Below are 279,807 nucleotides of genomic sequence, written 5' to 3' on the forward strand. Positions count from 1 at the left end.
GAGGTGGAATTCTAGAGCACGGGAGCTGTCAGCCTGGAGCGTAGCTGTGGATGTCATCAGCATTTGGTGGTATTTGATTTCATGGAACGGTGAAATCTAGGTTAGAGAAGAAGCCACACAAAACAAGACCTGGGAGGAAAGAGACCAACGGAGGAGGAGGAGGAGGAGGAGGAGGAGGAGGAGGAGGGGGAGGAGGGGGAGGAGGGGGAGGAGGGGGAGGAGGGGGAGGAGGGGGAGGAGGACAAGGCACTGAAATGATAGGAAAACCCAACTGAAACTCGGAGAAACAACAGTAGATGAAGTTTTCTAGGACTTCCTGGAAAAAAAAAAAATCCAGCCAGACTGAAAGGTTTAAACTGCTCCAGAGGCTGTGCGTCCTAGAGCAAGGGGATAGCAGGGTTGGTTTCTCTGAGGGCTGAAGGGAGAATCTGTTTCAGATCTCTCTCTATTTAGTCATTACTAGCCAGCAGTGTTTGGTATTCCTTGGTTCACAGCTGCACCACCCTGATCACTGCCTTCGTGTTCCTGTGAGGCTTTTCCTGTGTGCATGCATGTGTGTGTATCCAACCTCAATCTTTGTGAGGACACTGTCAAATTGGATTAAGTGTATCCTAAGGACCTCATTGAACTCCTTTATCTGCATAGAACCTACTTCCAGATAAGGTCACACAGACAAATTGGGGGTAGAGTTTCAACTTTTTTTTTTTTGCCGTCCTGGGGCTTGAACTCAGGGCCTGAGCACTGTACCTGAGCTTCTTTGGCTCAAGGCTAGTTCTATCACTTGAGTCACAGCGCCACTTCTGGCTTTTTCTGATGTGGTGCTGAGGAATTGAACCCTGGACTTAATGCATGCTAGGCAAGCACTCTACCACTAAGCACATTCCCAGCCCTCACAATCTTTTGAGGCTCAAATGGAAGAGCATCAACCTAAGAGTGGAAAAAGCTGAGCAAGAGAGCAAGGTCCCGAGTTCTAGCCCCAGTACCAATACCCCCTACACCAACTCTTTGGTACTGGGTATAGCCAAATGTTCTTGGTGGACTTGAAACTGCTGTAGAGTAAGTGGTGGGGTAGAAGCCACAGTGAAGTGAGTAGAAGAGAGAACAAGGAAGCCAGGTGTGGTAATGAACTAGAATTCTACTACTCAGGAGGAAGAGGCAGGAGGACCCAGAGTCCTAGGCCAGCCTGGACTGTACAATAAGATGCTGGAGAAGAGAGAAGAGAAGGGAAGGGAAGGAGGGAGAGGGGAGGGGAGTTGAGAGGACTAGAAGAGAGATGAGAGAGAGGAGGAGGGGAGAGTCGGAGCATAGATAGTTCTGGAGACATTAACTGTAGTGTTACAGAGACTTGGAAAGTGGATCTATCTGGGAGAGTTTCTGAAGATAGTCTTAAACTGTGCTCATGTAAATGATCTATTTGTGAGATAGAAGCTTCTCTGTTGGAGTTGGAGGTGTGGCTCAGGGGGTAGAGTGTCAGCCAATGGGCAAAAGTGTCAGATCTGAGTTCAAGTCCCAGCCTCAGGAAAAAACAAAGAAATTCCTCTCTGATTGGGGAGCAAGGATAACAGAGGCTCGAACTGCTTGAGTAGCGATCAAGAGCCAGGAGCCAGGAAGTGTCCTGGCTTGGCAGTGGGTCTGTAGAGTACCTGAGTCCAGACGCGGGTGAGTTTGAGGGGTGAAAGGATGGAGATGGTTTATGTTTGGACCAGTTTTCTCAGGGAGGTCTCATGGGACGGATTGCAAGCTGAGAACAAGTGGGGATTGAAGGAGGAAGTACCGGGAAACAGAATCAGCTCGTGCGAGAAGCACAGAGAGGATGTGATTAGTGACCACGAGGGACAGCGGTTGGCTGGCATACTAGAACGATCTCCAGCAGTTACTGCTACATGAGGGCAGGCATGGAATGGGTGGGAAGCTGGGTCTAACTAGGGTTGGAATTCTTTTTGTTGTTGTTAATCATGGGGCTTGAACTCAGGGCCCGGTCACTGTCCCTGAGCTTTTGCGCTCAAGGCTAGCGCTCTGCCACTCTGAGCCCCTGCTTCACTTCTGGTTTTCTGGTTGTTAATTGGCGATCAGCGTCTCAAAGGCTTTCCTGCCCAGGCTGGCTTCCAAGTGCAATCCTCAGATATCAGCCTCCTGAGTAGCTAGGATTACAGGCGTGAGCCACCAGCACCTGGGGAGGGTTGGAATTTTGTCAGACAAATGTTGGAGTGGGAGTGAGGCAGGAGAACCTTTGTGAGGAGACAGTTTTAGTACTGGATGGAAGGAAGTGGTACCTCACCAGGGGTGGTGGCAATGCTTTGTGCTCTCTTATGGCTTCAGTAGCAGTGGAGGGGCACAAGGGCCAACGGGCTGGGAACACAGAAGTGTGCGGGCTACTTGAAAAGGAGTCATAAAGTTAGGTACTTTATACCTCCAGCCTGGCAAAGAATCTTTAAAAGGAAATGCACTGCAGAGTTAAATTTCTGCCCAAGTACCAGTCAGCTTGCCAGTCCAAGGACTTCCTGCCTTCACCAGCCGGCATAGAGTCATGGCAGCCCTTTGTACTGAGCTGCCCTCCCTCTGACCTCTGGCTCACAGGGAAGGCTGGTTTGCCCTTTATCTTCCAATTCCGACTACAAGGCAAAGTCACAAATCCCCAGAGCTTTAAAAGGCTTAGTGATTGCCCTTTTCCCTCTATGTTGCGACCCAACATGTGGCCCTTGTTCCTGCCACAACCAGGAATAAGGCAGTAACAGAGACTCTCTGAAAGTTTCTATTGTGTGTGTGTATGTGTGTGTGTGTGTGTGTGTGTGTGTGTGTGTGGTACATGTGTTTTCACTTGGCTTTTCGATCAAGACTGGAGGTCTACCACTTGAGCTACAGATCCACTTCAGCTTTTCTTTTCCTGGTCCTGGGGCTTGAACTCAGGGCCGAGGTGTTGTTCCTGAGCCTCTTTGTACTCAAGGCTAGCGCTTCCATCTTTTTCTGAGTGGTTTATTGGAGATAAGAGTCCCACAGACTTTTCTACTCAGGATGGCTTTGAACCGTGATCCTCAGGTCTCAGCTTCCCGAGTAGCCAGGATTAAAGGTGTGGGCCACCATCGCCCAGCTCCTACTTCAGCTTTTGTAGTAACTAATTGGAGGTAAGAATCTCAAACTTTTCTGCCTGGGCTGGCTCCAAACCATGATCCTCAAAGCTCATCTTCCTGAATAGCTATAATTACTGACACGAACCACCAGTGCCTGCTTTGAAATGGTTTTAAAACAGGATCTAGAAGGGTATGCAGACCATATTTTGGGAACCACTGTGCTAGTTATTAGGATACAACCCTCAGGGAGCTTTGTGGACCAGGAGATGGGCCTATTTACAGGGATGCAAAGCTCAATGGGTTAAATTTTCTAATAAAATATAGTAACCTAAGTGTTGGGGGGGGGGGTTCAATTGTGACTAGAAACATCAGCAATGGCTTCAACCAGACATTTATGCAATCTTGAGGCTTGCATAGATATTTAACGGGGATAGATGGGGGCTTTCCTGGTGGAGAATAGCCAAGGAAATGGATGAATCCAGAGTAGAGATAAGCCCAGTGGTGTAGGATATTGTAATAGGGAGGTCAGATCTGGCCAGTGCCATCATTAACTGTGGAGGGGCATCTGATTGACTCCAGGTCAGATTAGAGCAGAAGCCAACTCCATCTTCACTAAGATCTCCCACCCTATCCAGGGAAGTTCCCCTTCGCTGTGATAAGATTGTGTAAACTACTTGATCACCTGAGGCGTGGAAGGTTCAAGGAACGTTCAAGGTTAAACTTGTGCCCTCCCATGAGTAGGTGTATCCACCTGCATCCTGTGAGCCCCGCCAAACCCATGCGCCAATTCTAACTAGAATGATAGGTTGGTTCAAACAGATACTGTGAGACAGACTGTAACCCCATTGGTCACCTGCGTGTGACCTGGCATGCTGTGAGTGTTGTAACCTCATTGGCCATCTGCGTGTGGCAGGCTTGACCATGTGGTGTTTGCCTTTATAACCCAACCCTGAGTGTGGCCCTGGGGGCACGGTCCCATCTCCCCAGTCTGGGCTGTGGCCCTGGACGGTCAGTATACTTTTTACCTCCCCAACAAATCAATCTTTTTACTTGAGACTGTCTCTGAGTGGTGGACTCTTGGAGGGATGGGGGATTCCCCCCACCCTCGGACCCCGTTACATTGTGGTCCCCTCCCTTGGGGGGGTCCCTATTACAGGTATAACATGTATGAAGAGAGGAAAGGAAGAGGAGGCTGGAAGAGGATTGTGGGAAGACAGGCTGAATAGAACTTTTATTCTGTAGGCAACAGAAAACAATGGAAGATTGTAAAGTAGAACAGCACCAGAACATTGGCTAATGGGTGTGCCCTGAACTCTGGGCTATGCACTATATCAGAAACACAGAACTCTCATGGATCTGTTGAAAGAGAAATGAACAGTATCAGTCTTCCTTTTCTTCTGAAGGAACCAAGGCTTCCAGTAATTGATTTTCATACTTGAATTTCTTTTCTATTATGAAAACTGACTTCTATTATCGTAAGGTTTGCCAGAAAAGAAACCTGCCACATGGTTCACCAGGCAGAAAGGAGTTTATTGGGGGAAAAGAAAACTGTCAGCCCACATAAGATAGACGCGTGGGGAGACAAAGGGGAAGGAAGAAGGGGGAAAAAAGACAGAAAAGAGTGAGAGAAAAGGAAAGTGAGAGGGAAAAGGAAAGAGAGTGGGGACTGTGTTGGGCTGGATTATGTAGGAAAAGGCGAGAGGTATGGCCAGGTGGATTAGATGTGACCTCAGAGAAGGAGGCGGTAACGGCCTCCAGGTGTACGTTATTACCTAGGTAATGCAGGTACTGGGCACAGACTTAAACAGATGGGGGGGGGGGCAGCTGCTTGGAGCCTCCTGGGGGCGAACCTTACAATTATGAACACATTTTTCTTAAGTTCTTAGGATTGAGAAATCAGATTATTTCCAGATCTTCCTAAAAAGGTCATAAGGGGAAGAAGACAACAGAAATTGGAGACCTCCTAGTTTCCTAGAAGGAAGTAACTGTTACTTAAACAGGTCCAACAGCGGAGGAGGAGGAGCAGTTGATCTCCCCTTGATTCCCCCCACCCCAAGATATTTCTTAGTTCCTAATTCTCGTAATCACGAACCTCCTTTTGCAAGAAGTCATTTGACTTCACAGCTAAGGGATTAAAATATTTTAGCAGAAAGAAGTAAATTAACCGAGATCAAACTATGAGAGAGTAAAATTAACAGCCATGAAGATTACCAGTCAATACTACCCCACCCCTCCCCAAATTAAAGGACACTGGTGGCCTAAGGCTTCCTTCTTTGGGTGTTGTGTTCTGTGTTTCTGGTTGCTCGGGTGGTAAATAGGAGCTGACCATGTTGCCTGCTTGGGCCCCCTTTGTGACTTCAGTCAGCCCCATGATGGTCGGGTTAGGGCCAACCTCTGAGTTCTCATTCACGTGGAATAAACAAAGTCAGCTCAACGTTGAGAAGCCTTTGAACCTGGCTTCCAGGCGGGGCTAAGCGGTGAGGAAGACACCCTGCGGGCCCAGGAGCGCAGGGATGATTCTCGGCCTGCTACCGACTCACTCCAGACACCGCCAGATCCGCGTCCAGCGCGGCCCAGCCCGCCTCTGAGACCTCGGGTCGGTCATCTACCTCGCACCCCCGCCGTGGTGCGATCGCCACGTGTGCCGGGTAAGGTGTCAGTCCTAGGACTCGCACTCCGAACCCGGGCGCTCGAGGGGTAGCAGTAGCTCCCGTCCCCTAGAGCCACCGCCCCACTTCCATCTTTCCTGGTGTTTAGTTGGTGATTAAGAGCCTCAAGAGGCTTCCCAGCCCGGGATGGTTTCGAACCGGGGCCCTCAGATCTCAGCCTCCAGAGTCGCTAAGATGGCAGGCCAGAGAATTCTGTGATCCAAGGAACCCCTTCGCCTCCCCAAGCTCTTCCCTGGGACCCAGAGGGCGGTGCGGAGGGTGCGGTCTCCTAGGAGACCACTGGGAACGGACTGCGCCTGCGCGCCGCCAGAGCCCGGCTGATGCAACCTCCCGCGTGCGAACGGCGCCACCGAGCGTAAGGAAGCCGGCTGGGGATTTCAGGCGTGACCAATCAGCGGCCGGGCGGAAGTGAGGGAAGTCCCGCCCCTGGGGCTGCGAATGACGTTGGGCGGCGCTGGGCTGGTGTCGCAAACGCCGAGCGTCCCGGGTCTCAGCCGGCAGCTGGCGGCGTCCCTCCCTTCGCTCCTCCGGCCTGCGGCCATCTTGGGCTTCCCCCAGCTCCCCGGCGTCGCGTTGCTCCGCGGCTCGGTGACGGTCCGCGTCTCCCGGAGAGTCGGCGCCGCCGCGAGGAGGTCGTTTACCTATGGTGGAGAGACCGCGCGCGCAGTAGACAACCGGCTTCCCCCGCCAGGATGGAGGACGTCGTCTGGGCCGCCGCCCGCGCGGGCCGCCGGGCTCCACCGCGCTCTGCCGCCCGCTTCCGGAACCGCGGCCTGGTGTGGCTCTTCCGCGGACGCCAGGACCGGCCTGGGGTGCCGACTCCGCCGCTGCGCAGCGCCCAGGCGGTGTAACAGGCCTCCTCCTCGCGATCCCGTCCGGCCTCCGCGCTCCGCGCTCCGCGGGACGACCCCCCTTTCCTCCCCCCGCCAGCCCCAGAGACGGCCCGGAAGTCGGCGATGGAGCCTGGTACGCGCCGACCGCGCCAACGGCCCGCCCCGCGGGCGGCCGCCTGGTTCCGGCTGCCCTTCTTCCCGCGGCCATGTCAGGCCGGCTTTTCCAAGTTCCCGACCCCTCCTGCCCCCGTCCACCCTGGGGACCCTCTCCTGCCTTCCTCCGCCCAGCCAGAGGCTCGGACCGGCTACTGGGCCAGACTGCTTTCCCAGCTCCTCGCACCGCTCCCGGGCTTGCTCCAAAAGCTGCTGTTTTGGAGCCAGCTTTTCAGCAGCATGATTCCCACCAGGTGGTTTGATTTCGCCGGAGGCTACAGTGCTCTGAGAGCCTGGAGGGGACGGGAGGAGACAGCCACTCCCACAGCGCGGAAGTCTTTGAATTCGCTGCGACGGGACCCTCCGGATAGTTCGGTGGCCCGCTGCCTGGGTTGGTCCGAGGAGGGTCTCCTTTGGCAGTGCCCCTCCTCAGACCTAGAACTGGAACTTAAAGCCAAGCTTGGAAGGCCTTTGGACCCGGCGGCGCACACTTTGTTCCTGGAGCAGCAGCTGTGGGGGGAAGAGCTGTTGCCCAGTAGCCTTCAAGCCCGTCTGTTCTTTGACCAAGAACTTGGCTCTTCGCCCTTCGGGTCTCTAAACATTCAGCGCTTAGGCAATTTCAACGTCGTCTCTTATTTGCTGAACCACCACTACCTGAACTGTCTTCCCTACCTAGAGCTCAGCAGTCAGAACAGCTTTGCAGGTGGCGAGCTCGTTGGTTTCCAAACACTGACCTCAGAAAGCAGCAGCCTTTCTGAGGACCATTGTCACCCCCAGCCTCTGCGAGCCGAGATCTGTGCAGCCTCTTGGCAGGAGTGTCCACCACTTTCTAGAGAAGGCCTTCCCGAAATCCACCACCTTCGCATGAAACGACTGGAATTCCTTCAGCAGTCTCACAAGGGCCAAGAGTTACCCACGCCTGACCAAGATAATGGCTACCACAGCCTAGAGGAGGAGCACAACCTTCTCCGGATGGATCTGAAACCCTGCACAGAGAACTCGACGCAGCCTGTTTCCCCTACTGGAGTCGTTCCTGAGACATCCTGGGAGCTCAATGAGGAAAAAATACAATTGTTGACTTCAGAGGTTCCACTTGTTCCTCAGAAGCCAGGCCTTTCGGAAAGTGAGGTGCCCGTGGAGAAGAAGCGTGAAGAGGACCAAACCGGTATACTTGACTCCTGTGTCGTGGAGAATGACTTTCCCATTTCAGCCAGGCCAGCTTGTAGTAACAAGCTGATAGATTACATTTTGGGAGGTGTGTCCAGCGACCTGGAAACAAGTTCCGAGTCAGAAGGTGAGAGCTGGGATGAAGAAGCTGAGGATGATGGTTTTGATAGTGACGGCTCACTGTCAGAATCAGACCTTGAAGGAGACTCAGAGGGACTTCACCTTTGGAACTCTTTCTACAGTGTCGATCCTTATAATCCCCAAAACTTCACAGCAACGATTCAGACTGCTGCCAGCATTGTTTCTGGAGAGACTTCTGATTCGGGGAAGGATTTGCCTTTGCCTGGCAAGTCTGATCTACAGAGTTCTCCCCTTCCTGAGACTCCTGATAGTTATTCTGGAGAGGAGGATGGCTGGGAATCCAGTGCAGATGAGGCAGAGAGTCTCAAACTGTGGAACTCTTTCTGTAATTCTGATGACCCCTACAACCTTTTAAATTTTAAGGCTCCTTTTCAAACATCAGGGAAAAAGTGGAAAGGCTGTTGTGGCTCAAAGAGCCCTTCTGAGTCCACAGTGGCCATTTCTGAGTGTCATACCTTACTTTCTTGTAAGGTGGAACTCTTAGGGAGCCAAGAAAGTGAATGTCCAGACTTGGTTCATCGTGAGATTCTTTCTGGAGAAAGACACACACATATCAAAAGAAAAAAGGTTTGTTTCTTTTCTTTTAACATACCTGATAATTTGTTTTGATAACTTTATGACTTAATAATTTTGCATGTTTTTGAGGAAGTATTCTTAAGTTCCTGTTTAGATTGAGAAATGTTCAAATAATTTCTCCAAGAGAAAGATTCCATTAGATGTTACCATAATGTGTTTTAATTTGGGTTGGTAACTTTGGGTTTGCCTATTATAAGCTTCAACAGAAATATTCATGTGTGCATGATTTAGTTTTTCCATAGATTAAGAAGGTCCTATTCTAGCTAAGGAGTTTTACATTGGTTTAATATGTGGCCTTTTGCTTCAAGTATGTAGTAACATGTGCATGGTAATCGTTATTCCTATCTATTGAAACCTAGAGAGGTGATAACAAATAGCAAGTCACGTTAATCTGGTGGTTTGCCCTGAAAGGAAGTATTAATTTTAATACCAGTCTCTATTTTTTTTTTTTTTTTTTGCCAGTCGTGGGACTTGGACTCAGGGCCTGAGCATTGTCCTTGGCTTCCTTTTGCTCAAGGCTATCACTCTACCATTTGAGCCACTGCACCAGTTCCAGCCTTTTCTGTTTATGTGGTGCTGAGGAATCGAACCCAGGGCTTCATGCATGCTAGGCAAGCACTCTACCGCTAAGCCATATTCCTAGCCCCTACCAGTCTCTCTTGAGTGACGGTTGAAAACTACTGAAAATAGTATGACCTTTATAAAAAATCTTACAAGTTATTAGTGTCCAGTTATAAGTTAATCTAAGAGAACCATGGGTGGTCACTTACTTGGCTTGATTTGAGTAGTTGCTTCCTATAAAGCTTCTTGAGTATTTTACTATTTAAATGGCTGTTACATTAACTTTAGTTTGGGAAGAAATCTCCCCCAAACACCTGGGTTTCTTTCATTGTAAAGAGAATTTCTTTTTTTTTTTTTTTCCTCCCTTTGGTTTCTTGTTTTTTGCCAGTCCTGGGGCTTGGACTCAGGGCCTGAGCACTGTTCCTGCCTTCTTTTTTCTCAAGGTTGGCATTCTACTTCTTGAGCCACAGCTCCACTTCCAGCTTTTTCTGTGTATGTGGTACTGAGGAATCGAACCCAGGGCTTCATGCATGCTAGGCAAGCACTCTACCCCTAAGCCACATTCCCAGCCCCTCCCTTTGGTTTTTTGAGGCAGGGTCTCCTTGTATATCTCCTTGTGAGCCAAGCCCAGGCTTGGCGGGAACATGAGATCCTTCTATTAGACTCCCAAGTGCTGGAGGTACTCGCACACCTTGCTGAGGGGGACTTTTAGCTTCCTGTACTATCATTTGGAAAAGGAAAGTAGTGAGTTCTTTTTTTTTTTTTTTGCCAGTCCTGGGGCTTGGACTCAGGGCCTGAGCACTGTCCCTGACTTCTTTTTGCTCAAGGCTAGCACTCTACCTCTTGAGTCACAGTGCCACTTCTGGCTCTTTCTATATATGTGGTGCTGAGGAATCGAACACAGGGCTTCATGTACACGAGGCAAGCACTCTACCACCACTAGGCCATATTCCCATCCCAGTAATGAGTTCTTATTAACCTCGTGGTCTGCAGCATGAGGGAGTTTCAAGTGGACACCGTAATCTTTTGATCCAAATAGCCAGCTCAGTACTTTGGAACTATTCCTGGGGTAGAAAATATTTGTAAATAGTGGCAATTTTATCTGTATTCCCAGAATAAGTCATGTTAAAAAGTTAGTTCACACTTTATGACAGGATAAAAAAGCTTCTGGTTTATCCTTTTATAAGAAGCCCCTGACAAAATGTCCTGCTGAGTTGAGGCCAGACATAAGTGGGGTGAGCACCTGACATCTGAGATTCTACTCCTGAGTGCTTTGGTTGCCAAGAGATGGGGGAGGCAGCCAGGTTTGGGAAGTTAGCTTCACTCTCTGGCTTTGGTCCACCATTGATCTGCTGGAGACATCTGTTGTACAAGTATTGCAGGATTCATTGTTTTCTATTTTTGCCATGCTGGGGATTGAACCTAGAGCCTCTTGAATTCGTTGTACCTCTGTGCTGCACCCCAGCTCCAGTCTCTCCAAGTTTAAATGAAATGAGTTAAACGGGCCCAGTCCAATCTCTTGTCTTGTAGTTGCTCATTGAATGAAATGAAATGAGTGAAGATAGGAGACTATTGACTGAATTAGAAACAAACCTACAATAGGATTGGAGGCATGGCTTAGTGCTACCTTGCCAATCTTGCAAGCAGAGAGGCTGCTCTGAGTTCAAACCTTCATTAAAAAAATCAAAACGGATTCTAGAAACAGACCTACAAAAGAATGTGTCTAAATATGATAAGACTGTCGGATAGCTGTTGACTGCCATTCTTTAGGTTTATGGGAACAATGGGTAAGTGCCTTGATTTTAGAAGCTTCAGCTCTAGGAGTTTGAAATCCTTTCTGTCCTGGCAAAACATAGTACAGATTGTGGAGCCAGACAAACTGGATCCTGTTTACACCCCTTAGATGCCAGGTGATCTGCACTCACTAGTTAACCTCATGGGGTTGATGTGAGGATTAAATGTGATAAAAATGAGAAAACTCTGAATAGAGCTTGCATGTATGTGGTAAGCACTACCCTAGTGACACAGTGGCTGAGTAACGACTAGAATGCAATATCTAGTAAGGTGTTACATCCCTATTAATTGTCCTCACGGGCATTCTCTGGCCTGATGTAAAGGCAAGGAAAGGAGTAGGCCTCAGCGGGATTAGCTGATGTAACTGTTAAACATACTTGAATGCAAGCTTTTACTTTGAGTTTGATGTCTTAGGAGGAAATGTCCTTAGTAAGAATTAAGTAGGATTGTCACTCATTCTGTGTCATGTATATTATGACAACATGAAAAAACATGTCAGGTGTACTATGACAAAAATACGAACAATTTCATGTACAGGTTGAGCCTCTCTAATGTGAAAATTTAAAACCTGAAACTTTTTTCCCTTTGGAGACAGATTTTTCAGCTTGTTGACCAGGCTGACCTTATACTTGAGATCCTATTGCCTCAGCCTCCCCAGTGCTGGGATCAGGTCACTCACTACCTGCCCCAACCTCCCCACCCCCTCACCCCCACCCCTGTAGTTATGGGGATCAGATCCAGGTGCTAGGCAAATGCTGGCCAACTGGGCTATACATCTCCAAGATCCAAAAAACTTTGAAATCTAAAATACTGCTGGTCCCAGGCAATTCAAGTAAGGGATTATAAACCTGTGTATGTTAGCATACTGGATTTTTTTGTCTTAACCACTAAGTCTCTTGTAGTGACATCCTGAAAGATTAATTTTGCTATAATTTGTTTACTAAGGTCTCTTTTGTTTATTCTGTTTATTTGTTTTTGTTGTCAGTCCTTGGCCATGGGCCTGAGCACTGTCCCTGGCTTCTTTTTGCTCAAGGCTAGCACTCTACCACTTGAGCCACAGCACCACTTCTGGTCTTTTCTATATATGTGGTGCTGAGGAATTGAACCCAGGGCTTCATGTATACGAGGCAAGCACTTTACCACTAGGCCATATTCCCAGCCCTATCTCTTCTATAATATAAAAGTAACTATCAAATTCTTAGCAATTGGCAAATGCTGAAAAGCAAAAACTTCAAAAATGAAAAATAAAATTGTTTAAAATTTTTTCCATGATAAGAATATTGACATCCATGGATACAGTGGTTAGTCTCCGAAATAGTTCTTTTGAGGAAAGAATATTATAGAACTGTATTTCCCTAAAAATGAAAGAATAGCAGGAACTGATAATAACAGTAAAGCTTCAATTCTCCCTCTGGATTCATTTTATATGCCAAAGTTGGGTAGATTTTGTGTGTGTGTGTGTGTAATGTTTTAGATGCTTTTTATTTTATTCAACTACTATCTGCTTAGAACTGTTTAACTTCACACATACTTGGGAACAAAGATTCTTGAAATAATTTAGTATTGAGAGAGAACTACTGGCCTCAGTGCTAATTAGAAGATCCTAGAAGGTTATTAAAGTGAGTCTTTTTCTTTATAGGTAACCTTCCTTGAAGAAGTTACGGAGTATTACATAAGTGGTGATGAGGATCGCAAAGGACCATGGGAAGAATTTGCAAGGGATGGATGCAGGTTCCAGAAACGAATTCAAGAAACAGAAGTTGCTATTGGATATTGCTTGACATTTGAGCACAGACAAAGAATGTTTAATAGACTCCAGGAAGTGTGCTTTGAAGGACTTTCTGTTTTCAAACAATGTTAAGATGAGTTGACAGCCTATAGCCTTCGCGTACACTACCTCTTTCTTAAGAGGCTTTAAAAATACACACACAACAAATATTGACCAATTTTTTTAAAGAGATATAAAATTGGCCCCAGTGAAATAGTTTAATTTTTGCAACATATCTATCCATTAGAAATATCCAGGCTTAAGGTCAGCTTTGATAATGAAGGATCTGTGATTTTTTTTTTTAGTCCTCTTCAGTTTAGTTGGATGTTTTTAAATGTTCTTTGTTTGCTTGAGGTGAACAGGGAGACCTTTTGAGTTACAATTTTGCACTTTAAAAACTTACTTTCTTGGGAAACAATATAGGGCTTTAAAGCCCATTTTCAGTTCTAATTTAAATTATGTGCTTTTGTCCAAAATTACCAGGTTCCTAATTTTTTCCAAAATAAATGGGCTTTTTATTTTTTTTTTCATTGTATTCATTGGGCCCCTTTACCTTAAGGCTGCAAAATAATAATCTTGTACGTTGTATACTAAAAGCACATATCTTGTGCCACTTTTTTCTTATTTTAAAGGTGACTTTAGTTGAAAATGTGGTGAATTTTTTTTCTACAAGTTCTACTTAAGGTGTTTCCAAGGACTGCCAGAAAATTGCCCTCACAGCAATCTCTGCAGCTTTGGGAAAGCTATGTCTATCTGCCAAATGTTAGCATCTAATATATTTGGTTTCTATGCAGACTGTTTTTGGAGAGGTTTTTGTGTTACTGAAGTTCCAGTTGAATGTAGTTCTTTGCATCTTTCCACAGAGAAATTATAAAACACTCGAGAATAAGTAATCACTGCATCATAGGTGTTTATTTTTTCAACTTTAGAGACTAATAAGAGACATCTCAGAGTTTTGATTTTTATAGTATATGCTCTCAACAGAAAATCAGTGTTATTCAACATCATGCCTCAGCACTGTCACTTTTAAAAACTTATCAGGGTGACATTAAACTTGGAACTGGGCAGTTCTGAATTTTCAAGTGTGAAATGTAAAATAGAAGCTTCAGTCAATATCCAGGTTTATTGTGTTCTGCTATTTTAATAATAGAAAAGCAATGGCAAGGCCTCTTTTACAAAAGGACGAACTAGATTTAACAACTTGGAAGTCTTAATACCTTTAGCTCAAAGTTTACTTTGCATCGCTTGGTTATGCTTATTTCATTTAGCTAGCTTTCCAACCTGTTGGGCTGAAGTAATGTTAACCAACTCTGATGGTCACTTTTTACTCCACACGTCCCCCACCACAGGAGGTTAGAAGACCACTTATTTTGAACTCATTTCAGCATAGGGATGAGTTTTTCAGAAGTGCTTATAGGGTTACTACCTCAGTTTATGATCTACCTGGTCATTATTTTATTTCCATCTGGTTTGCTCTAGAGATCTGCCTCCGATGTTAGTGTATATATATATTCATTACTACACTCACTGAAGGTGCAGCATATGGAAGCTGGCCAAGTTACTGAAGAGACCTGTGTCCCTCCACTTAGGCAAACACAGCCTGGTAAAGCACTGTGAAAACAGGTGCTTCAAGCCTGGGTCGTTTGGGAAGCAGGCATCTCTCACTTAGGACCATGTGCAGGTGGTCTTTTAAAACCAGACTGAAGTACAGTAGATTATTTGAGACTTGTTATATTTTGTGTTTCTGGAGTCTAGCATATCTGTGAATTTGAAAGTGATGGGACATCTTTATAGGTGTTGGATTTCAGAAAATTGTTCTTGAGACTGCTTCCACTTCCAGAAAAGTAAAAGCTTGGTTCAGAATCTCCTATGTACTGCTCTCTCCTTTAGAAGTAATAAGATTGTGATGATGACAAAGGGACCATTTATAAATTAGACTGGACTAGAGCTTAAATGTAGGTTGCTTCTTTAGCATAAGGCCCTGAATTCAATCCCCAGTGCCACCAACTGAAAAAGGAATACTACCTACAATACAAATTGTACAAATACAAGTTTGCACAGTGGTTTTCCTGGCTACCAGGCCCAGAGTAAGCTAAAAATTATACTGATGCTGGGCATGGTTGTACATGCCTGTAATTCTAGCACTTGCAAGGCTAAAGCAAGAGGATCTCAAGTTAAAGTCAGCCTAGCACCTCTAAGGCCAGACTGATAGGTATCATAAGACCTGTCTCCAACAACAACAAAAATCCAAATCAAAATTCTTGTCAGTTTATCCAAGTTCTGTATGTTAGAAGTCCCCTAACCAATGTTAAGAATAAAATGCCTGAAGGTCTTTCGTGCACATTTTATACATTAAAGTCGTGTCATGGTGCTTTACGTGTGAATGTAGCATGAGAAGAGCTTTGTACAGACAGGTAGCATTTCTATTTCTCAGTGATGAGATGTGACAACACCTCTTCCATCTAACTAGAAGTCAAACCTATCAGATTTTATTTTTTTTATAATTTATGGAAGGTGAAGTTTAGGCACTGGCAGACTTCTAATTGGCTTCTTCAAATCCAGTGATTTAAATGTAACCAGTTTGTTGGAATTTTATTGTTGAAATTCTATTTTATTTGTATATATACCTGTTAACTAATCTGTAAATTGTAATAAATATATTTGCAATCATGAAGTATATGTGATTTTTTTTTTTTTTTTGGTACCAGTCCTCGGGCTTGAACTCAACTGCAAAGCACATTTAGGAAAAGGGAAATTGGCTTAAGAGTACAAACATCCGGGGCTGGGAATATGGCCTAGTGGCAAGAGTGCTCACCTTGTACACATGAAGCCCTGGGTTTGGTTCCTCAACACCACATATATAGAAAAGGCCAGAAGTGGTGCCGTGGCTCAAGTGGTAGCGGGCTAGCCTTGAGCAAAAAGAAGCCAGGGACAGTGCTCAGGCCCTGAGTCCAAGGCCCAGGACTGACAGAAACAAAAAAAAAGTATGAACATCTCTTCTAAGAGCCAATTCTGAAATTAGCTCCAGCTTTAGTTCTGCAAAGAAGACTGATAAATGGAGTATTCATAGTCAAATTCATATGGGCATAACTTTCTCCTAAACAACAGGAAAGTGGATAGTGCATTATTCATGATAACATGGTATTGCAAGCCAGCTTCCCCATTTGTGAAATTGAATCAATGTGATAATCACATCAGGAAAAAATTACACTATTTACTCAAGAAAATTGTACCCCAGCAAGCCCATTAATGAACTAAGGAACAATAGCATTCTTTTTTTTTTTTTTTGGTGCCGGTCCTGGGGCTTGAACTCAGGGCCTGAGCACCATTCTTGGCTTCTTTTTGCTCAAGGCTAGCACTCTACCACTTGAGCCACTACTAGCATTCTTAAGCCAAAGCGTTTAGACCTTCCCAGCTACTGGAAAGTTACTAAAGTATTTCTGAGGACTGCAGGTGTGGCTCAAGTAGAGCACCTGCCTCACAAACTTTATGTATGTATGTCTCTCACACACACACATGTACACACAGGAAAGAGAACCGTTGAAAATAATGTACAAATTGAATCAACATTATTTTTATTTCCAACTTGGGGCCAGTTTAAGCACTTTTGATGGTCTCCAGGGAAACACATGAGAGCAGCCACAGTGATAATCAGTCCAGGCTTGTTCCCTATTCTGATACTTGAGAAACTACGCTTTTTTTTAATTTATTTTTTACATTGTTTCTGTGGTATGGAGATTGAACACACCCTTGTCATGAGCCTAGCAAGTGCTCTGCCACTGAGTTACATTTTCAGCTCTCATTTGAAGTTCAAAGCAAGTCTCATCAGTTCTGATAGTTTCAAGTAGATATTTTCCTTTGGAGACTTCTTTTGGACACCTGTGTCTTTTGAAAAGTAAAAGTGGAAAGAGCCATTTTTTCCCCCTTTTAAAAGTATATGTTGGGCTGGGAGTATGGCTTGCCTAGCATGCATGAAACCCTGGGTTCACATAAACAGAAGAAGCCAGAAGTGGCACTGTGGCTCAAGTGGTAGAGTGCTAACCTTGGGCAAAAGAAGCTCAGGGACAAAGCCCAGTTTCTGAGTTCAAGCCCCAGGACTGGCAAAAACAAACAAAATTGTTATTTATAAAAGCCATATAGACCTATACTTAGTCTTGATACATTGTTGGGTCTTTCTTGGTGACGCTGGGCAGGACCTCTCACAGGTACTTGCTGGTTTGTGAGGCTTGGTTTCTCCCACTGACCCAGCATAAAGGCTGTGGGTATTTCCTCATTTAACTGATTATGACAAGCATGCTACTCATTTGGAATCATTCTACCTCAGCCATTGGGATTCCTTGCTTATCAATTTTTTATTTATTGCCAGTCCTGGGGCTTGAACTCAGGGCCTGAGCACTGTCCCTGGCTTCTTTTTGCTCAAGGCTAGCACTCTACCACTTAAGCCATAGCACCACTTTTCTGTGTACGCGGTGCTGAGGAATTGAACCCAGAGCTTCATGCATGCAAGGCAAGCGCTCTACCGCTAAGCCATATTCCCAGCCCCTGCTTATGAATTTAGATAATAAAGTTTCCCTGGATTTCCAATGAGACTAAACGTGTCAGTTTATGACTTCAAAACATAGTGATAAATCTCTTAGTGGAAGGTACAATATGACAAATGGATTTTTTTCCAACCCTGTTCACTTGAAGAATTTATGAAGAAAACCTGTGATGCTTTCAACGATTATGTTCCTGAGACAGAGTTGACTTCAGGGAATTTAAGGAGAAATCATTCTATGAGTTCTATTGAACAGGGCTGTTGGGGGTAGGGATTCCTGGAATGGCATCATTGACTTACCACTGCCCCACTCCTTAACTGGAGATCAGAAGTGTATTATGGGAAGCGATTTGTTTGACCAATGGCACAGTTATAGCAGAGATCTAGTAAGGACTGACAATCTTATTTGCTGTAAGGTCTATCTAGAAACTTGCACTATACAGGGCAAAGCTCTGAACAACTTTTCAGGTTTTTTTTTCCCCCTCTTAATCTCCTTTCATTCTCTTCATCTCAGCACTATCCCTATGGTTTTGCTCCCTTATTAGCTAGATATTTTACATTCACTGTTTTCTAGATCCTCCCTTAGAAGGCAGGGCATAGGCGCTCACAACAAAAGAACCACCCAACTGTAAAGCTGCTACCTAACAAGAGCTAAAGACCAGAGCTCCGGACTCAGCACAGCTTTCCCTACCAAAAGTTCGGTAAATATTTGTTCTCTGAAACCTGAGTAACTAAAGATGTTTGGGGGAAAAAGAAAGCTGATAATGCTGTTTGTTGATTTTTTTTTTGTTTACTGTTTTTGTTTGTTTGCTGGGGCTTGAACTCAGGGCAAATACTTTTGTTCCTGAGTGTTTTAGCTCAAGGCTAGTACTCTACCATTTGAGATACAGCTCCATTTCTAGCCTTTTGGTGGTTACTTGGAGATTTTCCTGCCTTGTCTGTTTTGATCCTCAGATCGAAGCCTCCTGAGTAACTAAGTATACAGGCGTGAGCCTCTAAGTGCCTTGGTTGTGTGTGTGTGTGTGTGTGTGTGTGTGTGTGTGTTGCTAGTCCTGGGGCTTGTACTCTGCCTGGGCACTGTTCCTGAGCTTCTTTTGCTCAAGGCTAGTGTTCTACCATTTGAGCCACAGCATCACTTCTGCCTTTTTCTGTTTATGTGGGACTGAGGAATCGAACCTATGCTAGGCAAGCTCTCTACTGCTAAGCCACATTCCCAGCCGCCTGGAAGAATTTTGAAAAAGATATGGGGATGTGTTTCCTGAAATTGTTTTTTTTTTTTTACATTGGGTTTTTTTAAATTAAATTTTATTGACAAGGTGATGTACAGAGAGGGTACAGTTACGTAATAACATAGTGAGTAGTACATTTCTTGTCTTATTTGTTACACCCTCCCTCATTTTTCTTTCCCTTCCCTAGCTCAAATAAGCATATGTACAATATCCAGTGTACCAAAATCATACACAGTGACCACAGGGGCTGCTCCAAAGGAAATTCACCTAGTACATGAAACATAATGACAACAATAAAATCCTCCTGTTTCCATCTCTTGCAGTTCATTTTGCTTAGCCTCATCTTATATAATCATATGTATGTAGCTGTTGAGCCCTTGTGGTCCTCTGATACGTGTATCCTAGACCTTTTTACGTTTATTTAGTAATTGATTGGTTTTAGAGACATACTGTAAAGTCACTGACGAAAACATGTGGACATACCATTTGAAAAGAAGTTTGTCATTTTACAGACATGATCTCTACTGTTCTCTCCCCCTCCCCCTAACAACCACATAGCAGAGAGACCATGTGCCTTTGTTCTCTGTGTTCTATGCTTGTCTCACTCAATATTATTTGGATCTGACCATTTCCCTGTGAATGCCATTATTTTATCATTCCTAATCGCTATGTAGTATTCCATTGTGTACAGGTACCACATTTTTTGGATCCATTCATCTGTAGTGGGGCATCTGGGTTGTTTCCATATTTTGGCTATTGTGAATTGCGCAGCAATAAACATGGATGTGCAGGTGTCTTTATGGTATCCTGGATCCTGTTGTTCAGGATAGATGCCTAGGAGTGGTATGGCTGGGTCATAGGGTAGGTCTATGCTGAGTTTTTTGAGGAACCTCCATACTGTTCTCTAGAGTGGTTGTACTAGTTTACACTTCCATCAACAGTGGAGAAGGGTTCTTCTTTCTCCACAGCCCCTCCAGCATTTGTTGTTTCCTGAGTTCAGAGTATAGGCCATTCTAACTGGAGTGAGGTGGTATCTCAGGGTTGTTTTTATTTGCATTTCCTTTACTGCCAGGGATGTTGAACATTTCCTCATATGTTTCTTTGCCATTTTTATCTCTTCTCCTGTGAATTCTCTCTTTAGCTCCTTTGCCCATTTAATAATTGGTTTACTGGGTTTGGAGGGGGTTAGTTTCTTGAGTCTCTGTAGATGATGGATATTAGGCCTTTGTCTGTTGCTGTGCTGCTGTAGATCCTTTCCCATATGGTTGGATGTCTTTCTAGTTTGTGGCTATGTCTTTAGCTATGCAGAAACTTTTTATTTTGTAGTAGTCCCATTTGTCGAATCTCTCCCCTATCTGTTGTGCCCCTGGGACTCTATTCAGGAGCTTCCTTCCTGTGCCTATAAGTTCTAGCGTTTTTCCTACTCTGTCCTTCAGTAGTTTCAGAGTTTCAGGTCTGATGTTGAGGTCTTTAATTCATTTTGAGTTGATCTTGGTGCATGGTGATAGGCTAAGGTCCACTTTGCATTTTCCACATGTGATTGCCCAGTTTTCCCAGCACCAGTAGTTGAAGAGGCTATGTTTTTTTTCCATTGTATGTCTTTAGCTCCTTTGTTGAATATCAGCTGACTGTAAGTATGCGGATTTATTTCTGGGTCTTCTATCCTATTCCATTGATCTTCGGATCTGTTTTTATACCAATGCCAGGCTGTTTTTGTTATGACGGCTCTATAGTAGAGCTTGAAGTCTGGTATTGTGATACCTCCTGTGCTGCTTCTTTTGCCTAGAATTGCTTTAGCTATTCTAGGTCTTTTGTTGTTCCATATGAATTTATGGGTTGTTTTCTCTATTTCAGTGAAGAATGTAGCTGGATTGCGTTGAATTTGTGTACCATTTTTGAAATGGTTTCTTTTCAAGTAAAAAGATGGATTTATTGGGGAAGTTGAAATTGTTGTTTTTTTAAAAACAAATTTCATCATGTGAAGACTAGATCCCCTTTGGATCTCAAATATCACCTCCAAGGGACATCTGAGGCCCTATCTATTCCCCATCTCTTCTTCCCTTCTCCTGTTACCAATTCAAATCCCTTTCCCTCTGACCTCATCTTATTAACACTTCCAATGGCCTTTTTTTTGGGGGGGGGGGTCCGCCCACCTTCACTTGGCTCTAAACCCCAAGACAGTAGGGATCCGAGCTCGGCACCTGGGAGTTATAGACAATAACTATTTGTTAATAAGTTAGTAACTTTCTTAAAGTCACCTTGATTGAAATTTCATCAGCCCAGTCATATCCAATCAGACATCAATTTGCCACAATCACAGAAGACACAGTTGCATAGAACTTAAAGGTCCTTAGAGAACAGATACAGTAAGTTCTAACTAAATTTGTAGAATGTAATTGCAGATTTGAGGATGGCTGGGGACACCACATCAATTAATCTGAGTGTCATTAATAAGGTGCATGTTAATTTATGAATTTAATATGTGATCTAATCGCCCGAGGCCTTTCTTTTCCGGAATGAAGACAACGTATCAGAGTGCCGGAATATTCTCACATCAAGACAGCCCCACAAGCTTGGCATTGGGTTTCTAGCAATGCTCTCTTACTTCCACCAGATGGCGTCACATACCACATCAGAATGCCTGATGGGTTGTCTCCTGCTCATCCTTGGAGGTCCATCTCTCCATGTGTAAACCTGGCAATCTGCCTGCCCGGCGCAGCCTGGTCCATTGTTGCTCCACCTTTTCATGGCAACTGCCCAGAATGGGCACAAGCAAAGGATCCCAGGCCTCCTTGTCTAGGGAGAGGGAGGATAAGAGGAGATCCAGAAGATCCTAGGTGAAATCTAAGGGCTGATAAACGTTTGCTGGGTTTTGTATGTTAGAGTTTTCCCAGCTAGTGCTGGGAAATACCTTTGTGTTCTTCAATTTAATTCCCGAGCTCCTTGCCAGTCATTGTTTAATGGGAAGAAGGAGCAGGAGCCTGAACTCCCCTTCCCTCTAGGAACATCAGTCTGTCTAATGACTTACTGTATATGGGCCTGGTTGCCAGGAGGAAAGAAATCTCTGGGGGCCGACTGTGCTGGGTTTCCCTCAGAGAGTTACTAGCCAAGGCCCAGTAGATATCTAGGAGTGGTCTTTGGTAGGTTGGTGTTGGTGCCAAATGAGCTGTCCCCGGAGCCACTTGCAGAAGTAGAGAATGGAAAGCCATCGTGCATTTGCATATGATTTCCCTGTGCCAGGTGACTATCAGCTGTCCCACTGGGCTGCTCTTCCGTTCTCTAGTTTCTGCTTGATTGGACTGAGCAAGGTGGGTTAGGGTTTCTTTTCCTACTCCTAAGAATTTACATAGAAGGGTTTGGTTTTCTTTTTGCATTTCTGATTGCTGAATTTTCTGGACATAGATGTCTGAACAGATCCCCTTCCCTAGGACTAGGTGCCAAATGTCACTGCTCAACGGGCGTAGGGAAGAGCCCAGTTTTGCCCAAGGAAAGACTTTTTTTTAAGTTTAATTTTATTGTCAAGGTCACGTACAGAGAGGGGTTACATTTACATATGTAAGGTAGTGAGTACATTTCTTATCAAACTTGTTACCTCCTCCCTCGTTTTCTCCACCTTCCCTCTTCCCCAATTACCACCCCCCCCCCCCTTTTTGAAAGAGAAATTACTGTATTGAGTTACATACAGAGTGGAAGCAGGTGCCTGTTCTTGCGATTCATTTCCAGTAGGACAGCTAGTTATAGTAACTGGTCTTTGTATCTATGCCACTCAGCACAGACCTTGCCCCAACCCCACTTGAGTCCTTCGGGAATACTTACCTCCCCCAGTCAGGGTTCGCTCTCCCCTCTCTAAAGGCTTCCCTGAAGAGACTCCATCCCTCTCTCTGAAGGGTTTGTCATCTTTTTGTTATTATAGCATTCTACACCCCCCTCCTTTTTTTTTTTTTTTTTTGGCCAGTCCTGGGGCTTGGACTCAGGGCCCGAGCACTGTCCCTGGCTTCTTTTTGCTCAAGGCTAGCACTCTGCCACTTGAGCCACAGCTCCACTTCTGGCCATTTTCTGTATATGTGGTGCTGGGGAATCAAACCCAGGGCCTCATGTATATGAGGCAGGTACTCTTGCCACTAGGCCATATCCCCACCCCACCCCTCCTTTTTATGTGTGTGAGTTCTGGCTCTTGAACTCAGAGCCTAAGTGCTTTCTCTGAGCTTTTGTGCTCTACCACTTGGTCACAACGCCACTTCCAGCCTTTTTAGTGGTTAATTGGAGATAAGTATTACAGACTTTCCTACCCCAGCAACTTTGAACTTAGTATCTTCAGATCTCAGCCTCCTGAGTAGCTAGGATTACAAGCGTGAGCCACCAATGCCCAGCCTTTTTTTTTTTTTAATTTTGAGAGGGGGTCTTGCTAACTTTCCCATGCTTGCCTGGAAGTTATTACATAGACCAGGATGGCCTCAGACCTCTGATCTTCTTACCTTAGCCTCCTGAGTACTAGCATCACAAGCATGAGCCACCAAACCCTGCTGCTTTTTACAAGTTCTTAAGGTAGAACTTAGACCACTCATCCAAGACATTTTGTTTCTTCTAATTAAATCTTGAATGCTGGGCTGGGAATGTGGCTTAGTGGTGGAGTGCTAGCCTAGAATGCACCTAACTCTGGGTTCGATTCCTCAGCACCACATAAGTAGAAAAGGCCAGAAATGGCGCTGTGGTTCAAGAGGTAGAGTGCTAGCCTTGAGCAAAAAGAAGTCAGGAACAGTCAAAGCCCCAGGACTGGCAACATAACAACAACAAACTCTATTGAATGCTGTAAATCTCCCCAGAGCAGTATTAGAAGTTTCCCGTCTACATTTATATATTGTGTTTTTACGTTTGTCCCGTTCCAGATAGTTTCTAATTTCCTTTGTTCTTTCTTCTCTGTCTCAGGGCTATACAGAAGTATGATGTCCAGTTTGAAGATATTTGGGTACTTCTCAGACTGGAATTGGCTTCTGATTTAATTTCATTGTGGTTAGGAAACACTTAAAAAAAAATTGTTTCCGGCCGGCGGCGGCTCACACCTGTTTTGTTTCCGGCCGGCGGCGGCTCACACCTGTTTTGTTTCCGGCCGGCGGCGGCTCACACCTGTTTTGTTTCCAGCCGGCGGCGGCTCACACCTGTCATCCTGGCTACTCAGGAGTCTGAGGTCCGAAGTTGCAGTGAGGCTCAGTGGCGGTGGACATTGAATTTTTTTTTGCCACCCCACTACATGGACACACAGAGCAGAGCACAGGTTACTTAAGAAAATAAAAGAATAGGCCATTTCTTACTCCCTAGCATATTCATGATGTAAATGAATATGTAATCCCAAGGTTCATTAGCTTCTGCCTCTCAAGCACCGTCCCTGGCTTCGTTTTGCTCAAGGCTAGCACTCTACCTCTTGAGCCAAGATCCACTTCTGGCTTTTTCTATACAGGTGGTGCTGAGGAATGGAACCCGGGCTTCATGTATACAAGGCGAGCACTCTACCACTAGGCCATATTCCCAGCCCCCAAAGAACCATTTTAAAAATTTATTTATTTATTGTGCTGATACTGAGGCTTCAACTCAGCGGCTGCTATCCCTTATTTAGCCCTTAGCTTTCTTACCTTTTTCTACTCAAGGCTACCGCTTGAGCCACACCTCCACTTCCAGCTTTTTGGAATTAATTAGAGATAAGAATCTCACAGATTTCCCTTCTTGGGCTAGTTTTAATCCGTGATCCTCAGATCTCAGCTTCCCGAGTAGCTAGGGTCTCAGGCATGAGCCACTCTGACACCTGACTCCATGTTTTAATTATTAAGGTGAAGCAAGGCCTAGCAGAGAACTTGACCGACTCTTGCTAATTTGCTCCTTCAGTATCGCTTATGAGTGCAGCGAGAGGCCTTGTTTCACCTGCTGAATTCATTTACTCAGAATACTTACCTCAGCGTTTACTATGTGCCTCATGCTGAGCCAACAGCCGGGAGCACAGATTTGAAAAAGACTGGCATGGTCTCTGTTCTGAAGGCGCTTACACCCCAAACGGGGGAGCGAAGAAAAGAAAGCCAAGATGAATTAGCGCTTACGACGCTGACACGGAGGGCGTGAAGCAGGGGAGGGGCGGAGGCGACTTTGGCACGGTGATGGGGGAGGAACTGAGTCAGATGGTCCCGGGAGGCAGAGTCAGGGAGAGGGCTCAGGCAAAGCTGGGTAAAGAGATGGGCAGAAGGGGCTGGGGAGATGGCCTAGTGGCAAGAGAGCTTGCCTCGTATACATGAGGCCCTGGGTTCAATTCCCCAGCACCACATATACAGAAAACGGCCAGAAGAGGCGCTGTGGCTCAAGTGGCAGAGTGCTAGCCTTGAGCAAAAGGAAGCCAGGGACAGTGCTCAGGCCCTGAGTCCAAGCCCCAGGACTGGCCAATAAAAAAAGAGGGTCAGGAAAGAGAGTAAGACCATATGGGGCCGGGGGGGGGGGGCTGCAATTTTATTTTCTCTCTGAAAAGCTCTGTAGTAGGCCATGCCTGGAGTGGTGATGCATGCCTGTAATCTTAGATTCTCGGCAGCAGAGATAGGAGGATCCAAGCTTGAGGATGGCCTGGGCAAAAGTTACTGAGGTCCTCTTTGAAAAAGCTGGGAATGAGGGCACATGCCCCTAATTCCAACTCTCTGGAGAACAGAGCTAGGAAGATCTAGGTCAGAGCAGCCTTGGCAGACACCCAAGACCCTTTCTGAAAAACGATCTGAAAATAGGAAGGCCAGGGGCCATAGGTCAAGTGGTACAGTGCTTGCCTAGCAACCGTGACACCTGAGTTCAACCCCTGGTACTGGTGATAAAGCTGGATAAAGGTGAGGGAGGAACAGAGGAAGAGTTGCTGAGATGGTGTATCAAGACTTGGAGGGGGCTGGGATGTAGCTCAGCGGCAAAGCGCTTGCCTAGCAAGTGCAGGGTCCTGGGTTCGATCCCCACTACCAAAAAAGCAAAAGCAAACAAATTACAGTTAAAACAAACAAACCCAAACAACTTTACCAGGCGCCAGTGGCTCATGCCTGTCATCCTAGCTACTCAGGAGGCTGAGATCTGCGGATTGAGTTTTAAAGCCAGCCTGGACAGGAAAGTCCCCAAGACTCTTATCTCCAATTAGCTGCAGGTGAATCTATCACATGAGCCCCACCAGGAAACCGGAAGTCGCACTGTGGCTCAAGTGGCAGAGTGCTAGCCTTGAGCAAAAAGAAGCCACGGACAGTGCTCAGGCCCTGAGTCCAAGCCCCAGGACTGGCAAAAAAACAAAAACAAAAACAAAAAAACAACTTTCTAACGCAGTTCTGGAGGCGTGGCTTAGCAGTAGTGTCGTCTAGTCTGCATGAGGCCCTGAGTTCAAATTCTATTATCAGGGAGGGAGGGTCCCCACTCCCAAGGACTTCATTGTAATAGCACGGGTATCAGGTAAGCTCAGCTGCTTCCTTCCCGGCTGTGTTTGGAAGGAGAATGAGAAGTGGGAGTTGGATAGAGAAGAGCTCGCCAGGCCCGGGAAGCCACTGTGGAAAGGTAGACAAGGAACTGTAGCCGTGTGGGAATGGCGAGGGTAGAAGTGGAAGAGAGGAGAGAGGACAGAGCTCTCAAACACATCCTAGAGGTCAGCTAAGATATAAACTGAAAAGCATTGCACTTAGCAGCCTGGGAGTTAGTGCTTATCTTTATCAAATAATGACTTTCAAGGTGTTGTGAGGACAGAAATCAGATCTTGAGTAACTGAGGACAAGACACAAGACCTCTCAAGTACACAGACCACCTCTCTAAGAAACCGCAAGTGACTGGAGGGAGAAATGGCAGCTTGGGGTGGAATGGAATGGGGTTGGATTTTGCTGGGTTTTGTTTTTCCTGGTACTGGGGCTTGAACTCAGGGCTCTGTGCTGCCCTTTTCTGATCAAGGCTAGCACTCTTCCAGTTAACCACAGCCCCACTTCTGGCTTTTTGGTGGTTAACTGGAGATAAGAATCTCATGGACACTTCCGCGCTAGCTGGTTTCAAACCGCAACCCTCTCATCTTAGACTCCTGAGTAGCTGGGATTACAGGCCTGAGCCAATGACTCCTGGCTGTTTTACCTTTCTTTTTTTTCTTTTCGCTGGTTCTGGGGCTTGGCACCATCCCTGAGCCTCTTTTGCTCAAGGCTAATGCTCTACCACTTGAGCCACTTCTGGATTTTTTTCTGAGTGGTTTACTAGAGATAAGAGTCTCATGGACTTTCCATCCTGGGCTGTTTTTAATCCATGATCCTCAGATCTCAGCCTCCTGAGTAGCTAGAATTATAGGCATGAGCCACCAGTGCCTGGCTTTTCTTTCTTTCTTTTTTTTTATGATAGGAATCTTGCACTCAGTTATAGGTTGGAGGAAAGGAGTCAAGTGAAGGAGAGCTTGAAAATACAGGGGGAAGGAGGGGAAGATGATTGATGGCGTAGGATTGCGGAGAAGGGCACCTGTGAGGACGAGCACACCACATGCTTAGCTGTGCGTCAGAGGAAAGAAACAGAAGATTGCTAGGGAGGAAAGGGGCTGAAATGCATGTGTTGTTGGTTGAGGCCATTCCTTCTGATTGCCTTCATTTTCTCCTGGAATAACAATGCCGTCGGCTGCTGAGAATGAATGTAGAAACAGCAAGGGGCACGTGAAAGGCTTGAGAGGATGAATTTATAGGATCATCAATGTGTTTAATTCCTCAGTGGCTCGGTGTGATATTTTTCTGGGCGCAGGAGATAAAAAATGGGCAGATGGGTCCAGAGTAGAGTTATGCATTGTCACACAGCTGAGACCCAAGGTACTGGCTGGTGGTGGTTGTGGTGGGAAACGAAGTGACAGGCTGTGAGTGGAAAATTCAGCCTGAAAAACAAGGCTTGGGCTTCCAGATTTGGAGGAAACTCCAGGGCTCGGAGGTACTGCAGGAAGGCAAAGGTGTGAGGACCACGCGACGATCTGAAAGGTGGACATGAGCGGCTGGATTCGCGGTAGGACTCCCGACTAGAGCAGGAGATCTGAAGGCTCACGCTCGCTAAGTTGGGGGAGCTGAAGAGTAGAACGTGGGAGGCCCGGTGCGGACGAGGCTTGGGGAGATGGAGCAGGTCTGTGAGGCTGGAAAGTCCACTCCCATCCGCGCTGAAATCGCCCAGCCGCCGGGGCAGGCAGGGCTGGTGGCGGGGGCAAGAGAAGAAGAGGCTGGCCAAAGGCAGACACAGATTTCCTTAGCAAGGGAAGCATAATGGTGCCTTATAAATCCACTGAACTAAACTGAACCCAAGAGCTGTGTTAGTTCCAGGAAATGTCACCGTCAGCAGCTGCTGCCATTTTCTAGAAGAAAAAACAAAAACCCAGCCAAACATGAAAATCAGCAGAAAAAGGGCACTGCCCACCTAAGCCATCATCAAAGAGGGGGGGTTCAAGAAGCAATATCAGCAAGGTGACCCCTGGACTCTTTCTCTGGGGTGCCCCTCGCCCACATCTCTCGTCCTGACAATGTTGACGCTCCCCCGCCCCCTCCGGGGGCCTTGCCAGGGCCAGTGCTCTGCTCCAGGACTGTCCTGGCAGGAAAAGCCAGCCGGCCATCTTGGGGCTGGCGGCCTTCCCGGGAGGAGCCGGAGCTGGGGCTTCAGGAGAGGAAGCTGAAGGAAGCACATTTTGTGGTGCTTCTCTATGGTGAACAAGGGCTCATTAGCCCAAACCACCATCTTCCCAGGCTTATTCTCAGACCCACTTTTAAAAACAACCTGAGCCGTCTCCACCCTTCCACGCCGGAGTACAAGTTGCTTCCTGCTCAGGCAGAACCCACCCGAGCCTCAGCCCTTGGAGAAGGTGAGCCTGTCGCCCATCACTTCTTGTGAGTGACCTGAGCTCACACAGGCAGCTCCCCGGACGCCTCTTGCTTGTTCTCCTGCTGAAGTCACCAGGCGCTTGGTTCTTTCTCATTAATGTGACCTCTAAAGTTGGAGTGCCCCAGTTCTCAGCCCTTCATCTCCGCCTCCTTCTTACCTACATCGATTCCTCTGTGATCTCAACCAGCCTGTGGCCATCTTAGTGTCTAATCACTGACAAACACCAAATATGTCTCTACTGCTGAGACAGACTCAAACCACATGCATTCATCACCCTCTAGCACCTCTACTTGACACACACTCTCTGTCTCTGTCTCTGTCTCTCTCTCTCGTTTTGGTACTGGGGCTTAACCTCAGGGTCTGGGCATTGTCCTTAGCATTCTTGCTCAAGGCTGGTACTCTACCACTTGAGCCACACTTTCATTTTCAGCTTTTGGGTGGTTACTTAGAGATAGGAATCTTACAGACTTTCCTTCCCCAGACTGGCTTGGAACCACAATCCTCAGATCTCAGCCTCCTGAATTCTACGTGTGTGTGTGTGTGTGTGTGTGTGTGTGTGTGTGTGTGTGTGTGTGTGTATTTGGTCAGTCATGGGGCTTGAACTCTAGTTCTGGGCACTGTCCTCGCTGAGCTCTTCAGCTCAAGGCTAGTGCTCTACCACTTGAGCCACAGCGCCACTTACTTGGATATCTTATGGGAAGTTCTCTTTCCCTCTTCCTGCTATGCCTGTTCTCCTTTCAGCTACTCCATCCCAGTCAGCACAACTCTTTGCTCCCAGTTGCTCATGTCAAATATCTCATCGTTATCCTGACTCTTCCCTTCCACTCACAGCTTAATTACAGCCTGTCTACCAATCCTGTCAGTTACCTTCAAAAGAGACCCAGATCTGGCTACTTCCTACTGCCTCTACCTCGCAACACCCTGAACCTGATAACTACGCCAGTAGTCTCCACATTGGACTCTGCTTCTATCATGGCTGGGCTCATGATACACTGGCAATCCTCTGGAGGCAGAGATAGGAAGGATTGTTGTTTGAGATTAGTCCAGGCAAAAAGTTAGTGGGACCCTATCTCAATCAATAAAAAGCTAAGTAAGCTGGATGCCAGTGGTGCATGGCTGTAATCCTAGCCACTCAGAAGGCTGAGAACTGGAGAACGGAGGTTTGAAGCTGGCTTTGGGAGAAAAGTTTGCTAGATTCCAATTCCAAAGTAACTAGTAAAAAGGGCCGGAGCTTCAGGCCTTAGTGGCCCGCTCCTGTAATCCTAGCAGCTCAGGAGGCTGGGGTCTGAAGATGACAGTTTAAAGCCAACCGCAGGCAGGAAAGTCCATGAAGTTGTTCTCTCCAACCAAAAAAAGGAAATAGAGCTGTGGCCCAAGTGGTAGAGCACTAGCTTTGGGCTTAGGGACAGTGCCCAGACCCTGAGTTCAGGCCCAGTTCCAGCACTTGTGTGTGCACACGCACATGTGTGCACACACACACACACGCTGGAGCTGTGTGGCTCAAGTGGTAGCACTAACATATCAAGTCTGAGTTGTGAGTTCCTGAATTCAAACCCCACAATTGCCAAAAAAAAAAAAAAAAAAAAAAAAGGAAGGAAGGAAAGAAAGAAGGAATAGAAGGGGCTGGGTACCGTGGTTCATGCCTGTCTGTCACCCCAGGTATGCAGGAAGTATAAATAGGAGGATCACAGCTAGGTCTGCTTGGATATAAATTTGAATCCTTAATTTGAAAAATAATGAAGGCAAAAAGGGCCAGGGGCATGGGTCAAGCGATAAAGGGCCTATGTGTCCATTCCAAAGTCGCGAATTCAAACTTCAGTATCAACAAAGTAAAACCCAGAAAGCATTAATTCATGAAGGTCATGTCACTAATATACCCCTTCCCATTCATTTGGACTAAAGCAAACTACAGTGGCCTGGCAGGAGCTGGTTTTCCTCTAGCTCTCTGTCTTCATTTCCACCGCCCCCGCCCCCCCCACCCTTGTTCCCCCACCTGCAGTCACATGGGCCTCCGGGCTGTTTATCAGGCATTATAAGGACGCTCCCTCCACCAGTGCTTTGCGCTTACTTCCTCTGTGAAGAACCTGCCTTCCAGCATCCTCCCAGTTTTCCTCCCACCCTCTGATCAGGTGATCTTCTCAGTGAGGCCGTTCACTCCTTATAAAACACATGTAGCCCAAGATAGCAGCGGCCATCGCCATCCTCCCATTCTCCTTACTGCCTCCCCTTTTCTCCATATACTTATATTTTCTGAAACCCTATACTTCTTTTGTTGTTGTTGTTGTCGCTCATGGGGCTTGAACTCTGGGCCTGGGCACTGTCCCTGAGCTCTTCAGCTCAAGGCTAGCGCTCTACCACTTGAGCCACAGCGCCACTTCTGGTTTTTTTGGTGGTTAATTGGAGATAAGAGTCTCTCAGACTTTCCTGACCACACTGGCTTTGAACCGTGATCCTCAGATCTCAGCGTTCTGAGTAGCTAGGATGATAGGCGTGAGCCATTGGTGCCTGGTCTATATACTTATTGAAGGTGAATTTCATGACAGCAGAGTTTTATTCATTCCCGAGTCTCCTGCATTTACAACAGTACCTGACCCACAGAAGGACCCAGGAAATATCTGTGGAACAAATGTAGTTGATTCAGCTGGGAAACCCTAAAATCTTCCTCCAGTACTAAAAAGAGTTTTTATAACAGCCCTTCCTCTTTCAAGCCTTTCTGGAAGAACAGCTTTAATTAAGCAACGATTCCACTGGGCCCTTGCGTATTTATGCAACCACAGCTCTAAGGCCAGCAGAAATGACCATTGCCTTCCTTTCCTTTCCATCCCACTTCTTGTAAGAAAATCAGCCGGAGGCAGGTGACCTGCTTGCAGGTGAACATCGCTACTAAACACAGCACTCAATAAAAGCCACTGATGTGGTTATTCTTTTATAGAGCAGCAGAATGTGTTCTAATTTCCTTGTAACTGTATGTCTCTCTTGGCCAAATGTGTTTAAATGATTGAGTACAGGTCTCAAAAACAGATTGATTAGGTTTTCAGGATGAGTCTGGCTCCAACTCCAGGTGGTACTGCCATTGCCCTGGGTCCTCCTCTGAGGTCTCCAGTGTCCTCCACGGGGAACAGTATGGATGAGGCGATTGTCCCGACTTGGCCTAAAACTGTGACCTTGAGACAGAGGGGCTCCCACTGGAATCACATCCACTGTTCCAGGACACACAAGAGAAAGGTACGGGCTGTGTGTGTGTGTGTGTGTGTGTGTGTGTGTGTGTGTGTGTGTGTGAAAGAGAGAGAGAGAGAGAGAGAGAGAGAGAGAGAGACTTTTGTGTGGGTCAGGACCTTTTCATTGTTAGGAACAGAAAACTCAACCAAGACTGACTGAGGCAATTAAGGGTGTTTCTTGGCAGCCATCAATGGGCATACCAAAGGCAGAGAGCGTTTCCCGACAAGCCGAGCCCAGGGCTCCTGGTGCGTGAGGAGGATACGGGGCCAGTCTCTGGGGCTAGTCTTCTGGCTCCATTTCTCCTGTGTTGTTTCCTCCTTGGGCCGGCTTTCCCCACCTGCCAGTCTCTGATCCTAGAGGGAAAAAGGGCTCCTTCCCAGCATTTCTGGGGTCCTTATAAACAGAGACTCATTGGTCGGGTCTGACTCCAACATCCCTGCCCCCTGGATGATAGGCAGTCCTCCCTCCCCATGGAGCAGGACGCAGGGGCTCGCTCCCTACCCACGCCCTGACTGTGGCAGCAGGGCAGGTGTCAAAAAGAACCTCAGGGGGCTTGCAGCAGAAGGAAGAGTGGACGCCGGACAAGATAAATCATAGACATTTGTGCCAGTCCTCACGCAGTTATGTTCTTAGAAGCCCTGCACCAAGTGCCCATGATTCTGTAACAAATCCCCACAGACTGAGTGATTTAAAACAGCAGAAGGCACACGCTCACAGTTCTGCAAGCCAGAAGTCTGAAATCAGTGGTGGCAGGGCCATGTTTGCTCTGGCAGATCTAGGGGAAAACATTGCTTGTCTCTTCCAGCTTTTAGTGGTTACTTGTGGCTGCATCATTCCAGTCATTCTGGAATATCTTTCTGACCTCCATGGTTATATTACTCGTTCCTCTTTTGTCTGTTGAATCTCCCAGTGTTTCTCTTTAATGACACTTGTCAATCAATTTAGGGTCCATGCAAATAAGCTAGATTGACTTTCTTTTTGTGTAGGTGTATGCCAGTCCTGGGGCTTGAACTCAGGGCATAGGTGCTGTCCCTGAGCTTTTGTGCTCACAGCTAGTGCTCTACCACGGTACGATTTCTGGCTTTTTGGAGGTAAAAGTGTCATGGATTTTCCTGCCCAAGCTGGGTTTGAACCTCAGAGTCCATTGTCCTGAGTAGCTAGGATTACAGGTGTGAGCTACCAACTCCCAGCCCTAGCAGGACTTTTTTTTTTTTTTTTTTGGTTAAAACATATATGGCTTTATATACATAAAAAATTTAATAATGTTGCCACAATCCCTTATATAATGTGATCCTTATTTACTATTATCTCAAATAAACTTCTGCACATATTAAACTGTTCAGTATATCTATAGCAGTGCTTATAAAGATTTCACTGCTAACAGGTGTATCTTTGAAGCCCACTTCTAATTTCAACAAGATAGAGTTCCATTCATTTTTTGAGTTTACAAGGTATTGTAAATGTAGGATTTGAGCCAAACATAATCTGATTTTCATCTAGATACATTTGAACCTTTAGCAGGACTTTCTTATCTGAAGATCTTTTGCTTGGATTGGAGATGTAGCTCAGTGGTAGAGAACTTGCCAAAGTATGTGCAAGGTCCTGAGTTCAACTCCCCAGCACAGAAAGAACAAAAGTCTCCAACTTAATTACATTTAGATATGCCTTTTCCCAAGTCAGTAACACTCATATGTTCCAGGGATTTAACATGGATAGTATAGTGATATTTAGGTGGAAACTCTGACTTTGTAGTGTAGGGAAAGCAGAATAACTTCTAAATATTATTACAATATCTGTATTATTACTATATTGCTAATGAATCTGGTTAGTTGCCTTTTAATGAGATAAAATAAATTGATGCGAGGGCAGGGGTGGGGCGGGGAAGAACATACAATTACATTTCTGATTCAATCACCAAAGGTTTGTATTTTCATGTATCAGCCTTCTCCCCTCTTTCAGGTAATTTTTGGAACAAGAGCTATTTTTATTGGCTTTTCTGCTCTTTTCTCACTTATCTGTAGTTTTGCTCCCCCCCTAGTCCTGGTGCTTGAACTCAGAGCCTGGGCACCATCCCTGCGCTTCTTTTGCTCAAGGCTAGTGCTCTACCAATTGAGCCACAGCGCCACTTCTGGCTTTTTATCTTATGGTAATTCATTGGAGATAAAGAGTCTCATGAACTTTCCTGCCAGGGCTGGCTTCAAAACGCGATCCTCAGATCTCAGCTTCCCAAGTAGCTAGGATTACAGGTGTGAGCCACTGGCATCTGGCTGTAGATCTTTTTTTCCTCCCCCTAAAATGTCATTACTAGTTGTATCAATGTTGATCACGGTAAATAAGGACATATGAAAAGTTACTAACGGAAGTGCACTGAAGTTAGAAAAAGATTTTTAAACCTAATTTCTTATTTTAAATGAGTAAAAAAATTCAAAGTACCAACCCCTTGTGTGGTGTTGCTATAGCAGTGAGCAAAGCTACCTTTCAAACAGTTAGCAACTGGCCTAGGTGGATGTACTGAGGAACCTCGGGTGGATGGCAGTAGAGCCCCCCACTCCTTCTAGAAGGAAGTGGGCTATCGCATCTCGTCCTTGATTTCCACCCACAGCCAAGCAGCTGCTCATTCTGGTTGTTCAGGTTGGGCCGGGAATGTGCTGGGTTGCTGGTATTTTCCCTTGAGGCATCTTGGCAGACATCCTGGCAGCTTACCGCTTTGGGTATCACTGGGGCCGGGCAGGTGGCTATGCTTTATCACAGGATGAGTCTTACAGGTGTTTCACAAGGCTGGGGATGGAAGCCTGGCATGGAGTCTGCTCCCTTTACCCGCCACCCTTCCCCAATTCAGAAACTAAGACACACCTCTGCGTTCCTTTGTGCTTCTCAGATGCCGCTCAGTTTATATTTGTAGTCAAACCTTCCTCCCACCCGCCCTTCCTTCCCTCCCTCCCTTCTTTTCCTTTTGTGCCAGTACTGGGGCTTGAAATCAGGGGGCCTGGGCACTGTTCCCCAGCATTTTTACACAAGGCTAGAGCTCTGCCATTTGAGCCATAGTTTCACTCCTGGCTTTTGGTGGCTAGTTGGGGATAAGAGTTTCATGGACTTTCCTGCCAGGGCTGGCTTTGAATCATGATCCTCGAATCTCAGCTTCCTGAATAGCCACCTGTGCCCAGACCAGCCTTAGCTTTGTTTACTGGAAACGTGTAGAGTTTTTGAGTCTCTTCTGCATCTGGAGAATGGGCTCAGCGTCGACCAACAGCCAGAGACGAACCTGCGTATGCTGGCAGAATTCATTTCCAGTGTTGGAGGTGGAGTGATGTAATGAATGGGAAGCGCCCCGGCCTGGGACACTAGGGGATGGGGCCTCCTCCTCATCCACTTGCTGAGTGACCCGGCTCAGCCACTCTCCTTCTTGATCCTCAGTCTCTCACACAGAGGACTGGCCCAGAGGGCCTCACTGGCATCCTTTAGGTTCACCACCTGCCAGGCCTATGTCCACCATACTCTCCAGGCCAGGCATCAGGGATGCCAGGAAGACTCCTTGCCTGTTTCTCTTCCCAGAAGACTCCCCCACACACCTTGCTGCTGTCAGTAATTATATTCAGCATGCCCCAGAGTAAAGTCTAAAAGTACAGTATTATGGAGTTAAAAATGGTTCCCGGCAAGCAATAGTGGCTCACACTTGTAATCCTAGTTACCCTGGTGGTTGAGATCCAGAGAACTGAGGTTCAAAGCCAACCTGGGCAGAAATATCCAAGAGACTCTATCTCCAAATTAACCATTCTACAGCTGGGTTGGAGGTATGGCCCAAGTGGTATATCACCAGCCAAGCAAGCCTTAAGTTCAAATTCTAGTACAGGCAGGAAAAAAAAAAGGTTCCCATTATGACTGTATTGGGTAGTCATTAAACATTAATTAGTTGGTTTTCCTAGGCAGGTGCTGGAGCTATAAATACAAATATGATGGAGCCCCAGCTGGGCAGAACACACAGCAGAGTGAAGACAGATCAATAAATCGATCATTGCAGTGTGACAGATAGTACTACAGGGCCATTCGTAGAGCTGTGTGACGCACAGAAGATAGACACATAAACCTAGGTTGGAGTCCAGAATGGCTTCAAGGAGATGCTCGGTGGGCAGAACTGGAGTCACCCAAGAAATGCTCACTAAACGTGAGTCCTCTCAGCACTGGGGTTGGAGGTGTGGCTCAGGTAGTAGAGCATTAGCTAATGGAAAAAAAAAATCAGATAGGAGTTTGAGTCCTGGTCTTGGACAAAAGAAAAAGACAGCTACTTACCAACTCTCATCATTCCCTTTAATGACAGGTATTCCTCTCGTCGAATTAGTTATTCCCTTGGACCTGGTACATAGATGGAATAGTGGGCACCTACCCAGGATCCTAGAAGCAGGTCTTGAGTAGGCTGGATAGCTGAGTGGACCCTAGCTTTAGTTATAGACCCTGCGACAGCAGAACGGTGGGCTAAGCAGTGCAGGGTTTTATATATTAGTGTGGAATGTTTATAACCTGCAGTCTGTAAGCAGGCCACACCTTTCCCTCCCCCCTCCTCACCTCTCCCTCTTTTTCTCTACCTTTCCTCCACTTCCTTCTTCCTCCTCCTCTAACCTCTCCTTCTTTTTCCTCTTCTTACTCTTTCTGTACCTCACCTCCTCTTCCTCTCCCTCCTTCCTTCTCCTCCCCTCACCTCTCTCCTTCCTCCCGCTCGGCAGGTGCCTGTTCAGGAGGAGCCTTTCTGGGTCTGGCTCTGTGCTTCTGCACGGCGGGCTTCCTGGAGGCGGTGCTGGAAGGGAGGTGAGGCGCTGGCTTGACTAACCAGGTTGGCATCTTGCTAGAAGAGGCTCCAGGTCCCGGGCGCTGGCAGCTCGGCACCGCCCTTCCCCGCAGCTGACCTTTGCTCCGCACTAACCTCCCGCCCCAAGCCACCGGCTTTCGCGCTTCCCCTGTCAGTTGGGTGGCTGGGCACGTCCGGGGTTGGCGACTCACGGCCGATCCGGGCAGCGGAGCGGGCGGCCGGCAGCGGGCAGCGCCTCACCTCCGGCCCCGCCCCGGGCCGCCGGTGCAGCCGGCGTGCTGGGAGCTGCCTGCGGTGCGGCGGGCGACCCCTCGCCGGAGCCGGGCCACCTGCCTCCGCCGCGGGGCGGCCCCTCGGAGCCCGGTCCCGGCGCCGCGCCCGGAGCGACCCCACGCCCGAGCCCCCTCCTCCGGGGGGCGCCGACCCGCTGCGCCGGGGGCCGGGCTGGGCGCCCGCTAGCACCCGCGGGCGGAGCCTCCAATTACTCACCGCGCTAATTGCCCGTCATTAAAGTTCCGGAGACGGTGCGGAGCGGGGCCGGGTGGCGAGGCGGGCAGGTGGTGTCTGGGCCCGCGGCCGGGGCTGCCCGGCCCGGCCAGGGTTAAGCGCCGCCCGGCTCGCGGCCAGCTCGCCGTCCTCGAGCGGAGGCCGAAGTCGCTGCCAGGGGCCCGGGCGGCCCGCGGGGAGCCGGGCGGACCCACCCGACCCCCGCCGCGCAGAGTGGGGGGCGCCAGGCTGGCGCCGGAGCGGGGTGGGCAGAGAGAGAGAGAGAGGGAGAGAGAGGGGAAAGAGCGAGAGAGGCAGAGAGAAGCGCAGAGAGGCTGCGGGACGCCGAGATGGCCGATGAGATTGACTGGCTAGACTTGCCGGGACGGTGGACCTATGGAGTGGACCGCGGAGGGAGAGTGTTCTTCATCAAGTACGTAGGTCTTTCTTTCCTTCTCTCTCTCTGTCCTTAAAGTTGTGCAACTTGAAAGGTGTCAGGGTGGGGGCAGGCTGGGTGGGGGACAGGGTGGCTACCACGGAAAGCAATCGACTACGTTTATCAGATGTCTGTTTGAAAGTGTCTCCCGCCTTTTCCTCAATGGGTCAAAGTCCGGCCAAGGCTCAGCGTTTCCTAGGCTGGATTGCCGGGGGCAGGGCCAGTGAGCTGCAACCGCACCCCTCGCCCTGGCCCTGCACAGGTGGTTAGAGGACAGCCAACCACCGTGCCCAGCCTGCAGTGCTTTCAGATCCTTTTGCTGAAAGGACCCAAGGGGATCTCTTTGCTCCACCCCCACCCCACTTCCTACCCAAAGACTTGGGCTAAGTAACCTTGCCTTCATCAGCCAGTTTTTGGTATTCTTCCCTCCCCAGGACTCGGTGTGTCCAGGAGGGCTACTCCTGTCCCCTTCCTACTGCTTTCTGGGGCTGTGGTCAAGAGGCAGGAGAAGCTTGATGCCCACTGTGTGTGCGACATTCCGGCAGGCAGAGCCTTTGCTGCTCTTAGTAATGTATGAGTACTGTTATATTAATTTCATAAACCAAAATGGCTGTGGTGTAATCTCATTATAACAAAGTGGCCCTGCTTGGCCCTCTTTTGGCTTGCTTCTCTTACACTCATCTTTTGCCAAGAGAGAAATCTCCCAATGATATAGCACAGCAGTCTGGACTGTGACCCACACTTGACAAGCTTTCCCTTTCTCAAGGTAACCAGTCACTCAGGGAACATGAGTACTAAATAGGGACCATGGAGGCAGCTCCAGAATTACTCCAATGAGGACCTGAGGTCCAAAGAGATGGAAAGTCCTTGTCAAAGAGAATAACACTTGTCAGTCAGAGCTGGGATGAAGTCTGACATCCGTTTTCTGACTCTGAGTACCTGGCTTGGAGCTCAGGCAGGCAATGGTTTCTCTGTGGTGTTTCTCAGTTTATACACGTCTAGGCCTTTCTTCTTTAATTATCACTATCATTATCAAAATGGATGCTATAATTGTATTCTCTTAGAAATTAACTCCTTAAATTCTTGACCCTGGGTCAAGTTCTTCAGTAGCAGGACTTGTCAGAAAACAGAACCAGAGTCCACTTGCAACTTTAGAATAAGAATCATGCAAGCAAATGCAGTGGCAGGTGCCGGGAATCCTAGCTATGTAGGAGTATCACTTGAGGCCAGGAGTTTGAGACCAGTCTGGGCAACACAGGAAGACCCTGTCTGAATGAATGAAGACTCATCCAAGGGATGTACTAAGAGGCTGATTTTTTTTTTCTGGTCTTGAGGCTTTAACTCTGGGCCTGGTTGCTGCCCCTGAGCTTCTTTTGTTCAAGGTTAACACTCTACCACTTGAGCCATTGAGCCACTTCTGTCTTTTTCTGTGATTTAATTGGAGATAAGAGTTTCACAGACTTTCTTGCCCAGGTTGGCTTTGAACCATGATCCTCAGATCTCAGCCTCCTGAGTATCTAGGATTGCAGGTGTGACCCATTGGCACGTGGCAAGAGGCTTGACTGTTTCTTCCAGAGAGAGTCCCATGCAGATCTGAGGCAGGGCCTAAAGAGAGTCTTAACCCAAGGTGTTCTGATGACGTAGTTGGTTTGCTCTTCCTTCTCCCCAGTCTTCTGTTGGCCTTCCATGGGTTTTCATCTTTTATTCCACAAACACATACTGAGCATTCCCTCTTTGTTGCAGCACTATGCCCTAGAGATAAAAAACAAGCTTAGCTGAGTGCCAGTGGGGGGCTCACACCTGTAACCCTAGCTACTCAAGAGGCTGAGATCCAAGGATCATGGTTTGGACAATCCAGGCAGAAAAGTCCATGAGATTCTTAAGTGGAGCTTAAGTGGTAGAGTGTTAGCCTTGCACACAAAAAGCTAAGGGACAGGGCCTAGGCCCTGAGCTCAAGCCTGAGAATGAACACACACACACACACACACACACAAAACCCCAATAAACAACAAGCTTGTTGGGCAGGGAAGAAGTGAGACAGGAAGTTGGAGGGAAGGTGCCCTTGAGTAGGAGGCACAGTGGTTGGATTGTAGAAGATATGGACTGGAGTAGAAAGAAAATAGAAGTTGGTGCTGCAAGTCTGGTGTGGACAACAGAATGAGGTTTATAGAGAACAGGACAAGTTAGGAACAACAACCCGTGCAGAGGGAAATTAACCTTACAGGGACAAAGAGATCTCTTCTCCAATGTAGAGATCCAAGTTAAAGATGAGTTAAAGATCCAAGTTAAAGATGGATCCAAGTTAAAGATGAGTAAATGTGAGATGGGGTACGGTGGTGGGATGCACTGGGAAAGTCTAATGATTCTCATTTTCTCTCAAACTAAGAGATCAGATCAGCAATGGAGAGTGAGTGGTGGGTGGAAGAGGCAGGCCTGGGCATCAAAGCTGGTGGGAAAGTTGTAGAACAGTCTTCAAGTGGCAGCTAAGCAGGGATCCTGAAGGAGATTCTAGGTGGCTCTCAAGGCCTAGCTACTCATGGAGACTGGATATGTAGGAGCAGCAGCCCTCCAAAGCCCAGCTTCCTCATCAGCTCAGTGTGGGCATGGCTGACAAGGGTTGAAAAGGGAAGGCCAAGAAGAGGAAGTATGGCTGTGATGGAAGTCAGGTTGTATGTGATGTGGTTGTCCGTGATCTTCAGGCAGGATGGAGACAAATGGGAAAATCTGAGGCAGCCCACAGTATGAGGAGGGGAGGTTCAAGACAGCTGAAAAGGAGATGGCAGGGATTGAAGACGCTGGGTGAATTTCCCTTAAACCTTTCCCTTTCCACTGCCAACCAGGACCAAAGCCAAGGCCAGAAGCCCTATATGGGAAAGGTCTTGTCTAGCAGCTACTACCAAGGGCTCCAGGGCTTAGGGCTCACCAGAACCTTGGCTTTTGCTTCTTCTTGCTAATCATATTGGGTGTCAGTTGAGAAATTTCTTCTTAAAGGTGTCCAGCTTCAGAGAAAAACTAATCCAGTAAAGAGAAACAAAGGGCACAGGTCCACACAATGCACACAAATATTTATAATGGCTTTAACTATTATAACACAGCTATGTCCATGAGGAGTTGAGTGAATGGACATATTGGTATATCCTACAATGCAATACTATGAATTAGTCTTGAACTACTAACATATGCCACAGTACAGAAGAAAGGGAGAGATGGGGGAGAGAGAGAGGAAAAGAGGTAAAGAAGGAAGGAAGGAAGGAAGGAAGGAAGGAAGGAAGGAAGGAAGGAAGGGAGGGAGGGAGGGAGGAAGGAAGGGAGGGAGGAAGGAGGGAGGGAGGGAGGAAGGGAAGGAAAGGGAGGACAGAGGTCATACAATGAAGTTTACCTTTTGTGATTCTATTTGTATAAAAACTAGAAAGTGTGAACTTACCTACAGCAACAGAAAGTAGCTGTCCATGTGGAAGGAGGGAGAAATTGCAAAGGGGACAGGAATAAAGTTTTTTTGGGAGGGGGTCTGGGAATGTGGCTTAGCGGTCTAGTGCTTGCCTAGCATGCATGAAGCTCTGGGTTCGATTCCTCAGCACCATATACACAGAAAAAGCCAGAAGTGGCTCAAGTGGTAGAGTGCTAGCCTTTCAGAAGGAAGCCAGGGACAGTGCTCAGGCCATGAGTCCAAGCCCTAGAATTGGCAAAAAATAGAAAGTTTTGTGGGACCCTTGTTTTGATTTGGTGATAATTTTCACAAGTGTATGAGTATGTCAAAAGTTAGTAAATCATACACTTTATATATTGTGTACTATATACTCTATTTCAATAAAAATGTAATGTAGTCTTTCTTAGTAGAGTTTATTGTATGTCAATTACGCCTTAAAGACACTGAGTAGAGTCTTGACCTGGGCCCCAAGCCTCACCTTAAAGCCTGCATGATCCAGGTGATTGTGGAGTTCTTTTCTCCACATACCTGAAAGGTCTACAACCACCAGGTGCCACATGCTGGGTTGGATCTGGAATAATCTGTGTTACAAGGTGATGTGGTAGAGGGTTGTGGATGGTTCCCAAACCTCAGGTTCAGAGCCCAGAGAGTATGCATTACTGGGCAGGCTGCCTTGCCTATGTGAGATACTACAAAGAGCTTAGGATTTGTGGGAAGTGGATCTAGGTCCGAAATTCTGGCTTACTGGTGTGACTCTGGGCAAGTCACTGAACCCTAGATTCATAATCTATCAAATTCCTAAAGTGCAGGAATAATGTAAATCCAAGTTTACAGTACTGCAGCAAGCCCGTAATTTCAGTAACTCAGGAGATAGCGAAGTGGAAGGGCCATGGCTAGGGGACAGCCTGAGAAAATTTAGTCAGAGCTCCTATTAAAAAAGAAACTAAAAGCAAACGTTCTGAGAGTATGGCTGAAGTGGTACGTACAGCCCTAATGCTTTGATGGTTCAATAGTCAGCAGTAATTATTATTTTCCCCTCCTTCTCTCCTTTCTCTCATTCTTTCCTTCCTTTTTACCCTATTTCATTTAGCATTTCAGACACCTAGGACTCTATATTCACATAACCTTTCCTCTTGTCCATCTGAGGCATTCCAAATCGAGGATTCTCCCTGTTCCTCCCACCCAACTTCCTCAATAACCCTTTCTACATCCCCTTTATCATCCCCTCCCCCCAGCACTTTATCCTCTTAGGTGGGCCTATACTCTGAGCATCACTAGAGTGGAGATTGTAGTTCCTGCTGTATCATATTGCCACCATCTTTTTAATGCATCCATTAATGCATGTTTCTCCAGTTATAAATTCTTTGAGACTAAAGATCAGAGTCACACTGGCTGTGGAAAGCAACCAGGCCTACAACTAGGCTGAACCGTCTCCATCTCCACCCGCTGCCCTCAGCCAAGGCTAAAAGTTGGACTCCCTTTACCTTCATCTAGCAGACCCAAAACTCCCAAGGATGTAAGCCATTGCCACCTCCTTCTAGATTCATTTCTAGATTCATACCTTCCCAACAGTGATCATATTTAATTTTTTGGTCTTTTTTTTTAATTAAGATTTTTTTTTTTTTTTTGCCAGTCTTGGGCCTTGGACTCAGGGACTGAGCACTGTCCCTGGCTTCTTTTTGCTCAAGGCTAGCACTCTGCCACTTGAGCCACAGCACCACTCCTGGCTGTTTTCTATATATGTGGTGCTGGGGAGTCGAACCCGCGGCTTCATGTATACGAGGCAAGCACTCTTGCCACTAGGCCATATCCCCAGCCCTGGTCTGTTTTTTTTTTTTTTTTTAAAATAAAGCTCTTTGAAACTTGAAAAAAAAAAAAAAAAGAGATCCAAGTCAGCTATGTGAATGAGAATGAATGAGTGTGCACATGCTCATTGTAGGAACCTGAACAGACAGTGGCTGTTGATGTGAATTTGGAGATGAGAGCTCTGCTCATGGAAACACTGACCCTTTCTTCTTTGTCCTTCCATAGTGATGAGGAAAAGTCAACCAGCTGGGTGCATCCTGGTACGAACTCTCCCATTCAAAGTGGACACTGCTTTAGTCCAGGTAAGGAGCCACCTGCTGTATCTTTGCAAAAAAGGAAGAAACAGTAGCTCAAGGTGACAGCAGGAAAAATTCTTGGCTGTTCTCTGTCCTCCCCCTTTTCATGGTAGACTGTGTGGGCCATCACGTGGGGATATTGCAGGATACCGCTGGCTTGCTCCAAGTTTCTACCTTCACCATTACTCTATTGGGAAGACCTCAAGGACAAAGCTTACTTCTTTATCTTTCTGCCCAGCCAGAAAGTCTCCTTTATCCTGAGACCCCTCACCTGTGCAGAGCCAGCCACCCCCGCCCCATGTCAGGCTACAGGCTTCTGTACCCATGCTGTCCAGGATGGCTGCCAATAGCCACATGTGGCTACTGAACAATGGAAATTTCAGGCAGTCTATAGATGATCTGAAAATTTTGATTTCAATTGATTTAAATGATGGCTACTTAGGTGGTACTTCTGCAAATGAAAGAAAGAGGCCCAAGGTTAACCCTGTTGTTCATTCACCCTCAGGATCTCCCCAGCTAGTGGGAAATGTTGGATAGGAATACGCCAAAACTACAAAGTCAGAAAAAGGTTCCGTAAGAATTGCCAGGCTGAAGACATAAGGCACCAGAAGGCCTGTGCCACCACAAGTAAATAAGACCAATTTCTTTTTGATGTTGTCTGAGGCCAGTAAGATGAAGTGATATAAATGGAAGCATGGGAAAATATCCCACCCTAGCAGCCTTTCATGACCAGATATCAGCCATTTGATTTCATCAGCCATGGTTGCTCAAGGGGCTTATCCAGCTTTGCTGGACACACTGGGTTAGAGATTTGGCTTTCCCAGAGGCTATTTCTTTTAGACTCTGCACTAGAATCGTTTCCTAGAGCTAGATGAGACTTCAGGGACCACGGAGTATAATTTCTCCATCTTGGAGGAGGAAAACGGAAGAACAGAAAAGAAGAACCTGACTTGAGGTTCCTTGACTAACAAGCAAAGTGTTAAATGCACATTGTTAAATGCACACTTTTTGGAGACGCAGAGACCTAGCTCCAGTCATGGCCCTGCTTTCCATCTGTGTAATTTTGGGCAGCGAGTCTGACTCCTCGAGAACTTAGCTTCCACATCAGCATAATGGGGGGGGGGAGGATGAACCTTACACAGTGGCAGCAAGGGTCACCCAAGAAAGCCTCCACCCAAAAGGGAGGTGGCCACTGTTATCTCGACTCCCGCCTTTCCAACTTGAGGTGTGGCCCCCTGCTGGCAAGTCCATGGCTGCATTTCTTTCAGGCAGGTCGCACTGTACTTGCTCCCCCCCCCCCCCAGTCACAGTGGTGTACAGAGAAGGCTACCTGTTCTCAGCATCACCCAAGGTAAGACTTGGGAAGACTTTAGAAGGAACCACGAGATAATTCTTTCCCTTTTTACCGCAGCCAACTGGTTGTCCAGGGCTAAGAATGGGTTAAGATGCCCCTGAAACTACCAGAGGGCAGCTGCCTCCGTGGGCACTCCGCCTGGGCAGGAATATAAGCGCTCTTGGTGTTGCCCAGGCAGAGAGGGCAGTGTGGAGGGAAGTTGCTAGAAAAAGGCAGCGAGGACAGAATGCACACTGGCTTCTTTCCCAGGCGGCCATCACAGTGGCAGGATTTATGATTCTGACCCACTGGGGATCCCTGTCCTTGGGGAGGCTGCCAACCCACGCCCTTCTGAATGGCAGCGTCTTCCCTACGGGGACAGAGGGGAGCAAGCGGCCTTCGCGGCCCACGCGCCTCCCGAGTGTGACCTCACTCCCGGTGACGAGCCCCTCGGGCCTCAGTTTCCCCGGTCTGTAAACACCGCCGCACGCCCCTGCTTTGCACAGGGGACGCGCTGGCCGGGGGAGGGGAAGGCGCCGGGACTGGGGGAAGGGAGCGCCTCACCCAGGGTAGCTGGAGTTGGTGATTTCCCGGGCCGCATCCTGGGTAGAAGTGTGGCTACGAGCCGCCCTGTTCGGCTGAAGGAGCAACGGCACAACCAGAAGCAACCGCGGAAGTGCAGGCCGCGGGCAAACACAAGCGGAGGAACGAATGAATACAACCCGGGTGTGAGGGCACGCACCCTTCAGTCTCTGCAGAGTGAGCAAAGATGGCGGCGGCCAAGATGGCGGCGGCCAAGATGGCGGCGGCCAAGATGGCGGCGGCCAAGATGGCGGCGGCCAAGATGGCGGCGGCCAAGATGGCGGCGGCCAAGATGGCGGCGGCCAAGATGGCGGCGGCCAAGATGGCGGCGGCCAAGAGTGTGATGGCGGCTGTCAAGCCAGCCACGATCAAGATGGTGGCTCTCAACATGGCGGCTGGCCAAATGGCCGTGGTCCATAGGATGGTGGCTCTCCAGAGGGAGGCTGCCAAGATGGCCAGTGGTCGCTATCACGGCAAAAGGTGTGCGCGGAATGGTTCCACAGAAAACGTCCTGCTTTAGGCCTAGGTAGGTGTTCAGCCCGGCCAGAAAGATGGCGGTGAAGATCAAGAGAACCCCAGGATGGCAGTCAGCGGGCTCTTGCACCTTCCCCTCCCTCCCCTCCTCGAAAGGAATGGTCCGCACCAGCTCGCCGGCCGGCCGCCTGCACGCGGGGTCACGCGGGGTCACGCGGGGTCTCTTTGGCCCGGCCCGGGTGACTCCAAGCTTCCCTCACTCTCAGCATTTTCACGGAGGACTTTCCTTTCGGAAAAACGAACGCAGAATAAGCCTCTTGTGTCCTGGGACCTGGTGTCTTTCCCAGGTCACCGGCCTGGGACTCAGACTTGGGGGGGGTCCCCGGTCAGATCTTGGTGCCAACAGCAGCGTGTGAGTTCTGGGGGAGTCACTGTCTCTGGGCCCCGTGCCTCTGGTCTGTGACGGCAAGGGACTGGTTGGAGATCCCGAGGACCCTTCTAGAACCACCACCTGTGTGATGGCGGCTGGGTCTCAGGGTGGGCACCGTGCCTGGCCCAGTGTAGACACCTGGAGAAGGTTTGGTTAGTGAATGAGGAATCTTAGCAAGTGTTGATTACATTTAAACCATTTCCAACCATTTCCCCCACTCTGCTCCTTGTCATTGGCAGAGATGTCCTATCTCTCTCGTTACTTCTTGAAGGTGAGATAGGATAGGTTAAAAAGTTGAAAGTGAAATGGTTGCTTTTCTTGCTGTGGTTTACTCTGTGATTTTTTTTTTTCCCCTAATCCTCCAGGCCCTGTCCCTTCTGAGTGGCAGGTCAGCCTGAGGAGAGGCTAATTCCCTGTCTTTTCATCTTGTGTTTTTGCTTTCTTACAGGTTTGCCTAAGGGCTGGGAGATGGATTCCACCCAGGAAGGAGCTGTGTTCTTCATCAAGTGAGTAACATGGTTCCTTTCTCATCTCACTACAGGTCCTGCTTTCATCCTTGGAGCCTTTTCTGGAGGTCGGAGGGTCTGGTTTGTCATTACAGACACACCATCCCTAGGCCTGTGAATGGCTCTGATGTGCCGAGGCTTCAGGACACTGCAAGACAAGCAATGGGACTGCGTCTGTGCGTCTCCGTTGGCCTTGGGTGGTGGCTCCTATCAATCTGCGAAAGCTTTCTGGGGTGGGGTGGGAGGAAAGCCGGGCTGGGCTGTGGGGGTGGAGATGTTGTTGTAGGCACTGGGCAAGGGTTGAGGAGGAGATGGAGCGTCTGGGTGTGAGGAACAGGGCGTGGAGCCTTGGGCAGGTGGAGGTGTTCACAGGAGGAAGCAGGCGGTGGCTACCCCAGCCTGGTCACTGTTGCTCTGGAAATGTTGGGGGTGGGGAGCTCTGTTTCTCTCCAAGGGATTGGTTACATCTGCCTGTGGCCAGTGAGCCCTGACTCTTCGTAACTGAAGGTACGCCTTAGGAAGCCCCCGTGGACTGAGTCAGGGATGCAGGACACAGGTCTTTGGGGTGTGTGTGTGTGTCTATCCACAGCCCCCTGTTGGACTCATTTTCATCAGTTTGGCCTCCATCTCTCTGCCTCCCAGCTAGGCTGGGTCTTGGCTTCCTTCCCAGGGGAGAGGCTCAGCGTGCCCAGGCCTGTAGATCCCTGCTTCTTCTGGCTCTTGGCTCCACAGAAATGGCAGAGCGCCGCTGCCTGGTGGCTGGAGAAGTGGCACTGCTAGAGACAGCCAAAGTCCCCCAGGGAAGGGAGGACCTTCCCCGCCGTCCTCTTCACTGACATCTTGACTCAGAACCAGCTTTTGTCTCAAGACCCACAGACACACATCACCTTGGTCATTAACTGTATTCCTAAAACAAAAGCATGGTTTACAAAGCTTCCGTTACTGAAACTGTTTTGCTGTTCTATGTGACTGTTAAAGCCTGAATCTTCCCTAAAACTGACTCCAACTCATTTCTTGAACTATTGTCTTCTTGACTCATTCTCAAAGACAACACCTTGTAGTCATCAAAGTACTTAGTGTTTTGTTTTGTTTTTTTTTTTTGCCAGTCCTGGGGCTTGAACTCAGGGCCTGAGCACTGTCCCTGGCTTCTTTTTGCTCAAGGCTAGCACTCTGCCACTTGAGCCACAGCGCCACTTCTGGCCTTTTTTTATATATGTGGTGCTGAGGAATTGAACCCAGGGCTTCATGTATATGAGCCAAGCACTCTCAACACTAGGCCATATTCCCAGCCCTCTTTTTTTTTTTTTTGGTTGGTTGGTTGTGGTGCTTGAACTCAGGGCCTGTATGCTGTCCCTGAGTTGTATCGCTTAAGGCTAGTGCTCTACCACTTTAAGCCACAGCCCCACTTCTGGTTTTCTGGGGGTTAATTGGAAATAAGAGTCTCACAGATTTTCCTACTGTAATTCTCAGATCTCAGCCTCCTGATTAGCTAGGATTACAGGCATGAGCCACCAGTGCCTGGCTAATACTTAGTTCTTGAGATTGTTCACCAAGCACTTTTTCAGTGTTGCTTTATCTCTGTCCTTACTACTTGTCACCTGCTGGGTACTGGTGGCTCACCCCTGTAATCCTAGCTACTCAAGAGGCTGAGATCTGAGGATCATGGTTTAAAGCCAATCCAGGAAGGAAAAATCCATGAGACTTTTATCTCCAATAAACCACCAGAAAAGTAGAACTGTGGCTCAAAGTAACTGAGTGAGCAAAAGAGCTCAGGCCAGTACCCAGGCCCCCGAGTTCAAGCCTTATGACAGACAAAACCAAAATCAAAAAGGAAAAACTTGCCACCTAAGATGGTCTGGTCCCACTCACCTTCCATATCAACTAGCTATTCTGACTTTTATCTCTCCTACTAGCCATACCTACCCCAGGACCTTTGCACATGCTGTTCCTTCTGTCATTTCTTCCTATTTCTACTGATCTGACTCCTACTTGTCAGTTGGCTCAAGCATCTTCTTCTCAATAAGGCCCTTTCTGACTTTTGCATCGAAGCTCCCTATTCTTCCTTAGTCTTAGTTATTTATTTTTCATCACACCAGTCCTTACTTGAAACTTTAAAGATCTTTGATTGTGTTTCCTCACTGCTGTGTAATCCTTGAGAGCAAATTCTGCCCTCCCTCCACTGCCACCATCCTTGAACTGGTGCATGATGGGAACCCAGCATTTGATGAAATGGATGAAAGGCATTGGGGCCTGAACACCAGAAGCATAGCTACTTCCTGCTTCAGCTAACAGCCCCGAGCCTCCTCCAGGGTCCCCTCCCCAATTCACTGCACACAGATCTGAATTCTTCACCTTCTCTGTGCCCACCTCATCTTGGTCAGAGTCCTCCTCCTCTTCCACGGCAGGCTCCGCAGAGAGCAGGGCCACCCCCATCCCTCTCCTCCCTGGGGTCCCCTCACTTCATCCACCCACTTCTCATCAGCCCACCTGCATGCCCACCTGTGCCATTCTAGCAGCTTCCCCACTGGCCTTCCTGCCTCTGAGCCCGCATGCTGCAAGAGTGTTCTCCTCCCCCCCCCCCGAATACATATTTGTTCATATCTCCATTAAAGTCCTTCCAGGGTAAAGTCTCACTCCCTTCCACACACTTGGAGAGCTCCAGACCGGGCTCCTTCTTCCCTTCCTCCACCCCCCAGTTTGTTCTCTTGTCACTTGCGGCTCCCTCCCTTCCACAGGTCCACGCCCTGCCAGTGCTTCCCACTCCATCATGTGGCTTCTGTCTCCCAGTGAGTCCTGCTCTCCCTCTACCACCCAGCTCATGGTATCCCTTCTCCAAGGAAGCCCATCTGTGGTGTAGCAGTTAGACTCCAGACCGTGGATCTCCCCTGGTTTCTTCTGACTCAGTGTCTAAGCTGGGCATTTTTTTTCCCCCTCAAGACTAATCCTTTACCACATGAGCCACAGCTCCACTTCTGGCTTTGTGTGTGTGTGTGTGTGTGTGTGTGTGTGTTTAATTGGAGATAAAGCCTTACGGACTTTCCTGCCCCAGCTGGCTTTGCAAGCTCCTCAGGTCTCAGCTTCTGAAGTAGCTAGGACTGCAGGCATGAACCACTGGTGCCTGGCTTAAGATGTGCATTTCTACTAGGCTTCCAGGTGGCGCGGCTGCTGCTGGCCTGGCGAATACGCTTTCAGGAACCATTAGTTCAGGTTGAAAACTCCTCAAAGAGAAGGGGACATGGGCTAGCCATGAAGTCTGGAGACAGACAGTATTGTTTTGTGGTATATGATAGCAGAACGCCAGTAATCATGTCTCAGGTGAACATATATCTCTAAACTTGTGGACACTCTGGATCTAGTCGCAACAGTAGTCACTCTCGGAATGAAAGGCTTTCTTCCATTAGCTCATTTAATCCTCACAGTCCCTCATTTGGGGGCGAAATATCGTCCCTGTGCTCTAGCCAATGATGAGGGAATGAGACACCATAGGGTTGCAGAAAGCCAAGCTGGGAGGCAGCCTGGGGCCTGCATGATCTCGCATGATCTCTCTGTCACAGTGCCACATCTCCTCCTGGCGTCCTGGGTGCCTGGCTTGGGGAGGGAGGTGTTCAGTGAATCCTGCCTGGCTGGGGGGGTGGGGAGAAGGCCACGCTCAGGCACCTCCTGATTCACCGTGCTCTGCACAGTCCCACCAAGTTTATGACATTTGTGTGGTGGATGAATTGGAAAGTCTGAGAACTCCAGACGTGGATCTCAGAGGTAATAACTAAAGGACAGACACTGAGACAACTCAGTGTGTGTGTGTGTGTGTGTGTGTGTGTGTGTCTTTTTTCCTTGTGGATGAGCAAATACTGACATTTGCCTAGGATCAAACAAGTATGATGCTGTTCTTTTGTGGCATTTGAGGGATGATGTTCATGGCATCCATGAATGATATATAGCCCCAGTGTGGTGAAGTTTAAAAGTTCCATTTGAGGGGCTGGGAATGTGGCCTAGTGGCAAGAGCGCTTGCCTCGCATACATGAAGCCCTGGGTTTGATTCCTCAGCACCACATATGTAGAAAAAGCCAGAAGGGGCGCTGTGGCTCAAGTGGTAGAGTGCCAGCCTTGAGCAAAAAGAAGCCAGGGACAGTGCTCAGCCCTGAGTCCATGGCCCAAGACTGGCAAAAAAAAAAAAAGTTCCATTTGAGAGGAAAAGGAGTATAGGGAGGGAGAAAAAGCAAAAGATGGGCTGAGCCCATTGCTGGCCTCTGTGCTCTTTCCACATCTGTCCACCAGAGGGCGCCAGAGCACACATGTTCATCCCCACCGAACATTTTGGGGTTTGCTTTCGTGGGTGACCCCTGCGTTCCTTCTCCAGGAGCAGACAGGGCCGCATTGATCATCCCTGCCACACTCAGCCACTGTGGGTCTGGTGGGTTTCTTTATGAGGCTTAGGATCTGGCTGTGTGACAGCCCTACTGCTAACTACTGGGAGGTCTTCTCGGGCCCTTGTCTCCTTCCTTCCCATTTCCTGCTCAAGCAGCCAGCTGTGGAACCTGCCAATTGTCTCCAAGAGCACCCCTCTTTTTATTTCCAGGCTTGGCAGTTAGGGAGATCTGGCAGCGTGTCCAGCCTTGCAGATCCACACCCTGATTAAACTCCTGTCCCCTTCCTCCAGCTCCTCTGTCCAGCCTTGCCTCTCCTTTGCTGTTTGGGCCCAAAGGCTGCCAGGAAGCCTTCCATCCAGGAAGGTGCCAGATGGATCTCTGGTCACCCCTCAGCTTCTCACCCAGGCCAGGGGCTGCTGGGATGCTTTGTCCCGGGTCCCTAAGGGCTGGGCAGTGGTACCATGGTCAGTGACTTCTTTGAGGTCACTGAGAGTCAAGACAAATCCCAACCTGTGGGGCCCCAAACAAGGCCCCACCCCAGGAAGTGAGGCAGAGATACTTAGTCATATTCTGTTAGGATGGAAGGAAATAATTCCCCAGACAGCCAGGAGAAAAGCAGGGCACTGTCTGAGCCACAGAAGACGCCCCATCTGCAGGTGAGGGAAACCAAGGCTCAACAGTCAAGTGATTTGTTCACAGGGACAGAGCCAAGGCAGGAACTCAGCCCACCAGAGATCTTTAGACGGGCTCCTCCATGCTTTCCTGATGTCGGTTCTGGAGGGAGGGAGGATGTCCCATGTCCCAGGATGAGGACTGGGTACTGAAGGGCAATGAATCCGTGTGGTGGGAGGTGGTGAGGGCATCTGAGGCTCTGACCGTCGGAGCCGGGCCTTGGAGTCTGGGGCAGGGAGGCAGGACTCAGGTAGACTGTATTTGTAGTCATTCCCCCCGCATGCTTCCTCCTTCCAGCCTTCCCCACCTGCTAGGTCAACAGGAGAACTTGAACTTGCCCAAGGGCTTTGGCTTTCTCTGCTCTATCTCACTTGTCCTTACTGAGACACTCCTGCTGCATTTCCTCCCTTACCCCCCAGCAGGAAGGAACTGTACTCCATCCAATCCTCCCTTTAGCCTCTCATGCCTCCTGAACCCCCGTGTTCCCCAGAAACATCAACATGTCTGGCTCAGGGTTCCTAAAGGACCCCGGGACCTGTCTGCAGCCCTTACCTTCTGCTTGCCAGAGAGGAAACCCGCCCAGCAGGCCCGTCTGTCGGCTGCCTTTTCTAGCTGCCTGAGGATCATATGGAATTTGGGCTGGGGTCCTTGTTCCTTTCTGACCCTCTCCCCATTGCTGCAATCTCTCATCTTAACCCTACTTTGCTCCATCAGCTCCTTGAGGCCAGAGATGTGCCCCCCACCCCCCCAGTAGCCCCTCATTCCTGGTTGCTTGAGCACAGGCTCCGACCCGCCTGTACTAGGTGGCCTTGCCAAGTCCTAGAGAGCCAGGGCAGGTGAGCTGGGCTCCGTCGGGCCTGCCTGGCACTCGGCCTTTGCTTACAACTTCCTGACCCTTCAGCCAAGTGGCTTTCTCTGAATCCGCGAGGGGCAGGCTACCATCTAAGCTAGCTGATGGAGGGAAGGGGAGAGCCAACCCTCGCCGCCCCCCCCCCCCAACATGAGGCTGCTAGGCTGCCGCATGCCACCCTTGCTTGAGACTCCCAGCTCCAGCCTGGCCTGCTGTGGGTGCAGGGAGTGTGGCTTTTCAGCACCTCCCCAGGCTCCTGGCTTTACCCCAAGGTGTGGAGTTGGGTGTGGCTCAGACTTCCTCCTGGCCCTCACCCCACTAACTAGGCTCCTCCTGGGTTTCTGGGAGTAAAGTCTGCTCCTGCATTTTCCAGAGCAGATTCTTCGTAAAGAAAGGGCTTCTGGAGTAAAAGTAAGGCTCATACTCAGTCCACACTAAGACAGCTTTGCTGAGACCTGAGTGCAGACAGAGAGGCTTAAGGCCGTGTAAAGTCACTCTATTAGCAAATAAAAAAGTTGCAAATGACCCTGTGGTGGGTGGGGCTTTGTACACACCCTGCATGTAAGTCTGCTTTTTCCATTTTCTTCTTTTTGTTCCAGTCTTGGGATTTGAACTCAGGGCCCGGGCACTGTCCCTGAGGCTTCTTGCTCCAGGCTAGTGATCTACCACTTGAGCCACAGCTCTCCTTCTATCTTTTTGATGGCTCATTGGACATAGGAGTCTCACGGCCTTTCCTGTCTGGGCTGGCTTTGAACTGCTTTCTCCAGATTTTAGCGTCCTTAGTAGCTAGGATTGCAGATGTGAGCCGCTGGTGCTCAGCTCTTGGGCTGTCCTTCTGCTCATTTGTGACCCCAGTTCCTCATGGGGTCTGTCTCCGCTCGGGTTGAAGGGGTAGGCAACACTGAGATCAGTGAACCTGCCTGGAAGTCTAGGTTGGAGTCCTCCATTTCCTCCTCATCTTTTTTTTTTTTTTTGGCCAGTCCTGGGCCTTGGACTCAGGGCCTGAGCACTGTCCCTGGCTTCTTCCCGCTCAAGGCTAGCACTCCGCCACTTGAGCCACAGCGCCACTTCTGGCCGTTTTCTGTATATGTGGTGCTGGGGAACCGAACCTAGGGTCTCGTGTATCCGAGGCAGGCACTCTTGCCACTAGGCTATATCCCCAGCCCCCTCCTCATCTTCTTGGTCCTGGTTATGAAAACTAGAGCTTCTAGTGTGTTTGTCCGTTGTCAGAGAAACTCTTTTCTCCAGCAGCCAAAGAGAGGTGAACAGAGAGAAACTGGGGATAAGATGGGGGGGTGGGGGCAATCTCTTTGTCTACAGCAGAACAGGACCACAAGCCCAGAGTTTGAAGTCTTTGTGCCTCTGACCATCAGTGGTGCAGAACACAGGTGCCTAAGGCCACTGGAGACCAATATGGCCTGAAAACCCGGAGGTCCAGCACCCCGAAGTAGTCTCCGCCCTCTGCCCAGGTTTCTTGAGTCGTCATGCTGGGGATTCTGTCACTCGTGTGGACAGCTCCGGAGCTGAAAGGCAGCCACCAGGCAGGCTGGGGAGGGAGCCCCAGCACAGCGCCGGGCCCCTGGGCTGTTGCTGGCTCCCTGCAGCCTCTCGCGGGAGGCTTTAAAAACACAGTCATCCACACACTGGTCCTGGTCTCCTTTGGGGGGCAGCCTCGTCCTGGCTGTGGGAAGCAGAGGCGGGCGGGAGGCCGTGGGAACCACCCTGTCCCCTCCCAGGGTTGGGGTGCAGGGGAGACTAGCAGCTTGTCATGGGATGGATGGAGTTAAACCTTTCCGGGGACTATTTACTCCTGATCCTAAGTGACAGCTCGGGGAGGGAGAGTCACGTGGCCCTGAAATCCCCACGGAGCCCATGGAGCATGCCCAGCTGCTCCTGCCTGGGAAAGATGCTGGATCCTGCAGTAACCATAACAGCATCCTCTCCCTGCGCCAGGGACCTGCCAGCCGGGAGAGATGAGTGATTAGAGCAGATTAGATCGCGCGCCCGGCTCTGGGGAAGGGCCCCCTCAGGCGGGGGTGGGGGAGAAGATCCTAGCCGGCCTGAGCTGGGGGAGGGGAGCCTTGGGCTTGCCGAGTTCCAGCCGCTCAGTGTGGGATCACCTCACCTCCAGACGCCAAGCCGGTGAGTCTGTTTTGATGCTGCGGATCTGTGAGGTGGGAGGAGGAAGGTTGGGCCCAGGTCAGGGCTGGCAGCCGCCTGCCTGCTGGCCGCCCGTGACGGGGCCTAGCGCACTGCGGGACCACTGCCTTCTCAGCTTCAGCTTTGGCAGTGGTACTGGGGGATCGGAGGATGCTGAGAATGCTAATTATAGCCCTCCCGGTGCCCCACCCCCTCCAGAATCCCCAGGAAGAGCCGATCCTGTCAGAATTGATATTTGCATGGCATCCTTGGGGAGGGCAGCTTTGGGACTACCAGCATCTTAGGGTCCAAGGGGAGGGGTCCTGGAGCCCAGAGTCAGCCCCCCCCCCCCATTGATTGTCACCCTTGAAGGAAATGAATGCAGGAAGGAGAGCTGGAGGGGCTGCAGGTCAGGTTCAGGTCAGCCTCAGGGGGCCGGCCTTTCTCAGTGGGAGGGGTCAGAGGGACTCCCTTATGGGTCGTGGAAGCAGAGCTCTTGACTCCTAGGATGGGAGTGGGTCTTAGGTTCAGGGGGGAGCTCCTGAGGGCACTGGAGCCTGGCACATGGACCGCGGTGAGGGAGCAAGGGGACAACATCCGTAATGATGGACTAGGACCAACCAGGCCTCTCAAAGACCGGAGGCTTCTTGCTGTGTGAGGAGTCTGGGGAGACAGGGAGGCTGGGGAACTAGCCAGGGAGAGTTGGGGTGGAGCAGTGAAGAAAGGGGGAGACTAGGAAGAGGTTCTGGATGATGCTCTGAGACAGCAGGCCATAGGCCTGGGAGTGCCGGCCCAGGGCAGCATGGGGGGGGGGATTAGGAGGAGGACGGGTCCTAGAGTCCCTGTGGGGAGGGCTCTGGCCTTCCAGACATGTCCTCCATCTGACAGCTTGGGGGCTGCACTCCACTGCAGGTCTCCTGCGTGCGGTGGCTGGGGGCAGCGGGGAGAGAAGTCCCAATTGGCATCTCGGCCTGAGCTTGGGCTGAGCAGATCTTGTGGGGGGCTGCAGGGGGGTGGGGGGGTGGGTGTGAGGTGCCCCAGAGACTTGGCAGGCAGGGGCTTAAGGGCTTGGCTGGCTGAAGGGGGTGGTGGGAGGGGCCCAGGCGCCAGGCCTGGCACGGCCATGGGGCTTTCCTTGGAGAAACAAGAGAGTTTCTGTGTGTGCACAAGGACGTGAAGTGCTGGGCCGCAGAGATGAATTATTAAAGGCCCTCGGTTTCCCAATCAGCGGCAAGGTGATGGATGTGTTAGCGGGGGTGTGTAATTAATCCTGGCGGGCCGCTGCACGGGCTGGAGACAAAGGGGACTTTTTTTTTTTCTTTTTTTCCAAGTTTGGTTTCTTTTCCCTTTTCCCAGGAAGATGATGGTACAAGACCATTACATAGATAATTACTTTTAGTGTGCCTTCCAGGAGGATTGAGCTGTATTCTTCCTGCTCAGTGTAACGGAGTAATTGCTGAGGGAATCAGGGAGTCCTGGCCCCGCCCTGGCTCCAGGCCCACATCACAGTCCCCTTACTGGGGACCCAGGCTCAGCTTAGGGAGCCATGGTGGCCTGGGCGTGGCCTGGAATGCACTCCACACCGCGGTGAGGTGTGGCATAGAGGTGGCCAGTCATGGTTCTCTGGATCAGTTTCCCCACTGTCTTCCTCCGTGGCCCTTTGTGACAGTTGGTGAGGTCATTGGCACGATCCTGGCACGTCCATGAGGCCCTCGTGGGCAGGGCAGGGCGAAGGCCCGGATGAGCTGGGAAGAGTGTGGACAGGGCCAGTGCTGCAGGCACTGAGCTCTACAAGCAGAGTTCAAACACTCTGAGTAAGTGGGGGCTTGTGGCTCACGCCTGCAATCCTGGCTACTCAGGAGGCTGAGATCTGAAGGTCATGGTTCAAAGCCAGCCCAGGCACACAAATCCATGAGACTCTTATCTCCAGTTTTAACCACTGGAAAGCGGGAAATGGAGCTGTGGTTCCAGCGATAGAGTGCCGGCCTTAGGCACGAATGCTAAGGGACAGTATCCAGGCCCAAGTTCAAGCCTCGGTCCTGGCACAAAACTAAAAAAAAGAAAGAGAAAAGACGATAGAAATGAAAGACTAAAAAACCCTACTTTAAGCAAGAACCAGGTTCACATGGGTAACATTTAGAGTCCGTGGGGCCAAAAGGAAGCTGGGGGCAGGCTGAGGAGAAGCCTCTCCAAAGACAGGGGACGCTCTACCCTCTTCCCTAAGGTCTCTCGGTGACCATCTGGTCCATCCACCCTCCCCCAAGCCAGGTGAGCCCTACGCCAGCCTCCCTTGGGGAATCCATCCCTCACAGGTACTTCCTGCACAATAGGGAAGAGGCAGCGCTCCTCTATGTTGACGCACACCTGAGTCCCGCCCACCCTTTGCGTCTGATCCTTTGAAACTACATACAACCTGCTGGCCTCTCTTTCACATGGGGATGAAAATGTTTTCATTTTGTTTTAGTTAAAATGTCACGTACTCGAATGTATGTAGATGGAACCCAGCCTGTATGTACAGCCAGGTGTGTGTTGGACATCCAGACAGTTGACTTATTTTCATTTTACACATAAATACCATATTAAGATATTTGTTTATAAGGCTTTTCCCCTTGTATTTTGGGGTTCTTTCCTTAGGGCCAATTCCTGAAGGTAAATTATTTTGTTTAAAAAAATTACTAGGCGGGGAATGTGGCTTAGTAGAGGAGTGCTTGCCTAGCCTGCATGACGCCCTGAGTTCGATTCCTTAGCACCACATACACAGAAAAAAGCCACAAGGGGTGCTGTGGCTCAAGTGGTAGAGTGCTAGCCTTGAGCAAAAAGAAGCTCAGGGCCAGTGCCTAGGCCCTGAATTCAAGCCCCAGAACTGGCAAAAAATTTTACTATTCTATGAGTATCAAAGCACAGTCATTAAACACATAGGCTACATGTCAAGAAAATTTAAAGTCAGGTGCCATTGGCTCACGCCTGTAAACCTAGCTAGCTATTTACAAGGCTGAGAAGGAGAGGATCCAGTTCCAGGGCCAGCCCATGCCAAAAAAATCTTTGAGACTCCATCTCATCTGAAGAATCTGGGCATGCTTGTATGTGCCTGCCATCCCAGCTATGACAGGAAGCCCAAAATAGGTGGAGAGCAGTCAGATATGTGCCCAGGCTGGAAGCAAGTCCTTATCTCAAAAACAGCCAGCACATAAAAAGGCTGAGGGGGTGGCTCTGTGGGAGAGTTCCTTCTTAGCCAGCACAAGGCCCTGGATTCAAAGCCCAGTACCTTGAAAAAGAGTTGAAGCTGGATGCTGGTGGCTCACCCCTGTAATCCTAGCTACTGAGGAGACTGGGATCTGAGGCTTGCAGTTCAGAGCTAGCGTGGGTAGAAAAGTCCGTGAGACTCTTATCTCCAATTAACCACCAGAAAACCAGAAGTGGAGCTGTGGCCTTAAGTGGTAGAGTGCCAGCTTTGAGCAAAAGAGCTCAGGGACCTAGGCCCTGAGTTCAAGCCCCATGACTAACAACAACAACAAAAAGGTAGTTTAAAACTACCTATTGGGGCTGGGGATATGGCCTAGTGGCAAGAGTGCTTGCCTCGTATACATACATTAGGCCCTGGGTTCAATTCCTCAGCACCACATATATACAGAAAACGGCCAGAAGTGGCGCTGTGGCTCAAGTGGCAGAGTGCTAGCCTTGAGCAAAAAGAAGCCAAGGACAGTGCTCAGGCCCTGAGTCCAAGGCCCAGGACTAGCAAAAAAAAAAAAAAAAGCTACCTATAATTCTCCTTTTCAGATATCTGGTATATAGCTGTAATATTTTGAATGACTTTTTATGCATTCATGCACAAATGTGACCAGATTTATATATTTATTTGTTATTGTTGACTTTTTTTGAAAAAGGTCTTGTTATGTAGTCCAACGCTAGCCTTGAACTCTCATTCCGTCTGTCTCTGCCTCTTGAGTACGAGGATAACAGGCATATGCCACTGCTAAACTATAATATTTTAAAAGATATTAGATGAATATCACATATTTGCCATAATATGTAATATGTTCATTTAAAAGCATTTGTTCAGTCTGGCATGTCTCTTCCTTGGTTTTCTTTAAGTGGTACAAAGGGGTTTTGACTTAACATCGCAGTTTGAGCATCACTCCTTCCATCGTTCCCCCCACCCCATCTATCCCAGCCCCGCCCATCCACTCAAGGCACCTGCTTCTAACGTTTACATATTGAATAGTATGACTGGACTTAGACGGTATTCAGTCTCCTTTCCCTCCTCTCTCCTCCTCTTCTTCCCCTCCCCTTGCACTGGGGCTTGAACCCAGGGGCTCAAGCTCTCCCTTCCCCCTCACTCAAGGCTGGTCATCAAGAGCACAGTTGTGGGGTCAAGTCAGGCAGAACCTGAGGTCTGCTACTTACATACAACGATATTGACAACAACTTTATTTCTGTACATCTGCTTCTTTATCTGGAAGAGGGAGGTAATGTTAATATCAGATTTCTTGTAGAGGTAGGTGAGGTCATATATATGTAAAGTATGTAGAACTTGTGGAAAAGAATAAACCAGGTATTTATGACTTTTTTTGTTGGTGGTAGTCATAGGGCTTGAACTGTGGGCCTGGGCCCTGTCCCTGAGCTCTTCTTCAGCACAAGGCTAGCACTGTACCATTTTGAGCTACAGCACCACTTCCGGTTTTCTGGTGGTTAATTGGCTATAAGAGTCTCATGGTCTTTCCTTCTTGGGCTGGCTTTGAACTGTGATCCTTAGATCTCAGTCTCCTAAGTAGCTAGGATTACAGGCATGAGCCACTGGCACGATCATTTTTTTAAAAAAATTCCCATACTGGGGCTTGAACTCAGGGCCTCCTCACTGTCCCTTAACTTTTTCACTCATGGTGGGCACTGTCCCATTTGAGCCACACCCTTTTGCTCATTAAATGGGTAGAAGAATCTTTTTGTGTACCTGGGCTGGCTTTGGACTACAGTTCTCAGCCTCAGCTTCCTGAGTAGCTATGATTGCAGGCATGAGATACTGATGCCCAACTATGGTAATCTTTCTGAGGTTTGCATAAGGAACATAATTCTCAGAAAATGGATATCCTGGTCTCCCTCCCTCCAAGCCCGCAGGTGTCCTCGTTTGAGGATTACTACCCCTGTCCTCCAGTGATCCTCTGCTTTCCCTGGTGCTTCATGACAGAAGTGGGCTCACCAGCACGTTCCCGGACTGCAGCCTCTGTAGGATGGGTTACCACAATGTCCTACTTGGGGCAGGTGCAAAAAGGGCTCCCCGGTGTCCTCTAGCTTGTGAGACACCTCACCCCTACCTGTCCCACACTGACGCTTGCACATCCTCCCTTGCAAATCTGCCTATAGTCTCTCATTCTCCTGAACCCTCTTTGCACTTTTCCGAAGGCAGTCCAAGCTGACCTGATGCACCAGTTCTGTTTTGTGTGTTAATAAGAGGGAATTGGAAGAAAGAAGCCTCACACTGAATCCTGGTCCAAATGAGTAGCTATATGACTTAGGGCATGCCACTTTATATCTATGATCTTTTGTTTCCGAGTGTGACAGCCGGGGTTAGTGTCACTACCCACCTGCCTTGCTGATGGCTAGATGAGTCACACGCGTGCAACTGCATTGTAAACTGCAAACACTCACACAGATGCCTGTGGTTACTGAACAATGTATATCAGAAGGCAGTGCTTCCACTTGGGCCAGACGGGCGCCCAGGCGGGGGCCTGGTGGGAACTGCGTTTAGAGAAGGTGGTATTGAGTCTGATGGTCAAGTCCTCCAGGTTCCCCACTTTCTTTCCATAGCAAGTTTGGTCCTAACTGTGTAGATTCGGGAAGCATGGAGGAGGAGGCCTGTGCCACTTTGCTGGCTGTACTGTCTTGTCCATCTTCAGCGCTGTCTTCCTGAAACTGGTTGGGAGCGCCCCTTCCCCAGGGAGATGGCCTGGAGCCCTTGGAGGAGGCGAGGCCCCTCCCTCCTCTGCTCTGCGCTCCACCAGGGCACCCAGGCACGTCTCCCAAGATCTAATTTCACATGTCTGCAGTTGTACATGGCAATTTGCTTTTTGTAGCCAAGTGATTGCAATTAGCTTGTTCAATTCAACCTGATCTTGGGCAGTGAGGTCCTTTTACTTATTTCACTTGGTTCCTGGGTCCTCATGAGCATCAGCAGAGCTTTCCAGAGGCCACAGACAAATCTCTTTGCCTCCTGTGAGACCTAGGGGGTACCAGGCGGATTGAGGTGGACAAAGAGGACGGCGATGGGGCAGGGACACCTGCTTTGGTGGGGACTCTGGGAGAGGGCACAGTATTCAGAGACTTGCTGGCATCCCAAGCAAGATGTAGGATCTTGTTTGAATGCCCTTCCCCTTCTGCTCTTCTTGTATTGTCTCCAAAACAGGAGTAATGGATCCTCTAATTCTAGTGTGTACCATGAAGTCCTAGGTTTTTTAAAAAAAGGAATGTTTAAGTTCAGTCTGGGAGGGGAGTGGATAGGTGGGCAAATACATGTTCTGAATATGAGACAGAAGCTATCTATGTTGGTGTCCAAGAAAGAGGTAGACTCTTCTGGAAGAGATAGGAGACGATTCCCATAGGTGGGCCTCAACTAGATCCCATTAGCTTGGGAAATCTACCTAAATGCTCTGGGTCTCAGAGCCAAGTGTGGTAACACATGCCTGTAATCCTAGCACCGGGGAGGCTGAGTCAGGAAGATCCAGAGTTCCAGGTGAGCCAACACCACAGAGTAAAACTATTTAAAAAATTCTCTAGGTCTCAAGTCTCCTAAGTGAGAATACTAAATGTGAGAATACTAAAGCCTCTTTCGCAGAGGTGAGGAATGAAATGAAATAAGTAATATAAAGACTATATCTGTCCCTGCATGGCTGTTTAACTGACGTTCAAATGTCTTCTTGAGGCCAGGCCACATGGTGGGGTGGTAGGGGAAGGACAGGAGTCTCAGGAAGCCGGTCCTCATCCTTCACCTTAGCTCAGTGACCTTGGGCCAGCCTGTTAACATCGGCAAGTCTGAGTTACTGTATCTGCAGGGCGGTACACAATTGTCTGGGTCACTTGAGAAACTTCACACAAGGTACCTAGAATTTTCTTGTAGTAAGTCCTAGAAAATGTGAGTTCTTCTGTGAACAACGTATTTCACTGACAAATAGCATGTGTGTGCAAAGACACACATGTTGCGGGTTGATTTCTAGATGTGCTCAGAAAGAGAGGATGTTGACCAAATGAGGTGACCAAGTGACAGCTAGTGGCTGCAACAGCTGAGAAACTGTCCCCAAGGAGAGGTGACCAGGCCTCGGTTGAAGGAATCAGGCGTAGGCAACACAACTAGGGTTGTCAGCATGTGTGGTTCATGCTCCAAGCTGGGGAGAGCTTGCTTCATGGGAAACATAAGTGGACTGCTGACAGCAGGAACTTAATTCCCTCAGCTATTCAGGCCTCCCAAGCCGGCTGGCCTGGGCTAGTCCTGCCAGCAGTATCCCAGCTGCTCTGTAGCCTGTCTGGTCCCCTGACCTTCCTATGCAAGGCAGCCTGGCGGCCATGCTGGGTTGCCATGGTGACCGGCAGCCTCCCAGCTGGGTTGCCTGGGTAACCAGTTGGCTGGTATTTGGAGGGAGGGGGTTTATGAGCTTGGGTGGGTGGGGGGGGGATGATCAGCCTCAGGAGAAGGACAAGGGTGGGACAAGGAGAAAAAGAAATCTCTGATGGCCCCAGCCCAGACTTCTCTCTCCCTCCTGAGATTGGGAGAGCCTGAGCAAGGCAGGTAGGATGGGAGGCTGCGTTGTCTTGGCTTACATGTGCGCATGTTTCTGTTGTGTTGTCTGGGTCATGTAGGATTTGGCAGGTTTGATGGGGGTAGTGCTGGAGTTCTCCCTGGAGGCGAGGAAGACAGTGGGTCCACTTGGAAAGCCATGGGCCTTCCGAAGCCAGAATCAGTCCTGACCCCTCTCTTGGCCCTCATGGAGTTTCAGTGTCCTCCTCTGTAAGAGGGAGGGGCTGATGTAGATCTCCATACACTCCACCACTGCCTATGCTGGGGCTTCTGCTTCTTCTTTCATACTGACTTCTCTCTTGGGTGGATGTTTTACAGCCCATGACCAGCTTGTGTCAGAGGCACAATCTGGTCTTATCCTCGCCCTGCACAGGGGATGATGGGAGGGTAGGGGTGGGATTAGAATTGAGAACCTAGAGACGTGGCTCTTACCCTGAGATGTTTCCCATTGCATCTGCTGAGGGCGGAAAGCGTGCTACACAGGTGAGGAGGTCATCAAGGAAATTTGGAAAGTAAGTCAAACCCAATACAGAGGCCTGACTGTACTCAGCAGGAATGTAGTTTTCATCCCAATCCAGCAGTGTGTGAGTTACCCTTATTTCTGACAGATTTCAGGAAGCTGGATTTTTTTCCCTTCTAAATATAGTCATGACCCTTCATCTTAATTTCACATCCACTGGTGAATCACTACACTGAGTCTGAGAAACAGAGTATGAGAAAAACAAAGCTTTCTCTCACCTTCCAGGTGTTGATTTACCTGTTGGATCCTCCCTTCTGTGAGGTAGCTGTGGCTCAGAGGTTACACCACGTGCTTGAGGTCACCGAGGCAGAAAAACCTGAGTCAGGGTCTGAACGTGTGTGTGTGTGTGTGTGTGTGTGTGTGTGTTGCTTAGGTTCAGAGGCTGCCTTTATCTGCAGAGTCTTTGCTGTAAGAACTGAACGATTCTTCTTAGAGAAAGAAAAACAAATCTAAAAATCCAAAGGATGTACCTTGGTCCCTTCAAAATCAAGGGCCAAGAGCTGTGACCATACCTGGTGTGCCTCTGGCCAGGTGTGTCAAGGCTGAGGACGGCTGTGCAAAGAGGAGGCTGGTTTGAAGCAGTGGGTGTGAACGAGGGAGTCAGGTGTAGAACATGAGCAGGCTGCCTCATGGTTCACATGCTGAAGCTTCCTGGACAAGCCTTTCTGATTGCTTAGTCGGGTTGGGTATAACTGAGATCAGATTCCTCGTCAGAGTCCTGGGGCTGTGCCGACAGGTTTCAGGCCTCTGGGATATGTTTCTGACAGGAGAGCTGTAAACTAGTCCCCAGAGGAGCCAGTTTGTCATTGTGTGTTTCCACGATGACAAAGAGATACTAGTCAGCAGGAAGCTACAAGAGGGACCCTGCCACAGGTGGGGTTCACTTGTGCCCAATAGCCAAGGTTAGCAGGGCCTAGAGAGGCTGTGGTTCCACAACACCCCAGCAGAGTGCTGGCCCTGTAAATGCTTTTCATGATACATGTAAGGCCTGGAGTAACAAGCAGGAGCATGTGAGGGAATCCACATTGCTTGGCTCCATTTCCAATCGTGTTGTGTGAATTTAGCCCAATAGTTTATTTTCTTTGCTTTTCTTTTCTTTTTTTTTTTTTTTTTGCCAGTCCTGGGGCTTGGACTCAGGGCCTGAGCACTGTCCCTGGCTTCTTTTTGCTCAAGGCTAGCACTCTGCCACTTGAGCCACAGCACCACTTCTGGCCTTTTTGTATATATGTGGTGCTGAGGAATCAAAACCAGGGCTTCATGTATATGAGGCAAGCACTCTTGCCACTAGGCCATATTCCCAGCTCCACCCAATTCTTAGTTTCTTAGGACCCAGATTTCCCTATTGGTGGGGGACACTCAATAGATAGTCCCGTCCCTCCCTTCTACAGGACTTTGCCCTTGGCAAACAGAAGAATGCGATAGGCATTTACAGCCAGTTGAGTGTATTCCCTTTACAGCCCTGCTTGGGCCCTGGGAAGGGGGTAGGGAGGAGCAGGAAGTTGTGTTCTTATCCTAGAATACATGACATGAACAGATTATGGGAGGAAAGATTTCTTTTGCTCAGGGTTTCTGAAGTTTCTCAGTCCATTGGTGGAGAGGCCATGCACAGCAGAGCAGCTCACCTCATGGTGGCCAGGAAATGGGTGGAGGAGGGTCCTATGTCAGCAAGCCCTTCCCTTTCCCCCTGAGATGCCATCCAGGTCCCCAAATGTGGGATGGTGGGTGGTGCCAACTGCATTCAGGGTGGGTCTTCTCCCCTGCAGCAATTCTTCTCTGAAGACAGATACTTTGCCCTCATCAGTACTTTGCAAGTCTTGTAGGTGCTTGCCAATCTAGTCCAGTTGACAATCAAGAACAGCCATCAAAAATACAACCCTTCTCACTGGGAAATGAGAGCAGGCAGAGATACTAGTATGGCCTAGGCTTTTGGGCTGCTTTCTCTAGAAGTGTAAGTCCATCCTGTCTCCTGTGAATAGAGAGGCTGGGGAGATGTGTTTCCAGTAAATAGAATAGGCGCTTTAGCTTCATAGCAAAGGATGAGAAGGTTGTTCAGTGCCTAATGATGAACTGATTCACACAGCAAGTGTGAAGTGTGAGGTCTTGAGTTCAAACTCCAGTACCAAACAAAAAGAAGAGAAAGTCTGATCCAAAGGAGGTGGTGAGCATGAACCTTAGACACTGTCTAGATCCCAGAAAGGACTTTGTAAATCTATACAGAAAGGTATTTGATTGGGCCCAGCATCTTCTAAGTATGATGTCAGAACCAAAGCCAAAATCAACACTTGCACTTTTTAGGTATATTTTTTGAAGTGACCTTTAATTGGCTGAAATAGCTAGTTGGAAATAGACATTGTTCTGTCATATTCCATGGACATAGGTCTTTATATCTGGTATGTTTGTATCTTCAGATGGCAATTAGCATAATTCTTTTGGGGAGGAGTGAACTGAGGGCCTTGCACTTGCCAGATAGGTGCTCTACCACGGAACCACACCACTAGCCTTCTTCTTTTGCTTATTTTTCAGGAGTTGGTCTCTCATTTTTGTCTAGGGCCTACCTTAGACCATGATCTTCTTACCCATGCCTCCCAAATACCTTAGGACCACAGGCATGCTTGTTAGTTGAGCGGAGATCTAACTTACCTTTGGCCGAAGTGGCCTCAAACTCAGTCCTCTTGATCCTTGATTCCCATGTAGCAGGGGTCACAGTTGTAGTTCCTTATAAGTAGTTCTTTTTTTTTTTTCAAATACTAAAATTAACTTTAGCCAGGAGCTTGTGGCTCATGCTCGTAATCCCAGCAACTCAGGAGACTGAGATCTGAGGATTGTGGTTCAAAGCCAGCCCAGGGAAGAAAGTCTGGGAGACTCTTCTCTCCAGTTAAGCACCAAAAAAGCCAGAAGTAGAGCTGTGGCTCAAATGGTAGAGCACTAGCCTTAAACAAACAAACAAAAGACAACAAAAATTCAGGGTCAGTGCCTAGGCCCTGAGTTCAAGCCCCAGGACTGGAACAACAAAAATTATCTTCACTTGTCCCAAGGAGTTTCATTTAAAATATTTTTATCATCTTTAGGAATTTACACAGAGGGGTCTCAGTTCAACAAATCAGCTTAAGTACAGTGCATCTTGATTGATGTCATCCCTTCTATCGTTCTCCTCCATCTCTCCCCACTCCACCCATCCCCTCAAGCCACCTGGTTCCATGTTCACAGTAAGTGGTTCTTGACAAGTACTTTCCTCCACCTTCCCTAGGTTTAGGAATGGAGTGCTGAGGAGCCTCTTGATCGGAACCTGTCTTCACCATCTTCTTCATTCTTCATCTTCTGGCTCAGGGCCAGGATTGTTATATTCCTGTCATTGGCTGAAGCCTTTGCAGGCTGGAGCTGGATCATATCTTTTTCATCCTTTGTCCTTCCTCCTAAAAAGTTTGCTTTGGCTCCATCCTGATGATAATGCAGATAAGGCACCAGTGCACAAGAGGATCTGGTTAAGAAGCATAGATCCTTCTTCATATCTCTCATACTTGGCCCTATATGTCTTTAATATTTCCTGGAGAAGGAGTGAGCTATTTTCAGCCAGCTTTGGGGAGCTGTCACTCCCACAGGCACCTCCTGAGGTAACAGGTCAGGAGAGAACAAGGAGGTGTCAGCAGCATCTCATTTGCATACTCCCCACCATCTTCCTTGGGCTCAGTTTATAGACATCCTGGCCAAATTTAATTCTGGCCATTGCTGTCATTTTTCTCTCCATCCCTCACACCAGAGTCAGCGGACAAGTTGGAGCTACAGGAAGCTTATTAAGAAGCCCTGGGCTCCAAATGTCAGAGTCTGTTCTTTTTCAGATAGACTAAGACAGGAAAGGGATTTAGAGTCTCAGCCTTGGAAGTCATCTTTCATTTGGTTCAACCTACCTTCCAAGTCACCGTGTCTCCGTTTGAGTGTTCCAGACATGTGACAGCCCAGCTACTTGAGCACTCTTAGAGGCCAGGGCGTGGCCCTTGGAAAGTGCTTTCCTGTTGTTGGGTAACTTTAGCTTGTGTCCTTCCCTGATGGTGACCTTGAATTTTCCTCTTCCTGGTAAAGTCAGTCCTAGCTGTCCTTTCCTGGGCTCCCTTGTTTATCATTGTTTTAAAGAATCAGACAAGTGTTCAGAGACCGTTAATACAGACTCTGATATTGAGGCTGCCAGGGCCCGCAGCCAGATGCCATGGTTTTGGGAGAGGATAGTAGCTTTGCACCTGCTCAGCTAGAGCTCTGCCTCTTGAGCCACACCCGCGGCCCTTGCCATTTCAGTTATTTTTCAGAAAAGGTCTCATACTTTTTTCCTGGGCCATCCATGGATGGTGTTAAGTCTCTTGTCTCCATCTTCCAAGTAGTTGGGATTACAGATAGATACCACCACATCTTGCTTGTTCTTTGAGATAGGGTCTCAGTAACTTAATCCTAAATTTGATCTTCCTGTCTCCACTGGAATCACATGATTATTATGATTATGCATACTATACGACTCACATCTAGACCTTGAGGCTTTCTATATCCTGACTCAGCAGCATTAGGAGATAGTTAGAAATTTAGGTTCCCAGACTTCATTGGACCTACTGAATCAGAATGTTTGTTTTAGTAAGTTTCCCCCAGGTGATTCATGTATATGTTGAATTCTGAAAAGCACTACCTGAATTATTCAACTTGGGGATGGGGATGAATAGCAGAGGATAGGAAACCCATCTTCCAAGGGCTTTTGGTTTTAGAGGTAGGATTTGAGGTAGGCAAGTGAGTGCTCTGTCACTAAGCAGCATGCCAAGCCCTCTTCAAAGTCCTGATAACCAGGTTCCTGGGGACAGACTGTATCAAGGATACACACACACACACACACACGCACACGCACACACACAGAGTACTGGAGCTTGAACTCAGGACCTTGTGCTTGCTGAGCAAGTGCTTGACCACTTGATCTATGTCTCTAGCCCTGTTTCCAGAATGTCATTAGAAACTCCCAATTTATAATGGATTACTCCTAGACTGCATAAAGTTTCAACTTGGACATGACAAATTAAATATGCATTGTATTTGTCTTGTCATCATTTTATTAGAAATGTACTTTTCAGCATATTTTAAGGATTTTGGATTATACGTACAGTTGAAATTTTTGATGTTGGTTTTCCATTTCTGATCTATTTCAGTTTTGAAAGTGTTTGGCTATTATTTCAGTAATACAGATTAATTCAGAGGCCTGACTGTACGCCAAGTCTGTTAGCCATCCCTCTAGCTTTGTCAGGAGCAAATCTGAATGCCCCCACTAGGAGAGAAGCCGGCGTGCTTACTGTCATTGGTTTACTTCTCTGCCGCCTTCTCTGCCGCCTTCTCTGGACCAAGGCATTGGCTTTGAGGCCTGTGATGTGAACTTCTTTCCTGTGTTTCTGAGCTCACTACTTAAGGAAGAGCCATAGGGCCCTGCAATGTCAGGTTCAGGACAAGTCAAGATGGCTCCCTGCCCTTGCCCTCTCTCTTTCTCCTGTAGCTCAGGCAGCAGACTCTCTGAGGCCTCCTCGGGACTCCTTTCTCTCCACAGCCTCCCATGAACACATGCGAACCATCTTTGGCATGGGGGCAGGCACTTACTTGTCTGCTTGGCTTATTTGAGGCTAGACTGCTTCTGCCCTGGGGCTCAGGATGTCTCCTTGAGCATCCTTTCCTGCCTCTGGGATAGGAGTGTGCCCAGGTCTTGTTATCGTCGTATCTGCTTCCTCCCGCAGATGCTGCTGGGTATCAGGGTATCTCTGCAGTGGGCTTGTTAGTTAATTGGCGCTTCAGCTGGCTGATTGACTCTAATGCGGTGAACATTTATTTACCCCAGCAGCCGCCTCTCAGACAGCCTTTAATTGCAGGCACGAGAGAGACAATAATTATGGGATAATGGGTGGCTTTTGTGTGAGTCCTTCTCTTTACACTGTGTCAGCAAACAGGGTGGGTTTGTTTCCTAACATTCACATCCCCCTGCTGGTGAGAATCTGCTGCCCTCCTCCCCACTCCCTTCACCTCTACCCTCCTGCCCATCGCTTCCCTTCCCTGCCTTGGGCCTGAGATTTTACCCCAATTCCCTGGGCTACAGAGAACATGTTCCAGACTTCCAAAACAGCATCCCATGCTAATCCCATTGTGGTCACAAGCCCGACTTTAGGATTTGTCGGGTTAATTTTATTTTATTTATTTTATTATTTTTTGACTGTCGTGGGACTTGAACTCTGAGCCTGGGCACTGTCCCTGAGCTCTTTAGCTCAAGACTAGTGCTCTACCACTTGAGCCACAGTGCCACTTCCTGTTTCCTGGTGGTTAATTGGAGATAAGAGTTGCATGGGGCTGGGGATATAGCCTAGTGGCAAGAGTGCCTGCCTCGGATACACGAGGCCCTAGGTTCGATTCCCCAGCACCACATATACAGAAAAAACGGCCAGAAGTGGCGCTGTGGCTCAAGTGGCAGAGTGCTAGCCTTGAGCGGGAAGAAGCCAGGGACAGTGCTCAGGCCCTGAGTCCAAGGCCCAGGACTGGCCAAAAAAAAAAGAGTTGCATGGACTTTCCTGCCTGGGCTGGCTTTGAACAACGATCTCAGCCTCCTGAGTAGGTAGGATTACAGGTTTGAGCCACCTGTGCCCAGCAAGGTTATTTAATTTATTAAAAAAATTTTTTTAGGGCTGGGAATATGGCCTACTGGCAAGAGTGCTTGCTTCGTACACATGAAGCCCTGGATTCAATTCCCCAGCACCACATATATAGAAAGTGGCTCAAGTGGCAGAGTGCTAGCCTGGAGCAAAAAGAAGCCAGGGACAGTGCTCAGGCCCTGAGTTCAAGGCACAGGCCTAGCAAAAAAAAAAATTAGAGGTACTGAGGTTTGAACTCAGCCTTGTGCTTGCTAGGCAGGTGCTACCTGAGCTATGCTGTCAGTTGTTACGGCTTTTATTATTTTTTAAACAGAGCGTCATCATTTTGCCCAGGCTGGCCTCCAACTCTGACCTTTATAATCTCAGCCTCCTCAGTTGCTGGAATTGCAGGCCTAAGCCACCAGTGCCCAGCTATTAGTTTTGATATGGAGTCTCACTGTGTTCTCTAGGTTGGCATCAGACTCTTGGAAACCAAGTGATTTTCTGCCTCTCAGGAAGCCATGGGCCGCTTTTTCCTGTTTATTTATTTATTTATTTTCCCTTTCTCTTTCGCCAAGCTGTATTCTCGGAATTGGTATTTTTAATCAACTTTGCCTGAAAAGAGAGTAACTATAAAGCATATGACTATTCTGTTTCTTTCTGATCTCTGTTCATGTTTTTATATTCTTGTGATTCGTGTACAGCTATTGTCCTGTCAAAGGTTTCTTTTGTGTGGTATTATTTTATACCAAATACTCTAGGTATGACAGCGGTCTATAAATTTATCATCTTAAATAGCTCTAAATAATTCTATCCTGTTTCTGCATTACTGGAGTGCTCTTTTCTTATTACTGAGGAATTTGGGTTGTTTCCAATTTGTTGCTGTTATGAATAATAGCTCTATCCTAAACATCTTTATACATGCTGATTTTCCCTAGTTATTTCCCCAGGGTGGGGGATTGAATTATGAGTTGTATTGATCTGACTTTGTGTTGGGAAGAGCTGGAGGGAGTGGAGAGTTGGCAGTACCGGGAGGTTTGCCCAGTCGCTCCATCACTTCCCTTCTCCCTGTTTCCATGTTTTTATTATGGTCTTTGCACCTGCTTCTCCGCTCTTGGAACAGCAATGCATAATAGCCTGTCTGAGTTCTCTGGGTCAGTGGACTGGGTGGGTGCTTCTTGTACAGGTCGTCTCCCATGCGTTCATCTGAAGGCTCCCCGCCCCCCCCCCCCCTCTGGCTAGCCAAGATGGCTCCTCAGGTGGCTGGCAAGGCAAGCTTCTGTCTCCTGGGATCCTGGGCTTGTCAGCCTGAGCACCTGTAGATGGTTTGGATAGTTGGATTGGTTCCTAGAGGGATCATCTCAAGGAAGAGCATTCTGCTCCATCATATAGCCCTTGCCTCACACACGTGAGACCTTGGGTTCCATCCTCAGCCGTGCAAAGCACACACCAAAACAAAACATTCGCCAGAAACTGGTGGCTCATGCCTATAACCCTAGCTACTTAGGACGCTGAGATCTGAGGATTAAGGTCAGCCTGGGCAGAAAACTCTGGGAGACTCTTGTCTCCAATGAACCAGCAAAATAAAGTGGAGATGTGGCTCAAGTGGCCGAGCACTGGTCTTGAGCAGATAAAGTCAAGCAAGAGTCTGAGAGCCTGAGTTCAAGCCCCAGTACTGGGATAGACACAAAATAGAAAAACAAAAAAAATTAAAAAAGGAAATTTCAAGACATCCAAGAGGAAACTTCAAGGTTTCTTAGGTCCTTTTGCCTCAGAATCTCATAGCATTACACCTATTCCATTGTGTTCGTCTGACACCATTCCCCTCCCCCACACACACCACAAAGGACAGGGGGTTAGACTTCCTCTCTCAACAGATGGAACAGCAAAATTTACAGGCATCTTCTGTTCTGCACTAGAATGGAGAAAGAAAGCATGCTGATGATTGGTAGCCTAGGAATCCTCCCAGTGTGTGCTTAGAAGAGGCCATGGGGGACCCTCACCCCCTCGCCTCTGCTCTGCTACCTCTTGCCTACCCTGCTTCTCAGAATCCTGCCCAGAATCTCAGAAATCACATGAACTTTCCTCAGTTCCTCCCCTGCTACCCACAAGGCCAGGCCCTTCACATGCCTCCCTCCTCCCTCTTCCTTCCTCCCTCCCTTTCCAGATTCCTAGGGTTTTGAGTCTTTATCTGCCAGTGTCTTTCATGGTTCCTACCACACCATGCCAGTATTCAGTTATTCCTGGGTTTGGCCTGCCTGCCTGTCTTCTCCCCGAGGCAAGAACAGTGCCACCATGTTGAAGACCTAGGAAAGTGGTGCCTGGCATATAGAAAGGTTTTGCAAACTCCATTTCTTCTCCCCTTTTCCAAACATTTGACATTCTGTTGTGGAGTAAAATTGGGTGAGTTATCTTCATGAAGCAGGGGTGGTGGGCCAGAACCAACATTTACTCTTTTTTTTTTTTTTTTTTTTTTTTTTTTGGCCAGTCCTGGGCCTTGGACTCCGGGCCTGAGCACTGTCCCTGGCTTCTTCCCACTCAAGGCTAGCACTCCGCCACTTGAGCCACAGCGCCGCTTCTGGCGGTTTTCTGTATATGTGGTGCTGGGGAATCGAACCTAGGGCCTCGTGTATCCGAGGCAGGCACTCTTGCCACTAGGCTATATCCCCAGCCCCCAACATTTACTCTTGGAGCATGTGCACTGGGCAGTGCTGCTGGGAGCTTTAGACCGTTGATTCTTCCTGCAGCTGGGATGTCAGCAGCAGCGGGGTTACTGCTTTGCAGAGGACTTCTCTACCATGCTCCAGGTGCCATTGTTGGGTCACACAGTTAGAAAGCCATTGAAGCATCTGGGGACACCAGGCTATCTTCTTTCCTGTACACCATGTCCTGCAACCCCTGGTCCCACATCTGTGAAGTGGAGACAGTTTTCCTTACCCTGTAGAGTTGCTTCCATGAAATGAAATAAGACCAGCAGGGTCCAAGGCAGGGCAGGGCCTCAGGGAGGCTTCATCCCACACGGCCTGTCTTGCTACATGGTGTCTCCTTCTCAGGGCTCTTGCATATGCGCTTCCCCCTTGCAGTGATAATAGGTAGCAATGTCGTCCATGGGCCTTTCTCCTTAATATCCTGTGTGTGTGTGATTTTCACTGATAAGTGTAACTATTCTGGCATGCGCTTCTCAACTGTGTGTGCAAGCCCTGAAGCTTTGAGTGGGCAGGATAGAGTGGAGGGGGGATCTGTGTCCCCTGGAGGCCTAGGGACAGACTTCTCATCTTCTCTATAATCACAGAGCAGACCACAGATACCTGCCACTCTGTAACATCCTGCCCTCCCATGGAGCACTGAGCCTGGGGAGTCTACCTTCCCTTCCTGAGTTAATTACCTACGTGTGTCTGGGGCTTGATCTCAGGTCTTTATACTCTGGCTTAGTTCTCCACCACTACTTCTCCAACCCCAGTGTAGCTGATACTCTCCTTCCTGAGCCATGCCTCCAGCTCAGCTTTTTTTTTGGCCAGTCCTGGGGCTTGAACTCAGGGCCTGAGCACTGTCCCAGGCTTCTTTTTGCTCAAGGCTAGCACTCTACCTCTTGAGCCACAGCACCATTTTCAGCTTTTCCTGTTTATGTGGTGCTGAGGAATCGAACCCAGGGCTTCGTGCATGCTAGGCAAGCACTCTTCCACTAAGCCACATTCCCAGCTGCTGGCTCAGGATTTTTTTTCTGGTTAATTGGAAATAACTGTCTCTCAGACTTTTTTTTGCCAAGGCTGGCTTCCTCAGATCTGTCTTCTGAGCAGTTAGGATAATAGTAAGTCACCAGTGTCCAGTTTGTTTGCTACTTTAAAATCAATCCTGATGCCAGACTCTGGTGGCTCATGCCTGTAATTCCAGCTACTCAGGAAGATGAGATCTGAGGATAATGGCTTGAAGCTGGAAGTGGAGCTGTGGCTCAACTGGTAGAGCACTAGCCTTGAGGAAAAAGAAGCTCTCAGGGACAGCTCCCAGGCCTAGAGTTTGAGCTCCAGGACTGGCACAGACACAAAAGCTTAATCCCAACAAGAGATCATTATTTCGCTTTTCTTTCCACCCTTGCAGATGCCAGTGCTCTTTTCACCGCTTAGTTGTTTTCATTTTCCATCTTCTGTCCTGAAGCTCCCAGGAACTCCATTCTAAGTGACTGTGTGTGTGTGTCTCTCTCTCATTGGCTGAGCTGTAATTGGGGAGGGCAGAGCCGGGACTGGTATTGGAGGGGCTTCCTTGGTAGGGCCACAGGGAGCCCAAATCTATGTCTAATGCTTCCTGCTACCCTTTCCTCTATGCCTTTGGGTCTGGCTGGAGACACTGCCTGAGGAAGCAGGAGCTAGCAAGTTTAGATGTCCACTAGTTTTGTCTGGTCTCTTGTCCCCTCTCTCCCAAGCTCATCCTTCCCTAACTTGCCAGCCTGGCTGATGATCTATGCCACTCAGGGGCCAGCATCACCAAAGACGGAGGAGGTAGAGGTACTTTTAAAAAACTCTTCTTATACTCCTCCTTCTAAACGTCCAGGATGAAAAATCCTTGAGTCTGGAGGAAGGCACATTTCTCAAGGTTCCTCTGTCCTAGCTTTCTGTTGCTGCCTTTTCTCAATGCAGGTCTGCTGGTCCTTGGCCTGAGCTGCGGGCTCCTGAAGGCAAGGATGTGGCTATGCTCTTGGGCCAAACCCTTCACTTCACTGTGGGAGTCTTGCTGGGCCTGCTCAGACAGCTCAGACAGTTCAGCACACTGGTCCAGCTCTCTAAGTAGGAGACTTGTGTCAGGTGTTTGGGGTCATTGACCTAGAGGCCTGGTGTTTGACAAACCTTCAAAACAGAAACACCTTTCCTGCGTGCACAGAGATTTTTCCCACAAGCCCATGTGCCAGTAAGCCACGGAGGGGAGAACAGAACCCTATGCATTACCTGATTTTGAAGGACGTGTCCCCACCGTACAGGCGGAGGCTCCCATCATCTGCAGGGCAGTGAGACAGAGAGGAAAGGGCTCCAGCAAGGTGCTAGGCTGTATTTAATTTGTCTTCTGAAGATGGCCTCATGGACAGAGGAGATGGGCTGGTGATGGGTGGTAATGGCGACAATGCATGGTTCAGGGACTCAGCGGCTGGAACCTATCTCAGAGTAAAGGAAGATGGTGACGGACGGGACAGAGGGCAAGAGGTGGGGCATTAGGTGCAGGGCATTAGAAGGACCCTCTTGACACAAGAGAAGTTTCCATTGGGCCACCCCATATGTAGGGGCATTTGTTCTAGAACTCCTTAAAGGTACCCCTTGAAGGTGACTGAACAGAATTTTTTGCTGGCTGTTAAAGTAGTGGAGAGAAGGCGGCAGGGGAGTGGCAGAGCAGAGCCGTGGGGCATGACGGAAAGGTGCAGGGGTGCCCCGCCACCACCTGCTCAGCCCCGACAACCCGCAGTCCCCTAGGGCTAAGCACCGACCATCCGGAGAGATGCTTTCTGCTAGGATCACTTTTTATTTCTGCTGGCCACACCAGTGCCATTTCCCTAGCACTGCTAGTCCTGGAGCTGAGAGCTATGGGGGTGGTCCCCAAACCTCCCCTTGCTTTTACCCAGTTGTTCCGACCAAGAGCAGAGTGGGTTAACTGTGCACTTCAAGTGAAAATGTCCTAAAAGTACAGTCTCCCTCCTGCCTGCTCCATCTCCAGAAGGACTCCTTTTTCGGGGGGGGAGGGGGGCTGGTGTTGGGATTTGAACACTTGGCCTGGAGCTTGATCTCAGGGCTGCAGGTCCCTGAACATAGACTATATCTCTGAGTGTCCCCCAGAGGGAGCCATCCTCAGAGTAGCTGGGGAGCAGGCCCTGGAGGCTCCTCTGGGAGAAAAGCCCTGCGCTGTAGGTTTACCTTGCAGGCTGGACCATGGACAGCTCAGGGTTGTGAGAGCAGGGCTTTCACGGAAACACTCAGTTTTCTATTCTAGCTTTGGTTCTCTCCTAAGGATGTGTAGTTCCAGATATTTTGCCATCCTCTCCAGGCCTTGCCTGTTTATACCAGCTGAGAAGGAAGAATCATATTCTGGGACTTCCTCCTTTGGGTTATTGCAATGAAAAATAGCCTATGCGTATAAAGAGCTGTGTGAACATCAGAGATTAGTCTTAATATGGTTTTTGGAGAGGCAGAGCACTTTTGGAGTCTGGGTTTGAGTGCTGATTCCACAGGGAAGTTCCTGTCACCCACAGCTTCCTTCTTGGGGAAGTGGAGAAGGAGCTGTTAGGGTGTGGCCTGTGTGGTCCTCCCTGACACCCCCTTTGGGCCAAACCTTGAAGAGTTAGAGAAACCCAGTTAATCCAGATGTACAAAACCCAGGGTCCTCAGGGTCAAACTACTCTTCCCTGTCTCTGTTCTGTCCCCCCTCTTCCTCACTCTGCTCACTGACCATTTGTCATTTCCCTCCTGATGAAGCCAGGGGGTCTCTGGCTTTCCTGGGCAGGGTGCTCGAGACCCAGAATGCCTGGGTATTCACAGATTGGCTTGCCATTTGCTGTATTCATGTTTGGTGGAGGGATCACAGAGCCCGACAGAAACCTGCCTCCCCCTTTCTAGGCAGGGCAGGAACTTGCATTTATGATAATGACACCTTACATTTATGGAGCGTCTTTGCTGCTGGAAGCCAGGTGCTTTTCCTTTAAGCATGCTTCCTTCATTCTGGAGGAGGTGGGGACCCAGGGAAAGGGTCACAGTAACCTTGTGACTGAGGCTGAGGCATTCAGTAGTCTGCCCGTGGCCAGGCAGCCAGTGGCAGGACCAGGATTTGAGTTTCAAGAGTCAGGACTGCTGCTGAGATTCATTGTGGGGTCTCTTGCCTTGCTAGCTCACTTTCGCACTGCCTTCTTGCTCTGGCTAAGTCAGAGGGGATCCCAGGCCCTGTGGTCCTTGAAGATCAGTGAAAGTGAAGGGGTAAGAGGTAAATGGGGTGGGGGTGGGGGTGGGGGGAGCTGTGCCTTGGTCATCTCGTGACTGCCCGGCATGGGCATGAATATGGAACAGGCACCCAAGTTGAATACTAAGTTAAACCCTACAGCTACATAGCTCCAGGAAGGCTTCTTTGGCCACTTAGTCTGGGGTGGAGCCTCTTCTGGCCCCGCCCATCAGGAGGCAGGTGAGTTGGGGCACTTGCCTCTTTCTACTCAGAAGCTTGCACACTGCTTGGAGGAGGTAAAAGGATCATTTGGAACACGAGGTGCTCCTGGGCCCTGGTTCCTGCACACCCCTCCTGCGCTGGTAAGGAGAGCCTCCCTCCCAGCAAATTGGGCTGGGAATGGAGATGTGGGGCATTGGAGGGCTGGATGGACAGCCAGCCAATCTGACTGCTGACTTCCTTTGTATGTTGCAGATACCTCTTCCAGTCCTCCCCTCTGTCTGTCTCTCACTCCATGCTGTTGATTTCTCTCATTGTTCCTCTCTCTTTGCAATTATTTCCTCAGCAGATTTAAGCTCTGCAATGGGTCAAGCATGTCTTTCCCATTTCTCCTTTCCAAAGGATTCTTTTAGAATACCCCCCCCCATACTTTTCTTTAGACTTCTCTGGCCCCTTCTCCCTCAGTCCTCTTTGCTCCAGAATGTTCTCCCTTCTTCCCCTTTAAGATCTGTGTTCAGTAGCACCAGGAAGTATTGAGGGCAGGAACAGTCTGGGAAGTGCCAACTGTTTGCCCAAGGTGGGGTAGGCTGCAGCCAGACTGTTGTGCTGGGCTGGAGCATGGGCTTGGGTGCTTGGCTCCTGTGTTGCTTTGTCCTTCCCCTTCCCTCATTGTCTGCCTTCCTTCCTCCCCCCTCCCTTGTCCCACACTGGCCCCCTCATGGAGGCTGAGATGGCACAGAGCGGCTGCTCTGGCTTCTGCAGGTGCTGTTTTGCTGAGATGCTCATTTGTTTCCAGACCCGGGGACAAAGCTGAATCTCCCCACCTGCAGCTGCTGCCTCTTAGAGCCAGGGTGATCTAGGAGAGGAAGAGCGCTGGGTTTCAGCTCTGAAGATGATGTGGTCACTGGTGTGACCACTTTTTCTTAGGGAACACTGGCTGGACCTTTTACAAAAGCCCAAGTGGATGGAGCGATAGAAAGTGAGATGTGAGCCCTGGCACTGGTTCTGCCCGGAAGGGGAAGCAGCCGAGGGCCTCTTGCCCTGTGCTTTTCCGAGCGTGAGCCCCAGGGCCAGGGTTGGTGGCTCAGCCTGCTCTCAGGAGTCAACTGCACCATCACCACAGTAAAAATCACAGAGGTCTCATTTATGTTTTAAAAACATTTTTTCCATAGAAAATTTCAAGCATATATGTTCAGGCTTGAATCATTTTGTTTTGTTTTTTGCCAGTCCTGGGGCTTGAACTCAGGGCCTGAGCAACTGTCTCTGGCTTCTTTTTGCTCAAGGCTAGCACTGTACCACTTGAGCCACAGCGCCACTTCCAGCTTTTTCTATATATGTGGTGCTGAGGAATCGAACCCAGGGCTTCATGTATATGAGACAAGCACTTTACCACTAGGCCATATTCCCAGCCCAGGCTTCAATCATTTTGAAGTGATCTCATGTCCAAGTTTATTTTTAGTCTCATTCCCAGTTTTTTCTATTCTCTAATTATTTTGAAGAAAATCCTAGTTAGCTTATTATTTCATCTTTTAGAGAAACATCAACATATTATTATCACCACCAAATAAAACTAACAGTTCCATGTAATCAAATCCTATTAGTATTTTTATTTCCCTGGTTGTTCTGTTTTATGAAATCTCTCCCTCATTTTTTTTTTAGTTTGGATCCAGATAAGGCCCATACCTTGTGATTGTTATTATAGCTCTTAAGTCATCCCTAATCTGCAGGTGTTTTCTCTTGCAGGGTTTTAAATTTTATTTATTTATTTTATTATTTATTGGTGCTGTCTCTGAGTTTCTTTTGCTCAAGGCTACCACTTGAGCCACACACAGCCCTTCTGGCTTTTCTTTCACTCATTCATTCTTTGTTTCTTTCTCTCTTTTCCTCTTTCCTTTCCGCCCTTCTCTCTTCCTTTTTTTTTTTTTTTTTTTTTTTGCCAGTCCTGGGGCTTGGACTCAGGGCCTGAGCACTGTCCCTGGCTTCTTTTTGCTCAAGGCTAGCACTCTACCACTTGAGCCACAGCGCCACTTCCAGCTTTTTCTGTGTTTGTGGTGCTGAGGAATCGAACCCAGGGCTTCATAAGCATGCTAGTCAAGCATGCCACCACTAAGCCACATTCCCAGCCTCCTCCCTTCTCTTTTTCTCTTTCTTTTTCTTTCTCTCTCCCTTGCCTTCTTTTTCTTTTTCTTTTGTACTTTGTTGGAGATAGTCTCATTTCCTGCCCAGGCTGCCTTGGAATCAACATCCTCAGATGTTAGCCTTGTGAGTAGCGAGGATTACAGACATGAGCCACAGGAACCTGGCCTCTCAGTTTTTCACATTCTGAGATTGACTGATTGTATCTTCAACGTGTTATTTAACATGTTCTCCTATCTCTCTATTTCCTGCGAATGGAGATAAATTTAGGCTATGATCAAATTCAGGCTCCTTTGACTTATTTCTGAGGTGGGGGGGGATGAGGCCTGTCCCCATGTCCCCACCTATCAGGAACCACACAAAGTCTGTCTGTCACAACAAGCCTGTCAGCAACCTTGATGATCACTGCCCACATCCATTAATTCATTACAGACTAATTGCCTATTAATTACACTCTCTAATTAGGGGTTGCTTCTTTGATTTCACAGTAAGTGATCTCTCGCTTTGGAAAGAGGCCTCCTCCTCTGTGGTTGCTGTGGAGGGTGAGAACCCATGGCCGCTGGTGGCCCACTCCCATCATTGTGGCCTCTCTTTGGCTTGGAAAGGCAAGGGACCCATAAGTGACAGCCTGGGAGTCTTCTGTATGATTTCATGGAGTCAAAGCTTGAGGCTTCCCACAGAACTTTTCCAGTAAGCTCTGAAATGCAGTTTACCCATATTTAATCAGATTAATACCCAGACACAAATGACTATCCCTTACCACCCCTCTGTACTTCCTGCTATCACTGACCTAATGAAAACTATATCTGCATAATAGTAACTAGTTTACACGCCCCCCCACCCCACTCCCAGCATAGCCCGGCATTGAGGCTGTGGGCAAAGCTTCTGGTCAGTTTGTTTCTGTGGATGGTGGCTCCACTTTTTTCTGGCCTTGGGCAAGATATCACACTTCCCCTTGCCTCAGTTTCTCTACCTCCCTTTATAGGGTTATCATGCAAATAAATTATAAAACACAAACAAGGAGATGTATGGTGGCTGGGTATTACCTATTGCTTTTGTGGGTTTCCTGGTAGCAAGCTGATGACCAGCTTTGAGTCTGCAGACCTACACCAGGGTAGAACAGTGGCAGAGCTGAAAATTGGTTGTGTCACGGACACAGGAACCTATGTTCCTAGTTCTAGTTTCCATCCCTAAGAACTTTCCAGCAGCCAGGCACTGGTGGCTCACGCCTGTAATCCTAGCCACACAGGAGGCTGAGGTCGGAAAATTTCAGTTCAAAGCCAGCCTAGACAGGAAAAGCCCACGAGACACTTATCTCCAATTAACCACTAGAAAACCAGAGGTGGCACTGTGGTAGAGCACTAGCCTTGAGCAAAAGAGCCCAGGCCCTGAGTGACCAAAAGAAAAATGAAAAAGAAGGTTCTAGCAGCATTTGACACCAGTTTATTTGATGCCAGTTTCATTACTCTTCGTCTTGACCAGGGTGATAGAAAGCAGCCGTAGTTTTGGAAAGTCAGGGAACCAGCTCTTGGAAATGCCAAGTCAGAGGATATGCCTAAATGGGAAAGGAAGCCGCCACCTGGCTCTCTGGGACTGCTTGGTCCCTTCCTTGGGATTGGGAGCCACCAGGGAGGACGTGGGGAGGATCTAGAGTTTGGCTCAGACCCGCTCTTGTATTTTTCCCTTTTAGAGGCCTGGGCTGTTTCTTGCCCTTGAGGAGGCTCCCCTCTCCCCAGCCCCAGGGCCCAGACAGCCAGGTGGACTTGGCTCCTCCCTGGGAGCTTGTGCTCCCCTGGGGCCTGGCTCAGCTGCTTGCCCATCTGGCCATGCAGATCAGAGATGGAAATCTGTGGCAAGACAATTAGACACCATAGCCTGCCTGCACAGAGAAAGAAACCCACTCGGGGCCAGTCAGCCAGACCTGAGCGAGCCAGAGACTGCGGGCCAAAAAAGCGTCCACAAAGTGAGCCCCAAGCTCCTTTCACCGTCCAGCCCCTGTGCTTCTCCATGTGCTGACCACAGAGAAGCAAGGCCTCTTTCGTGGACAGCAGGAGGGAGACTGAGAGGAATGGAGCCAAGGATAAGCAGAGGACGTCCACCCAGGCACCGGAGGCCCACTCTTGTAATCCTAGCTACTCAGGAGGCTGAGATCTGAGGGTCATGTTTGAAGCTAACTGGGGAAGAAAATCTGTGAGGCTCTTATCTCCAGTTCACCATCAAAAAGCCAGAAGTGGAGCTGTGGGTCAAGTGGTAGAGAGCCAGCCTTTGAGTGAAAAAGCCAAGGGGCAGCATCCAGGCCCTGACTTCGAGCCCCATAACTGGCACATTAAAGAACAAACAGAAAACAGGAAGCCCACACCACAGGGAAGGGCAGCAGCCCGGGCACGCCGTCAGGGGCCTCCAGCGAGTACACACGGGGAGGTGCAGCGCTGGTTTCCTTTCCCCTGGGCTCCTGCCTGAAGCATCCCTCAGCCACTCCTTTTTCAGGAGCTCAGCCTTGTGACTCAAGCATGTGAGCCGAGGGTGGCAGGTTTTCCATCTCAGGTAGAGGAGAGCAGAGGGAGGGACGGGAGAAGCAGAAACCCTAGAAGCTTCTTTGTCCACATTTCATACTGTAGAGGCTGCTGTACGGGGCCAGTTTCTAGCTGGATGGTTCCCAGCCTGAGCACAGAGTCCCAGGGTTTGAATGCTCAGTAGATCTTTGGCCTGTTTGGCCTATCAGGGAAGGAGGGCACCAAAGAGGGGTGTGATCGGGTTCCCCTCCACCTGAGTACCTAGGTTAGCACTCAGGGCCCTCATGGAATAAGTGAATGGACCAATCAAAAGGGTAGAAGAGGAGCGTTTATTGTCTTTCTTTGTTTCTTCTTCTTTTGCCAGTCCTGGGCTTTGGACTCAGGGCCTGAGCACCGTCCCTGGCTTCTTTCTGCTCAAGGCTAGCACTCTACCACTTGAGCCACAGTGCCACTTCTGGTCATTTTCTGTATATGTGGTGCTGAGGAATCAAACCCAGGGTTTCATGTGTACAAGGCAAGTACTCTTGCCACTAGGCCATATTCCCAGTCCCTTCATTGTATTTCTTTTCTGACCTTTTAAATTCTCTAGTTTGAGCCGTAGGGCTGGGACTGCCACTTCTGTTTGCTGGAAATATGTTGTATGTGGAAGCAAAGCCTGATCACAGGCTTCAGCTTCTCCTCCGCCCCTGCCTCTATGTCCGCGTGGCACTCATCGGGTGGGTGGGACAGAGTGGGAAGCACCGTGGACTTGTGGGTCTCCTGCCCTTCCTTGCATTCTGGAGCTGGGCCTGGTGGCCTCTGATCTTTCCCAGTGCTTCGCACGTCGGGGGCACTGATGGAACATTCTTGGGGTAAACGTGTGTCTGTGTTGGCAGAGGCAGGAGGGAGAAACTTTGCTTTTCCTGACTTTCCAGGCTGTGTCCCTCCTGAGGAGCTGGGTGTCCACTCCTGCCTTCTGGTTGTGCAAACTCAAGGGCACAGTTGGAGCCAGGCTCGATTTCAGCTGGCAGAAGAGGGCATGGAACCAGAGCTGCCCTCAGCCTCAGAGAAAGTCGGCCGCAGCAGGACTGGACACGTCGAGTGCCCAGAGCCTGCTCACAAAGAAGCTTAGGAGAAAATTAAGTGGACTCAAGCCAGGGAAAGCACGGCGGGCTGACTGTGCTGGCTTCCTCAGGGGAGGGAGCTGGACAGGGCGAGGAGCGGGGCTCAGTGTGAGCAAATTGTCCACGCGCAGCCCAGCCATGCTGGCATTGGCTGCCTAGAGACAGCTAGTCCTTCTCCTCCTGCCTGTCCTCCAGCCCCTGTTCACTCAGCCATGGAGGTCTTTCCTAGACTTGAGAAATCCTGGGTACAGCCACAGCGGTCCTGCAACATGGCTTTCTCCTGAGTTTGTGCCCAGGCTACTCCAAATCACTAGGGCCAGAGTCCCAGCACCTTCAGTAGTTCTAAAGGTTTTTGTCCTCCAGATAGATGCAAACCATTCAACCAGTCAGATGGGGACTTGCACACAGGCAGTATATGCCAAAAGCTCCCAAGGACAAGCAGCTGACGCTTGGTCTCCCTACCCTGGGACAGAGGTGGTTGTTGTTATTTTTGCTAGTACTGGAGCTCATACTCAGAGTCTGGGTGCTGTCCCTTAGCTTTTGGCATTCTACCACCTGAGCTACAGCTCCCCTTACAGTTTTTTGGGTAGTTAATTGGAAACAAAGAATCTTAGGAACATTTCTGCCCAGGCTGGCTTTGAACCTTGATCCTCAGATCTCAGCCGACTAGATAGCTAGGATTGTGGTTGTGAGCTACTGTGACATGGCTTTGGGAGAGACCTCTTGATTTCTGAGTTTGGAGATTTTAGTGGTGTCTACTGGCTCTCGGGCAAACTATAGTGAGTCCTTTAACAGAATGACTGATTGTATCTGTTTGCTTAGGACTTTAGGAAAGTCTTAAGTTCAGGAAAAACTCCCAAGTCCCTGGAAATTGGAGCTAGTTGGCCACTCCTTTGCTAGGGATGTTCTCTCTGCCAACTTGTTATTCCCGGTTTGCATTTTTGGGCTGCTTACATTGAGACTATTTCCCCCTGCATTTGTCTTCTGCAGGCTGGCCTCAGAGATCTGAACTCACACATAGCTGGGCAGGGCTATCACCCAGCAAGTGGGCTTGTCTTCTTCCATCTTTCAGGTGCTCTATGACAGTCAATATGGTTGCATCTCTCTACCGCTGTTGGGGTGACTGAAGCCTGTCTGCTACTGGGCACACTGATCAAACTTGACATGGCTGAATCTCCTTTCTTCCAAATAAGTCTAAGAGTCACCTTTTCTCAGTCTCCTTTCCTCTAATACCCATTGTACTAAAGGATGAAGATTTGTACAGGGACATAGGAATGTTTCTAGTAAACGGAAAAACTGAAGTCTATAGAGAGTTTAGCAAACTCTTGGCCTCAGGTCATGTAAAAAACACTTGGCTCAGAATCAGCTTCTAGCCAGGTGTGTGTGTGTGTGGGGACCATCCTGTAATCCCAGAACTCCAGATAGGCCAGAGGATCTTGAGTTCTAGGCTAGTGTAGGCTGCATGGCAATACCCTGACTCAAAAGCAAATCAAAACATCGACAAAAAAAAACTGACTTCCAGTTCAGTACCTTTAGACACCAAACCTTAAGCTTTTATGATTTCTGGGATGTTCTGTCCTCTCCAGATCATTTCTTCAGAATCATCCCCTCCAGTTAATGTTTCATTAGAGGAATCAACCTCAGAGATTATTTCTAAGTTCTGTTTGTTTGGCTTATTCCTTGTCTTACTAAGGATGAAGATGTTCTTGTCTCAGCATCAGTGGGCTCTCTGATAGGGACCAAAAAGGTAGCCAGATCTGGAGTTTCCTATTGTGTTTAGCCCTTCCCTCCCTCTTCCTCTCTTCTCCATTCCTTTCCCTTCACTTCTTTCCCCTTCCTTTTCCCTTTCCCTTCCCCTTTCCCCTTTCCTCTTTCCTCTCCTCTCCTTTCCTCTCCTGGACCCCCTCCCCCAAGGCATGGCTGGCGATCACAGTCTGTGATTCAGGTAGCACAGTCCTCAGGAGCTGGGCCCAGGGAGGCTCGTAACCCATCCCCGTGGGCTGTGGTTCTGATTCCATTCATCCCAGCCAAGGGTGACTGATGCAGAGCCCCAGGGCCGGGGGGGGGGAGGGGCAGGGGAGGGGAGGGAGGGGGCAGGCCTCCCTCCACGGGGCACCAGGACACTGTCAGCATCTGTCACTGGAGTCTGTCTGGGTGGCAGCAACATGAACTGTACTTGGCTGCCCGGGTGAGAGCACGGCCTTGGAGCCATGGGCCCGGCCCGGTCTCGTTCTGCTGCTCTTATCTGTTTGAACTGCTTAGTCCTTTCCTCTTTGGAGCCAGACAACTGCATCTTCCAGGTGGTTAGGAAGTGAGTTGTTTTTAAATTACCTGACTCAAACATGAACTCAGTAAAGAGCTGTTATAATGAGATAGCCTACTCCCTGTGCCATTTGTCTCTCTAGTAAGTTCTTCCATTTTGATGAATAGGCAGCAAGCCAATCATGTACTGGGTGAATAAAGGGCATTGTGCTCACCCCTACTTTCACACCAGCTTGCTTCCTTCCTCCATGTCAGTGGAGAGAACAGAGTAAAGTGGGCTGTTGCTTTGGGCCCATCCAGATTTCTGGGGTCCAGATCTATGTGACCCTAGGAGGGAGGACCTGACTCCTGGGGGTGACCTGACTGCTAACCAGCCATTCAGGAGGCTGAGATCTGAGGACGGGGTTTGAAGCCAGCCTGGACAGTTCTGTGAGACTCCTATCTCCAATAATCTGCCAAAAAACACTGGAAGTAGAGCTGTGGTTCAAGTGGTCGAGTGCTAGCCTTGAGTAAATGAAGCTCATGGACAGTGTCCAGGCCCTGAGTTCAAGCCCCAGGAGGGACCGGCCCACACAGAGACACAGAAGTAAAAATCCCATGTAAATGTCAAGTTCCAGGGCAGAGCAAAGAGGAGATACGGTCCTCGGGAGAGAGCCCCGCTCAGTGCTTAGCACAGAGTAGATGCACAGCAATGCCTGGCCCATAGGGCAGGCCTTTAGTAATAATGCTTGTCAAGTGAAAAAGGTGTGTCCTCTAAGTGGCTGGAACTGGACAGTGTGACTGTAGGAGGGGACTGAGGTCCAGGGAAATGCAATGCAAAGGCAAGCTCCGGTTTGGGCACCGTGAGTCTGGGAGGGATTTCTAGAAGAAATGGTTTAGATGTAGGGTGAAAAGTTTAGATTTAAGGCAAACTTGGAGTTGCGAAGCCACGCTGCACGAGTTGTGTGGGCACAGGACGTGAGGGCACGTGTGCCATCCTGAGCACTGCGGAGCTTGGATGTGTGTGCAGGAGCGGGCTCGGAGGTAGGAGCAAGAGGAGGAGGGGCCAGAGACACGGCCACTTGAGCCACAGCTCCATTTGTAGCTTTTTGGCAGTTTATTGGAGATAAGAGTCTCAGGGGCTTTACTGCCTGGACTGACTTAAAACCACAATCCTTAGATTTCAGCCTCCCGAGTAGCTAGTGTTACAGGCATGAACGACCAGTGCCCAGATCCTCCCAGGTTCATAAACAGGCATCAGGCATAATCAGCTCAGGTCCTCTCTTCTAGCCTCTGTCCTGGAGGCTGAGCCCGCCACCTGAGGATCAAAGAGGCCTGTGGCCTGCCTAAGGGCACAGTGCACATGTTCTGTAGGAGTGGGAGTTCAGGGCTTCCATCTTCCATGAAGTGCTTCATGTACTAGACTGTCCTGTCTGCGTTGCCGGACTCCTGCTGTCCTTGTGGGAGGTCATGGCTCCTGGCTAACACTGTCCCACATTCTGGCTTGCAACAACAACCGTGCCCATTAAAGAGCCCAGTGTGATTGAGGGCACCCCCCTCCCAGCTCCTTGGCACAAAGGAGAAGCCACAAGATCCCCTGGAATCGCTTCCTTCTTCGTTTCCAGGTACCTGGATGCCTGGCATGTGCCAGACTTGGCTTGAGGATTTGTTTTCAAAAGAGGTCAGACAGGATTAGAAGAGGGCAGTGCTACTATTCTGGATTTAAAGGAAGGCCAGGGACCCCTCTCTGCCCCTCTATTTCTCCCCATGTTTCTAGGGCCCCACATGTGCCCAGTCCTGGGGCTGTGCGTGCACACAAAAGTCCCCACAGATGCTGTAAGCAGCAACTGCACAGTGGCCCCTGTAAAGGAAAGTGGGATCTGACACTTGCTAGAAAAGGGGGTGGGATCCAAGCCATGGGGCTGTCAGCAGGCTTCCCTCTCTGTCTCCTCAGCCCCAGGATGCTCTGGAGAGGAGCCAAGCTATGAAGTTCTGTTTCTAGTTCCTCGGAGCTTTCCTCTGACCCACTGTGGAGACTGCTGGAGCCCTCCATCGGTGCCCTCCTGCCTCCTCTAGAGGCTCAGCTTAGATCTGTGGTGTCTCAGGTGATGAGCCTGGCTCCTTCTGCGCCCTGCCGGCACAGGCTCCTCCCTCAGCAGCACCCCAAAGCATGCCCTTTTGAGGAGAAGCTGCCCCAGGCCGCCCTTGTCCTGAGCCCACCCTATCAACAGAGGCAGGACGGGCAGGAGCACCAAGGCCTGAGGCCAGAAGAGCGTGGGAAAGCTGGGAGGGGACAGCAATGTCTGGCGTCCCCCTTCTCTCATGAACTGTCTGGCCCCTGGTAGGTGGGAGTCCAGTATAAATAGTGTTTATTTTCAGGCTCAGGGGGCAGCCTGCCTCTGTGTGTCCCATGTAGACTGGCAGAGGGTCATGTGCTCTGTCCAGCATCATGGCTTTGAGGTGACCATTACTTCCTACTCCCCCCTACTCCCTCCCTCTTGCCTTCTCCCTCCCTCTGCATCCCTGCTTCCTGTCCCTTCCTCCTCTCTTCCCTCTTTAAACCTCCCTCCTCCCCTGCACATTTATTGAGAAACAAACCCTCATGTGCTGGACATGAGGAATGTAGGAAGGAGACCTGGCCACTGCCCTGGAAGGCTCAGGGTGCTCTTGGGAAACACAGATACACAGCAGTGCGGCAGAGGCTGCTGAGAATGACACAGGAGAGGAGGGAGGAGAGGAGCTGCTCCCTCCTGGAAGGGCATGGGATTTGTAGGGGCAGCACATCAGAGCCAGGCCTTGTTGCTACCACTCGTCTATTTTATCACACAGTGGGACGATGAGTTAAGTCCCTTAAATTCACTCCATCTGTTTCCTCCTTGGTTTAAAAAAAATGGGTGGGTGCTGGTGGCTCACCCTTGTAATGCTAGCTACTCAGGAGGCTGAGATCTGAGAATCAGGTTTGAAGCTAGCAGGGGAAAGAAAGTCAAAGCCAGCCCAGGCAGGAAAATCCGTGAGTTTCTTTTATCTCCAATTAACCAGTTTTCAAAGAAACAGAAATGGAGCTTTGATAGAGCACCAGCCTTGAGGAAAAATGCCAAGGGATCTTGCCCAGGCCCTGAGTTCAAGCTCCAGTACTGGCATTAAAAAAAAAAAGTTTGAGGCTAGATCAAGAATGAGAGGATATAAACACTAGTGATGGCTTTGCCTAGTAATAGGAGCTACTAGCACTCTCTTGGGGATTTCAGGAAATGGTCCATTAAGCCAACAGGATGGAACACTAGGTTTTCTGCAGCAAACAGGATAAAAAGACCTTCATCGGCTCTGGGGCAGAGGAGAGCGGATAACCCTCTCCCTCTCCTCCCTCCCCATCAGAACTGGCTCCAGGGATGAGCTGAGTGCCTGGTGCTGGAGGACTGAGCAGTGGATGCAAGGGAGGACCAGGAGAGCCAGGGGCCTCCAGGATGCAGGGGAGGACTGGGAGAGCCAGGGGCCTCCAGGAACCATGACAGGGAGGTGACCGACTTCTCGCTTCCCATCGTCTTGAAACCTCCTCCTCATCTTTGAGTGCAGTTCATTCACCCTCAGTGGCCTCTACCAGTTAGTCCCCAGCCCCCCTGGGCTATAACATGGGTGAATCTAGTTCCCCTCACATCTCTGGACCATCGAATGCGATAAAACTAAAAGAAACTGCAGCTTTAAGAACAAAGGAGGCAGGAGGAATGTATATCCATCTTCTAGTTGATATTGCCTGGTCTTATGGAATATTCATTCATGCATTCCATGGTTATGAGTGCCAACAACCAACTAGTGCGGTAGAACTCTGGGCAGGCTGGGGTCGGGGCTCTGATGGGCCCCTGGGGGTGTTTCCTGAATTGCAACCATTAGAAAATAACATTGCTTGGCATACGAAGCCACCTCTGTCACAAACAAGGCCACCAGGTTTTCACTTTTCTGTGGGGGCAGTGTGCAGCAAAGCAAGCAGGTGCTTTGTACCATGATTGCAGGTCCACATGTGGAGGCTGGGTTCAAATCCTGGCTCTGCTTCCTTTTACCTGTGCAGTAACTGAACCTATCTGTGCTTCTCTTTCCTTACTTGTGAAACCTGGATGGTGTTTCTTCCCCCTTGGCTTGTGTGTACATGAAAGGAGTGGATCTGAAAAGCTCAGTGATCTTCCCATGCTGTCCAGCCACTGGTCCTTCAGGCTGGTGGACAGGCTCTAAGCTAGGCTTCAGGAAAGCTGGTTTTCAGCAGAGATTACTGGGGATGGTGGGGGCTCTGAGATGGGTGATTCTAAAGTGCATGCCCAGACCTGAGCTCCTCCCTGAGGGGGCTGCAGCCAGGCCAGGTGTTTGCTCCTGGTTGGGTCTTTTCTGCCCAGCCTGAGCACCTTCCTGGAGCCGAGAACCGGTGATCACTGCAGGGCAGCTCCAGGGCTGCTTATCAAACCCTTGGAATTGTATCAACTGCACTAGGGTTTGCAATTAGATCAACCTTTTTAAATCTAAAGAGAGATTGAAGGAAGGAGGTGCGGAGGTGTTGGAGGCCTTGAGCAGGCTCCTCATTCTGGTTCTGCTGGCTGCAGATCTGTGGTTGATGACAGGGTTCCATGTTGACCAGGGAGGTGTTTAGGAGGCCACCGGACTCGCCGACTGCAGTCAGCCTTGGCGTCTTTCTGCTTCAGCTGTAGATGGAACTTCTGTTTTCTGTCTTCTAGAAACCTCTAGAAGTACAGTAGAATAATTCCTACCCTGGGATATTGCAGTGCACTGAGTTATGGCTTCCTTCCACTTTGCCCTGCTTTCTTTATCCTGCCAGTATTGGGCCTTGAACTCAGGGCCTCAAGCTCTCACTTGGCTTTTTCACTCAAGGCTGTGTTCTGCCACTTGAGCCACATGTACCACTTCAGGAGTTTTGAAGGTTAATTGGAGATAGATGGACTTTCATTCCTGGGCTGGCTTCATACTGAGATCCTCAGATCTGAGTCTCCTGCGGAGCTAGGACTACAGGCTCGAGCACCCAGAACTTGACTCGCACTGCTTTCACATCATGGCTGGTCTAACACTGCCTTAGACTTTCCCAGTGGGAAATGGGTTGAAATTGGCAAGTTGGATAACCTCTCCAGTGGGAAACAGGTCTAAATTCCAGGTGTCTATATCAAGGCTAAACCAGCAACCAACAGGCTAGCAAGGGTGGAAACCAAAAGAAACTGATTGTTTATTGATTGATGGATGGATTGTTTTGGCCATACTGGGGTTTAAACTTGGGCCTTGTGCAAGTGTTCTACCACTTGAGGCATACCTCCAGCCCTTGTCCTTTCGTTATGTTTTTCAAATAGGGTCTTGAACTTCTACCTGCGCCTCTTGGTAGATGACCACAGAGGTGCTCCACCGTGCCTGGCTTGTTGAGATGAGGTTCCATTAACTTTCGGTGGTTCTTGAACTATAGTCCTCCAGCCTCTACTTCCTGAATAGCTGGTTATAGGTGTGTACCAGCCTAAAATTATGACCTTTTAGAAGGGTCTTCCATGTCTCTGGTATGAGTTAGCTAAGTGGCACCCCCTTCTGGACTTAGGAGGAAAGACAAGCTTAGCTCTGGAGGGTCAGCCAGCGCTGGGCTGTGGTAAGGGAACCCTTCCCCATGCATCTGGGGCTAGCAGCAGGGATAGGGGCTGCATGGGGAGGCCCGTCACCCCAGCCTGGCTCCAGAGCATTTCTCCCATGTCGCTGTTTTCAGCAGCCTGCCGCTGTCTGTCACACAGCTGTCTCCTCAGTGTGGGGTTCTTGCGGGCTCTGGAAGCGCTGACACCCACCTTTTATATTGTATCATGAAAGCCAGCCGCTTAGCAAGCAGGGCCCTCTCCTCGCTCCCTGGGCCAGATGTCTCTTTTCATGCTATGAAAAGTTAGGAAAATGTTTTTCAGAGCTTCCTCCCATGGAGAGTGAGCCCTCAAAGATCATTTTACATAAATCCCGAGACCCCCACAGTCTGACCTCCCCAAAGTCCCTTCCAGCTTCCTGTAATGAGGAGAAGAAAGCAGGCTGTAAACATGGAGCGTTTCCATCAATTCACGTCACGGAATGGGGGGGGGGCAGGGTCCTTTATTACCAGCATCATTCCAACATGGCAGCTTTCTCCCACCCCTTCACCGTGGTCTCTTTCTGGAATGCTCTGTCCCTCCTCCCCCCCCCCCCCCCCCGTCCCTGCACTGCAGTGCCCCGCCTCCAAATCTCTGGAGTCCCAGTTCTTTGGTCTCATCTGGCTGTCTCTGCTGGGAGGTGGGAGGATGGTTTCCATAACTCCTCCCATCTGTGCCCATCCGGGCCGGGCCTTCCTCCCTGGAGCTGCTCAAGGTCTGTCCACAGAAGGAAGGCTTGGGGTTATTTCTCCAGGTCTGGGTTTTGTGGGGCTGGGAGTTATGGAGAGGCTTCCTGGAAGAAGTGGCATTTGAGCTCAGCCTTGAAATCACGACCTAACTAGGGAGATTTGGATCCAACAGCATCTGGGGTGGAGTCAGAAAATCTTTTCTGGAGATGTGGCTCAGGTTGGAAGACAATCAATTTGGCTGGGATCTGCCACCTTAAAGGATGCCTTGCTTCCGTGGTTGGTGAGGAGTGGACCGCACTGTGGGAGAGAGAAGTGGAGCAGTTGGCATGGTCCGAGGCAGGGATGCCCAGGTGCTGGGGGGAAAATGACATTTGGAAGATGAATGGGCAACTGGGCATGGTGGTATATGCCTGTAATCCCAGCATGCACAAGGCTGAGGCAAGAGGATCATGAATGAGTTCCAGGCCAGCCTAGGCTACATAGTGTTTGAGACTAAACTGGGTTATAGCAAGATCTTGCATCAAAAAATAAAAACAAAATATAGTATACGGAATGAGGAAGGGCATACTGGGTCTGAGATGCCAAGCGAAAGTGTTAGGCAGGCCGACAAGGGGTGACCACTGAGAGTTCCTGAGCAAAGCAAGGAATATTGAGGCTGGGCGGCATGGCGCATGCCTGTACTCCTAGCTGCTCAGAAGGCTACTCGGGAAGATTGCAGTTCAGAGCCATCCAAGAGACTCTTAACCCCAAGTAACTAGCGAAAAGCTGGAAGTAGAGGTGTGGCCCAAGTGGTAGAGTACCAGCATTGAGCAAAAGGGCTAAGCAAGAGCACAAGGCCCGAGTTCCAGCTCTAGTACCAGCATATTAAGTAAATGAATGGATTAATGAGAGTAAAATGAAATGGGCGTTAAACCATGCACTACAAAAGGGAAAACAACTTTATTTTTAAAATTCAAGGACACTATTACATATTTCAAAATATTTCCTGGTGTCTAACCTAAATCTTTCCTGTTGCCTTTAAATGAAGTCCAGTTTGTCTCACAGGAGTTGGAAAACAGCTGGACAGGGTCCCGTGATTGGAAAGAAAATGCAGGTTCCCATTTCTGCCAGAAAGAACCCACATATCATAGTGAAGCAGGGTGTGTGCCAGTGTTTGGGGCCAAGCTGGCAGAGGTCTGGGGCACATGAAGGCACAGTCTGCACTGATCCCTCAAGGGGTGTAGGTTTGGGGTAACTGGAGCCCCTGTGGAATCAGAAGCGCTGGACCTGTCCCTGAGGTGCTGTTCTCCTATGCCCCAGTTCTAGCGTGGGTGCTGTCCTGTGGAAAGATCGCGGCATCAACACTGCTTGCGCCATGGGGAGGGTGCAGGCCTGTGAGCCAGGAGATCTGGCCCAGGGAAGAAAGACAAGACAAGATTCAGGGGACACAAGGGCCAAGGTTAAAAAGGGGGCTCACTGTGTCATCTCAGACTTGGTTGGGTCCCGCCTGACTCCTGAGAGTAGGCTCTCCCAGCAGCTCCTGGGCAGCAGGTGTCTGTCTGCTTCTCCGGGGTGCAGACTTAAACTCTTCCCTTGCTGGGGGTGGGGGTGGTGCCCCATTTGAGTTGGTCTCGCGCTTCCAGGTCCTCCTCTGTCGTTGCTCTTGGCCTACCTCCCTCCTTTGTTTTTTGTAGTAGTATTGGAGGAACTGTGGAGCCTTTGGTCCCTGAAAAAGCAAGCTCCTCCTGAGCAGGGATTTCTCCACCCCTAGGCTCCCAGGGCCAGTGGAACAGCCCATGTGGGGCTGAACCAGGAACAGGTGAGCTGCAGTGTCCACAGAGGCCTCCGGGGCCCAGGGCGGGGGGGAGTGTGGAGCGCCCCTCCCACCGCGCAGCTTCACCCCTGCCATCCTGTCACCTGCTTCAGGGCACCTCGCTTGCTTCCTCCACTCGAGCTCAACATGCCACGGCAGCAAGAGGGGCCAGGTAAGAGCCCCCACCCACTCTGGCAACCTGCACTTGCCATCCCCGGGGCTGTGGTAGTGCACGCCCCTGCCCTCCATGTGCTCTGTGGGAATAGCGCCCCGGGGGCATGCGGGCTGCGTTGTCAGTGCCAGCCGATGATGCTTGGGAGGGTAGCGTGGACGACTCTCAGCTATGGGCAACAAACAATCAGGACCTTTCCAGGAAGCTCAGGGAGGGAGTTGCCTGTAAGAGGACTCCAGGGTGGATGCTCAGCGGGGTGGCTCGAGCAGGCTGCTGCATTTCTTTAATTAGGCACCTGCGTGGTGCTCTCTGCTAACGACCACGTTTCCCAGGGATATGACATAAAAGGGTAGCGGTCTCCAGGCCAGCCATGGGGAGGGAGCCCATCCATCCAGGGGTTTCGTTGGGCTAGTACAAGCTACAGACCATTTAGGAGGCTGGGCATTTTCTCCCAAGGACCAGGAGGAGAAGCAGGAGGCTCAGGGCCTATTCCTGCCTCCAGTATTAACTTCCTATGTGAGCTCCATCCAGCTCTTGGCTTAGATTTGCCCTCCTGAAATGTGGGGAGGTAGCCCAGCACTGGTGCCTCATGCTTGTAATCTTAGTTAATCATGAGGTTAAGATCTGAGGATCACAGTTTGAAGCCAGCCTAAGCAGGGAAGTCTGTGTGACTCTTATCTCAGTTACCTACAAAAAAAGTTGGGGACAATACCTTGTCAAAAAAAAATTGTGTTCCATTAATAAATAAATTAAATTTAAAAAAAGAAGTTGGGGACAGGGAAGGTGGCTGAGTGGTAGAGTGCTTGCCTAACATGCATGAAGCCCTGGGTTCAATTCCTCAGCACCACATAAACAGAAAAAGCTGGAAGTGGCGCTGTGGCTCAAGTGGCAGAGTGCTAGCCTTGAGCAAAAAGAAGCCAGGGACAGTGCTCAGGCCCTGAGTGCAAGCCCCAGGACTGGCCAAAAAAAAAAAAAAAGTCAGAACTACAGTACATCTGTGGCTCAAGTGGTAGAGCTTTGAGCAGAAAAGGCTTAGGGACAGTGCCTAGGCCCTGGGTCCAAGACACACACACACACACACACACACACACACACACACACACACACACACACACACACACACACGGGAAGGATGGAAAGGAAGAAAAAAACCAGAGAGGTCATCGCCTGTGTCCAGGGCTCCCCGAGCCAAGTGATGACGAGCAATTTGCTTGTGGGAGGTGGTCACGCAGGGAGCAGGGGTGGGGCTTCAGGAGGCGGCAGCATACCCAGCAAGAAGTTTGCTTGGAAGGAGAGCCAGGTGGGAAGTCTGTCCGAGATTGTGAATCGCAACTGGACGGACAGGAAAGAGCCTGAGATTTGAAGCTATGCTTTGAAGCTGGGCTGAGGGCCCTGCAGCTAATGTTGCAGAACTTCTCAGAAGGTACACTGCTTGGGAGTTCATGCCGGTTGGTAATTTTCTGCTGCCGATGGGCGGGGGTGTGGTGTGGTGGCTGCACTTCCATTTGCCATTCTTCCGTGTCATCCCTGCCCTCTGCAGTCCATCTCTCTAGGGCTGGGGGCATCCTGCCTCCCCGTCCTTTCCCTGAAGGGAGTAGCCAAATACTTAGCAAAAGCAGAGCTGCCTCGAAGAGGCACCAGGATCTAGGGAGATGTGCTCGTGCTGTCCAAACAATGCCAGGCTCCTGAATGCCACAGGCCCAGGGTGAGCCTTGCAAACGCAGGCTGTAGGGAAGGCGCACGGCTGGGCACCATGTTGAAGCCAGAGAGAGGCAACTCTGCTCCTGGGTTTTTCTGGGATCCCACATCCTAGGCTTGTTTGCTCCATCCCAGGAAGGCGTGAGTGCCTCCCGAGAGTGAACTGTGGTGATGGTAGGGTGGTTGGGTGCTGTTCCTCTGGATGGCATAAGGAACGTGTGGATTGTCAGCTGTCATGGAGGCGCTGGGCTGTGGTGAAGACTGAACTTGGAAGCTTTGAGTTTGGGTTTTGCCACTCCACTACCGTGTGTCTTTGAGCAAGCTGGCAAAGTCCACTAGTCAAGAGTTCTCTGGGCTGCAAAATGGAACAACTCTCATCCCAGTTGCCCTGAGTCTTGCATGAGACAGCATATGAAGTGCCTTAACCAGGATGAGCAAATTCCAGGGTTCCATCCCCAGCACTGCAATCCATCCATCAGTCAGTCAGTCACATGTCAGGCCATGTGGCGCCATCTTAATGCCTAGTGTTGTAAGAAGCTAGGTGGTTAACCGAGGAAACACTGTCACCAGAGAGTCACTTTTGATCTCAGAATTCGTTCCCTCCTTCCCTTCCCTTCCCTCCCTCCCTCCGACCCTCCCTCCTTCCCTCCCTCCCTCTACCTGGGCTTGAACTCAGTACCTTAAGCTCTCACTTGGCTTTTTCTCTCAGGGTTGCCAGTCTACCACTGGAGCCACACCTCCATTTCTGGTGCTTTGGTTGTTAATTGGAGATGAGAGTCTCACAGGCTCTCCTGCCTGGGCTGGCTTTGGTTATTGATTCCCGGATCCCGGCCTTCTGAGTAGCAAGGATTATAGGCGTGAGCCACCAGCGCTCAGCTTCAGGATGCGTTTTCTAAGTGTAAGGATTTTAGGACCCACATGGCCATGGTGGTTAGGAGGTTTCTTCCAATAAAGAAAGAAAACGAGTCCCTTTACCGGGGTAACCTGAGTACTTTCATGTTTGGAAGCAGGAAAGAAATTATATTTCGATTTTATTTAATAAGCATTTTTGAGCAAAGGCATTTTCAGTTCCCCATGGTTTTGTGTCTTTAAAACCCCTTTGAACATCTTGGAAGACATATTTGAAAATTTATTACATTTGGCAGTTTTCATTAGTTTTTTGTTACACACTCAGGAAGGTTTGCTCTGTTTAGTTTCAGGACTGGAATCGATGGGTAGAGGTAGAAAAGCTTTCTGACTGTGAGTTCTAATAATGAGCTAGGCTACTTTCCAAAGTAGTGAGGCTGCTGTCCCTGCAGGAGTCCTAGCTGGTGTGGATGGTGGTCTTTCATAGTTTGGGCAGAGGGTTTTTCCTGCCTTGGGTGGGAAAGCAGACTGTGGAGTGCTGGAGTCTCTCCTGGAAGTGGGAGGCTGCCATTCTGGGATGGACAGCTTCTGCTGCCATTCCTCCTCTTGCTCCCAGCAAGAGCTGCTCTACCTGTGGGCTACAGCACCAGAGAATGGAGTTAGGAAAAATTTCCCCTGGGCTTCCTGCTTCCTTGGGTCCTTGACTAACGTCTTTTATCTCTCTGGAGATGCCCTCTGCTTGATCTTTCCCAAAGGCCCCTGAGCCTTTTGTGTGTCTTGCACAAGTCTCAGAACCATTTTGTGTTCTAGATAGATCTCTAGCATGAGAGATTGCAGTAAAGCTACTTGTACTGCGTTCCCCCTAGAGTAGCCGTGAACAGGCTACACTAAGTCCAGTCCTTACAAGGCTTCAGTCTGTCTTGGAAATTGGTGTTGCCAGAGGTTGAGACTGAGGGGAGGAGGCCGTAAGCGAAGGACTGCCGAGTGCTAAGTGCAGGGCAGTGGGCTTAGGCGCTTTCATGCAGCAGGCCAGTGCGCTTTGCACATGACTACTATTAGGATATAAAAGGGAAGCAATCAGAGCTGACCTCACAGTTGTAAGCCTGTTTGGCCCACTTGGCTCGGAGACTAGCTATTGACCTGATGGAAGCGAGAGAATGGAGGCAGAGGCTGACCGTTGGCCCACTGACTATTGCCTTTGACCTGCTTAGGTCTCATCTCTCCAGAAAGCCCTTCCTCCTGCCTGCTTCTCATCTACTCTGGTCTTCTGTCTCCAGCACCCACTGTGTCTATCATGAGATGCTGAAAGCCAGGGGTCAGCTACGCTGTAACTTCATGGGTCCAATCTAGCTCACCAACCTAATTTTCTTTAATATTCAAGTTGGAAAAAAGGTGTTTATATTTTAAATAGGTGGGAAAAAAATCAAAAGAAGAATACATTTTTGTGAGACATAGAAGAGATGCAGTTTGAGTGTTGGTGTGGATGAGAGTTCTATTGAAAGCAACCATACTGGTTGGTTTGTCGCTCCTATCACCTTCTTTGCTTCTGTGTCTGGCTCCTAGCTGAGAAGTTGCGACAGATGTTATAGCTCTGGGACCAAAAATATCTGATCTCTAACCCTTTACCCAAAGAGCTTGTTGATTCCAGCCCTAGGCAGATGTAGCCATACTGGTAGTTATAAATGATTTTTAACCCAAATGGCAGCATGCTAAATTCTGTCTTCAGAATCATCATGATGTCATGGAGGCTGTTCTGTATTAATGCTATCTACTGTCAGAGGGTAGCCAAACTTAACTTGATTTTTAAAATTTTATTTTATTGTAAAAGTGATATATAGAGGGGTTACAGTTACATAAGTGAGGTAATGAGCACATTTATTTTCTTTCTTTTTTTTTTTTGTTTATGTGGTGTTGAGGAATCGAATTCAGGGTTTCATGCATGCAAGGCAAGCACTCTACCACTAAGCCACATTCCCAGCCCCATGCGTACATTTCTTGTCAAACATTGTTACCCCTCCCTTGTTTTCTCCCACTTTTCTTTCCCCCCATTTCCTGCCCCCCCAACAAAATGTGTCCTGTCACTGTTGCATTGGTTCACCCTTTTTGTCTCACCATTTTGTTATTCCCCTTCCTTTCCCCAAATCAGATAAATGTATATACAAGACACAGGGTACCAAAATAAAAAAAAACAGTGACAACAGGGGATAAACAAAGTGGGGAAAAAAAAGAAATAATATCACTCAATAAATTAAAAAACAAAGCAAAAATACCTCTTGTTTTTATATCTTGGAGTTCGTTTTGATTAATATAATTTTACATGGTCATATATACATACCTATTGAGCTATTGTGCTCCTCTGCTAGGACTATCCTAAACATATACTAATTATAACAAATGAGGGAAACCATGGAGCCTATGTCTGGCTTGCTTCACTTAATATGATTTTTTTTCTAGGTCTTTCCGCTTCCTTACAAATGGGGCAATGTCATTCTTTCTGATAAAAGCATAGAATTCCATTGTGTGTGTGTGTTTATATATATATGTGATATATATGTGATACATATATATATATATCTCACATTTTCTTTTTTTTTTTTTTGGCCAGTCCTGGGCCTTGGACTCAGGGCCTGAGCACTGTCCCTGGCTTCTTCCCGCTCAAGGCTAGCACTCTGCCACTTGAGCCACAGCGCCGCTTCTGGCCGTTTTCTGTATATGTGGTGCTGGGGAATCGAACCTAGGGCCTCGTGTATCCGAGGCAGGCACTCTTGCCACTAGGCTATATCCCCAGCCCTCACATTTTCTTGATCTATTCATCTACGGAGGGGCATCAAATCCCATTCCTGGGCATTTGCCCAAACTGTCATAAACAAGGCCACACTAAAGCTACCAGCACAACTATGTTCGTTGCAGCATTATTCACCATAGCTAAGATATGGAACCAACACAGATGCCCCTGAGTAGATGAATAGATCAAGAAAACGTGGTATATGCACAATGGAATTCTATTATCTTTATTTTAGACATGCTATGTTTAAGGCAAAGACTAGTTGTCCTCCTGGGGAGGCTCAGTAGGTGGCTGGGCTCATGGACTCACGGTACCAAAGCTTGAAGCAAGCTTGGGAGATGGCAGTATGAGGGACACCTACTGGGAGATCTGCTGTGTGAATCTGACCGTGACCTTGGCTTCAGATCAAAGCATTCCCTTGACAGAAATGAAGCATTGCACTCTTGAGCACTGTACTACGTAAGCTGTGTAGGTTAACATCCAGATTGGCAGAAAGACAATGAATAAGAAACCATAAACAAACCCCCAAAGGAACAGCAAATACTAAAGGGAATTTATAGTTCTCTTCTTGAGTCAGACGCAAGCTACTGAGAGGAAGTATGAAGTGGTGAACACAGGTGGGTGAGCCATACTTATTGAGTGTCTTCTATGAGCCCAGTGAGTGATATGTGTGTTTATTTTGTGCTGGTCCTGGGGCTTGAACTCAGGGCCTGGACACTGTCCCTGAGCTTTTTTGCTCAAGGTGAGTAGTACTCTATCACTTGAGCTACAACTCCACTTGTACTCTACCACTTGTGCCACAGCCCCACTTCTGGCTTTTGGGTGGGTAATTGGAGATAAGAGTCTCATGGACTTTTCTGCCTGGGCTGGCTTGGAACTGTGATCCTCAGATCTCAGCCTCCTGAATAACCATGATTACAGGATATGGAATATTTTCTCTCTCTCTTTCTCTCTGTGTGTCTGTGTGTCTGTCTGTCTGTCTGTCTGTCTGCCTCTCTGTCTAGAGTGTCTATCTCTATCTCTATCTCTCTCTTTTCTTTGCCAGTACTGTGGCTTGTACTCTGGGCCTTGTATTCACATGGCTTGCTTGCTCATGGCTGGTGCTCTACTATTTGAGCCATGCCTCCAGCCTTGCTTTTTGCTATTTTGGTGATTGTATCTCTTGGATTTCTCTACTCATGCTAGCCTCACACCATTACCTTCTGATCTCAGTCTTCTGAGTGACAAGGACTGGCAGGAGTCACTGGTACCTAGTTCTTTCTAACTTTTTTTTTGTCAGTCCTGGGGCTTGAACTCAGGGCCTGGACTCTGTCCCTGAGGTTCTTTTTGCTCAAGACTAGCACTCTACCACTTGAGCCACAGTGCCACTTTTGGCTTTTTCTGTTTATGTGGTGCTGAGGAGTTGAATCTAGTGCTTCATGCATGCTAGGAAAGCACTGTACCACTAAGCCACATTCCCAGCCCTGACTTTTTGTATGTGTGCTGGTACTGGGGCTTGAACTTGAGGTCTCACACTTTTGGTTGGCTTTTTTGCTCATAGCCCTTTCCACTTAAGTCTCATCTCTAGCCCAGCATTTTGCTGGCTAATTGGAGGTAAGAGGCTATGGACTATTCTGCTCAGATTGGCTTTGAATCATGATCCTTAGGTCTTGCCTCCTAAGTAGCTAGGATCATAAGCGTGAGCTGCCAGCGCCCAGCTCCATCTGACTTAAAGCTACCTGTTTCCATTTTACCAGCCAGGATGCCCAGGCTGGTTAGGAGCTGCCCTGTCTCCCTGACCTCTGCTTCTGTCACTATGCCTGCTCCTGTCTTTTCTGGTCCAGGGTAGAAACATAGAGGAAAGGAGGAGGAGAGAGGAAGGCATCTTCAGCAAGCTGTGCTGGTCAGACCCAGTTTTCTGGGATCAGATCCTTAAAAGAATATTTTTCCTTTATTGGGAATAAGATTCAAAAAATGACTGCTCTGAAGCCACTGGGAGCCTGCCCATCGCCTGCCCATCGCCTGGTCTTTGAAAGCACCTGGTCTTGAGCTGGGGGTGGCGTTAAGGCTGGAAGGGCAGTGGACTGCACCTGGCCCTGCTTCCCAGTGCCTGCGAGCTCTGCGCTGCCGCCTGTGAGCTGGGCCGTTGGGAACTGCCACAGCTAGGGGGCCGTCTGGTGTTAGGAAGAACCGGGTGAGGGAGATGGTGGGTGGGGAGCAAGGGGAAGGCAAGGGCATCGAGCCATCAGCCTGAGGAACTGGGGGTGTGAGTGTTTATGTAGGACTCAGCCAACCTGCAGTTTCAGATTTCAGACCCAGCTTCACTGGGAGACTTGCCCTGGTGTTTCAGTCAGCGCAGGAGCAGGGAGAGAGCTGATGCTGGGCCGGAGGCTCCCTGGAAGACGGGAAACTCTGGCTCGCACGCACGGCCCTCACCCTGGCCCCTTCCTCCTGGTAACTACAGCCACCACCCGCAGCAGCAGCTTCCCAGTTAGCAGCGTGACCTTCCGCCTGACAGGTAAAATCAGGGCTACTGGGGATCGTGCCTAGGGGCTTAGGGCAGTGCGTCACCGTGAAAGGAGAGAGGGAGGGCGGGGCGGGGGAGCACTTCTGTTCATAGTTAGGGTAGAAATGAAAGTTCATTTTCCTTGGGGTCTCCTATCAAAACAGGAGAGATTCTAATTTTTGGAATGGAATGTGAATACTCCCCCGCTTGGGAGGAGGAGGCTGTAGAGGGAACTAGAGAGGTGGGTTGTTCTGGAACTGTGCATCCAGAGGACTCATGCCCTTGGGGCAAGACCTGGGTGTTTGGGGGTACTCCATCAGGCTAACCAGTCTCGGTCTCCAGGTGTAATTAGCTTGTGCAAGCCTAAGGGATCAAAGCTGAGAGGGAAGCGCCAGGGGCACTTTCTTCCCAGTGTCTCTGAGGGGGCGGGAGGGAAGCCACTGCCGTGGGCGCATGTGTGGGGCTGGCACTCTGCCTGAAAGCAGAGATCTGGGTGGGGAGGCCACTGGGGGTGGTGGGTGAGTAAGGCTGGCCGCGTGCCACTGTCTTCCCTGGGCCTGTGTTATCAGTGGCAAGGAGCAGAGATCAGAGAACAGCCCCATGCAGGGGCTGTGGGCGGGCAGCCTGGCCTCGCTGCCAAGACCCATTTGAGCAGTGGCTGGGCCTGTGGGCAGCACAGGCGGGGAGGCAGGAGGGGCAGGAATGGTGGGTGGGCCAAGATGAATGGGACTCAGCAAGAGGCTAGAGGTGGGTTTGGAAAGGCAGATTAGGGGCGGCGAGATAGACATCAAAAAAGGAGTGTCCTGGAGTGAAGTAGAGGTTGAACCAGGAGTGGTTGCAAAGGAATGAGGTGAGGGAGCTGAGTCTAAACTCTAATGCGTTCCAAAGTTGCAGCCAGCCAGGAGATCTTGCAGAGATGTAATCCTCACCAGCTGACTTCTGGATGTAAGGGGATTGGTGTCCGAGAGGCAGCAAAAGCACATTTGAGCACAAGGAATCAGACAGTGCCACTGGCCATTGAATTTAGCAGACAATCACATAGCTGTTTGTTAGGCAGTGTCATTAATGGGTTGCATGGTCTGGTTAATTTTGGAAGTATAAGCATTAAAGAATTTTTATGTCGGGCTGGGAATATGGCCTAGTGGTACAGTGCTTGCCTCACATACATGAAGTTCTGGGTTCGATTTCTCAGCACCACATAAACAGATAAAAAGCCAGATGTGGCACTGTGATTCAAGTGCTAGCCCTGAACAAAAAGAAACCAGGGACAGTGCTCAGGCCCTGAGTTCAAGTCCAAGGACTGGCAAAAAAAAAATAAAAGAATTTATGTCACCATCTACTTCCAAATAGAATTTGCAGCATGGTTGTCTATTAAGTAGATGGTACTGTGTTTAATTTTGGCCAACAGACAGTAATTTCTGCCCCCCCCCCAAAGTGCATATGTGTTTGTGTTTGCAGGGAGGGTACTGGCGTTTGAACTCAGGGCCTTGTTCTTTCCCTTAGCCTTTTCTGCTCAAGGCTGGTACACTTCCACTTGAGCCACAGCTCCATGTTTGGCTTTTTACTGGCTAATTGGAGATAAGAGTCTCAAGGACTTTTCTGCCCAGGCTGGTTTCAAACCACAGCCCTAGGATCTCAGCCTCCTGAGTAGCTTGGATTACGAGCGTAAGCCACCAATGCCCGGCTTCACTGGCTTCTTTTGTTCAGTGTGGCAGGCTTTTCTGCCCAGACCCAGTGTGTTGTCATGCGGGTGCTCCTGTCCCTGCTCAGAGCAGCAGGTGACTCGGTCCTTCTCTGCTCTCCGAGGTACTGTGCCATACACTGGATAGAGAGCATTTAGAGTGGAGATGAATGGCTTTTCTTATGTGAGTCTTACAGTCCAACTGTAGTCCTATAAGGAAAACAGGGAGAGACTATCGCTACACCACCAAGGAGGAAACCGGAGCTGAGAGATGCGGCTGCTGTTAGCAGATGGGCAAAGGAATGCAATCAAGATCCAACTCTTAACCCAGTGTGCCAGCTTTGGGACTGGGTGTACTTCCTTCTCCCCTATGACTCAGTACACCCCGCTACCTAGTCATCCACTTCATAATGAGAAAGAAGTAATCTGCAGAAGGCAGGAATGGCAAAGAGCTTCCTGGGACGGAGTCGGTCCTCTCTGGGCTCCTAATTGTGCAGTGGAACAGCATCATGGGGCCACATCTGTGACTTTGCTGGCGTCATGGTTTCTACCACTCCTCCAAAGCCTATTTTACCTTTTATAAAATGTATGACTTGGGGGAAATTGTCCTTTTTCTTTTCCCTGCATTCTAATTAATTTTGGCATGCCTAGGGGTTTGGACTCAGGGCTTCGCACTTGATACCACTGAGCCATTCCTCCAAACCTGTTTTTCACTGGTTGTTTTCAGGAGAGGATCTTATTTTCCTCCTGGTCAAGGAAGTGCCTGAGCTGCATTGGCCTGCTAGAGCTTCCCTGTGTGTGCTGGGCTGTGCTTGGCCTGCTAAAGCTTTCCTGTGTTTCTGGGATCACAGATGTGTGCCACCATGTCCAGCTTCCCTCCTGTGCACGTGGAGTCTCGTGGACTTTTTACTTGGCGTGGCCTGGAACTGCAATCCTTCTAACCTCATATCACATAGTTTGGGACGACAGATGTGTGCCACTGTGCCTAGTTACAAGTTGAAAAGGGAGTCTCACTGCCTGGGCTGACCTTGAACTATGATCCTCATTCTCAGCCTCCAAAGCAGATAGGATTACAGGTGCAAGCTGATGTTGCCTTGATCTCCTTGAATTACTTGGACAGGTAAGAGGACAGTAAAATCCAAAGGCTTTTAGAAACTTGAGAGGAGGAAGGTGCTCATCACTCACTGAACACCAAACATTTGTTTGGTGCTTTGTAATTGGCCCAGTGCCTTTACATAAACAGAGCTGGTGTGCTTGTTCACTTCCCTCTCCAGTCCAGGGGAAGTAGATTTGAAACTCCCAAACTTTAGGGTCTTTCTCTTAATTTTTAGACTCGAGTTGAAGTAGATATACAGAGGTCATTTGGCCTATGAGTCACAATTTTGGGCTGTAACAGGAGTTTTGACAGAAACTGAGGAGAAATGAGAAAAGGAGGAGAAAGGTGCTGTTCACAAAGCAGAATGTATTCCATTCTGTTTAAAGGACATCTTTTGCTAACAGGAGATGTGAGTTTGAGATTATGGCTTGCTGGGTTTTTTTCATGAGCTGATGATGAAAAGAGATGGTAGTTGGGCTTTTTATAATGTCCCTATTTGGCAAAATTAAAAATTGGCAACTTTGTGTTGGTTCCTCAAATTTCCTTCTTTTCTTTTTTTTTTTAAGTTTCACTGGTCTATGAAAATCCAAGAATTTTGCCTTAAGGGTCTTCTCCAAACAGACCCTCTGATAAGGCCTCTTTTGGGCAGATTCCTGAAAACTTATATTCTGATCTTGTTACCATTCCTCTCTCCTGGTGGGTCCTTCCAACATGATAACCTGGCATGAAGTCTTGGCTTCCTCATTCCTAAGCTCTGAGAGGCCCCTACCTCCAGAACAAGGCCACTGGCTGAGGAATGTCCCCCTCTGCTTCCTGTCCTGAATGAGGACAACCAGAGACTTGCCTTTCTCTGTGGGATTATGGTATTAAGCTTTGCACTTCCTGGGCCCACAGGCATCTTCTGGAAATGATCTAAGCCATCTTCTGTCCTTGGAAAAGACAAAGAGGATTTGTCAACTGCATTTTTACATTTGAGGTCTTGGTGTCCAGTATTAATCATTCTGAAATACCTCTCGCTCACTTGGTGGTCAAGAGACAAGGGCAGTGGAAAAAATCTTGGTATCAGGCGTTGAAGTGTTGGGCGTCCTTGAGCTCTGAAGGCTGTAGACTGGCGTTGTCTACACTGGGAGTCCAGGAGGTAGCAGAGTGGCTGAGTTGTCTCCCTTCTGAGAATCCAGGCCTCAAATCACAACACATTTGTGGGATTCCCCAGACTGATTCGCAGCTGCCAGCTGTGTGGTCAGCGTGTACATGTGTGCAGACTTGTGTGAGCAGGAACTCTGAGGGAAAACTTAGTTTGGAACTAACCCCCCAGGAAAGGAACTAGATGCTCTTTTTTGAGGTTCATCCTAGACTTTCCCCCTCTTTTTTTTTTTTCCTGAAACACAGGATCTTCTTTCTAGAAGAAAATTTTCCGATTTTTCCCACCAGATGTTCATATTCTTAAACAGGAACTCAACTAATCAAGGAAGCAGTGGAGGTTCCTATCTTAGGAAGGTTGTTAAATTGAGAGGAATGAGTGGCAGACCTTGGGCTTTTCCTGGGGTAGAGAGAAGTAGGTCACTAGAAGCTAGTCAAAGGGACATGGAGCTCCGAACTGGACAGTCAAATCCAGCTGCCTGGGATTCCCTCATCCCCAGGTTTTGGGGTAGTACTGAGTGAGTACAGGAGGTGGTTCTCAGGAAGACTGATCTAGCAAGCCTTAGACTGATGACAACCCCACAGACCTGTTCCAATTAGCCAAGGGAAACATAAAATACGAAAGGATCCAGGAAGAGCACATTGAAGAGCTCCTCACCGGAGGGGCTTCTATGAGGTAGACGCCTCTTTCATCCACCTGATGGTCCCACCAAGGTTTGGGGCAGGTTTCAGACAGTGGTTCATTTAGCCCATTTCTGCTCATGTCCAGTGATGGCCTTCTGCAAGAAGGCTTTGATGAGGTTTTTGTCCTAACTTTGGATAGGTCTGGGATACAGAGCCAGAGAATCCAGCTAAGTCTTTAGATGGTAGATTTTCTTCTGAGTTGTTTGAGCTAGGAAGGCAGAAAGCATTAAGCATTTGGCATAGCTTTTTCTGGACCCAAAGGTCAACAAAGATGTGACAGAGATATCCCATCTTTGTCATGGGAGGCAGTGCCTGGACTCCAGGGCAAGCTTTGTTCTAACTTGTTTTGTGGCCCTGGGCAACTCAGTTCCTCTCCCCACGTGTATCATGTGACCCAGGAGAGAACTGAGTGTGAGTTAGATTGTCACTTCAGTTCTCCATGTGAAGGACAGTGGGGCGGCTAAGACCTGCCTTCCAAGAGGAGAGTCTACTGCCTGTTAGGATGGCAAGTCTCTTGTCCGCCAATCCTAGGTCTCTTGAAAACAAAGTGAAGCTAGATGTTCTGCAGATCCAGGGTCAAAACTGAGAAGCCACTTGGATGACCGTGAGTCAGGCAAGGCTGATTTGGTAGCAATAAGGCCCTAAGATGTTTGACTAGAACTCAGGGATCTGAGAAGAGGAATTGCCCAACGTAGCTCACTGTTACTGACCAGGGCTGGATTCCCACTTGAAATGCGTGAGATGTCATTCAAAGAAACATGTCAAACCTGTTCCCCACTGTATGTTAGATATACCCCCCCCCCCATTACCCTCAGGGTGCCCTATCTTCTTCACATTCAGAATCGTCTCCTTCCTTTCATCCAAGGCTCTACAAACTCTGCACCCCTCTTGGTGCTCCCCCAGGGCCGGGTCATGTCTTCCTTTGGGAGTGTCTCTGGGGAGTAGGCAATGCAAATGAGGCTGGGGGGGGTGGTGGTAGGGTGGCGAGAGGGCTAGAAGCCCAATGAGGTGGGGAGTTGGGAGGCATGGTTGGAATCTTCAGGCATGTCTATACCTGAAGTCCAACCAAATAACAACATCCCCTTGCCTCTGCCAGTTCTGCTCGCGCTAGAGAGGGAGCAGGCTGGGCCGGTCTTTGGATCCTCTTCTCTGCCCCATGCCAACTTGCATATCAGGGAGCCAGCTCCAGGCTGCAGGAACCCAGAGACCCTCTCCAGGTTGGTGATGAGACGTGGGCTGTGAATGACTGTCAGCAACTCTAGCTAACTCACTCTGGTGACTGACCTGAAATCCTTGCCTTGGCAGGCCAGAGAAATGATTCTGTACTTTCACACTTTATTATCTGAAACTGCGGGGGCCCGTGGATTTTCCAACCGTAACATGGTACATACTGTGTATTGCATAAAGCCTCCAGCGGGTTCTGGAGCAGATCCATAATCAAACAGTTTTATATGGTTACAGCAAGACTTATCTAAAGAGTCACACAAGTGGGATAAATAAAGAGTCTCATGCTAGGTCAGGTCACATTTAGCTGCCACAAGGTGCAAGCCTGGTTAGAGTTTGCTGCCAGTTGATTCAGGAAAAACACTTTGTTGTCAGATGTTGTGGATTTGGGAATGCTGTGGAAGTATTGTAGTTCTCTGTGGCCTCATGCTGTCTTCTAAGGTTGGAGTTAGTCCGCTCATACTCGGAACTTGCCTAATACCACTGGGCTTCACTGTGATTCTGGTCCAGGTTTATCTGCCCTCAGAGCTAGGCATCTTCCAGGTATGGAAGCTGGCCTGTTTAGAAATGAGAGAAGGAACACAGAAGACAGAGGCAGCAGCTCTAATTTGGCATCTTCCCTGATTAGGGAGGCGCTTTCTGCCCACTTGTGTGGGGTGAGGGGTACTGGGAACTCAGGATCTAGGTCCTGTCTTTTAGCTTTTTCACTTAAGGCTGACCTTCTACTAGTTGAGCCGTAGCTCCTCTTCTGACTTTTTGCTAGTTGACTGGAGATAAGTCTCTTGGACTTTTCTGCCAAGTCTGTCTTCAAACCTCAATCCTCAGATCCCAGCCTCCTGAACAGTTGATTATAGGTGTAAGCCACTGGCACTCGGAAAAATCTATTGATCTTTTTTTTTTTCCTTTCTGCTCATTTGGTAGGGATCATTTATTGACTGCTTCTTATTAATACATTGACTTTTGATAGCAAAGAAAGCTAAAAGCTTGGAAGAGAGGAAGCTAAAGTTCAGTTCTTCTGTGGCTTGTGGGAAGACTCCAGTAGGGTTTGTAGGGGCTGCGAAGCCAAGGACAAACAGGGTCAAGTTGGATTGAGTAAGAGAAGCTTCTTCTGTGGTGGAAGCAGCCTGTGCAGAGCTAATGGAATGCGCAGTGCTTCCTGCTTCCCCCCACGCCTGGGAAAGTCCTGCCTGGGGAAGGAAGGGACTGTCTGGAGAGGACGGCCTGCAAGGACCGTGATCCCCAGATAAGCAAGAGTAATGCTCAGCTTGAAATGGGAAATTCAATTAGGGGGTCTCACTGGTATTCATTAGTGATGTGGAAAGATGGTCAAAGGAAGTGCTAATTCAATCTGCTGAAGACACCCCATGCTTTTAACACTACATTGGGATGATAGACATTGGTCTGTTGTCAGGGCAGTGGCATGTAGGTAAGTGCGTCAGAGGGTGACTGCGAGCTCTGGATCCTCTCCCGGGGGATTCTGAGGGTGCAGTTTTATGTGCCCACAGTGCCTCTTGGTGGCAAGGAGCCTGCTGTCAGCTAACTCTATGCATTGTAAGGGTCAGCTGATCTGAGGAGGTGTGGTCTGGGCTCTGTCCTTCACTGAGAAGATACCATTAGGAAGGGTGGTAAGTTAGTTGCCATAGAAACAAGGAACATCTGTTCCAGCCAACTAGAAATGGCGGGGGCGGGGAGGGGGGGAGGTCATCTTTTTTTTTTTTTTTTTTGGCCAGTCTTCCTGGGGCTTGAACTCGGGGCCTGAGCACTGTCCCTGGCTTCTTTTTGCTCAAGGCTAGAAATCTACCACTTGATCCACAGCACCACTTCTGGCTTTTTCTACATATGTGGCGCTGAGGAATCAAACCCAGGGCTTCATGCATGTGAGGCAAGCACTCTACCACTAAGCCACATTACCATCCCGACAGGTCATCTTAAAGGGACCATTAATTCTTGGAATTGGTACCCAAGGTAGTCTTAGCCCGAGGTGTTTGAGGCAGTAAGGCAGCAGTGCTCTGGAACATACAGGAGAGATGATAGAATGCTTTTTCTGTCCTCAGTAATGGCTGTCCTCTGAGACGATGTCTCAAAACTGTGCTCACTTGCCAGCTACCACTTCAGAGCTCCCTGAGTCCTTTGGTCAGCAGTGTCTGCCCACCACCTTCCTCAGGAATCTCGGTTCACCTTTCTAGCCCACCCACCTCTGTCTTAAGCATCTAGAGCTCTCACTGGCCTCCACGGTCATCCTTGTTCTCTGCTGGGGTGATCTGTGGGCCAGCTAAGGCCTGCCAGCACTACTGTTCCCTTTCCTTCTTCCTCCTGTTTCTTCCCGTTTCCTCCTCTTCCCAGCCTCATAGTGGCTCTCCCATGCTGGACCCATTCCTGGTATTAGTTGGGATTTCTAGGTATAAGTTACCGAAACTGCTCACAAATAGCTTACTTCACCAAAGGAGATTTAATCATAGGGAGCTTGGAGGTCAAGGTCTGAAAAATGACTAGACTCCAGGGATGAACTCAAACCAAGATGGGGCCACAGGTCTGGCCGTTGTTAACTTGAGGGCTGACTCCCTCCACCCCTTCTCCCCACCCCTCACCCCATCCCTTACTGCAGAGAAGCCTTTCAGCGTGGGCAGCTTCTGGGGTTGACAGGGTGTGTACATGTTACTGTTAGGTGTCCTGGAGAAGTCTCTCTCTCTCTCTCTCTCTCTCTCTCTCTCTCTCTCTCTCTCTCTCTCTCTCTCTCTCTCTCTCTCCCCCTCTCCCTCTCTCTCTCTCTTTCTCTCTGTCCTGCTTATCACACCTGGGGATTGGGGCTGAGCTGAGATCAGGTGGCTGCCCCAGGTCCTCAAAACAGTGGTATCACGTTTTATGAACAAGACGATTCCTGTGGCCACTGGGTGTTGGGGTAGGGTCTAAAAAGGGGCTAGATTCCAAGCCTAAAGGGCTCGGGCTTGGGTAACTTACATACACCCGAGTTCTCTTGCTGAGTGTTTCCTACCCTGCCAGACCGTGAGACTTGGTAGGTAGCATGTCATGATCACTGAAGGAGCCCAGGGCAGAGGGCATGTGTTATGCCCACCCCGTAGCAGGGCGGGGGGGGGGGGTTACTGGTAAAACTGTATCCTTTCAGTAAAATCCTTTCTAACAGATGGTATTGTTCCATCAGACACCAGGGACAGCTCACAGTTGGAAAGCACACCACTGTTTCTAAATTCAGTCTTTCATAATGTAATTGAATCCATCCATTGTCCCTCCTTGCATCGCGGCCCCAGGGCCATCTTGTTTAGGTAAATAGGGAGTTATTTCTGTAAGAGAAAATAGGGATTTGGGCCAGGGTCTATGGAAGTTAGAAGCATTTCTGACTAGCTAGCTAAGGCCCTTTATCAGAAGAAAACCCAGGGAAGAGAAAAAATAAGTGTTTGACTACCTGCAGAGATGGCAGAAATCTTCTAGATTTCTCTTTCCCAATGCAAGCACCATGGAACCAGAGCCAACTGTGGGCCACAGGAAAGGCCTGGCAGCAAAGGGTCCCAGGCCAAGGCGCCATCTTTTTTCTCTTTCCTTTACTAACGAACCTTACAGACTGGGAAGAGTCCCAAGTCCTTATTGATCTTCAACAATAAACTCACAATTAGGAATATTAGGAATATAGAGGGGCTGAATTTCCTTTCCTGTGTTTCTGGCAGCCCCAGAGCTGAGCGGCTGAGATGAGGATGCCCATTATGTCTGTGACCAGCATGTATTAAGTCATTGAATCTGTGATCCTCATAAAGAGATTGACCAATCTGTCCCTGCTCCCACCGCTTGTCAGAGCAGAGCAGGTGCCTGTTCAGGTGATCTGGCTCTCTGGCCATTGGTCTTCCTTGTCCAGCCTGACCAGGGAGCTAAGCAGTTCTTTTTCAGGTGAGCCAGGGGAAGCAGAGCCCATCAGCTGCCAGTTCTCCCAAGGGCAGGGATCTCCGCCCTTCCTACCTGTGTGCTCAGCTCCAGGCTTAGCCATGGTGGAAGTTCTTGTTGGAAAGAGGGAAACTGAAAGAAGATCAGTTTTTGTTCTGAGAGTTTTCTAACGAGTGAGAGAAGACAATTTATATTTAGACAAAAAGTGTTTTATCTATCACAAAGCTGTGCTTAAGGGTTAAATGGCGCCTCTCAGACAAGTGATATTAGAGCAGGGAGACATTTTTAGGAAGAGGGATGTGTTAGTGACATTTGCCACTTTAGTCTTTACTCTGTCTCTAAGTTCATTTCCCTTCTCTCTGGGTGGGAGGGAGGAATCTGGAGGCATCTCTGCGGGTGGTACTAGCTTGCCTGGACTGACCCCCACTTTCCTGGGGTCACACTGGAAAAGCTTCCCCAGCGCTGAGCCCCTTTGCTCCAGTGCCCCTCCCCATCTCCCTCTCTGAACCCCTCACCTCTGTCCATCCCGAGTGCAGATGAGCAGAAGCTGAGGGCGGGGCTGGTGGGAGGCAGCAGGCGCATTTGGCGCTGGCTGTGTGCGGGCTGTGGGAGGGTGCCGCAGAACCTTCCCTCGCATCCTGCCTGGCTCCTGAAGCCAGGGCGTGGGGTGGGGTGCTCTGAGTGAGGGGAGGAGGCCCTGGCTGGGCTGGGCTATTTCTGTAACACAGAACACATCTGCAGGCAGCCGCAGAGAAGGTCAAACTCTGGGCGCAGGGCTGGAATGCAAGGGGCCAGGCAGTGGGGGGAGCCGCGGTTTCCCCCTTTCTGGCATCTGGAAGGGGCCTCGCCATGCCCTTCGGGGAAGATGGCTGCTTGCACCCAATACATGCAGTGGGGAAAGGCTTGAGCCTGGTGGTGCTGGGGAGAGAGCACTGGAGAAGCACCCAGGAGGTAGAGGAACTGAATCCAAGGTGTGGGGATTCTCACTCATGCCCTTTGCCATGAAAGAAAACCAGGTCAGGCAAAAGCGCGTGTGAGAGGACAGAAAAATAGTGTCGAGGCAGAGATGAGAAGACTCACCGAAACCATGCGTGAGGATGCTAGCTGACAGAAACATGCACACCGAGTCCAAGGTTTATGTGGCTTCGCATCCAGGCCTCTCCAAGACCCCATGTAACACACACATTTCTATTTGCAGTCTTTCTTACAGCTCCAGATTGTATACGTTGGAGGTTCCACGAAGCCTGGATCTGCCCTTGTACCCATGTGCGCTGGCACACGCCTGCCTGCCCCTCCTCTTCCGTAGGCACATCCCTTTCCTCCCCTCGTGCCGACCCCAGCCAGTGGCTGAATTCACCCTCATCCACACACATGCCTGCGTGTGGTTTTGAGCGTTCTGAGTGGCTGTTTATGGTTACAAAATTGCCTGCTCTGCTCTGCCTCTGTTACAGAAGGATCATCCTGGCCAAATAGGACTGCCGCTTGACCTTTGCTACCCTGCCCTGGTACTTCCAACTTCTAGACGCATGATCCATAGGATCATTTTCCTGCTCATGCACTGTGCCAGGGGACTCCAAGCCAGTGTGACAGAGAATGGAATCCCACGGGCCTGTGGGTCCTCTCATTTAAGAGCAATGTGGTTCTGTCTGTCTGTCTGTCTGTCTGTCTCTCTCTCTCTCTCTCACACACACACCCCACATCTCTGGCAGCCACAGTGAACAAGAATTCCTATTATTCTATACACCTAAGTGTATCCATTTAAGCACTAGAACTTGTGACACAGCCGTTGATCTTAGAGTTGACTAACTTTTCAACTTCCAAGTAAGATAGGACACTGAAGGGGAAAAAAAGTCCCCCTTCCAATTCAAAAGGTCCTAGGTAGGTGCAGACCTCTCTCCCCTTTGATAGTCTCGGGTGTTGATTATTCTGGCCCCTAGGGAGAAGGCCTAAAGAATTTCCTGATCTGAGGTGGGGCCTGGTCGGAAGGCATCATAAATTGGATTTAGGAAATCTCCAAGTACCCTTTGGGAGTGGATTTCTTAGAGACAGTTATTAAACATGCATCTTTATGTGATGAACTTCTAAAGGGCTGTATTGTTTGAGGGCATAATAGTCAAAATGGAGCCATTGTCCCTCAGGGATGAGCTGTTCAAGGCAGAGACAGGCAGCTAATAACCATTAATGACATTTATTGAGCATTTATTAAGTGCTAGCAACTTTGTTATATTCTCTACTGGTGTTATCTCATTTAACCCTGTGACAAATCCAGGAGGTAGATCTTTTATATCATCCCTTCTTTACAGATGAAACCACAGAGGGGAAATCGCGACACCAAGACCCTCGGGTAGACCCTGGTGGTACTAGGCTTGGAAGCAAAGCAGTCTAACTTCTAGAGCTCAGATCTCAGGACTGCTGTAAACCAAGTGCTGATGGTTCACGCCTGTGATCCCAGCTGCTCAGGAAGCTGAACTCTGAGGATCACGGTTCAAAGCCAGCCTGGGTGGTAGGACAGTTCATGAGACTCTTATATCTCCAATTAATCACTAAAAAAGCTGGAAGTAAGCTATGGTGCAAATGGACAGTGCTCAAGCCCCAAGTTCAAGCCACAGTACCAGCACCAAAAATAAATAACAATGACACGTTTTCGACTGAGTGGAAGGATTAGCCAGTAGGCTGATGCATGCAGAGAGAATTTCATGTTGCACAACAGCAGTGGGAAGAGCTGGCTTTGGACTGGGTCCTGGTCTCCAGTGCCAGCCCTCTTACTTCTCAGTGGCAGCCAAGGGCTACTCCCTGACCGCCAGGCTCTTCCTCTGTAGGAGCACACCTCAGGACCTGTCTCAGAGGCCCGGCCTGGCAGGGGCAGAGGATTCACTGGCGTCGTGTAGCTTGGGGAGGGGTTCATTTCCTTCTCCTTTCTTTGCCCGTTGTCAGGTTTTCCTGGGGAGGGGGAGGAGTGACGGGAATTCGAGGAGGAAAATGTCCAGTCAGCCCGTCACTCCTTGCTCTTCTGGATGAGACTCCTGCCACCCAGGTTCCTGCTGTCCCCTCCCGATCTGACAGGCTGGAAGGGGACCCTAGTTAAGGCAGCTGTCAGACAGCTGTTACCCTATCACCATCTTTCCTCATCATTGTTTAAAAATGAGGACATTCTCTTGCGTAACTCAGTACAATTAGCAAAAGTCTGGAAACTTAACATTGATATGATTCTGTTATCTAATGTATAGTGTATATTTAAACTTAGCTGCTTGCCCTAGTAATAGAATTAAGTGCAAATTCAGGATCTTGTTTCTTTACTCTCCTTCAGTCTGGGTGAGTGCCTTAGCTTTCCTTTCTTGTTCCTGCACCAACTTTTGATTTTTAATTTTTTGAAGAACATAGGACCCTCTCTGGATCTTTGTGAACTTGTTCAGTCTGCCACCCTCAGCCACTCCTGAGTGAGGCTGGCTTAGATAAAATGGCTGAGCCATCCATCCTTCTTCAGCACAACATTTAAGAGAGTGATGAAGTCCAGTAATCAAGATAAATACTAGCTTAATGGCACTTAAAAATTCAGGGGATTGGAGGTGTGGGTGGCTCAGTCGATGGAACGCCAGCCAGTAAGTGAAAGCGTCAGGTACCGAGCTTGAGTTCCAGTCTCAGACCAAAAAGAAAAAGAAAATTTCAAAATAATGCCAACATTTCATAAAGAGCACAATTTCACCGTTTTAAATAAAGGATTAATAGCAGTCCCATTCCAATATAACAGAACCTGAGGCAAGAGGAGAATTTGAGACTCATGACCCTACTTTCTTTCTTTTTTTTTTTGTCAGTCCTGGGCCTTGGACTCAGGGCCTGAGCACTGTCCCTGGCTTCTTTTTGCTCAAGGCTAGCACTCTGCCACTTGAGCCGCAGCGCCACTTCTGGCCATTTTCTGTATATGTGCTGCTGGGGAATCGAACCGAGGGCTTCATGTATAAGAGGTAGGCGCTCTTGCCACTAGGCCATATCCCCAGCCCCCCTTCTTTCTTTCATCATGGTTTTTGCATTGATTTTTAAATTTTTATTTTAAAAAATCTGTATTAAGTTTCTGGCAGGGTAGCTCAGTACAGAGCATTTGTCTGCCATGTGCAAGGCCCAGGGTTTGGTCCCTAGCACTGAAAAAATAAAAACAATGAAGAACACAAACTTGCATTCAATCTTTTTCTATTTTGTGTGTGCTAGTATTAAGACTTGAACTCAGGGCTTTGCATTCTCACAAAGCTTTTTCACAGAAGGCTGGCATTCTACCACGTAAGCCATAGCTTCACTTTTTTCTGTTTCTGTGGTGCTGAGGAATGGAACCCAGAGCTTCATGCATGCGAGGCAAGCACCCTACTGCCAAGCCACATTCCCAGCCATTAATTCCTTGAGTCTTGATTGCTGAGTTCGTGGATCTCTTATAGTTTGTCCCCATATGTCCTGTAAGGGTGGATCTCCACCATCCCACCAGAACAAGGGAGAGACAGGGGACACTCCCGTCCAGCAGCTGTTTGTGTGCCTGTCCAGAGTGGAGGAGGAGGGAAGCTGGATGAGGACTGAGAGAACAAGGAGAGGAAGGAGCGGCTTCCAGCTGCTTCCACACCCACCCGACTTCCGCCTGGGGTGTGGAGTTCAGCTGGCCTTTCCCTCTTCCCATCAAATCTGTGATGTAATTAGACCCCAGATCCTCTCTTCTCTACCAGCCTGCCCTGGTTGCCTTTGCAGCACTCCTCTTGGTTGAACCTATAACCTATGTCTGCTGCTGTCTGCATCCATCCTTGGAGCCCGTGGGGTGCCGTCCCCAGCTGCCCCTAGAGCATCTGCCCAGGGCTGGGCCAGCACATCATGTGGGTCTACGGCTCCCGTAGCTCTGGGAACCCAGCCAGGGCAGAGGGCCACGGCCAGCCTGTCAGCTCTGCTGGGAGGCAGGTCCTCTGGCCAAGGACTAAAGAGCTCTAGACTCAAGTTGAAAGACTCCAAGGCGCGTTACCTTCGTCACCACGCTTACCCTCTTTGAGCTAGAGTTGTTTTTGCAAGATGAGAGTGGTAATACTTTTCTGCTAGCCTGTCGGAGACTCAAATGAGATCCTGGCTGGTGAACTGTAAAGTGGTTTTTTGTTGTTGTTGTTCTGGTACTGGGGCTTGAATTCAGAGCCTCACATTCTCACTTGGCTTTGTCACTCAAGGCTGGTGCTCTAGCACTTGAGCCACACCTCCACTTCTGGCTTTTTGCTGGTTAATTGGAAATAAGAGTCTCAGGGATTTGTCTGTCAGGGCTGACTTTGAACTGCGTTGCTCAGATCTTAGCCTCCTAAGTAGCCAGGAGTACAAGCATGGGCTGCTGGTGCTTAGCTTGTAAAGCTTGGACCAGCCTCTTCAGTCATACACAAATAATCCCTTAGGTTATAAAGGTCATCTTCAGATCCTCCACGATGAGAACCCGTGCTGATCTTTGCAGGGTCTCTGTGGGAACGGCTGGAGTCTCTGCTTGCCCCTCCCACCCGCTGCCTCCATCACCCTGTCCACCCCCCCAAAAGAAAAGCCCAGTGGATGTGCCAGGAGGGAGGAGGAGTTGTTTTAATGTCTCAACTGAAGCCGTTTCCTTTTTATACCTTTATTGAGGTATAATTGATGTACAACAAATGGCATATATTTAAAGGGTAAAACTCCATGTGTTTTGTGACTCTCTAACCACAATTAAGATAATTAACTCCATGACTCTTCCAAGTTCCTGCCTCTATAATCTCCACCTGTCCTCAGAAAACCACTGATCAGCTTTCTGTCACTGTAGATTAATTTGCATGTTTTATTAGAGTATTATATAATATAGTCACACTGTGCACATCTTTAAAAAAATAGCGCTATGGGTATTTGAACTCAGGGCTTTCTTCTTGCCAGGCAGGTGAACTACTGCTGCTTAAGTCGTGCCACCCCTCATTTCCGCTAGCCTTTTGTGCTTTAGGTGTTTAGTGTTGTCTTGGACTTCTTCTTACCCAGATCTCTTGGGGAGCCGGGATTACTGGGGCCCATCCCTGTGACAACCCACAACACAGCCTTTTGAAGAGCAAAGCTTTAATTTTTTGTTGTTGTGGTAAAGTTCACTTTATTAAGTTTTCCTTATAGTTGGTGTATTTTGTGTCCATTGACAGGTTTTTATTTTTATCATCTTTAAGTGCTTTACAAAGGTGTTAGCATTCCTCAAATCAGTTTGTAAGTACAGGCAAGATGCCTGATCAATGTTACCCCTTTCCTCCTCCCCCATCCTCCCAGCCCGCCCGCCCCTGTTTTCCTAGGTCCACAGGGGATGCAGTAAATATTTTGGCCGCATCCTTCTCTCCCATCCTTTTGTGTCATCTTTGCTAAGCCCAAAGTCACTAAAACTTTTCTCTCGTATTTCTTGTTATTTATAGTACATTTAGGTTTGTGGACTTCCTTTGAGTTTTTGTTTGGTGGGTTGGTTTTCCAGTACCAGGGCTTGAATTCGGGACCCTCAAATTTCCTTGCTCACTGCTGGTGCTCTACCACTCGAGCTGCACCTCCAGCCTCCGTGGCTTTTATGAGGTTATTTGGAGATGGTGCCTTCCAGACTCTTCAGTCCAGGTTGGCTTCAAACCTTGACCCTCCACTTCTTAGCCTCCTGAATACCTAGATTACAAGTGTGAGCCACTACGCTCCTGGCAAAGTTGCTCTTTTTTTTTTTTTTCCTGATCCTGGGGCTTGAACTCAGGGCTCAAGGCTGGTGTTCTACCACCTGAGCCACAGTTCCACTTCATTTTTTTAAAAATTTAGTTTAATGGAGATAATAATAATAGGCTCACAGACTTTCCTGGCCGGGCTGGCTTCAGACTGCAGTCCTCAGATCTCAGCCTACTGAGTAGCTAGGATTACAGGCATGAGCCACTAGCACCTGGCTGAGTTGCTTTTTTTAAATGATAGAGTCAAGGTTCTTTTTGCTGTGGTTTGCTTGCTTGGCATATGGTCTCTAGTTATTCCAGCACTGCTCTGCCTCCTGTTGAAACTGCCTTTATATCTTTGTGAACAACTCATTGACCACAGAAGTGTGCATTTATTCCCAGACTCTTTTCCATTTGGCTAATGCATCTGTCTTTATGCCAGTATTCTTGATTACTAAAGCTTTATAATAAATCCTCAGTTAAAAAAAACTAAACACGGGGCTGGGGATATGGCCTAGTGGCAAGACTGCTTGCCTCGTATACATGAGGCCCTGGGTTCGATTCCCCAGCACCACATATACAGAAAATAGCCAGAAGTGGCGCTGTGGCTCAAGTGGCAGAGTGCTAGCCTTGAGCAAGAAGAAGCCAGGGACAGTGCTCAGGCCCTGAGTACAAGCCCCAGGACTGGCCAAAAAACAAAAAAACTAAACCCTCCAACTTTCTTGTTCTTGTTCTTGTTCTTGTTCTTGTTGTTCTTCCTCCTCCTCCTCCTCCTCCTCCTCCTCCTCCTCCTCCTCCTCCTCCTCCTCCTCCTCCTCCTCCTCTTCTCCGCCTCCTCCTCCTCCTCCTTCTCCTCCTTCTTCTCCTTCTTCCTCCTCCTCCTCCTCTTCCTCCTCCCTCCTCCTTCGTCCTCCCCCCCTCTCTCATTCTCCCTTTCTTTCTCTTGCCCCAGGTTTGAAATCAGGACCTCATGTTTGTTAAATAGGAACTCTACCATGTGACCCATGTTTCTGCCCTTTATTCTTTTGTTGTTGTTGTTTTTTTTAATTAGCCAGGTATTTGTGGCTCACACCTGATATAATCCTAGCTACCCAGGAGACTGAGTCTAAGCCAACCCTGGGCTGGAAAGCCCATGAGATTCTTTTCTCCAATTAATAAGCAAAAAGCTGGCTCAAGTGGTAGAGCATTAGCCTTGAGCCAAAAAAAAAGTACCCATGCACTGAGTTCAAGTCCCAGTATTGGTACAAAAATAAATAAGATAGATAAACAAAAACAAATAATACTCAGGAGTCTGAGATCTGAGGATCGCAGTTCAAAGCCAACTTGGGCAGGAAAGTCCATGAGACTCTTATCTCCAATTAACTACCAGAAAACCGAAAGAGGCATTGTGGTTCAAGTGAGCACTAGCATTGAGCTGAAGAGCTCAAGGTCTGTGCCCAGGCCCCGAGTTCAAGCCCCATGACTGACCAAAACAACACAAACAAACAAACAAAAAAAAAAAGTAAGGGACCTTTTGAGATTTTTCACTGGGTTTGTGTTAATCTCTAGAAAACTATGAAGAGAAATGACACCTTAATAATAACTCTTCTGACACTGTGAAACTGAAACACAGTGAAAATAGCGCCTCTCTTCTTTAGATTTTATTCAGTTTTGCTCAACAATGTTTTGTAGTACAGTGATGATTTAAGGTTAATTTTCATTGTGTGTGCATGTTACTGCTTGTGCATAGAAATACAATTGATTTTTCTGTGTTGATTTTGTATTCTGAGCTGATCCCTCCCTCATTTCAAAAATCAGTTTAGCTAAGCAGGAACCTGGTGACACTGATGTGCAGGGTGTCGCTTAGCGTGATAAGCATATAAAACAGCATGTGAAAACATGAGCAGCTCGCCCTGTTTTAAGTCAGAATCTCATCTCAGCAGCCAGAGCAGTAGAGGACACAGGGAGGGTGGCCTGCCCAGCAGAACACCCCACATCTCTGATCGTTCTGGAGAAAGAGCAGGTTGGAATACAGCACAGCCCCTTTAAGAAATGAGGGCAAGCCAGCCACCAGGCTACCGGGAAGGCAGCAGGAGAGATAAGATAAGGCCCCCCTGGCAGGTTTGAACTAGGGTCCTGAGCCACAGTGGCTGGCCTACAGATAGGCAAATAGGAACCATGGTGATAAGGAAAAGGTGCCAGCTACTAAAACCAGGCTGGCAAGAGGTGAACAGTCCAAGCTCATTTGAGGCCCAGTTAGGAGGAGGGGGTGTTAACAGTGAGTGTGGAGAGGCCACTTGCATCCTTCTGTAAGTCCTGTCCTGGTTGTGACGATGGTAGCCCAGCCAGGTACTGCTTCATAGCTAGTCCGTTTTCAATCCATTCAAGTTTACTGCATTCTTTGTGCTCTAGTGAGATGCTCAGATAGAGTTGGAAACTTCCTGATTTCTTCCTCAAACTAGGAACGCCTTGGCTAGGGCTTACTGTGGCAAGCCTGGAGCTGCTCATTTGCACATATCTGCATAGATTTGCATGCATTTTACATGAAGATACTTGTATGCTGGATTTAGATTTCCCCAGATCAGTTGCCTATTTTTAAAGGGACGAAGAGGAGGTTTGTCTCTCCTCATCCCTGCCTACCTTTCATCTGCATCCTCTAAAGACTCAACGATTATTTCTGCAACTTTAAAACATAAAGCATACCTGTGGTGGCATAGTTGGTGTGGATTCGAGCGACTGCCTGTTAGTGCATTTGCCCTCTTCGTTTGTAGCCAAAATTCCTAGTTTTGTTCTCCGAACTCCTGAGGGGCAGGGAGATCTGAAGGTGAAGAACTCCTCTGTTAAATAGCTAGGAGCTCAAATTGCCAATTCTGTACCTGCTCCGATGGAGACACAAGAGTCGGTTCCTTCCCACTGCTTCCTGTCCCAGGGCTGGGGATGCTGTGACGACCTTTGTCTGTTCTCCCTCCTCCAGGAATAAATAAAAATATCATCCCTCCCCCAGATCCTGGCTCCTCGATTGGCTTGCCTGGCAAATATTTCATAATGTGGGCTCATCCAATTGGGCATGATGCCAGAGCCAGACGCCTCAGGTTGTGGGTACATGCTCCAATCCGGCGGGCGGCCTGGGTGGGACCACAGAGCTCGCTCTCCGCACACGGGCGCAGCAGCATTACCCAGGGGGTGGCAGCAAGGTGAGAGTTGCCATTTTCTCTAGGCTGGGCAAAGGGGACGGCGTGGGCCGCCAGCCAACTTAAGGCAGCCCAGCACTGAAGGGGTTAAGGCCGGTCAGCATGTGTGGCTGTTAATGATTGTTTCCCACTAGGGACCTGGTGGGTATTAAAGGGAACCTCTCCCTATCTGTGAGTGTGGACTGAAGACAGGGCTAGAGGCAGGCAGCAGAGGGGCCTGGGCCTGGGCCTGGGATGCCTGGAAGAGCTGGTAAGTACGCAATTATCTTCTGGGGTCTGTCTGTCTGGGTGTCTCTGGAGCAGGGCAGGAAGCACTGGATACTCGCAGATCCCATCAGCAAGAGGGGACTTTCTGTCATAACCATATACAAATTCTCAGGCAGGGCCAGTTTTCAGGATAGTGTCTGTGTATTAGGAAAGCTTCATGAATGTGTCTGTCTAACGGGGAAAGCCTTAGCCCTGAAGCTGGAGCTAGCTCCCAGCCAGCATTGTATGGCCCGGGGCGGAGACAATGGTAAAGTGTGGTCACTGCGCACAAAGCTGGGGCCCGGCTCTTCCCTCCCTCAGTCATTGTCTCCAGAGGGGCTCCGAGCTCTGGGCAGACCCGGAGGATGGGAAAAGACGACAGTCAGCTGTGGAGAGGGTCAGGTAGGATGGGTGCAGAGCTGGAGGAGAATTTTTTCTTTAATGCCAGGACTGGGGCTTGAACTCAAGAGCTTTGTGCTCCCCCCTTAGCTTTCTCCATTCAAGGCTGGCGCTCTACCACTTGAGCCACACCTCCACTTGGAGGGGGGTGGCAAACTTCACTCAAGAAGATGAAGTTGTCATTGGAAAGCAAAACTGGAATTGGGGGAGGAGGAAGACAAGTGTTTTGCACGTAGATGTCCGTCATTCCTCTCTCTCAGCTTTGCCCAGGGTCCCTGGGTCCCCGGTGCTCGCTCTCCACAGCACCTGTGCCCTGTAGCCCACACACCTGCCTTCTCATGCTATGTTGAGGAGTGAGGACAAGAGTTCCTTGGCTTTGTGACATCTCAGCTGGTTGGGTCTCTGTGTGTGTGCACATGTGTGTGTGCGTGTGTACTCACACATACCCAGGAGAAATGTAGACTCTACCCCTCCCCCTCCTTCGCTGAGAGCCTTTTGTTCCCTGCCTCTCTTGGGAGGAAAAAGGCTGGATGACATAATGGTGATGTCGGGCAGGCCCTTGGCAAGGACTTTGGCCCTGGAGGGCATGTTGGTGGGAACAGGCTGCTCCTGTGCCAGTCTTGAGCGCAGATTGAAGAGATAGATAAACCCACCCCCCCTGGTGGCTTTTTCTGTGGTGGTTCCTCTGGAAGGGCTACTGGTAGGCAAACAGAAACCAGGCACAGCAAGAGGAGGTGCCAGCCACTAGACCAGGCAGAGCACAAGCAGAAGAGGCCAAGTTTCTGGGCATGGGAGGCCAAGAAAGAAGGGGAAGTAGAGGAATGGACACACCTGTCCTGTATGCCTTGGATTAAGCCTTGCAGCCACCAGTGACCAGCCAGCCTCTGTCCTGCAGCCAGAGAGGAAGTCTAGAAGAATGACTCCACCTGCACAATTGCTTCATGTGCTCAGAAAGGCCTTCTCGCTCCATTTAATGTTCTGCTGTTGTGAAATTCTGTAACCGTGAACAAGGGCCGTGAACAAGAGTTTTTAATTTTGCTCTGTGCCCTGTGGTCTGTGTGCCTGGCCCAGCCAGAAGCTGCAGGGGTTCAAGTGTTGTTCCAGCCCCAGGAGGTGTAGACAGACTCACCTATTACCCCCATGGCACTCTCTGAGGCTAGCTTCCGGCCTGGCTGGGTCCTACACAGTGTCCCATCCCCTTTCCTTTCTTTCTGTGCTTGCTCAAGGCCCCCTGTTCCTTCTCCTCTCAGCTTCCCTGTCCTTCGGGGCTACTACATGGCACCAGGAGGCTGCAATACTTCTTGTTTGATTTCCTTCCTCCCTTGGTCCCCAGGCCCTGTTTCCTCTAACTGAGATAGAGCCAGTGAGCATTCTAGGCTGGGTCTAGGCCCAGGAACAAACACCTCATCTAGTCAACTAGCTTACCTCCCATACTCACTGCTGTACGCTGTGGTCCTAGGTGGCACCTGCTTGGGGTGCTGCTTGTTTCTGGAAGAGGCTAATTACCACAGGCTCCTGGTCAGGGTGGATGTGGGGCTGGGGGTGGGAAGGTAAGGGGAAGGGAGATTCCTAAGCTGTCCATCTTGGTGGCAGCTCTTCTACCCCATCGCCCTATTGGGAGGTGGCCTCCCTTTTCTTCCTTCCAGCATCAGCCAGAGGTTGGCCAGTGGGAGGAACAGGTTCCTTCAGTTCCTGGAGCCCTCCAACTCTTCCCCCATTCTGGCTATCCTCTCCCCAGCTCTTTTCCCTGTTAGAACCTTCCCCCAGTGTCTCCTGTTTGGTGGACTGGCAGGGGCTATTGGTGCTGATATTTTGAAACTGTGGGGCATATTTTGAAACTTGATGCATAAAACTAGAAAAAATCCAGTAGGCTACACACATTCTTGTGTGTGTGTGTGTGTGTGTGTGTGTGTGTGTGTGCATGCGTGTGTATACACATGCACACGTGCTAGTCCTGGTGCTTGAACTCAAGGCCTAGGCACTGTCACCTCATTTCTTTTGCTCAAGGCTAGCTCTCTACCACTTGAGCCATAGCTTCACTTCCAGCTTTTTTGTTTATGTGGTACTGAGGAATTGAACCTAGGGCTTCATGCATGCTAGGCAAGCACTCTACTGCTAGGCCACATTCCCAGCCCTAGAAATTCATTTAATTGGACCTTGGAACGTATCATTCGATTTTTTTTTAACTTGTGGACAGTAAATTTCCCATTCTTGTTGGTATGTTAGGGAGCTGGTATTTCCTGAGGAGACTGGACATGTAATCAGGTGCTGCAAGGATCAACTGGTTGGCTATTAGGTACCTCATAAAATCCCCCAAAGCCTCCAAGTGGCTTTGAGAGCATCCAGCGCAGTGCTGTCTGGAGTGTGTGACAGTGATGGATGTTTTACGATGGCTCCGTCCACTGTGGTGGCCACTGGCCGCGGGGGCTGCTGAGCCACTGAAATGGGAGGAGTCTATCTGAGACACTGAACAGCTATGAAATTGGATGATGTAAGCTGGGGGCAGGGGGAGGGGTAGCTATGTGTTTTATTCATGATTATAATACCATTTCCCAGGCAACTATTATGTGCCAAGCCTTCTCTCAAGGTGCTTTCAATAGGTGATCTTATTAAATGCTGCCAGCAACTCTCTATTACTCCACATTCCAGACAGGAAAATAAACCCAGAGGCAAAAATGACTCAGTGCCAGGCACTTAGACTGACTCGCGACCACCAGTCCTGTCCTTTTCCCTAGAAGAACCCACACACTGCTCTTGGCCATCATGTAGCAGTTTCTTTACTCGGTTCTCTGAATCCCTTTCCAGATCTTGATTTTTCTCTCTGGGATGTCAGGGGAGTCCGGGAAGGATTATCTCAGCCCATAGCAGGGATCGTTTTCTAGCAGCTTCCACGGGTGGCCCTTCTTTCTCAGGCTTCTGCAGAGGATCCTTGCAGTAGACAGTGAGCTAGAGAGAGTCCCCAGTCTCTGAGCCCTTGGCAAGCTCCCCAAAGTCCACAGGAAGCCCCGGACTCCTCACTCCGGGCAGAAAGTGGTGCTCAGAATCTCCCACCGCTCGTCTGTGCCCCCAGCTTGCCCCGCACTCCATCTCCGACAGAAGAGCAGCTGAGCCCTCCTGGGGGCCAGGCAGACTGGGCCTCTCGGGCAGGTGAGGGGCAGCTCTAATTTCCACACCACTCTGCCATCATCCTACCTGCCCTGGTAACCCCTCCCCACACAGCTCCGGAGGGGCGGCGGGCTCCTGCCTGCTGGGGCAGCTGGCCAGGCTCCCCGTGCCTGCTCCCGGTGATTTATGGCTATGCTCTTCCTTAAACAAAGCCTCAGCTTTGTAGATGCTTACCAGAGTCCTGCTGGCCAGCAGAGTGGGGGCACGAAGCAGATGGAAACAGCTAGTCAGCCCAGGGCCTGGACAGAGGGGATGGGGGCTAAGGCCTCCCGCTTCCTTCAGTCAGTGGCCAACATCCCAGCCAAGGCAGTACAAGATGCGTTCCTGGGACAGTCCATCCAACAGCTTCAGTTCTGCACAGGAGGGTAGTGCAGGCACAGCCATCAAGAAGCCCTGGGCACCTGTTGTCAGACTTTGTTTATGGGGATCCATAGCTCACGTCACACACAGTCGCCAGACCTGTAGCGCACAGACCTTCCCTTCCTCCCTTCCTTCCAGTGTAGGGACCAGAGACGTTGGGAGTTTTATTCCTCTTTGTTCTACCCTCCTTCAGAGCGGCACTGCTTTCTTATGGTATGTGTTCTGGTGGGACGTTTATGTTGTCTACTACGCAAGTCATCACTTAGTCCCTTCGTTTTATTGTTAGACTGAAGCAATACAGGCATTTAACAGCTTGATTCTCAAACTGCTGCTTTGGAAAGAAGGCGGCTTGGGTTGCTTTTGAGAATGGGGAAGGAGAAATCACAGTCCAGCATCATCACTCCCCACACACTTACTTGGTCAAATTCCTTCCTGTGGGGCAGGCGGGACACCAGGCCTAGATCTGCTGAGCTAGGAATGCAGGAATGGCTTCAGTGACCTTAGACCTGGACGTGGACCGCTGGGCCACCCAAGTCTCAGAAGGACAGGGATTCAAGCCAGAGCTGGGGGCATGGAGGCGTATTAGTTATCGTCCTGCCCTCTCACCCCGCAGGTCCTTTGCCTGCTGCCAACTGTCAGGACAAGGCACCTGGGAGACTGGCAGGGGAGAGGACGGATAGGAGCTCTGCTTTTGTGGCCTCTCCCTGCCTGGTAAGGGAAGTGGAGAGCAGGGGCTGATGGCAGCTCCTCCTCTGCTGTCCTTGTCCCCTCAGCTGGACGGGTGGCAGGTCAGCGGGGAGCTGGAGGAACAGGAGGGGGTGGGGGGGACGCAGTCCTGTTGTGCTTGTCGTGGCCCTGGATCCTAGGGCCGCAGTTCTTCTTGGATGGGATAATGGTGTTAAGGCAGTTATAGTCAGGCCACCCTGGCAAATGGTGTTCAATAATTTATTAGTCAGAAAGAAGGCTGGCAATATGGCCCAGATTTAACCCTTTTGTCTCTGGGTCCGAGAGAGGCGTGAGGGCACAGAAGGCCCAGCAGGGCGGCTCGCCGCCAGGTTGCAGGGAGGAGTTTCAGAGTAGAACACTGGCATGGCTGTGCTGTGAGCACCTATCGCCCTACAGTTTAAAAGATAAGTTAACTCAAGGCATGGTCACAGATCAGGAGGAAGCCTCTGCAGGACATCCATTTCTCACTCTCTCCTCCTCCCCTGCCCGCCTGCCCAGCCCTGGCCTCCCGGATGGAGATTTCCCCAGTGAGAGCCTGCAGATGGCCGCTGCATGGGCAGGAAGGGAGGAGGCCGGAATCTCTGCATCTCTCCTTGCCCCATGTCCAAGGGGCTGAGCTCAGGTGGGGACCCCCTGGCATTCCTGACCAGGGAAGCTGTGTGTATGTAACCCTTCACCATGGAACGGGGGGCTCTGGGGTAGGCGGAGGGGAGCAGGAGCAGGAGAACCCACAACCTGTCTCCTGGACACTCAGCCGGAGGCCTGGCACTTAAGAGTGCTCCAGACTTGCTGGAGGACATTCTAGCCTTGTCATTGTGGAAATAACAGGGGTGGGAGGGTGGTGTGCAGGGTCAGAGGAGGAGAGAGCAAGTACCCGCCTGGAGAGAGTCCCGGTCCGCAGGCCCCGAACTGTGGGCTGCAGGCTGTACGCGAAGTTCCCACCTGAAAACACGCTGCGATGTTTGTCTGCATGGCAGCAGAGGGTGGGGAGCCAGAGGAGCTTCGGTGGGGAGCCTGTGGCTAGGAACATCTACTTCTCCTGGGATGACTGGGGAAGCTTCCAGGATGCTGCACATTGAGATGATTGGAAATGTAAACCAAGCTAATTTTTAATTGGGACAGAATGCTGGAGTAGATAAGGCTCCTTGACAATGATGATGAGATCCAGAGGGGGGAAAGCAGAAAGCAGGAGCCAAGCCTGCCCTGCCCTCTCCTCCTCCGTTCTGTGTGGAATCTGCAGGCTGGAGAGAGGGGAGTGGAGGGTTGGGCCACCAGCAACCACCCCCCCCTTCTCTCCTCCGTCCTCTCCACCTAATGAGCTGTAAAGCCAGAAGCCAGGGCGTCCTCAGCGGGGCCAGGGCTAATTCTCTGTCAGCAGATTCTCAGGAGCCATGAAAATGAAGCAGCTTGGTAGAGGGCAGATAACCAAGTGGGGCCCAAGGGGAGGAAGGCATGGAGTGAATATTTATTACCGTGGGAGCCCAGGGCACCCCCCTGCCAGAGGGGACCAGTGGGCATGCGCAAATGTGTGCACGTGTAGAAACACGCTTGCTTGCAAAGGGTCCTTAAGACTCAGATTCCTTTCGCTACTCTGTGCGTGCATATGCGGGCACACGTGCACGTACTCACACTGGTCCTGGGGCTTGAACTCAGGGCCTGGGCACCAACCCTGAGCTTTTCCACACCAGCAGACACTCTGCCACTGGAGCCACAACTCCACTTCTTGCTTCTTGCTGGTTCATTGGAGATAAGAATCGTAAAGCTGTGTCTGTCTGGGGTGGCTTCCGCAGGACCCTCAGACCTCAGCCTCCTGAGCAGCTAGGATTGTAGGTGTGAGCCGCCAGTGCCTGGCCTTTTGGCTGCTCCTGTGAAGTGCCAGGTACACGCCACGTGGGTGCCAGGGATGTCTTGACCACAGGAATGCCCTCCGGATCGTGGGGCTGTCTCCCCCCCGCCCCCGGGATCGGTTGGCCTTGGCAGTCGTGCACCACCCGGCCCCGGACACCACCACAGCCCACTGAAGCCCCCGGTGCTCGTCTCCTGGCTCCCGCACCAGGTGTATTTCCTGATTCTCCTTGATGTGCACAAAATGTTTCACATGCTGAAAGTTTGCAGCTATTCCTCCATAGAATTAGAAGGTGCTTCGTTTACACACACACACAAAAAAAAATCAAAGGGCCAAAGAAATGAAACCACATTGGTAATTGGCGCAGTATCCCGCCGTGAGGGCCAGTCCTCTTCCTGCTGGGGGCACTGCCAGCGAGGCCACCCCACGGTGACCCAGGGCTTAGGGAGGCTCCTACCTGCACCACAAATCCCAACTGCCCGAGTCTCCTCCGCCTTTGGGAGTAGAAGTTTGAGAGGTCCATCTGGGTCTATATTCATAGTCATTTGCCCTTAAGAAATAGAAGCCTTTTGACATCCCCAAGCAAAGAAAGAAGAGAGTGAAAAACTAAGTACCTTTCCTTGTCTCCTTTCTTAACATGGTTTGTTCCTGGTAAGTTCATCTTGATGTCTAACCTAACATGAAAATGTGCTGTTCTATGAGGTCCAGTGGTGCAAGCAAGGAACGCCAGCCCTGTGTTTTGTATGCTGGGGATCCCAGCTTCCCTTTGCTACTCCCTGGCGATGCCTTCTCTGGGCATAAGAAAAGTAATTTAACTCACAATTTAAGCAAGGGTTGTGGGAGGTCCCTAAGCTCCGCTGGAAGCAAAGGGGGATATTTTTGCCTCTTAGAAGAAGAAAAGTCATTTTCCCAGTGCACCCCCATGCCTCCTTCTCCTGTGCAGATAAGTTTAATTTTCTCCCCTCCTAATGAAGATGGATCAAAGCCAACCTATATATTCATGGAGGAGCCGTCAGGGAAGCGGAGTGAGGGGGCGAGAGGGCAGGAACAGAACTGCTCCCATGGAGAGGAAGTAATTAATTTTAAGAGAAAGCTAAGACAGGGAAGCCCTTGGTAATCGAATGTCAAACTCCAAATGCAGATGGCTGAAAATTACATGAAAGCTGGGAGTATTTCTCTCACTCATCCATGCATGCATTCGACCCGTATTTATTGAGCACCTACTATGCACAGACAGGGATGCCAACCAGCATTAAAAGAGAGCTCAGCACCTCTATAACCACGGCGCGGCCCACTCCATAATCCACAGTAACCGAATTAGGGACAGATGGGAGCTGAAAACGAGGCCTCCTGTCGCCGGGGTGAATCATTTATAAAAGTCCTGCTAAATGGGTGACTGTATCGACCTTTTGCGTTGAGGATTAGCTGTTTAAATAGCAGCAGCTCTTGACCCCCAGCTTTGTCTCTTCATGAGTTAAATCATAATGTTGTCCATTTGCTTTTCCATTTACTGATTGCATTGCTCCCTGACCAAGTTCTGTCCTGCATCTCCGAAAATTAGATTAGTCCTTCCCTTTCAGTGTCTGTTGTGATACCACAGCATTGCCATAGCAACAGACTGTGATGTCAACAGAATGCTGAAGAGACACATGCACGTAGGTCAGAAAGGAAATCTGTCATGTGAAGTACAAGGTGAAAGAATCTAGAAAGCCAGAGTTCAACTGTAAGCTGTGAGCATGGTGTGGTAAGATGACGGTGCAGCTGGGGCCTCCTCATTAGTTGGAACCATTTACAAACGCTCGAGACACTCCACGGAGGATGCATAGAGGGCAGGCGGGCTTGGAGGCAAGGGCGTGGAGAAGGTGACCTTCAGGAGGCCTCCCGACCAAGGATCCTGCGACGGCAGAGGACATTAGGAAAGGGAGCGAGTTGGTCAGCCTCGGGCTCTGGAGACTTGGGGGCATTCACATCGATGTGAACCTCCTTGCTCCTGAGAGCTCACGATCACCAGCTGGACTTCACCATCTCGCATCTGGGAAGATGTGTAGCAATAAACACAGTGACCCCCTCTCCAGTCTCACTTGCTGCCATGAGCGAACGCTTTCCTCCTCTTTCGTCTGAGCAAGAGCCTGATCTTTGCCCTCAGCAGGGGCTCCACGACATCTCTGTCCAGACCTGCTTGAGCTTTTCGTCCAGCTCCTTGCCTGCTGGACCAGCACGCGTGGAGGGCAAAGGCACTGGGTCTGAGTGGCCGGGCATTCACGGAGACCCTTTGGGCATTGTGCCCCTGTGGGGATGGAAAGAGGGTGGGGAGGCTGAGAAGAGCCGGGGACACTGCCCAGTTCATCTGAGCATCTCTGCCTCGGCAGCACTAAGAACAGACCTGGAGCTTTGTTTAACCCTGTGTCCACGGGCTCTGAAGGGTTGAGTTTCAACTCGAGAGCCTGTGTCTGGATTGAGAGCTGGAGCGGCAGGAGCCCCGTCTCCCTGCAGGTCGGGCTGGCAGGAGTTTCTGCCGTGCAGATGGGAATGCAGCCTGCCCAGCCACTCCGTGTCCTTAGCTCAGTGAGGCTGGACTACCTGGAAGCCCAGCACCTGCTCCTTGCATGCCTGTCTCTCGTTTCTTCACCCCCCCCCCCTTGGGAACCTGAATTGGGAAGACACCCTCCCTTCTCGCTCATTCCGCCTCCAGCCCTCTGGCCGGTAGCATTCTGACCGAATGCTAGGAAGACTGAGAGCCACTAAGGCACCTGGGTGCCGCTCCCGCCACCCGGGGACCGCTCCCTCCCTGGGCTCGGGTGCCAGTCTCTGGCATCGCTCACCTTGCAGCTCTGCCACGGTGTTTTGGGTTGGACTGAAGGACTGACTTCTCAGAGGGATGGTAGCAGCAGGGTGGCTGGCGGGTCCTCTGAGCTGCCAAAAAGATGCTGAAGTTTCGGGCTGATCGTCGGGTCAGGTAGGGATTTCCCACACGGACCCGTGCACCCAGTGAAATGAGAGCAGGCCAGGTTGGATCTGGGGGCTTGGCGGTGGGGGGTCTGATGACGATGACCCGGGAGGAGAGCATAGTTAGGTCAATGGTTGCTGCATTGCAGTGTCTGGGAAGGGGAAGCTGTTTTGAAATTGGTAGCGCCGGGATGGGGAGAGGACGTCATTTTGTAGGGGCTGCTGGGTAGGAGGCTCCAGGGGCAGGCAAAAAATGTGCCATGCCCTGGAAGACTCCAAGAGACTGACGGCAAACCACAGGCTTCCCCTTGTGCGTCCGTACCACTGCCTGTAGGAAGTTCCCAGTAGTTACTGCCAGAAACATGCAGAGCAGAGGGGCGGGGTGGTGGGGAGAGGGACGGGAAGGGCAGACACCCCGCACCATTGGACAAGAGCAGAGAACTTGACATCTCAAGGACTTTCATTGTCCCAGACTGCTTGCTGCTCCCCAGCACTGAGAAGTGGGGGGCAAAACCAGGGACGAGGCTAACAGGAGACACCTACCCTCCCCTGCAAAGATCTCCTGTGGTTAAACTGAGGGGAGCCTCGTTCTGGACCTGGGAGGGAGGAGAGACTATGGATCTAGGGCTCTGGCTGGCAAGTTCCAGTTTCCATAGAGGCTTGGCCACTGCCTGCTGCGTCTGTGTCTCCACCATGGCTTTGGCTTAGATCTGAACAGCAGTGGTTTAGAAGCAGGGGAAAAAAAAGCCCCAAAACCAGCCTTTGATAATATCTTTAGATAGCCCAAGGGCTGGGAGGTGTCCCAGGCTATTGAAAGAGGGTACCCAGCAGTTTATTCTATTTCTCCCATGCAGACAAAGGGGCCAAGGGAAGCGCCTTTCCTCTGGCACCGGCACTGACCTGTGCAGGGTCAGACTGAGCTGTGACTCTTGCAGGGAGGGTGCCCCACCCCCCAGCCCCAGCAGACTCTGTGCTTGCTCTTCCAGGCCACCAAAGCCGACATTAGGGGCTCACAGTGTTCCTCAGGAGGGGTGGGGGAAGAACCCGTCTCCCTGGGCTGGACACGGCCATGCTCCATGCCAAGTGGTCCCTGCTTACAGAGTCCATGGCTCATGGCTGCATTGGTGATTTAGACCACCGCCCCCCCCCCCCCCATCCCTCCTCCAGTCCTGGAAGTTCTCCATCCCCTTCCTCCCATGACCCCTGAGAGCCCACCAGGGAACTAGCTTGACCTTCAGCCAGAAGAGCCGCCTGTACCCCCATCTGCCTCAAGTACACCCCGCCCCTGGGTCTTGCTCCTCCAGGCTTCCTGGCAGGTTGTCCTTCCAGCACCACGCCCTGCCCTCAGCCATGGCCCTTAATTAGATCCAACTGTTTGGCCAGCACTGACCTTGATGCCCGGTGCCTGCGGCGGTCTCGGCGACTTCAGTGGCCTTTAGACAGAAGACCCTGGAGTAGAGTGTGGCCAAGCTGCACCCGATGCTCAAGAAATGGAGTTTCTGGGCCTCTCGTTTCATTTAGAGCAAGAGAGATGGAGCATAAAGCAAAAGAGAAAAAGTCCAAGGTCAGAGGAGAGTTTTCTTTCAGCAAATAAAGAAGAAGCGTGTTTGCTTTTTCTTTCTTTCTTTTTTTTTTTTTTGTAATATAGAGCTCTGGCAGGCACTATCTCAGAGAGAGAGAGAGAGAGAGAGAGAGAGAGAGAGAGAGAGAGTGAGAGCACTTGCCACGCAGGACCCTCTTGAATCGGCAGTGGGAACTCCCCGCCTCACCCTGCTCCCCACTCCTCAAGTGACCCCCGAAGGAGTTCAGTATGGCTTAGCCGAATCTCCAGCCCTGGCATCTCTAGCAGATGGTCACCACGGACAGTGGAAGGGGACTGGCTTCATCTCAACTCCCGCAGCCCCAGCCCCAGCTCCCTCTTCCCGCAGGACAGGTCCAGCTCCTTCCTTCCGTGGTCCTCTGCCCCTAACCCAGGGCCCGTCTCCCTCCTGGCCCGTATTTCTGATGTCTGCATCCGTATTGCAGCTCCGCCCTCTTTCTTCCCCCTCTACAGCCACAATGAAAGACGGAACACATTTCGACACCCAGTGACTGGCCAGGTCCCAGAGGAGAACAAAAAGTTTGACTTGAAAACGTGAGTTTGCCCTTTCTGTCCCGTATGACCACCGTCCTGGAGGGATCTGACAAAATCAGCGCTGCTCCTCCGTGCTCTGTCCTCTCTCCGTGGGTCCTGGCTCACTAGTGAAAGGAAGAAAAGACAGAGATAATGAGGGGACTCTTACAGCCACTGAGCCATTCATTGGGCCTTCAAAATGGGGGAGAAAAAGAGGGCTGAGCCAGGTGCCAGTGGCTCACACCTGTAATTGTAGCTACCTAGGAGGCTGAGATCTAAGGATCGCAGTTCAAAGCCAGCCTAAGCAGGAAAGTTCATGTTGAGACTCTTGTCTCTCGGAGTAGAGCTGAGGTTCAAGTAAGTAGTGAAAACACTAAGGGGCAGTGCCCATGTCCTGAGTTCAAGTCCCAGCACTAGCACAAACAAAAAAAAAAAAAAGGAGTTTTGGAGTTTCAGGGTCTATATTTTTAAAAGAAATTATTAGGAAAGAAAGAAGAAACAGCCCAGGATGACTGGCATACGATCCAAGAGAGCCAGGGGAAGTGCTGAGATGACATTTCATGACCACCTAGAGGATAACTTTGTGCTGACTCTTGGTCAGCGGGGGCAGGGTGGAGAAGAGGGGTGGTGTTTCTCTTTGCTCGCTGGCTCTGACTAGTCTCTTTCTTCTGGTCAACTTGAAATCAGATCGGCCTTGGACATGTCCAATAAAACAGGTGGGAAACGCCCTGCTACCACCAACAGCGACCTTTCCAACCACAGCATGGTGTCCGAAGTCCCTCCCGAGCGGCCCAACATCCGGGTAAGTCCAGCTGGACTTGTGGAAATGCCCTCAGCATGCTTTGTGGGATCTCAAAAACTCCTAGGAAATACTTAACCGCCCAGCTCCTTCCACAGGCTCCAACCGGCAGGGAAAGGCCGCCCAGAAAGAAGCTTGAGCCTTTGTAGAAGGCCCATCAGATAACACGGGCCTTGTGAGCGTTGGGGCTGAACCGCCCTTGGTGTGGCTGTGTGGGACTGTCCTGTGCATTGCGGGATGCTGAGCAGGGAGCCTCACCTCAGCCACTAGAACCTCTCAGCCCCAAAACTGCCTCCAGACATTGTCAAACGTTGTCCCCTGGAGACAAAGTCACCCCACTCTCACTGAGACCCACTGATGGGGCAGGGGGTGGGGGAGAGCAAAAGAAGCTCCTGTGAAGGAAATGGTGACTGGAAGTCAGAGAGGGGGGAGGCGGGAGGGAGTACTGCAGTGGAGGGTGGCGCACAGGCCCGCAAGGCCAAGGCTGAACGAGCACAAGCGCTTCGGGTTTGGAGACGGTGCCAAGGGCCGTCAGAGTGAAAGATGTGATGGGTCAGAGGACAGGGCTGAGAGGGCTAAAGAAGGGGTGGGAGAGGAGATGTAGAAATACTGCAGAGTCGAAAGTATGATCCTCACAGACTACTATGTGACCATAGACCCTCTATGCATATAACGGAGTGTTCTCCAGAACCCAACATGAACAGGGATATGTCTCAGAAATGTGATTCTTCAAGTTGTAGAATATGAAAATTATATCATGATGTAAAACCCACAAGCACGAATCAGGAGAGGCGTCTGATGTTCAGGTTCATAACCATGGACGGAGAGGTTAATGTTGAACGGTCAGTGGTCACAACTCAGGAAGAGAAGGGGAGCAGGACCAGGAGGACCTCAAAGGGCATCTTAGTGTCGGTGCCTTGCCTTATTAGGGAGACACAATGTAAAGGGAATGGTTGTCATATTATCCCTATTTTTCTGAACTTTGAAAGATTCCCAAAAATAATTGTTGGGGGTTCTTTTTTGTTTGGTTGGTTCTGGTACTAGGGCTTGAACTCAGGGCCTAGGTACTGTCCCTTGGTGTTTTTGCTTACGGTTAGAGCTCTATCACTTGAGCCACGGCTCTACTACCATTTTTTTGGAGGCAAGAGTCCCATGGACTTTTCTGCCCAGGCTGGCTTCAAATCACAATCCTCAGATCTCAGCCTGCTGGGTTGAGCCTCACAGATGTGAGCCACTGGCACTGGCTGAGTCTATTTTCTTAAGAAGGCTCCAATCTGTTCTTTCCTTCCATTATTTTAGATCCCCATCTCTTCTTGTCATTTATCCTGGGCAATAAGTTAGGGTTTTTTTCTCCCTAAAACACAATATAATCGTGTCACTCTCGTGCTGAAAATTTCTTACTAGCTCCCATTACTGAGGAGAGTTGAGATTCTTACGGAAGAAGATGTGCTTCTAGAAGCCCTGGCTAGGTTGAGGAGCTCCATTCTGGCACACAGGCCAAAGTGTCGCCCCACCTGTGAGGGGAGGACCAGGCAGAGTGCAGTGGCGCACACCTGTTGTGCCCAGTGACCTGTGGAAGCACAGGTGAGAATTGGTCTGGGAATAACAATTACCCGCACAAAAAGGACTGGAGGTGTGACTCAGGTGTAAAGCATCTACCTCCAAGCATGAGGTCCTGCATTCAATCTGCAGTGTTGTAGCAAAACTAACTAAATAACTAAATAAAAGCTGGGCATCAGTGGCTCACACCTATAATCCTAGCTACTCAGGAGGCTAAGCTTTGAGGATTGAAGTTTGAAGCCAGCTTGGGCAGAAAGATCTATGAGATCCTTAAAAGCTCAGGGACAGTGCCCAGGTCCTGAGTTCAAGCCCAGGACCAACACAAAAAAAACAAAAAATGTAGATAGATTGAGGCTGGGGGTTTGACTCAGCAGTGGAGCTCTTGTCTCGCCTGTACAGGCCCTGTCCCTCCACTGCAAAGTACTCCCCCCAAAAGACCCACTGGGCTAGGGCATAGGTCAAGTGCAAGAGTGTCTACTAGTAAGCACAAGGCCCTGAGGTCAAGTCTCAATACTTCCTAAAGAAGAGGAGTAGCAGAAGGGAAGGCGGAATAGGAGACCACTCAGATTTCTGATATGAGCTGTGGGTGGATGGATGGATCTTAGCCCGGTTCACTAGGATGAAGAACATAGAACAAAGAGACTTGGTTAGAATGAGTTTGGCATTTCCCTTACCTAATCCTGGTCAGACATCTGGTTATAAAATGCACTAGAGCCAGGAGAAAGGTCTTAAACTTGGGTTGGAGAATCTTTGTCATGTGGCTGGTAGTTGAAGCGATGGTCTCGGTGAGCTTATTCAGGTGTGATAAGTAATAAACAAAACAACAAAAGTTTGGCAGGTCCCCCAACCCTTAGAACAAAGGGAGACAGAGAGGGAGCAGTCAGGGAGACAGAAGACTAAAAGGAAAACATTAGTGGGGTGGGGACAAAAAAGAGCCTCAGGCAGGACAATTAGCACTGGCCAGGGGTTTAGAGTAGCCAAGGGCTGACCAGCCTTAATTGAACGCAGTGGAGGGGCCATTTCAGAAAGAAGTAGAGGTGGTTTCAGAGTCCTGAGAGGAGGGAAGATGGGCTCTTCCCAGGGCCTAAACCTGGAGACAGGCGGGCAGGGAGGGGCCATGCCTTATAACGGACAGAAGATGTGGTTCAAAGCGACTCCGGGGTGTGTGGGAGTGGGAGACACACCGAGTGGAGAGCTGGGAGCCTGCTGGCCGAGGGGGAGAAGAACCCACCCAAGACAGATGAGAGGAGCCCATACCAGAGCAGTCTGGGGGGGGGGGAAAGGGGGGGAAACAGGAGCACTAGTGCTCCTGGGAAGGAGGCAGACACTTCTTCTTTTGACCTTGGAGGGAAGGAGGCAAGGGCAGTGGAGAAGGCAGTCATTTTCTGGGTGAAAGGGTGTGAAATTGAGGAAGCACGTGTCCTCTGTGTCGGGTAACTCCAATTTCCTCTGTGGGGAGAGTTAGGTCTGCAGTGGGAGGGCAGAGGGGTGGAGGCTGGAGGAGGGGGGGAGGAGGTGCCACCTGGGATTCTTTTGAGCACCATGGGTTTATGATGACCTCATCTGCATGCAGTGTATATATATATATATATGTTTTTCTCCATAATCTAGTTGTGCATCCAGGGAGAGTAGATAATTTAATTAATTTGAAATATTGACTTTCAGAAAAGATTAAGTCAAAAGACAACAGGTGGGATTTTTTTTTTAATATGGCTTGGGAGAGAAATAGCTAAAATCAGAAAGTAGATGAGGCTTCCAGGACAGAAAGGGGGGTGGAGGTCGGAGAGGCTTGAGGAGCTGGTGGGTCTCAGTGAAGTAGAAGAGCTGGTGCTGTTGAGCAGTGGAGGAAGGAAGCCAGAGGATGAGTACTGTGATCAGAAATGGAACCAGAGAGCTGGGTGCAGGTGTTCCACACCCACAATCCTAGCTACTTCAGGAGGCTGAGAGCTGAAATAGTCCAGACAAGGAAGTCCATGAGACACTTACCTCCAACTAACCTCCAAACAGTTACAAGTGGAACTGCTGCACAGGTGGCAGAGTGCTAGCGTTATGCAACGAAGTTCAGGAACAGTACCCAGGCCCTGAGTTCAAGCTCTAGGAACACACACACACACACACACACACACACACACACACACACACACACACACACACACACACACACACACACACACACACACTGGGACCAGTATAATTGAAGATGTGGGTGGCAAAGCATCTTGGGTGCTGACGGGGTCTACAGTGCAGTCTGAGGGAGCAGCTGGCATGGGGGAGGGTTGGAAGTGGACAAGTACAAGGTAGTAAGAAATCAGGGCATTTCTGGGGCCTCCTGAGAAGAATGACATTTCCTGCAGTGATTGCAAGACTGAGAATGAGGAGGGAGTTACCCAAATCCTTGGACTCTGAAAGAGAGATCTAAAATCTGGGGTGATAAGGAAGTAAACAGGGAGCGTCAGGCACTGATGTTTCAAGGAAGATGGGTTGTCATCAGAATGGGGGGCTGAGGACCTGGGGAGCACTGTCTCCCAGCTCTGCAGTGAGTCATGCACGAGGCAGTGAGGGTTCTGGGAGGACTTGGTCAGTGGGTCCAGAAAGCTTGTGGAAGAGGTAGGGAGGAAGGAGAGAAAGGGAAGGAAGGACAGGAGCGAAATCTCCTCTAAAGAAAGAAAGTATCTAAAGGACAAGGTAGGACTATTACTTTGAGACCCACTTTAGAGCTGAGAAGAATTAACCTTGACTTAATAACAACAGACCCAGAATTCACACCAGGGCCTGTTAGTAGGAGGAGGCCAGCTAGAGATACAGCTCCTAGCAGGACAGTGAAAGAGGAAAGGAAGGAAGTGAAGCCGTCTTCCTCTCTCCTCCCTAGGCCACTCGAGCATCCCGCAAAGCCATCGCCTTTGGCAAGCGCTCGCATTCCATGAAGCGGAACCCCAATGCACCTGTCACCAAAGCAGGTTGGCTCTTCAAACAGGTAAGGCTGCCCTGCCATTCCACCTGCTGTGTAGCCCCCACTCTCTGTCGCATTGGCAGTCCACTGTGCTTGGGATGGTCCATATAGTTGGTTTGTGAATGAATGTCCTAATTGTATAAAGGCTCAGACAGGGTGAGCATCTTTCCCAAAGTCACACCGAATGCTTAGTATGAAATTTGGGAGTCCTGGTGGGACTTCTGCAGGGACGAGGCCGTGACTTTGGAAAAAGCTGGGTGGTCAGCCCCCGTGGAGCCTGCTGCTGGCTCCTGCTCTGCAGGTCTTCCTGCTGTAGCGGGCACAGGGGGCGTTCCAGTCCGGGGATCTACGAGTTCTTCCCAGACTGACCTGGCCATTTCCTTGTCCTCTGCTCACCTACTCTGTCTCATTTCTGCTCCTTTGCTCTTGGCTGCTGAGGCACAGCCCCTCGGTGCTGGAATGACAGGGCTGGAAGACTGCGGCAGTGATCTGTGATCACTGTCAGTTCCCAGTGTCTACGAGCTCACGTGGCAGTGGCAGAGATGTGGCCAGAGCCAGGAGGTCCTTGGAACGCCTACGGCATCCCCCTCCTCTTCCACACCCAGCTCACAGCCTCCCCCCCCCACACACACACACCCGTGTCTTTCCACCTCTTCCACAGGCCAGCTCTGGGGTGAAGCAATGGAACAAGCGCTGGTTCGTCCTGGTGGACCGCTGCCTCTTCTACTACAAAGGTGAGCTCTCCCTGGGGGGACTGGCTGGGCCTGCAAGGCGGGGGAGGCCAAAGCCACCCGTCTGCCTCATCCTGCCTTACCACTGGGCACTGGCAGAACTACTCCCCCCCCGCCACTGTAAGGGGGGGGCTCACATTTATTCGTTCACTCATTCAAATGGTGATGACTTCACCGTTGATGGAATGCCTACTAAGTGTGTAGCAGAGTTCTGGGTCCTGGTTGTGACAGTGGGTGATCAAGACGCTCATTTGGAGAGTAGGAGGTCCCCTCTAGTGGAGGCCCCTCATGCTATGGATGTGTGGCTCTCTGGTCCATGACACAGGCATGTGCCAGTTTTGTTCTTTGCAAAGTCCATGCAGCATGTAGTAGATACCCAGTCACTACTGAACAAACACGTCTCCCCAGCAGCTTCTGTCCTCTCTAGCCCCACTCCCACAGGCCCCCACCCCCCAAAAAAGAAAGGCAAAGATCTGCTAACCCTGGGACAACATCTTCTAGGAAGTGACCTAAAAATGCACCCGGCAGCCCGCTCAGGCGGACGCAGAGGGCGTGGCAAGGGCCCAGGGGGGCCCCACCGCGCTGGGGGAGCAGGTGTGGTGGATGAGGGGAGAGAGGGTGAAATGATGCAGACGCGGCCCAGAGGCTGCTTGCAAGCTTCACTTCCTCAGACCTCCTGGGAAGTGCGGTAAATCATTCACTCTAACAAACCAAGATTGCACTCATTGACCCCTTCAGCTTCACTCTCCCTGCCTTGGGGCCGGCAGGGGTGGGGGCTGCCTGGGCCAGGCACAGAGGAAAGTCCACAGCTGGGAGAGCAGAGCCTGCCTCGGCCAGGGCTGCCGTCCTCCGGAGGAGACGGCCTCCGCCGCGCACAGCGCAGGGTGCTGGGGCCTAGGCGCGCCGTGTCAGACCCAGGTTCCACCTCGACTCCTAGGCACACGGCGTCTTGAAGAGGGATGAGCGGGCTCTGCCTCGGTAGCCGGGGCTGGAAAACAAAGAGGCTGCCCTCCTGTTTTGTTTCTTCCCCCCTCAAGCTTAACAGATACCAGCACCAAGCTCTTCAACCTCCAGCTTCCATAACCAGGGGCCCAAAGAATCCTTTATTGACCCAGCCTCAGAAAGCTGACTGGGGAAGTGTGATATCCCCAGGCCACTTATCTTTTTGTTTTTTGCCATTCCTGGGGCTTGAACTCAGGGCCTGAGCACTGTCTCTGGCTTCTTTTTGCTCAAGGCTAGCACTCTACCACTTGAGCCACAGCGCCACTTCTGGCCTTTTCTGTTTATGTAGTGCTGAGAAATCGAACCCAGGGCTTCATGTATACGAGGCCAGCACTCTGCCACTAGGCCACATCCCCAGCCTTAACAAGATTTTTAACTAAGCCATAATGGAGAATTTTTTCTGAACTTCTCCCTGGGATGAATAGCAGTCTTAAGGAATGAGGGAGGAGGGAAGGCCCTCCTGTGGCCTAATACTTGCCTTCCAACCCCCCCTCCCTCATACTCCCACCCTGCCTGGATTCCTGCTGACAGCTTGGGCCCTCTGGGTAATTCATCAGGCTCCTTTGCATATCCAGGATGAATTATGTAACAGCCCAATTGTCAGCCTGGTTCCTCGAGCCAGAGGCCAGGGCTCTGTGCATAGTGAGCTTTCCTATGGGTAGCAAGGGCCTGAATGGGTCTGCAGCAGGAAAGGGTAAAGCAGGTTGCTGGGGGCCTGGGAGAGCCTTACAGTTACCTGAAGCCAGCTGTGGTGATGTACGCCTGCATTTGCAATGTTCAGGAGGCTAAGACAGCAGGGTTGTGAGTTTTGAGGCTGGCCAGGGGTGCACAGCACCAACCTACTAGCAAAAGCAGAGAGAGAGAGAGAGAGAGAGAGAGAGAGAGAGAGAGAGAACACATAGAAGTCCGGTACACTTGGTCATGCTCTGTCCTGCCCCTCCTGCTGTCCTGTCTTGGAGGCCAGGTAGATAGGATAGGGGTTAAGAATGCTAGCTTTGGAGTCTAGTCCTTGGTTTAGAAACCAGGTCCATGACTTACTGCTTAAGGGATCTTGAACAAATTCCTCAGCCTGTTTGTCTCAATTTTCTGACCTGTCAACCGGGAGCAGTGGTAAGCACTTAATAGAACCACAGCTGACAAAAGCACTGGAGGCAAACGCTGGACACCATGCATTAGATGCAGGTACTACTTTCTCTCACCACTAGATAGCACCCAGACCCTGGAACAGCCCCCCAACACCATACCAGGGAGGGCATCTTAGGGCGTGCGGGGCCTGAGTGTCTTGACTAGCCATGGGTGGGTAGCAAGCACTCACTGTATTTATCACAGTGGAGCTGATAAGCCTCTTGCCCCTCCTTCTGCACAGGAGCTCACACCCATGTGCCCATGCGTGTGCCTCTTGGTGTGTGCCCATGCGCCCATCTTTGTGCCTCTGTTCCCTTACAGACGAGAAGGAAGAGAGCATCCTGGGCAGCATCCCTCTCCTGAGCTTCCGGGTTGCCGCCGTACAGCCCTCAGACAACATCAGCCGGAAGCACACGTTTAAGGTCAGTTGGGCTTCTTCTCCCCGGCCAGGGGGAGGGAGCCTGCTCTTTCTAGAATATAGGTGGGTGGAGAAATTGTCAAGAGCATCTCTCCAAGGAAGCCCAAGTGATGGGCCAGGGGGAGAGGAGGAGAGGAAGAAGGGGTGGCTGGCAGGAGCCCCCCTGTGCAGCTGGTTGAGGCCGTGCTGGGGTCTCCTCTCCTCCTAGGGGCGCAGTGGGTAACTGCTCCCGGGTGGGCAAGAAGAAAAGGGCTTCTAGAACAACCATGAGCTGCGTCCTTGGATCTTCCACCTAGCAATCCCAAAGACCCATCTCTTAGGGGATGGGAGCCATAGCTGTTAGGGTATAGGGCTCAGATATCTTTTCTGGAATGCCTTTCTCCCTACCTAAGACTCAGGGAGCTGGGCCACCACAAACTTAAATTCCAAATGTTAACTTTTGTTCTAATCCCAACCTGCAAACCTTATATAGGCAATGATCATATGTGTGTGTGTGTGTGTGTGTGTGTGTGTGTTTTGCTGGGGATGGAACCCCGTAGCCTTGTGCATGTTTGCAAGCAAGCTCTGCCCCACTGAGCTACCACTGAGCTCCACCCCAGCCCTGTAGACAACAAACACTTGGAGAGGAGGACAAGCACACAGGAAAGTGGGACTCCTGCAGAAGCCCCGGGGGACCCACCTGACAAAGATGTGCCTGCAAGCCAGTGTTTTTCCACATTTAAAAATTCATGACCCATTAAAAACTATACAAGTCTCATGCCCTTTTTGTGTCTTGTGATACATAAACCATGGGCTCCTTTTCATTTCCCAAATAGGAAATTATACTCTGGACTCTGCATGTCTTACAGCAAAGCCCTCTTCCCCCCCCCCCCCCCCCGCTTTAAGGGTCTTACTGCTCAGGACCTTTAGAGCCCTAAGCTGTGGGATTAGGAGCTTGGACCTACGGGCCACACCCGGTGAGCTCCTAGCACCCTTCTGTCCTGTGGCCACAGAAGGGAGGTGGGCAGCACACACTGGCCCACCACTGGGAGCAGGGAGGACCTATTTGGCACCTAATTAGTTTCCAGCCTGCCAGGGTCTCATGTGCCAGAGGTGTGAAGAGAATGAACAATTAATGCAACTCTGACTGCAGGGAGCCGGGTTCTAGCTGGGGAAATAGGAACAGGCTGTTTAACTCACAACAAGTAGTCCTGTTACATAGACACATTGGCACCCACACACCATCCGCAGCCTGTCTCGCCCTCCCCACCAGACCTGTCAGAGACACACACCCCAGCCTGGAGCTGTGCCAGCAGCAGGCAGCAGATCAATGTCCTGGAGTGACTGACGTTCCTCCAGCTGCAGAGCCCAGCCGTCACTCCTAGGCCCACCAGTCTCACACCCCATCTTTCTTTCCCCAAGGCATGCACTATCTCTTTAAGGCCAGGCTCAAGGGGGGGCAGGGGGGAGTGGCTCAGTAGGCCACAAAGGTTTCTCACTGTGGCTATTCAGGGGCCCTTCCCCACGGAAGGGAGGGAGGGGAGCCGAGACAGACAGAGAGGAGGCTCCTCCCGCTGAGGCAGAACTCTTGCATGGGGAATAATGAAGAGCCAAGGACTGTCCCTGCTCGGGCTATGGCTGAATGCCTTCACTTCTTTCTAGCTCGCCCGCAGGGCACTGCCCTCAATTCTCCTGTTCCTTTCATAGCTCCAAGCCGTGGCCCTCGCCTTTCCCCAATCAATAGCCCTGTCTTTTCCCAGGCCCTCTGCTTCCCCCTGTCACCAGCACTTGTCCCGGGCCTGTGTTTGCTCCTTGTGTCCTGTGGCATGTTTTGTCCCCCGTGTGAATGTGAGCTCAAGTTCAAGAGCACATCTTTGCTGTCCTTGGGACTGGTGCCCCCGGCGAGCTACACACAGGCTCCCACCGGATGCTCCCTGTGAAAGGAAAATTGTCCCAGAAGAACCACAGACCCTACAGGGATTCATTCGTTGTCGACTCACACCGGGCCTAGCATGTGCCAGTCCTGCCTGTGTCACCCGCTCCCCCACACTAGCCCAGTGTTCTCCATCAGAGGGCTCGCCCCAGCCCTGGGGCTGGCTGCCTCAGTGCGCATTCAAGTCCCCCTCCCACGTGGTCCTCCGCTCTGCCCACGTGCTGGCCCTCTGCTGGCTAGCCAAGACAGCCGGCAGGGGCCAGAGGAACACGGACCATCCGTCCCTCTCTGCCCGATGCTGCTGAGTCATTACTTTCAGGGCTGACAAAAGGCGGACATGGTGCAGCCCTGGACTTCAGGCAGGGGAGCCTCGGGAAGACAGGGTCCAGAAAGCACTGGTGGAATTTGACCTTTAAAGCTCTCGGGCCTTAGAGGAGCAGGGTGCCTCTCCTCCTCAGCACCCCCCCCCCCCGTGGGCCAGGGAAGGCCCAGGGGGGAGGCATCTCACCTCTGCGTCTGAATCATTGCTGGATCCTTCCTGCGGAGTGAGATAGGCCAGGCTTTCTTGGGAGATTGTGAGACTCGCTTAGAGTACGCAGGTCCTAGCAAAAAACCAACTCTAGTCCTGTGGCCCTTTTTCCTGTAGCTCCAGAACACTCGAGTTTCCCAGCCCTTTCTCACTAAGTTGGCTCCATCCCCTAAGGCGGGAGAAAAGCATGTTTGCTCCCGCATAGTGGTGAGGAGCAGGACGGAGTCAACTCGGGGCTCCCCAGCTCCCTGTCCCCCACCCCCCAAGTTCCCACAGAGGGCCGGCCACGCCAGGCCCTGGCCCCTCGTGAGCCACTGCGGGTGCTGTCCTTTCCACTGGCGACATGAGTGAAAAGGGGGCAGTCTGGCCTTCTCTCCTCGTTCCTCACGGTTTCCTGCCTCGTGGTCTCTGTCTTTCCCTCTGGTGTCGGTTGACCTGTTCTCTGCTTCTCCTCCTGACGCATGAGGACCCCTCCCCGACAGGAGCTCTCTTCTGGGTTCCCGCCTGCCGCGCCTGCTCGCAGCCACCAACTAGGTAGTGTGCTCGCTCTGTCTACCAGTGCCTTCCCCTGCATGCCCGCCGAGAGGGGCCCTCCTACCTCCCCTCAGGGAAGGGACGGGGCCAGCTCCTAGCAGGAGGCCATCTCCCCAGACTCTGGGTAATTGCCTCTCCATTCAAATGAGAGGGTGGCTCATTGTCCCTCTGGTGATTGGCTAGCGGGCTGCCCGGTGCCCTTCAGCTACCTACTCAAGGCAGATAAGTAGATGCCAGCTGGTGCCCTTGGTGTAGCCCTGGGTGCCCTCCTCGCCTTGCTCCTGAGCTCCGGGGCAGAGCTGCAGGCTCAGGCACGGCCTGACTGACCGCCCTCTCTGGGCGTTGGTGTCCTCCCTGCAGGTGACGGTGTGCTGGGTAGACGAGGCCGGGGCCAGTTCCACGCACTGCCTCTCCCCACAGGCCGAGCACGCGGTGTCCGCACCTACTTCTTCAGCGCCGAGAGCCCGGAGGAGCAGGAGGCCTGGATCCAGGCCATGGGGGAGGCTGCCCGGGTCCAGATCCCCCCGGCACAGAAGTCGGCACCCCAGCCTGCGCGTCACAGGTGAGTGCCAGAAAGTCAGCTCTGACATACATGGAGACGAAGGAACATTCCAGAAACGTTCAGCCTGGTGCCACTGCAGAGTTCAGCGTGCTGACGTAAGCCTCTGGAGCGTGTGGGAATTCTTTCCCTTCATCCAAACTGGCGTCTGGCTAAGGGGGTGCAGATTGAGTCTCATCCCCGTTTGGCTCCTCTGCTTCTCTCTGAGGGGGTAGCCTCCGAGAAGCCGGCTGTCACTGGGGCCCGGCCTGGAGCCAAAGCTGAGGGTGGCTTGCCCCTGCTCAGCTCCGTATGTGAGCGCAGACTTGGGAGGAAGGTGGGCTTGGGTTTGAATGACAGTTTGGTCACTGAGCCACGGGTGACTGATGTCTGCCACCGTGCCCCCATGCTGCCTCGCAGGGTGGGGGTGGGGACAGCAGAGTGTCTGGGAAACACCCCACAGGCAGCAGGTGCTCCAAACGTCACCCCCGGTCTCAGCGCCTGGCTCTCCCTCGCTGGGGATATGCCTTGAGCTAGGTGTCAGTGGGGATCCGGAGGAAGGGGTTTAGACACGTGTTGTAGAGATATTCACCCAGCAGTGTCTCCACAGGATGGCTTGAGTATGTCAAACTCCGAAGCCACAGAGAGAGCATCGTCAGGAAGTTTCATCTTGGTGCACTTCCAGAACTTTATTCATTCATGCCAAGATTTGTTGCTGAGGGGCTGGGAACGTGGCTTAGTGGTAGAGTGCTTGCCCAGCATGCATGAAGCCCTGGGTTCGATTCCTCAGCACCACGTAAACAGTAAAAGCCTGAAGTGGTGCTGTGGCTCAAGTGGTAGAGCGCCAGCCTTGACAGTGCTCAGGCCCTGAATGCAGGCCCCGGGACTGGCAAACAAAAAATACTGAAACATAAAAGTGTTCGATGTTATTATACCATGTGCATATAAAAGCAAGGGAGGAGCTGGGAGTGTGGCTTAGTGGTAGAGTGCTTGCCCAGCATGCATAAAGCCCTGGGTTCGATTCTTCACCACATAAACAGAAAAAGCCATAAGTGGTGCTGTGGCTCAAGTGGTAGAGTGCTAGCCTTGAGCAAAAGTTCAGGGACAGTGCTCAGGCCCTGAGTTCAAGCCTCAGAACTGGCAAAAAAAAAAAAAAAGAAGAAGAAGAAAGCAAGGGAGGCGCGGCTGCTGGTCCCTGCCCGGGAAGTCCAACGGCCAGCGGAAATTCACTCGTGGAGGGGACATGTTTTGGAGAAGGGAGTTGGCATGGCTTACGTGCCCATAATTTGGGGACAGCACCTCCTGCACCGGCTGCCATGTGTGATCTTCCAGCAGCCCTCTAGGGGAAGGTGGCATCTGTACCCATTCTGTCTGTGAGGAGCCCAAGATGCAAAGAAGTAAAGTCGCTTTCCACGGGAGATAGTTAGACCTGTACTGAGTCTAACTCCCGTGTTGTGCCAGCCCTGTTAGGGCCTACTCCACGAGTAGGTGGAGTTAGTCTTGCGCCTCGATGAGGGCTGCACTTCACAGTGAAGGCGGTGGGAAGGAGGGAGAGCAACCCCGGGGGTGGGGGCGGGGGGAGAACAGATGCAGCATGCGTTGTCATAACGCAGCTGGAGGAAGGAGCTGCAGCTGAGGGTTTAGGAAGCAGAGTTAGATGTCCATGTGCCCTGGGCCCATTGCCGCCTTCCTGCCTGTTCCTCTCCACGCCTTTCCTCTTTCCCATTCTCTGCTAGGCCAGAGATACTGACAGCCTTTTCCTTGACGTCCTGCAGCCACGAGAAGCCAGACTCCGAGAACATCCCGCCCAGCAAACACCATCAGCAGCCACCTCACAACAGCCTCCCCAAGCCAGAGCCAGAGGCCAAGACGCGAGGGGAGGGCGACGGCCGGGGCTGTGAGAAGTCAGAGCGGAGGCCCGAGAGGCCCGACGTCAAGAAAGAGCCTTTGGTGAAAGCCAACGGCATCCCAGCCGGACCTGAGCCAGCCTCGGAGCCTGGCAGCCCTTACCCGGAGGGCCCCAGGATCCCAGGAGGTGGGGAGCAGCCCCCCCAGCACAACGGCTGGCAGTACAGCTCCCCAAGCCGGCCAGGGAGCACAGCTTTCCCACCTCAGGATGGGGAGATTGGGGGGCATCGACGGAGCTTCCCACCACGTACTGACCCTGACAAAATCGCCCAGCGCAAGAGTTCCATGAACCAGCTTCAGCAGTGGGTGAACCTGCGCCGCGGCGTGCCCCCGCCCGAAGACCTTCGGAGGTAAGGCCCGCTCGGGACTGGTCCTGGGCTTGAGTGGTGTGACGGCTTGGGGCATGGGCAAAGAGGATGACCTGTGAGACAGTCCCTGCTCCACCTTCTGGCTGCCGGGCCAAGCTGGGAAACCGAGGCAGAACCGTGATACCTACTTGCCTGGTCCTTCCCAGACCACGACTCCAGCTTTAGATTTGGCCACTGTCCCTGATTCTGGCCTGTCTGCTTGGTTCCCTAAAAGGAACGAGAGATTTCTGGGGCTTCTCCAGGGGACGTTGGGTAGTCCAGGAATCGGGCAGGTCAAGGGCGGGACCTTGAACTTGTCCCGGTGGAGACATGCTCCCCAGCGATGCTCTGCCTGCACTGGACTTAGCGCTACCCTACCCCTCACTCCATTTTGAGCAGCTCTGTGTAGGAGCTGTTATTTATGCGTAAAAGGCTTTTGGTTGTACTAGGGGTTGTGCTCAGGGCCCTGCACTTGCTTGAGCCACCGTGCCAGCCCTTTTCATTCTAGTTATTTTCGAGATAGAGTCTTGCTCTATGTCTAACACAGCCTAGATTATGCAACCCTCCTATTTGTGCTTCCCTGTGTTGCTGGGATGTCAGGCATGAACCATTACGGGCAGCCATCGGTGTAGATGGAGTCTCACAAACCTTCTTTTGTCCAGGCTAGTCTCGATCTAGTCTCTGATCTCCACCTCACAAATAGCTAGGATTACAGGCTTGAGACACAGGTCTAGCTTTTCTTATTCTTTTTTTTAAAGGGGAAAAAAGCAGCCCATTGGTCCTAATGCTGTCTTTGAGGACCAGTTTACTCCTTTATCCAGTGACTGGTTTCCACATACTTGGGACATTCACTGGTCCTGACAGCGAGGGCAGCAGTCCTTCCCTGAGGGTAGTTCCGTCAGCTTCGGGATTGTAGGGTGGGCCTCAGAGCCCTGGGCCTGGGAGACACTGCCCTCTAGTGGCAGAGCTGCGACTCACTGCTGGTGCTCCTATGCTGGTGCATGGGCCTCTGGAGGATGCGTCCCCAGGAAGCCCCGCAACTTCTGGTTGTTTGTTCCCTTGCCTGCCTTGGAGAGCATCTGACAAGTTGGTTCACTCTCAGGTGAAGATGGCTAATAAGGCCTGAAGGTAAATAAAGGAACCTCTGAGTGGTGGTCTCCGGCCCCAGAGAGCTGGGGGAGGAAGGGGCTCTCCCCAGCCTGTGTAATAAGTTTCAGTTTCTGCCTGGGTGATGGGCTCCCCTGGGGGCTCGGAGGCTGGCTCCCTGGTTCAAGTACCTGCTCGATGCTGGAGGACCTGCCATTGGCCAGGGCACGGAAGCAGGAGATGTTCCACTTCATCTCCTCTCTCTCTCTCTCTTTTTAATAATTCTATCACTTTATTTATTTATTTTGGCTAGCTCATTATCTTCCTTGGTAGTATTCTTTTTTTTTTTCCAGTCCTGGGGCTTGGATTCAGGGCCTGGGCACTGTCCCTGGCTTCTCTTTGCTCAAGGCTAGCACTCTGCCACTTGAGCCACAGCGCCACTTCTGGCCTTTTCTATATGTGTGGTACTGAGGAATCGAACCCAGGGCTTCATGTATGCGAGACAAGCACTCTTGCCACTAGGCCATATTCCCAGCCCTCATCTCCTCTCTTACTGTGTCCTCTGTCTCTCTTTCAGTCCCTCTAGGTTCTACCCTGTGTCCCGCCGGGTCCCCGAGTATTACGGCCCCTACTCCTCCCAGTACCCTGACGATTACCAGTACTACCCACCAGGCGTGCGGCCAGACAGCATCTGCTCCATGCCAGCCTATGATCGGATCAGCCCCCCATGGGCTTTGGAGGACAAGCGCCACTCCTTCCGCAACGGGGGCAGCCCCGCCTACCAGCTGCGGGACTGGAAGGAGCCCGCTGGCTACGGGCGGCAGGATGGCACCGTCTGGATCCCCAGTCCCTCCCGGCAGCCCGTGTATTACGATGAGCTAGACGCAGCCTCCAGCTCCCTACGCCGCATGTCTCTGCAGCCCCGATCCCACTCCGTGCCCCGCTCGCCCAGCCAGGGCACCTACGGCCGGGCCCGCATCTACTCCCCCGTCCGCTCGCCCAGTGCCCGTTTTGAGCGGCTGCCTCCTCGGAGCGAGGACATCTACGCTGACCCCACCACCTACGTGATGAGGCGTTCCATCAGCTCCCCCAAGGTGAGCCAGCAGCCTGCCCATCCATGCCCTAAGGTGTCTGCTGAGGAGAGGTAGAGGTGCTCTGGAACGTGGGCCACTGGGCTTTCATAGGACCAGTGATCTGCCCAGGGGGTCCACTGGCTTACAGTACCATCCCGAGGACTGCTGCTTGGGCCATTACTTTGTCTCCTGCATAGGAACCCTGCTCTCTTCCTGTCCCCATGCCAGAAACCATGCTGTCTATGACAAAGCAGAGAGAGTCATGCCAAAAGCCATGCTACCTATGACAAAGCAGAGAGAGTCATGCCAAAAGCCATGCTACCTATGACAAAGCAGAGAGAGTCATGCCAAAAGCCATGCTACCTATGACAAAGCAGAGAGTCTGCCCTTGCCAGTCTTGAGGACTTGGGTAGATTGTTTGGGGCAGGGGGAACTGTTGTCCATTTTAGCTTGCAATCTGCTTTGTGACAGATTTCCCTAACCTTGACTCTCAGTTGTTCTGGAAGCCATACCCCAGCCAGACCCTCTCATCTCTGCACTTCCCTTTCTCTTCCAGTATGATTACCTGGGAGACAGGCGGCCAGTCCCCGCAGGACTGTTCCCTTACAACTACCCACCATCCCCCACGGTCCACGATAAGATGGTACGTCCTCTCCTCCCTTCCACCTCAGGGCCTCTCCTCTCTGCTTCCACCCAAGGCAGAGCAGAGCTGGGGAAGGCACCAGGGACTCCCCGGGAAGCCTCTGGATGCCTCCTCCCTCCTGGCCAGGCCTCTAGTCCCAGCATAGTCGGGTGCCAGTTGCACACCCTCCCCTGTGACCCAGGGCAAGGAGCAGGATAAGACCTGAGCAAGTGCGCTCCTGATCCCCGTGACGGAGCACAGCTCTCCTCGCCAGCCCGCAGGAGAAGGGGCCAGGACAGGGCTAGGATCGTGCATGCGCATGACGAATCAGACCAGAACTCCTCATAACTGGCAAGAGCTTCCAGATCCTCCCCCCTACCCCCGAATGTATTTGCTTCAAGTTGGGAGCCACCTTTGAGGAAAGGGGGTGTGTTGAGGAAGAACGTCTTCCTTCTCCTTTTTCTACTCACCTCTTTTTCTGGAATGGACTCTCCTGGGAATACTTTCCCCCCACCTGGAGAACTTTGTGCACGTGCTCCACTTAGGACCAGTAGGCAGATCTCTGGTCCACACACAGCACCAGGAGGCCAGGGTGGAGGGGGCGGGACAGGCAGGCAGGGCCGCTGCCCAGCCCACACGTCAGCTCTGCTGGTGTCAGAACTCCGTTGCATTAACCTATGGCAGAGGTACCAGAAGCAACCTGTTTCCAGAAAACTAAGCAACAGCTGCTGACAAGGATGGTCAGAGCGCTGCAGTGCTGCCCAGTGCTTTCAGGGGCATTGAGGCCGACCTAGAGAGAGGATGGACTCAGCTCGAGTGTGCCCCTCCTCCTGTGTGTCCCCATCTCCTCCCCTCCCCAGAATCACTCAAGGGCCAAGAGAGACAGACTTCTCCTGGTCATTGTCCAGCTAATTCTTAACTGCTTTGCTTCTTCTTCCTCTTTTTTTTTTATTTTTATTGTTTTCTGTTGTGTGTTCCTGTTTGTGTGTGTTGCTGGTTGGCCCCTGGGCCTCGGGCTCCGGGTAGGATGAACTTTTAGATCTTCAGTTGCAAAGAAACCTAGAGTATTTGGACCAGCAGGTAGGCAGAGCTGGTGCCCCTTGCCATCCCCCTCCCTCCTGTGTGTCTTCCCTCCTCCCCACTCCTCAGCCTCCATCTGACAACCTTTGTTGGTGCCACGGGACACAACAAAGTGGCTCATGTTTTGATTTGCTTCTTCACACCCCCTCGTCTTTGAAGCCCTCTAGGGAAGCTAGAGGTTTTCTGGGGAAAGAAGCCTATAAATGGATACGTGAATAATGAACACCACCCCATATTTCTCTCCAGTATTCAGCCCAGATGGAACTTCTCCCAGGGGCAGAGGAGAATTTACACTTTTTTCTGGGGAGAGGAAGAAGTAGAAGACACTAGAAGGAGCTCCTGTTGAGCTCAGATGCCAGAGGTTTCATTTAGCTTGAATCTGGGAAGTCAGCTCATGTGCCAACAGGTCATTATTAAACTTGGTGACCTGTGAGCTGAGACTGCCCTAGGTTGACTTAGAGAATGACACTAATTTAGTCTCGTTTGCATAGACAGCTCATGGGCTCCAGGATGCAGAGGCAATGATATCAACTCGGCTTGCTCGCTGAGCAAGCGATGAGTGTTCCATGCAGCCCAAGCTGTCGGCTCCCTGGCCCTGGCTGTAGGGCACCTTGGCTCCCTTGCTTTTCATGTCTGTGATAGGCTGAAGGTCAGGATGCTGGGTGTTTCTGTGGTAACCATGCACACGCTCAGGTCTGTGCAACACGCCCCAGGGAACCCAGAAGCACACAGCGTTGTCAGGAGAGGCCGCGGCAGCCATCATGGCCGCCGACGCCATAATGAGATGCTTCCTCTATGCCTGGAATTACCAGAGGCAGAACACATACTAACTCATTTAATCTGTATAATGATCCTTCAGGACAGGTACTGTTATTAAACCCATCTTACAGGCAAGGAAATGATGTGCAGAGAAGCTAATGAGCGTGGCAAGGGTCCACCCAGGGAAGAGCAGAACTTGGAATGTGGTTCTGAGGCTTGAGAGGGGAGGTGTCAGTTGAGTAGCAAGGCTGGGGTCGAACCCCATCAGGCTTGTATTGTGCTCTTGAAGCCACAGAAAGGGCCGCGAACTTGAGGTTGGAGGATATGGCTGTGTGTTCTGTTACCTCGCAGGGCCTCCCTGTCATCCTTGCCCTGGGCCCTGGGAAGGCCTCAGTTTTGTCAGTAGGGCTGGCTCCTGGGCCTCCAGGACCTTCCGAAAGCCCCACACGGTGGCCACACCATGAGTATGAAGTCCTGCTGTGCCAGTGTGTCCCCATCCAGGCTCCCGAGCAGCCAGTCCTCCATGGGGCCTGCGGTTGCCTCTACCCTCCGCAACGCCTCAGCACACAGGGCCGGCTGGTGGGCTGGGGGCTTCGGAAGTCACCTGCCAGAGGCCGCCTTCTGGAAAAGGGTTTCACCCGTAGACAGAATTCTAAATCAAGAAGCCCGGCGCAGCCATGCAGTGCCACAGGCCTGCCATTCACAAGGACGTTTTTAAACCTTGGGATTGGCACTTGGTTTTGCTGAGCCTTTGCTTTTACAGACATAAAGCAGGCAGTATAGCGCTTGCCCTCTCTGCTTCACTTGTGGATAGGCGGGCAGGTGTTCTGCCAGGCTCCATCGGAGAGGACGGTGGCTGCGCTGCTGTAACCCCAGGGCTCCCCCACACCTGTGCGCAGAATGTCTCCCATCGGGAAGCACTCAGCACACTCGCACTACTTCACTAGCATTTTGGAGAATCAGAGGACCCTTCCTAGAGGAGAGGCTCAAACAGGCCGACAGATCCCCAGAGCCCTGCACAGGGGAGCAGGCCAGGAGGGCGTCCTGCTTCCTGTGGCTGTTGTCGTAGAAGGAATGAGGTCTGAGCGTGCTCAGGAAGTGCCTAGGCCTTCCTTGCACTGGTCTGCCTCCTCCCCACCCCCCCCCCCACCATTGCCTGCTAAGGCAAATATTCTCACATGGTCTAAGATGACAGAGCTAAGCTTGAGCTTGGGTCTTCAGAGGAAATGTGTTTGTTAGCCTGTTGACTTTTTCTAATGCAGGTTCTGGGGCTTGAACTCAGGGCCTGGGCACTATCCCTGAGCTTTTGTGCTCAAGGCTAGCACTCTTATCACTTGAGCCACAGCTCCACTTCCGTTAATTGTAAATAAGACTCTCACAGACTTTGCTACCCTGGCTGGGTTTGAACTCTGATCCTTAGATCTCAGCTTCCCGAGTAGCTAGGATTACAGGCTTGAGCTACTAGCGCCTAGCACAATCTTACTAACTTTTACAAAACCTCAGCCTCCTCCTGAAAAAGCTTTATCTTTTTTTTTTTCTTCTTGTGCCTGTTCTGGGGTTTGAACTCAGGACCTGGTGCTCTTGCTGGGCTTTTTCACTCAAGGCTGGCCCTCTGCCACTGGAGCCCCACCTCCACTTCTGACCTCTTACTGGTTAATTAGAGGTGCGTCTCTTTGACTTTCCTGCCTAGGCTTGCTTGAACAAGGATCCTCAGATCTCAACCTCCTGAGTAGCCTGGGTTATAGGCATGAGCCAGTGACACCCAGCTCAGGAGGCTCTTTTGAAAGCTCTCTACATCACACTGTAGAGTACAAGAGAAATTTCCATTTGGGCTAAAGAGGTAGGGAAATCAGATGCAAGACAAGGCCTCAAAAATGCAGTCTCCCTTGCGGAGCGGTTGCAGCGCGCAGGACCAAAGCCAAGTTTGGGCTTTTGCCTAAAAGGGGTTTCAAGAAAAGACAACAGGTCTGTCTTTTCCAGATACCCAAGGCATCTTCCCAGTGGTAGCTCCGTCCCCCTTCCCTCTTTCACTTTCCCTCCCTGGCGCCTTTCCTGCACCCCCCCCTCTGTCTTCACCCACTGTCTGCTGTGGAACGAGTTAAAGGGACACAGCCAAGCCCCTGCCCTGACAGACTGTGACCCCCTCCCATTGGAACAGTGCGGGTGGGGGGGTTGATTGAGGGCAATGGGGATCCATTTGGTTGGCCCACCTTCTCTCCCTCCCCCTTTTCCTTTCTCTTTCTCTCTCCCTCTCCCTTGGTTCCCTGCCCTTTTGTTTTTTCAAATGATTCTTCCCCTCCTTGTTCCTAATGGCCCCTGACCTACAAAGATGGCCTGGGGAGAGAGTGTCCCTTTAACGTGGCTCACTTGTCCTGGCCTCCTCCTCGCTCGCTCCCAGCGCCATCCAGCGTGCTCATGGATGCCGCCTGCCCAGCTCTGGAAGCCGTGGTTAGCAGTCTTTCTACCGGAGAGCCGGGGGAGGGCAGGGTGGCAGAGGGGCTCTACCTGCTCATTTTCAAAGGCCCCGCAGAGAGCTCTGCTTTCTTAGTTGCTTGGTTTTAGTACAGATGTAGGGAGATTGGCCTCTCTCGCTGTGTGGTCTTCATCCGGAAGCCACGTGAGGAATGGGACCAGAATAGCCTTGGCCAGTGTGGATGAGAGAGCAGCGACTAAGTGTCCTCGAGGAGAGTCCCCAGGCTGGGGTCCCTCTAGACTCCGTCCACGTTCCCAGCGAGGCCCAGTGGCCTCCCAGCTACCTGCTGTGGCTTTCCCGCCAGAGCAGTGTTGAGTGCTGGTTCTGGAAGAGTTCACAGGGGTGAGCGACGGGCGCCGGAGGCCCGCGGGGCACAGGAGGATGAGGGGTGATACCCGTGCATGGTGCTGAGTGTGAATCGTCCGTTCCTTCCTCTGCTGCAGATGAGTGAGAGCGAGACTCTCATCAGTATGGTGAATCGCATGGTGGAGAACTCCTCCCCCAGGGCCCAACTCTTCATGCAAGTAAGGCCTCTGCCTGCCAGCATGGGCCCTGTCGGCGCCATCTCAGCTGCTTGTGCATGGTCGGGTCACCCCATCTGGGTTGAGGCGCTCTCCGCCCCGCCCGCTCATCTGCCAGGCTTCATCTCCTCGGAGCCAGGCTCTGCCTGGTCTCCTCCCCACCCCACCCCAACTCCACGTGTCCCCTCCATTCTCCACCTTCATGAGTGAATCCCAGGCCCATTTCCCAAACCACCAGAATTGCCAGCGCCGACATCTCACGCCATGCTGGGAACTGCAAGCTGCATTTTCACGTCCACACCCACTGCTTTCCTGACAGACCTGGCAGAGGGTTAGGGGCAGGGGGAGCCATGTAGTGCCAAAGGCACAGGGGGTGCTGTGGCCACTTGCTGTGTTATCAAGACCAGGCATCATTCGCTAGGCCAGACTCGCTTCTGGATTCCTGCCAGTCCTGGTTTCCACCCAAGCCCTGTGGCCAGTCTGATGGTGGGCAGCAGTTTTCAGGGGTTTCCACTGCCCATACCTGTCATACTCCTGGGTCCTGTCCCTCCCACCCCCATGGGGTTACCAATAAGCCTCCGGGGGTTAGCCACCCCTGCAGCCCCTCGCAGCAGCAGATCGTCAAGCTGCAGGGGAGAGGAGATGTCAGCGGAGGGCAGCGGGATGCAGTCTCCATGGTCACAGGACTCGCAGCCAGGGGGCGAGGAATTAGCTCGGGTCTGGGGACGGAAGCCAGCGGAGGTGATGGACTGCAGTCTCCGGCAGGGACTGAGCAGGGCTGCGGCGCCAGCCTTCCCACGCATGCCCGCCCCGCGTCCCCGCGGCAGTAACCAGCCTCGTGTTCCTGCAGGTCCCTCCGTACCCAGAGGTGTTCCGGGACGGCCTCCACACCTACAAGTTAAACGAGCAAGACACGGATGTAAGGACAGCTCTCCCTGTCCACCGGCGGCCTTGCTCTCCTCTCACGTGGCTCCTTCTCCATCCCTCTCTCTCCTTCTGGTGGTGGTTCATACATGGGAGTCGTGTCCTCTCTCGCCACTCACATGCCATTCTACTACTTCCTCTCATGTCCCTTCTTTCCTGGACCTTCCCACCGCCTCCCCCCGGTCTCCTGGGCTGCCTCTGGACGCTCTGTCGGCAGCAGTGGGATCTAGTTATGGCAGGAACCTAGGCTCCGTTGGGGAGAGAAATCGGTCAGTCAGCTCTGTGCCCAATATGGCATCAGTACTTGCAGGTAACTGAGAAGCACATGGCCTACTCCAGCTCTCGGGGAGCCGTCGGCAGGGGGAGACCCCAGGCGATAGAGGATTCACTAACCGCGTAGGGCTAGGAACAGAACCTGCAGCCGTGATGAGGAATGGTGGGTCAGGGACCGAACAGCCTGTGAGATGGGCCTTGAAGTTCAAAGGCCTGCAGGGCGAGAGAGAGCTCGGGAGAAAGGACCCGAGGGTGGCGTGAGTGGAGGGGCCGAGGTGGAAGACACAAGTCTTTCCAGAAGGGAAGGTTGTCCCGGCCTGCCTCCCCCGTCACCACTGGAGCCGCTTGCGCAGTGGGTCTCAGTGGCAGGCCTGGGAAGGCTGAAGGGCCTGGCCTTGAAGGATCAAGGGATCAGAGCCTTAGAAGGAGAGGCAGGTCCTGTGAGGCCGAGTTCACAGAAGAACGCAGAAGAAGCATTCCCCCATCCTGCCTACCCCTCCCGTCCAGCCAAGGAGAGGCAACCATACTGTCTTCTCCGCCCTCTGCCGTAGCCCCCAGGCCAGAGGAAGCGGATACAGGAGCCCCACTTGGCTCTCAGCCCCTTCCTCTCACAGCCTGACTCATTTGCTCAGAGAATTATCCCATCTTCTCTCCCAAGACCTCTAGAGGCTCATGTCCCTCCTCTTGGGAACCTCCAAGGTCAAAGGTGAAGACTCCAGGTTCACTGGTAGGGGGAAGAGGCGGTATCCAGAGGCCAGGCCCTGCCCTCCCTTCTCCTGGTCCTCATCCAGCCATGTCCCTCATCCTCTTCTTTCTTCCTCCCCCATCTCTGGGTCCCAGAAGCTGCTGGGCAAGTTGTGTGAGCAGAACAAGGTGGTGAGGGAGCAGGACCGGCTGGTGCAGCAGCTCCGGGCAGAGAAGGTGAGAGCCGGGGGAAGACGTGGGCTGAGGTCTCCGTCTGTCCGTTGCTGAGGAAGCTTCGTTATTCCTCAGACTCCTCTCCAACCTTAGGGTTGCTGAAGGTCTCCCAGGGGCCAGAGCCGGTGTGCGGGCTCCATCCCCCGAGCTGCCTGGTTGAACCTAGCAGGGGTTGAGGCACCTGCTCTTAGAGACCCCGGAGGAGGGTGATGGGGATGGCTCATGCAGTCCTCCTGCCCTGCCTTTCTCAGGAGAGCCTGGAGAGCGCCTTGATGGGGACCCACCAGGAGCTGGAGATGTTTGGAAGCCAGCCTGCCTATCCAGAGAAGCTGCTACACAAGAAGGAGTCGCTGCAGAACCAGCTCATCAACATCCGGGTGGAGCTGTCTCAGGCCACCACGGTGAGGCCTAGGGGCCCGGGGGGGTGGGGGGGTCTGTGGCCCACGTTGCAGGGGGAGGGGAGGGTTCTCCCTGAGGACCACAGCGGAGTGCACCTGCCTGGGCGTGGCGTCAGCATAGAACCTAACATAGCCTTGCAAGCAGACAGCACGTATGCTGGCCCGCTCATCTCATAACACAAACCCTAGCAGGATTCCTTGAGGACACAGAGCCGAGGGCCACTGAGAGCCCTGGCAGTTCCAATGCCTCTGATGCCCACTTCTGCCCTCTGCCTTGAAGAACCTGGGCACAGGCAGAACTGTTGCGACTCTGGTTACTTCCCAGAGGGTTTGGGCAGATCCTCTAGCAGTTTAGATGATAGCTCTAAGCTATCATCTAAGCCACAGGAAAATGTGGCCTGGGAAGAGGAAGGACTCAAAGCAGCAGAGGAAAACACCTCTTCCCGGGCCCTTTTGTCCCTCCATGACTTGTCCCTCAACCTGGGTGGAAGGTACAGGAGGGTACAGAGCCGCTGCTGGTCCCTTTCCATCTGTCCACCTGCCTAGAGGAATTGGGCTTTCCATTCCCGTCTGCAGTGTGCTGCTCCCGCCACTCCTGTAAGACTCGCGGTTGCTTGTCTTCAGAATACCTCTTGTCCCCCAGCCCTCAGCCTTCAGGCACCTGTCCCAAACCCTGTCTCAGGACGAGGAGGGAGGCCTTTCTCAGGAAACCCTTCCTTGCAGGCACTGACCAATAGCACAATGGAGTATGAGCACCTTGAGTCGGAGGTGTCGGCGCTGCACGATGAGCTGTGGGAACAGCTCAATTTGGACATCCAGGTGAAGAAGGGCCCTGCGCGGGCGGTGGGAGGCCGCAGTCTGTGACTCCTGGGGTCCCTTAAGACAAAGCAGCTTCGCTTCATGCTCTAATGATCTCCATGTAAGGCAAGAAGTCAGTCTTGAGACAAAAGAAAAGGCTTGGGCTGGTTTTGACAGCTGTAAGTTTGAGGGTGACCACAGTGTAGAATTCAGTTCACCCTGGGGAAGGGAACAAAGTTAAAAGCATGGGAGACTTAGGTTAGACATGGAGTCGTTTATGGCTTGAAAGGAATTTAAGATCAAACATGTGAATATAAGTATCTCAATGATACCAGAAGAGAGCTAGAGCAAGCCGTGCCGTTTTAGAAAGAATTAGGAGGTTCTCTTCCTAGGCAGGATTGGAAACATTTGTTTGGCATGGAGGCAGAAAGATGGTCTGATGGTGGTGGGGCATTTCCCTTCCTTTCTTCCTGTCTTTGGTCTCGTTCTGCAAGCTCTGCTTCTCACATGCAGTCACAGTACCCTGGCATCCTCCGCTCTCGTCCTGTTTCCCTCTTGGTAATGAACTCCCCTCCTCCACCTTGCATCTAGTTGGGCGGGGACACCCAAGGACCACCCACCACACGCCGTGGGCAGGCTGGGCTCTAAACACTCGTGTTGGGAGAGAGGGAGGGCCAGCAAAGAGCACCATCATCCGAGCCAGATAGGCCCATATTTAGATGGTGGTCGTGCCACTCAAGTCTTCTTACCTGGCACGGGAGTGGCCGCTGCCCTTACCTCCTAGCTGAGCTGTACTGCGGAGATAAGGTAGTAGATGCAAGGTGCTCCGGGTGGCACTGGTGTTGGTGCCGAGCAGCCGGTAGCTATTACATTCCAGAGTGCAGAGCCAGTACTGTGGCTCACTCCTATAATCCTGGCTCCTCAGGAGGTTCCGTTAGAGGACTGCAGTTTGAAGCTAGCCTGGGCAGAAAAGTCTGAGATACTCCATCTCCAGAATGGCTAGCAGAAAACCGACCCCGAGTACGGCTCAAGTGTTCGAGCACCAGCCTAGCAAGCAAACACAAGGCCTTGCGTTCAAACCTCAGTGCTGAACAACAACAAAGCTCGGAGTATGATTTAGAATGGAATATAGCTCCTGACTTGAGACATACCTCATGTGTGCCTATTCCTAATGGGATGTTGGGATGTGAACAAGTGCCCCGTGGAAAACAGGACATTTGCCTGGCACGGTGGCTCACGCCTATAATCCTAGCTACTCAGAAGACCGAGGTCTGAGGATGGCACTGTGAAGCCAGCCCGGGCAGAAAAGTCCCCAGGAGACTGTTAGCTCCCATTAGCCATCCAAAAGCCAGAGTGGGACTATGGCTCAAAGTAGTAGAGTGCCAGCCTTGAGCAAAAGAGCTCCGAGACAGCACCTAGGCCCTGAGTTCAAGCCCCACGACCAATGAAAGAAAAAAAAAGAAAAGAAAATAGGATGCTTAAGGGGGTGTATGTTCTCCAGCCACCCTGATTGGGGGAGCTCTCAAGGGTGCCCAAAGCGCTGAAGCTCTGGCAGCGCTGGGACTGCCCTTGGAAAGATGCCTGTGCTGGTTGGGGGGGGGGGTGCAGGGCCCTTGCCCCCGCTGGTCCCAGGGCCTGGGTGGGCCGGGCATGGCTGCCACAGGCCTCCTTAACATTCCTTTGGCTCGTTCTGTGGCTGAATCAGAATGAAGTACTCAACCGGCAAATCCAGAAGGAGATCTGGAGGATCCAGGATGTGATGGAGGGGCTCAGGAAGAACAACCCCTCCCGGGGCACCGACACGGCCAAGCACAGAGGTGGGCAGGGGCCTCCTGCATTCCTCGCCTCCATCCTATCCCTCCTCTCCCTCCCTGCTGAGAGTCAGGCAGGGCCATCTTAGCCTCTAGTCTCTTCCCCTGGATCCTAGGAGGGCAGCCAGGGCCCTGCAGAACAGACCAGGCTGGCCACTCAGAGCACAGTTGACTGAGCCCTCAGATGCCTCCCTGTTCTCCAAGCCTAAGGGCCTGCTGCGGGCCCGCGACTCCTACCTTAGAGCCTTCCTTGAGCTGTGGGCTTCAGGCTAGCTGTGACATCTTAGAGGTCAGTGTCATCTCCACCCACAGTCTTCCTGACCAAAGGACATCTCTCAGCAGCAGTCTGTGGCGCTAGCGCCTGTATGAAGTCCCTTCAGCAGAGCCAGGTGGCACTGCAGCCTCCTACACCCGCAGTGCCCATGCGCACAACAGACCACGCCCCCTCCATCCCTTCCCTCTCTCCTCTCTTTTCCCCCAAGGAGGACTCAGCACCTCAGCCACCTACAGCTCCAACAGCCCCGCCAGCCCTCTCAGCTCTGCCAGCCTCACCAGCCCCCTGAGCCCTTTCTCACTGGTGTCTGGCTCTCAGGGGTCCCCCACCAAGCCGGGGTCCAACGAGGTAAGCCGGGAAGATGGAACACAAAGTCGGAGGGGAAGGGACTCCATGTCAGCTGGCTGAAGCTACAGTCGGTGCCCATCTCAGCCCCCAAGGCCTCCATCCTAATGCGTGGGCTCTGTGTCCTAGGGAGCCATTTTCACTCCAGGTTTAGGACCTTCCCCTGGGATTGCTCCTGTCCCTGTTCCCGCCACAGGTGTCACGTGTAGCTCCCTCTCAGAGAAGTCTCTCCCTAAGTCGCAGGACGGTGCTTAGATGGGGTGCCAGGACGGGGCCAGCAGTTTAAACCAGGGGTGTTCCCGGGCTGAAAGGGCTTTAGGGTCCATGTGGGGAGCAGTTTCCAAGGCAGCCAAAGAGCAAGTGTTCTTGGGGTTCCACCGCAGGTGAGGATGGGCGTGGCCCCCTCAGAATGACCTTCAAACCTGCCTCGGGGAGTCCAGCAAGCCTCGGGCCGCCCCGAAACTTAGGGAGCTGCCAGCCTGGAATCCCAAAGGATGGAGCCCAAGGAGGGGAGGGGTCCAAAGGAGAGCCTGGGGCTTCAGTGGGGCCCACGAGGACCCCGACAGGCAGAGGGGCAGGCGCTGCACTGAGGCCAGAGCCCTGGCGGAGGCACCGTGCGGGGTGGGAACACGCTTGGCCGGGGGCAAGGTACAAAGCAAGGGGAGCAGCCATGGCAGGAGTACAGACACACCGGGCACGTGGGGAGGGCCGGCATCACCTGTAGAAGTAGAGCTGTGTCCAGGGCCCAGCCCCCCCTTTCCTGTGTTGATGTGACCTGGTTCCGGCTAACTCTTCTTCTGCTCTCACAGTGGCTGACCTTGTTCCTCCTTAACGCTCTGGCCTCTCTCTGCCTCAGGAGTCCGGCCCACCTCGGCCTCCCCTCCCCAAAGCCTACGCCCCCCTGGAGTCTCCTCCCACCGTCCCTCCACTCCCTAGCGAGAACCGCTTCTGGCCATACCCCAACTCCCCTTCCTGGCGCCGCAGTGGCGAGACAGCCAGGGGTCAGGTACCCAGCACACTTGGGCCGTGGAGGGAGGGCTTGGGGCACGCTGGGGAAGGGGCCAGGCAGGGGGCAGGGCTGCGTTCCGGAGTTGCTTTCCCACTCATTTCCCCGATGCTCCATTTCTGCTGGTTCTGCCCAGCTGAACCATGGGTAAAGGAAGGGACAGCCTATGGTCTCACACGCCATCTTTGCCCTTTTGCCTTCCGTGGACAATAAGGACATGAGTTGCTGGTCTACCCAACCCAGGCTCAGGGGAAGCCAATGGTTGTGGGGGGTGGCATTGTGCCCTTCTCCCTACCAAAAGAAACCAAATGACAGTCCTTGCCCTTCCCGTTCTCACTCTGCCTCTGCCTTATCCTTGTGTGGGGCCTCATGAGCCCACGGAGTATAAACACACAGACCATTTCTCCACTCTTCTGGCTCTTTCTTCCTCCTGGGTCCTTGGCTAAGATCCAAGAGCGGTGTAGAGGTGGTGTAGTGAGTGGGAAGAGGCATCTCCCTAATATTAGGAAGCCTGTGCACTCACCTTGGCTCAGCTATTGGTCATTTGTGTCAAGCTGAAGGCGTTGCTGGTGAGCTGGGCAGAGCACAGCATGCTTTCTCAAATTTCTTTTGTGTGTGTGTGTATGTGCTGGCACTAGGGCTTGAACTCACGGCCTCCCATTCAAAGCTGGTTCTCTACCACTTGAGCCACTCCTCCACCTCAGAATACCTCCTGTATTTGGTAGACTTACACGGCCGCTCTAGTTGGGTTGCAGCTGAGGTTTCTGATCTCTAGCTTGGTCTTCTCTCTGTGTTCTCACCAAGGCTTAGATTCTTCCAAGTACATAATAAAAGGAGATGGCTCACATGATGCCTCGGTCCCTTCTAGCCTGGTGATTCTGTGAGCCTACAAGCAAATGCCCCAGAATCCCAGTACCAAGTGCTCCTGGATGGGTTGCTAACAGAGTCCACAGAGATCCTAGGCTCTCTAGAACTTTCTGCTGGCTATTCCTTGAGGGCTTACAGCAAGTCTAGGATTCTCTGAGCTTGCCACAGCAACTGGTTGGGGGAAGAGGCCTCTCCAGTGACCCTCTGCTATGGCTGTCTTAAGGCCGTGAGCTCTCAGAGTGCCCAGCATCCGCAAGCCCGGCAATGCACGCGTGGAGGCTCTGAGTCATGGCTGCCTGGTTCCATCCCAGCCGGCACAGCTGGGATGTCCCTGCTCCCCGTGTCTTCGGGTTTGCAGGGGAGGCAACGAGGAGCACAGGTCCCCGGCAGCCACCCTGACAGCATGCACTCTCTCCTCTCTTGCCAGCCTAAGACAAACTATGAGCAAAGCAAGAAAGACTCCCAGCAGGCATCGCCCCTGGACCCCCCAAGAGACATCAGCCCCATGCCCAGCCGACAAGAGATGGAGGCAGAGAAGCAGGCTGCTCTCAACAAAGGTACTTCCCGGGCCCTCTGCTAGGAAGTAAGGCTTTGGCCAGAGAGGAGCCCTGGGCACTTAGCCCTGGTATGGGATAGGACCAAGCCACTCCCTGACAAGCTGGCTCCCTGCCTGCCACTTTCTGTGACGCCCACTGTCCTCTCTCTCTCCCTATAGTTGGCATTGTGCCCCCTCGGACTAAGTCACCCACCGATGAAGAGACAGCTTCATCAGCGGTGCTGAGAAGGCCTGCCAATGGGCTCACCAACGGACTCTCCTCCTCCCGGGTGAGTGCCGCCATAGGCTCTGAAGGCCTGTGTGCGCCGAGCTAGCCCACAAGTCTAGAGGCCTGCAAGCCTATCCACCCAGCAGCCACCACTGCTCAAGACCAGAGACGAGGGGAGAAACAGAGCGGGTAGAAGGAAGTGGTCCTTCAGAGAGCACTTGCCAGGAGACAAGGAAGATGCGTGTAGCAAATTGAGTGAGTGCAATGAGCCTCGTCATTGTGCCACTGGTGGAATTCAGTGGAGAGAAAGCAGCCCCAGAGTGCCCGAGGGAGCGTGCCAGTGGAACGAACACAGTATCACACGGGGTGGCTCGAAGCAACAGAAGTGTATGCGCTTAGCTTGGAGAGCACAAAGTCAAGATGTCAGCAGGATTGGCGCCTTTGCAGGCTCCAGGACAATCCTCCACAAGCCTCTCTCCTCGTTTGTGGTAGTGCCAGGCGATCCTAAGCTTTCCTTTTCACAAATAAATCAACCCAGTCTCTTCATGACACAAGGGGATCCATGCCTTTAGAGCGTTCACAGCCCCTCCCAGATAGCCCACTTCCATTTCTGGTTTCTTCTGAGATGGTTGGTTGGATCAGTGCCCCTCGTACCTCTTACTATTTTCACCAAAACCTCATCTAGCCACATTGTTGACTCTGTAGGGATTGCCTGCTCAGCAGTGGGTTTCCTAAGTTAAAGGACAACTGCTCAAATAATAGAGCACAGGTTTCTTTTGGCTCCGCATCTTCAGTTTATCTTTTCTCTTTGCCCATTTTGCGACAAGTACAAAGAGAACAGGCCACCGTACCCAAGCCGGCCACATCACACGTTCTGCTTTTCCACGCACAACAGAACACAGTGCGTCTAAGTTCCTGCCACTGCATAGCAAGGACGATCCTTTCCAACAACTTCACCAGAAGCACCTCTAGCATTCTTCTTTCTTCCTGCACTCTGTTCCTGATGATATGAGAACTCTATAAGAGTTCTCTGTAAGAGTACTGTATAAGTAGAAGCTTCCTCTTAGCTTTCTCTGAGCCCTCACCAGAACCATCTTTGAAGCCCTCATTTCTCCTAATTCTTTCTGTAAGGAAATCCACCCGTTCCTTATTGTACACTTCGAAATTCTTCCAGCCTCAACTCATTACTAATTCTTCTAGTCTCTACTCTCCTACATTTTTTAGGTGTGTGTGTGTGTGTGCGCGCGTGTGCGCACGTTCACACACACACACACACACACACACACACTGATTCTGGGCTTAAACTCAGAACTCAGGGCCTAGTTGCTGTCCTTGAGTGTGTTTTCCTCAAGGCTAGTACTCTGCCACTTGGGCCATAGCTCCACTTCGGCTTGTGGTGGTTAAAGACGTTTTGGAAAGTCTCACAGACTTTTCCCCTTCAAGCCGTTTTAAGCCGCAGTCCTCAGATCTCATCCTCTTGAGTAGCTAGGATAATAGGCATGAGCCACTGACACCTGGCTTAAGGTATTTTTTTATAGTAGAATTCCACTGCTAGGTACCAAAATCTGTATTAATTTCCTAGAATTCCTGTAACAAATTACTGTACGTTGTCTGGCTTCAAACAATAGAAATGAGTTGGGCACTACTGGCTCACACCTGTAATCCTAGCTACTAAGTAGGATAAGATCTGAGGATTGTGGTTCAAAGCCAGCCTGGGTAGGAAAGTTCATGAGACTCCATTTAACCACTAGAAAACCAGAAGTGGTACTCTGACTCAAGCGGTAGAGCACTAGCCTTGAGCAAAAAAGCCCGGGGACAGCACTCAGGCCCCATGACCAAACCCCCTCCCCCCCAAAAAAAAACAAAAAGCAGAAATTAGCTGGTTGTGGTGGCACACTCCTGCAATCCTAGCACTTGAGAGGCTGAAGTCAGAGGAGCATGAGTTTGAGGCCAGCCTGCCTCAAAAAAATAAAAGACTAAAAAATGATTTTTAAAGCAAACAGCAAAACTGAAGTGCATTGTGTCACGTGTGTGGGTGCCGAGCATTCACAGTGGAGGTGCTGGCCAAGCTGGCTCCTTCTGGAGGCCCCACCTTCTCCTAGTGTGTGGTCATTGCTGGTGACACCCAGCCTTTGTTTTCTTGTGGAAGTGGATCATTTGCCTCCCTTTCCTCTTCTGCTCTGTCTGTCTCCTGCCTCAGCTGTTGGATGTGGGTTGCTCTCGTCCAGTGCAAGCTCTGGTGACATCCACAGGTGCCAGGGATTACGCATATGTTATGGGGAGTATAGTCAACCCCTGCTTGGCACCATCCCATAGAGGGGAAATTCCAAAGGCTTGGAGTGGGTAGGAAACCTGGATGGAGCACCTGGTAGACCCCTAACTTCCCCATTGCAGCAGGAGCGCCCCAAGAGTGCTGTGTTCCCCAGTGAGGGCAAGGTCAAGATGAGCGTGGAGGAGCAGATCGACCGGATGCGGCGCCACCAGAGCGGCTCCATGAAGGAGAAGCGGAGGAGCCTGCAGCTCCCGGCCAGCCCGGCCCCGGACCACAGCACCCGGCCTGCTTACAAAGTGGTAATGTGCCCCTGCTGCCCCAGGCCTGAGCCTGGCACCTGCCCACACCACTGCTCCCAGGGGTCAGGGCCAGCTTGTGCCAAGGGGGTGAGAGGGAGGAGACTGGGGAGAACCCAAGCTGTTCCTCCCACTGAGCGGAGGAGGTCCTTCCGTGACGATTACAGATAGTGAGCTATGTGTACTGGTGTACTCCTACAATCCCAGCTACTCGGGAGGTAGAGGCAGGAGGATTGGGAGGTAGATGCCTACGTGGGTGATGTTAAACCCTATCTCTAAAATTAAATAAAAACAGTGGCTGAGAGCAGAGCTCAAGTGATAGAGAGCTTGCCTAGTAAATGCCAAGACCTGTCTTTCAAGTACTAGAGGGACAAGGACAGGGATCAGAGATAGACAGAGCAGAGACAGAAAGAAACAGACCAGAGAGAGAGCACAAAAGCAATGGTGGGGCTGGGAATATGGCCTAGTGGCAAGAGCGCTTGCCCCATATACATGAAGCTCTGGGTTCAATTCCCCAGCACCACATATATAGAAAACGGCTAGAAGTGGCGCTGTGGCTCAAGTGGCAGAGTGCTAGCCTTGAGCAAAAAGAAGCCAGGGACAGTGCTCAGGCCCTGAGTTCAATAAGTATCTTATGTGCACTGAATTATGAGAAATTCAGTTAGTAGAGAATAAGTGCTCTGTCTCTCCCTGCAGCGCAGCCCACAGATCCCCTGCACACTGCTTCCCGGGTCCTTCCAAATGGTCATCCTTATTTTACCAATAAGAAAACCAGGCTAAGAGCAATGCAGGCTATGTCTGGCCCATTCAGCGGTTACCTACAGGAGCGCAGAGCATCTGCTTAACTTTTCTTCCTAGTAGATTTCAGAAACACAGAAAAGTAAGGCTCCTGAGTCTTCCCTCAGGCAGTTTACATTCTAGTTGATGGATTGGAACTTCCGTAATAGGAAACTATTAGAAGTCAAAGCGAGGCACACCCATGCAGGTGCGGGAATTGCCTGGTGCGGGAGGTGAATGCGGGCTCGCGCAGGGCGGGGCGGGGCTCCGCAGTACTGACCGGAGGCGTGGATTGCAGCGGGCAGGTGTGGGGCGGGAGTAGAGGTGGCAGCCAGACCAGGTGTGAGGGAGAGGAGGATGTGGGGCGGGTGCGGGGCACGCCTTTGACAGTGCTGCCCCCCCCCGCCCCCCCGCAGGTGCGCCGGCACCGCAGCATCCATGAGGTGGACATCTCCAATCTGGAGGCCGCCCTGCGGGCGGAGGAGCCTGGCGGCCAGGCCTACGAGACACCAAGGGAGGAAATTGCCCGGCTCCGCAAGATGGAGCTGGAGCCCCAGCACTACGACGTGGACATCAATAAGGAGGTGAGTATACCCCTCACCCCAGTTAGAATGGCCTATACTCTGAACTCAGGCAACAACAAATGCTGGAGGGGGTGCGGGGAAAGAGGAACCCTTCTCCATTGTTGGTGGGAGTGCAAATTAGTACAACCACTTTGGAGAACAATATGGAGGTTTCTCAAAAAGCTCAATATAGACCTACCCTATGACCCCGCCATACCACTCCTAGGCATCTATCCTAAACAGCAAACCCCAAGATATCAAAAAGACATTTGTACTTCCATGTTTATTGTGGCACAATTCACAATAGCCAAAATATGGAAACAACCCAGATGCCCCTCCACAGACGAGTGGATCCAAAAAATATGGTACCTATATACAGTGGAATACTACATAGCGATTAGGAATGGTGAAATATTGGTATTTGCAGGGAAATGGTCAGAACTCGAACGAATAATGTTGAGCGAGACAAGCCTAGAACACAGAAAACAAAGGGGCGTGCTCTCCCTGATAGATGACTGTTAAGAAAGGGAGACGGAGAGACAGTAGAGACCAAGTCTGTGAAACCAAAAACTGCTTGTCAAATGGTATTTCCCACAGGATTGGGGCAGCGACCCAACAGTATGTAACTAAAACCAAACAATTACTCAACACATAAAGGTCAAAAATTGACCTCTTAGGGGAATACAGTAGCTCAAAATCTATGTATGTACGTTCGTATAACACTACTGTCGACATATGGTCTAATATCGACATTACATTTAAAGCCCTAGGCGAATTTTCTTGGGCGCGGCCACGAGGCTACTGTATATGTTCTTGGTACATTGTGTATTGTATGTATGTCTACTGACCTAGGGAAGGGAAAGAAAAACAGGGTGTAAGATATCACAAGAAATGTACACACTGCCCTACTATGTAACTGTACCCCTTGTGCACAACACCCTGTCCAAAAAATTTGTGTTCAATTAATAAATAAATTAAATTTTAAAAAAATAAGGAGGTGAGTGAAGTCGGGAGGGGAACCACAGAGGGCCCCCCGCCCCCGGCAGGGGTGCAGGCAGTGAGCTCAGTCCCTCCACAGCTTTCCACTCCAGACAAAGTCCTGATCCCCGAACGGTACATTGACCTGGAGCCTGACACGCCCCTGAGCCCCGAGGAGTTGAAGGAGAAGCAGAAGAAGGTGGAGAGGATTAAGACACTTATTGCCAAGTCCAGGTAACAGGCCTCGGGGCTTCCACCATCCGCCCTGCACCTGGGACACGGGGGCTGTAGGTGTTGTGGGGCGCCTTGCCCCCCCCACCCAGGGAGGAGCCCTTGGGGCAGGGCCTGAGGCAGCAGAATGGGCCCAGGCTGCTGGCAGGGGCGAGATGGCTGCTGCTGGGCCCTAGAAAGGCGGAGCGGGTTCTTGTGCCGAGCGCCAGGAAGGCAAGCTGAAGGGTTGACCGACGTTTTCTCCCCTTCAAGGCTGCCCTAAGCGTTCACTTGAACCTTTGGATTCATTTGGAAACGTTGAGGGCAGGGATCCCAACTACTTTGCCAGGGTCCCCCTCACTCCTAGGAACAGCCTTGCTGGGCACCAGAGAAGACCCCCGGCCCTCCCCGCCAACCTCAGCGACAGGCCGCCCCCAGCCAATTGGACCATGCTGTCCCTCCCTCCATGTCTGTGTGTCTGTGCCTCTTCAGTATGCAGAACGTGGTGCCCATCGGCGAGGGGGACTCTGTGGACGTGCCCCAGGACTCAGAGAGCCAGCTGCAGGAGCAGGAGAAGCGGATTGAAATCTCCTGTGCCCTGGCGACCGAGGCCTCCCGCAGGGGCCGCATGCTGTCTGGTGAGAGGGGCTGGGCCTCGCTCCGCCAGGGACGCCAGCCGAGCAGGTGTAGGGGAGGAAGCTCAGGGCTGCCAGGGGGCAGAGAGGCGCAGGGCCAGGGAGCTGCGCTTCAGGCTCGGGGTGAGCATTCATTGAGCACCAGGTATCGTGCTAGGGGACAGCAGAGGGGCCGGGGTCACTGTCATTCAGGAGCACAGACCCTTGATGGGCGAGGTTACAGCCACTTTGTGGAGGACTGGCCAATGGCCGGCAGGGAGCACCAAGAGCCAGCCTGTCCAGGCAGGGCAGAGAAAGGCACGGACAAAAGGTGTTCACCGGGAATGGCAGGAGCCTTTGCCATTGTGGATGAGAGGGCCAGGCCTTCCAGGCATCTTTTCACTTGTCATCTTTGCTACACGCAAATAGGAGGAATAGAAAGAGAAGAATTAAGGAGAGGAGGCAGCTAAGGAGGTGAGAGTCATACATTCACCACTTGTCCGTTGAGCCAAGTTCACTTTCCTGCTAAAAAGAGATGAGGATGCAGAAGTAACATCGCACTGACAGCACAGCCCCGGCTGGTGTACACAGTAAGGCTGGAGGCAGTGTTAACGTCTGTGTGGCTGGACACAGATAGCATCCTGCAATCGGCGATTGCACCCGGGTGTTGAAGAAAGAAGGAGATTCTGTATGAACGGAAGGCTGAGACAGTCATTAGGCCTAAGAGCCTGGAAACTATCCTCATCCGAAGTGTGGGCTTTGCCAGGCACCGATGGTGCACACCTGTAATCCTAGCAACTCTAGAGGCTGAGATCTGAGGATTCTGGTTCAAAGGCAGCCCAGGCAAGAAAGTCGGTGATACTCTTATCTCAAGTTAACCAGCAAAAAGCCAGAAGTGGAAGTGTGGCTCAAGTGGCAAGCTCCAGCCTTGAGCAGAAAAAGCCAAGCAAGAGCATTCTGGCGCATGTGTGCATACACACACATACATGCATACGCGTGCACACACACAGACACACACACACACAGAGCTGGAAGGTCACAGTTGGGAGGGATAGCACAAAGGGAGCCGTAGGTTAGGGATACCTCTAGAGAGAGAGAGAAGTGCCAGGTGTGCAGGCCCCAGAGGCAGGCAGCTAGCATGAGGTCTGTGGTGAGGAAAGCAGCATTCGTGATTAAGGGGACTGCAGACTCTGGTGCCTCCAGACTCCATTTCCTCACCGGTAAAATTTTAATCAAAACACATGCCTCCACTTCAGGTGGTACAAGGATCCGAAGCAACATCTGCCAAGCTTTCTGGCATAGTGCCTAGCACTTAGTTGGTGCTCAATAAATGCCACCCACCGCGGTAGCAGTGCTCATGGTGTTGTGATGTTGGTTAGAAGTAGCTGAACTAGCGATGGCAGTCAGTTTTCTGATTATTTTCAGAAAGCAGAGAGTTGTCGGCCATTCAAAGGGATTTAAGCCAGCCTTAAAGAAGCACCCACTGGCAGCTAGGGAGTCCCGGTGTTTAGGAGGGGTGACCGGGGAACGCCCTGGAATAGGTCAGAGCCCCGCCCAGGGTGGGCTGGAGCTGAGGGCTGGGAAGGGCGGCTTTGCAGAGCCCCTTCCAGCAGCCAGAAGGCCGGCAGAGCCTCCTTGCAGTTTGGCAGCAACATGAACCCGGGCCTTCTAAAGATCAGATTCCCCCTCTGCGCAACTTCCTGCTTCAGGAGGGCAGGGCACAGAATGCCGTCTGAGAACGCCCTGCCCTTCTCTGGCCCTGGCTTCCCCCGTGGAAGGTTCTGTGAAAACAAACCACCCAGTCTATCCGCTTTCCCCTCCACATGCCTGGGCTTACATTTCAGGTCTGTGTGCTGAAAGCAAATGGTCAACTTGCTTTTGCCAAACCCCAACTATTTGAAAAATGGCTGACAGTAGGGCCAGACCTCAGACCTAGCTCTCTGTCCCCACTGTCCCTGGCCTGGGGCCCAAGTCCCCCAGGATCCCCCTGGGCAGAACAGTGTGGGCATGGGTTCATGTCCAGGACAGCGGAGGGGGCTCAGCGCAGGTCGCCAGGGCGGCGCGCAGCAGGCACGGGGCACCGCGTGTGTGGCAGACGGCATCACAGGCTTGGAGCGCTGGGCGCGGACAGCGCCATCAGCGAGGAGGGCTGTGCGTTCTGCAGGACCCCCTGGTCGGGATGTGCAGAGTGGGTATGGACTCGGCAAGGTGGGGCACTTCCGAGTCCGTGCCCAGCCCCCTGCAGGGTGTGCATCTGGTGGCGTCAGTAGACACGTGCGTTCCTGCGTGTGTAGACATGCAGCTGAGCGGAGGCTGCGTGTGAAGGCAAATAAAGGAGGAACACACGTGTGCCTGTGTGTGTGTACACGTACGCCCATGTGAAAAATGGCTGGGCATTTGTGGTACGGAGACCCATTTTTAGGAGTCCCGGTTGCGTGTGCAAGCAGTCGGTGTGTAGTTGCCCACGTGAGTGGAGGTGGAGTTGAAGAATGCATGTGTGTCCTTGTGGCTGCCTTTCCGTGTAGTGTGAGGCGTGATCAAGCCTATTTGTAAGAGTTGTGGGCAGTGTAGATGTTACAATGTTTGCACAGAGACTTGAGTGTGCCGCATGAGAGTGTGTACACAGAAAGTGATGATCCCCGTGACCACAGACCTAGTAATGTCACATCCACCCACTTACACTTCCCTGCTACATATATGAATTGTAATAAGCCTGAGGGGTACATTCTATTTATATACATATATTCTGTATACATACATATGTATGTGTATGTATGTATACATACATATATATTATTCCTCTGCCTTAAAAAAAAAGCTATGTCTACATAACTTTACATGCTCTCCTCCTTAATGCCATTGTAAATTTTCTGGCTGCTGGCCTCTGTTAAATGAATGCTCTGATGAGCACTGGAGTCTCACGCCTGTAATCCTAGCTGCACAGGAGGCTAAGATCTGAGGATTGTGGTTTGAAGCCAGGCTGGCCAGGATAACCCAGTTACACACCAAAAAAAGGCAGAAGTGGAGCTGTTGCTCAAGTGCTAGCCTTGAGCAAAAAAGCCTAGGGACAGTGTCTAGACACTGAGTTCAAGACCCAGGACCAGTACACGCGTACGCACGCACACACACACACACACACACACACACACACACACACACGCCAAGTGCTCTGAGAGCAGTAGTGGGTGTGGACCTGTTTGCAGCTAAGGGTTTTATGCTAAACGTTCCGCAGCCGTTACACTTGGAAAACCACCGTGCCTGCCTTTCACAGTTGGTGATTCTGCGGGCCTCTCCACTTTCCACCTCTTCTCATTTTCTTGTTTCTGATCTCCTGCGGGCCCGAGCTCCCGTTAGAACTATGCACAACCAGAGATGCCCAGCTCCTCCAGGCTCTCCTAGGAGGAAGCCCCGGGCACCCGTGGTCTGCCTGTAACACCAAACCTTGGTGCGGGCTTCCTTGAGAAGCCCCTTGCTCTGTGTGTGTGTGTGTGTGTGTGTGTGTGTATCAGTAGTCTTAGAAACTGAGCTTCCCAGGCAGTCACCACAGGTCAGTGAGGCAGATGCACACACACACGTGTTTGAAATCACTTGTGAAAGGCTTTGCACTTGACATTGCACGTGTGTGTTGGGGCACAGGGGGTGTACCTACAATCCCAGGGGTGTGCGGTGAGTGTAATCACATGGTGTTGCAGGACCCGAGCACAGACTGTGCATCCTGTGTGGTAGACACGGCGTCCACGCAAGCGTGGTGCGGGTTATGGACATGGGCCGCGCTGGCTCCTCCTTTCTCAGGGATGCTGGGCAGGTGAAGGGGTCCAGGAGAGGCTGGGGGGCGAGGGCAGGGAAGCTCCATACCACCGTCCTCTCGGTGGAACCGTGGTGCAATGCAGTGACCCTGGCTGAGGTCTGGTTCTTCCCAGAGCCCAGGAGAGAGAGAGTCTCTCTCTCTCTCTCTCTTTTTCTCCCTCCCTCTCTCTTTCTTCCTTCCTCTCCCCCCTTTATCACTTTCTCCCTCCCTCCCTTTTTCCCTCTCTCTTTCTGCCTCACCCCTCCCTCCCTCCCTTCCTCCCTCCCTCCCTTCCTCTCTCTCTCTCTCTCTCTCTCTCTCTCTCTCTCTCTCTGCCTCCCCCTGCCTCATGGCTATATCACGGGGCCACCCCAAGGGTCTGGTGACCGCCCCGACTAGCTTGTCCCCCAGCAATACAACTCTCCTCATTGTCTCTGCTCTGTGCCATTCTCAACATGGAATAATGATGATGATGGAGTAAAATCCCATTTATCCAAATGTCACCACCATCTTAAATGTGCCGTGACTTGTTCGGTTGGCTTCTCCGGGTCACGTGGAGGGAGCGTCTCCAGTGGCGGTGTCTGAGTCGACAGAACCATCTCTAAGCTCATCAGAGCAGTCCAGGTCCGCGTGGGGCCTGGGGGTTTGGATGGATGTGATTTTACTGCACTGTTAATCATTATCACTAGTGGTACGCCCAAGTGTGGTGTCCAGCACCCGCCCAGTCTGTGTGCACAGTAGCAGAGTGTGTGTGAACCTCATTGCACAGATGGAAGGGAAGAGCCCCTTGGCCCCGCGAGGGCCCAGCCTCCCCCACTGCCACGCGGGTTCTTAGCAGAGCCCGGCTTCTGCCGGGTCTCCTGGGAACCCTCCTCTCCCCGGCCCCCCCGGGAGCCGGGCAGCTTTGCCCCCCGCTTGAGCTCTCCCGTGCGCCTCACCGCCCGCCTTCCTCGCTCCCCGCCTGAGGAGGGGCCCCCCCTCGCTCTGGGTGTCCCGCCTCTCCCTGCGCCACCCCCCCCCGCCGCCCCTGTTCACAGCCCTGTTCGTTTTTGTTCCAGTGCAATGTGCCACCCCAAGCCCTCCCACCTCCCCTGCCTCCCCGACTCCACCAGCCAACCCCCTGTCGTCTGAATGCCCGCGGGGCGCCGACAGCAGCCATACCCGGCGGGTCTGAGCGCTGACGTAAGCACCTTTCTACTGTATTTCATCCACCCCACCCCACCCCCGGCCCGGGTCCGCCTTCCCTCCATCGCCGCCCGCTCATGGCTTCTCGCCCTCCATCCATCCGCTTGAGCCGCCAGCATCCCTGTGCCACACAGCCATGCTGCCGCCGTGGACCCCGCCCTGCCCGTGGCCCTGCTTCTCCAGGAGCAGAAGCAGACGGGAATGGCGCCGTCAGGAAGGCCATACCTGTCACCCCCGAACCTCCTGCCAGCCAGCTCCCTATCGAGATACAACGCAGTCCCCCCACAGAACTCCCAGAAGCCCCTAGCATCTATAGATCTCCCAGATACTTTACACGTGTGCGCAGGTCCTGGGATTTGAACTCAGAACCTCAGCACTGCCCCCTAGCTTGTTCACTCAAGGCTAGTGCTCTCCCACTTGAGCCACAGCTCCACTTCTGCCTTTTTGCTGGTTAATTGGGATAAGAGTCTTACAGACTCTCCTGCCCTGGCTGGCTTCGAGCCACGATCCTCAGGGCTCAGCCTCCCGAGTAGCTAGGATGACAGGCGTGAGCCGCCGGCTCCTGGCTTCCTACATCTCACCGTAAATTCAAACACCGTCAGGCAGCCGTAGCCCAAGGCTTGTACTTCCTTTCCCCCAGCAAAGAGCGGCCCGTGTCAGGAAGGAGGGAGGACCACGGCCTCCTGCCCCCTTGTCCCCCTCTTCCAGGGCTGAGTGATGAGGATGTTGGCCCCGGCCCTCCACGTCCCTCTTCTCATCCTCTTTCTCTCTTCTCCAGTGCAAGCCCTGGCCGAGGCCAATGCTGCGAAGCTCCAGAGAGCCACATTCTGAGGCACCCTCTGTCCCCCCGAGGGCCTGGCTCCCCCCGGCCCCCGGCCCCCTGCTGCCCCTGCACATTCTTCAGGGAGCCGGGCTGGGGCCAGGGCTGCTGAGAGCAGAGGAGCGGAGCCAGGAGGCCTTGCCGTCCACGCCCACCATCCTCAGCCTCCCGGTCCCCCGTGGCCCCGGGCGGGGCCCGGACAGGGCGTGGCCCGGCGTCACCGACGTCCGCCACCGGGAGCCCGAGTCTGCCTCTGACTGGCGCCGTGGTGGCCTTTCCTGGAGCATCGGCGGATGGGCGCGGGCCCTGCGCTAACTGGGGTGAGGACTAGAGATGAAGGCCCCTCTGCCTCTCGCTCGGGGCTCCACCGGACGCCAGGGAGAGCTGCCATTCTTCCCTTCCCCGCGGGCGCCAGCCGCCCAGCTAGGCCCCAGGCCTCGCCGCGCTCTGCTGATGGGCTTCCTGGAGGCCGGTGGAGACCAGCCTCGCCTGAGCCAAAGACAAGATGGGGAGAGACGGGAGGGACTCGTGGGGTGCCGGAGGGGCGATGCTGGCTGTGGAGAGAGGGCAGCAGGTCTGTGCAGTGTTGGGGGCAGGTTGGGGAGGGCGGGCAGTGAGGGAGGAGAGGTCCCTGGAAAGCGGGGGTAAGGGAGAGAGGAGACTCGCAGGTCAAGAGGCTGGAGGGAGATGGAGAGCGAGAGGAGCCCGGGCTTCCCCGCGGCGGAGCCTCCGATGAGCGGGACGTTGAGGGTCAGACAGCCGCCGGCGCCCCCGCCCCTCTCGCCCAGGAAGCAGCAGGGCCGGGAGGACTCGCCAGCAGAGCTTCTCCGCGTGAGGACCCAAGCGTGGGCTGAAGGGGCGCTGAGCGTCAATCGGGGCCCGGCGTGGCGTTGGCCTCTCCCGCAGGGCTGGCAAGCCCCGGGCCTCGCCTAGCCGGTTTCTTGCCCCCTTTCTTCGGAGGACGCCCCGTGGCCCCCGCGGGGAGGCCTCCCTGGGAGGAGAGGGTGAAGCCTTAATGTGGGAGGCCGAGACCCTCCCCTCCTCCCAGAGCGGGGCCGAGGAGGCTGTGCTCCCTCGCGACCCACCCACCCGGGAGGCAGAGCCGCACCCCTCCTCACTCCACCCACCTGGGGAGAGGGAGCTGCTGACACCCCGGGCCCTGGGCCGCCTCCGCCCCGACTGCTACCCAGAGACCGCAGCGGCCCCCAGGGCACCGCTTCATCTCCCATCAGCCCCTCCGCTCCTCCCGGCCCGGACGGTTGCTGGCCCACCTGCAAGTAAAGATGGCAGTTCACTCAACACACGCTGACCCAGCACCTCCTACGTCCTGGGCACTGTTGTAGGTGCTTAGAGTGCGCTCCCGCTTCCGAGGGACCGCAGCCTGGGAGGACTCCACCTAGCTTTCCTTCTAGCAGCTTCCGAATGGTCACTTTGGAGACATGTCCCCTCTTCGCAGCTCCAGCACCCAAGTCTGTCTGTCCTTTGTTTCCCCTACAGACTGGTGGGTAGGTGGGATTCGCCCCGAGAGCCCCCCCTCCCACGCCGCACCCTTCTCCTTCCTTTAAAAAAAAAAAAAAACACTCAGATTTTTTTCAGGGCCTTCTTTCTTTGTCTCATTTTCCTTTTTTTTTAAAGTGGTATTTTTCAAAATACATATGAACTGTCAAGACCTGATGCCTGCCCCTCCCCCGTCCCTCAGCCCCCGTTTCATAAAGCTGGCTCTTTATGTTGCTTTACATGCCTTAATAGATGTTTTCCAGAGGTGACCCTCGCGCGAGGTCCCCGTGGAATATATGTCTGTCTGGACACCGCCCTCGCCCTCCCGCCCGGCCCGCGCTCCGTGCCGCTCCTAGCATGCCAAGGCCATACTCCTTGCCTGTTTATTTTTATTTTTCTATCCAAAGAAGGGGAGAGGAAAGACTTCTTTGAAGGCAGACCTACTTTATGCTTTTGTTTAAAAAGCAAATCTATTTTCAAAACGTGCAATGTCTGGGTTGGATTGGCCCGCGATGGGAGAGAGTGGGGTGGCTGCTCCCGATCCAGGTCCTGTGCCCCCCATCCTCCCTGCCGGCCCCCCCTCCAACGCCCCGCACCCCGCACGGCAGCGGAGGGCGCCCCAGGGGGCGCCCTGAGGGTAGTCATGTTTACAGTTGTACCCCCAAGGACACCCGTGCGGGCGCACCCCCCCCCTTCAGAGGGGCGCCCGGACCCCGCGCCCTCAGCTTGAGGAGGTGGAGCCGTGCTAGGCAGCGAAGCCCGGGGGAAGTCCCGGCTCTTCAGCATGGACACCCACACGCTCCTCGGACGGTTCACGTCCTCTCCATTCCCCTCTGTCCGGGTGCCATCCGTTTCCCTGTGACACCTTTTCTGGGGGCTGTTCCCAAGGGGGTGGCACCTCGATCTGGCATCCAGACTTGATGCCATCGCCTTCGCTGGGGAGGGTCCCGCAGAGCCCGGGCCGCCTCCGCCTTGCCCGAGAAGAGCCCCTCAGGACCGCGGCGGGCCGGGCTCCACTCCCAAGTGCTTGCCGCCCTCAGCGGCAGCCGGAGGCTCCTAGGAACCTGGAGGGGAGAGAGGAGGGGGGGCTGGTCTGAAATCAAGGGGCTTGCAACTTTGTACTGCACACTCAGCTAGCTCTGGAAGCCTGGCCTCCAGCAGCGGCATTGGCTGGTCCCCTGTCCCCACCTGGAGCCTCCTGCCATGACCACAGGGGAGCCCCAGTTCCTCCGCTGGGGCCGTGTCACTTCACCGAAGCCCCGAGCTTGGGAGCAGCCTGCGGGAGGGAGACGCCTGTCCTTGGGGCTGGGCTGTCCGCCACACGGAACCCTTCCTTCCCCCGGCAGCTCTTCACACAAGGACAACTATTACCCATCCATCTATACATATCTATTTATGCACCTGTCGGGGCCAAGTTGGTTTGCTAGTAGTAGACAATAAACCATACAAGGAAATCGATGATCTCAGTGTCTTTATTTAGTATAAAAGTGACCTTAGAGGGAAGGGGGGGCAGGGGCCACCTCTGTTGGGACCAAACAGTTGTAGCATCTCCTGAGCATCCATTTAGCTGCCGCACCCCTCCCGGGGAGAAGGGGCCACCCCGGCTGAGACCGAAGCGCGTTTGCCCTTCCTTCTAGCAGCGTTCTTACCAGATCCAGGTTCTCAAGAACCCGTGAGCTCTGACGTTTGTACCTCGCAAGTCCGTATAAGCCCCATACAGGACATGAAGCGAACGGTTTGTACCTGTGGCGCGTGGCTCGCCCCTTGTCCGCGCCGGCCTCTGGCTGCCCTCGGCGTCCGTGGTCATCACGCTTGGCAGGAAGGGGAGCCAGGTCTGAGGGACGTCCCTTCTCCCCCGTGCCTCGCAGACGGGCACCCCGGAGCCCCCCGGGAGGGGGCTGCCTGCAGTGTGTCTGAGACGCAGAGGCGAGCTCCCTCGGCCTGTCCAAGGCCCTGCGGCGTGGAAGCATCCGACCCTCGGACGAGAAGTCCCTAGCCGCCATCGCTGCGCAGTGCCCCATGTCACCGCGCCAGGGCGGGAGGAGGTACGCGACCACCCCCACCCTCGGGCTGTCTCCATCCCTTTGGTTCTCGGAAGCTTCCTAGTGATGATCAGTTACTGAGAGTTCATAGGAAAGACTTTACCATAGCGTCTCAATTTAAAACGGAATAAACCCGTGACCGCCTCCTGTAACCCTCCCTGCTTAGGAGACTGAGACCTAACGATGGCTGTTCAAAGCCAGCCTAGGCAGGAAAGCCCGTGATAATCTAATCTCCAAATTAGCCGCCAAAAAGAGGGGAGGGGAGGGGAGGGGTGGGGTGCACCTCATCTGGCTCCTGCTCCGCTCCCTGCTGGCTGCTGCTGATCAGGCCCCGTGACCCGGGTTTTACACTCTCAGCTCCCCGGTCTATAAGGAAGGTAATCGCCCGTACAGAAGCTCTCAAGAGAGTCAAACAAAATGGCTGAAAAGCGCTTTGAAAATTGGAGCTTGCTGATGAGAATGGAGACGCAGCAGCAAGACATGGCGGAGGCCCCGGACCAGCCGCCGGGGCCAGACGGGCGGCTGGGGTCTTCCTGGTCCCTCCAGTCCCGTGGCCTTCGTGGCCTGACCGTGGAGACGTCACCAGAGTTGGCCCCTCATCGCTCCCACTGCCCGGCCCTCTGCCTGCAGCCGTGGGGAGACGGCCCCGGCCTTCCGGGTCGTCCCTGTGCGGCTGGGCCCGGAGTGGCCCAAGCCCGGCTGGCTCTGTGCTGGGCGGGCGGGCGGGCGGGGCCCTGGCAGCTTCGCGGCCTTTGAATGGAATCCCAATAAGAACGCTAACAGCATTCGTAAGTGATGTAACCTCACTTTCTACACCTTGCACGCAGTTACTGACCCGGAGCTGCGGTTCCTTTATGCGGCAGGCAGGACTCCTGTCCCCGAGGCAGGTGAACCCCTGGCGGCGTGCCCAAGGCCTCAGAGCCGGGAGGAAGCCCAAGTTCTCAGCCTCCTGTTTGCATACGGGTCATACTGCCCCCTAATGGGGACTTTGGCAACTTGCAAGACAGCCTTAGGCTCTCTCCGGGTTAAGGTGGCCCAAAGCCTGGCTGGCTTTGAGCGACTGCAGTGCCCTGTTTTCAAAACTAGGAGCTGGGGCTGGGGATATGGCCTAGTGGCAAGAGTGCTTGCCTTGCGTACATGAAGCCCTGGGTTCAATTCCCCAGCACCACATATATAGAAAACGGCCAGAGGTGGCGCTGTGGCTCAAGTGGCAGAGTGCTAGCCTTGAGCAAAAAGAAGCCAGGGACAGTGCTCAGGCCCTGAGTCCAAGCCCCAGGACTGGCCAAAAAAAAAAGAGCTGTGGCATGGCTTCCTCCCATACGGGTCTGCAGGGGGCGGATAAAACCCACTTCCCACAGAAGTCATTCATTCTTCAATCCATACTACTACCAGAAAACGCTTTTGTAAGCATCACAAGTGTTCGATTTCTTTTTCTGTTGGTTGGTTGGTGTTTCGTTATTTTTTTTAATAAGTTGCCTGAGTAATTCTGTAAGTTAGGAAATAGTTATTGTGGTGGGGGGGGGGAAAGGAATAAGATGTTTCAAAATTATCCAGGAGCGCACGCTCAGTTGAGTACACATGTAGGATCACATTTCCTTGAATGGCTTCATATCTGGTTGAAAATGGTTCCATCCAGGTAGGGTTGGCTGGAAATATCTCGCAGAGGAGCTCTGGGGAAACCAAACCGCACTACAACAGAGATAGATGCTAGAAATGTAGGAGAGCTCAACAGATCTCCTTAATAAAAGTTCTAAGAGGGGCTGGGGATATGGCCTAGTGGCAAGAGTCCTTGCCTCATATACATGAAGCCCTGGGTTCGAGTCCTCAGCACCACATATACAGAAAATCGCCAGAAGTGGCGCTGTGGCTCAAGTGGCAGAGTGCTAGCCTTGACCAAAAAGAAGCCAGGGACAGTGCTCAGGCCCTGAGTCCAAGCCCCAGGACTGGCCAAAAAAAAAAAAAAAAAAGTTCTAAGAAATTATTCTGCATTCTTACCATCCTTTATGTTTTTCAAGCTTTTATAGCCTAAAGCTGAATGTGTGTGTGTGTGTGTGTGTGTCAGTATTGGACCTTGAACTCAGGGCCTTGCACTCTTGTCTGGTCATTTCTCTCAATGCTGGCACTCCAGCTCCACTTCTGGATTGTTGGTGCTTAATTAGAGATAAGAGTCGCACCGACTTTGCTTCCCGGGCTGGCTTTGAACTGCAATCCTCAGGCCTCAGTCTCTTAAGTAGTTAGGATGACAGGTGTGAGCCACTAGCACCCAGCTTTGGTGAGTACTTACATTGTAACGATTGCGTGTGGAAATGGTGGGGGGAGTCGTGGGTTGTGTATCATCCACCTTTCCCTAACCCGGTTCCCAAGGTCTACATGCACTCGCTTTCCCGGGTCCATCCTCTACGCCCCATCACCATTCGGAAGTACGGGATGGCCGAGGCCTGACTGGATTTTATTTCCGCAAGTGACGACAGTCCGGCACAGAGGTCTGCGTCTGCCGTTCCATGGAGACTGCGACGTCCACGCTGGCGGTGTGCGCGCCTGTGAGACCCAGCTGCTGGGCGGCTCCCTCACTGCTCGTCGTCTCCCTCCGTCTCCTCCAGCTTGCCTTCTATCGCCCCTGCTTCCGTGGGGAGACTTCCCTCTTTCCTCAGTTACAGGCGTGCATCTTGGGTCTGATTCCCGACCAGCCATTCATTCTTTTTTTTTTTTTTTTTTTGGCCAGTCCTGGGCCTTGGACTCAGGGCCTGAGCACTGTCCCTGGCTTCTTCCCGCTCAAGGCTAGCACTCTGCCACTTGAGCCACAGCGCCGCTTCTGGCCGTTTTCTGTATATGTGGTGCTGGGGAATCGAACCTAGGGCCTCGTGTATCCGAGGCAGGCACTCTTGCCACTAGGCTATATCCCCAGCCCCAGCCATTCATTCTTATTCTAGCATTTCCACCCTACTGTTTTGTTTGCTTACGTGCATGTGGTTTTGTTTTTGCATAGGATAGCTCTAGCCTTCTATTTCTTTTCTTTGGCATTTAAACTTCTGCATTCAAACTTATTTGTATGTTGGTATAAGCACTCTGAAATTCAAGCATCTTCTGGGAAGTGCCTGGACATTTCTTTTGTTTTGTTATGTTTTTTTTGTTTTGTTTTTGCCAGTCCTATGGCTTGAAGTCAGGGCCTGAGCACTGTCCCTGGCTTCTTTTTGCTCAAGGCTAGCACTCTACCACTTGAGCAACAGCGCCACTTCCAGCTTTTTCTACATATGTGGTGCTGAGGAATCGAACCTAGGGCTTCATGTATACGAGGCGAGCACTTTACCACTAGGTCATATTCCCAGCCCCTGTCTGGACATTTCTGTAGTGAGAGATGTCATGTTCTACTCTAAATCATTCTTGTGTGCGCTCTCTCTCTCTCTCTCTCTCTCTCTCTCTCTCTCTCTCTCTCTCTCACACACACACACACACACACACACAGCATAGTCAGCTTTGACTTTAGTTTCATGTGTGGAGATTAGTCAGGTCATCCGAGAACCCCATTTCTTGGAAGAAGGTGTATAACCAAGTGGACAGTGGCTGGCTAATTTGGAGATAGGAGTCTCTTGGATTTGTCTGCCCTCGCTGGCTTTGAACCACAATCTCTAGAGCCCAGCCTCCTGAGTTGCTTAGTATTGTGTTGAGAACCCCTGCTCCACAGGGAAAGAGGACCCTGGGAACCTTCTGGCCCTTGCTCCATGCTTGCGGAGGAGGGGACCTGCCATGTCTATAGCTGTAAGGACACAAGCTAGAAGACAGGGCTTTGCTGCCACCTCAACCTCACAGTCCAAAGCTGGACCCTGGGTGTGTGTGTGTGTGTGTGTGTGTGTGTGTGTGTGTGTGTGTGTGTGTGAGAGAGAGAGAGAGAGAGAGAGAGAGAGAGAGAGAGAGAGAGCACCTTTCATATCATGTCCATCTCCCCAGCATGTTGGCCCTTGGTTTACCCGAGTCTGACTCCAGGTTTGCGACAGCTTTCACTTAGCCGACTGTGGCACCTCGCGTCAAGCCTGTGTAACAGCATGGAGCAAACACAATCTCCCAGGTGAACTTAGCTGACTCCAACTCTTCTGTGCCCTCCATCAAACCGGGCGAGCTGCCCCCCCCCCCCCGCCATGCACCCCAGTTGTTCCGTACAGAATCCAAGTGGTGTGGAGCAGACTGGAGTGGTGAACGCAGCCTCTGCTCTGGGAGGCCTGGGGAGGGAGGGAGGGAGGGAGGGAGGGAGGGAGGGAGGGAGGGAGGGAGGGAGGGAGGGGGAGGAGGGCTGGTGGGGCAGGGCTCTCTGGGAACCAGAAGCCCAGCCTGTCTTTAACCAGCCAGGTGTGCGGGGAGGGAGGGAGGCGGGGAGTTAATGATTCACCTGGGGCTCCTTTCACAACTGCCAAGGGTCAGCTTGGGCGCGCACCGCCTGCTCCGGGGTTGCCAGCTCCAGCGGAGGCCCCCAGGCGCCGAAGCATGATCCCCATCACTGAATGGCAGAGTGAGTGCCCTGGGCTTGGGGGTGGGGCCCCCCCGGGCTGGGAGGGGAGGGGGAGGTGTGTCTCTCCCCCTGGGGACCTGTCAGTGTGCCCTATGGAGCCGGCCTGCTGGCACCCCAGGGTGGCCCGGGGGGGGTCGTGGGGGGCTGCTCGGGTGCAGGCAGCTCAAGGCGGGCGCCAGGTGGGGGGATTCTCTGCCTCTAGAGAGCTGCTCCTCCCCCAAACCCTGTGGTCCTGAGCCATCCATCGTCCCAACTGAACTCGGCTCCTGAACTCTTAGGGGGACATGGAAGGTGTCCGCTGGGGGCGGGGGGGCAGGGGCCAGGGACCCCAAGGGCGGGGAAGCAGCGCCGATGACTTCAGCCTCTCACCCAACACGCCCGCCTCTTCTGTGCCAAGCCCTGCGCTCACTGGACACAGGACAGGCAGCCTGGAAGGAGCAGCCCTGCTCCCGCTCGCCTCTGAGAGGAGGATGGCCGACCATTAACCACTGAGAGCGACTGAGCCTTGTCAGAGGGTCCCGACTCCTCCAGACAAACCCGGGGGGGGGCGGGGAGGGGGGAGGCTGCTGTTCTCCAGCGTGCGGCCAGGGAGGACTTTGCTGAGCTAGGGCCTTTCTACAGAGGCCTGTAGGGAATGAGGAAGCAGCTTGGTGCTTGTTCCAGGAAGAGGAGCAGCCTGTGCAAAGGTCCTGGGGCATTAGCATACGTGCTACGCGTGGGGACTCCCAAGGAGATAGTGCGGCTGGAACGGCGTGATTGAGGGGAGAGCTCACATCAGGACAGTCCCCGGGAGGCACCGGGCCCATGATCCCAGTGGGAAGGGCCTTGCTTTCATCTGCATAAGAAGGAAAACGTGGTGCTGAGCAGGGGACAGTGAAATCTATTCCTATTTTTAAAGACCACCCATCCCTGGAGCCAGGCACCAGCGGCCCAAGTCCACAGCCCTAGCTACTCTGGAAGTTAGGATCTCAGGCTCCAGCGGCCCAAGTCCACAGCTACTCTGGAAGTTAGGATCTCAGGATCACAGTTCAAAGCCAGCCCAGGCAGACAACTCCATGAGACGTGTACTGGCACAAAACTAATAAATAAATGATAGGAAGTGGGGTGACTCTGGGTGCTGGGTGGAAGCGGGCTGTGGGGGGGTGAGGGCGTCGTGGGGAGGCCGCTCTGCGGCGAGGACAGGGCCCCGGTGGCACAGGGGCGGGCTGTCTGCTGGGTGCAGGCTGAGGACTTTGCTGGTGGAGCGGCCGGTGCAGGGCGGGGAGAAGAGCCAGGACGCCTCCCCTGCTTGCAGCGCGGGCTGGGAGCAGGGCTGGCCGCCGTCCTTGATTTCTTTCACTCAAGGCTAGCGCGCCACCACTTGCGCCACACGTGGCCGGACTGCCTGTTTTCTGGTGGTTCCTTGGAGATAAAGAGTCTCACGGACGTTCCTGCTCAGGCTGGCTTTGAACCCCAGTCCTCTGATCCAAGCCTTCAGAGCGACTTAGGATGACAGGCATTAGCCACCAGCGCCTGGCCTGGCCGTGCACGGGTGCGTGTTAGTTTACTGGAGATGAGAGTCCCGTGGACTTTCCTGCCCAGAAATGGAACGGGCGTCTGAGGCTGGCGGAGAGGAGTGTGCCCGTGTTCGTGTCCCGGTCTCGGTGGCTGCTCTTTGGCTGTCCACAAGAATAAAGGGCGGCCTCGCCGGAAGTGCAGGGGAGATGGACTATCAGGCGCTGGCTGCTGTCAAATGGATCAGGAAATCGTTATGGAGTGTAACTGTGACTTCCCTGTGACTCTGTCATGGGTCGAAAGAAGAAGGCCCGCGTGGTGGCACCCCAGCTAGCCGGAAGGCCGACGTAGGAGAATCACTTGGGTTCACAAGTTGGAGACCAGCCTGAACAATGTATGTGCGTGTATGTGTGTATGTGTGTGTGTGTGTGTGTGAGAGAGAGAGAGAGAGAGAGAGAGAGAGAGAGAGAGACTTCTTGCTCAGGGGTGGCCAAAGGCACCCATCCACCTGCTCCTTGCAGCCATACCTGCTTTCTGGAACGGACTTCAATGGTGCTGACCTTGGCTTCTGCCCGTGCACACTAGCACTGGCCCTGGCTCCATTCAGGAAGGGGCTGCAGGCTGTGGGATCTTCCTGGCAGCAGCTAGGATGCTGAGAGGGAGGGCGACAATCAAGGCATGCGTGCCCCAAAGCTGGTCGGCCCGACGAGGTATCCAGCCCTGGCTGGGGGGGGACCCTGGGCAGCCTGGCCGGCCCTGTAGTTGCTTCAGCCTCCTTGCTGCGCGTGGTGATAGCTCCCGCCGCCTCCAGCAGGGGGCGCTGCCCTCGCCGTCTGCCAATCGTGGGACTTTGGCCAGAAGACTCTGGTCCTCTGTGCCACACGCCTGCTCCTCCCTGCCCTCTCTGCCATGGTAGTTGCCCAGAGGACCCAAAACTGGCCCGGTAATGTGAAATCTCTAGGCTACTTTAGACACAAGAGATGCCCGAAGTTTTCAAACTTTCATGTGAGAAACCCATTTTCTGGCCCTTTCCTGTGAGGTTCTGTGTCCCACTGAGAGGCGGAAGAGTGACTCATAAACACCGCTGACCCCAACACAGCTTGTGGGGCCAGGCCCCGTGGCTCCCGCCTGTCATCCTAACTACTCAAGAGGCTGAGACCTGAGGATCACCGAGGCCAGCCAGGGCAGGAAAGCCCATGAGGCTTTTATCTCCAATTAACCACCAGAAAACTGGAAGTGGAGCTGTGGCTCAAGTAATAGAGCACTAGCCTTGAGCCCAAAGAGCTCAGGGCAGCACCCAGGCCCTGAGTTCAAGCCTCAAGACCGGCATGAAAACAAAAATGTGGAACAAATGGCAAGAGTGGTGATTGTGCAAGCCAGTCAATCATGAGCAAGCCGGAGGTCCTAGGAGATTCTTGCCAAAAGTCAGGGCAGGTAAAACTGGCATTTCATAGGACTATACGCCGTGAAGTTTCCATTTGTACCACATCTGCTTCAGCAATACACTCCGAATGGTTGTTTTAAAGAAGCATTCTGACATTATTTCATGTGGGTGAGTGTGTGTGTGTGTGTGCGCGCACGTGCTAACCCTGGGGCTTTGAACTCAGGACCCAGGCACTATGCCACCACGTGAGCCATAGCTCCAATTCTAGACTTTTTGGTAGTCTCATGACTTTCTTGCCCCAGCAGGCTTTGAACTGTGACCCTCAGATCAGTCTTCTGAATGGCTAGGATTACAGGCGTGAGCCATTGGTGACTGACTGACCTTATTTCTGCAATAGAGTTCATCTGTTTAAGATATGTCTGGTGACAGATGATGAAGGATTCATTCTCAGAAGCCAACGGTGGTATTTTCTTTCCATGGCAAATATAATGTAACCAGCAAGTCCGGTCTTGCCATTTTGTTTGTGTTTTTATAGTTCTGTCTCTGTATCACCGGAACCTTCCCTCACCCCATGGCTTTTTAACGGCTCTTGTAGAGGCATGCAGCGACACCAATTTCATACAGGTTATCAGGGTCCGTTTGAAGACGTTAGTGAACAATTCTGGTGATAGTTTGCCCAAGGTTCTGAAGACCATTACATGGGGGAAGCAATTGTCTTTTCAGTGACTGGCCCGGGGAAAACTAGCTGTCCCCGTGCAAAAGAATGAGAGTGGCCTTCGATCTCACAATATATACAAAAAGTAACTCCAAATGGATCAAAGATCTAACCATAAGAAGTAAAGCTATACATTTCTTCCTAGAAGAAATCGTAATGGTAGCTTCATGCCACTGGACAGCAGCGGTGTCTCAGACATAACACCAAAAGCACAGACAACCAAGGGAAAAACAGATCGATCAAATCACTCCAAGATCAATAACTTCTGTGTATCCAAGGATGCAGCCGGCAGGGACAAACAGCCTACGGGATGGAGGGAGTTGTTCGTGGGTCGTCCATGGGATGAGTGCTAAGATCCAGAATGTATAAAGAGCCCCTACACCCCACCAGGCGCCGGCGGCTCACGCCTGCAATCCTAGTCACTGCCCCGTGCCCCAGAGCCTTGGCAGCACGCCGCGCGGCGGGGAGCGTCTCGGGGTGTCGGCCTGCTCCCCGAGCTAGGATCCCACCACGCTCTCCTTGCCCGCTGCAGAGATCGGTGTAGGCATCACTGGCTTTGGCGTCTTCTTCATCCTCTTCGGAGTTCTCCTGTACTTTGACTCGGTGCTCCTGGCTTTTGGAAACGTGAGTTCCCCCCACCCCCCGCAGCCTTGGGCCCCTCCTGTACCCCACCTTCCCCAGCTGGCTGTCCCCAGAGGGCCAACCCCAAGTCCGCTCAGGTCACCCAGGGCCTGAGGTCATGGGAACCCCGATGATCAGGCGGGGTTCCGGTGGGGGCCTGGGGCTCCACGATGAATCAGACGCTGTCCCCGCCGTCTCTCCGTCCCGGCAACCGGCCTGGGTGAGAGCGGATGGAGGGCAGAGCCGGTGGGCATGGCGATCGGAGGGTCGGGCCGAGGAACCTGACTCTCCATCACCTGAACCCCAGGAATGGGGGAGACAGCACGGACCTACAGCACTTGGGGGGAAAGGATGTTTGGAAAGGAGATGGGTGTGGAGGTGGATAAAGCGCTTGCCAGTCTGGAAGGGAAAGCATGGAGCATTCTAGAAGAAAGCCAGAGTCAGAGTTGCCGGGACCCGCACTGGAGACTGGCAGCACCGCGCGGGGGGGTGGGGGGTGGCTCCCTAAACTCCAGCCCCCACCTGCCCCTCTCCGCCTTCGTAAGTGGAGGGGCCGGAACCCCGCCCCCCTCCCCGCCCCCCCCCCCCCCGTCTCCCCAGGAGACACGAAGCCCCCTCTCCCTGCCTGGCCGCCCTCATGCTGCTTCCCTCTCCGCAGCTGCTGTTCCTGAGCGGCCTGTCCCTCATCATCGGCCTGAGGAGGACGCTTTCCTTCTTCTTCCAGCGGCACAAGCTCCGGGGGACCGGCTTCTTCCTGGGGGGCGTGGCCATCGTGCTCCTGCGCTGGCCCCTCCTGGGCATGCTCCTGGAAACCTACGGGTTCTTCAGTCTCTTCAAGTGAGTGTGCGCGGCCTGGCCCTGGGGGGGGGGGGGGGAGGGCGGGGCAGTCATAGTGGATCATTCCAGAATTCAGATCTCTTCTCTGCACCCGTCCGGCACACTCAGGATTCCCTCCCCGCCGCGGCCTTCCGGCCTCCCGGCCCTAGAAAGCGACCTGGCCCGGGGTGTGTGTGCGAAGAACGAGGCTCCAGGGCCAAGGCGGCTCCCACCGGGCCACGTGCAGGCCCCGGGCGGCGCCCAGGGCCCGGCCAACCCCGCGCTCCACACCCAGACAGGCTGGACTCATACTAAACGCGGGGTCAGCGAGCCCTGCAGATAAACGCCTCCCGGGCGTGGCTGGGTGCGAGGCCCTACCGTGTAGTTACCAAGAAGATTAACCAGGGTTTATATTTCAGAGAGATGAAGCGGTGAGGTCAAGATCTGAACACATCCGGCCCCGGGGCCTTTGCTTCCACACACATCACCCCCATGCCTTTCCAAACAAGTACCCCCAAGGCTCTGAGAGCTAGGATTTGAGCCTCTGGGCCTCGGCCTGTCCCACTCCCCCTAGACCAACACTGACCTCTTCCCTTCCCTCCGCCCCTAGGGGCTTCTTCCCGGTGGCTTTTGGCTTCCTGGGCAACGCCTCCAACATCCCCTTCCTGAGCGCAGTAAGTAGATCATGGGGGCAGGGGGGGGGAGGGGGGGAAGGACACCCGCACTAGAAGTGGATCTCTCCACCTCCCCTCAGACACCCCTACCCCCCCTACTGCCCCCTGCCGGCCTCTCCCCCTGCCCCCAGGGGTGTGTGTATGTGTGTGTGTGCACCTGTACTGGGCTTGAACCACGGGCCTGGGCGCTGTCCCTTCAGCCTTTTCACTCAAGGCTGGCGCTCTTCCACTTGAGCCACAGCTCCGCGTCCAGCTTTTTGCTGCCCAGGCTGGCTTTGAATCACAATCCGCAGATCTCAGCCTGCTGAGGAGCAAGGATTTGAGGTGTGAGCCACGGGCGCCGGGCCATCCCCAGCTCCTTTCCTCCATCCCCAAGAGTCGTGGGGGGCCAGGGGCTAAGATGCGAATGGAGAGGCAGGCGACTGGCCGCCGCTCCCCGTTAGGAGACTCAGAAATCCCAGACACCCCGACCAGAAAGCGCCTGAGGCTTCTGGAAGCTGTGAAGACTAGGTCCTGGGCTTGGAGAGCATGAGTGACAGCAGAGTCAGCCCTGGTCCCCAGCCTGGAGCTCCCTGAGCTGCCCAGCCCAGCCCGGCCCCCAGCCAAGCGCATGCGCAGCCCCCCCCCCCCTGCACAGCTGCTCCCGAGGCCAGCCCCGCCCTCGCCAGGGTCTTCGCCTCCCGTGCTTTGTCTGGAGTAATGGTCCGTGGCTTCCACAGCTGTTCCGGAGGTTCCAGGGCGCCACCTCGATGGTCTGAGCCTGGGCGAGGAGCTCCTTGAACTGGAAGCTTGGCTGGAGGAGGGAGCCGGCTCCCCTCGCCCTCCCCCGCCCGCCCACCCAGCCCTGATTCACTCCTCGTCACGACTCGGTGCCCCCGCCAAGTCCAGGAGGAAGGGTGACCTCACACCCCCAAGGACTCAGCAGCAGCTGCCGGGGCTGAGGCAGGAGTGGGGGGGGCCTGGCGGCGTGGAGAGCCGGTGGGGGCCGCGGCCGCAGCGTCACCCCCCGGACTTAGGCGGGGAACGTGAAGATTAAATCCCGTGTCTGAGATGGCGGTCAGTGTCTGCAGCCCAGGAAGTCCGTCCTCTGCTTCGGGGGTGCTGTGCCCCCTCCCGCCCCCCATAGCAGAACCACAGAAGCGGTTAGGCCTGGAGCCTCCCCCTTGGCAGGCCAGGCCTGCAGGCCTGCACTGTGAACACGGCAGTGTTCGCATTGGGGTCAGGGAATGCACTCATTCGGGACGCTGGTGGCACCTGTCATCCTAGCTACTCAGGAGACCGAGACCCGAGAACCAGTGGTTCAAAGCCAGCTGGGCAGGAAAAGTCCGTGAGACTCTCATTTCCAATGAACCACCAGAGAACTGGAAGTGGCGCTGTGGCTTCAAGCGGTAGAGCGCTAGCCTTGAATAAAAAAAAAGCTCAGGGACAGCGCCCAGGCCCTGAGTTCAAGCCTGAGAGCTGACCAAAAAATAAAAAAATTTAAAAATGATGCTGATGCTGAGGCAGCACTCATTGGGACGCTATGTTGACGAGTTCATCGCGGTCGGCATTAGACAAGATGGAGACTCATCTCTGTGCAGTAGCAGGAAATGCATGTCCACCCTCAGCTTGTGATGGGCAGGCAAGTCTGTGAGACTCTTATCTCCAATTAACCAGCAAAATAAATAAGTAAGTGGTAATGTGGTTCAAGCAGCAGAGCACCAGCCTTGAGAGAAAAAGCTAAGAGACAGCACGTAGGCCTTGAGTTCAAGCCCCACCGACCACACAATTGAAAAGGAAAGGAAAGAAAGAGGCCGGCGAGTACGGATGGAAGTTGTCTGGACGCGCCCCGTGAGGCGGGGCGGGGGCCGGCACAGGTGGGGGGGAGATGCTGCACCTGAGCAACCCGGAACAGCGTGGGGCGCTGGAAGCGACTTCCCCGCCCGCCCGCCCGCCCGGCCAGCCGCGGCTCCCGTTCCGGTCCTCCCAGCCCGCGGCCCCCGTAACGACCCCTTCCCACGTCACCGTGTCACGCCATACTCGTCTCCAAGTTGTGAACAAATGGTCCCTGACGGTGGGAAGGCAGAGGGAAAGAGAACGCAGAGAGGCTTCCCCCCCCCCCCCCGTCCCCCCCCTTCGTCCCCCAGATCACAGCTCGCAGCCCCCAGGCGCGGCGGCCCTCTTGCGGGAGGCCTGAGCTGACCCAGTTTCCTCTGAGCTCCTGGGTCAGGCTGTGCCCTTCGCGCTCCTCCTCCGGCTCCTCTCCCCGCTCACTTGAGACGGAGTGTGTCTGTGGCTCTTGTTCAAGAGGGAACATACCACACACACGCACACACACACGCACACACACACGCACACACACACGCCGCCCCCTCTACTGGGCAGGGTCAGGATGGATAGGATGCGTGAGGAGCCACCCTTGGCGGCTTGGGGGGGGGGGGGGCCCAGGCACAAGAGCCTCCAGGCGGGGGCAGGGCAGGGAGGGTCTGCGGCGAGGGGCAGAGGTGGGCTCGTTCCTGGAGGCGGCACCCTGGCCTTATAAAAGGAGCGGTGCCGGGAAGGGGGGAGAGCGAGCGCTCCCTCTGCCGTCCGTCCGCCCCGTCGTTCCTCGCCAGCCTCTCGGCAGAGCCCCCCGCAGAGCTCCCGCGGGGACAGCGGCCTGCGCCAGGTGAGTTTGCTGAGCAGCCACGCTCGGGGAGGAGGGGGGCCAGGCCTGCCCCCCCCCAGAGAGGCCCCCGGGGGGCCAGCACCCCAGGTAGGCAAGCTGGGGTGGAGTCCAGGCTGGCCGGTTCGCCCGGGATGCGGGGTGACCACGCGGACTTGGGGGACCCTCGCAGACCCCAAGGGTTCTCCCGTGCTGTGGAGGAAACCCGCGCGACGCGGGGACGCTGGCTGGCACGTGAGGCATCCGGAGCCTTGGGAGAGATCTGGGGAGCCCCTCGGACTCAGGGGCTCCGGGGCTCCCCCAGAAGGAAGCAGCTCCACTTGAAGAGCTTTCTTGGCTTCGGCACATGCGCGTGCACGTGTGTGTGCGCGCGTGCACGCGCGCCGGCGCTGGGGCTGGAACTCGGGGTGTAGGGAGGTGCCGTCGGGGCTCTCGAGCCACCGCCCCGCTTCCGGCTTCCCCGCTGGTGGATTGGAGAGCAGAGTTGCACGCACCGCCCTGCTTGGGCTGGCTTGGAACCGCGGTCCTCGGAGCCCAGCCTGCTGAGTAGGGGCGGGTGTGATGCGGCGCGGCGTGCGCAGGCCCGTGTGTGTTGCGTGTGCAGTATGGAGTGTTGGGTGTGGTGCGGCGTGAGTGGTAGGGTGTATATATTGTGGAGTGTGGTGTGTGTACAGTGTGTGTGTGTGTGATGCACACTGCATGCGAGGGAGGCGGGGAGAAGTGCTAGGCACGGTGCGGGCACGGTGTGGGGCGGCCCGGGCCTGCCGCTCCTCCCACCACGGGGCTGTGGGCTCCCTGCCTGGCTCGGATGGCTCTAGAGGAAGCCCACGGCTCCTCCACATGGGGGGGGGCGTGGCCCTGGCCAGCACCCAGGGGTGGCTGTGCACCCCGGGCCCGGCACGGCACTTGGGCGTCGCTCCGGAGACGCCCGCCAAACCGCCCAGGGCCCGCCGTGCTGCTGCCGTTGTCCTCCAGCCCGTGGGTGAATCCTGCCCCGACTCCGTCCCCCCTCCCCTGCCTCAGCTGCAGGCGAGGTCGGGGTTTCGGGGTGTCACAGAATCGAACTCGCCATTCGCCTTCAAGATAAGACCTGAGCTTCCATTCATTTTACAGCCTAGGCGGGGAGGGGGGCAGGGGAGGGGGGGGACCTGCTCCTGTCCACAGACGGCAGAGTTGGGGCCTCATTCGGCGCTGACTCGTGTCAGGACCCTTACCTGCCCACTAGGCCCCGTGTCCTGCAGTGGTGGAGGCCGTTAAGAGGGGAGGGGGCCACGCGGAGGACCGCCCCTGGCCCCACACTTCTGGGAGCTGACGATCACAGATGCTACCCCACCCACCCTTTGCTCCTGGAGAGATGCCTGGCCGGGAACACCTTTTTGTCCAGTCTGCGGTGCTCCTGCCTCTCCAAGACCGTCTTTAATCGTGGGCAATTACTGGACGGTCGCCAAGTGTCTGGTGGCTTCTTCCAGGAGAAACTGGATTGAAGAGTAGGGTAGGGGAGAGGAGAGCTCCTGTGCCAACCACAAGATGACAAAGCCAGCTCCATTCCTACCCCCTCGCTCACAGGGAGCAGACTCCGCGGACCTGCTAAATTAGGGGAAGTCTTTTCTTGTCCCTGAATTATAGGCAATAAGACAATTTAATGACCGTCTTCAAGGCTGTGAAGGGCTCTGAGAGAGAGAGAGAGAGCGAGACGGTTGCCTCTTTCTTCCTTCTTCTTCCCTAGAAAAGATAAGGAGTTAGGTTTCTAGTATAACAGGGAGGAATCGGGGCTAGATTCTGGAAGGTGCATTCTATGGGGGGGGTGGGGAAGAGGACAGCTGTGCCTTTATGCAGAACCCAGCAGGGAGGGAAGGAAGTGGGCCTGCTCTTGCGCCACAGAAAACGTTTGCCCCTCACTCACACCACACATAGCATCCCATCCCCCTCTCCAGCACCCTCCCCAAGACAACCTACAGCTGGAATCCTGCCCCTTCTGCTAAAGAAGGGCCTCCCTCTCTCCCTCCCTTCCTCCCTCCCTCCTTCTTTCCTTCCCTCCATCCCTTCATTCTTTTCTTAGGACGCTACTGTCCTCGCCTCCTCCAGGAAGCCCCTCCTGAAAAGCCTCCCCTAGCGTGAAGTCCACATTGACTACCTTGTGCCAGTGATCTTGGTCCTGTCGCGCTGCTGTACTTTCCCAAGCCCAGCCCTCCCTCCCTGAGACAGGGGCTTCCTCCTCCCTTCCCCATTCTCCCTTTTGCGCTGGGCTCTGACCCCTACACCCAGCCCAGGCGGTACCTGACCTAGTGCTTGTTCTCTGTGTGTGTGTGTGTGTGTCTGTCTGTCTGTCTGTCTCAGGGCACTTTTAGGACCTGCTGCTTCTCACCAGGATGAGCTCCCTGGTTCCCTGGAAGCTACTGCTTTTCCTCTGTGCCACCTCCTTCGGGGAGCAGCTGGCGAAGGCGGCACCCATGGAGAATCCTAGAACTCTAGGTACGCATGGCCCGGGAAGCGGGAGGGGGCAGGGGAGAGGCTGCAAAATGAGATTCGCCCTGGTTCTCAGAGGGAGCGAGCCTGCTGATAGGAGTTCAGCACCGCGCTTGGCGGGCACCTAAGACTGAGGCTCGCACGTGCGCAGTGTGTGGACTGGAGAAGGGAGGGGAGGGACACCAGGAGCCTGACCTACCCTCAGGTCCCACCGAGCTCCTGCACACTGTGCGCTCTGCTCTGCACTGGCCGGTTCTCTGTGCACCTGTTGGAAAGCGACTTTTCATGCGAGTTATTTATTGGTGTGTGTGTGTGTGTGCCAGTCCTGGGGCAGTCCTAGTAGCATCTGGGGGCTGTCCCTGAGCTTTTCGTGCTCAATGCTAGCACTCTACCTCTTGAGCCACAGCTCCACTTTTGGCTTTTTGGTGGTTAATTGGAAATAAGAGTCTCTTGGGCTTCCCTGCTTGGGCTGGCTTCGACTGTGATCCTCAGATCTCAGCCTCCTGCGTAGTTAGGATTACCGGCATGAGCCACCGGCGCCCAGCATGCAAGTCATCTTTACTTGCTACCTCAGATATGAACCGTGGAAAACAACAACAAAGACCACCAAAACATAAGGAGAGTGCTTAACACCTGCCAGTCTTACAGATTCTCTGAGGAACTGCCCACACGGGTCCCAGAGACCACCCCAAAGTCTCTCAGCCAGATATGACAGAATGGCAGCAGGAGCCAAAGCACCCCGAGAGCAGAGTTGCTGTGCAGCACGAGTTTACAACAGCGTGGGTCCTTAAGCCACAGTGAGGGTTTGAACCCTGCTTGGTCCTTAGCACTCGGGCAAACTAGAACCTGTACCAGACCTGTCTGGAACGCAGGACACACCTGCCCATAAAATACCCCAAGGAGAGCAGCCCGTCCCGCTGCCCCTTGCCCTGTGCTTTGCTCACTGTTTTCTTGCAGGGACGGGGGGGGGGGGGGGGCTGACCCAGCACTGGCCAAGGGCTTCCTGGTGGCCCAGCCGGGGCGGGGGGGGGGGGGGCCCTGCTGCTGTGGGGTGATGTCACCCGGGTCCTCCAATCCCAGCCAGGCCCTGGGCAAGCTGGAAGGAGACTCGAAGACAAAGTCTGGGCTGCAGCCCTACTTCTCTTCCCTAGAGCGAGCCAGGGCAGTGAGCCCCCCCCCCCCTCCAGCCCCAATACACACCCGCGCTCACACACACACACACACACACACACACACACACACACACCAGGCCTCATTGGCACTCACCGTCGGGTCGGCTCGGAGCTGGTCGGCCCATTTCGCTGCCCACACCAAGTGCAGTGAACTCAATGAGCCTTTTGCGTCAAGCGCCCTCCAAATCAGCCTTGCTCGCCTTCAGAACCAAGGGGGGAGACGATGACACTTGGCAGGGGAGGCGGGCCAGTCAAGGTGACCCAGATATGTCCTGGTCTTCACGGAGCCCCAATACGGCTTATTCGTGGGTGCCAGTCCTTATCGGGGACCAGGCTGCAGCACCCATCTGTGAGAGGGAATACTCTCTCTCTCTCTCTCTGCGCCCCCCCACCCCCCCCAGCCCCGGCCTCACCGCCCCCCCACCCCCATCTCTGTCCTAGGGCTCCGGATGGCCTGGGAGCGGGGCCCGCGGGGCTGGAGCGGCGGGCGGCGGCGAGGGGGCGCTGAGCCCCCGGGAGGCCCGGCTGTGCCCGGCGGCGGCGGCCCGGTGCGCCCCGCGCGGTGGTGGAGGAGGAGGCGGCGGCGGCGGCCGGCCGAGCCCCGCGCCCCGGGGCGCCGTGCTGGTGCAGCGCGAGAAGGACCTGGCGGCGGCGGCCTACAACTGGAACTCCTTCGGCCTGCGCTACGGGAAGCGGCTGGCGGCGGCGGCGGCGCCCGGGGCGGGCGGGCCGGGCGGGCGCGGAGGCCGGGAGCCCGCGGGGCTGGGAGCGGGGACCCCACCACCACCACCACCACCACCGCTCCTGGGGCGGCGGCGGCGGCGGGACGGGCAGTAAAGGAACCGCAGCGGGGCGGGCCGCGTGGTGTGTCGCTATTTTGGGTGTGAGTGTCGGGTGTGGGGCTCGAACTCGGGGCCTGGGCGCTGTCCCTGAGGCTCCTGGCGCTCCAGGGCGGCGCTCCGATCCGCTTCCCGCCCTCCTCCCCCCCCCTCCCCCCCCCCCCCCGTTGGTTCCTTGGAGAGAAGAGGCTCACCGGGACTTTCCTGCCCTCCAACCCAACCCCCCACCCACCCCCACCCCCACCCCTACCCCCATCCCCGGTTCAAATCCCCATCCTCAGACCCCGGCCTCCTGAGTGGCTGGGATTCCAGGCGCGCTGGCTGCGGCCGAGGTTTCCTGGCCCCCTCCCGCGCTGTCTTCGGCTGACTTTGACAGGCCTGTGGGAAGGGAGGACGGTGCCCCTCAAACCAGAGGGCTGAACGGCGCCCATCCTGCATTCCGCCTCCGAAAACGTGAACCAAATGACCAGGGGCAGGGGGAGCCCGGACGGGATGTTCTCTGGATGTCCGGCTTCCCTGGGTTGTCCGGGTCAGCCGGGCACCCCTGGCGGCTCACGCCCGTGCTGTGTGATCCTAGCTACGCAGAAGGCTGAGATCGGGTGGGTGGGAGGATCGAAGTTCAAAGTCAGCCCGGACAGGACCCTCTGAGACACTCTTCTCCCCTGATTATTCAGCCAAAAGCCGGCAAGGGAGCCGTGGCCCAAGCGATAGAGTGCTGCTAGCCTGGAGAGAGAGGAAAAATAAAAAAAAGCTCAGGGACAGTGCTCAGGCTCTTTTGAGTTCAAGCTCCAGCACCAGCAAACACACACACGCACACACGCACACACAGCAAAAGTGTTGTGACTCAGTCCTCTCCACTCCTAGACTCCTCTCTGCAGATGGGTGCGTGTTGGGGGGGGGGGGATCACAACCCACACTTTGAGTAGTGGGAAGTCCCATGAAGCACTTTCCCCTTAATTATCCAATTCGCCACTTGGGCAGCCAGCCGGGTCTGGAAGGCGACCGGCGGCCCTGGCGTAACTCACTGAGGCCTCCGCAAGGGCATTCGGCCCCAGCCACTGAGGTACGAGGAGCAGCCACAGTGGACAGCGCCATCGGCCCCCTCCAGCAAAGCCCAGGACTGTCCAGTCGTTTACGCGGTTGCTTCTCATCGCTCTTGTAACAAGCCCCCCCCCCCCACACACACCCCATGATGGACAGTTACCCCCACCTTCACAGGCCGAACACTGAGGTCTGAGAAGAAAAATGGCTCCCTAGAGGCACACAGCCAACGAATGGCTGGCCCGGCAGCTCTCCGTCCAATGTCACCTTCATGCCTGCTCGCTCAGGCCTCTCGGGTGACAGGCTTGCGCCTTGAATCACCTGGGGTGCAGACCAAGAAAGGGCAAGTCGGCCTTGTCAGTGGGCTGCATTCCTGGGGGGGGGGTCCAGTCGCTGGGGGAACGAATTTGGGGTCCAGGAAATCTACCACGTGGCTCACAAAACAACTCAACCCTATTTGACAATCTCAGGGTTCCCCCCCACACACACACACCCCAGTGCTGCGTTGTGTAGGGTGGAAATGTTCTCCCCCAGGGGGGACTGTAGGGGTCCACCACGCCATACCCCCCCCCCCCCGCCCCCGTGTTCCAGCCATTCCCTGAACAGAGGACTCCACCCGATGGAGGCAGAGCGGTGTTGCTATGGCAACGTGATAAGCTGCCACGGGAACTTCACAACCTGCCCCGCCCCCATCCTTTTTACCCTTGAAACCGACCTCCCGGAATCACGGAGGAGGCCGTGAGCTCACGTCATTGCATGTCATCGTGACGCCCTGGGCACCCGGAAGGGCGTTTCATCTCCAAACAGCCCCGGGGGTGCATGGGGAGGGGCCTGGGGGGGGGCGCTGCCTTAGGAGCAGGATGCAGTGTTCTCCGATTTAAAGGCAGGCACATCTGTGATGGGGGTAGGAGGGGTAGGAGGGTAAATACCAGACGCTGCATGCCTGTTCCTATGCCTGGGGGGTGGGGGCGGGGCTTGGGTGGGGGCGGGGCTTGGGTGTGGTGCGGGCCCACCCACCGCTTTCCATCCTGGCCCATCTCGGTGGTAGCTGTTGCAGAGGCCCTGCCCGCTTCAGTAAACGGCTCCCGGCCGGCCCCTGGCGTTCCCTGTGGTTGCTTCTGTGCTTTGGGGAAAGGGAAAGGATGGTGGTCGCTGCGGGACAAAAGGGCCTTGGGCTTGGTGTGACCTGAGGTGGTGAGGGTGGAGATGGAAGCTTGCCAACTCTTGGCCCAAGCTGGCCTCGAACCATCATCCTCAGATCTCCACCTCCTGAGAGCTAGCTATGGTGATGGACTTGAACCAGGACGTCGGGACTTCCAGCTCGGTGTGTTTGTTGACACCTAACAGCCCCCCAGTGCCAGGTTGGAGAAAGCAGTCCCTTAGGTTACCGGCTCTCATGCTTCGGGGTACAGCGTCTGAGACGCCTTGACACACAGGGTGCATCTCACTTGGGGAGACTTCTGTGTGTCACCCCCAAAGCAGACCTGTGTGACCTGCCTTAAGGTCCCTGGTTCACCTCTTCAAGGGACCCCAGGTTGGGATCACCCCACTCCCGTCCTCCAAGGCGGCCCCTTCTCTCCTCACGCACCCCCCACTCCCCACCCCCACCCCGCGCTCTGTCCCCCGTTAATGCTCCCAGACGCCAGAGCTCTGAGTAATCCTTCCTTCCTTCAGTCCAGCCCTCTGCCCACGCAAGGCGGCCTTGAGCGGTTATTAAAAATCCACCCCGGGCCTTTCTTTCTCTTCAAGGCCTCGGCAGGGCTCTGCGCCTCTGATTAAAAAATAAAAATTCCTCTGAGAAGCCAGCTGGGGCCCTTCAGGGCTGGGGAGCAAAGCATGAGGTAGGAAGGGAGGACCGGTGCCTCTGCTGTGTGTGTGTGTGTGTGTGTGTGTGTGTGTGTGTGTGTGTGTGTGTGTGTGTGTGAGTGTGTGTGTGTGCGCGCGCATGGGCGCATGCACCAGCACTGGGACTTGAACACAGAGCCTCCAGCACTGTCCCTGACTGAATTCCTTCACTCAAGGCTGGCACTCTACCACTTGAGCCACGGCTCCACTTCCGGCTTTCGGGTGGTTAATTAGCGATAGGAGTTTCAAGGACTTTCCCTGCCCGGCTGGCTTTGAACCACGATCCTCAGATCTCCGCCTCCTGAGTAGCTAGGGTCACTCACGGTCGTCCTCGTGCTGCCCTGCCTTCCCTCCCTCCACCCCCGACCTCTTAGTACCCGGATCCCCTTGGGTTTACTGTCATCATGGAGAAAGGTGGGATTGGGGGTGCTGTTGAGGGCAGTCTTGGCATCCTCTGATTTCCCGAGATACCCCCACCCCCCCCCGCCCCCACCCCGCCCGTCAGTCTCTCCGCCAGGGCCCGCGGGAGGGGCGGCCGGCTCTGCTGGATTTATGCTTCCCTTCACTGCTTCTTACGAGGGCTCTGCTCCAGGGGCGGAGGGCAGGGACGGCAAAACCCTCTCTCTGCCCCCACCTACTCGCCTCTCCTGACCTCCACCCCGAGCTGACGTAACCAAGACCAGGGCCTCCTGGAGAAGCTCCGTGAGAAAAGCTGGACCCCCGGGCAGAGGGCCTGGGAGATGACCTGACAAGGGTCGCGCGCACCCTGCACCCTCCATTATGTCACTCCGGGACGCCGGGAGGCCCAAGTTCAGAGGGAACTGTCCCCGTCCCCCCCTCCCCCAGCTGGGCAGGGAGGGCCTGGCAACCGTGGCTTCACAAGGACCCAGGGAATCTTCAGACACCAGAGCCAGAAGACCCCGCGCCAGGGTCCCAGGCCCCCCACACCGCTGATGGCAGGACAGAATCTGGGGACCTAAGCCAGATGCTTCTGGGGTCTCAGCTCTGCGTGGAGGGGAGGCTGCCCCCTGCTCCGCCGCCTGAGGCGGAGAGCTTCAGCTGCCCCTGGGGCTTCTCCTCCCAATTAAGCTTCTCCAGGACCCTTGGCCGACCTTCAGGACTTGATCTCAGGCTCCTGGCTCCTTCTGCCTCCAGATGGCGGCAGGCTGCTCGGTGTGGCACTCAGGGTCGGTGCTCCCTGTCCCTCTCCCAGGCGCTGCCCGGGGCTTTCCCGACCACGCCCGGGTTGATTTCCTGGTCTCTGCATGCGGGCTTCAAGTCCCCACTGGACTCTCCTCTCCTCACTTCTCATTTGCAGGTGTGTGTGTGTGTGTGTGTGTGTGTGTGTGTGTGTGTGTGTGTGTGTCACTCATGCTCTTGGTCAGCTTTTTCTGTTGTTGTCGGTCATGGGGCTTGAACTCTGGGCCTGGGCGCTGTCCCTGAGCTCTTCAGCTCAAGGCTAGCGCTCTACCACTTGAGCCACCGGGTCACATCTGGTTTTATGGTGGTTCACTGGAGATAAGCGTGTCATGGACTTTCCTGCCCAAGCTGGCTTTGAACCGAGATCATCAATTCTCAGCTTCCTGAGTAGCTAGGATTACCGGGATGAGCAGCTTTTCTTTTCTTTTCTTTTCTTTTTTTGCTCACAGCCGGTGCTTTACCACTTGAGCCACGCCTCCGGTTTAGCTTCTTCGATAGTCAATTGGAGATTGGGCTTTTCTCGCAGGCTTTTCAGCCTGGGTTGATTTCCAACTCTGACCTCAGCTTCCTGAGTATAGCTTTGCACAGGCGTGAGGCTCTGGTGCTCAGGGAGCACCCCTTATTTTGGAACCCTACCGGCTCTTCCCGCCGTGCTGACGTCGGCCGCCAGCGCCCCTGGGTCCCCAGCCCTCCTTCCTCCACCACCCCCCCCCCCCGCCCCCTCCATCACTGCCTCTGATCGGTGGGAGCGAGCCCCGCCCACCTCACCACATCCGAAATCCCAACTCCTCCCGGGACTGAGAGTTGTTGTTTTCTTTAGGTCCGAGATCGGGACTTGAACTGGGTACCCGGCATTTTTTTTTTTTAACTCACCGGCTAGCATCTACCAACTAAGCCTTCCCTCCAACCCCTGGAGGCTCAGAGCTGGGGATTATAGTTAGAAGCCAACGAAAGGCAGAAAAGTCTGTGAGGCTCCGATCTCTAATTAACCAGCAAAAAGGCCACGGTGGCCACGGGTGGAGCCGTGGCTCAGCTGGGAAAGGCCCCAGACGTGAGGGAACAATCCAACCAAGCGCGCAAGGTACGAAGTTCAAGCCCCAGTACCAGTACGCGCGCGTGCACACACACGTACCCTCACAGCCCACCAGAAGTGCACGGTGTAACCGTCAGGTGGGGACTTCCTGCGACACAGCCCCCCCCCCCCACCGCTGACCTCCGCTCCCTTCCTCCCTTGCTTTCTGCTCCCTTCCTTCTGGGGTTTGAGGCTCTGATAGGGGCGCAGCCATGACAGGAAAGAGGACTCGCGCGGGACCCTGAGACTCACGGACGGGCTCTCCGCCAACACCGGCCTCGCGATGGAGAGCCGCAAGCTTCGTGGGAAGGGGCCCATCCCCCGCGGGTCCCCACGCTGCCCCCGGGTGTGAAGACGCCCTGCCTACCGCTGCGCTGTGGGGTGGGGTCCGGGCCCCCCACCCCCGTGCCCAGGCCGACGCCCACGCGGGGATACGCCCATCAGCCCGGACCCTCTCTGCCCTCTCGCCGCGTGGGCGCCGGGGGCCCCGCGGGTCCTGCCCTGTTGTTGATCAGAGACGTTCTCCACCCCGTGCCCTCTGCCGCCCTCCCCGTGACATCACTCACCACGTAGACCGTGACCCAGCTGTACCCTGACCTCTCCACTCCCTGGGCGCCCCACTTCCAACAGCCTCGACTCTGCCCCCCCCTTCAGCCTCCACCCCACAACCAACTCCGCCTTCGCCTCCATGTGAAACTGCCCCTCACCCCACCCCACCAGATTCCTTCCTTCCTTCCTTCCTTCCTTCCTTCCTTCCTCTTTCTTTCTCCAACCTTAAACCCCTTGGTCTCTTATCTCCGATCACCCCAGCCCCGAGTGAAGCCAGCCACACACTTCCCCCGCCTTCGTGTCCAAGCCGCTGGGCACTGTGATGCACTCGTAATCAGACTCGATTCTCGTAGGATTCGGGAGCAGGCACCTTGGGGTGAAGAAACAGCACCCACTCTGGGGTTTAGGGGGCAGGGAAAATGGAAGGCGGCAGAGAGACGGGCCACAAGGGAGTGAGGGCCCACGAGGAAGGAGACGGCACCCTGCTGCTCTCCCGCAGGACCTCCCAGGCCTGGGGAGCCGTGGCCCCCAGCACTAGGTCCACAGAGGAAGGACCCACCGGCCCCCCGGCTCCTGGCACTAGAGGCTGGACCGGGCGGCCTCTCCCACTCAGGAACGAGCCCGGCGTTCACCCGTGCTCCAGATGGGAAACGTGGATGTGGGGTGGAAGGAGCCAGCCAAGGGCAGAACCCGGGGCGTGGGATCCGGGCTGGAGTCTGGAAGCCCCGGGGGTCACAGGGCAGGGCACACAGGAACACACCGGGGCTTCCCACAGCCCTTGCCCCTCCACTCGCGCAGTCCCACGGTGGGATTTACGGCTGCCTGCCCTGCCACCTGCCCCAGGGCAATAAATCAAGGCAGGAAGCATGAAAGCACCCCCCCCCACACACACACCGTGTGCAGTACATAAAAGAAGGGCTCAGGGAGCCACCAGGCTTCAGCGGACCCCAAAGCGCTGAGACCAAGCATCAGCATGGCTGGCCGGGGCGGACTCCATCGCTGGGGACTCTTGCTGCTCTTCTGCGGATCCTGTGCCTTCGCTCTCCCCGCAGACACCACCGCCTTCCGACGGTAATGGGGAGAGAAGGGGGTGGGGGCGCTCTCCTCCCTTGCACCCCCAGCTTGCAGATATGTGGGGTTGGCTGGTCCTTAGGGCACGCTCGCTAGTCAGGGAAGCACGAAACTGCCCAGAGAGTCAATTGACTTGCCCAGTGTGTGTGTGTGTGTGTGTGTGTGTGTGTGTGTGTGTGTGTCCGCACCCGTGCCCATTCCAGGGCTTGAACTCCAGGCTTCTGCTAGTGCCTTGGCTTTTTTGCCCAAGGCTGGTGCTCTAGCGCTTGGGCCACGCGTCTACTTTCCGCATTTTGCTGGTCCATTGGCAATCAGAGTCTTACACACGTGTCTACCCAAACTGGCTCGGAACTGTGATCCTCAGATCTCAGCCTGCTGAGAAGCTAGGATCGCAGGCACTGACGCGAGCCTTCATTTTGGCACCCGTAAGACAGAATAGCCGCCGGGCACTGATGGCTCATGCCCGTAACCCTAGCTACTGAGGAGACCGATATCTGAGGACCGTGGGTCGAAGCCAGCCCAGGCAAGAGAATGCTATGAGACTCTTATCTCCAATGAACCACCAGAAATCCAAAGTGAAGGTGGTCGGGCACGCTCAGAGGGACAGCGCCCAGGTCCTGACTTCAAGCCCCATAAGTGACAAAAACAAAAGAGACAGAATAGCTGGTTCGCAGAGCTCATAGCCACGAGTTCCTGCCGCCGAAGGGGATGGGAGGCATCCGGACAAGAAGCTGGAAGACGGCAACTTGGGCTCCAGACACATCTTCCTGAGGGCAAGGTGCACCGGTACATCTCCGGTTCAGACGGCCAGTCCACCGCAGCCCCAACTTTATGCCTATCCCCCCCACCCCCCCCCCCCCCGCCGCCGGGGCTCCCGCTAGCCCCTGCAGGCTGCTGTGGGAGTCTGCTGCCACCTACAGGCCCCCACGTGGCACTGCCACCCAGTGGTGAGGTGGCACTCCCAGCCTTAGCTTCCCGTGCCTCGTTTCTCTACCCTCATGGCTTATTTTAAAGGCAGCAATAGGAGTAACTGTGGTCTGAGGCAGGCCTCGGAAAGCAAACGGAAGCTGCAAGAACCGGAGGTGTGGCTCAAGCGAGAGGATGCCTGCCTAGCAAGTACAAGGCCCGGAGTTCAAACACCAGCATCGCCAAAATAAATTAATTCATGGGAGCGGGGGCGGAGGGGGGGGGGGCGGGGAAGGGCCGGTCCTGGGGCTTGAACTCAGGGCCTGGACGCAGTCCCCTGAGCTTTTGTGCCTTGAGGCTCACGCCCTTCCACTTGAGCCACAGCTCCACTCCGTTGGAGATAAGGGTCTTTCTCACGGGCGTTCCTGCCCAGGCTGGCTTCGGACCGCGATCCTCAGATTTCAGCTCCTGAGTAGCTCGAAATGCAGGTGTGAGGCGGTGGGTACCGGTGATGGACAGGGTCTTATCTAAGTAAAAACAAGACCACGGGAGGAAGCTAGCTGAGGACTGCTTGATACCATCGAGGGCTTGACCACGTGCTCAGCAGCCCGAAGGCGCTAGGGCGAAGGATAGTGGGAGATGTCCCACAGGAAACAGGGGACAGGGGGTCCAGGGAGCTTGTGTTTGTCTTTCCCTCCAGGATCATCCTCAAGAAAATGCCCTCTGTCCGGGACAGCCTGAAGGAGCGGGGAGTGGACACGGCCAGGCTCAGTGCCAGTGGGGGCCGGGTGACCCAAGAAGCTCTCCTCTAGCAATCATACCATACCTGTGGTCCTCACCAACTACCTGGACGTGAGTGCCTGGCCGCCAGGCCGCTTCCTCCCTCCTCCCCGCCTGCTTCCTCTGGGAGCCAGGGCTGGCTCTTGTTTGACTGAGAGCACTCTACAGCACCCCTCCTACCTTACACCCGAAAAGCGTGGGGCCCCAGAGGAGCTGCTCACCGGCAGGGTTAGATTTAAAACCCCGGGCTCGGATCGCAAGCCTGGCATCCCTGGTGGAGGGGAGGGTTCCAATGACGTGGCCTGGCACTGCGTACCCCGGTGGTGCCTCAAGGTTGGCATTTCCGGTTCCATTTTCACGGTTTTCCTTTGCTCGCATGGCCTCACTGAGCAGCCTACATGCCGGGATACGAGGGACCAGGGCCAACCCACCCAGGCCCTGCCGGGCAGTGGAACCCAGAAGGGCTGTAGGTACTGTCGCCCACAGGTAGAACCAGGCAAGACCCCCACACCCAAGGCCCCCCCCCCCCCGTACTTCTCCACCCTGTACTCTTCCCTTTTACCCCTGCAGATCCAGTACTATGGAGAGATCGGCATCGGTACCCCACCCCAGACCTTCAAAGTCATCTTTGACACGGGTTCAGCCAACCTCTGGGTCCCCTCTACCAAGTGCAGCCCTCTCTACACTGCCTGTGGTGCGTGAGCCCCCAGCCCCGCGACCCCTCCCCACGCCCCTGCCCGGCTGCTCTCATGCAGTGCTGACTAAGCCAGCTACATCCCGGCCGCCACCAAGGAGCTGCTTCCTGTCTGCCTCTGCGCCTCCTGACCCCGGGCGGAGAGAGGAAGAGGGCTCCCACACTTTCCTGATACAGCCGCTCCAGGAGCCCCCTACAAGGCCATTTCCCGAGATTAAACCAGACCACGTTCTGAAACCCCTTCAGGCCCTTTTCCTCTTTCATCCTCAGCCTTAGTCAAGAGCCTTTCACTCTTACCGTGCCCAGAATCCTCTCCGCCATTGTCAGTGTTCGTAACCACCTTTAAATGCTTCATTTGAGACCAGCATTGCAAAAGTGGGTGGGCAGGAGGCGTGCCCAAGAAACACGGGCCACGCCGGGCTCTCGGGCGCCTCTGTCCCCCATCCCTGCACCTGAACCAAGTCCTCCGCCGCCCCGGCCATGCCCATAACCCGCTCAGCCCTGAGGCCTGTGCCCTCCCTCCAGAGACGCACAGCCGCTACGACTCGGCGGAGTCCTCCAGCTACATGGAGAATGGGACGGGATTCACCATCCACTACGGCACAGGGGAGGTCAAAGGCTTCCTTAGCCAGGACACCGTGACCGTAAGTGGGGGCCGCCCCTGGGCCTCGAGATTACTGGGCCCCTGGGTTACTAGGTCCAATCGCTACGTGACGGATGGCCGCGTTTCCTTCTAACCTGCACACAGGTTTGTCTGAGGCCCCTCAGCCTCTGGCTGAGCAACAACCTGCCCGAGGTCACCAACCCAGACAGGGCTCTTAGCCAGGGTCACAATCCTGTGGCCAGGCTCAGTACGTTAGGGTCACGTACAGTTTGAAGTTGCTGGGGTTCGTGGCAGGGCTGGCTTTCTTGGCCCTTCCCACTCTGGAATTTCTCCTCGCAGAGTAGCAGGAGGAAGGAGTGGGGAGCTGGTCTGGGCTATACTAGGGGAGTCCTTGGCCTGTGATAAAGCAGGAAGCTAACGACGGGTCCTGGCAACGTGAAGGTGGCCCCTGGAGGTGGGGGGGGGGGGGCGGGTGCAGAGCTCCTGGCATTGTTTCTGCCCACGCCTTAGCTCGTGCCTTGCAGCACTGGTCAATGCCAGTTCTCTCCGGACCCCATGCTGAGGGCAAGGGGTACGGTGGGAAGATGACCTCGCTCCCCATTGCTATGCCCAGGGGCAGGTTTGTTCCTGGGGGCCCCTGGTGCGGAAGCCCAGCCGCAAGCCCAGCAGGAGGTGGGCAGCCGGCTCAGGGGGCTCCTCTCCCCACAGGTGGGCGGGGGGTCACGGTGACGCAGATGTTCGGAGAGGTCACGGAGCTGCCCTGATACCCTTCATGCTGGCCAAGTTCGATGGGATCCTGGGCCTGGGCTTCCCTGAGCAGGCTGTCGGTGGCATCACCCCCGTCTTCGATCACATCCTCTCCCAGAGGATCCTAGAGAGGACGTGTTCTCTGTCTACTACAGCAGGTGAGCTGGGACTCCAAGCTGGGACTCGGGGAGGGAGGGGCACAAAGGCTGGGAGAACGGAAGGAGAGTCTGGGCTGGGGTTTTCGTGTGTGCTGGATTAAGTGATAATCCGTCGATACCTAGGACCTCACTAGCCGAGATGGAGGCTGCTATTGATTGCAAATTAACTAGCATTAAATGAATCCAAGCATGCAGTTCCTTCAGCGCACTGGTTTCCCAAGGCCGGCAGTCTCTGCAGAGAGGATGACTTCCGTGTTGGCTGGTGCAGATCTAGAGCTCCACCACGGCAGAAAGTCCTAATGGAGTTGCTTGTCTGGAACCAGAGGAGAATGCAGTTGTGAGAAGGAGGCACTGGGAGCCACATGGAGAGTGCTATGTGCGTGCGTGCGTGCGTGCGTGTGTGTGTGTGTGTGTGTGATGGCTCCTCCACCTGGAAGTAACCACCTTCATTGGCTCCTGTGTTTATGTGCACACTTGTGGATTCACTCAGAGCTGTGTGTGACACACCACCGTGGGCTGGGGGGGGGTGGGGGGTACAGAGACCCTCCGAGAGCGCATTTAGCTGAGGATGGGTGTTACAGGCATCCCACACCCGGTGCTGGAAACGACAGGTGCTTTTCAGATCTAGGTGGGGCTTCCGTACAGTTCAGCCAGCCCACACGGGAGTCAGCGCCTGAGCAGGGCCGTGATCCAATCCCAGCTGCTGGCTTAGGAAGAAGGTCTACGCCGGAGATGAGGTTGGAAGGGTTAAGAACACAAGGGCCAGTGGTCCAGTCCAGAGCAGTCTCAGAAGTAAGGAGGCTCCCTGGCTGGTGTCAGAAAGGAAGGCATTGAGGAAAGGCCACCGATTAGATTGGGGGAGGGGAGCTCAGGAAAGAGCCTCTAGAGGAAATGGAGCTTGCAAGGCCCAAGGCAAGCAGTTAAGCACGGAGGTGGGAGTAGGAAGTGGAGGTCACAAATGTAGGCTGCCCTGGAAATCCAGCCGGGAAGGGGAGGTGAGGGCCCCCAGGCCAGTGGGTGGTGTGGGGGAAGGGAGATCCAAGAGAAGCAGGGAAAGTGGGGAGGGGCTTCTAAACGCTGGAGGAAACTTGGGCAATGCTTGTGGGTGGAGGAAGAAGTTGATGGGAAATCTGAAGAGGAGATAAATAGGGGTGCTGGAGCCAGGCCATGCTTTGAAAGCAGAAGCCCCCCCCCCCACACCCTGTCCTTCACCTGGACTGGAAAGAAGGAGTCATCTTGAGACAGAGAGGCAACTTGTGCTACAACATGCAGAATGTGCACTACTGTGGTTAACTGGCCCTTGTAGAAAAGGGCTTGGGCAAATCTACTGTGCACACATGCCTCTGTACACGCCCATGTGCACCCTAGAAACCCGCCCTGGGCAGCCACGGGGCTGTGGGAGTCTCTGTCCAAGAGGGAGGAGAGGAAGGCAAGAGGAATCAGCCTCATGCCCGGCCTCATTTGTCTACTCAAGGCTGGGGTGACTGTAGGCGAAGACCCCCTTCTAAGCCTCTCCGCTGCCTGAAGGGTGGAAAGCGAGTACTTTCTCCTTATCCAGCCCAGCCACGGGGCCAGAGGCCTCACTGAAACAAGCCTCGTCCCTCCCCGTGTGATTCTGACCCGTCCCCCCCCCCCCAGCATTCGTGACCCGGAATCATATATTCCAGCTACCCGAGCATCACCTTCATCGGGCCTGCGTTCCGCCGGATGCCCGTTCTCTGCCCCTCTGCCGTCTTGCTCCAGCCCCCTGTCCCTCCCTCTGCAGCCTCCACACCACTTCTGGATCCAACCGGGCTAGGGCACCACGACGACTTGCACCTCTTTGCACTTACTTCCTGTCCTTGGGCCTTTTCCTTTCCGTGGCCTCTTTGGGTGCAGCTGGAGCGCGCTGGAAAGCCTCTGTGGGCTTAAGGAGGGCCCAGGGGGAAGAGAGGCAGTGAGTGGAAGCGGTGTGCGTTTCCTCATGCCCACACCGGCCTCGCCGCCATCCCGGCGCCCCTCCTCTGCCCCTCGCGGCACCGGGCCCGCTGACCTGAGTCTCAGCGCCTGGGACCCTGCGGGTCTCTTGATTGTGGATCTCTCCTTTAGGGATTCCCACCTGCCTGGAGGAGAGCTGGTGCTGGGCGGCAGTGACCCCCAGCACTACCAAGGGAATTTCCACTATGTGAGCATCAGCAAGACAGGCTCCTGGGAGATCGCAATGAAGGGGTCAGGCATCCTCAACCCTCCCCGCCCTCCACACTCCTGCTGGGGGGCGGGGGGCCTCTCTCCAATGCAACCTCCCCATGGCTCCAGCCCGGCCCTGCGCTCTGCCTGCTCTGTCCTGCGTGGGGACTCAGGAGGTTGTGGGGAGGCGGGGCCGCAGGCGGAGGGAGGCGTGGCCTCAGGCGGAGGGAGGCGGAGCCACAGGCGGAGGGAGGCAGAGCCACAGGCGGAGGGAGGCGGGGCCACAGGCAGAGGGAGGCGTGGCCTCAGGCTGGGGGAGGCGTGGCCGCAGGCCGAGGGAGGCGGGGCCGAAGGCCGAGGGAGGGGGTCACCCATGCTCCTCTGCTCACAGCCTCCTCCCCTGCAATCACTGGACCCCACCTGCATGGCTTCCTGTCACCGCCCTCTCTCAGAAAGGCTGTGGAGCCTGGGGTGCCCGTCAGCCTGACAGCTTCCGTCTGTCTGTCTGTGGCCTCCCAGGGTGTCCGTGGGATCGACGACCTTGCTGTGTGAGGAGGGCTGTATGGCAGTGGTGGACACAGGCGCCTCCTACATCTCGGGCCCCACCGACTCCCTGAGGCTGATCATGGAGGCGCTGGGGGCCCAGGAGGAGAGTGGAGATGAAGTAAGACGGCTGAGAGAACAGCGGGGGGGGGGGGGGGGGAGGGAGGGAGGATGGGGGGCACCACCCACTGCGATCCCTAAAATCACACCCTGTCGGGCCTTTACCTCACCCCGCTCACACCTCCCCTGTGGGTGGGTGGCCAAGCTCCACGGAAAGGGGGGACAGCCGCTGTACCCCCAGCACTCTCCGGAAAAGGGGCCAGGCCAGAGACAGGGCTCACTGTCTGCTGAGGATCTCCCACACTGAAAGGGGCTCCCTTTATCCTCTCCCCACCCCCCCCACCCCCAGTATGTTGTGAACTGCAACGAGGTGCCCACACTCCCCGACATCTCCTTCCACCTGGGGGGCAGAGCCTACACGCTCACCAGCGGGGACTACGTGCTGCAGGTAGGCAGGGGCGGGCAGGGGCGGGCAGGGGCTGTCACCAGGGTGGGGGGGGGGAGGGGAGTCCAGTCCTCCTCAGACTTACCTGCTCCTGTCACCTGGAGAGTTGTTTTTTTTTAACAATCCCGGGACCCTGGCCACATCCCACCTCTGTTAAGTCAGAGCCTCTAGCCTGGGGTTTGAACTCAGGGTCTGAGTGCTGTCCCTGAGATTTTCTTTTGCTCAAGTCTACTGCTCTACCACTTGAACCATAGCAACACTTCCAGCTTTTTGCTGGTTAGTTGGAGATAAGAGTCTCATGGACTTTCCTGCCCGGGCTGGTTTTGAACCGTGATCCTCAGATCTCAACCCCTGAATAGCTACCTAGGATTACAGGTTTGCGCCACCATGCGTGGCTCTAGATGCTCAGCTCTTGAAGGTAGCCCCAAGACCTGACACTGGCCCAGTGTGGTTGCCTCTGGGGGTGGGATGCACTTTGACTTCGCTGAAAGAGCAACGAGTGATTTGCCCAGGGGGACAGAAGAGAAAAGAATATGCTGCTAAAGACAGCTGTAGGGACCAGGCAAAGTGACAGAAAGGTGGTCATGAGCTGAGTCACGGAGCAACCCTCTTGCTTGCCGCCAGGACTCCTACGGTAACAATGACCTGTGCACATTGGCCCTCCACGGCCTGGACATCCCACCACCCACTGGGCCTCTCTGGGTCTTGGGCGCCAGCTTCATCCGCAAGTTCTACACCGAGTTTGACCGGCATAACAATCGCATTGGCTTCGCCTTGGCCCGCTGAGGCCCTCTGCTGCCTGCTGACCTTGTCTTCAGTACAAGCAGGAAGCGGCCACATTTGCTAGGAGGCCCCTCTGCCTAGGCTGGGCTCTCACGGGAGGACACTGCTAGCCCCGCCCCCTGTACCAGCCCCTGCCTGCTGTAAGGACACACAGAATAAAGACTTCGTGTTCATAATCTGCTGCATTTGGGTTGACTGGGGTTTGGATCAGAGGGAAGGGACAGCTGCATGGCCTGTGTGCACATTTGCCCCCCCCCCCCCAATGCACAGGTTCCTTTGAGCATGGTTTATGCCACTTTGACTGGGAAGCTTTGCAGAGAGCCCGTCTGTGCCCACTGTGTGCCCACAAGGGCCAAAGCTAAGGCTATGGAAGTAGAGCATGGCTCAGAAAGATGCTCACAGAATCAGCTCTGAATCCAAGCTGTGTGTTACTGAGCGAGCCAGTCCCGATTCCACTGCCTTGTGAAACTCCCCTCAGCCTCTCAGAGGCCCTACGATGGATGTGTCATTGACATAGATAGTGGATGGCAGCTGGGCTCCTGTGGCTCACGCCTGTCATCCTAGCTACTCAGGAGGCTGAGATCTGAGGATCTTGGTTCAAAGCCAGCCTGGGCAACAAAGTCCATGGCACTCTTATCTCCAATTAACCAGTAGAAAGCCAGAAGTGGGGTTGTGGCTCACCAGCCTTGCACAAAAATAGCCAAGGGACAATGCCCAGGCCCTAATTCATGCCCTAGTACCTGTACAAAATCAACAACAAAGATAGTCTATGGCAGTGCCACCTAAAAATGTAGACGCTCAGAGATCCAATGAGTACCCCACTTTACACATGGGGAAGCAGGCTCAGACAATGGGAGGTATTTGCCCAAGACCACCTAGTGAGTAAGCAAGTAGAGAAGGGTCCTGAAGAGTGGTAAAGCAAACCTAGAACCCAGCTTGTCTGACTCAGGTCCTAGAGCTTTACCCACCTGATCACACGATGGTGTCATGGGACCACACATGCACACCTACACTGCTCTCCTCTCTTCTCCCGTTCTTAGCATCCCCAGGCTGTCTGTGGGGTGTGTATAGCTTGGGGGATGGGGAAGCTGCAACCACCCACACCGTCTTCTCGCCATGGCTACCGATGCCTCTTTTGACCCCCAAACTTCTGTCCCACTAGGATTGCAGCCTCCTGGCACTGGGTTGGGGAGAGACAGGACTTTTCTATCCTGTAGCAGAAGCTGTCTGCAGTGTCCCAGTGCACAGCTGAGAGCAAGAGCCTCAGGTTCTGGGACCCAGGCTCCCATTGAGTCTCTGAGTTCCCCTGTCCTGTGAGGCTTTATTTCCTCATTGCAACGGGAAGAAGGAGTGGGAGGCAAAGTCCCTTCCAGGCTCTGACATCCGGGACTGGATGGGCTCGAGGAGGCGGCCCTCGCCCAGCACCTGCCGGGTTGTGCCCCACACAGAGCTATTTCCACTGGAATTAAAGTGAAAGTTAAGGAAGAGGGTACGCTAGCCACATTTCAAATGTCGTCTCCCCACGCGTGGCTGGCCAGTGGCCACTAGGCCAGGCAGCACAAAAGCTGCCGTCGCGGCAGACGGTCGGCCAGGCAACGCGGGAGGGTGCCAGATAGCGATGCGCCCGGGGCTCTGTGGTTGAGTGGGCCAAAAGGACAACCTGGGGACACAGAAAGGGCCCCATCTGTAGGCACTTCTCAGAGAGTGTCGGGGAACCACGTGCGATCCCTGAGGCAGGACATTGAGTGCCCTAGACCTTGCTCTGCATGGCAGAGGGCTGGCAGCCAAAGGTCCTGCTCAGGAAGTGACAGAGGGATCAATATGTCATGGCTAAGGGGGCGGGGGCGGAGGGAGTGTCTATCCATGGCTCCTCTTCCCCAGGGGGATGCCTTGCCACCCTTCCTTATAGGGTCCCACTTGGCACTGCACAGTCAGTCTGTTTGAGCCCTATAGATATGCCAGGCCAAGCCAGGCACCGGTGGCTCACGCCTGTCATCCTAGCTACTCAGGAGGCTGAGATCTGAGGATCACAGCTTGAATGAAGCCAGCATGGGAAGAGAAGTCCCTGCGAGACTCTTTTCTCTAATAAAACTGCTAAAAAAGTAGCCGGAAGTGGCGCTGTGGCTCAAGTGGTAGAGTGCTTAGCCTTGAGCAAAAAGGAGCTCAGGGAGAATGCCAAGCTCAGAGTTCATGCCTGCCCCAGAACTGGCACACAAAAATGCCAGGCCAGTAGTGGAAGCATGGCTCAAATGGTAGAACGCCAGACTTGAGGGGGGAAAAAAAAAGGCTAAGCAAGAGCGTGAGGCCATGAGTTGAAGCCACACACACACACACACACACGTGCCACGACTTTAACACTTGGAGGTGGGGAGGAGGGCAAACCCACCTCCACACCGGCTGGCCTGCTCCCTACCCCCAGTCAGATTTGCAGGATGGAAAGGAGATTTTAAAGACTTAGTGATTAAAGCCCAGTCTTCCTCGAAGTCATAGCCTAGTACTCCAATGCCGGGAAGGACACGCAGCCGGCGGGGCCTGGGGCACTCACGAACACCCCTCCCCCGCCCGCGCCCACAAAGTCTTCTCTGCAGGGAAGGAAGGAGTCTTTGAGGGGCAGAGGGGTGGGCTCCTGCAGAGTCTTCCCAGGGCAAGGGAGCAGGGGGCCCAAGCTGACACAGCCAGGATGCGGTGAGGGGCCCGGAGAACGTCCCTACCCCAGGCAGCCAGGAAAAGGCTGCTTGGGTAGCCGAGGGGTGTGTCCGAACACGGGGCTGCCCCGGGCTAGGGCCTGGGGGCGTGGCCCGGAGACGCCCCCCGCCCCCCGCGCGGACGCCCCGCCCCCTCGCGGACGCCCCGCCCCCGCGCTCCAGGTAGCCGCGAGCTCCCCCCGGCGCGCGGCGCAGCCCGGGCGCCCGCGGGCGGGGGGCGTTCCCGGCGCCCGTGATGTCACGGTGGCGGCGGACCCGACGTTGCCGGGTCGCGGCGGGCGCCGGGCCGCGAGCCGGCGGCGCGGCGGGCGGCTCCGCGGAGCCATGGCCGTCCCCTGACCCCGCCCCTGCCGCGCCCCCGCCAACCCCCCCCCCCCGCGGCGGCGGCGGCGGCGGCGGGCGCGGGCGCGGGCGCGGCGGCTCCGAGGGGGTGGGGCTCCGGGGATGGCTGTGCCCCCTTCGGCTCCTCCGCCGCCGTGCTCGCCCTTTTACCTGCGGAGGCAGGCGCCCTGCCCGCAGTGCTCATGGGGCATGGAGGAGCGGGCGGCGGCCAGCGCCGGCGGCCGGGAGCCGCCGGGCCCCCCGAGGGCCGCCGCCGCCGTCCCGTGCTTCGGCGTGTCCGTGGACCCGGACGACATCCTGCCCGGCGCCCTGCGCCTCATCCAGGAGCTGCGGCCGCACTGGAAGCCCGAGCAAGTTCGCACCAAGGTAGCCGGGCGGGCCCGGGGCCGGGGTCGGGCCCTGCCGGGGCAGCGCGGGGCAGCGCGGGGCCGCCCGTCCGCGCGTCCGCCCGTCCGTCCGCCCGCCCGCCGTCCGTGCATCCTTCCGGGTGCCGTCCCCCGGGCGCGCGGCCGCTACGCGGGGCTCGCCACGCGGGCCCGCGAGCGTGGAGAGCTCCGCCTCGGCGGCGTGGGTGCCGGAGCAGAGCCGGGCTCGCCGGTCCCCGGACCCCTCCCGGCCCCGCTCCTCCGGAGCCCCGGGCCCGCCGCGCGCCGAGGTCCACCTGCCCGCGGCCCCACCCCCTGCCGCCGCGGGGGCCCGGCCGCCCCGACCCGAGGAGGCAGAACTTTACCGGGAGCCCCCACCCCCTCCCCGTGACCGCCCCTTCCTCCACTCTATCGGGGGGGGGGTGGCTGGGGGCGGGGGGGTGGGTAGGGGGGAGACGGCCAGCCCGGCCGCCGGGCTTCGAGAAGCCTCTCTGGGATATTCCATCTACCACCGAGCCCCGGACGGGCTGTGCGTGCGCGCACCGGCTCCAGCTGGGCGCCCCGACCCCGGCTGCCTTCCGCCCCAGCCGGACCGGCTCCTCCACGCACCTGTGGGCAAAGCCTCCCGCCGCGGTCCCCCCCCCCCCACCCCGCCCCGGCAGACTCCCTAGCCGGCCTGCATTCTACAGAAGGCCTTGTGGGGGCTGCTCGTGGAGGAAGGCGTTGAGTGGCAGGGATCGGCACCAATGGGCCCGCTGGGTGGGGAAAAGGCAAAGTTCTGGGGAGGTTTTGAAGGGAGTGTGGAAGCTGACAGGTCTCCCCCAACGAGGGGTGGGGGGGTGGGGTTAGTGTTTTCAAAAGGCCCAGACTGGTTAAGACAATGAAGGCATGGAGCAGACCTGAGGGTAATTCGAACGCTGACCTAACAGGCCAGATGCTAGTTTCTTCCCTCCCTGGGCCTGTTTCCTCGCTCCCTCTAGAGGTCCTGTCTACCTCTAAAACCTATGGTTTCATCCTCCTGTCCACGCTGCCCAGAGAGCTTGTGTTTCTAGTCCAGTTATCTTGCTGTTTCTTCTGGTGTGGAAAACTCAGGCTCAAGGCCCTCTGGCCATTAAAGTCCTGGGATGGGTGCCAACCTCAGTCTTCTCCTTGTGCCTGTGTCACTGGATGGAGCCAGAGGTACAGTAGAGAGCCCAGAGCCTGCAAGGAGAGGGGGGCTGCTCCCAGTCCTTCTCTGCCACATTCTGGTCCGTGGGGGTTTCTTTCAGGGCCGGGGTGAAGGAGAAAGGAGAAGAGCAAGTTTCTACCTACCACACAGCAGTATAGGCATCCGCCTCCCCTTGCCAGATTCCATCCACAGGAAGTAGGCACAGAAGTGAGTGTGTCTCAGATGAACCCAGCTGCCATTTTCTCCCCACAAGCTCACTTGTCTACCTCAAGGTTGGAGACAGTGCCGGTTTGTGTGTGATTGTGCCCTGCATTCAAATGAGCACATCCTGCTGAGGTCCTGGGGAGACGACCAGAGAGGTCCTACTCCACCCACCCATAGCTGCCCTTTCCCCATGCTAGCGTTTCACAGATGGCATCACCAACAAGCTGGTGGCCTGCTATGTGGAGGAAGACATGCGGGACTGCGTGCTGGTCCGGGTCTATGGGGAGCGGACGGAGCTGCTGGTGGACCGAGAGAATGAGGTCAGGAATTTCCAGCTTCTGCGAGCACATGGTTGCGCCCCCAAACTCTACTGCACCTTTCAGAATGGGCTGTGCTACGAGTACATGCAGGGCGTGGCCCTGGGGCCCGAGCACATCCGAGAACCCCGGCTCTTCAGGTAAGGAGGGTGCGCGGCGCTGTGTGTCTCTATTCCTCAGGTCTGGGACTTGAAATTCTCGGGCAACTTTCTTGGTGAATAGTGAGGTCCGTGGAGACCAGTCACATGATCTGAAATTGCATGCGTGTGTGTGTGTGTGTGTGTTTGTGTGTGTGTGTGTGTGTGTGTGCTCTGCACAAACAGGCTGCAGCTTTCTGTAGGGTTTCAGTGGGAAATGCAGAAGGATGAATTCTGGGGTTGGGGGAGCGGGGAGGAGAGTGAGAGTTTAGCACCTGGTTCCCTAAATGCAACAGAGATCCATTTCTTGACCCCATGCCTCCACCTCCTCCGTCCAGCTCACTTCTGACCTGGAAACATCTCAGAGCCTTGGAAATGAAATCTGAGGCAAATCCCCAGGGCGTTCAGGGTTTCCTCCCTCTCCGCTCCTTTTGCGGGGAGCTCAGGTGTGCAAGGCCCTCTCTGGGGCAAGCGTGACATTACCAGCCCAGTGAACCGCCTTCCAGCCTGCTGCTCCGAGCTCCTCGGGACTCCCTGACAGGGCACACTGGGTTCTGGCTGCTGCTGGGCTCTGTGCGCATGCTCACAAGCCCTGTGGGTGCTGCTGTGCGGCCCGGAAGGGAAAGGACCGAAGAGCTGCTAGGATATGTCTTCTCCTTTGGCTGCGCCAGGACTGGGGTGTCAGGCAGAATCTCCTTCCTCTCCTCTGGGTGCCATGCGCTCCGGGGAGGGCGCCAGACCCTAGGAAGGCCGAGGTTCACTCCTGACATTGAGGACAGCAACTCAGGGATCTGTCCAGGGAAAGGAGACTTCTGGGCTCTGCATAACCATGTGGCCCGTCTGGGGGGGGGGGGGCGGGCCAAGAACACCGTGTCTGTCACCTGCCAAACCAGTAAGTGTGCCTTTTGGCTCTTTAGGGGCTCGGGAGTCCCTAGCTGCTGCTAGGGCCTTGGGACGTTGGCCGTGGTTGTGTGTCAGTCCTGTGTGTCGGGGGCGGGGGGGGGGGGGGGGCGGCGCGGCTGTGACAGGAAACTTCTCAGGCTGCCTCTGAGTAACTGCAGACGAGCCTAGCGCCTGGCGTGGAGAGGCAAGACCCTGCCCGGCCCCTCCCACAGCTCCTCCCAGCTCTGCTTTAGCCTCGTGCACCTGGGCTGGAAGATGAGCAGGTCCCCCCCACTCCACCCCCCCCCCCCCCGCCTCAAGGAGCCCCACGCCATCACTCATCCTCCTAGCAGAAGCAATTGCCGCTGTCAGGAAGATTGAAGGGGGATTCAGGTTCCATAATAACAAGTTGGCATTTGGGGGACAGCCCAGAAATTGGGATGGCAGAAGGCAAGCCCTTCCGCGGCGATTTTCCCCAGGATGGCCCGTCTTCCCTCCAGGCAAAGGTGGTCACCCCGCCCTCCCCGGTCCCCTGCCCCCCCCCCCCCCAGCCTCGCCTGCAGAGGCTCTTGGGAGCGAAAGTGCTGAGTGTTAAGGTTACTTTCATTGCTATGCACACAACAGCCCTATTGATATTCAAGGAGCAGCTCTGTTTTAACTCTGTTCGGAATCTTCCTGGGGAAGAGAAGGCCAGGCCTGGGGCTCAGGTCTGTGTCCCCGGCTCGCTGTGACCCCCCGGCAGGCGCCCTCCTGCCCTCCACACACAGCCCGCGGTTTTCATCCACTCTGCTACCCATTTGCAAACCTCTCCCCACCCTCGGCGCGGCCGTGGGGCGGGGGTGGGGGGGGGAGAGAGGGGACTTGTGAAGAAGCCCCCAAGCTGCCCCGTTCCCCAGATGGGGTATGACCTGCCCCTCCTCGGGGCTGGGCAAGTGTCTCGAGGACAGCTCCGCTCTTAACAAGGTTCCAAACAGTCAGCGTCTTTGTTGTCTTTCCCAGTGATTATTATTCGAGCAACAGGGCCAGAGGCAAAGGAAGCCTCAATGTTGGAGGCCTGGTGTACAGTTGGGGGTAGGGCTGCAGAAGGGAGGGTTGGCAGATGACTGAGAGAGCCCAGCTGGGACCCGGGCCCCAGTGATGGGGTCTTTATCAAGTCAAGGTCCTTCCTTTCTGACCAGTCAGTCCCGCCCCCCCCCACCTCCCACCCCCATGTCCCAGCAGGCCTCCCTGCCTCCCACTCTTTCTCTCCCAGGACCTTGGATAAGGTCCACGGGAGGACTTGAAAATAGAATGCTAGTTTGTTTTGCGTCCTTGGCACCAGACTGCCAGCATCAACTCCCTGCGGCCCAGGAAGGGGCTGCCCTCTGGCTAGCCTGATCCCCCTCCCACCTTGGCCAGGCTGATAAGAGACCGGCATTTCTTCCCTGCCTGGCATCGATACCCCTGGATGCCTTGATGGGGCGGGCACTGCTGTCATCTTCCTTTGAGAGGCTGGGGCCCAGTCCCGGGGGAGGCAGGTCACCGCAACCCACACCCAGGTGCCCCTCTGTTGTCGGGACGGCCTTGGGAAGAGTGGCATGGAACACGCCATCCATTGACCTGGGGCTGGCAGCCTCCCGCTTGCCCTACTCCTTGCTGCAGCCTTAGCTCTGGGGTTGGGAACGGAGCTGCTTGCTGAAGGTCTCAGGGCATTTTCATGCCTTCTAGGAGACCCAGGGTTCCTGGGAGACTTGAGACCCCATGCCCAGCCCCCGTGGGCCTTCCACTTCCTTCCCACGGGATCTGAGCGTGGAGGCCTTACCACTACTGATACACTCCGTTCCCTCCCGTTTTCTGCTGTAGGTTAATCGCCTTAGAAATGGCCAAGATTCACACCATCCACGCCAATGGCAGCCTGCCCAGGCCCACCCTGTGGCACAAGATGCACAATTACTTCACGCTGGTCAAGAGTGAGATCAACCCCAGGTACAGAGATTGGGGAAGACCCAAGGCTACCGTCGTCCCCGCTGCCCTTCCATTCCTTTAGCTCCAGTCCCCCCTTCTGGAAGACGTAGGGGCACAGGTGCCAGGTAGAGGCCGAAGTTTGTCCTGCTGCGCCTTCGGCCCCGTCCAAGAAGTTTGGACAGGTTGACTGCATCTCAAGGACGCAGTCGCAGTTCCGTATGCACAGCCGTTGTTTCCCCTTGAGTCTTTCAGGGGTGGCAGGGACTAGGGTCAGGAATAGCTTCTCCCCCGTTTACTTAGAGGAGACTGTGGGGCCCACTGTGGGGCCTGGCAGACCCCGTCCTCTACTTCCTTCCCCAAGGTTCGTCCTGCATGCCTGGCTGCCCTAACAGTAGAAAGGGAGGGGCTGAGCTCAGAGCCAGTCAGAAGAACCAATCCGCTGCCAACGCGCGCTGGACAAGACAGGGCTCCCTGAACTTTCCACTCCCCGCGCTCTGGCCAGCCAGCAGCCTGAGAGTCCTGCTAGCCTCTAGGTGTCAAGAGAGTTGCTGTGAACACAGGCCTAGAACAAACAGTGTGGCCTCTCCCGCCTCTTCCAAAATAGAAAAAGATCCCTTCCCCAACCTTTACAAAATACCCATCTTTCAATTTTTAATTGGCATACGATAATTATGCATACTTAGGAGGTATAGCATAGTATTTCAGTATGTGTATTCAGTGTGTAATGACTAGATCTGAGTGATTGAAGTATCTATCACTTTAAACACTTACATTTTTGTGGTTGTTGTTTGTGCCTACACTGGAGCTTGTACTCTTGTTTGGCTTTTTCTAATTGAGCCATACCTCTACTTCTGGCCTTTTACTCGTTCATTGAAGGTAAGAATCTCTTGGGCTAGGCACTGGTGGCTCCCACCTGTAGTCCCAATCAGGAGGCTGAGATCGGAGGATCGCAGTTCAAAGCCAACCCCAGCTGGAAAGTCTGTGAGACTCTTATCTCCAGTTAACCACCAGAAAACCTGCAGTGGAGCTATGAGTCAAAATGGTAGAGCACTGATCTTGAGCAAAAAAGCTCAGAGGCAACACCCAGGCCCTGAGTTCAAACCCTGTGACAAAGACGAAGGAGAAGGAGAAGGAAGAAGAAGGAGGAGGAGGAGGAGGAGGAGGAAAAGGAAAGAAAGTCTCTTGATCGTCTTGATCTTCTGCCTGGGCAGCGTTCCAACCCTGATCCTCAGGCCTCAACCTCCTGAGTCGCTAGGATTACAGGCGTAGGCCACTGTGCTCTGCTCATTTTTCATTTCTTTGTGCGGGCAGCATCGCGAGTCCCCTCTTCCAGTTATTTTTGAAAGTGTGATTAATTTGAACATAGCTTCTGTTGGCAGTTTTCATGGGAAGTAGGGTGCATGCAGCACAGGTCTGGAAGATGACACACATTAACAGTCATCTCCCTTGTGCGTTCCTGGCACGCCTGGGTGGCTACCTGGCTCCTCCCACTTAATAACTGACCCAGGCTGCTTTGGAACTCTTTGTCCAGGATAGCCCCAGCCTGTCCTCTGCTTGACCATGTTTAGACCTTCCATGTCACATTTTATCTCCGGGACAAGGTCAGCCTCGTCCCTGAGAACTAGAATGGCTGAGGGAGAACAGGACTCTCGACAATTCTCCAGGCTCCAGGCTACTTGAGAGATGGCAAAGCTGGCACCCAGAAGGGGAATAGGACTTGCCCAAGGTCAGTGGTAGCTGGTCAGTGGTAGCTCGGGATCTAGGCGGTAGGCTTCCTTGCCTTCAGGTCCCCATGTAACCTTCAGTGAGGGGGTATTGACATTGTAGGGGGAAAGGGGTCCCTGGGGAAGAGCTGGCCACCTCCCTTTGCTCTTGTCATGCATTGAGCAGGTCAAGGTCTCACTTCTCTGAACTACTTCAAGGGATAATCACTGCCCTGAACTGCCTCCCCTACCCCAGAGTAATCATTTAAACTCGATAAAGCCTTGGCCTCCCATATTCTTATCTATTTATATTATTTCAGAAACATTGAGTGACTGGCATTTCAAACAATAGGAAAATGAAAATGATCGTGCACTGGCCCTGCCCTCAGGAAGCTTCGGAGCCGTTTGGATAAACACACAGGCTCATGTTCGGTACAGAAGGCAGGTTGTGTAATGCATGGAGTTGAGGGAGACAGCAAAGTTCCTGGCAGAGGAGGTAGGGCTGAGAGGAGAAGGGTCTGCTGCATTTGGGGGTGCAGGGCTTGCTCAAAGATGTGAGCAGCTGAGGTCGACTGGAGCAGACCTTCAGGGAGGCCTGGGAGAAGGGGCTGGAGCTAGACACTGCGGAGCTTGGGTGCCAGGGACCACGACGGTGGTGAGCAGGCGGGCCAAGCCGTGAAGGTGCTGGAGCCAGAACTCCGGTTTGTTTAGGAAGTGATCTGCGGGGGCACCGCGGGGACGGGTCTGAGGTGACATTTGGGGGTAGGCATGGACCTGCGGTGGGGATGAAAGCTGTGGTTGTTGTCATTAAATGTCTTGGTCTTCCGGGCTTGGAGAAGAGTCCCCTGGGGTGCTTGCGGGGTGCAGGTTGATTGAGGGGCCTCACTGGGAGCCTGGGACTGGACATTTAGATGCCCCCGCGGGCACTGAGGCAGGAATCTGTGAGGAATACTGTGTAGAGCAGCATGGTGGGGAGACGGGGTGGGGAATGGATGGGGTGAGAGATCCGGTGGCCTCGCTGGCTGCTCGGCCCTAAAAGCATCAGGATGAGCAAGAGAGAGTTGGGCGCGGAGAACACTGGGGGCATCGAGAGGAGATCCCCAGGGGTGGGTTGGTGGAGGACAAAGGTGAAAAGCCAAGAAACTGGAAGGCTCAGAAAAGTCACCCAGAAGGGTAACGTGGGAGCCCAGGGGAGACTTGCCAGGCAGAGGCCCGTCCCTGGGCAGGAGCTCGGCCTTCCCCGGGGGACCCCCTCCCTTGGCTCCACCCGCTGACTCTGGGCCCGAGGAGCACAGCGTCGGGGCGAGGGTGCTTCCGGGTGACGGCAGTGGCCCTGTGCCGCCAGCCCCCAGCCTTGGAAGAGTCTGGCGGTGTCAGGACTGAAAGCCACGCTGGCAGAAGTCCAGGCGCGCAGGGGAGGGGCGCCGGGCGGCCAAGGGAGGCTGATGGGAGATAGGGCCGGTTGTTCCCACAGTAACCAGCGTGGCGGCCTTGGGTGGGCAGGGTGGGGCCAGGCTGAGGTCAGGGACCGGGCAGCGGGCATCTGGATCTCATGGCGGTGTTTTTCAGGCCAGAACCTGAGCAAACCAAAGGAAGCCTCCTCCTTGCCCTGTCGTAGGATGGCCTCGGTCCAATTTTTTTTTTCTGTTTTTGGTCATGGGGTTTGAACTCGGGGGGCCTAGACGCTGTCCCAGAGCTCTTTTGCTCAAGGCTAGCGCTCTACCACTTGAGCCACGGCGCCACTTCCGGTTTTCTGGTGGTTCATTGGAGATAAGAGTCTCACGGACTTTCCTGCCTGGCCTGGCTTCAAACCACAATGCTCTGATCTCAGCCTCTCGAGTAGCTTGGGTGACAGGCGTGAGCCACCCGAGCCCAGGTGAGAAAGAGAATCTTAGGGCGTCTCCTTAAGGATAGCCGAGATGAGAACACGTGGGTCCCCCTCACCCGGGGCGGGCAGCCTGACTCGGGGGCCTCAGCAGAGCCAGAGGGGCCACACCGTGTGGCTGTGGGGAGACATGGCAGCTTTGGGATCCCGGACAGGTGGAGGACCACCCTGTCCCGATGAGGAACCGTGGGGTTCAGCCGTGGCTGAGTGGAGGCTGACACCAAACCTCTCTTCTTCCCAGAGCCTCCGTTTCCCCATGTGGTTGAGTGGAGGACCGGGGAAGCGCCTCTATCTCAAAGAGGGAGCCTGTCAGCTTTTCCTTTCCCACAGGGGACTTCTCAGTCACAGAAAATACCCTTCCCGCGTTCTGGGGGCAGGGGGTCGGATGGACAGAGAGAGGGCGCATCTGATTCCTCTCCTCTTCCCTATGCCTCTGCTGCCCTGGGCAAAGCCACGAACCAGAGACACTGGAGCGGAGATCAGCCCGGTCCCTGGCTCCCCTCCCCCCCCCGCCCCCCCCACTGTCCTGGGATTTGAAGGACTGTGCTGTTTGGCTTTTCAGAGTACACAGACTTGAGTGCATCCGAGGGACCAAAGTTCAGAGCACCTGAATACATGGTGTCCTTGCCCAGCTTTTGCTGGTAACTTTATTGATTAACCTGTTTGTTCGTCGCTTTGGGGGAGAGAAGGCTGGTGCGTGCGGGCGATGGGAGAAGGCAGCATCAGTTGTGGCCTGGTCATCCTGGTGGGCGGGACCATTGTTAGAGTGGCAGAGCGTGCGCACTGGACCGGGCCTGCCGGGCTCCCGGGCCTCGCAGGTTGGAGCTAGGCAGTGCTGGCTTACTGCCTTACTAGGCCTGGATGGTCTGAGACTAGGAGATTAGACTGCCTGGTCCCCCTGGGGCCTTCAGCCTGTGACATTGTCATCAGCTTCCGGCTGTGAGGGGCCAGGAGGGAGGGGTCTCCCTTCACAGACCCGCAACCTCCTGCAGGGTTTTCCCAGCATCCCAGACCCCACACCCGGCTCTGCTCTGCCTTTCCCCCTCCCTGCCCCCTGGCCCTCGGTCCCTCTGACCCTGGAACCATCCGATCCGGATATTCGTTTCTCACATCTCCTGCCCTTCCTGGGTTCTGCCTTCCTCACCTTCTTGTCCATTTCGCAGAATGCCAGCAGTGTCATTTGGCTGATGGTATCTGACATGGTCAGGGTCATCTTACACACGACAGGAGTAAGAATCTCCTGGGGCTGCTTGTCTGAGAGTTTTGCCTTAGAGAGAGGCGTGACAGGGCTGGGGCTGCCCCCTCACCCCCACCGCAGCCCTGCACTGCCTGTCTATGTCAGTCCTCTCCCACCAGTTATGTTTTCCCCCCTCCCCAGCCTTTCCACAGATGTCCCTCAGGTGGAGGTGCTGGAGCAGGAGCTGGCCTGGCTGAAGGAGCACCTGTCGCAGCTGGAGTCCCCCGTGGTGTTCTGCCACAATGACCTGCTCTGCAAGAACATCATCTACGATAGCACCAAAGGTACGAGCGGTCCCCGGGCCCCTGCACACCCGGCGGCACGGCTGGACAGACGGACGGCCGGCGTCAGGGCCGGTGCCTTAGGCTGCCACTTGGACAAGCAGAAGATCTGGGTTTTGATCTTAATCTGTAAAAGAAAGGGGGGAAAGAGAGCAACAAACTTCATTTAGAAAAGTCTGTTGCGTGGGGTTGGAGGGCGTGGCTCTGTTGGTAGAGTGCTAGCTGCTAAGTGTGAGTGAGAGTCAGGTACGGAGTTTGAGTGCTGGTCTCAGGCAATAAGGAAACGAAAGGGAAGTCTGTTGCATGAAGGAGCTCAGGACAGTTCCTGATCATTAGTGTCCGCAGGCCACTCCTTGTGATGAGTGGCTCCACTTCTGAGGGCATTGTGGCTGTCCTGAGACTCTTGGTGTGCCTGAGGGTGTAGTCCCTGGGGGGGCACAGGTACCCTCGGTATGCAGGACACATGAGATTTGCTCAGGACCCCTTTTATATACCAAGCTCCAGCAACACTCAAGTCTCGTATGACGTGGCATGGGGCTGCAGGTGTAGCTCAGTGACACAGCCCTTGCCTACTGTGTGAGGCCTTGGGTCCCATGCCCAGCACTGCAAAAGTGAAGCTTAAATTGAATAAGCCAGGTGCCAGTGGCTCACACCTGTGATCTAGCTACTCAGGCGGTTGAGATCTGAGGATCACAGTTCAAAGCCAGCCCAGACAGGAAAGTCCATGAGACTCTTTATCTCCAGTTAAATACACACACACACACACACACACACACACACACACACACTCACTCACACACACTCATAAGACTTAAGTAGTAGAGTGTTAGCCTTGAGCAAAAAAGCTCAGGGACAGTGCCCAGACCCTGAGTTCAAGCCCAGAACTGGTTCTAGATGAAAGAGTGAATGAATGGGGTCGTATTTGCATCTGTCTCTGAACAGGCTTCTGTATACTTTAAGTCATGTTACTTACAACACCTCACACAGTGCATGCTGGAGACCCTGTTTCCAGACCCGGGACCAACTCTCTGCTTTGCCTCCAGGTCACGTGAGGTTCATTGACTATGAATATGCTGGCTACAACTACCAGGCCTTTGACATTGGCAACCACTTCAATGAGTTTGCAGGTGAGAGCAGCACCCTTCTCTTCATGGGGGTGCCGGGTCCCCAGGAAGGACTACCGGTAGTTCTAGGCTTGCAGAGTAGAGGCTTCCAACACCCCGACCTGCAAACTATCACCATCCAAGTGGGAAAGGCACATCCTGCTTTTAAGGAGTTGTTGTTCTCATGGTGGCCAGCAGGACCTCCCTCCCCCCTCCCCCTCCCCCAGAGAGCTGACCTCTGCTAGCCGGCTTGGCAGTTTGGTCCCTGTGGAGTCCCAGGACGCATTGCTGGGCTGCCATGTGAGTTAACAAACGGGCACTTCCTCTGGGCAGACACAGCTATCCTGGCTTGTCCAGTGTGCACAGGACAAGCTTCTTCATGCAGACCACAACTTGCACGCTTGTGCACCTGCAGACAAGGGCTGTGCACCTTTACCTCCCCAGTTCAGATCCAGGTGTTTCTGTTTCCTAGCTGTGTGACCCCTGGGCAGGTCACTGACCCTCTTTGAATCTCCTGTACAGTGGAGGTGATGGCGGGACCCTTTCACAGGCTTGGGCTGAAACACATATGCATGGCACGCGCCGACTTTCCCGCAGCAAGCCAGAAGAGGCTGAGTGGGAAAGCGGCTGGATTGCCCTATGAAGGCTAGGCATGATAATCCTAGCATCTCAGGAGGCTGAGATCTGAGGGTCGTGGTTCAAAACCAGCCTGGGCAGGAAGGTCCATGAGACCCCTTGTCTTCAAATAACCAGACGTGAGGCTGTGGCACCAGTGGTAGAGCGCTAGCCTTGATCGCAAAAGCTGAGAGACAAGGCCAGGGCCCCGAGTTCAAGCCCGGGTACAAGCACACGCAGAAAAAGATGTGCACCGTAGTCCTGTCTATGAGAAGGAAGCAGGGCAGGTTTTCCAGCTCGGGGGAAGAGCAGAAGGAGGAGGCAGTGTATAGACTGAGCTGAGCGTGGCCTGAAGGAGTGTACCGTAGCGTGCTGTAGCGGGTGACGCGGGTGCCAGCCCCTGGCTGAGGACGAGCGAGCTGTGCCGGCGGTGGAGAGGCCGCCTCTCCCAGGCCGGCCACGGCCAATCGAGTCTCCTCTTTAACCCCAGGGGGCCGGGCCGGTGAAGCGCGCTTGTGCCCGAGGGTACGACTCTCCAGGGCAGCCACCAGCTGCACCCAGACCCGGAGGGAGGACGGGGCCCTGGGCTGGGCAGAGCGGCAGAGCAGCCGAGCCGCGAGGTGTGGCGCACAGGCTGGCACTGGCAGGGCACCGGGCCCGGGGAATGCTCGGCTGCAAGCCCCTCGGACCTTTCCAGAGGAATAACGCCTAAGCGTCTTAAGTCCTTAGCCACAACACAGAGCAAAGTGCCGCTGGCATTTCTCCAAAGGGGCAGATGGCACCCTGCGCCCAGGTTGGACATGGAAGGGGAAGCGCAGAGCGCGGGGAGGAAGTGGCTAAGAGATGAGGTCTTTGGAGCCAGGAAGGAAGCGGGTTCTGGGGACTGACTGGTTGACAAGCCCAACCCTGATCACACCTCTAACGGGCTGCGTGGCCCCTGGCGAAGTTCTTTTCTCCTGAGCCTTTTTATCTTCACGGCCATGCACACCTGGGGCTCCGGAGGCCAGTGTGTCTTTGGGGACATAAAGGATGCTAGGGAGAGCAAGGAGAAAGGAGGAGAGACCCTAGAGAACACGGCCCATTCTGATCTCCTCTGAAATAAACCCCTTTCCATGCCCAGCAGGTGACTGGGGGCACCGGGCTGGGCCTTGGCTGAGCCTGGCTGTACGTCAGAATGGTCCGGAGAACTGGGCAGGGGTGTGAGGGTTCTGTCCAGTTCAGGGTCATTGTGAGAAGCAGCGCGGCTCCTTGTCTGATGGCGGAGGTGATCTAGGCCTGCCAGCGGAGGGGGGCTCTCCAAGGCTAAGGGGGACCCCGTGTGAAGCACGGGCCCCGAGGCGCTCAGTTGCCGCACTGGCTGCCGTAGCCCGGTGCGTGCCGTCCGCGTGCCATTGCTTTTTTGTTGTTGCCCTCGCTGGTTCCTGTGCCGGAAGTCAGTGTCTCCTGTTTGCCCGTGGTTGGTGCTCTGCCGCTTGAGCCACACCCCCGGCCCTGCTTTTTGCTGCCCATTGCCAATGGAGCCTCAGACCTTTTCTGCCCGGCTTCCAAGTGAGCTCCTCCAGCCCTCAGCCTCCGTAGCTAGGGTTACATACAGGCGTGGGCTGCCAGTGCCCGGATATGTAACTGTGTGGGACAGTGGCACCGTTGGGCTCCTGCTGCCCCCAGGAAAGCGCACCTCTATTCTGCTTTCCTCAGCCCCCCTCCCCCCCAGGGGGCTGTGTCGGCGGAGCTGGGGGGGGGGTGGTCAGAGGGCCTGCAGTCCCAGGGTCCCTCTGCGGCCTCAGCCCTCGAGGGTCAGAGGAACTGGGGGGAAGGGGCCCACTCCAGCAGCCGCCCTCCCCGACAGGTGTGAACGAGGTCGATTACTGCCAGTACCCCGGGCGGGAGACCCAGCTGCAGTGGCTGAGCTACTACCTGCAGGCACAGAAGGGGGTGGCCGCGACCTCCAGGGACGTGGAGAGGCTCTACGTGCAGGTCAACAAGTTCGCCCTGGTGAGTGAGTGCTCGCCCGCGCCCCGGAGGCCGGGGAAGCAGGCCCTCTCCCGCCTCCCGCCCAGGCCGTGCGGAGGGGCCCGGGCCCCGGAAAGAGCCATCCCAGATGCCCCCGTGGTAACACCCGGCCACGCTCTTCCCTCACCGCCCCGCCAAGCCCAGGTTCTCTCCTTTCTAGAGAAATCCTTCCCAGGAAAAGCGCAGCTCCCCGTTTGAGCAACCCTTGTTTGCCTGACTAGTTCTTCCTACTATCTAACCTCAGCCTCTCTTGTTGAAGTTAAGCCCCTCCTTTTGTCTTCTTTGTTTTTTGCCAGTCCCGGGACTTGAACTCGGGGCCTGAGCACTGTCCCTGGCTTCTTTTTTGCTCAAGCACTCTGCCCCTTGAGCCACAGCGCCACTTCCAGCTTTTTCTGTATATGTGGTGCTGGGGAATCGAACCCAGGGCTTCGTGCATGCTAGGCCAGCACTTGATCGCTAAGCCACATTCCAGCCCCTCCTTTTGTCTTAAGTCTTCTGCCGCCAGGCCCACCCTGGGCTTTAGGGATCCTTCTCAGCCTGGGTGCCTTGGCTTTGGGGTGCCCCTCGGGAGATGCCCTTGTGGGAGACGCCTGATGGGGTGTCCATTAGGATGGTGGGTGCCAGCCCCTGGCAGACCGGCTCTGCCCCTCGTCTTTGGAGTGAGGCGGGGAAGGCCCCAGGTGTGGTCTGACGGCGGGCCTCGGGAACCTCGGGAGCCTTCCCAGCCGGTGCCGGCCTTCCCCGACGTCGGCCAGCGTCCCAGCCCCGCCTTCCCGCCCCCCCCCAGCCCAGCCCCCCCCCCCCCCGGGCTGACCCTCTGTGGTCTGTCCGCAGGCATCTCACTTCCTCTGGGCTCTCTGGGCACTCATCCAAAACCAGTACTCCACCATCAACTTCGATTTCCTCAGGTGAGGAGAGGGGGTGGCCGTGGCGGGGTGGGGGGGGGGAAGAGGGAATCCCAGAACCCCCCAGGCCCACCCGGCGCCATCGCCGCGCCCGCGGCCCACGCGCCCAGCGAGCACACGGGGTGAGCCGCGTGATTGGAAACCCATCGGAAGGGGACACTGAGGCGCAGTGTCGGGAACTCGCTGAGGCCACTTGGGCGGTTTCGCCAACCACGCTGCCCCCCCCCCACCCCACAACACGGACCTCCCCCCCCACCCCCGCTTCCCCTCCTGGCTACTCGCCACACGGAACGGCCCGGAACGGCACCAGGCCGTACCGGGAGAAGGGGGCTTGTGGGTAAGGACGGACTGATGTCCCTACGGGCTGGGAGCCGCCTCCTCCTCCCTTGTCCAACCTGTCCACCCGTCCAGCCGCCGCGGAAGGGAACCATACCCACGACCACCGAAAGCCGGACGAGGTAGAGCCTTGCCCCGGGCAGGATGTCTGCTATAAAAACAAACACTATAAAAAAAAATAACACATGGACCCTGTGTACAGTATGGAAGCCGGTGGCTTGGACACTTCAAAATGGAATTTTTTGGTGTGTATAATCCATCAATATTGCAGCATCTGGAAATAAAGCCGGAAGAACTGAAAACCAATTCTCAAAGGAACATTGGATGAACATTCTCCCCAGTACTGGGGAGCCAAGCGCCCCACAACTGGTTGGACGACTTGGACTTTGCCTCCAGTTTAGCTTTTTGCTGATTAGTCTTGTGGATTTGTCTGCCAAGGTTGGCTGCAAACCTCAGTCCTCAGACACGAGCCTGCCGAGTAGCCGCGATTAGCTGAGTCACCAGCCAGCCCCCCAGCTCTGGCGGGGTTCGTGATGGGTACAGAGCTCGTTCTGCAAAGTGAAGACATTCTGGAGATTAATTACACATTAACATGGATATCAACGCTACCCAGCTGTGGAGAACAAAACTCTAAACAGATGTTTGCCCCAGTCTGACCTAAGGAAAAGAAGTCATACTTGAGATAAAAACAAAAGCCAGGGACTGGTATAATGATGCATATATACGTATGTATATATGTGTGTATGTGTATGTATATATATATGTGAGTTCAGACCCCAGTACAGACCAACCGCCAGTACAGACTGCAGTTGACCTGCGCTGACTTGGGACGGGTGCGGAGCTGGGGAGGAAGCGAGTCTCCGCTCTCACCCCGGCTTCCCTCCCTTCCCCCCGCAGGTACGCTGGGATCCGATTCAACCAGTACTTCAAGGTGAAGCCTCACGTGTCGGCCTTGGAGCTGCCCAAGTGACCGGCCGCCCCGCCCCGCGCCCGCCCGCTGCCTGGCCGAGACCGGGCCTCGGGGGCTCACCCGTGTGTGCCCTGGGGTCTGCGGCCTTGGGCCAGGCGGGGCCGGGTGCCTGGAGAAGGCCCCAGCGGACGCCACTGTTGTGCGGAGGGCTGACGGGAGCCCCCTGGCCTGGCCGGGCTGAGGGGGAAGTGCCTACCCACAGCCAGGCCTTGGACACGGGCCCCGACGGGAAGCACGGCGCCCCCAGTGCCCCGCGCGGAACCCGGGCTGCCTTAGATGTGTCTCGGGCCCTTCCCGGCAGGGGAGCCGGGAGGGCGCCTTTCTACCTCCAGCGCGCGCGCATGCCTCGTGGGGGGACTGGCTGAGCCCCAACCCAGCAGGAAGCCGGCTCACAGCCGGGTGGGCTGGCCTTGGGGACGGGGGTGGGGGGTCCCCGCCGTCCCCCCCCCCCCCCCAGGCCTCAGCCCCGAGCCCGCTGAGCCGCTGTGGCTCGGCCTGAGGGTGGCGTGGCCGGAAGCGGGCCCCATCTCCACGCTGTCCTTCCGCCCACTCGGGGACGAGCAGCGGGAGGGCGCGCCGGGCACGGGGCCGGGGGGTGCGGTGCGTGTGTGTGGCGGGAGCCCCGCGGACGGACACGCGGGACCAGATCACAAAGCGACTCATTTGTAAATGACCCTGGTTTTCTGTATTAAATGCTCATTTCTGGACTGTTGCGTGCGTGTCTGAGGAACGGCGAGGGTCGGCGTGGGTGACCGCCTTGCTCCCCCTCTGTGGACCCCACCGCCTGGGCTTTTCTGTCCTTGGCCGCTTCCCCCCCCCCCCCCCCGCGCGCCTTCTGGGCCTCGGCGTGGCCATTCACCGCCCTCCACCATCCCGCGCGAGTCCTCTGCCCCAGTGCGGCGCTGCTGAGCCGGAGCCTGGCTGCGGGTGATGAGAATTTGGGGGCGGCCAGGTGGAGAGCCAGCGACCCCGTGAAGGGCGGCGCCGGGTCCTCCCTCCGGCCCAGGCTGGACCGCTGAGGCGCGCGGACCGCAGAGCAGCGTGGCCGCCGCCCGCCAGGCGGACTCCGCGTGCCGACGTGCCCCGGTGCCGTGGCAACCCCTGGAGCCGGTGCTGGTGCTAGCGGAGGACACGGGCGGCGGTGCCCAGGCCCAGACGGCACCGGGACTGGCAAGGCGAGCTCCCCAGGGCTGCCCTGTGGCCTCGGGGTCGCGGGGGGGGGGGGGGCTTCCTCCCCCCGCCCCCGGGGCCTTCCACAGGGGCTGCGCTGGCCGGCGGCACGGGGCTGGGGCGAGGGCTGTCCTGTGCGCCCGTGGCTTCTCCCACGAGCGGTCTCCTTGGGGAAATGCTTTTCCTGCAGCCCTCCTGAGAACGGGTGGGTGGGTGGGCGGGGGCACCGCAGGGGTCACGAGCCACCCGGGCTCCTGGCTAAGTACCGGGCCTCAGCACGCGCCCCGGCTGCGCCTGGCCAAAGTTCACCTTCCCCGCGCTCCTCAGCCGAGGCAGGGAACAGCCTGTGCCCTGACATCCCTGGTTCACGTCCAGAAAACCGCCCCTCTGTTCCTGCAACCCACCTGACCCGGCCCGGCCCCCGGGGGGGCGGGGGGGGGGCTCCAGCGCGCCTAGGGGTGAGGTGGGGACTGGCTCGGCTGGTGGGCTGACGTGGGCAGGTCAAAGGTCCCTGCACGACCTTTGGCAGTGCTGGCCCTCATCCCTAGAGGCCGCGGGGGACCCAGTGCCTGGAAGAACCCAGGACTGTGAGGGAGGCCCCGGGAACGTGTCGGGTTTCGGTGTGGAAGAGGGGTGTGGGGTGAGGCCTCTAGGGGACACCCAGGAGGCCAGGCATGGCCAGAGTCCTCTTCCCGCGGGGGGCCAGCCTGGGAGAGTGTCCCTGCCTCAGGCAAGCAGAGGTGGCAAAGGACAGAGGGCCAGGGCTACTGGGGGCTTGGGCTAGGAGAAGTCCAGGAGCCGGGAGTCTTGGGGAGTCCTCTCCTCACACCTCTGTGGCAGGGGGACCCAGCCCATCCCCTCTTCTCTCATCACCATCTAGTTTAGATAGAAATCCCTTCCAACACGCAGGAGTCGGCTGGAACACTTTTGGTGTCCTTTTGTTAAATCAATAATGACCCTGGTGGCCCTCACCCAAGTTCAATGTCACCAGCTGCAAAGAACATCACCTTCGTCCCCACAGCGACTCCGAAGCCAGCGCTTTCCTTTGCTGCCTCATCCTAGCCCCCCTTCTAGACCGAGCATCCGTGAACTGACTCCCGCATGGTCCTCGCCCCCAAGGGTCCCTCCAGCCTTCCAGGCGGTTTCCATGGTCCTTTCTAGCAACCGGGCTGGTGCTAGTGACGCACCTGGGATGGGGCCTGTGCGACACACAATGGCCCATCAGCTCCTTTGTTGTGACCATGAAACCTCAGTTAATCCAGCCCATCTCTCCTAGGAATGGCCATTCAGTCTTGCTGCACCTGTTTTATAAACGGATGGGATTTTCAAGCCACACAAGTGGCCATGTAACGCATCTTCATTAGTGGACACGTTGGAGCGTTCCTCGTTTTTTTAGCTCTGGTGACAGCTAGGCCTTTCAACTCCTCGTTCAAAGCATCATCTCAAAGGCCCTGCTGCCTTTTGATCAGTATGGGGGTGTCTGTGAGTCCTCTAGTGGGGTGAGCACCCAGTCCTCACCGGATTCTCAAGAGCTTGTTCCCCCAGAGACCAGGACCAGGAAGGAAGGTTTAATCCTGGCGTTCAGCCTGCAGACAGCTGGTCTCCCGGGCTGCCTCCTTTCTTAAGCCCCGTGCCCGACGCTCCCACCAGCTGCCACCAGGGGGCGGTGATGCCCAGGTTAGCCGGCACATAGGCATCCTGGGCTTAGGCCATCCCCCCCATCCCGCTCCCTGTTGAATGGCCAGATCCTGAAATGGTCCATCTTTATTATGCCATCAGAAACAAATGTGCTGGTTAAGTTACTCATCATTATCTTATTATTAACAAAATAAAGCACTATCTATGTTTACAGTCATAAAAAAAGAAACAGCCTGGAAAGAAGGGGGGAGGGGGCCCCCAGTGGGGAGGCAGAAGAGAAGTCTTTGCACGGGGCACCAGCTCCACATCTGGCCCTGGTGGAGTTTGGGGCTCCCACCCCGATCCCATCCGAGGGCTGTTCCAGATCTTTGGAGCTAGGTGCCTATGGGCTTTGATTTAATGAGGGAAACAACTTGGGCTGGCGGGCTTGGTCCCCTACCATAGAGGACGACGGGAGAGGAAGGAAGGAGGGCAGGCAGGCCAGCATGAAGCCCAGACCAGGGAGTCACCCACCCCTAGGCTCACAGAGGAGGGAGACCAGCTGCCATGGGGGGGGGGGGGCTCCTGTCACTCACAAAGGGGGAGAGCATCAATCCTCCGGTTTCCACCACTAGGACAGGCTGGGACCAGGGGCCAGGGCACTGGGACAAAGCCCCTCGGAGGCTGAGGCACATTCTCACGCTGCTCGGAGCTAAAAATGGCTCCGTGGGAACGGAGCGGCAGAGTCAGGGAGGGAATGACGGGTGAGCAGGTGAGGAAGGTCGCGGGGGCCAGGGGCGGGCAGGCCCCCGAGAATCCAGAGGGTTATCGTGGCAGGCTGGGGCAGCACTGAGAAACGAAGAGGGCCTTGCACGGGAACAAGAACAGAAAGAGAAACGCACACAAGGACACACAGAACCTGAGACGCCCAGACCGACAGAGAGGTAGCAATTTGGGGGGCGGGCGGGGGACAAAGAGAAAGCACGGGAGTGCGGCTGGAACGGCACCCAGACGCCCATCTGCGGGAACTCGGCATGCGTGGCTGGCACGTCGCGGGCACTCAATAAATATCCGTGCAGCGGATGGATGAAAACACGCGTGCGCACGGACGCAAGGGAGCCCACACACTGCACGCACAGGGGCTGGGGTGGGGGAAGGGGCGCGCACGCAGCACGCACACACAGGAGAGAGACTGTGTGGCGGCAGCCAGAGGCACAATGGGCTTGGCAGAGAAAGACAGCGAGGGACAGCCGGCGCCTTTCGTACAAAGTACAAAGTGATCCGGGTGATGGAAGAGCGATCTGGGGGCGCGTGGGAGGGGGCGCTGGCCCCACGGAGGATGGCCCGCCCAGCAGGATCATGGGAATGAAGCATGTGGCCCCAGGGGATGGGGGTATATAGCTGCCATGCCACCCCCAGGTAGGTAGACCTACAGAGAGCAGGGCACCCGGTGTCCTGGGTGTTCAGCCCTCAGGGCCAAGGAGCTCAGCCAGCTCAGCCCATCATCCCCCCCACTCCCAAGCAGGTTCCGCTGGCCCGGCCCAGTGGCTCCTCGACTGCGGTGAAGAGGAGGACTCTCTCTGCTAATGGATGGATAGATCTACACATGCACAGCTTCGCCCATCTAGGCACACCCAAGTCCAAGTACCAACATAGACCAGGCCGGCTGGTTGCACCCACTGGCTTGGGGGGGCAAGGTCTTCCCCGGGCTGGGGGGGCAGGGGGCATCAGTCTGTGAGCACCACCAGCTCCCCGTCGCTCTTGTCTTCACCCTCCTCCGAGTCCTCATCCTCGCTGTACCGGTACATCTCGTCATCCGCCACCGAGTGCCTGTCGTCGGTGCCCTCCACCACCTCCCGGAGGCTGCAGGTGTTGATGATGACGGGCATGTTGGGGTCCAGGCTCTGGGGGACGTAGTGGTCCGCCAGGGGCTGGGCCAGGGGCACGCCCGTGACACGAGGGAATAGGACATCCGGGGAGCTCATTTGGACCTGGCCGGCCTGTGGGCTGAGGCAGAGAAAGACTGTGTCACAGGTGCCCCCCCCACCAACCGCCCCTGCCCGGCTGCCCTCCCCGGGACAGGACTCGCACTCCCAGCCAGCGCCCCCTCTCTGGGCTCAGCGTCACATCCTGGCCCTGGTGTGCTTTCTTTTTTCTTTTAACACCTCAGATTTAGCACTGAGTTCAGCAGAACGGGATTGTGGGGACCTTTCTCCAGGTATGGGGGGGGCGCTCAGGGTCACCTAGATTAAGGACCAGGCGTGCACCGTGGTCACCCACAGGCCATTCCCTGCCGCCCTAGGAGTCGCGCGGGCTGGGCCTCACAAGCGTCGGGGGGTAGGCAGGCTCTCGGTCCGCAGGCAGGCATACCGTCACCCAAGCCAGCCACACGGGGACACCCAGCCTCTCTCGACAGCCACACACACCGTCGCGGCCGCCCGGGGAGGGCCTGCTCACGGGGTCACGTAGCTCTGGCGGGCATCTTGGCGCCGCGTCCTCATCAGGGCCTTGTACTCGCCCACGCGCAGCCGCTTGCCCTCCACGATGCACGTGCGCTTGGGCCTGGGCTTGTACTTATAATCCGGGTACTTTTCTAGGTGCTGCCGGCTCAGCCGCGCCTGCTCCTCGTAGTAGGGCTGTTTCTCCTGGTTCGTCATGGACTTCCAGCGGGAACCTGGGCCAGTACCCAGGGGTAGGCGGTCAGGGCTGGGGTCTGCGGATTCCACCCCCACCCCCACACAAGCCCCAAGCATGGCCCCGCAAGCCCTAGGAAGACTCTGGTCTCCACGCAGGGGTAAACAAGACAATGCGTGCTCGTAACCAAGGCCTGGCCGTGTGGGTGACCCCTGAACATCGAGTGACCAGATGGAGGCGGGGTGCACAGGGTATCCACAATGGCTAGCTGGAGACTCAGCACCCATCTTACCCCAAGAACCCAGCAAACAAGGCCTCTGCATCCTTTGCATTAGCAACAGACTAGCCAACACAGTCCAGCTCAGTAGTGAGAGGGCTTGCCTAGAATATACCAGGCCCTGGGCTCCATCCCAGCATCTCCAAGATATAACAAGGTAAATACCTGGAGTTCTAGACAAAAGACCTTCTCTGACTGTGGAGGGCTCTCCCCTCTCCTAGATGGCTCTGCCCTACACTCTTCCTTTGCCCCCCAAAAGGACAGGGAATTTAAATACCTGTTTGATAGTCTAACCATCTCTCCTGTTTTCTACCACAGTCAGCCTCCAGGGATTTGGGCAGGGTATGACAACTTAGGGAGAGTTCAGAGGACTGAAAACACCGTGGGTCTGTCTGTCTGACTCACAGCTTGAGTTTGCAGGAGAGTTGCTATGAGAATCTCCTTACAATGGTATACAATTCCCAGAGCCAGCTGCCCGGCACATCCCCTGAAACCCTGCATCCTTATCAGAGTCGGCCATGGCTCAGCACAGCACAGACCACCACCAAGCCCCAAGCACACCCAGGGGGTTTCTGCAATCAGGACCTGCTAGACCGCTACTCCTGGACACCCAGAGCCCCAGAGGGCCCACCCCCTCGCCTTACCAAGGATCTTGCTGATGCTGGAGTTGTGCATGTCGGGAAAGGCCTGGAGGATCTTCCTCCGCTCGTCCTTGGCCCACACCATGAAGGCATTCATGGGCCTCTTGATGTGGCTGCTGTTCCGGGACTCGGGGAAGTGGCGGGAGCCTGAGAAGAGAGGGGAAGTAGAGTCAGCTAGGCATCCAGCCTGCAGCTGGCAAAACGGCATTCCCGGTGTGATGACCACCAGGTGGCGCTGAAGAGACGCCACAGTGGCCAAGCCCGGGTCAGCAAGGTCTCGCTCTGAGCCAGCAACGGTAGAGGGGACTGAGCTACGGGGCCCGGCGGAGGAGTGGAGGGCCAGCCATCCCCGGACGCAAGAAAGCAGACCCGCAGACGGGCACCAGAGACGCCGTGGGTCAGAGCCGGGCACCAGAGTCCTCACCGTCCATGTCACAGCTCAGCATGGCTTCTTCCAGTGGGTGCACACAGCCCTCCTCCAGTCGCTCCTTGGCTGGGGACGAGTCCAGGCTGATGAGGTCCTGGGGTGGACACGGGCGACTTGTGCCTCAGTTTCCCCTTAGGTGGCCCTCCCTTCCCTCTGGCCTGCCACTGGGGTGGGGGGCGCCGTCTCGGCATCCCCCCCCCCCCCGCACCGCTTCCTGCTCCTGGGGGCAGTGGCTGCACTCTGTACCTTGCGGAAGGGCGGGTTGGGGGGGCTTTCCACGGCCCCGCTGTGGCTGTGTAGCAGCTGCCGAGCGTCCTGGATGGCTTTGGTGACCGCGTCCCCTTCACCCAGGAAGCCTGTCAGGGAGGGCGGGAGGAGGCAGCGGGAGAGCTGAGTGGGGGGGCGGCACCCAGGCTGAGGCCCCGGTCCCCAGGTCCCCTCCCTGGCGGAGCACTTCCCACCCCTCCACACCCATCCCCACGGGGACCCGAGCCATTCTGACTCTTGTGCGGGGCCAAGAGACTAGGAACGGTGACTCAGTGGCTTGGATCTGCGGCTGCTGGAGCGCCCCGATAAAAAGCAAGGGGGAGAGGAGGAAGAGAGCCTTCTAAGAGCCAGTCTAACCCCTTGTTTTAAAGACCAAACCCAGAAAAGGGCTGGCCATGCCCCAGGGCACCCTCTCCTTAGATGTCCTCTAAGAGGACTGACAGGACACGTACCTAGAGGCAGGCTGGGCGGGCTGGACTGCAGGTCCCGAGTCGGGGCCCCGTGGCTAGGGGGCCGCGGCCCACAGTTGTTCATTTTCAGGCCGGGAGAGCTGGAGCTGGAAGGCAGCTCAGGGGCCTTGGGCTTGGCTGTGAGGTTCAGGGGCTGGGAGGGCTCCTGAGGGGGGAATGCAGGATATCAGTGCATAAGACACACCCCAGGACCCTGACTGGTGCCTGTCATCCTAGCTGCCGGGGAGGCTGAGATCTGAGGACCGCAGTTCAAAGCCAGCCAGGGCAGAAAAGTCCATGAAACTCTGATCTCCAGTGAACCACTGGAAAACCGGAAGTGGTGCTGCGGCTCAAAGTGCAGAGTACCAGCCTTGAGCGCGAGAGCTCAGGGACAGCACCCAGGCCCTGAGTCCAAGCCCCAGGACCACCACCACCACCAAACAGGACCCCAAAGGAGACCCCACCGAGAGATAGAGAGGACTCGAGGGGACAGTAAGCCCAGCATGCATACCCAGGGTAGACAGAGAAATAGGAAAGGTAGACACAGATGAGCAAGGGAAACGAGAACAAAGGGGGTGCGAGCCTGGGAGCCCCAGCTTGGCGGCTGCAGAGACGGTACCTGCAGGGGGTGGTGGGTGGCCAGGGCCCCGGGCCTCTTCACCACGGGGGCAGGGGGGCTATGCAGCAGCTGTAGCGGGTACTCCACTGTGGAAAAGCAGCAAGGGGAGAGGCTCGGATGAACACAGAGCAGCAGGCACCTGCTGGACGGGGTCCCACAGGGCAGGGTGGGGCCGGGCCCGACCTGGCTGCAGGCACTGCGCTCTTCAGCACCAAGGCAACCCCGGAGCCCCTCCTCCTCTCCTCTCCTCCCCGGCTGCCCATGCACACTGACTGGCACCTTCACACCGGGCCACCCTTCCCAGCAGCCCCCTCTGCAGAGCCTCCCCTAGCACGGCAAGGGAGGACACCCCCCCCACGGGTCAGCCGGTGCGGGTGCGCCACGCCCAGTGTGTGGAGGGGGCAAAGCACAGTTGGCTCCCTTTCGCACGTGCCCTGTGCACTACCCCTATCACAAACACGAGTGTGCGGCGTGTGATAAGGGCTTGCCATATCATTATCCCATCTTGCAGCTCAAGACACAGAGACTTCACCGTTCAGTGTGTTGCTCGCAGAGCTATTCACTAACAGCAGAGACATGAACCCAGGTCCTCTAGACTCCAAACCCCATCCTTCCCCTCTCGGTGGTACTCTCTTTTCCATCTACCCTAGCTCCGTCTTTCCCAACCAGGCCCAGCATCAAGGAGGTGTGACAGCTCAGGTGCCAAGATAAGCCCTGTGTACAAATCACTAACCACATAGCAGGTGCTGATAAGCGCCCCGAGGTGGGTTGTCAGGGAACTTTGTTCCAGCAGGCTTCCTGGTAGAGGCGAGATGTGAGCTAGTGCCTGTGGGATGGGCAGGATTCAGACAAGTAGAGATGGAGTGGTAGGCATGAGAGAGATGGAGAAGGTGAAAGGGGGCTCACAGGAAAGGTCAGCTTAGCAGTATGGGAGTTTGGACTCCATGCTGTAGGTCACGGGACACCCAGAACTGGAATGGAAGACTGAAAGGCTGGCTATATAATATAGCCTGTCACACTCCTGGGGCAGTTACAGGCCCAGCTAGGAGTTAGGTGTGGTCCTCAATGACTACAAAGAACTCAACAACCCTCTACTGGGCACTGCCTTCAGCATGTCCCGCCCCACAGACAACACACAAGGGCCCAGGGTAGCCCACAGCCTAGGAAGCAACTCCCAGAATCCACTCAGTCCCTGACTGACGTCTCCATCCATATCCCAATCCTTCTGGACCATCTGCCTGGACCAAGTCCTCTCCAACTGCATTTCACACACCCTATGCATTCCTCCCAGGACCTCATCAAATGTCCCCTCCTCAGGAAGCATTCTCTACTGACTGTCCAGCTGAGCAGATGAGCGAATGTTTGGCTACTGAGCTATCAACCCAGTCCACTTTGACCTGAACGCTGAGAATTACTTCAACTGAGAAACTACGGTGATTAAAATCTCCAAGTATTTGGCACAAATCCCAGTGCAAAACACACAAAGATGGGGGGAAAAAAAAAAGGTAAGGCAACTCCTCCAAAAGTCAACAATTTCACAGTGAGAAACTCTCAATGATAGTGAAGAGATAGCCAAGACTCACAAATAATTCAGAAGAATGATTGCAAGGCTGATCGACCAAATGAAAGACACGAAAGACCCGAATGAATTCAAAGAGAACACGAACAGTTGAGTGAAATAAGGAACACAATGAAAAGTTCAACAAGTCCAATAAAAAGGAAAAAACAAAACAAAACTCAGGTGAAAGCCTCACCAATAAACTGGCTCAAGCTGAAGATGGAATACCAGGGTTTTGAAGATAAGGAAGATGAATTAGAATACCGAGGCTAAGATAAAGGAAGAAAAAATACGAAAGTAAGAACAGAACATGCAAGACCTCAGAGAAACCATTGGCAGACCAAACCTACACATCATGAGCAGAAAATAAGTGCTGCAAGCTGAAGCCAGAGAAAACATATTCAACAAAACAACAGCAGAAAACTTCCCAAATCTTGAGAAAGATCTCGTCAGTGATCCGGGTAAAGGAAGCAATTAGGAAACTCTCCATGTCATAGTAATTTTTTTTTTATTTTTTTTTTGCTAGTCCTGGGGCTTGAACTCAGAATCTGGGCACTGTCTCTGAGCTTCTTTTTGCTCAAGGCTAGCAGTCTACCACTTGAGCTGCACATAACACCGCTTCTGGCTTTTTCTGTGTATGTGGTACTGAGGAATCAAACCTAGGGCTTCATGCATGCTAAGCAAGCATTCTGCCACTAAGCCACATTCCCAGTCCCCATAGTAATTTTGTTTGCATAACAAGGAAAAGCACATTGAAAGATGCAAGAGAGAGGTGCCTACTCACATATAAAGGCAAATCTACCCAAACTGTTTCTAAACACAAACACCCAATAGCAAGAAGGGTATGGAATGACATAATACAACCCCCCCCCAAAATAAAGAGAGAGAACACTGAAAACTTAAGATTATTGTAGCCAGCAGAGCTAACCTTCATAATTGAAGGAGAAATAAAAACTGTCAGTGATAAACAAAAACTAAAGGAATTCACGATGACTAAGCCAGCACTTTAAAAAGTCCTACCCACAGAAGAGAACTGCAAATATAAAAATACAGGAAAGAGGGCTGGGAATATGGCCTAGTGGTAAAGTGCTTGCCTCGTCTATATGAAGCCCTGGGTTCGATTCCCCAGCACCACATATATAGAAAATGGCCAGAAGTGGTGCTGTGGCTCAAGTGGCAGAGTGCTAGCTAGCCTTGAGCAAAAAGAAGCCAGGGACAGTGCTCAGGCCCTGAGTTCAAGCCCCAGGACTGGCAAAAAAAAACCAGAACAACAACAACAAAAATACAGGAAAGAATAAATCTCAGCCAGACACTGGTGGCTCACATCTGTTATCACATCGACTTGGGAAGCTGCGATCTGAGGATCACAGTTCAAAGTCAGTCAGACCAGAAAAATCCAAGCAGAAAAAGAAGTCCAAGAGAAAAGCTCCAAATAACTACCAAAACCTGAAGTGGAGGCACGGGTTCAAGTGGTAAAGTGCCAGCCATGAGTGAAAACGCCAAGTGAGAGCACCAAGTCCTGAGTTTTAAGCCCTAGTATCACCCTCCTCTCAAAAAGGAATAAATCTCTTTAGATGAATACAGAAGATTAGGAAAGAATCAAACACTGTTAAGCAACAAAATGATAGGAATAGCTAAATATTTTTAATAATAAATCTGAATGCTAATATTCTAAATTCTACAATCCAAAAGCACAGACAGGATTAAAAAACAAGACCTGACCATATGTTGCCTATAAGAAATGTACCTCATGCTGGATGCAAGTGACTCACGCCTGTAATCCTAGCTACTCAAGAGGCTGAGATTTGAAGATCATGGTTTAAAGCCAGCCCAGGCAGGCAAGTCTGTGCGACTCTTGTCATCAATTAACCACCAGAAAACTGGAAGTGGCGCTGTGGCTCAAGTGGTAGAGCGCTAGCCTTGAGCAGAAGAGCTCAGGGACGGCGCCTAGGCCCCAGAGTTCAAGCCCCTCGGCCAACAGAAGAAAAATAAAAAGAAATGTAACTCACTGGCAAAGACAAACACAAGCTAAAAGTCATGAATGGAGACAGATGTTCCAAACAAATGGAGCCCCAAAGCAAGCAGGAATAGCTATATTCATATCTGAAAAAGCAGACTTCAAACCAGAATTAGTCAGAAGAGACAAAGAAGTTCACTTCATATTGATAAAGGGAACAATCCATCAGGAGGATATAACAATTGTAAACATACACAGAAAATGTCAGGGCACCCAATTTCATAAAGCAAACACTACTGGACATAAAAGCACTGCTCGATCCCCACACAATAATTGTAGATGACTTTAATACCCCACTCACCAATAGATAGGTCATTCAGACCAAAAAAATATATCAACAAAGCAACTACAGAATTAAATGACACTATAGATCAAGTGAGCTCGGAAATATCTACACAATCTGTCACCCAACTACCACAGAATAGACATTCTTCTCAGCAGTCCATAGAACGTTCTCCAAAACAGATCATATTTTAGGACATCCAGCATTTCTTAACAAATGCAAGAAAATTGAAATAATTTGCTGCATTTTGTTGGACCACAATGGAATAAAACTAGAAAACAACAGTAAGAGAATCACAGGAAATGTATAAACACGTGGAGACTGAACAACAGACTGCATGATCAGTAGGTGTCCAAAACAAATAAACGGACAAATAAACAATGGGAAATAAGAAAATACCTAGAATCAAATGAAAATGAAAGCATGCCTTATCAGAACCTTTGAGATATAGAAAAGGCAGTTCTAAGTGCAAAGCTTATAGCCATGACTACCTTCATTAGAATGTCTAAATGCTCTCAATTAACCTAAAAAACTGTGTCTCAAGCTCTTAGAAAAACAAGAACAAGCCCAACTCCTAATCCGTACATGCAAATAAATAATAAACATCAGGGCAGAAATTTAATAAAATGAAAACTAAAAATAAAAGTCAATGAAATAGTTCTTTGAGAAGATAAACAACGTTGCTAAACCCTTAGCTAAATTAAACAAAAGAAAGAAGGAGAAGACCTAAATCAATAAAATTATACATGAGGGGACATCACTACAAACACCAAAGAAATTCAGAAGGTTATTTGGGAACATTTTGAAATTTTATATTCCAAAAAACTGGACAACCTAAAAGAAATAGATAACTTTTAGACTTATATGAGCTACCAGAAATTTCAACAAGAGGATATAAATCAATTAAGATCTATAGGAACTACGTGATTAAAGCCACAATGAACCCAACAGAGAAAGCCCAAAACTAAAGGGATTCGCTGATGAATGCTATTAGATATTTATAGAACACCAATGCTCCTTAAACGATTCCTTAAGAACGAGAGAATATTATCAAATGCATTCTATAAAACTAGTAGTTGCTTAATATCAAAACTATTTAAGGACGGACACACACACACACATACACACAAAGTATAGACCAATTTCCTTAAGGAACATAACACAAAAATTCTCAATAATTAACTTGCAAACTGAATTAAATCCATTAAAAAGTTCATATACCATGATCAAGCTGGTTTTATTCCAGGAATCCAAGGATGGTTTAAGCTAATAAAATTAATACTACACATAAATACAATGACAAAAATTAAACCATATAATCATCTCAATAAATGCAGGAAGAACATTTGCCAAAATTCAACATCCCTTCATGTTAAAAGCCTTGAAGAAAGTAGGAACAGAAGGAAGATACCTCAACCTAATAAAGATTGTACATGGCAAACCTATAGCCAATGTCACATTCAATGGAGAAAAACGAAAAACATTTCATCTAAAGTCAGGAACAAGACAAGTGTAATCACTCTCCACTCTTAATCAACATAGTGCTAGAATTCTTTAGCCAGAGCAATTAAGGCCTAAGAAAGAAATAAAAGCTGGGCTCTGCTGGCTCACAACTACAATCCTAGCTAGTCAGAAGGCTGAGAAATGAGAATCATGGTTCAAAGTCAGCCCTGACAGGAAAGTCAGTGGGACTTTTATCTCCAATTAACCACCAGAAAACCAGAAGTAGAGCTGTGAAGTGACAGAGCACTAGCCTTGACCCAAAGAACTCAGGGACAGGGTGTAGGCTGGAATTCAAGCCCCACAACCAACCAAAACAGAGGGAGGGAGGGAGGGAGGGAGGGAGGGAGGGAGGGAGGGAGGGAGGGAGGAAGGAAGGGGAAGGAAGGAAGGAAGGAAGGAAGGAAGGAAGGAAGGAAGGAAGGAAGGAAGGAAATATGAATAGGAAAGAAGTCAAATGTCCCCTACTTACAGATGATAAGATGATACAAATAAAAAACCCTTAAAAGACTTTACCAAAAACTGTTAAGATTTGATTTTTTAAAAGCATTTGGCAAAGTAGCAGGACACAAAAATCCCATACAAATATCAGTAGCTTTTCTCTATAACAATAACTAAGAAAGAAATCAGGAAATAATATCATTCACAATACCCTATTTAACTAAGAAGCTGAAAGGCCTCCAGATGAAAATTATAAAACACTAACAACAACAAAAAAAGGAAGACCTTAGAAGATCTCACGTTCATGGCCTGGCAGAATGAATGTTATGAAGACAGCTAGACCACTGAGAACAATCTATATAGGTTCAATGCAATGTCCATCAAAATTCCAATTTTTCACAGAAATAGAAAAATCTTTAAAGCTAGAAATCTTAAAATGCATATGGAAGCCGGGCATTGGTGGATCACTCCTATAATCCTAGCTCGGGTGGCTGAGATCTGAAAATCATGGTTCAAAGCCAGCCTGAGCAGGAAAGTCCCTAAGACTCTTAGCTCCAATTAACCACCAGTAAACAGGAAGTGGAGCCGTGGCTCAAAGTGGCAGAGGGCTAGCCTTGAGGAGAAAAGCTCAGGGACAGCGCCTAGGCCCTGAGTTCAAGACCTATGGCTGACAAAAATATAAATAAATAAAACGGAAGCATCACAGCGAGAAGCAAAGCAATCTCGAGTAAAAAGCACCAAGCTGGAGGTATAACAATATCTGACTTCAAATTATACCTCAGAGGCACAGTAACAAAAAGAGCATGGAACTGGCATAAAAACAGACATGTAGAGAATAGATAGAAAACCTACAAACAAGGCTACACAGCCAGAACCAGATGGCAAAGACATGCTAATGGCACTGGGAAAACTGAATGTCCACGTGCTTAGGGCAGAAACGAGATCACTATCTCTCACCAGAATTCATTCAAAAGATGAGAAACCCTAATGCAAGACCTGAAATTCGAAACCACCTGAGGAACACACTTGAACGAACACACGGGAATAGGTCGTGACTTTCTGAATAGAACTCCAATAGCTCAGTACGACTAAGAACTGGTAAATGGTGTCCAGGCCCTGGTGGCTCACGCCTGTCATCTTAGCTACTCGGGAGGCTGAGATCTGAGGATCAAGGTTGAAAGCCAGCCCAGGCAGGAAAGTCTGTGAGACTCTTTTCTCCACTTAACCATCAAAATGGTCAGAAGTGGAGATGTGGCTCAAGTGGTAGAGCACTAGCCTTGAGCACAACACTTCAGGGACAGAGCCCGGGCCCTGAGTTCAAGCTCCAGAACTGGCACACACACACACACACACACAAAAAAAGAACTGAAGAATGGGACAGTGTCAAATTTTACAGATTCCAAAGGAGAACAATGGCCAGCGTAAAGAAACAACACACAAACACACAGCATGGGAGGAAGCCTTGCTAGCTATTCATCCGTCAGGGATTCGTATACGGGATAGATAAAGAGGTCAAAGAATTAAAAACACCAGCCAGGCACAGGGGCCCAAGCCCTCTAGCTACTTGGGAGGTAGAGGTTGGAAGAGGTTTCAGGTCAGCAAATTAAGTTCGGGAGATGTCATCTCAACCAATGCGTGGGCATGGTGGCGTGTGCTTGTCATGGCCAGCATCATGGTAAAGCACAAAAAGAAGGATCCCAGACAGTCCAGGCTGGCCTGGGCATACAGCCAGGGTCTGCCTTAAAACTAATCAACGCAGGGGCTGGGAAGGTGGCTTAGCGGTTGGGTGCTTGCCTAACATGCAGGAAGCCCTGGGTTCGACTCCTCAGCACCACATAAACAGAAAAAGCCAGAAGTGGCGCTGTGGCTCAAGAGGTAGAGTGCTCGCCTTGAGCAGAAAGAAGCCAGGGACAGTGCTCAGGCCCTGAGTTCAAGGCCCAGGACTGGCAAAAAAAACCCACAACACACACACACACACACCCCTAATCAATGCAAAAAGGGGCTGGAGATGTGGCTTAAGTAACAGAGTGCCTGCCCAACAAGTATGAGGAGACGCTGACTTCAGGACAGGTCAGGACCCCTGACCTCAGGACAAGTCAGCCTTGGGGGGGGGGGGGCGACCCCTCCCCAGACTCACCTGGTTTGCAGGGGATGGGCTGAATGGGCAAAGCCAGCTGGGATTCAGGGGTGACAGGCAGAGGCTGGTGGCTTGGGGGGAAGGCTGGAATCATGACATAAGGCATGTTGACCTGCTGAAGAAAACCCAGTGTGAGTGGGGGGGGAGGGGCGCAGGGGGGGGCGGGGCGGGGGACACTAAAGAGCTCTGAAGCTATGGTCATCCAGGACACAAAGGGGACCCTCCTTGAGTCCCTGCTGGGAAGGCAACGTTCTGGGACCTCTTACAGCAGGGAAAGCAGACAAAAGGGGGACTGGAGTGGACACAGGGGCCCTCTTCGGGGTGTGGCCCAAGGGATCCCACTGAATCCTGACCCCCGACACCTGCCCAGCCCCCGCCCCCCCCAACTCCCCACCTGTATCTGCTGCTGGAGGAGGTTTATCTTATGCTGCTGCTGGATCAGCTGCTGCTGTTGCTTGGCGATCTAAAGGGGGGGGGAGGGGGAATGGCAAGGGGTGATCAAGAGCCCCGGGCTCCCCAGAGCCTGCCCCACCCCGCCCCCAACTCGGCGACCCTGGGGACCGGAAGGGCTGGGGGACCGGGACGCCCTTCCCCCAGAGGGCCCTGCAGTGCCAAGGACTCCCAAGTCACCACGGGTGGGGACCCCAGAGCCTTGGCCCGGGCCCCCCCGCGGGCACCTGCTCCTGCTGCTGCCTGGCCAGCTCCATCTGCTGCTGCTGCTTCTCGAAGAGCATGGCGGCCATGTTCTTCTGCTCCGAGTGGGCGGTGAGGAGCTGGTCCCGCAGGGTGGACAGCTGGTGGATCATGACCAGCAGCTGGAGCTCCTTCTCGGCCAGGCTCTCTTGAGTCCCTGCTCCCCAGGGAGACCGTGATGTGCCTGAGTTTTTTTTTTTTGTCAGTTCGCCAGCATCTACCCGCCCATCCCGTTCCTATTTCCAGGATTCTGTCGGGCCTCAGATCTGCCAGGCTCAAGGTGGGCACCGCAACGCTCACATCGTAGGGTTACTAGGAAGCTGAACACGGCATCGTGTCTAGCCTCTCCACGTGGTCCTCAACCAGTAAGGGGTAGCTTGCCCCGGCCTTCCAAGGTTGCTGTCCGGGAGAGCCGGAGAGCCGCCCGTTCCTAAATGCTGGGCTGGAGGCCATTTGTTGCCAGAACTACTCAGAGTGTCTTTGAAAATAACGGGTTCCCGGCTCCGCACCCCGGTGAACGGTCCCCAGGGCAGGTAGGAGCGGACCAAGAACCCAAGACTGCCAGGCGCCGGTGGCTCACGCCTGTCATCCTAGATACTCAGGAGGCCGAAACCCGAGGAACTGAGGTTCAATCAACGTCAGCCCGGGCAGGACAGTTCGCTTGATTCCGATCTCCGATTAACCACCCAAAAGTGGGAAGCGGAGCTGGACGTAGCTCAGGTGGCAGAGCATCAAGCCTTGCGTGGAAATGCTAAGAGACAGCACTTGCGTGTTCAAGCCCCAGAAGCAACACACACACACACGCGCACACACACGCACACACACACGAACCCAAGACTGCCCTACATAACCACGAGTATGGTAGGCCAGTCCAGAAAGGCGAGGGGCTCACACCCCCACCCACCCCACCTCCCCACCCCCGCAGGCCTCACCTTTGACATCTTTGGTTTCCACCAAGCTCCTTCCCAGAAATCTCTCCTTCCAGTCACTGCAGAGCAGTTTCTCGATGGCCGGCACCACTGCAGAGACACACAGCAGGGTGAGCGGCGCCCGGTGGCGCCAGGCCCCCACCTCGGGCCCGAGCGGACGGCTCACCCTCCTGCAGGTTGCGGTTGAAGTCTAGCTTCTCCTGGCTTCCGGAAGCGGCCTTGGAGGCGGCTGGTCTCTTGGGCTCTGGGGACCGGTGGCTCTCAGGGGAGCTGCAGTCCTGCAGGAAGGACACAGGGCGGTGTTACTGGGCGGCCTCACCCCTCCGCGAAGCCCTCCCTCCCTGATGGATGCCCTCCTCCCACTGACTCCTCGAAGCCGGATCCTCCACTGAAAGCCCCAACCAACCCCATCTTCACTCTTCTGGCTTCCGCCTGTATCTATTTATCCCAAGGGAGGGAGGGCTGGGTCACCGCTTCTCTCCCCCTCACCTGAACCCCGTCTTAGCTCACCCCCCAGGCGGCCTTTCTGCTACACCTGCTGCCTGGCAAAGCCCGCACAGCCCGGCGGGCAGCCTGGGTTGGCATGACAGAGGTGACTGGGGAAACTCTGACTCAAGAACCTCTCTGAAAGTCCGGGGTACCTGAGCCGGTGGCGCTTGGGGGTCAGGGGTATCCTGGGGCGCCAGGGCTGGGTCTCCAGGCTGCGGCTCTGCGGCGGGGGCCACGCCCTGGGGGGCCTCGTGACCCGGCTCCTTCCTCTCCTCAGCCTTCACGGTGCAGTTCACCATGGTGCCAGCGCCATCCGTGGCCAGCTGCGCAGAGACGGGGCTCCGCATGGACATCCTGCCAGGAAGGGCAGACAGGCGAGCTGAGCCCGGGCCTGCCAGGGTTCAAAACCACCCCACCACCGCCCCGAACCCGGGTGCCCGGCCGGTGACGCCACCCCGTGCTCCGGACCCCTGCCTAACCGAAAGCGGGTTTTCCTTTTCATCTGTTTGCTTTTTCTCTGGGGGGAGACAGGGTCTCAATGATGTAGGCCAGGCTGGCCTTGAACTTGCGATTGTCCAGTCTCAGGATGACAGACAGCCCTGGTACTGTTTTTTTTTCAGATGGCTCTTAGAGATGGCTGGGCCCACCTCTGCCACTCTTGGCCTCTTCTTGTTTTGCACTGTGGGGATGGGGACTGGGTGCTAGGCAGGTCTCCCACTGAGCCGCACCCCTGTCCCTTCCCTGCCTCTGCAGTGCTGGGGCAGGGGGGCTGCCGGGCTTCTATGAGGACGTCGAAGATGGATAACTGGCTATTTCTGGTCTGAACAGGCTGAAGATTTTACATGTATGGGTGTATTTGTATGCATCGGTACTTGTTGCCAAAAGTCAAAAATCAAGAGATAAAAATATGAAGTGGAAACATTCGGCTTAATGGCAAACATAGCTGGAATTGAGCAACACGAACTCCAAACACATAGGCCAGTTCGCCTTGGCCCCCACCGTGCCCACCCAGCTGCCAAAAGCAAACTACCTGAGACAGTTTTTGGGGTGTGTGTGTGTGTGTGTGTGTGTGTGCGCGTGTGCGTGCATGCGCACGCCAGTCTTGGGGCTTGAACTCCAAAGGTCTGGATGCTGTCTCTGAGCTTCTTTTGCTAAAAGCTCGTGCTCTACCATTTAAGCTACAGCTCCACTTCTGAGTTTTTGGTTGCTCATTGGAGATAAAGAGTCTCAAGGACTTTCCTCCTGGGCTGGCTTTGAACCAGGATCATCAGACCTCAACCTCCAGAGTAGCTAAGATTACAGGGATGAGGCCAACAGTGCCTGGCTGGCCACATAGGGTATTTTAAAGATAGTAACTAAAAGAGCATTATAATTGTAATTATAATTGATCTAGACAGCCAGGCTCAGATGGCTCTCGTCTGTAATCCTAGCTACTCCCGAGGCTCAGATCGGAGGATCCGGATTCAAGGCCAGACCAGGCCGGGGGGGGGGGGGGGGGGGGGGGAAGTGGGTGAGGCTCTTATCTCCCAACTAAACGCCAGAAATGGTGCTGTGGCTCAAAGTGGTAGCTCACTAGCCTTGAGCAAAAAAAAGCTCAGGGACAGTGCCCAGGTCCAGAGTTCAAACCCCACAAATGACCCCCAAGAAAAACTCTGACCAAGATGATGCCTGGCTACAGATCTGAGCACAGCAGTCCTGCCCACCCTGTTTCTAAGTTCACGGTGCCCTGGGGGTTCGCACTGACCCCGGCGCCCCAGGGGGAGAGGGCAGAGGACAACCCCTACCTGTAGAAGGTCACCTGGAAGAGTGAGGTGACCCCCAGCCCAGCTTTGCCCTGGCAGTGTTCATTCACACACAGACACACAGACACACACAGACACACACAGACACACACACACACACACACACACACACACACACACACGGGGGGGGGGTGTCCCCCGCACCTGGAGTAGGTCCAGAAAGCCGGAGGCCTCAGCCAATCCCAAGCTGGGAGGGAGGGGCTGGGAGCCAGACCCCGCAGGGGGGCGGGGTGGGGGCGGGGAGGGAAGGGTGTTATCCCGGCGCTGAGGGCAGCAATTACATAACAAACAAACCCTGGGCTCAAGCTGTGAATTAATCAAACCGCTGAAAATAAAACCTTCCTCTCAGGAACTTCAGACAAAAGAAACGAAAACAACCAGGCTGGCAGGAAAATAAAAGGCAGGGCACCGAAAGGGGGACAAAAGGAAGCCAGACAATAGGGTGTTGGACAAAAGCAATAAAGCCAAAGGAAGTGTGACAGGCGCACAATGCGGGCCTGTGGGCTTCTGATCCCCGCCGCTCCGGGCCAGCCCACCTCGGCCACTGGCGGGCCACCAGGTCACCGCCTCCATCCAGAGGCCGCACTCCCAAAGGCCTCCCCCCACCCCACCCCCACCCCCACAGCAGCCCAGCACCCCCCTCCCCAGTACTGGGGGCTACAGTGAGGTGAATGCCCCCCCCCCGGCCCAAAGCCACCTGGATGGAGATGGGGCCCGCTACCCACGACCAGCACCCTGGCCCCCAAGTGGATCCTGAGCACTGGGAATACACGGCCAGGCCCCCTAGGAACAGGGGCTGTCAAACCCACAAAGGTGCTGAGGGCTTGGTACCCGGGGCAGGACAGCCAGCCCCTTCATGGCTGGCTGTGGACTGCAGTGTTTGATTCCAATCCTAGCTACTCAGGAGGTGGAGGTCTGAGGATGTAAAGCCAGTCCCGGCAGGAACATCCATGCGTGAAACTCTCATCCCCAATTAACCAGCAAACCGCCACAAGCAGAGCTTGGCTCACGTGTAGAGCACTGGCCTTGAACAAAAGAAACTCAGGGGGACAGTACCTAGGCCCTGAGTTCAAACTCCAGGACTGGCACCCCTCAAAAATTCATTTTGGATGAACATATTAAAAAACAATTCCCCCTGTGTACACACACACACACACACAGAATATATTGGTGGTGCTAGGGGTGGAACCCAGACCCTCATACAGGCTAGGCAAGGGCTGTCCTGCTGCCGCTAGGTCCTCAGCCACCATCTTTAGTGCACTAGGACTAGAAGGACTTAAATTATGCACTTGGACAGCAGTCTATTTCTGTTGGGCGCCATGAGAGAAGGCAGAGCCTCTTCTCACGCCTTTGGGCTTTGGTGGTCTTTTCCACCCAGCCTTCATCCCCAGCAGTACTGGCAGGTCCGGGCAGCTACTTCCTGGGCCCTCCAATGTCTCCGCCTGGTGGCCAGCACAGACAGCCTCAGGACCAAAGGAGATGGATGGCTCCTGGTGACATCAGGTTGATTGGAGGGCTGGGCCTCTGCACCCCAGATTGGTGTGTAGCCAGCGAATTACCAGGACGGGGTACCCAGCATACTCCCGGTTCAGCTGGGGGCTTGGGCAGGGCCGGTGTGGATCTTGGGGCCCATTTGCTCAGCTGCAGGGGCCTCCCTGGGTCTCTCCCTTGGGGGTAGGGCTGTCCAGGCAGGGTGCTCAGCTTCCTGGAGCACAGGCCTACTTGGGAAGGGCACCACCACAGGGAACTAAATACCTAGCACCTGGCCAGGCTCCGGAGCAAGAAGTCACCTGTGAGGGACGAGGCGCGGAAGGTGCTCTTTACACCCACAGACTTTGTCTGTAGGACAAGGGCACTGGGGGCATCCAAGAAGCGGTCTGGAAAACTCAGGGCCATGGAAATTCCTGCCTGACACCAGGAAGCTGTGAAGCTAGACAAGTGACTTCATCTCTCCGAGCCTGACATCCTCCCTATGCTACCTATGACACAGTACCCTGCATCCACAGAGCCCAAGAGGGCTGCGCTCGATCACACAGGGTGACCAGCCTTTAGGTTATAGAGCAAACAGCCTCTGGGTCAGACAGACCTGAGCACACCCGAATCCCAACGGTGACGGTGAATTGCTGTGCTATCTTAGGTAAGTAAACGTAGTATCTCTGAGCCTGCTTCCTTCCCAGGAAAGCAGGAATAAGAACACCCAAGTATGAACGGTGAGACTTGTATGAACTTGGACCCTACCAGGTGCGCCTGTTTTACATCCTCACGGTCACTTGAACTTGGGTCTCCAGAGCTAATCACAGCTGGTAATGCCACCATCACGGGCGTGGTTTGCTTCTGACTCACTCAGTGGCCTCCCCAGAACACGGAGATACCACGTTTTGCTCAGCCTCCTAACAGCGGAGCCCAGCACAGTGCTGGGCGGAACGTGGCCACACCCAGTAAATATCGTACAATGCTAAGAGAGTGACACTAATACTAAGATCATGCGTGCATATTGCACGCGTGCACGTGTACATGCGTGCGAGTGGGATGTTGCTCGGTGGCAGAGCCCTTCCCCGGCGTGCACACAACCCTAGGTTCAAACCCCAGCACCAGCACCAAAAACAAACAATCCTGGAAGAAGAGGACGTGGGTGGCTCCCGCCTGGAGGTGAGGCTGAGATCTGAGGACCACGGTTGGCTGTTCCTTCCAAGCTTAGCCCAGAGCAAGGAAAGTCCATGAGACTCTTATCTCCAATGAACTACCAAAAAACCCAAGAGTGCTGTGGCTCAAGCGGTAGAGCACCAGGCTCGGGCAGAAAAAGCTGAGGGACAGCACCCAGGGCCTGAGTTCAAGCCCCAGTAACTAGCACCTGAATTCGACCACCCCCCGCCACCCCACCGCCCCAAAAATGGTTCCCACCCCGGTTCCCACCTAGCCTGATGTCCGCGGGAGCCCCAGCCAGAGGCCATACCCCCCGGGCTCCCAGGTGCCCAACACACCCAGCTGGTGAGTGGAGCCCGGGGGCCAGGCGGGGCGGTACGCCTCCTTCTGGGGGCAGCACTGCTCCCGGGACAATGTGGTCAAGGACTAAGCAACACCCCATCCCTGCCCTACCCCCTACTTCCCTTCCAGAGAACCTACCTCAAGCCTTCTGTCCTCCCTTCTCCTGGGCCTTATCACACCCCAAGGTTCTGAAGAGAAGAGGTGATGCTGCCTAAGAGGGGGTGGCCCCCACCATCTTCTCCCCTGACGTGCAGAGCCTTGAGTGTGGTTCCTGGCAGGTTCCTCTCCCCCACCACCCCCGCCCCCCCCCATCCAGTGCCTGAGCCAAAGAACTGAGAAACGCCTTCAAGGAGGGCCAGTGACTAGGAGAGCACAGCCCCCAGCACAGATCAGACACCAGGTGTTGCCCCCCCACTCCAACCCCCCCCTCCCCCGTCTGACCCCCACCACCCACCCCACTGCAGGTGCACACACCGACAGACACCAAGCCCCTTCCACCCAACACACACCATCAGCCACTTCCTCCTCTAATCAGTCAACGACAGCCCCTGCTGCTGGATGGGAATCAAAGGGATCTTCACTCTCAACCCTTCCTCCCTCCGTAACCACAGCCCCCTCTTCCCCGCACCCCCCCCCACAAATATCTAGATGCAGAGAGAGATAAATCCAGTCACGGTGGCGTGACTGTGACTCAGACCCGGTGCTACAGGAAGACACTGGTCAGGCAGAAGACCTTCGGAGGAGGGCCGCCGGGCCCCCAGCACTGAGTGGGCACGCCCGGGGGCAGGGGTGGGGCTGGGCACCGGTCCCCAGGGAATGCCCACTTCCTCTGAAAGCATGCCCCAGAGAACCCCGGGGCCTCGGGCTGCCCCGAACAATAGTCCGAGGCGTGGGTGCCCAGAACGGTGCCCCATGCCACATCCTGCCATTCTTCTCGAAGGCCGCACCCTGCCACCCTTCCTGGCTCCGCCCGATCCTATCTCTGTTTATTCAGAGCGAGGAGCTGGGCTGGCTACGGGCTTGGGACAAGGCTTTCCTGGCAGGCCCCTCACACGTCCAGATCTGATGGGCCGGTGGAGGAGGGAGCCCAGGTGTTACCTGGTCCTGGGAGGCGGGGGGTGGGGGTCTCCCCGGCTTCCAGGCTGAGGCTCTGTGAAGCCCCCAGCTCTTGCCCTCCAGTCTGAGAGGGAAGGTAGTCCACCAGCAGGGCGGTCCTGGGCACTGTGCCCCAAGCTTCCGGCCTCCACCTGTCCCCACCTGAGGCGCCGGGTCTGGTCTCAGCCCAGGGAAGGCGTCACGAGTCAAAGCGGGGACAGCTGAAAGACGCGGCGAAGGCTCCCAGGATGAGTCCAGCAGCTCTTCTCTGGGGGTACTTCTGCACCCCACCTGAAGGGTTCCCCAGAGGCCAGGGTCGGCCCTCAGGGCTGACCAAAGACCATGAAGAGCAAGGAAGGTGGGGGGGGGGGGGCGCTGGACCGTCCTCAAGATCTCAAGTCTAAGCCCATCTGGCGGGTGATTCCCCCAGGGCCGGTCTCCCTCCACCACAAGCAACGAGGACTAAAGGCCACCAAAGGCAGACTGGATACTGTCTACACCACTGCAGATGTCAGGGGCTTCTGGCTGAGTTGTAGCCGAGGAAATACTAGTCAACAGAAACTAAGGCAACTCTAGACACTTCTGGAACGACTCTAGCACCTGTTTGGGGATTAGAAAATAATGTACAGTGGAAGAATCTGGTGCTGGAGAATGACGTAAGGAAAACCCAAAGCAGGAGGGTCCTCCATCCTACCTGTGGGATTCTGAGATAGACAGAGATAGATAGACAGATAGATAGATAGATAGACAGACAGACAGACAGACAGACAGATAGATAGATAGATAGACAGACAGACAGATAGATAGATAGATATTCTGGGGAGGGAAGGAGTATAACACTGAGGCTTAAGTCAATCAGCAAAGGCCAAGGAGGCCTCATGGAAACTCAAAAGCACAGGCCTGGGAGCTCCCCGGTACCTGTTCATGGAAGCCCCACCCCGCGCCCCTCCTCTTTTGATCTGTCGTGTCCTTTATGATAAGCCAGTGACGGTGAGGAAAGCTGTGGACTATTCTGATAAATTCACCAGGCCTACAGGAGGCTGGGGGAGCCCCGGTTAATACTGGGTTGGCTCAGAAGCACACGCACACACAAAACAACGTGGATGGGGTGATGGCGCTGGAAGTGGGGGGCTGAGCCTCTGTCCCGAGGGTGCTGATGTTCTTTCCGGGTACAATGAGAGGCTGCCCGGCCGGTGGCCACTGCAGAACTGGCCACTCGCTGACTGTCCCTCCCGGATAAGGGTGAGTGGGAGGAAGTGCTTGTTCCGGCATCCTCAGACCTTCCGGCCCCAGTGTGGGGAGCAGCCGTTCTCCAAGCAAGCCCAGCCCAGCCCAGCCCAGCCCAGGAGGCCGCCGGAGGACCCCGGCAAAGCAAAGGGGCCTTGCTGCCGCCCCATGGTCCTGTGCTCGTGCCCGGCTCAACCCCCGACTGCTAGTTGTGTGGCCACAGGACGCACAGGGACTGGTGGCCAGGCTTGGGGTGGAGCCGCTTGATTCACACGCACAAACAAGGCACGAGTGGGACAAATACGCCTTTCTTGGGGAATCGCCAAGGAGACTGCGCGTGCTGGCACTGTGGAAAGTGAGCAGGGTTTGCTCCCGGCTCCCTGCCACTCGCTCACACAGTCAGACAAGCAAGTGGAAAACCCACTCCTGGAGGGCCACTGGAGACCTCCTGCTCCTCCAGCTTTCCTCCCTAGTAAGGATGTCTGCCGTCCAAACGTACACATGCATTCATTCATCCATCCATGTGGTACTGAGGTTTGAACTCATGGCTTTGCGTTGGTTAGGCAATGCTCTACTGCCAAGCCACGTCCTAGGACGTGTGTGTGTGTGTGTGTGTGTGTGTGTGTGTGTGTGTGTTGCTATGTATAGAATCCAAAAGCTTGCACACACTGGGCAAGCTGTCCCAGCCATCAGCTACATCCCCAGCCAGTGGCTTTTTTGAGACAAGATCTCGTGATGTGTCTCAGCCTGGCCTCGCACACAACGCCCCTGCCTCGGCCTCCTGAGGGCCGAGACTGCAGACGTGCATCACCACACCTGCACCGCTAAACGTCCTCGGAGGGCCCACGAAGATGTTCAAGTGCCTATACTGAGTCAGGCACCGCATTGGACACCGAGGTACCTGAAGTGTGGGGTAGGGACAAAGTAAAGACAAAGATGCCACCGACGGGGAAAAGAATCATCGGGAACAGCCGTGCTTACCCAACAGGAAGAGGGAATCTCATCTCTGCCAGAGGTCTCTGTGCAGGTGGCTGGGCAGGTACCATGTGGCTTCGGCTTCGTGACAAGCCCAGGCCTTGCAAGACAGAGCGCCTGGGTGGCCGATCCCACGGAAAGGAGACACACCAAACAGAGGCTGAACGCTCCGCGTCCGGCATCAACTCCCCAGGCCTGCTACTTCTCTATCGACAAACGTGACAAGGACTTGGAGCCCCAGCGCGGTTTGGAGCAGCACGGGAGACAGCCCAGGCAAAGCCCATGCCTGGCACTCGGCTGAACCACCATGACGGCCGCCATCACTTTCGTCGAGATTAGGAGGCCGAGGGGTGGAGAAGAGGGGATCTGCCCTTCCACCTCAGCGTGTCTATCGGTGCTGGGTTGATTGTTCCTCGGCTGCACCAGGGGGTGGTGGCCCAGTGGTTGAGCCAGTGAGTCGTGGATGAATGAAGTGTTCTTCTGTGCTCAGTCAAAGCATCAACTCCCAAAGCAGGGTCGTTCTACACACCACTGCTTGCCTCTTGCTTCCCTCCCCCCCACCCCCCAATTTACCACTCGAGCCACATTTCCACTTCCACTTGTGGATTTGGGGTAGTTAACTGTACGTGAGACTCTCATGGACTTTCCTGCATGGGCTGGCTCAGAACTCGGATCCCCAGATCTCAGCCTCGGGAGTGGCTAGGATGACAGACATGAGCCACCGGGCCTGGCTCCCTGCTGTTTTTGTTATTTTGGGGCATGCAGTGTCGCCCACAACTGGTCTGGAACTCACAATCTTCCTGCCTCCACTTCCCAAGTGCTGGAACTACAGGCGTGAACCACCACTGGGGTCCCAAAGGCCCTTCTGACAGTCACTGCACCAGCCGGCCTTCCCACCTCCACAGACCCACCGCCCAGTCATGTCACGAGGCTAGTGGGGGCTTCCACGCAGCCCAACTCTCAGCTCTGCCCGCTCAGCCACCCCACAGAAGGCGCGAGGAAGGAGGGCAGTCGAGACGGGCGCAGGACACAAGAAGGAGGAAGTCAGTCAGTCAGTCAGTGGGTGTCCCCGGATAGCCACCAGGCCCTGATGACAGGTACACAGCCCTGAGCCCCAAAGGTCAGCACCCAGCTGGTCAGCCTCGTCCTCCCCTCCCAGGAACTGACTTGCAGAGGCCCTGCGGACTCTCCAGCCTGGGCTGACCCTGAGGAGAAAGGAAATGAGATGATGAGGGACAGGGCCTGGGCCCTGCACAGATCTGCTGCTTCTGCCATCACCGCATCCTCAACCGAACCCATATTCTAGGTGGCACAAGACCCACACCTAAGGAAGGCCTAACCCCCCCACCCCCCCCAAGCTTATGCACCAGAAAGCCCCAATTCTGCAGCTCTGCCGGTGAACGTGTTCCGTTCCTTTTGCTCTGCAAAGCCTTCGCTTCCTCTCCTATTACCTAGCCCATCTGCAACAGCCAGGTCGCGTCTTGTCTTTCCACTAACTTCATGAGCCCCTTCCTTTCGAGGTATTATTGGGTTGTTGGGCGGGGGAGGGGCTGTTCATGAGGAAAGGAGAGCAAGGGAAGGAGAATGTCGTATCCTAGCCGCTCGTCATTGGGATTTTACCCGAAATGTCCACCGAGCAGTCCCCAGGGCAGGCAGGACCCCACTCACGATGGCTGACAACCTCTGGAGCCTGAGATAAGACCACCTCCGTCAAGACTTGGCAGAGGGACGGGAGGAGGGGCTGCTCCACAGGGAAACCCTGGCATTTAGGGCCCGTGGCACTGAGAAGAATAAACGAAGTGACCGTTCTGGACATGTAATGGGTGACGGGCCCTAGCCAATCCGACAGGACTTTGGGACAAGGAGCTGGTGGATGCGGACCACAAATGACTAGTTGAGTCACAGCGCTATCGGTGGCTAAAGAACCCCCTCCGCTTACCACTAAGCTTATTGAGCACTCACTAAGAGCGGAGGAGGCAAGAATCTCTCTTATCTCCATTTTATGGATGGAAGAACTGGGACACGGGTGACGGGAGCCGGCTAGCCGAGAACAGAGCCCCACCTCTCCACCTGCTAGCCGAGAACAGAGCCCCACCTCTCCACCTGACAGCAGGATCGGACCCCACACTGTGCCGCTCCTTGGCCTTCCGTTCTATTAATTCCGCCGTAAAACCAATCAAGTTGTTACTATTAATTAACTCTTGTTTTACTGATGAGGAGACGGGCCTCAGGAGGCCGGGCCGTCACCCAAAGGTCACAGCCAATAAGTGGCAACCAAGAAAATGGAACCTAGAGACAGATAGGCTCCCCCACACACCCACCCCCCCGCCCCCCCCCCCCCCCCCCCGGTACTGGGGCTTGAAGACAAAGCCTGGGCGACACACTCAGAGCAACTCACCGTGGGGCTGGGGACAAGACAGAAAAGGGTGGAGGCCAGGGGCCAGAGCCGGGACAGGGAGGCAGACCAACGGGTTTCAACTCTCAGTCCTGGCGGGCGAGCCACGGCGAGACCGTGTTTCGTACCATGAAAAGGACTATGATGCGAGGAGAGGAGGTCAATACTGGCTAGGGCTCGGGAAATTACTGGCGGGGATGTAAAATGTGGGGAACGATGGTGGCGCCTCAAGATCCTCAATGGAGGATTACCACATCAGCAAGGCCGCTTCTGGGTTTACCCACGGAAGTGAAACTGAAAGCAGGTCTTCAAGCAAGATGGTCTGCTGCTCCTCGTCCAGTGACTCGGGGTGGACAGCACCCAAGGGTCCCAGCACAGGCAAAGACACAGCAGAACCCGTTTCACACGTACAATAGAGCCACAGCATTAAGGGGGGGGGGGGCGGGGTGGACACGACAACCATGAAAACATGCAACACGAAACACGCCAGGCCACGAGGACAACCATTACTTCTCTGAGGTACTGAGAAGAGTAACAGTCATAAAGAAAGGAGGGAAAAATAAGAGTTGCTGGGGGGCGGGGATTTGAGGGGGAGGAACTGAGCTAATAATAAATAAGTGAGCTCTGTGAATGAATGGTACCTGATAGCCTAGAAGTTCACTTTAACATCACTCAAATGAGCCAGGTGCCCATGGCTCATGCCTGTAATCCTAGTGACTCAGGAGGCTGAGATCTGAGGATCACAGTTCGAAGCCAGCCCAGGCAGGAAAAGTCCATGAGATGCTTATCTCCCATGAACCACCAAAAAGCTGGAAGTGGAGCTGTGGCTCAAGCGGTAGAGCTCCAGCCTTGATAGAAAAGGCCAGGCAAGAAGAGTACAAAGCCCTGAGTTCAACCCACAGTACCAGCACTAAGTGCACAGAACCTGCATGCATGCCAACACACATACATTAAACGATTAACGTGTCTTCGGGTTTTTTTCCCTTGTTGCTGCTGGTCCTGGGGTTCAAACTCAGGGCCTGGGCACTCTCCCTGAGCTTTTTTTTGCTCAAGACTAAGTAGTGCTCTACCACTTGAGCCACAGTGGCACACTCCCCGCTTTTCTGGTGCTTAATTGGAAATAAGAGTCTCATGAAGCTTCCTGTCCAGGCTGGCTTTGAACCCTGATTCTGAGATCTTAGCTTCCTGAGTAGCTAGGATCACAAGGCACGAGCCACCAGTGCCCGGCTTAAAGTGGTCCTGTTTGCATGTAGGTGCCAGTACTGGGCTTTTCCCTCGGGTCCTTGCATTCTTGTTCTTTTAACTCTAGGGCTGGCTGGCACTCTACCACTTGAGCCACACCTCCACTTCCCACGTGGTAGTGCCACGTATATGACAACCATCTTTTAAAAATACCGAAACTGCCGAGGTTCACCTTCACGGCACCTTCGGTACGCATGGAGGATGAAGCAGGGCAGACAGAGCCTCACAGATGGGCGGGCGGCTACCTGGGCAGCTGGAGGTTCTTCCCTGGGAGAGCCCTGCTCACAAGGCCATAATTAACACCACTAATTGAAGTGTCTAGAAGCCATCGGAGCCAGACAGTGCTAGACCAGCCCTGCCAACTAGGTCTCCCGCCTCTCCCCCCCCCCCCCCAATCCCCAACTGCTTCTAGGAACTCAGAGACAAGATGTACTTAGGGCTCCTGGGCAGGGCGTGATGGTGGGCAGGAAGGTATTCAGTCTTCCCTTACAGTCAAGGCTTGGTGTCCCCCGACCCCTCCTTGCTGGGGAAGGTAACTCTGCCCCCCCACCGCTGGGCACCCTCGGGGGGCTAAAGAATAAGTTAGTTCTGGGAATCCTCTCACCTGCAGGGGCAGGGTGGGGGTGGGAGTGGAGAGTGGAGGGGGGAGGGGGGGGAGGGGCAGGGTGGGGGTGGGAGGGGAAAAATGCCAGCCCTGCCGATGCCCACCTCCCACCTCCCACCTCCCCCCCACCCCAAGGGGCCCTAGAGACTTCCTGGGGTGGCTGAGAAGCCACCAGGATCTTTATTGTCTTTGAGCCCTCCCAGGCCCTTCCCTCCACAACCCTACCAGCCTGCAGCCTGACCCGGGGAAGAGGGTCAGTGATGGGGTCACCAGAGGCGCCCAGGCTCAAAAGCAGCTCTGTGTTTAGGAAGAATTTAACCCTCTCCCTCCGGCTCAAGAACATCCATCCTAACAGATCGGATGTATGGAGGGGAGAAACCATTGGAGAAGCCTGCAGAGAGCCTGGGCGAGACTTCTGATTGTGGTGGGAAACGCAGAAGGCCCTGTGTGCACCTCTCAAACTCTGGGGTGTGACTGTGTGCAACTATCAGATGCCTCATCCTTTCCTTTTGAAAAATGGGCATTAAAAACCCATCCCTGGAACCAATGGCTCAGGCCTGTCATCCTAGCTACTCAGGAGGCTGAGATCTCAGGATGGAGCTTTGAAGTCAGCTCGGGCAGACAAATCAAGAGAAACCTTGTTGTTGGTGGCGGCGGTGGTCATGGGGCTTGAACTCAGGCCTGCACGCTCTCCATGAGCTCCCTTGCTCAAAACTGGTGCTCTACAACTTGGAGCCATAGTGCCACACTTCCGGTTTCTTTGAGTATTTAATTGGAGCTAAGAGGCTCATGGGGACTTTTCTGCTTCAGGCTGGCTTTGAACTGGGATTCTCAGACCTTTGCCCCGAGTGATGGGCAGTAAGTAAAGCCTCACACAGGACATTTCGATGCGGTTTGCTCCTCCCTGACTGAGGGCCTGGGACCACCCATCCAGCCTCCCAGGCCGGTGAGGTTTTTCCCATTTGCACAGGGAGTATGAACCGTTTCTTCTGCCAGAAGTTAAAATCGTAGGTGTGAGGGCCCCAGGCCTTAATGCTGAGGAAACCCAAGTGCCGCTCTGCTCAGCTCCCATCTTTCGGGGCTTGCTGGGGGTCAGGCCACACACACAGGCGGTGAGCTGGGCGACAGCAGCCACCAGCCACTGTGCGATCACAGGCTGAGCGAGTGCCTCGCCAGAACTGTCTGAATGTCACAGGCAGAAGCCAACCCTGGGTACCTGAGTCCCCAGTGAGCTCTCTCTGCCTCAATGGCTGCGTGTAACAAGGAACAGCCAGTGGGTGAGGTCCGTCCCCGCCTACCCACTGGTCCAGCCCAGCCCGTCACAGGCCTGAGGCTGGAGGAGAGGCAGCCGCACCTCTGGCCGCCTTCCCAGGAGCCCAGGGCAGCCACCGGGCAGTACCTGGGGTCCAAAGGTTAGTGCAAGCCTGTTTACTAGAAACTATTCAAATCCGTTGCTCGGCAATAGGCTTTTGTACCTGTGGAAGTTTTCGGCCTCCAGGCAATCAACGCCGTGAATTCCAGGAGCAGACGAATCAGATCCGTTCAAACTTGGTGGAAACTGTGGGCCTTCGCTTAGGGGAGACAGAGAAAGCTGTGTGCTGGGAGCTGGGAGCCACTCTGTCATTTCTGTCACACCTGGCAACGCCCGGTGTGAGCAGCGGTCACACGATCCACATGATTGGTGCTTCGTTCATTCCCTGGGCAGCTCCGAGGACGGCAGGGCAGGGTCCACACCTCAGCCCGGCTCCGCTACACCCTGCCAGGCTCCAAGGTGCCGGGCACCCGCCTAGAACTGCTGCTCTCGCGCAGGTTGCCGTTTGGTGTGTACACCGGGACTTGAACTCAGGGCCTCGATGCAGTCCCTTAGCTTTTTCCAATCAGGGCTAGTGTCCGACCACTTGAGCCACAGCTCCACTTCTGGCTTTTTTTGCTGGCTCTTTCTTTACAGGTAAGAGTCCCATGGAGTTTTCTACCTGGGCTGGCTTCGAACTGTGATTCTCAGACCTCTGCCTTTCAAGGAGCTAGGATTACAGAGCATGAGCTCTGTGATTTCTAACCTAGGACCCCAGAATCATGCATCAGCAGGACCCCGGCCTGCTGGACACTGTCCTAGACACTTCTCCCGGAAACTACCTTACATACTCGTCCCAGCACCCGGGCACTCTTGGCAGCGACATGAAGGAAACTGAGGCACAGAGAGGCTAAGTAACTTTACCGAGGGTATATGATACATCTCTTTGTCCCAACCAATGTTAACTTAGAGCAGAAAGCTGAGGGAGGCATGCGTCCTACGTGACGATGCCTGTCCCCTCCACATCCTCACGAGGTACCTCTCCTTCTCCCCCGCACCCCGCATCCCAGCAGACCCCAAGGGAATCGAGCCAGCCCCACCCAGGACAAGCCCACAGTGGTCCCCCAGGCCAAGCACCGTAACACATGCATGACTTACTTCACGGAACCATCTCACCCATGTGAGACCAGCATTCCCACTTCACAGCGGAAAAACATGGCTTTAAGAAAATTCTGGGATTTGCCAGAAATCCACTCTGCTCAGAAGCAGAGCCCAGGGCCTGGGGTCCAGTGACAGTGGCCCAGGCCTGTAACCCCCAGCTACTCAGGAGGATCGCGGTTGAAATCAGCCGGGCAGGAAAGTCTATGAGACTCTTCTCTCCAGTGAACCACCCAAAAGCTGGAAGTAGAGCTGTGACTCAAGTAGTAGAGTACCAGCCTTGAACACGAAAGCTAAGGGATAGCACAAAGGCCCCGAGTTCAAGGCCCACTATTGGCATGCATATGTACACACACACACACACACACACACACACACACACACACACACACACACACACACACACACACACACACACACACCAGGACTTCCTGAGGACAAGATCTGTTCCCCCTCCCCAGTCTTGCACATCATGACGGCTTGGGGACAGGCCGGGGCCTCCCATCTGTTCCTTTGGTCAGCTGTAACACACCGTTACCTTTTTTAAAAGGACATCTAGAGTTCAAATCTGAACAATGTCATCTGTTTGCGCATTCACCAGCAAACTCCCAGGTTACCACAGTCACTTGCTGGGCCCCGCAGGACCAAAGCCACAGTCTGGCGTGGGTCAGGGCAGGCAAGCACAAAGCAGTCTGTCTCTCAGGGCTGCCAGCCCTGGCCCCACACGGGCCTTGGCAGGGCAGGCAAAGTCCTCTTCGTTACCAGGAGGCTCCGCATGATTTGAAGGCATTACAGACGCCTTTGAATGGCAAGGGAAAGAACTGGGTACTGTTAAAAGAGTTTTTCCCAGGACAATGACAGTCAGCTTCGGCCTGAATGAATGAGCCACCCATTCTGAAAGTTCTCTGAAACACACGCTGGCTCCCTATTGTCCATCAAGTCCCAGCTTTGTGGACTGTGTCCAAGGTTCTCGCTGAGCTGGGTGGGCTTGGCCTAACCGCAGCCTCGGCTCACGGGACCCCCCCCTTCCAGCCCACAGGGATGCCTGCCTCCCCCAGCTCTGGGGCTGGGAGCTCGGTTCCCCAAGTTCCTTACAGCTTCTGGCCCAAAGGTACCCTACAAACACTCACTGCAACAGAAGACAGAGGGCGCTGATGAAGCCCCGGCCCCTGGCCACACCTCAGAGTCCACCCCTACTTGAGATCCGGACAAGAGCCCTGAGCTAGCAAAGGACAGAGAGAGGTGTCAACCCCGAGCGCAGAGAAGCAGCCTCGGGGTGACAGCACCTCACAGCTGGAAGCAGGCCCCAGCTCTCACAACCTGGCCTAGCACAGCAGCCCCTTTTTGTGGCCACGCCATTGCATGCTGTCCCCGGAGTCCACCACAGCTGCGGACCTGACACTTGCCCTTGACCAATAGCCCCAAGCCTGAGCTGTGGCTGGGATACAAGAATCCATCACTTGGCGGCTCACTCCCTGCCCCCACCCCCCCACAGCGGCCTGTGCTCTGCCTAGAGGCCCAGCTGCGGGGCAGCCCTGGAGGAAGGCACCACCAGCCCTTGGCACCGTGACCTTCTGGGGAATGCTGCTCTCCTGAAGCAAGAATGACACAGGGGAAGAGCTGAGGCAAAGCCAAGGATTGAGGGGAAATGAAGGAATCACAAGGCGGACTTACGTGAGGGGTGGATGGGTATGGGGCACCGGCCTCCGGGAGTGGGGACCAATGATATGCTCTGGGAAGCCTGGAGGCCAGCTCAGAGGAAGGGGTCCCCCGGGGGTGGGCTCTGCCTCCTCCATTCTCTCCCAGGACCCCCCCCACCCCCCGCACGACAACCAGGGCGCACAGAGTCCAGGCGCCCGCGGGGCTCTAGCGACTGCCGGATCTCGCCGCCACCAAGCAAATTCCACCAGCTCAGCACATTTGCAAAAGGGGGTTGTTTTGCTTGTGGGCCATTCTTTCCACAGGGTGGCCATCTTGCCTGCTCTTCTTCCGGGGTGGGGTGGGGGTTCTCACCCCTGTTCTTTTCCTTAAAAAGGGTCTTCCCAGGAGGGCTCAGGAAGCTCTGTGGTTCTGTTTAACTTCACAGACGGAAAGCTTAAGTCCAAGGCCAAGCGGACGTGGCATGGAAGGAGCCACCAGCCCTGCCGCCCAGCTCCTAGCCCTGGGGGTGGGGGGCACCCCTCCTCCAGAAGAACACCTCCCCTCCAGGCCGGGGTCTGACGGGTCCCCTGTGAAAACCATCCTCCACGCCGGCCAAGTCACCACCATCCATCACACGACTGTTGATCTGCTCCTCCTTCCTGTCCAGCCTCTTGTTCTGACCCCCAAGTGTCTTCCCCCCCAACCCTGCAGAACAGAATGTGCTTGGCTGGAGACCCGGATGCAATAAATTGCTAAGAACAGACTCCATCTGAAAAACAAAGCAGCAGGCCTCTTCCTTTCTGCTCTGCTCACCCTCGGCACCAGGACCAAAAAAAAAAAGCAAGGGCCTTCCAGACAGGCCAGTCCCCACAGGGTGACCCGTGCCTCAGGCTCCCTTTCGGGGGACAAGTAGACCACAAGGAGCTTGTGTGAATGTGGCTGAGGCACCTTCCGTCTCTTGACTTTGCTGCGCCTTCACATTTACTGAGCACCTACGTAGTCCAAGAAGATAAAGGCACGCTCACCCTAAGGGAGTCCCGAGGCAGCTGCAGGCCTGGTGGGAGAGGCTGGGCCTACGCTTCTCCTAATGGTCATCAAACACTGGTCCAGCCCTGCTCACGATCCAAGCCCAAGGAGGCCCGATAAATGACGGGACAAAGGCAACCAAAAGGCACATCTGAATGTGCCGGGAATAGATGATCAAATCCTGTTTGGTGTATTTACGGGTGACACGCGAATTGCATATTCATCTGGACGAGGCCCCTGGAAAAATCCAAGTGTCCCCGTCCATCCCTCCTCCTCCTTTGTGCAGTTTCCAGGCTGCCCACGGGGCCATCTGGACACCTGGCCAGGTGAGCCCGCAGCGGCTTCCCCAGCCCCATCGCCCAGCAACGTCCTTGGCCTGCATCCACCTGTGGCCACCAGAGAGGCCCTCGCCGCAGGGAAGGGAAGAACACAGACACGGACCTGCTGGATGGAAACTCCCTTGTACAGGCGACTTAAAAAGATAATAAAAATCTAAGCTTAAAAGATGGAAGTGGAAACATGCCCAGCCCATTGTGGTTATTGGTGATGGGGTTTTATTTTTGCTTTGGGATTGTTTTTTGTGTGTTTCTTCTTTTTTGTCTTTTTAGGGAGAAAGGGTGAACAAAGGCAATCGCTCAGCGTATACTGTGTGGAAAATGAACGATGCAACTTGTGGGGTGGGGATGGCAGGGGGAGGCAGAGAGAAAGCAAAAGAAGGGGTGACGAGGTCCAAAAAAAAGAAGTGTACTCGTTATCTGACTTATGAAATTGTAGTCCCTCTGTACAACACCTTAATAATAACAATAAAATTATATATATATATATATATATATATATATATATAAAAAGAGGCCGTGTCCATGGTGGGCTAGCCAGCATGGTGAACGAGCGGCCAGGTGGAGAAGCAAACACCCTGCTAGACCTTTCCAGATCTGCTCTCGGGGGACCTCAGTCACCAGGAACCCCAAGGAGCCCCAGAGCATCCCGGATGCTGCGCTCCTAGCCCTTCCCCACTGCCTGTCCTTCAAAACTCACAGCAAGACGCCAGGGCATGAGCCAGGGGACGCTACACCAAGCTGTCAGAGCGAGCCGTCTCTCGTCTGCACGGGGGGGGGGGGGGGGGGGGGGGGGGGACACAGGCCAAGGCGGCCCGGCCTCACCAGACAGATCCACAACCCGGAGGCTCCAGATGTCCTCCCCCGACCCACCCACCCACCCACCCCCAGCCACGTCCACCTGTCCCGACCTGGACTTCCTCATCTGCAACACTAGGCAGGCCTGCCCGGTCTACCCTTCCTAGGCTGGGAAGGACGGGTGTGGCCGCCCTTGGAGGATGCCTCGGGCCGCGCGCTGACATGGGGTGACTTCCACAGCCGTCCAACATCCTCCTTCCATTTAGGAAAGGGCAGAAGGGTCCTCCCAGGTTACAAGAGGCTAAGCAATGGCACTGAAGGTACCCATCCTGGGGGAGAAACTGGGGGTGGGGTGGGGGAACCTGGGCCTCAGTATCCCCGGACACAGCCCAAGGGGCCGCTCAGCTGTCACCGCCCCCCCACCCCATGGAGATGGGGAGGAGGCTGGAAGGCAAGAAGGCCCAGGCCATGGGCAGCCTGACCATCACCTCTGGAAAGCATGGAAGGCCGGACACATTCCACATCTCCTTAAGACAGACAGACACAGAGGAGGCCCAGACAGGCCCCCCCATGCCCTCCCAGCTGTGCACCCGGCCAGTCACGTTTGCACCCCACGCACACCTCTGTCACGGGAGGAAGACACCACTGCCCGTCTCGCAGGCAGGGAAGATACAGCTCAAAGAAATCAGATGAGCCATCCGGTACTAAGACGCGGAATCTAGAAAGTCGAAGCCTAGAACTTCCTGACTGAGGGCCCTACATTCTCTTCACTCAACTATCCCTTCCTCTCTTCAAACCGAAGACTCGTCCAGAGTTCCCGACGGGGATTACTGACAATGCGGTGCAGTAGGGAGGAAGGAGGGATAGATACGCCGTTGGTCAACACCAGTACCCCACCCAGAGAGCTCACGGCAGGCTGGGGCCCGGAATGCACGAGAGCCAGGCCCCACCAGCAGCTCTCACCCCTCCTCACAAGACTGCACCCCTTCTTACCTCCCTACACCTCGCTCAAAACCCAGCTCAAAGGCGCCCCCCCCAGCTCCATGCACCCGAGTGGAGGGTTCTTCACGAGGCATCCCATAGATAAGATTGTTGGGCCTAGATCGATGTCTCCAGCATGGACGCAGATGGCAATTAGCTGTCTCCTCCTCCACCACCTCCCAGGCCCTGGCTACACTCGAGTCCCTAACCCTCTCTCTGGGATTGAGACAGTAAAGGGGCGTGCCTATCTCATACAGCACAGACTCAACCATCCTGTCACCGCCCCCTCTCACAGATGAGCACACTGAGACCCAGAGAACTCGGGGCAACTTTCCCCAGATCACACAGGCAGTCTAGCTACCCAGGATGCCTGTCCATGCGAGCCTTGTACCATCTCCACTGCTCCCCGGTTCGAAGTACGGTGACTGACACAGTTACGGTGTGTTGTGTTTATGTCAACAGGTCAAGAAGCAGGAAGGTGTCCCCCTACCCCATCCCCCGTCAGCCCCAAGTCCCCCGTGGAGTCCCGGGTCCTCACTCCAGACCTGCGCACGCTCTCCTTCCCCCGAGCTCCAGGTGTCAGCCCCACTTCCCAGCCATGTTGGCCTTGGGTGCCACAGAGGGATGAGCGATCTTGGCATCTTCCCAGTGGGGAAACTACAACCCATGGAGGGTGTAAGGCCAGGGGGAGGGGTGGCATTTGTGTAAAGGCAGATCCATCCCTCAGCCTCCCTCACTGCAACACACACACACACACACACACACACACACACACACACACACACAAGCTGACCAGGTCACTGGGACCTGGGTGGGGTCTGGGGAGGAGGGGGCTTTCCCCAGGGCAGGCGACTGTGGAGACAAGAGGTCCTTTGTGTCTTGTGCAGCTCCTGAGACACCTGTTCTGCCCTCCAGCCTGCCGGCTCCGCCAAGGCCACCCTCCCTTCCCTGCGTGCGCCTGCGTGCGGCCTTGTTTATCCTGCCGTGCCGGCAGCCAGCATGGAGCGCTGCCGACCCGGGCTCGCACCTGCCTGGTCCTGGCAGCCCCTGAGGCTACAGCCAAACACAATCACCTGGCTGTTGATACAGTTGTTGGGCTTCAGGAGGAAAAGGAGGGATGGGAGAAAAGCAGGAAGGCATGTTGTACCAGCCTGGCGAATTTTTCCACTGATCCCAAGTAATCATGCATCCCCCACTCTACCTATCCCTCACTGCCTGTGAGACTCTACATTCTAGATCCTTCCAGCCCCCCTGGGACCACAGGCAGCAACCCCTCACCAACGACCAAGGGTATCTGCATACAGCAGGCCTCCGGGTGCCAGGAGTCCTGGGCACCTGGCTGGCAATTGCCCACCACTCCCTCTACAGTCAGGATGTTGTGCCCAGGGTCGTGGGTGAGAGACAGAACCATCTGTCTCGGGGAGCCAGCTGGGTCCCTGGGAGACGTGTCAGGGCCAACCATTAACATCTTCCCCCCCACCCCCACCCCCACCCCACCATCTAAATGGGTTGTAGTCCCAAGGCCCCCGTTGATCCCTTGCTGATCATCACGGTATCCGGCTAGCTTCCCTCAAAGCTGGAAAAGGGCCGTGCTGCTCTTATGCAGGGTGGCAAGATGCCCGGCTAGGCTAGCCGCCCCCCCCCACAGGCCCACGCTTCCTATCGCCACTCCAAGTTCCCCTTTTAAAATCGCCTCTAGATTATCAAGACCCAGCGACTGGCTAAAAGGCAAATGCAAAGGGTTAGTGTGGGCTTCTGGAATTACCAGCCAATTTGTCACCAGCCAATGTAACTAGACTTCAGACTAGACAGAAAGTGGTTGCTATTGGACAAAGCAGCAACCCTCCTTCACTCCCCATTTGCCCCCTTTCTGTGAGGCCCGCCCATCTGAGCAGTCCTAACCCAATCCACTTTGACTGGGGAATCAGGAGTCATCCTGACACTTCAATCAGCCAGGACTCTACAGATCCTCTCTAAACTGCCAAACACACCATTCTGGTCCATGCCGAGCTATGTCCACAAAGACTGAAGCAGCCAAAATCACCCTTCAATTGAGAGTGCCTTATGGAGGGAGGAATATGGAGTCGATGGCTAGCAAACTTGGTAAAAGTGAAGGGAAACTTTAATTCACAACACCACCACCACAGGCCCCTGAGGCTTGCTCTAAGCCCGCCAGTCCCAATAGGTCCAGTGAGTGTGCATAGTTGTGCAAACTGTGCACTGCACAAGCGCCATTCACCTAGAATTGTACACACAGGGTAACAATTCTGTGGCAGCTAACGGTTCATTTCCTCCTGTCTCTATCATATACCAAAGACAGAAAGGCCTCCTGCAACCTCCCTCTACACAAGGCCAGATTGGACAGAGTCCCCCTTATTCTCTGACCCTGTTTCCTGTCCCCTGTACTCAACGGCTACCAGCCCCGGAGACCTCCCTCCAGGCTGGGGACACAGAGGCCTACCCTTAGAGGCTTTCCACGGTCCCTACACTCAAGACCCCGCCCTCGCCCACCTGCTGAGAACCCCACAGTACCAGCTCCTGGCTCTCTGAGGAACCCCCTGTCCTACCCTGGAGGCCACCCTACCTGGTAGTCTAGCTTTTGGGGTTGTCCTGCGAGTCCCTGACCAGTCTCAGTCAGGGATCCAGCTGGCACTGCCAGAGCCCCAGGACAGAGACCATCTTCCTAGTGGGGGGGGGTCACACCCCACCCCACCCCTGACCTTCCCAGCCCCAATCCCCCCCTTGGTCTTCAGAGGAAAAATGGTTTTTGTGTTTCACTATCTGACAATCCTACTTAAAGAGTTTTAAGTCCTTCTCCCTCTGATTACAAAGTAACACACAGTGATGCATTGCTCTGAGAAACCATAGAACTAGGAAAATAAATATGAGCCACTATTTTTAACAAGCCAACAAAGGACATGGCCCTCGGGGGGCCCTGGAGCTGCTAGAGCTGGGGCTGCTGCTGCTGCTGCTGCCGCTGCTGCCACCACGGCCGCCCGGCCCTGGTGCCCCGGCCTCTGACTGGGCCACCTAGCAAAAGGGGTGGGGGGCAGGCAGGAACTCCCCAGTGTGAATGTCCACTTTTTCCAGTGGCCACACCTAGGCCAATGACACCTGCCGGGTGCCCAGCACAGTATAGGCCCCGAGGGGCGGGGCTTCCCTGGCCCTCGGTGGGGGGTGGGGCGGCCCAGGGCCACCGAGTCTCACCCAGTCCAGTTCCACAGGCTGCACATTCCTCCCTGCAGCAGGCCGGAGGCGGGACTGGGGGAGGTCGGTCGGGACTGGGGGGGGGGGGGGAACAGTCTGGTCTCTGGGGGATCCTCCCCCAGAGAGATCCAGCAGGGCAGGGTCAACAGACCAAGCCCTGGGAGGCCGGGTGCCAGGAGAGCTGCTGCGGAGGCAGCCCAGCCCCTAGCGCCTCCCAAGCCAAACCACAGAAACCCTACCTTGGATCCGTCCCCCAAAAGACACAGGGGGACAAAGGGGGTGGGGGTTTAACAAACACCCCCAATCCTGTCCCAACCCTAAGGACAGCTTAAGGGGCCTCCTGCCAAGGTCATTTAAATGCTAAGGCCATGCTGGGGAAGGGGGGAGGAGTCTGACTCGCTGCTCCCCAGTGGGGAGAATTCCAGATGGTGTCCCTGCGTCCTGAGACGCTTCCCCCGAGAAACCCGAAGGGCCCGGACCAGGGAGTGCGATTTAGAAAAGGAAGGTGGCAGGCCAGGCACTGGCGGCTCCCACTTGTAATTCCAGCTGCTCTGAGACCCGAGGATGGCAGTTCGAAGCCAGCCCTGGCAGGAAAAGTCCAGGAAACTCATACCTCCAATTAACCACCCCCCCCCAAAAAAAAAGATCAGTGGAGCTGTGCCTCCAGCATCAGAGGGCTACCCTTAAGCAAAAATAGCTCAGGGACAGAGCCTAGACCCAGAACAGCCCCCCATTTTTTTTTAAAGGTAGTGGGCAGCTGGGGACACTGTTCCTACTTCTTCTCTCCAACCTCATGCACACCCCTCCCTAATCCTCAGCATCTGGGTACAAACACCAGCTCCCTCCCAGCTGGTCTCCCGTGCACACTTGATGCTGAGAGATGCCAGACTTCACTTAGTGCCGGTGGGGCCCGGCCTGGCCTATGGGTTGGCTCAGGATGACCAGGGCGTGAGGAAACCCGGCCCCTTTGGCCTCTAGGTCCCACCTCCCGGAGGTGTGGTCTTCCCTGCTCTTCCTCAGAGTGGCCAGGACATTTCCCAAAGAAGCAGGGCCTGGAAGCAGAGGAGGCTTCCGGAAAGAGGAGGGCCTGGGGTGAGGGGAGGTGGCTGCGAGGTTCTAGGCCTGGGACCAGGCAGAATGGACAGGAACCTTTCTCCCTGGGGGTCTGGGACGGCCTCTTACCCCAAGGGAGCTGCCGAGCAGGGGTGGGGGGGGCCTCAGCTTGAAGGAGGAAAGTCCCCCACCACTACTGTGAGGAAAACCATTTACATCTTAAAAGAAATGACCAGAGAAGCGCGAAGAGGATGGAGGTGTCCTGGCTGGTTGCAAACCTCCTAAAACTCAGTGCTCCCAAGGTCTAAGAAAAGGGGCAGTCAACAAGCAGGGTTCCACTCTAGTGACAGCCACCTGGGCCGACACAGCCTGCCCCAGGAAGGGGACAGCGCCGGGCGAGGATCACTGTGAGTTCAGGCAGGAGCCGGCCCTCCTAAGCAAACACCAAGCACAAAAATAACTCTCATTCAAAGCACGATTTGCTGCGTGCAGGGCTGGCCCTCTCCACACAGAGCACTTCTCAAACCCTCGGCATGGCCCCAGAATGTGGCCGGGGAGGCGGCGCTGGGTTCAGCAGCCTCTGTCCGCTGCTGCTGGCGGGGTCCACTTCCTGGACACCTGCCCAGAGACAGCCCACGGAAGCGCCATCTCCAGCCGCGCTCCCAGAGAGGAGAAAGAAGACCTAGGGACACTCCGGGGTCAGCCCTTCAAGGACAAGAACACTTGGGTCCCCTGGAGGAATAGAACCAGCTGGGGCCAGCACCTGCCGGGCACAGCCCTGCCAAAGCCCTCTCCTTCCAGTGTACCTGCAGCTTAAACTTCTCAGGGGCTGGCAGGTATGTATGTGTGTGTGTATGTGTGTGTGTGTGTGTGTGTGTGTGCGCACGCACTCTGGTACCGGGACTTGAACTCGGGACCTGGAAGCTGACCTTTAGCTTTTTTTCTTTTTTCTCAAGGGCGGTTTGTTAGTGGTCAATTGGAGACAAAAAGAGTCTCACAGACTTTCCTGCCCCAGCGGACTTTGAGCCTCCATCCTCTGATCTCGGTCTCCTGAGTAACTCTTGGTTATAGGTGTGAGCCAGCTCTCGCTCCCTTTCAAGCTAGAAGCTACTCAGCATCTCAATATAGCTTTTTTTCACTTTTTTACTTATAAATGTAATTCAGGGTCACTATAAAAGACAGGAAAAAAATCAACAGTTGTTCTTTTTTTGGAATCAAGTAAGTGATCCCTATGTCCAGGACCCCAAGTTAACCTGTGAACACGCTGATGCACCCCGGTAGTTTTCCATCTACAAAGGTGTGCGAGGCAGGCACGTGCACACACGCATTGCCTTTACTAGATTGATACTTACACCACACCGCTTTGTGTCCTCTTTTTTTCCTTTCTTCTTATAGACAGTTTTCAGTTTATAAACTAACCTTTGTTAAACACATTTTGGGGGGGGGGTTGTTTTTAGGGAGCGCAGTGGCTTCAGGGCTTGAATTCAGACCTTTCAGGGCTCTGCCACTTGAGCCACAGCCTCATTTTTGAATTTCGATCTAGTTTACTCATACATGTGATACTCAATTCAAAAGGGACAAAAAGGGGGAAACAAATCTTTTCTCCCCTGGTCACCATTTTCCTCCCTCGGGCCAACTATGATTATATACCAGATAATCTTTTTTTGTTGTTGTTTCAGTTTCAGCAACCATTTAGTGTCATGAAGATACAGCTGGGAGAAATGAGGGGAAAAGAAAGAATCAGATCAGGGCACCAATGACTCACAGCTGTAATCTTAGCTACTCAGGAGGCTGAGAGCTGAAGCTCTAGGTTCAAAGCCAGCCCAAGGCAGCAGAGTCTGAGATTCTTATCTCTAGGTAACAAAATGCCAGACTCAGAGGTGTGGCTCAAGCGCCTAGAGCCTCAGCCTGGTGCTGATAAAGCTAAGACAGAGCCAGAGGCCTTTCAAGCATGGCTCAGAGGTTAAACACAACAACCATGCATCAGACATTTCACAGTTAGCTCTCCAGTGGCTCCTCAGCACCCCGATTATACAACCCAAGCTCCTAACTAGTCCCCCCAGGCACTGCAAGTCCCCGAGCCTCCCTCCAGCCTGGCTGCAGTTTGCTTCCTTCAGCCTGGGGGAAGGTTTCCTCCTGCTGGTCCCCACTGCCCGGAATCTTCCTCCAGTCTGTATGCAGCTGCTTCTTTCTGTCTTAGGCCTAAGCTCTCAGCATTCCCCCTACCCAGGAGGCCTTGGGGGGTGGGGCTCCCAGCCCCCTCCCCCACCCACTGCAGGCCCTCACCCAAGAAGCACTTGTGTCACATGTCGTGCTGATGTCCTCCCCCCTCCACCTGTCCCCACAAGGAGGTTGGGCAGGCTACCTCTGTCTTGTTTCACCCCTTCACTCACTGCCCAGCCCAGCGCCTGGCAGGTAACAGGCGCATTCCCTTAATAAACTATGGGCAAAGGAATGAAGCAGGATGCCTTTGATCCTGACTCTCAGCACTGAAGACTGCACACGCGTGGGATCGCCCAGCACCCAGGGAGCATCAACCACACTCTGGCTTTCCTCCCCCGGCCTTCACAGGGTTAGAAGGTCAGAGAAGGGCCCCAGGCCGGGCGCTGGACAGCAGCCATCAGCTTTCCTCCTCCAGGCTCCACTCTCTCTCCTCCAGAATCAGACCTAAACTCCTGAAAAATCCTCCAACTGCCAGTAGCAAGTTGGAGGTGACACTTTGGGCTCTTGGCTTATCTAAGTCCTCCATCTAGGGTGCCTTGCAGCTGGGCCAGTGCCGGTCCCCCAAGTGTGCCCCAGCAGCAGGAAATACAGATAGCCCCCCCCCCCCAAGGAGCACAGGTCTCAGGGGCAGCTTGGTCCACCCCACCTGACTCCTTCCCCAAGCCTGGGACACCTGGGCTCCTCTCCCTGGAAGTGCACATCCAATCCTGAGCCGGCAGCCCGGTGGGAAGGCCCAGGGGGAGGTGCTTTCGGAGTCACTTCCTTCCCGGGGTCCAATTTCCACGGAGAATACAGCATGGGGCCAGGACTAATTTTTAAGAATGAAGAAGTGGATAAAATGTCTTACACAAAAAAAAAAATTGTGAAAGAAGGAAGGGAAAGAAAATAACACTGGAGAAGATGGAATTACACAAGGAGCAAGAAGGTTAAGTTCAATCTGAGAAGTAAGAATCAAGAAGGGTGGGAGGGAGTGCGAACTCTCTTCCTCTGAGAAGTGAAATATTAAAATTGACTAACCAACCGAGCACCAGTGGCTCCGCCTGTAATCCTATCTACTGGGGACACTGTGATCTGAGAAGTGCAGTTCAAAGCCAGCCCGGGCAATAAAATCTGAGAGACTCTTACTTCCAATTAACCAGCAAAAAGAATTGATAAGTGTATGGCTCAAGTGGTACAGCCTTGAGTGAAAAAAAAAAAGCTAAGGCAGAGCACCCAAGCCAAACCTAGTCCCGAGACAAAAGCATAAATAAGATTGACTAAGAGGATACAATCTCAGAGTGCTGGGCTGTTTGTTACAAGGTCACCCTGGGTTCAGTCTTAGCAGATGATGAGATGGTAACTTGTTGGCTTGTTTACCCAGCCACTTTACTTCCAGGCTAGCAGCTACTTCAAACTCCCCTTTATCCATCAAATCTTTTCATCAAGACCACCCCCATGAGGTGGGGACTGCTTGTATTTAACCCCATTTTACAGATGAGGAAACTGAGACATAAGGTTGGGTTAAACTACTACCCACGGTGGTCATTATTGGTAAATCTAGCTCCGTTTCTCCAAGTCGGGGATGGGGGTGACCCCCCCCTCACCAATCCTCCTTTCAAAGCCAGCATCCTTCAAGCAAACACTACGCCCCAGTCTTAAAGATGGGTGCATAACTCTGCTCATTTCCATTGGGGGGGGGGGGGAATAATAATCCAGAAAATGTAAAGAACTTGCGCAACGTCTCTGGGCTCCGCTGGGTCCCTTTAGGACCCAAAGGGCTGAGATCCGTGTCTACAATGGCCCTAGCTAAAGCGACAAGCCGAGGACAGGGTCGGGGAAGACCCCGCCCAGAACCCCAGCAGCATCTTCCCTCGCTGTCTTTGGCCAAACCCCTTCTTCACCAGACCCAGCACCAAGGCGCCCTGCCCGGAAATTCCCACAGAGCTAAAGCAAACTTCCCAGGAAAACTCCTCGGCTTCCTCCAGGCCCCGGTCACCGAGGCGGCTGCCAAGAGCGCCGGCGGAGTCCTTGCAGCTGCCGCGGGCCCTCCGGGGCGGGAGCCGCCGCCGCGCGGGTGCCGGGGGTCCCCCCTACCCCACCCCACCCCACCCCAACCCCGGGCAAGGTCCGGGGCTGAAGTTCACATTTCACTTCCCGCCCAGGCCGGGCTTCCCGGGTACCCCCGCCGTCCAGCTTCCCCGACCCGGTGAAGTCACGGGGCACCGCGGGCTGGAACACCCGGGCTGGCAGCCGGGCCATCTCCGGGCAATCGCCGGCGCGCCTGGGGACCCCGGGCGGCCCCAGCTGGCAGGCGCGCGCGCACTCGCGCACACACGCACACACACACACACACACAGAGGCACACGTGTGTGTGTGTGAGAGCCTGTGTGTGTGTGTGTGTGTGTGTGTTTACGCGGAACGCGCGGGGTGGGACAACAATGGCGAGCCGCCGGGAAAGCGCGACCACCACCCCCATCCGCATCTGCCTAGCCCTAGGCGCAATTTACTTCTGCATTGAAATAGGGGTGAGAAGGCGCCCCGCCGACACCCCCCGGGGTGGGCGGGGGTGGGGGGGAGGGGAAGCGGGCTACCGTGGGGGGGGGGGGGCGCGGACACACAGGAGCGGCGCCCGCGCTAAACACACACAGGGAGGCGGCGCCCGGCCGGCCGGTGCGCTGGGGAAGCCACCTGGAACGGTGGGAAGGGGTGCGTGACGCGCCCCCCGGCACCGCACACACCCGAGGCCCGGGCGATCGGCGGGCAGCCCAGCCCCGCGCGGGGCGCGCACACCTCGCCCGGGGCTTCCCGCTCCCTAAACTGGGCGCGTGGTCGGGCCGGTGGGAAAGACCCGGTGGCCCGGCCGGTGGGCGAGAAGCGGGCACGGGGAAGGGGGAGGAAGGAGGCACCCGACGCCCCGCTCGCGTGGTGCGCTCACGCACCCTCTCCCACCTCCCCCCCCCCACGCACCGCCGCCCACGGCCTCACACGGCCACCCCTCTCCAAGAGGGCTCGGGTGCGTTCCACGCGGCGGCCGGCGGCGCGGCGAGGGGTCGGGGGAGGGTCGGCTCCTCGTGGCGAAACTTTGCCAAGGATGCAAACTAGGTGGCCGGGGAGGCGGCGTGTGCCCAGAGCCCGCGGGGACGCGAGTGTCAAACTTCGGAGGGCCCGGGGAGCGGGGTGCGCCCGGGGCGCGCGCGGAAGGAGGGGCGCACTTACTATACTCGGCCAGGCGCTGGGCTCGGGCTCCGCGCTCCCGCTGCTCCTCCTCCGGGCGGGCGCTCCCGGCGGCCGGCAGCCCGGGCTTCCCGCTCACATGCCCGAGGGCCGCGGCGGGCCGAGCCGGGCGGGCGGGCGGGGGCGGCGGGGCCGGGAGGGGGGCACGCCCCCCCCGCCCTCGGCCGCGCGGCGCTCGGGGGACCCGCGGCCGCCCGGGATCCGCGCGCGCCCGACGCGGGGCCGCCGTCCCGGGCAGCGAGCTGGAGCTCGGTTCCGGCGGGGCGGCGCCCTGGGCCGAGCCAGGCCGCGGTGCACTCTGCCCTCTGGCCGCCCCCCCCCCCCCGCCCTCCTCCCCGGGGCTGCCGGCCGGCGCCCTGCCTTCCGCGCTCCGGCTCGCGGACTCGCCCGGACGCCGGCGCCCGCCGCTCGGGCTCGGAGGCTCGGCGGCTCCGCGCCGGTCCTGAGTCTCCGAGTCTCGGGGCCTCCGGGGGGGCCGATGGCCCACGCGCCGGCCGGGCCGCTCCCGGGCCCGGGTTCCGGGCAGGGGCCGCGCGCGCGTACGGCTGGGATCCCAGCCGGGACTGGAGCCGCCGGGCGCTCGCGGCTCGCGGCGGGGCGGCGACTCGACAGCCTCGGAGGAGAAAGGGAGGGAGACCGCGAGCGGGCAGGGGGAGGGCGAGGGAGAGAGGGTGGAGAGAGGCGGGCGGAGGGAGGGGCGCGGAGTTGCCTCCGCCCCCTCCCGGCCGCCGCGTCCAGGCCGGCGGCATCCACCGCTGGGAACCTGCGGGGACGGAAGGGGCGCGCGGAGGTTCCCCCGGCCGCGGGGCGGGCGGCGCCGGACCTGCCCAGGCCGATGGCCGCGGCGAAGCCTTCCTCCCTTTGTGCAAGATCCAAGAAGTTACCTGTTCAGCTCTCCCAACTCCCGACCCCTTTCCACAGAAAGCCCGGGGTTGGGAGGGATGGGGCGGCGGGGAAGGGGGTGGGGGTGGGTGGGAAATGTTGAAAATCCCATTCGAGAACCTCCCTTAATATCCTCATCCCAACGGGGCGCTGGTGGCTCACCTGTAAATCCTAGCTACTACTCGTCGGAGGCCGATTCAGACATAGGAGGGTCAGCGTTCGAAACCAGCCCAAGCAGGGAAATCCACCCGTATCTCCGATTAACTCCCCCAAAAGCCAAAAGTGGAAGTGTGGCTCAAGGGGTGGAATGCTCTCTTTGAGGAAAAACAACAACAATGGAACAGTGCTCAGGCCCTGAGTTCAAGCCCCAGTACCAGCTTATCATTAGTAAATAAATGAATCAATAACCTGACCCTCCCTGTGACTAGCCAGGTTTCTGACGGCTCTTTGGCCACTCTATTCCGTACTTTGCAGTCTCTGGAGCAAATCTTTCATTTCCTTGTGCCATGGGTGACAAGGGGGTGTTGGGAAGAATATAGAGAATAGCTTCCCTGGGTATGGGTACGTATATTGATTAAATGTCTACTGCCTGGGGGGGGGGGGTGGCTCACACCTGTAATCCTAGCTAATCTGGAGGCTGATACCTGAGATTCCTGGTTGGAAGCCAGCCCTGGGCAGAGGAAAGTCAGTGAAACTCTTATCTCCAATTAACTACTAAAAAGTTAGGAGTGGAGATGAGGCTCCTGAGGTAGAGCCCTAGCCTGGAGCACAAAAGCTCAAGGACAGCATCCAAGCCCTGACAATGCCCCAGGACCTGCATAATAATAGTAACTCTACAATGCGCTAGCTGGCGGAGGTGCTAGAATAGTAGGCCCTCTTCCAGATTTCCCTTTTGGTGAAGGAGCCATGAGCTACATACAGATCCAGTAGTGGAAGAGTGCAAGTTATTTATTTATTTGCTTACCTGGGGCCCAGGACTCACCCAGGGCACTGGAGTGTGGGGACGGGAAACAGAGTGTTCCAGAAGAGTCAAGGGGTCTGAACTGGGTCCTGGATGGGCCTGTGGGAGCCAGTAGCCCAGGGTGAAGGAATGACAGTTGTGGGATTGCAAGGAACCCCTTACTCACAGTGTGGGCGGCTGGTATGTCAGCAGGCGAGGGTCGGCCAGGCTCATAAAGCCTTCTATGGACTATGGATTTCATAATTCCCCACTGCCTTCCCTGGCTAAGTCTTTCTATTCATCTTTTGGGTCTCAGCCTAAAAATGTGTATGTGTACATGTATACCAGTAGTAGGACTTGAACTCAGAGCCTGGGCACGGTCCCCTTCACTCTACTTCCTCAGCCTAGATATCAACTCTCTAAAGAGCCTTTCTTGAAGGCTGAATCTGGGCCAGGTAGAGCTTTAGGGACTCATTGTGGGTCCTTCCTGTATCTGTCCGTAGCCACAGGAAGCAGACAGGAGAGAGATGAGAGGTAGACTCTCCTCCATAACATTCCTCCTCCTCCGTGGTGTCCCTCTTCATTGGCGTAGCCCTCTCCAATCTCTGCCATCAAATTAAGATATTAAGTGTCTAAGAATCTTAACGATAGGGTACTGTCTTCCTAGACAATTATCTGCACTTTGCCCTAAATTATCCACTTGACAGGTGAGAAAAAGTGAAATGCAAGCCACAGGAAGTAGAGAGAGAGTTACCTGACTAAAGATTCTAGATCTTTCATACCACCCCAGTTCCTGGGAACATTCAATCAGATTTACGCCAGTGCTTCACACACGGAGGGGCCATGTCTCCACACTCAGCTGGAGCTCCTCTGGCCTGGCTTACTGCTGTTTCTCAGCCTGCCCGCTTTGCCTTCCTTTCTCTACCCTTCTGGCCGTGGGTCTTCTCCAGAGACCTTCTCCTGCACCAATTTCTTCCTATCTTACTTTTCTCTCCCCAGATGAAAAGGTAGCTTCACATGGCCAAGTAGCATGTGCCAAGGACTCTCCCAATTTTTTTTTTTTTTTGCTTAAATCTGTCACACAGTTTATTGTACTGAGACTCACAGAGCCAACCACACTTGCAGTGTTTCAGCTAAACAGCCTGATCGACATCGGCGCTTAATGTGTTCAAATCTGCACCACTAGCTCGGTGCTGGTCACTCATACCTTTAATGCTAGCTACTCTGGAGGCTAAGATCAGAGGATTGTGGTTCAAAGCCAGCCTGGGCAGAAAAACCCATGAGACTCTTATGAACCAGCCAAAAACTGGAAATGGAGTTGTAGCTCAAGTGTAGCTCAAGCTCAGTCTTGAGCAAAGAAGCTAAGGGACAGCACTCAGGCCCTAAGTTCAAGCCCCAGTTTATGTGTGCGCGTACATACATACATACATACATACACACACAGAACAAACAATATCAAACCTTTAACCTCCACCTCAATTCTGTTTCATTCTCTGCCTTTTTTTTTTTTTTTTTTTTTTGTCCTAGGGCTTGGACTCAGGGCCTGAGCACTGTCCCTGGCTTCTTTCTACTCAAGGCTAGCACTCTGCCACTTGAGCCACAGCGCCACTTCTGGCTTTTTCTGTTTATGTGGTACTGAGGAATCGAACTCAGGGCTTCATGCATGCTAGGCAAGCACTGTACGGCTAAGCTAAGCCGCATTCCCAGCCCGTCTCTGCCATCTTTTTTCTCATCTCAGCAGCGTTGAGTGGCAAAGCAAACCTGCCCATCACCTTGGTTCTTCCTTTCCAGTCTGATCAGGTCAATGAATGGCTTTGCTCTGTCTCCAAAGTCCAATGCACCCATTTCTCTGTCTTCACCCCCACCCTCACCAGGCTTGGCTTCCCTCAGCTGGACGCCCCCGCCCCACCGCTTCCGAGAGCTGGGACCACTGTAGCCATGTCATTTCACGAACACTGCTTTCCTCTCCATAATCTCAATGTTTGTTCCAGAAGGTTCTTGCGCAGGAAGATAACATTGAAAACCCATAAATAACTTTTATTATTTGCTTCAGGAACTTTCTGAAAATCAATTTCTCTGAACAATATATTGCTTAAATAGCCCCCTTCTTGGGACAATAGTTTGCTTAACAGGGTGAACCACTCACTTATCAAACAATTGGTTTTTTTTTTTTTCCCAAGACTTTCCCTTTGCTGTGCCTTCCAATCCTCAAAAATTGTATCACAGATTTCTCCCAATCCTGATCTGATTCTCCTATGGAAAGACCGTAGTTGAAGCCAGATTTCAAACCCTGTAAAGTGTTTCCCCCCTTGGAAGTGTTTTCCCAAACTCTGCTCTTCCCAGAGTGGCCGCCTTTTCATTCTCTGGTTCCCCAACACACAACAACAACAAAATTCCTCCTTT

At 53.7% G+C, this 279,807-nt stretch overlaps 6 protein-coding genes and 3 long non-coding RNA genes across 17 annotated transcripts; 6 read left to right on the forward strand and 3 right to left on the reverse strand.

Annotated features, from left to right (window-relative positions):
- The first annotated feature begins 6,209 nt into the window (after positions 1-6,209).
- On the forward strand, positions 6,210-15,407 carry Ppp1r15b (protein phosphatase 1 regulatory subunit 15B). Its single transcript, XM_048357149.1, has 2 exons — positions 6,210-8,598; positions 12,602-15,407. The coding sequence occupies exons 1-2, from the start codon at positions 6,694-6,696 to the stop codon at positions 12,821-12,823; spliced, it is 2,127 nt and encodes a 708-aa protein (XP_048213106.1). The 5' UTR covers positions 6,210-6,693; the 3' UTR covers positions 12,824-15,407.
- A 21,395-nt stretch (positions 15,408-36,802) lies between these two features.
- Positions 36,803-173,639, forward strand: Plekha6 (pleckstrin homology domain containing A6). Its single transcript, XM_048357148.1, is given in 29 exon segments — positions 36,803-37,299; positions 42,761-42,837; positions 46,099-46,156; positions 131,639-131,719; positions 132,386-132,500; positions 136,927-137,031; positions 137,669-137,741; positions 140,187-140,287; positions 143,619-143,685; positions 143,688-143,820; positions 145,572-146,054; positions 147,715-148,231; positions 148,767-148,853; positions 153,588-153,668; positions 154,516-154,584; positions 155,703-155,783; positions 156,032-156,181; positions 156,902-156,997; positions 158,682-158,793; positions 159,270-159,409; positions 160,263-160,412; positions 161,707-161,836; positions 161,995-162,104; positions 164,438-164,614; positions 165,805-165,972; positions 167,030-167,163; positions 167,632-167,777; positions 172,599-172,722; positions 173,504-173,639. Coding segments are annotated over 28 exon segments (3,840 nt in total). The 5' UTR covers positions 36,803-37,216; the 3' UTR covers positions 172,715-172,722; positions 173,504-173,639.
- On the reverse strand, positions 74,873-131,721 carry LOC125359419. Its single transcript, XR_007212551.1, has 3 exons — positions 131,637-131,721; positions 107,381-107,383; positions 74,873-76,381 (listed from the first exon to the last, which is right to left on the reverse strand). It is a non-coding gene; the product is annotated as an uncharacterized LOC125359419 (long non-coding RNA).
- Positions 173,640-181,512: 7,873 nt separating the features above from the next.
- Golt1a (golgi transport 1A) lies at positions 181,513-192,400 on the forward strand. Of its 3 annotated transcripts, none has more exons than XM_048357151.1 (5): positions 181,513-181,585; positions 185,711-185,802; positions 186,458-186,636; positions 187,226-187,289; positions 192,271-192,400. In XM_048357151.1, the coding sequence occupies exons 1-5, from the start codon at positions 181,561-181,563 to the stop codon at positions 192,304-192,306; spliced, it is 396 nt and encodes a 131-aa protein (XP_048213108.1). In that variant the 5' UTR covers positions 181,513-181,560; the 3' UTR covers positions 192,307-192,400. The 3 variants fall into 3 exon arrangements, with proteins under 3 accessions (XP_048213108.1, XP_048213107.1, XP_048213109.1); XM_048357150.1 differs by lacking the exon at positions 192,271-192,400 and adding an exon at positions 188,009-188,098; XM_048357152.1 differs by lacking the exon at positions 192,271-192,400 and adding an exon at positions 188,009-188,098 and having other exon boundaries at positions 186,524-186,636.
- Positions 192,401-202,799: 10,399 nt separating this feature from the next.
- Positions 202,800-209,250, forward strand: Ren (renin). Its single transcript, XM_048357163.1, is given in 11 exon segments — positions 202,800-202,888; positions 202,890-202,946; positions 203,445-203,568; positions 204,094-204,216; positions 204,881-204,931; positions 204,934-205,044; positions 205,047-205,077; positions 207,166-207,285; positions 207,763-207,907; positions 208,196-208,294; positions 208,916-209,250. Coding segments are annotated over 11 exon segments (1,101 nt in total). The 5' UTR covers positions 202,800-202,810; the 3' UTR covers positions 209,078-209,250.
- Positions 204,855-222,183, reverse strand: LOC125359425. The gene is made up of 3 exons (XR_007212553.1): positions 222,034-222,183; positions 211,839-211,842; positions 204,855-204,868 (listed from the first exon to the last, which is right to left on the reverse strand). It is a non-coding gene; the product is annotated as an uncharacterized LOC125359425 (long non-coding RNA).
- Etnk2 (ethanolamine kinase 2) lies at positions 212,209-228,290 on the forward strand. Its single transcript, XM_048357161.1, has 8 exons — positions 212,209-212,487; positions 214,056-214,315; positions 217,037-217,159; positions 222,105-222,247; positions 223,288-223,371; positions 225,809-225,954; positions 226,807-226,880; positions 228,111-228,290. Exons 1-8 carry the CDS (start codon positions 212,224-212,226, stop codon positions 228,181-228,183), a joined length of 1,167 nt encoding a protein of 388 aa, XP_048213118.1. The 5' UTR covers positions 212,209-212,223; the 3' UTR covers positions 228,184-228,290.
- Positions 228,291-229,213: 923 nt separating this feature from the next.
- Positions 229,214-247,839, forward strand: LOC125359424. The gene is made up of 3 exons (XR_007212552.1): positions 229,214-229,224; positions 231,571-231,751; positions 247,810-247,839. It is a non-coding gene; the product is annotated as an uncharacterized LOC125359424 (long non-coding RNA).
- On the reverse strand, positions 232,423-275,706 carry Sox13 (SRY-box transcription factor 13). 7 transcript variants are annotated; one of them, XM_048357154.1, is made up of 15 exons: positions 275,567-275,704; positions 246,484-246,685; positions 246,009-246,120; positions 245,846-245,932; positions 244,898-245,070; positions 244,615-244,683; positions 244,221-244,335; positions 237,018-237,110; positions 236,285-236,370; positions 235,669-235,831; positions 235,196-235,305; positions 234,947-235,043; positions 234,526-234,669; positions 233,428-233,644; positions 232,423-232,977 (listed from the first exon to the last, which is right to left on the reverse strand). In XM_048357154.1, exons 2-15 carry the CDS (start codon positions 246,682-246,684, stop codon positions 232,698-232,700), a joined length of 1,947 nt encoding a protein of 648 aa, XP_048213111.1. In that variant the 5' UTR covers position 246,685; positions 275,567-275,704; the 3' UTR covers positions 232,423-232,697. The 7 variants fall into 7 exon arrangements, with proteins under 7 accessions (XP_048213111.1, XP_048213112.1, XP_048213113.1 ...); XM_048357155.1 differs by having other exon boundaries at positions 232,425-232,977; positions 244,221-244,332; positions 275,567-275,703; XM_048357158.1 differs by having other exon boundaries at positions 232,803-232,970; positions 275,567-275,706.
- Between the last annotated feature and the right edge of the window lie 4,101 nt (positions 275,707-279,807).

Source organism: Perognathus longimembris, chromosome 11 (assembly GCF_023159225.1).
Source record: "Perognathus longimembris pacificus isolate PPM17 chromosome 11, ASM2315922v1, whole genome shotgun sequence".
Classification (NCBI taxonomy): Eukaryota; Metazoa; Chordata; class Mammalia; order Rodentia; family Heteromyidae; genus Perognathus; species Perognathus longimembris.

Bases quoted from the DNA above. Each gene is read 5' to 3' on its own strand.
- Ppp1r15b (XM_048357149.1), top strand. From the start codon at position 6,694: ATGGAGCCTGGTACGCGCCGACCGCGCCAACGGCCCGCCCCGCGGGCG. The intron at 8,599-12,601 runs GTTTGTTTCTTT...TTTTCTTTATAG, and splicing joins CACATATCAAAAGAAAAAAG to GTAACCTTCCTTGAAGAAGT.
- Etnk2 (XM_048357161.1), top strand. From the start codon at position 212,224: ATGGCTGTGCCCCCTTCGGCTCCTCCGCCGCCGTGCTCGCCCTTTTAC. The intron at 214,316-217,036 runs GTAAGGAGGGTG...TTTCTGCTGTAG, and splicing joins CGAGAACCCCGGCTCTTCAG to GTTAATCGCCTTAGAAATGG. The intron at 222,248-223,287 runs GTACGAGCGGTC...CTTTGCCTCCAG, and splicing joins CATCTACGATAGCACCAAAG to GTCACGTGAGGTTCATTGAC.
- Golt1a (XM_048357150.1), top strand. From the start codon at position 181,561: ATGATCCCCATCACTGAATGGCAGA. The intron at 181,586-185,710 runs GTGAGTGCCCTG...TGCCCGCTGCAG, and splicing joins CCCCATCACTGAATGGCAGA to AGATCGGTGTAGGCATCACT. The intron at 185,803-186,457 runs GTGAGTTCCCCC...CCCTCTCCGCAG, and splicing joins TGCTCCTGGCTTTTGGAAAC to CTGCTGTTCCTGAGCGGCCT.
- Sox13 (XM_048357154.1), bottom strand. From the start codon at position 246,684: ATGTCCATGCGGAGCCCCGTCTCTGCGCAGCTGGCCACGGATGGCGCT. The intron at 246,121-246,483 runs GTACCCCGGACT...TCCTTCCTGCAG, and splicing joins CCCAAGCGCCACCGGCTCAG to GACTGCAGCTCCCCTGAGAG. The intron at 233,645-234,525 runs GTAAGGCGAGGG...GTACTGGCCCAG, and splicing joins CAGCATCAGCAAGATCCTTG to GTTCCCGCTGGAAGTCCATG.